General features: G+C 46.2%; 2 protein-coding genes across 5 annotated transcripts; one reads left to right on the top strand and one right to left on the bottom strand.

The window, feature by feature from the left end:
• Positions 1-114,069: 114,069 nt before the first annotated feature.
• On the top strand, positions 114,070-269,434 carry DAPK1 (death associated protein kinase 1). 4 transcript variants are annotated; one of them, XM_084897940.1, is made up of 27 exons: positions 114,070-114,190; positions 115,321-115,494; positions 196,371-196,592; positions 224,069-224,207; positions 226,537-226,666; positions 226,823-226,871; positions 226,959-226,985; positions 227,464-227,616; positions 227,994-228,039; positions 229,740-229,829; positions 230,303-230,395; positions 231,609-231,728; positions 232,202-232,300; positions 233,074-233,172; positions 234,431-234,529; positions 235,466-235,663; positions 237,144-237,341; positions 242,907-243,005; positions 246,244-246,321; positions 254,968-255,190; positions 258,595-258,783; positions 260,309-260,506; positions 261,575-261,713; positions 263,370-263,490; positions 265,565-265,753; positions 266,815-268,055; positions 268,557-269,434. In XM_084897940.1, exons 2-27 carry the CDS (start codon positions 115,433-115,435, stop codon positions 268,588-268,590), a joined length of 4,335 nt encoding a protein of 1,444 aa, XP_084754066.1. In that variant the 5' UTR covers positions 114,070-114,190; positions 115,321-115,432; the 3' UTR covers positions 268,591-269,434. The 4 variants fall into 4 exon arrangements, with proteins under 4 accessions (XP_084754066.1, XP_084754065.1, XP_084754067.1 ...); XM_084897939.1 differs by lacking the exon at positions 114,070-114,190 and adding an exon at positions 114,198-114,464; XM_084897941.1 differs by lacking the exon at positions 114,070-114,190 and adding an exon at positions 114,821-114,990.
• Positions 269,435-275,065: 5,631 nt separating this feature from the next.
• Positions 275,066-280,464, bottom strand: CTSL (cathepsin L). Its single transcript, XM_084899169.1, has 8 exons — positions 280,337-280,464; positions 279,749-279,884; positions 278,627-278,749; positions 278,377-278,523; positions 277,971-278,195; positions 277,352-277,514; positions 276,601-276,718; positions 275,066-275,399 (listed from the first exon to the last, which is right to left on the bottom strand). The coding sequence occupies exons 2-8, from the start codon at positions 279,872-279,874 to the stop codon at positions 275,300-275,302; spliced, it is 1,002 nt and encodes a 333-aa protein (XP_084755295.1). The 5' UTR covers positions 279,875-279,884; positions 280,337-280,464; the 3' UTR covers positions 275,066-275,299.
• Between the last annotated feature and the right edge of the window lie 7,894 nt (positions 280,465-288,358).

Genomic DNA, 288,358 nt, shown 5'->3' with positions numbered 1-288,358 from the left:
CCTGGTGATGGTATCTCTTTTTGTTTCAAAGGCCATATTTTTTTTCCAGCAACTATTCCTATTACTTCAAAACCTAGAAAGGTGATACATGGATTCGTTCAACTCACTCTCTAAACCACATATGTCAAACACAAGGCCCGCGGGCCAAATCCAGCCCGCCAGGCCTTGCAATGTGGCCCGCACCGCGCTGTCATCACTGCACTCTGCTGTCAGTTTATGACATTGTCAGTTTATGACTGTTCAGTAAACCATTCGGCCCGCGATTTAGGCTGGATTTTAGATTTTTGCCCCTTCTCTGATTGAGTTCGACACCCCTACTCTAAACTAATCTTCTGTCAAGTCCTGGGATTGTTGGTAATACACTCAGAACAAACCCAATACTTTTTCATTTTATTAAAGAGGATGGGACAAATACAAATTTATAATGAGGGCTGGCCTGGGGGGTTGGGGGAGATGCTTCATCCCTCTGTGGCCCTTTGGTAACAGAATCAAAAAGATATCAGTCTGCCCTAGTTGGTTTGGCTCAGTGGATAGAGCGTTGGCCTGCAGACTGAAGAATCCCAGGTTCAATTCTTGTCAAGGGCACATGCCCAGGTGGGGTGTGCAGGAGGCAGCCAATCAATGATTCTCTTTCATCATTGATGTTCTCTCTCTTCCTCTCCGAAATCAATAAAAAAATTTTTTTTTTAATTTCTAAAAGGGAAAGAAATCAGTCTAGAGAAAGAACCAGCAAGCCCAGTATCTATTCCCCTGAGCCAACATATGATAATAGGGGAAAGTGCACTATCGCCCCCACAGAAAAGAGGAAAGGAACTAGGCCTCTGAAGAAAAATAGAGCAGAAAAACATATTACCCAGTCACACTAAAAATGTTTCTCTTTTAAATGATCAGTCCCCAGAATAAACATTAAATTTACAAGGTCTTATTCTTTTACTCCGTTTCACTACCTCAAAATATATCTGCTATATAGATCAGCTGCATCCTTCATTGCAGGCCTAATGAATTTTTGGCATCGAAAACCTGATCCATTTTTGGTCCATACCTCATAAAACTTCATGTCTGTCAGATTCCTTAATGGACACAGAAGGTCATTAAATCTCCAGGCGTTTCTGCAGCTGAGGCCTGGAAAGTGGCAAAACCCATTTTTATTTTATTTTTTTTTTTTAAATATTAGTGATGGTCAGTATTATACAGCCGACTACAAAGATCCGATTAGACTGAGAGCCTCCAAATCTGCTGAAGATCTTCTTGAACCTGCATTTGTAGTTCATGGCTCTGGAAGTCAGGCCCCATTCCCAGTGGGCATTTTCAGCAGCAAGAAGGAAAAATAAATGATGAATATCTCTCAGCCAAAGTTGGAGAGGTGGTTCCTACAACCTTTAGGTTCATGGCATTGGACTTTGGTCAATTGGGTTTCCACATGGGGAAGCATTTCAGAATATTCCTCTCCAGCACTGCAGTCCTTCTTCGGGCAGATGTGGTAAGGTTGACAAGGCCCACATGACTATTGAAATGCTACATAAGAGTGGTTAAATTTAAAAGATCATTGAGTTTGAGATGAATTGGTGATTCCAGGTGTAGCCTTGCAGTTATTTCATAGACAGAATCTGCAGAAGAGGGTCGGTGATCATTATAACACAGCATAAGCAGCTTTGGAGTCAGAACTGCGTGGACCTCAGGTCTGCCACTTATTAGCCGTGTGGCCTCAGGTAAAACAGCTCACCTCTCTAAGCGTCAGTAAAATGAAGATTGTAACAGCGCTGTTCAATGAGATCACAATGGAAAGAACGTATTAAAGCAACCACATGCTAAGTAAATCAATACTCTTGTACTCAGGATTTGACCCTTTCCAAAGATTCAAAGTTCCTAGGACTTCAAATTTTTATAACTCTCTCTTTGCCATTAGCGACAACAAGGTAACAAGAGTTGGTACTTGCACATAGTAGTTGCTCAGGAAATACTTATTAACTTGGTTTAATATAACTGTGCCAACCCTGATTAAACTCTCATTATCATTCCAATACACTGCAGACTCTATCATCCCCAGAAAGACCAGATTGATCCTAGAGCCTCTACACCTAACCCAGAGATGGGAAGTGAAGGCAGAGTGATCGAAACAGGGCAGTACAGCAAGAGGACACTCTCCAGGTCTGGGATAGTGTCTAGCAATTAGTGTCCTGGGAACATGAATAAGGGTTAACGCCGTCCTAGGTGTTGGTCATTGCTCTAGGAAATCCCCCATAGCCCATTTAAATTCAGACTTTTCAGAACCTTCTAGAAGGCCTAAGAGTTCCTAAAATTATCTCAGGATTTAGGAGGGAAGTCTTTGATCACCCCACTGGTCATCCACATACCTAAAATGACGAAGCCTCTTGGTCATCCTACTAGTGTGCTGGACATCTTAACCTTTTTGCTGAGACTTGGGATAAATGGAACTGCTTAGGGAAGGCATTTTTCCACATTCTAACCTATAATAACAGACACTTGGTATCACATTCACCCATTCCCAGCTAATATGTTTATAGCTCCATTATTACAGAAGACCAAAAATCATTGCTATGGAGATCCAAGTAAGGTCAGTTATTTCTCTTTTTCTTGTTGTGGTCAGCTGAGTTTAGTTTACGTGAACACCAGAGCTCTGATTTCTGGCAGAGCCCTGGTCTTGGAAGGCTAGATAATTTGAGACAGCTGATGCTTGCATTAACCTTTTGCTCCATCCTATAGGTTTGGGATCCAAGTGAAAATGAAATGGAAAGCCATCCCACAGATTCTCATCAGTCACTTTAATGATCTCAACAGGTAGTCAGAGAACCAGGCCCTGTGGGCTCCGTCCTCTTTCAGGTTCTCAGGCATCTTTCAGGTCCTCAGGGGACTGGCTGCAGCCCAGCCCCGGGGGTTCAGCGTGCAAGCATTAGCATCCACACCTGTATTCAAATGACCGGGAAGGACCACTCCCTCCCCAAAGAAGAGATCACAGGGCAATTGTGCCCAACCTTCTGCTTGAATTAAAATTATCGCCCAGTAGTGGTCACATATCAGCTTGAGGAGCCTGCCTTCAAATAAGGGGTGGTAGGAGAATACAGAGGAGTGCATACAGCTAAATTTAGACTACTAAAAGGAAGTTAAAATACCCATAATGTCCTTTCTTTTATGAGCAGCGCTGACATCAGATAGTAGTTATGGCTTCTTAATGTCTTTAATTGTTCAAATAAAAAGTTAGCAATCCTGTATTATATTCCTCATGTCCCATTCCATCCCTGTTTCCATTTTTTTAAAACTGCTGATCCTTAAAATTCATAAATACAGAACATCTGAAAGAAAGTAAAATAGCAATATGTTTGTGCTGTAAACCAGCTGTGGGATAACAAGCAAACCCCTCTGATTCTTTGGTCTTTAGTTTCTTCGTCAGGAAATTGGAGGGGAGTGGGGCCAGTGCACCCACCAAAGGTGAGCTCATGCATAGCTTGGTGGCTTGGGGTCTCCTGTGGATCACACACATAACAAATGGCAATTTTTAAGAAAACTTCTTAAATGATGGAAATTAATTAGGTCAATTTCAGATACCTGTAACATTGTATATGTATAGATCAAGAATGTTTCACAACATATAATTCTAAGGATCTCTTTTTTTGTTTCTAATAGTGGCGGTTAACAGTCCTCCACCCAGCTCTGTTCTCCCTCCTCTCCTTTTTGTTTCTGAAAGGTCCAAAGTGGAGACATTGGCACCAAAAGGAGCTGACAAGCCAGGACCCAACCCTGTCCGTAACCTTCTTGGCTGTGCTCTTCTCTCTCCCCTTGGAAGCTCATGATTAATCAGTTTCCACAGCGGGGCTTGCAACGCTGGCCAGCTCTCCTCGGCTGCAAGCAAAAGCTCATAAATCTAACGAGGCAAAGACAGAGGGCAGCCAACAAACCCCTCTTTGAAAGAGTGGGGAGTGTCGAGGCAAGATCTCTGGGAATGTGATGGACACAATCCTGGCCTCAGCTTTTTGTTCCAATCAACTAGCTAGGGATTCATAATCCAAAATTGGCATCTAAACTTGTGCTCAGTACATACCTCAGACTTTCAGCTCCTCAGATCCCAGAGCAGGGGTTCACTATGAAGCTAAATATCTTCTGAATCGCCACGGCTATGGGATCTGAAGACAGAGCCCAGGAAAGATACAATGAGTTCTGATCCTATTTCTGCAGCTGACCAGCCATGTGACCCTCAGCAGTCAGTCCCTCTCAGGGTCAGTTTTGTCTTCACTAAAATGAGATGCAACAATGGCCTGTCATCAGGCTTCCGTGAGATAATGCAAGGAAAGCACTTAGCACGGTATTGGGCATATAGAAGGTGCTCGAAAAATATGTTATTGTTATCCAAGTGTTTGTCTGTTATAGCAATTGTCAAAGTTTTTGGTCTCAGAACCCTTTGGCACTTTAAAAAATTATGGAGAACCTCAAAGAACTTTTGTCTTTTTATGTTTACCATCTTTTCTATTAAAACTAAAAAAAAATCTAAAACATAGGAAGACAGAAGCCCACATTCCATTAACCATCAGAGCAATGATATAACATGCCATCTGGCTTCCGGAAAATTCCATGTACACTCTAGAGAATGATAATAAACCCAGCAGGTGTGATTCAGTAGTTGAGTGTCAACCCATGAACCAGGAGGTCACAGTTTGATTCCCAGTCAGGACACATGCCCAAGTTTCAGGTTCAATACCCAGAATGCAGTGTGCAGGAGGCAGCCGATCAATGATTCTCTTTTATCATTGATGTTTCTCTCTCTCTCCCCATTTCCCTTCCTCTCTCTGAAATCAATAAAAACGTATCTTTTTAAAAGAGAGAGACTGACAATGAAAACGGTAAACAACAGCTTAGTTATAACTTGGACCTGTACAGACCTCAGATTATAGTATTTTGTGTGTGTGTGTGTATTATGTTATTTTTTCAAGCAATAGTATATTTTTAAATGCCCCACATATGGCTGTCTTGATCAATTGGGTTCTATCAGGTAAAGAAGCCAAGTCTTACTTTAATGAGCTATTTACAAGTTGGTGCCAAGAACTCCCCCTTATATTATTATCTATGTAATTAAGTCTATAATTTGTCTCATGTCGTTTAATTTTCTTCTTAACAGAAGTGATCAATGTCAAATAACAATAATAATTGCTGTTACATACTGAGCACCAATGTGCCATACTATGCCAGGAGCATAAAGAACAAGCTGCCTGACATGGTGCTTATAATCACCCTACAATATACTCATATTTACTCCAACCTTATAATTTTTATGAGGAAACATAAAAGTTAAATAACTTATGCAAAAATTATATTAGTGCCAAAACCGGTTTGGCTCAGTGGATAGAGCGTCAGCTTGTGGATTGAAGGGTCCTGGATTCAATTCCGGTCAAGGGCACATACCTTGGTTGCAGTATGGAGTGTGCAAGAGGCAGCTAATCGATGATTCTCTCTCATTGATGTTTCTAACTCTCTATCCCTCTCTCTTCTTCCCTGTAAAAAATCAATAATTTATATATATATAAATTATATTAGCAATTAAAGCACCCAGAAGGAGCCCAGATCTCCCTGATTCCAAACATATGCTACAATTTAATCTTCCTCTCTAGCTCACTATACACACACTTCACAACCATTTTGTTTTCTTATATTTTAAGATAATGGTAGTGGTTAGTCATGACTTCTTTTTTTTTTTTTTTTTTAACAAATCCTATTTCACTATCAAAACCTCAGCTGCCATTTTTGCAAAAATTGACCAGCTGATCTAAAATTTATATAGAAATGCAACAAATTCACAATAACCAAAACCATCTTGAAAAAGTTGTAAGACTTCATACTTCCCAATTTTAAACTTATGACAAAACTTCCATAATCAAGAGAGTCTGGTGCTGGAGTGATGATGGACAACATAGATCAGTGGAATGGAATTGAGAGTCCAGATATAACCTTGATTTTCAGCAAAGATGTCAAGGCAATTTAATGGGAAAGAATAGTCTATTCAACAAATGGTGCTTGGACTACTGGATACTCACTGCAAATGAAAGAAAGTGGAGCCCTACTTCGCACCATATACAAAAATTAGCAGAAAATAAATCCAAGGTTCCATGGGAGAGCTAAAACTATAAATTCTTAAAGTAAAACATAGGAGTAAGTATTCACACCCTTGGATTAGGCAATGGTTTATTTTAGATAAAATGCCAAAAGCATAAGTGGAAAAAGGAAATATGATCAATTGAACTTCATAAAAATTAAAAACGTTTGTGTTTTAAAAGAAACCCCTAGGAAAAGTGAAAACACAGTCCACAGGATGGAAGAAAACATTTGCAAACCATACATTAGTGCCTTGTATCTGGGAATATATACACAGTTCTTACAACTCAACAATAAAAAGACAAATGACTCGATTTAGAAATAAGTAAGAGGTTTGAATAGACATTTCTCCAATACAAATAGCCAACGGTACATGAAAAGATGCTCAACATCATTAGTTAATAGGGAAATGCACCTCAAAAGCACAATAAGATACCAATTCACACCCACTACAATGGCTAAAATAAAAGAAAGAAAGATAATAACAAGTGTTAGAAAGAATATAGAGAAATTAGAATCCTCAGACACTACTGGTAGGAATATAAAATGGTGCAGCTACTCTAGAAAACAATCAGTTCCTCAAAAGGTTAAACACAGACCCAGCAATTCCACTCCTAAGTTCACACCAAGAGAACTGAAAACATTTGTTCATGCAAGAACTTGTACATGAATGTTTATAGTAACATTATTCATAATAATCAAAAAATGTCTTGAAATGTTCATTAACTGTAAATGAGTAAGTAAAATGTGTGTATATATATGTGTATATACACAATAAAATATAATTCAGCATGAAAACATGCTAAATGAAAAAAGACTGTCCCAAAAAAACACATTTATATACCTTCATTTATATAATGTATCTACAATAGCAAATCCTAAGGACAAAAATGGGGCTCTGGTGAATGGGAAGTTATTGCTAAAAGGCTTTTTTCTGGGGTTAGGGTTAGGTGATGAGAATATTCTGAAATTAGATAGCGGTAATAGTTGCATACCTTTGGGAATATACTAAAAATTACTGAATTGTTATAGTATGTGAAATATATCTCACTAAAGCTGTTAGTTTTAAAATATCAAATCCTATTCTTGGTATGGGTTTTATATCATTGCATTACTTTTGTTTTTCTTGATCTTCTTACCCACCCCAGGCAGTGGATCTAAAAATGAAACAAGTTGTTAATTTTATTTAGTTGAAGTACTCTGGATTGCTGAAAGCTGAAGGAAATACTGTTTATACCCAAGCAAACCATATCTTAAATTAAAGCTAGAAAGTGCATGTAAATAAAACCAGTAATGATTCAAGATTTCAGCTCGTGAGTGTGTGTTATCCAGAGGAAATGAGTTTCATAGATGGGGGGGGAAAAATGGGCCTACTTTTGTGAGCAGGGTTGTATCACTGTAAGCAGATAATAAATGCTAAGTCCCCATATTTTCCCCACCGCTCAAGATATCAATTCTTACTTCAATTCACCAACATTCTGCAAGCCTCTTGAGACAGCACAGCAAGCTCCAGAGTCCTGTCTTTAGAGGATGAAGGCTGTTAGCAGGGCTAGCAGGGGCCTGAGCCTCTCTGAAGAGCCATGGACCTGCCTGAGTGTCGCAGACCAGCTGTCCTCCTGTGGTTCCTGCTGAAGAACAGCACTCCGATCCAGCAGTCTGGGAGCAAAGCATTCCTGACACTTGTCAACGTTACAAAATCTGGAAGAGCTGAGTAAATTCACCTAGGAAGTCAGAATGACAGGAGAATTAAATAAAAGAAGACAGTTGGAAGAATTAAGGAGGGAAAATAGACTGACAGACCTTCATATTATCTCAAAGTTGACAGATCGTAAGAACTCTTCTTACTTTATTAACCCATGCAAAATACTTCGGATTCTTTAAATGTGTTACTTTGGAGCTACTCTTTTTGTAAAGCAAGGAGTGGAGATTGAGTTTCCATGTTTGTGCAGGGGAGAGGGGGTTAACAGGAACGGGAGCACTGCTTTTATTGTTGTTCTCGTGTCTGAAGCCATTATTCGCACTACCAAAGCAACCATATTAGCTGTAAGGACCAACAGAAGGGCAAGTCAAGAAATAAGAGAAGTAGTAAAAGGTTTCCAAGCCCCACCTCCAGCTTGCAAACAACCCCAACATTCCTTATGGGAAATTCATCGTGTCCCACTTTGGGAATATTGATGTTCTGACAAAATCTGAGCCTCTCAAAATGCAAATATTTTTGTTCATGAAAAAGGACATTCATTAAATTAAAGCCAAAAAAAAAAGGAAATGGGTAAAAATTCACGAGGTTCATTGAAAATTAGAAATGAAAAAAATAAATAACTGACCAAACACCACTCTACTGGGTTATATACAAATAATCAGAAACATATTGTGCTGATTAACTCGCCCTTGAACTTCACTTCAATTTTGAAGTTAATAGACAAAGAGTTCAGCAAAAACTAAACCAAAAACAGCAAACATATATGGGATTTTGCCAGGAATCAAAATAGCTTTTAAAAAAAAGAAAGAAAACCTATGATCTTGTTTTTCCTAAAATATCTAGATGCCTTCAGGATAACCATTTTTTTTTTCTACTAATGTTAATAAAATAAGAGAAATTGGGAAGCCAAACCTCCTTTCCTTATCCAAATAGGAATCCATTTGGTCTGAAAATGTTCACTAACTTTATTTAAACTATTTTAACTCATTTGTTTATAAGTTTAATGCTTTTAAAGAGAGAGAGAGAAAATAAAAAGAGAGAAAGAGAAGTTCCTTTTATAAAATAATACCATATATGTCAATACAAAAAGGTGTGAGTTTCCCTTTTGGGTAAGAAACATTATGTGCAAAAAGTTGAATAGGGACTACAGCAGTCTCTTTGGTCAATATTCAATCTGCTCATGCTCCTTGAAAATTCCCTTGATCTCAATCATAGAAGTTCGTCCCTGAATATAAACACAATCTAGTCAGTTAGTCTCATAGGAAACAGTTTATGTTCTAGAAATATGCATTATGGCAGTAGGAGTCTCAAGGATTCCTATATGATTTGTCCCCGTGTGTGAAAGTTGAGCATCACTAATGCCAAGTACACTAACAAGATTGAAAGCTTATTAGTGTACTTATTAGGAAGGAATACAGCGCTGTTCGAGATGCCCACTCACCCCATGTTCTTCCTCTTTGCTCTGCTCAGCTATGTATGGCAAAGGCATATTGCTCGGTTGTCCCCACATTTTATGTGTTCCCCTTGTCTCCAGAACTCAGCAAGCCCTTCTTGTCTCAAATCCCCTTCAATCAAGCTACCTTCATCGTTGCTTTAAAGGCAAAGTCCTTTTTTTAGTAGTTTTTTTGTTTGTTTGTTAGAAACTTAGTCTTTTAAAATGTGTTAGCGTTTTCATGACGATGATTTGTATTGTGTTGTCTAGTTACAAAAGTGCAAAGGTAAAAACAAGCCCAGTTCTTTTAATTGCTCAATTTCTCAGAATTCAACATTCTTTGGAATGCAAGTGTCACATGACAGCAGAAATATGTGTCTATGAAATGGAAAAATATTTGCCTATTTACCTAGGATGGTAATAATCTTGGTATAGAGAATCCATAATTTTGGTTGGATCCAAATCTCTAAACTGACTCAGCAAATAAAAGGCACTGGCAAGTTTTTTCTTCCATGAGTCTAGTTTATCCAATCATTTAGAACTGTGCCTAGTTGGGGTAAATATTGCCTCCAGCTCTTTCATTGACAACAGTCCAAAGTGGATTGGGAGTTTGCCAACAACAGTGGATCTGAACTCAAAGGACATCATTAAACACCCATGATAACCCAGCCTGACCTCTAACCCCAAGGCCAGCTTTGTTTCAAAGCATCACAACTAACACAAACTGAAAGGTGAAAGCTACTCCAACTTTCTAAATAAATTGGTGGTCCAAGACTAGCAGTGGCATTTTTGTTGAAGTATCAATTGTCTCTCTGATTATAGGAAAAGAACAGTGCTGGTATGTCTCTCTATAAATGAAAATCATGTTTATTCACCATTCAAGGGATGAGGCCTTGAAGGAAGATGAAGCCAACACAGCTCTGACCAGCAAGAAGCTTATGATCTCCTGCCCAGGGAGTGACAGGTGCTTACGTAAGTAGGCATGTGTTCACGCTGGCATGAGCCTAATAGTAAGTCCCTCCTCACATTTTGTACCCTAGGCACCTTGCTTGCCTCACCCTACTGAATGGATTCGTACTTTATACACACACTAAAAACCTCAAGGTGATATATATGTAATTTGCACAGTTTCTCATTCAGCCAAAGGAAATTGGTCCTAGTCATTATATTCATCACAAAAATGCAGAAACTAAGGCCTAAAGGTCATTCAGCAAACAAAGAAGCCAGGTCCAAAACCTCCAGGTCTGACTTAAAAGCCTGTGCTCTTCCATAGCATAGTGCTACTTTTTGTTAAGTTATGGCCTAATACAATACATGTATGTGTGTGTGTGTGTGTGTATGTGTGTGTGTGTATATATATATATATATATATATATATATATATATATATATATATACATATATATGTGTGTGTATATATATATACACACACATATATATATGATACTATGTATCTAAGATATAATAGCTTATTAAACATATCATAGCCTGTTAAATAAATATATATCTCTATATATAAAACCCTAATATGCAAATAGACCAAATGGTGGAACAACTGAACAGCCAGTAGCTATGATGTGTGCTGATGGAACATGGTGGGCGTCGGCAGCAGGCAGCAGAGTATGGAATATAGTAAGCATCAGCCATGGTGGGATGGTGGAGCAGGTGAGTGGGGGCACCAGACCCAGGCGGGGAGCCAGTTGCTGTCATGGGGCAAGCCTCTGGTAGTTACTGAAAATTCTTTGCTCCCACGTGCTGCAGTCCCACACAGCACTCACAGCTGCTGCTGACACCGGCCCTGCTCATACCCACTGCCAGCACCTGGCGCCTGCCCTGATTGCTTAGCTCCGTCAGCAGATGCAAGTGGTGGCTACTGGTTCCAATTGCCCCTCAGAGCTTCTCCACATCCCTCTGCTCCTGAGGAGCAATGAGGGCAGCAGCCACCACTCAAAACACTGCTGGTACCGGTCCCAATTGCTCTGTGCCGGAAGCTGGTGCAAGTGAGGCCAGCACCCTCAGCGTGAGGGAGCAGCAGTGATGGGAGCGGGCCTGCCGGCAGACAGGGAACTGGGGGCCATGGCTGGAGGGGTCAGGCGGGGGTGCAGAGGATGGGCCAAGATGCACCCCTGTGCCCACCGTGGCCCACAGTTTCTTTCAAGGTGCACGAATTCGTGCACTGGATTTCTAGTATATATATAATGGTCTAATGTGTGTGTATGTGTGTAATATGTGTATATGACATATATCATAAATATATATACTAGAGGCCCAGTGCACAAATTTATGCATGGGTGGGGTCCAGCCCGCTGCCCCATTAGGGTCGATTGGGGCTGGCCAGAGAGCAGGGGGGATGTGGGAGGTTGGCTGGCCAGCCTAGCCCCCATTGGGCCAGCACAGTGTGCATCATAGCAACCGGTCGTTCTGGTCACTTGGCTTTTATATATATAGATATTTATTACAGTCAAAATAATCTGAGATTAAGCTATAAAAACAAATCATCAAATCTTGTTGGCATGAAATATATCTTAGCAGTCAGGGCCACTCTACAGGACAGCTGTACTCCACATGATGACTCACCATCAGCTCTCCGTATCAATCAATATTCCCATACTTGCTGAGGCAGGGAAAAGAGGATGGAGAGTGGAGCCCCTTTCGTTTACAGCCTCCTCTGGAGAGTGACACATGGCACTTCCATTCACATTTCACTGGTTGAAGCAGTCACACTTCATGTCTAACTTCAAGGGGACGGGATGCACAGTCGTTGTGGCAACATCTGCCACTTTGCTCACCAATAGTAACTAGGTAGGGCAGTGATTCCAACAGGGAGGTAGTAACTTGCTAGTCATACCCCCTTGGACTTTCACTAATAAAAGAGAGCATCAAAATAAATAAATAAAGACAAGATTACCACTGGTCTTTAGATCTCTAGGCTTAACCCAGCATTTATTCTGGCAATAATAGCAAGGCATCTACCGGCAACCACAATGAAAACCATCATTAACATTTATAGAGTGCTTTATAATATACACACCATTTGCATATATATATATATATATATATATATATATATATATATATATATGGTCTATCAAGCAATATTAGAAGCCACCAGAAAAGTTTTCAAGTATTCCTTTCTTTCAGGATCTTACAACATGCTATGAAATAAACACCAAGGGTTAGACTAAGTGCTGAATCTAAGTATAAAAGGATGTGAGTAAAACAGTGGTCAGTGTGGGCCCAATATGAGCTTCATGGAAGGGAAACTTGAAACCACAGTACAGGGTGACCCCCGGTCACCTCAAGGATGGAGTGTGGACGTCAGTTTTCTCCACCCTGCCCTCCTCATGCTGACCCTGGGGAAACTGTGACCCACCCTGGGCTGGGCAGACATTCTGAAGTCTGATTAATGTTTCCCATAAACTGGAAGTTGGAAAGGGATGGCTGCTGAGCTGAATCTGGCCCATGGATATATTTAGTTTGGCCCACCATTTTAGTAAATGAGTTTTCATCAGAATTATTTTTTAGAATTATTGTGTTTTATTTCTTAAACCATATTTCAATTTTAGAGTGGCTTTAAAACACAGTCACCACTCATATATCCTGCCACCTCCCCGCCCAAACCTCTTAATTTTTAAAAAATTATATTAGGAAGTATTATGTTTTCATTGTAAGCATAACACAAGTATATGGTTTTTTTTTAATTATAGAGAAGTCTTTAGAAAGGAGGGATCCAAGATGGCAGCAAAGTAGTAGGTGGTTGCTATACTCACCTCCTCCTAGGACCAAACTGAAATTACAACTAAAATATAGATAGATCAATCAACCTGAATAACTAACTGAAGGCTAGCTGAAGAGAAGTCTTATAATCAAGGATTTATAGGAGAAGCAACATTGAGACTGTTGGGAAGGGTGGAGATGCAAAAAGGGCTAACCCGAGGCAGTGAGTGCTATTCCAGAGGGATGTCTCTCAGATGCGGGGGTCTCCTCTGAGAAGCATGGGGTCTCAACCCCAAGCCAGGCTCCCCAGCCCTGAACACCAGAGCCAGGAAGAGGTGCCCACAGACTATCAGGCTGTGAAAATCAGCAGGGATTCTGTCCATCAAGGAAAGACAGGAGTCTACTAGAGGCAGAGGTACGCTCTTAAAGAGCCAATGCACAAAATCTCATTCATTCACCCTGGGTTCCTACAGAGGAAGGGCAACGTGGACTAGAGTCACCTGAGGAGAGACTGGAGTTTATGGCTCTGGGGAGAGAGCTGAAGGGACAGTATCCAGGATCCCTGTGCTGAGTCATTATTCTGCACCACAGACACCATCTTTCTTGGCGGAAGCACTTCCCTCCATACCCATCAGCCTGGAAGAAAGCAATAAGCCCCACCATCTGGACTTCCTCTTTTCCCAGCCTGCAGAGCTTGGGCCCTGCTGAGGAGTAAGCTGCCCGGGCTGAGTTGTAGAAGTCAGGGCAGACTCAGAAGATTTCATTGACTGGGTTGTGTGGCTTTGAGGTGGGGGTCATTCCCCACACAACTTAATTGGCACCTCCCCCTCAGGGGAGATCTGTTAACCCTCTCAACTCCTGGTGGCTCTACCTGCCAGGGTCTAGGCAGAATCTGGGACAGACTGAGACATGTAGCTTTGGGGCAAGGACCACTCCCCCCACCTTCTCCCAAGCCTGACTGGCATCTCGCCCCCCAGAAGATCCGCTAGCCCCATCCTCTGGATTCCTGACAGTTCCACCAGGCTGTGATCGGATCACCTGACTATTTGAACATAAAGTTGAGCCAATCAAGAGAGAATGTAAAAAAAAAGAGAAGAAGAAGAAGAAGAAGAAGAAGAAGAAGAAGAAGAAGAAGAAGAAGAAGAAGAAGAAGAGAAAGAAAGAAAGAAAGAAAGAAAGAAAGAAAGAAAGAAAGAAAGAAAAGAAAAGAAAAGAAAAGAAAAGAAAAGAAAAGAAAAGAAAAGAAAAGAAAAGAAAGAAAAGGAAAGGAAAGGAAAGGAAAAGAAAAGAAAAGAAAAGAAAAGAAAAGAAAAGAAAAGAAAAGAAAAGAAAAGAAAAGAAAAGAAAAGGCAGGGATTATGTTTACAGAACGAAATATAAAGATCTGACCACCACTGACATTTTTAAATCAGAATCTTCACATGAAAATTCTGTACTTCTAGCTTCTCCTTAAAAGGCTGACCCCTCCACACTCACTGATGTCCTCCTGCTAGAGTGCCGGGCGCTGTCCTGGTGGGTGAGGTCCTGGCTGCATCTCTAAGATTTCCAATTGTCTCCCCCTGGCCTGCCTCACTAATGTGCCTGGCCTCCATTCACATTTTTGTTCACATTTCCTGAAATAGACAAATAGCTTATATATGGAACTGTGCTGAATAAAAAACACACTGGAACACCGACTGCTCCATTTCTATTAACAATTTACCCAAATATCCACCTCCGTCTTTCACAACTATAGTCACCCTGGACCACTGCTCCTCCACACGCCTGCAGGGTTGCATGCTCTCACCTCCTGCAAGCCTGCTCAATGCGTATATTCATTCAACTACCACCACCTGCGAACCCCCAGCCCTGCTTTCTCCATAGCAATCATTGTCTCGCTTCCTTATGGGCTCAATAAATGTACTATTATATTATTTATATTAATGTGGATTTATTATGACTACATCTATTGTTTATTCCCTGTCCCCCCTCACTGGTAAAATATAAGTTCCATGAAGCCAGGGATCTTTACCTACTTTATCTATTAATGGGTTTCAAGTGCTTAAAAGAGCCTGGCACACAGTAGGTGCTCAATCAATCTTTGTACAATGAAGGCTATACCCAACTCACCTCTATTGTTGTAAACATCTTACTCTACTATGTTACTTTAGTGTACCTTCTGCTATGGAGACAGAATATATTGTCATTATTACAATAAAAATACTTTAATACATTAGCTATCATTTAAGAAAGTAGTAATATATTTGCTCATCATGAAGGAAGCATTTCTGCATATAACATCATCTTCCCTGAGTGCTTCCATGAGCCCCTGAGGTTGACTAATGTGGTAGGCTGAACAATGACCCTGAACAATAAAGACCTGAGCTCCAAAATCTGTAAATATTACCTCAAAAGGCAAAAACTGCAGGTGTTAAGGGTCTTAAGATAGGCAGAGGATCCTGGATTGTTAGGTGAGCCCTAAATGTGATCACTAACATCCTTATGAGAGGAATACAGGGGGAGATTTGACACACTCAGAAGAGGAGGGGGCAATATGACCATCGAGGCAGAGACTGGAGTGATGGGGCCAGGAGCCAAGGAATGGCAGCAGCTATTCCAGGGGCTAGAAGCGGCAAGAAACTGATGCTCACAGAGAGCCTCCGGAGGGAGTACGGCTCCCACCAGCACCTTGATTCCAGCTTAATGACACTAATGTTGGACTTCTGGCCCCCACAACTGTAAGAAAATAAATACCTATTGTTTTAAAACCACCAGGTTTGTGGTGAGTGGTTGCAGTAGCCGCAGGAAGCTAATAGGACTAGTCCCCTGATGGTTCTGATTTTCCTTTTCCAGATGAGAAGACGGTGGCCCAGTGAAAGAAAACAACTTCCCCACCATCGGGAAGCAAGACAGTAGGGGGTTAGGACTAGAAAACAGGAGCTTCCGGCTCTGCCCCTTCACCAAAGCATCTCCAAGCAGGACGTATGTGACAGCCAGGAGATCATAGGAAGTGACCCACCATGACTTATAACAGGGAAAACAAAACACTCCGTCTCTGCGAGTCCTGGGTACAGCGGTGTGGTGGTTGGGAGAGGGAGAAGCTTCTGAAAGAAGCACTCGCTGCTTCACTCACTTGCAGATGCTCTTGGGAAGGCCCTGGGCCTCAGTCCCTCATACGACAGAGGAAAAAATTGGACCACATTGCTGGTTCTCAGAGGCCCCTCCTGCGGGTCCTTGTGAAGGCTGAGGGCGCGACCCTGGGAAATATTAGCCCACACGCCCTGCCTTGGCCGCTTTAACCTGAAATGCCCCCTTCCATCAACTCTCCACATTGCAATTTTGTAACACATTTCTTTTAAACCAAAGACTCCTTAACGAAAGTTAAGTTTGAAAACCATGAAACCCACCATCTCTAAGGTCACACCCTCCCAGTCTCAAGCCTCTGTGGTTCTAGAACTCCGCATGGAACAGCAGCCACCACCCCACCAGAGACCAGGTCTGTCCAGAAGCTGGATCCCAGCCAGCATGACAGAGAAGGTCTTCCCCGGAGTCAGAAAGCAGGGAAGAGGCTTAACCTGCAAAGTCATTTCACCTCCATGCTCTGTGCCCACGGCAAGTTAGAGAATCGCTCTGTGTACAGGCCCTGGGTCACAGCGGTTTTACCGTCAAGTGTCCTGAGCCCGCCCTCGTCCGTGGGCACTGAATGATGTGAGACTGCTCTGGGATTGCACAGTCCTCCTTAACGGTTCCCCGGGGGCTGGGGCTACCAGGCTTACAGAGGCATTCAGCCGTTCTCACAAACACACACTAAAGCCAGGCGGCAAACGGCGCAGGCCCAGGGAGCACACCTCCTAGATTAGGCCACCAAGTCAAAGGGGATCTGTTTGGCTCCACTTAAAGGGATGAACCCTGACACTTATATGGCTATTCTCCACAGCCCAGTCAGGCACTTGAGAGAAAATGTATGATGAAGAGCAATCAATGCGTTATGAAAATTAATTGGGCAAACTATAATTTTACTGGCTCTGAGGCCAAGTAATAAAGAGGTGAATGTGAACAGGTGTGCCCGTTAATGTCTCCGGATAATTGATTAAGTATGGAAACCCCCGAGAAGCCACCTCTATTCAGCTCACGCAACTAAAACTGCAGAAAGTAGGAAGTGCAAAATATGCCCGCTTCTTAGAGCTCCTTTTTTAAAAAGCTTATTATATGGTCCCCACCTGGTCCATAATTAAGCTCTCATTATTGCAGTAACAATGACTCCATTGTTCCTTTTTGATCCTAATAACCATATTTAAATTACAGAAATTTTTGGGAGCTGTAGCCATAATGAAACTGAGGCCCAGGAAGGTTGATTGGTTTTCCCAAGGTCACAGAGGGGCAGAGCCAGAAGCCTAACATAAGCTCCAAATTCTCAATCCAATAATTGCTTTAATGCACGTAACAAGGGGTCATTCACTACTGTTCCAGCTCAGAAGGCCCTGCGCTTACTATAATCTGTGATGGTCTGGGTCCTCCAGAGAAGTAGAACCAACAGGCTCATAAACACACACACACACAGAGAGAGAGAGAGAGAGAGAGAGAGAGAGAGAGAGAGAGATTTTAAAGAGTTGGCTCACACAATTGTGGAGGGGATAGGTAAGTTCAAAACCAAATGGGGTAGATCACCAGGTTAGAGACTCAAGGAAGCAATGCAGTTGAGTCTGAAGACCTTCTGCTGATAGAATTTCTCCTTGCTCTAGGGAAGTCCGTCTTTGTTCTATGGAGGCCTTCAACTGATTAGATGAGACTCACCCACATTAACTCTCAAGTCCCTAACTTGCAATGTGGCACTGCTGCATTATTCTGCTGTTAAAGTAACTCACAGACCCAGATCAGATTCAAAAGGAAGAGACAACACAAGCCCGGCTGATGTGGGTGAGCATCGATCTAAAGACCAGGAGCTTATGGCTCGATTCCCTGTCAGGGCACATGCCAGGGTTGTGGGCTCCATTTCCATTGTGGGGCATGCGGGAGGCAGCCAATTATGATTCTCTCTCATCACTGATGTTTCTATCTCTCTCTCCCTCTCCCTTCCTCTCTGAAATCAATAAAAATATTTTTTTAAGAGACAATACAAGTGTGTGAATACTGGAGGCATACTTCATTGAGAGTCACAAAAGTGACAACATACTCCATCATTCACAATGATCTTTGGCTAAGGTGTACATAGCCATGCAAGTCTTCCCAGGGTGAGAATCCTTATTGCTTGGGCAATTTCTCTCAGATCAGCTCCTTCTTCTCCCACATCCTCTGACTTCATTTTGTCTTAGAGATCTCATCCTATATCGAGCCATCTGTATCTTAAGCCCACTTTTTATCTAGTTCTTTCACACTGGAGTACATAATCCATTTAACACAGAAACTTTCCCCAAAGCAAAACTTGGAGAGTCTATAAGATTTAATATCCAAATTTTCCAGGAGGTTTGGGGCAGGAAAGATATTGCATTCCATTCTCCTAATGCAAAAACAAAGGGGGTAAAACAAATGAATTGCTTTTCCATTTCCAGAGACAGGCACTAGAGTGGTTAAGACAACTGACCTCAGAGTGAGCCTGGTACTTACTAGCTATCTCCCAGTCCTCATCTGTAAATGGGTATTATCCGTCTCATGGGGTTGTGGTGAGCATTAAATGAGTGAAAGTATGTAAAGTACTTAGAGCAAAGAACAGAAAGTGTTTGCTATGCTTCTATAAACAGTTGTATCCTGTCACACACATCGTGCGTCTTCCTCAAGCTTACAGTGTGATGAGCACAATCCAAGTGCATATAATTTCTAATATGAACATCTTAATCCTTTTATTTGGAAAAGGAAGTTCCATCAAAATGAAAAAAAAAAAAAAAAAGTTATAGGACTCTCCTAGAAAATTAAGAAATATGTGTCAGTGTCAGGATGTACATTGGGTTCCCAGATGAAATATATTTGGGGCATTTTCTCCAAAATATGTTTCTTTTGGGAACACATTTACCTAAGAACCACTGACCTCAGTGTTAATCTCAACTAAAAAACACTTGTACAGAAACATCCAGAATGCTGTGTGACCACATATCTGGGTAGTATGGTCCAGCGAAGTTGACATAAACCTATGGGAGTGTTCATACACTCAGGGTGTGACAGTACAAAAGAACCATAATTCCTCTGAATCTGATACCAGAATTATATTGAATGTAAATTGCAATTGAAAAATAAATAGTTCCTACTTTCATGTATGGGTTTTCCCAGCCCTTCTTCCCAGCTATCTATCCAGTCACAGGTCTTGGGTAAACCTGGTTCTGAGTCACCCATCAAAATGGTTGGGGCGGAGAAAGAAAGAAAGGAAGGTCAAGAGGAAAACTATAGGGCCATGAGAATATGTTTCTGGTGAGACAGCAAATATGGGTAAGGCTTCACAACCCAAACCACTCCTGACTAGCCCCTCTCTCTTCATCCATAGACCAAGGGATAAGCTCTTAAGAGAGAGTGTCTTAATTTTTTCTAAAAATGTCATTTACCAAGAAGAATTTTTTTTAAACATAGTTAGATGCGTTTTTTCCCCCCCTTGCTTTTGTGGTTTTAAGACAGGATCTGACCTCTCCGTGGGACATGTAGCAAGTACATGACTCTCCAAGCAGTGGCCCTCAGGCCTTCAGAGGCAGTGAGTCATTCTTTGCTCTTGCCAATGCTCTCCAGCCCCTGTTTTGTGCGTGTAGCTACACGGAACCTGATCTGGATGGCTTCTCTCACCCTCCCAGCTCCTAAGTTCCTTTGGAATTTAGTGACAGATGTGGGTTCTCCAGTTATGAGTCCCAACACTCTGTGGCTGAACCCCCACCGTCTCTGGTCCCCAACTGAGCGCTGGTCCCCCCTACCCTTCTAGACTCCCACTGGCCTGGCTACTCAAGCCCTTCATGAGGTTAAATCAAACTGGGATAAGAGGAAGATCATTTTCCTTGCACGATTCAGCCAGATGGCCAACCAGTTGACCATAATTCCAAAACAGCCTCTTTCTTATTCTGAACTAAAATGAAGCATGTGGGAGGGTCCAGAAAGGCTTCTAGACAAATAATTAATGACACCTGCAAACAGGAAGATGTTCAGGAAGATGTTTGTTTTAAAAAATATATATATCTTTTAACAGCACTTTGAATTTAAAATTATATTTAACTGTGTGAATTAGTAATCTCTGCTTTATACATGAATCACAAATGTGGGTTTTATTCCTAAAGAATATTTGGTGAGTTTATAACAATCTTTTTACAGGACCAAGGAAAAAAGATGACTCACCAGGATAGTAAAATAGGGTTTTCTCACTTCCCTGGCAAAGAAGATAGTCTCTGTAAGTCAATTTTTCTAAATTGCCATGTATACTTTTTTTAGCCAAGAAAGTAATGTGAAGGTGAACACAGCTATGGGTCATGAGCTCCTACAAGGACCATAGAGCACATCTCTCAGTCTCCATGTCAGGTATTTTTAAGAGATTTGTCCCCCTCTCTTTCGGATTATAAATGATTCACTTTTTTTTTCCTTCACCTTTGCTATTTCATGCATTGAATATAGTGTGTCTGAAATCACTTTAAGTCAGAGAAAACTGGCTCACCTGTTTCACTTTTTGGGTTTCTCTGTAAGAGCTCCTTTAACACCAGGCAAATTGGAGTTCACATAGCATCAAAGCCAAGAAAATATGGCAAAGTCAAGAGTATTTGAAAACAGCTGCAAAATGAAATGAAAGGCGGCAGAAAAACTTTTCAAGACAAGCCAGGAAGATGAGGCAAGTTTGGAAATGTTAATAAAACATGGAGAAAGGAAACCATCGTAAAGTTCAGCGTTATACAACACAGCATGTTTTTCACTGAAACTGCGTTTCTGATGCCCATGTTCCCTTCATCTGAGTCAAAACCTCCCTCTACATCCTCCAAGTCATTATCCTTGAGGACTTTTGACCAAGTTTCCAATCTATAATAATAAAAGGGTAATATGCTAATTAGACCAGACATCCTTCTGGACAAAGCTGGGGCCAGAGCGAAGACACTTGGATCCTGGGTGCCAGAGGGAAGCCAGCAGCCATGGGAAGGAAGGCCTATGCTTGCACGAATTTTCATGCATTGGGCCTCCAGTATTAAAATAAATGTAAACAAGTTTATCCTCATCTATTTTAACATTAGTGCTATGTTCAGGCAACTTCTCTGCTTTGGCTTTTCTTTCTGGGTTGCAAGTGAAAATACTTCTCATTCCCACCACTGGAACCACTGCCCAGACAGTATTTCACTGTCTCACTCTCTCACTTTCTCCTTCATTCACTCATCACTCGTTCGGCTCAGGCTATGGGCTCTCCTATTGAGCCGCGGCAGAGTGGAGTGTGTGGCTGTGACTTCCAGAGCCAGATTGCCTGCTTCTTACCAGCACTGTGACCTTGGGCAGTTCACTTTGCTCTGTGCCTCCATTTCCTAGTTATGAAGTGAGGGTGGCAGTAACTATTTCGAACGTTATTGGAGCATTGTGAGGATAAATGAGTCAATACGTGTGACAGACTTAGCACATAGCAAGCCTTTAATAAACAGCTAGTGCTACTGGCACCTGCAATGGACTTTTATTTGGATATTTTTTAAGTGACTGAGTGCTGGGAGGGGGAGGAGATGTTCTTTACCGACCCTGGAATTTGTATTTCAAATCAAAAAGGCAATGTTTGTATTGCCTTTCTGAGCATGGTTCTGTTTGATAATTATAAAATTATGGTGTTTTTAGGAATCTGACTGAAGACCTCCGGCATAAGTGATTTTATCTGTATCCTTTAAAGTTGATGTTGGCTCTAGTTCCCGTCTCTATCTTTGCTATGGAAATGGCTCCCCTCAGTGGAATTCATGAGTTATTACACAGTATCCTCCCCTCACGTTGAAGAACAGGAGTCCCGCTTTAATGGAAACCAGCATCAATAGCTAAAATCATTTCATAACATTAAATTTAATTGGGTTTAAAATTATTTCCCCAAAGATTCACTCAACCAACCAAAACCCCACTACAATTTCATAACATCATAATGTCCTATCGAGAAGAGAGTTAGTATTGAGCTGTACCAACAAAAGGCAAAGACATATTGCCACCTAATTAAAATTATGTCTATCTATTCAAAGTAGTTTACGTGTTTCCTTAATTCTGTACATATTTTTTTAATAAATTTTTGTTTATATTATTACAAATGTTCCTTTCCCCCTCTCCCCCCATTGCTCTCCTCCACCAGGTTCCCACCCCACCCTCTGCCCTTTCCCCACTCCCCATTGTCCTCATCCATAGGTGCACAGTTTATGTTCAGTCTCTTCCCACATCCCCCTCTCCCCTTTTCCCCAAGAATCGTCAGTTCACTCCTCTTCCATACCTCTGATTCTATTATATTCAACAGTTAATATTGTTCATCAGATTTTTTTAAAATCAATCTTTATTGTTCATATTATTACAAAGGTTGCTCATTTCTTCCCCCCTCCACCAAGCTCCCACCCCACCCTCTGCCCTTTCCCCACCCCCCATTGTCCTCATCCATAGGTGCAGAGTTTATGTTCAGTCTCTTCCCGCATCCACCACTCCCCTTTTCCCCCTAGAATTGTCAGTCCACTCCCCTCCCGTATCTCCAACTCTACTACAATCAACAGCTAATATTGTTCATCAGGTTTTTTAATTTCCTTGTTTTTTTGTTTTGTTTTGTTTTGTTTCTTTAATTAATAAACTTTTATATTTTTAAGAATAAATTTTAAAATCTAATAATTTTAAACCTTGTTTTTTCTGCCCTGGGAACTGAGAAGCAAACTTGTTTACATGTAAACTTGCCCTTAGGCTATCAAAAGGCATAGCCATTCAAATGTAAATGAACATATTGTTTAAAGATAGCTGCTGGCTGGAATTGGATTACCTGTTCTGGGTGGGACGGGCTTGTCCTCCCCTTTCTCCATTGAAATTAAGGTGTTAGCTTTAAAACCTCTTTTTGTCAAGAGACCTTAAAGTTTCAGAACTTTAATTTTTTTAGGTAGTAAATCAATTACTTAGCATTTTCTCAAATCAATAATACCTCCACATGCCCAAGGATACACTTCACACAAAAGACACTTTCAAATAGATCAACCAACCTCATCCAAACCCCACACAAGGCACTCACAGATCAACACCCCAGTGCTACAATAACTCAACACATCCAGATCTAAGCCTTCATCACTTGATTCAGCAGACCCTCAAGTTCCCCCAAAAGTTTCCAGCCATGTCTGAGAAGCAGCACTGGGGCATAAGCAGGCGAGAAGAGAGCTGTTCCGGGCCCGGCTGCTCTGGGCCTGGCCTCTGTTGCTCCGGTCCGCTCAACAACCAGCTGTTCCGGGTGTGGCCGCTGCTGCTTGGGGCCCTGTTGCTGCCGCTCCGGGCCCAGCTGCTGCCCGGGGCCTGGCTGCTCCCGACCCGGCTGCTCCGGGTCTGGCTGCTCCGGGCCTGGCCACTCCCAGCCTGGCAGCCACTCCCGGCCTGGCTGCTGCTGCTCCGGGCCTGGCTGCTTCTGACCAGGCTGCTCTGGGCCCAGCTGCTCCGGGCCCGGCCGCTCTGGGACTGGCTGCTCCGGGCCTGGCTGCTCCCGACCTGGCTGCTCCGGGTCTGGCTGCTCCGGGCCTGGACACCCTGGGCTTGGCCGCCTCCGCCCCAGGCCTGGCTGCTCCAGGCCTAGCTGCTGCTGCTCCGGGCCTGGCTGCCACTGCCCTTGGCCTGGCCACTCTGGGTCTGGCCACCACCACTCCAACATTCTGTCTTTTCAAAAACAAAAAACAAAAAACAAAACAAAAACAAAAAAACAAACAAACGCATTTATGTTGCAATGTTGGCTGCTGAGTTGAGTTCTGTCTTAATCTTCAATTTTTCAAGATCTTCTTTATATTCTTTCTTAAGTAATTTTACTATCTTTTGCTCTCACTTGATTTCTTCACATTGAAAACTTCTTCGGTTTCTTCCTCCTTGTCCTGGAAGCTCAGCATGTTGGCCTGCGGCGCCCCTTTGTTCTCTGCGGCCTCCTGCACGGCTTCAGCCTGTTGCCGGGGTCAGCGCCGCCCAGGAAGCAGCTCCCGGCCTGGGCTCTGTGGCCTGCAATCAGCGGTCGAGGGCCCAGTGGCACCTCCCCCCCCCCCCCCCCGGGGGCCCTGTCGCCCGGCTCCTTGCCAGCGCCCTGCTTGCTGGTGCCCGGCAGCGGCTCCAGCTTCTCATTGCGTTCTTCCCAATCTGGAGCTTTTATCTCCTTCCCGCTAGGGCAGTCTAGCATCAGAGTCAACAGGCCATTCTCTGCATGCAATGTGTGCAACTCCAGGGGCTCTGCTTTTCACCACTCCCCTGGGATTCCGTCTCACAGCCCCATCTCCCTATGTTTGAGCCTGGTTCCCCAGGTTCTGGCCTAGAACTGGGGTTCAGCCCAGTCCAGGGCTTTTATTTCCTTCCTGCTAGGGAATGCCAGCTAGGTACTCAGCCTCCCCCTCCTCTCCGGCTCCGTCCTCTCAGCACCTGTGCGTGCGCAGCATGTCTCCGTACCTTAGGCTTTTACAGCTCCTCTGATTTTCCTTCTGGTTTTCTCTTTCCTTCTTGTTGTAGAATTTTCAGTCAGTCGACTTCCTGTAGCTCTGGGCAATGTCCATTTTATATTTTAGTTGTATTTTATTGAAATTGTTGTGTGGGGCTGCGGTTAGGTGTTTACCTGTGCAGCCATCTTGGATCCTCCCTCATCAATGTTTCTCCAGATTTTTTTTTTAATTTCCTTGGTTTTTAGATTCACTTGTTGATAGTTACGTATTTGTTGTTCATAATTTTTATCTTTATTTACTTTCTCTTCTGAAAGAACCCCCTTCAGCAATTCATATAATTCTGGTTTGGTGGTGATGAACTCCTTTAGCTTTTTTTTATTAGTGAAGCTCTTTATCTGGCCTTCGATTCTGAGTGATATCTTTGCTGGGTAGATTATCTTTGGCTGTAGGTTCTTACTATTCATCACCTTGAATATTTCTTGCCATTCCTGTCTGGCCTGCACGGTTTCTGTTGAGAAATCAGCTGACAATCGTATAGGTGCTCCTTTATAGGTAACTACCTTTGCTCTTGCTGCTTTTAATATTCTGTCTTTGTCTTTTGCTCTTGGAATTTTAATTATGATTTGTCTTGGTGTGGTCCTCTTTGGATTCCTTTTGTTTGGAGTTCTGTGAGCTTCCTGGACTTGTAAGTCTAATTCTTTCACCAGGTGGGGGAAGTTTTCTGTCACTATTTCTTTCAGTATGTTTTCGATATCTTGCTCTCTCTCATCTTCTGGGACCCCCATAATTCTGATTTTGGTTAGCTTGAGGTTGTCCCAGAGGTTTCTTACATTATCTTCAATTTTCTGGATTCTCTTGCCTTCTTGCTTCTGCAGAGGAGTGTCTTCTGGCTCTTTATGTTCCAAATCTTTGACTTGATTCTTGCGATCTTCCATTCTGTTTTTAGGACTCTGTATATTTTTTATTTCAGACAATGTATTCTTTATTTCTTGTTGATCCCTTATCATTTCTTGTTGATTCCTTATTAATTCTAGTTGATCTCTTTTCATATCCTCATAGGTCTTATCGATATTTTCTAGGAAATTCTTGAAAAACCTTATAAGCATAGATTTGAACTCTATATCCAGTCACTTTTTGTCCTCCATTTCTTTTGTTTGTGATCTATTTCATTGTCTCGGCATTTTCGCAGCTTCCCTGATGGGGCGGTGTTTCAGGGTGGAGCCTACAGCTTTGGCTTCCATCAGCCCCGCCCTATGCGGCTCCTGAGTCTCAATATTCCCCAGGGTCCTTCAGTACTCGTTGCAAGCACCTCTGAGAGAAAGGTGCCCTCGATTTTTGCCTGCTACCAAACAGTCTAGGCTCTCCCCCTAATAAGCCCAGAACTGGGGTTCAGTTCAGTTGGAAGTGGAATTGGAGGTGGCGTTCAGAGCCGTCTCCTTCCCGCCAGGGCAATCCTGTGGCACAGCCAACCGTCCCTTCTCTGTGTGCAATGTGCGTGCCTCTGGGACCTCCTTTCGCCTCTCCCCCGGGGTTCCGCCTTACAGCCCAGCTCCCTCTGGATGAGCCTGGGTCCCCGGGGTCTGACCTAGAACTGGGGTTCAGAGCAGTCGGAACTGGGGCCCAGCCCAGTTGGAGCTTTTATCTCTTTCCCGCTAGGGAATTCCAGCCAGGCTTTCAGCCGCCCTGCCCTTCCTCTCCGGCTCCATCCTCTCCCCGCGCAAGCCGCGTGTCTCCGTACCTTAGGCTTTTACAGCTCCTCCGCTCTTCCTTCTGGTTTTCTCCTTGCTTCTTGTTGTAGAATTTCCAGTCAGTCGACTTTCCTGTAGTTCTGGGTAATGTCCATTTTATATTTTAGTTGTATTTTATTGAAATTGTTGTGTGCGGCTGCGGCTAGGTGTTTACCTGTGCAGCCATCTTGGATTCTCTCTAATTCTGTACATATATTAAACATCAATCTTGGTCCTTTAAGAAGTATCTGCATTCTGGTAGGATTGGTCTGTTGAGTGCTAGGAAACCTGGAGAACAGAGAAGAACCCGATATTATACTTTTCCAGATGCCAAAGCTGGTCTGGACATTACTGAGATCTTCCACATTTGAATTGGCATTTCATAAAGTATTTACAGGGTCTTCCAATTGCTGGTCATGCTAACTATGCAATCAGAACACACTTTTCTGATCTCCTTGTCTTCTTTTGTGACATTTGGGGATTGGACTAATTGTTTTACAGTTCTGGAATTAAGTAGAAATTAGTGAATTTTCTAAATGTGTATTAGTCAGCGTATACTTTCATGGAAAATAGTCATGGACCAGCTGATGATAATGATGATGGTGGTGGTGGTGATGGAGATGATGATGATAGCTGGCATAGTTATGTAGATCACATGAATCATCTCATACTAGAGGTGTGGTACACGAAATTTGTGCACAAGGGTGTCCCTCATCCTGGCCTGCTCCCTCTCCAAACTGGGACTCCTTGGGGCAGTCAGACATCCCTATTACAATCCAGGACTGCTGGCTCCTAACAGCTTGCCTGCCTGCTTGCCTGATTGCCCCTAACCACTTCTGCCTGCCAGCCTGATCGTCCCCAACTGCTCCCCTGCTGGCCTGATTGACACCTAACTGCTCCCCTGACAGCCCAATCACCCCCAACTGCCCTCCCCTTCTGGCCATCTTGTGGTGCTCATCTGGTGGTGGCCATCTTGTGATAATGTGAGGGCATCACTCAAGGACCACCTTCACTTTTATTTGTATAGATTATCCTCACAATAACTCTTCACACAGTAAATATTATTCTATCCTTATTTTACAGATGAAGAAACAGTCACAAAGTTTCACAACAACCTGCCCAGAGCATGTGGCTAGTAAGTTACTAAGCTGCAGTTTGAACCCTGCTCCTATCCCTAACAACTATTCTATACTGCATCCTCCATAATGATTAAAAGTAAACATTTTAAATTTTATGTAAACATCCATTTGTAATGTTTGTACTAATGATATTTGTTACTAAGCATATGGTTAATGAAAATAAACTTTTATTTTTAGGAAAGTATTCCAAAGAAGACATAGAGATAGCCAATAAACCCATGAAAACATACTAGTCATGCAGGAAATGCAAATTAAAACCACAGTGAGATACCACTACACAACTATTAAAATGGCTTAACAATTTTTTAAAACCTGACTATACCAACTGCTGAAAAAGATGTAGAGCAACTGAGAAGATTACACATCGCTGGTGAAAACATGAAATAATACAGCCTTTTTGAAAGAAGTAGTTTGGCTCTTTCATATGAAGTTTGATATTTGCTTATTGTATGACCCAGCAATCCTGCTCCTAGGTATTTCTTATCCAAGAAAATAAAAATATTTTTATACAAATAGCTGTAGGCAAATACTTATAGCAGCTTCATTCATTATCACCCAAAACTGAGAAATATCCATCAAGTGGAAAAAATATAAATAAAATGTTTAACGTTTATACGATGGAATACCACTCAGTCATAAACAGGAACAAGCTTCTAATATATGAAACAGCATGGATGAATTTCATCTGCATTATGCTGAGTGAAAGAAAGCTACTCAAAAGGCTACCCACGCTATGATTCTACTATGTGACATTCTCCAAAAAAGCAAAGATCATTGGTTGCCAGAGCCTGGGGGTGAAGGGAAAGAACTTCATGGAGTGATGAAAATATCTGTATCTTGATTCTGGTATAATTAAGCATTTGTCAATTATGTAATTGACACAGGTTGAGGACCGCTGTTATAGAGCCTAAGACCATAGAAAAACACAGATACTTATATTATGATTCATTAACAGTAGCAAAATTATAGTAATGAAGTAGCAATGAAAATAATGTTATGGTTGGGAGTCACCACAACATGAGGAACTGTATTAAAGGGTCACGGCATTAGAAAGGTTCAGAACCACTGAAATAGGAGGAAGGAAAGAAGGGAGGAAGGGAAATGCATTGATAAGAGAACCAGGGTAGCAAAGTGAATGAGAGCATGGATGGGCCTAAGTGTAGACTCCCTGTGTTCAAATAGGGTTCAACCACTGTGGGACTTGAGGTACATTATGTGCCTTAATTTATTCACCTATAAAATGAGATAATAACACTTCTTACTTAGAGTGTTGATATAAGGATCAAATTACTTAATTGTTTAAAGCCATTAGAACAATAGCTTGCAATAGTAGGTTCTCAATTGTGCCTTAAATGATCATAGACCTTAATGGAACACACTCTATCAGCAAATCATGTCAACTTTGAAGTGGGCAGAATCAGGGCTTGTTAAGCCATCTGCCCTGACAGTGTTTACTAATCTAAGCTGGTGATGGACATCCAAGTGACATCCATATCAACCTCCTGATGCTGAATATACAACTAAATCCCTGGTTGATTGTTGGTTTTGTTTTTTTTTTAATAAGTCAGACGCTTTATTTAAAATTACAGTTTCTATTCAATATCATTTTGTTTTAGTTACAGGTGTACCGCATAGCAGTTAGACAATCATATACTCTGGTTGATTTTCAATGCTCTCAACCAACGCCTAATGTAGGACTCCTGCGAGCACCAACACTGTCTAGTCCAAACCCAAAGCTGCAGCCCAGCTGTCCACACAATCCCGTGCACGGCATTCACCGGGTGCGTCCTTTAAGCCCCAAACCTCAACTGATTGTAAATAGTCTCTCCACCACCCTTCCAGGACCCTCCCACCCACGTAGATAGGAGTAATTCAGAGGGGCTTCAGGAGGCAGGGTGGCGAACCCACTCCACCCCCAGCCTCTAGTTCACTGTCCCTACCCCACCCATCCCCAAGGGACAAGGAGACTCTTACAAGTGACCAGAGTGAAGCAGGGAAAGAGGCACCAGCAGGGGATGCCACTGGCTGCTTCAAGAGGCAAAACAAACTGCACCACAGGGCAGATGGTGCGGGGGCAGTAAGGGCACTGTCTACTATGTATTGGCTCCTATGTCCCGGTGCCAAAGGTTTGGCCATGGGGCGTTAACTCCCCCCACTTCACGGTATACACGCCAGGACATGGAGCGAGGATCTGTGGTGTCCCTTGCCTGACACTGAGCTGGTGGCAAGAGGCAGGCAGCACAGACAGGAGGAAACGCCTGTGCAAAGTCACTGGGAGCTCCCTCAGAGCTGGTTGCCATGGCAATAACAGAAAAACCAGGTCAGCCCAACAGGCAATGAATTGTGCATCAGTGATATCTGAGTCTCCACAGCCCAGTCGTTTCGCTCCCCAGTATATCTTGGGAAAGAAAAGCCACACATGTCCCCAAAGGCACAGGTACTGAAGTTTTACCAGTGCATTATTATGTGATAGGAAAGAAGGAGGAGACTAAGCTACCAAATGACCACAATATGAGAATGGACTGTTGTGTGTATAACCAGAAAATGAAGCCTTTGACAACAGTAACAATGAGTGAATTAGAACTGTAGGTATTGACATGCAAAACTTTACAAGTTCATTAGAATTACGGACGGATTAGCAAAGTGACCGATATAAGAACAAAATGTGAACATAAATTGGATTTCTCTCTAAGCACCAAACAGTTAAAAGTGCAATATTTCCAAAAGATACCACTTATAAAGTAACCAAATTGTAAAGTAGAAAATATTCATATATTTCCTCACATTTTATACCTGTTGCTGTAAAGAATACTGCCCAAAGGTGACCAATCAACATGAAAGCATATTTTCATATGACACAAAGATAAGCACCAGAATTAAAATATATGTAAGAAAAAATCAGTACGTAAATGAGGAAGAAGAAGTAGCAGTATAAGTCAAAAATAACTTTTTATTCTTCATGACAGTGGTTCTCAGAATATGGTCCTTGACAAAAAGCATCAACATCACTGAGGAACATGCTAGAAATGCAAATTCTCAGGCCCCACCCCCACCTGCTGAATCAGAAACTCTGGCAGTATTTTAAGAAACCTTCAAGATTTTCTGATAAGTGCCAAAATTTGAGAACAGGTGCTTGCTAATAAGGATATAATAAATACTGTTTAAATTTACCAATCAAAAAAGAGAGAAAGAGAGGTACAAATATATTAGATTACTTTCCAATGGTAGCCCTGGCCTGTGTGGCTCAGTTGGTTGAACAAAGTCCCATGCACCAAGAGGTCACTAGTGCAATTCCAAGTCAGGGCACATGCCCCATTTTCAGGCTCAATTCCCAGTAGGGTCTGTGCAGGAGGCAGCCAATTGATGGTTCTTGCTCAGTAATATTTCTCTCTCTTTCCCTTTCATTTCCTCTCTTTATTTCTCTCTCAAATCAATAAAAACATATATTTATCAAAAAAAATTTCAATGGCAACCTGAGGATCTGACACCAGAAACTATTGCTTGTCTCTGGGGATTGGTGTGGAGTTTTTGAAAGAGGTGGGGCATGAGCAGAGAGATTTTCTCTATTTTATGTCATTCTGAATTATTTGAATTTTTATAGCATGTTAAGCTGTATTTTAAGAACACACACCAGACATACGCTAAAATTACATTAGTGGGGAAATTCTCCATTTTTTCTCTTTAGGGAGGACTGTAACTTCTGTTGATGTTCCGTTGCCCAGATTATAATCAGCCAGAGAATGCATAACAATTTACACAGAAAAAAAAAGGGGGGGGGGGTAGGCTGTGTGACTCTCTATATTGTATATCCACGCTAAATTTGACTCGGTGTCATTCAGTAATACCAGTTTTTCCAACTTTTTACCAAGATTTACTGCCCGACAGAAGGAAACATCATATGCATTTTCTTGCACTGGATTCTCAGGAGATTGAGTAAAATACCATCCATTTCATACGTTTCCATACTCACCACAGTTGGTTTTTTCTACCACCGGGTATTTTCTGAAATGTTTCCCTAATGGAAACTAAGCAGTGGTCACTACACTTAGATTTGATTACCAGGAAGTCCAGTTACAGTGACAGTAGAGTATTACACTTCCCAAATGAATTCATCCTTGACTTCCAAATTCTAAATACAGTTCTCATCCACAAGGTGGCTACGGAAGCAACAAAATACAGCCTCAGACCAGCCCTGCCACTGAAAGGAGTTACATTCGTTTTTTGTTTTCCCATTCTCATTTATGGGCAATTAATTGACTGGGGGATGGGAGGAGGGAGATAATTAAGCATTGTGCTAACGAACAGATTGGTGTCTTAAGTGAGTGGAACGGAACCACATGGACAGCAACGCAGCACGCCTTGTCTGCTTCAGAAACCAAGTGACCTTGCATGACTTTGAAGGATTTCTGCCAATTTTTTAAACATAAAATACTGAAATAATGGTAAAGGAACCGGCCCTGAAAGACTAGCAATTGTGCAAATAGGGGGAGAGAGAGAGAGAGAGGGAGAGAGGGAGAGAGAGAGAGAGAGAGAGAGAGAGAGAGAGAGAGAGAGAGAGAGAGAGAGAATAAAAGCAGTCTTCAGCCATCACAAAATTCCAGATTGCCAGATTTCTTGATTGTGGCTTTTAATCAAAACACAGCCAGCTGCCTGTATTTAACACTAATCGTTAAGCTCTAAGTCTCAGCCAATCATCTCACTTCTGAGCTGGCAGGGTAACAACAACAACAAAAATATGAAACTCCCTAACCCAGTTTAGGGAGGAAGGGGGTAGGGGGGGAGGGGAGAAGAGGAAAAATAATGAATGCTAGGATTTGGTCAGCTTTCCTATGAAAAATGCATCTCTAGCGTTCTAAAGCAGAACATCCATGCCTGGAAACGGGCCTTGCGCCTTCAAGATGAACAGATAGTGTTTACAACCCTGCAATTCCCTGTTCTCCCTCCTTACCTCCCCCTCCATCGGAAAGCAAGGTTAGCACTTCAAAGAGGTGAGTATTTTGTTTGTGGTCAGCCAGCGGGGTGGCCCCTGAGGAATCTTCCTTAGTTGTCCTCTGCTTCCCTGTTGGCTAAGAACTCACTCTGTGCTCATAATTTCTCTGTCCTTGACCCTTTGGGTGGTTTGGAGGAAGAATTGCTCTCTCTCCTCCTAGATTACTAACAGCGCCAAATAGCCTCGTCCCCACTTTTCCTATCTGTCCTCAGGGGACCGATGCCTTAGCTGACTCTCTAGACCTGCAATGCAAAGAATGCTCCTTCTTTCAAGTGAATGAAGAATTCATGATAAACAGAAAGAATCCATCTCTCTCTGTCTCTCCTTCCATCTTTCTCTCATAAATCATAAATAACAGACAAGATGGAGATCTTTCTGACATTCTCTAAAACAAACAAACAAACAAACAAAACAGCTGGTTTTTAGAATCGCCTCAAGCACAGACCTGGGAGATAGGGTGTCTTCCTCCAGAGTCTGTGAACAACCTCCCACAACCAATTTGACTTTGAGCCTGACCTTGAGATCTGACACAAGGTTAGCCGGCAAGAATGGCATCAGGAATAGGTCACAGTGCACAGCAACAAGTTTCCTTCTCTCCAGTCATTTACATATAGTCGACAGCTAATATTCAAATTGGTGCACCCAAATCCACAGTTGATTAAATTAAATCTCTTCTCTAGCTTGATTTGCATAACTTGCAATAATCAGAATGGAGAGGAAATCATAACTGAAAGGAGAAAATATAACTGCAGCGACTTGGAATTAGGTATAGTTGAAGTAAGCTTGTAAATTCTGGTATTTCTAAATGCAGAACTGTCCTAGGCTAACTTTAGTTTTAAAATATTAAGACATTTGAGTAGAAGGACTAGAAAGTCAATACACAACTAAAGCCTTAATTTTTTTTTAAATATTTTATTGATTTTTTACAGAGAGGAAGGGAGAAGGATAGAGTTAGAAACATCGGTGAGAGAAACATCAATCAGCTGCCTCCTGCACACCCCGCACTGGAGATGTGCCTGCAACCAAGGTACATGCCCTTGACCGGAATCGAACCTGGGACCTTTCAGTCCACAGGCTGATGCTCTATCCACAGAACCAAACCAGTTAGGGCCACAACTAAAGTCTTAGAACACCTTTGGTTAACTACAACTTCAAAAAAAAAAAAAAAAAAAAAAAAAAAGTAAAAGAAAAAAATGTTGAGCAGTGATCTGAAAAGTTCTCTCACATTATCTTGGGCCCATCAGAGGCATCTATCTCTGCATTCCACTTTCTATTCTAGCCTTTGGCAGGGAAATAATTCAGCCAGTATTTTCTTTATTTTATTGCAAAAATGTACTCAATGATCCTCCCCATGGCTGCACCCAAATTCCAGTTCTCTTTTATTATAGCTCCTATATGGCACCCCCACTTCCGCCCTCTGCCCACATTATCTTTACGTAAGAACAAAGCCTGGAAGAAAACCCCCTCCGAGCTCTGCAAGGACCGGGAGGCCTGCTGTTAGGCAACGAACTTTACAGATCTGGTACACGCACACCTTAATTTTCTTAATTTCACCTTTCCTTGCTGTTCCCATCACCTGGGGTCTCAGAGGAGAAAAGGGAAAAGTGAACTGGCACAGCAGCAATGCCTGGCTCTAGAGAGGCCACCTCCCACGCCCTCAGTGACCTCCCATCTCTTTCTCAGTAGCAAAGGCAGCAGCAGGTGGAGGTCCTGCATCCCAAATTGAGCAGAAGCAGAGGACAATCTAAGGAACAGAGTCCCCTCACATGAGCACTTCAGGCCTTGGACAGTGTGTCACATTCTCCACCAACCATACAGGTCGCCTTCTTGTCTGCAGTAAACATGTTCCTTTGTCGTAGAATTTCCACAATAATGTGCAGACTATACTTGTTAGGATAAATGTCCTGTATTTGTTGTTGAAATTCACAACATATCGAAAATGTCAAAAATAAAAGTGAAGTTTAAGGGTAAACAAGGATATTATAACAGAATGCATGAGAGCTTCCTTTCACTGCCCACAATTAGCCAGTTACAGTAATCACTGCACTCAATAGCCATCACATTTAAGGAGATGAGTATGAAAATTATTATGTTCCCCTTTTTACAGGTAAGAATGCTGAGGCTTCCCTAACCGGTTTGGCTCAGTGGATAGAGCGTTGGCCTGCAGACTGAAGGGTCCCAGGTTCGATTCTGGTCAAGGACATATACCTTGGTCGCAGGTACATCCTCAGTAGGGGGTGTGCAGGAGGCAGCTGATTGATGTTTCTCTCTCATCGATGTTTCTAACTCTCTATCCCTCTCACTTCCTCTCTGTAAGAAAATCAATAAAATATGTTTGTTTTTTTAAAAAAAAAAAACAAACACAAAAACACTGAGGCTAAGCAAGGAAAAGTGACTAGCCACGACCCACCCCTACAAAGAAGCAGCCAGCAATTCAAACCCAGGCCATCTATTTATGGAAACCCCCACTCCTAGCCACCATGCCACACTGCCTCCTAAAGAGCAGGAATAATTTTTCCGGATACTTAGAGATTTTTTACTTTAACAGCCACGGTGGAGAACACAGTTCAGAAACAGTTGTTTATGCCTCAGCATCTGGTCCACATCCCTAAGATCCACTTGGTTTTGTCTCGATTTACCTTCCAACACTGAGGTTGGTGTAGAATGACCTTCCTTCAGGGAACTCCTAGAAAATTCTATTCTTTACTTAACTGCAAATCCCAGGGAACTTGGAATTTGGAAGAAATCCTGAATATTTAGTTAATAAGCAAGTACAGAGACCACTCTAAGTCAGCAAAACCAGGCCTGGGTACAACTCAGAGAGATTACTGAGTCTCCCTTTCAGCTGTAAGAACAGGAGCACATTAGAGTTGGTACAGGTGGTTGAGAGCATTGAAGGACACCTGTGTAAACAGGTTTGTTTCTGCCAACTGGGCTGACAGGGACTTGGGAATAACCTACTCCTGAAGAAGAAGAAATCCTTTCAAGCCCTGGAGACCAGCTATAGCCAAACCTCTTTCCTCCTCTTGGGAACTTTGCGGGCACTTCCCAGACTCCCTTGCAGCTTAGCACAGGACCACATAACTAGTAAGTTCTAGCCTGTTCCAAGCCTGTCACTTAGAAACATCCCTTCAGCTCTATCCTCTTGGGTCTTAACCTTTCAGGACCACATGTTACAGATGGCATACCTATAAAAAAGGAGAGGCTGCCTGCCCGTATTGGAATTTGTGTGAGAAACAAATACAGTACGTTAAGCCACTGGAGTTTCAGGGTTCATTTGTTATAAGAGCACAGCTTAATCTATCCTGACTACATGCTCATATTTCCTCTGCAACAGGGATTTTAGTCCTGACTTTGGTGCAAGGCAAACTAATTACTTGGAAAGTTATTGAAATAGAGATTCCTGGATTCACTCCTGAGATTCTGAGGAAATGGGGAGGGAGGCTGTGTTTGAGGCAGGCAACCTGGGCCCTGGTGTGTCTGGTACAAAAGGGAATGAAAATATATTCCAAAAACATCTCTAAAGAGGAAGCCACAGGATTTTTGTGACAGTTTGGATGAGGCATTGGTGGGAAAAAGTGACGTCCAAGGCTTCTAGCTTGAGAGGCTGGAGGGTGTGTGTGTGGGGGGAGGGGGGGGGGCGGGGGGGGGGGACGGGATAGTGAGAGTCTGAAGGTTCATTTTAAAGAGAAAGCTGAGTTTGATTTCTAGATGCTGGAGGTCTGAGCTGAAGTGTGTCTGTACAGTTAGAAGCACAGGCAGGCATGAGGGTGACAACAGGTACACAGGTCGGAGGCTGTGATGGGACGCCTCCAGGTGTTTCAGAGCCCCCCACAGAGCAAGTGCAAAGAAAAGGGCAGGTCAAGGCCTGGGCACATGGGGATGAGTCCCAGGCCTTGGGCCGCCTGCCTGCTCTTTCTCCTCTGCTGACCTCACCAGTGCCCTTCACCACTTGTTCCTCCTGCTCCCACGATGTAACAGCAGCCTTGCTTACTGGTGGCCAAGGCCAGCTCCTCTGACAAGACACTAAGTCCTCTTCTTTACTTGCCTGTTGTTTTCTGAACACTGGGCGAGCTCCGGGAGCAGGTGAAGCTTACAGTTTGAAAAGAACTCTGGATTCATGATTAGATCCTGGGCCTCAGCCTCAGCTTTCTCTGCCTTCCCACGACAGGAGATGAGACCTCTTTGTAAGGCACCAAGGACACCCTCAGACGTGTATACTTGGCCAATTCTTAGAGCTTCCAGAGGCCATCTTTTCCCAGTGGCCAGCAGGGTCTTCAGCCTCTCCTGGCTCATCTCAGTCTGAACTGAGTGGGGATAATGAAATTGCCCAAGGTTGTCAGCAATGAGTCCCAGACCAAAGGACTAGGGGCAGGTCAACCTGCTGGCTCGGCAGGGTTAATACATGAGGGAGAGGGAGGGAAGTTTCATTCTTCCGAATCCGAGCACTGGGGCTGAACTGAACCTGAATCGACAAGCACTCGGTCGTGTCCGAACTCGCACAGATGGAATTTTAAGTACATGAAACGCTGCAGCACTTGTGCCAAAGAGCCAGCTTTAGCAGCAGACTTCTGCTGGTCTCGTGAGGGCAACAGAAACGAATGAGCCGATGTCTCAGCAATGTGAATGTCTGTCTATTTTGAACCTAGAAAAACATGGCTCCTTAGCAGGCACCAATGGAAACTCCTTCGTGTAGAGGCAGATGCCTCGGGTCCTGGGAGTGAGGCTGATTGACCTCTGAACTTGGTTTCTCTGGGTCATCCAAATCCCAGAGAGAAGCTCTTCCCTCCTCCACCACAACCCTCTTGGGTTTCTAGGACCCACTCTCCACCTGGGGGAAATGAAAGAAGAGATTTCACATGTGTGTTAAATCTCATGTAGACTGAGAAAAGACTCAGGGCCCAAACACTCCTGTCGGACTGATGTCACAATGAGTGGGACTGCTGTCAAAAGGAAGCCAGTGGGAAGGGTGATCTCATTGTCCCACAACGCAGGCCCTGTCGGGTGCTTCTTAGTTCCCACTTGGGCTCTGGATGCTGGTAATTGATGGTGCCGGCTCCAGCGGAGGCTGGTGATCTTTGAGTGCTGATGACACCCTTCCACTTGGGGTCCGCTGGGGCCCTCTGCTTTCCTTTAGTACCTTACCAATCGCTCTCCCTTTACCTCTCCTCTCTGTCTTTCCCCACACAGTCTTGGTCCAGGAAGTATTTTCTAGTCGAAAGAAGGGGAGGAAAGCTTTGTTCTCATATTTTGTGCATTGTCACAAATCTATTTTATTGTCTAAGATGCAATAATTTAATATTTTTAAAAATATATATATTTTATTGATTTTTCACAGAGAGGAAGGTAGAGAGATAGAGAGCTAGAAACATCGATGAGAGAGAGTCATCGATCAGCTGCCTCTTGCACACCCCCTACCGGGGATATGCCCACAACCAAGGTACATGCCTTTGACCGGAATCGAACCTGGGACCTTTCAGTCCCCAAGCCGACGCTCTATCCACTGAGCCAAACCGGTTTGGTAATAATAATTCAATATTTCGTGTCACTCCGAGTCTACTCTTTTGAAACATGAAAGCCAAGGGGAAAGAATCTCCTCGTTTCCCTCCTGCTGCTGCCTCACCTTTTCCTTGTGGTGACTAGTGGAAGTGGCCCTGGCTGTTTTTCAACTTGGGCAGCAGTGGGGAAGGGGCCTATGGTAATGGGGACTCTCGGGGGCACACATCAGCTAATATTTTAAAAGAAGATCCCACCTTTTTGATAATGTCTCAGAAACAGTAATTTTTACACCCTGTCTGCATACTAGTAGTCTTCACATAATAGTCATTCTAGGCCCATTGAAAGTCTTTCCACATGGCCTTCTCTAAACAGCGCCTCTGACACCCTGAGGGTTGTCCAGCCTGGAGTCTTCTGCTCCAGGTGGTACATGGGAAAGGAGTGGCTCCAGGGGGCACTGGCCCAGGAGCACCTAAGCCCAGTCACAGGTGCCGCTGCCAGGAGGTCTCAGGTTCACTTTGTTCTCCCCTCAGATGGACAGCACTGAGTCTCTTCTCTTTAGCATTAAAATATACTACTAATAATAATAATTAATAAATTAATAAACTAGAAACCATTCTTTGGTGGAAGATGCACAGCCTAAGCTAATTTCAAATCTCAGCTTTACTGTTATGTTGTTCCAAACTCTCTAAATCTATGTCTTCTGCCAAATAGACTTACTAATATCTGCTACATGGAGTCAACTTACACAGTAAAATGCAGGGCTGGCTCCCTATCCCCACCACAAATGGGAGAGGAAATGCAAGTTGTTCCATCAGACCAGTGCTTCCCTCTTAAATTAACCACTCACCGAGTGCTGCCCCATTTCACTTCGAACAATACCATCCACCCACACCATCAGCCCTGTGAGGGCAAATTCAAAAGAGAGCAGAGCTCACAAACCAAGAAATAGCTCTTGATTCCTTTTTCCAACTTAAAAAAAAAAAAATTACAGGCTGCCTCCTGGCTCCTGCCTGTCCCCGGGGTGTTCTCCCGGCCCTGCCTCCTACTTCTCAGCACTCCCAGCGTGTCCTGCCTCTTCCTAGGCCTTTGTTTGAAATGGTTCCCATTTTCTCTAAATTGTAGCTTGCCTTGGGAACAAAGAATATGCTCTGCCTGCCATGCTAAGTGCCCAGAAAACTTCTTATATTACAAAACCCAGAACATCCTGGTTCAATGGGAAGATATATGCATTGATCTTTCTCCAGCCTCTTCTCTTATCCCGGTGTGTTTTCAGAAGGCAGATACCTTGGAGCTCCAGGGGCCACAGAGCCAAGTGTATACAGGTGTTGGCAGAGAAAGGCCTTCTCTCACTATCCATTACCAAGTGATTCTCCAAGTCTCCTGCTCAGTAATTCCAGGACCCCTGTTGTATCACTTCCCACTTACTGTCACCAGATTACCTCATGGTATTGAAGCAATTTACCTCCATGAGGGTGGATGCCATGTCCCATTCATCTTTGCATCCCTAGCCCTCTGTACAATGCCTGGCACACAAAACAGGATGGTTGGATTGGATGAACCATAATATTCCTTGCCACGGTGCACTGTGCTTAGACTGTTCACATATGGATCGAGAGAGGCTGAGCACACTTGGTAGGAATCCTGTGATTGCTCTCCAGCTGGAAGCAGTCTTAAGTGGCCCGACTTAAGAAGTGATTTTGTGCTCTGGCTTTCTAAAGGAGTGAGAGAGTCTCCAAGAAGAAAGGAAACCATGAAAAGGAAATAGCAGATGGTATTAAATACAGGAGAGCCACCTACTCACAGACAGGACATTGTCTGGGTAGTCTGAGGGTCAAATGGAATGTTCCTGCCTGACTTCTTTGGATGCTCAAAATGGTTCCGTCCCTGAAAGAATGGAGCCTGAACGTTTTATTTGTCCAAGTCATTGAATCAGACCTTCCGACTCCAAGGTTGAATAGCTTTGATTCCTTAGAATGAATTCCTAGTGTTGGTGAGTGTATTCATTTGCTGGAGCTGCCATGACAAAGTATCACAGACTGAATGGCTAAACAACAGAAATTTATTTTCTCACAGTCCTGGAGGCTGGAAGTCCAAGATTAAGATGTTGTCAAGGTTGGTTTCTTCTGAGTCCTCATTCCTTGGTTTGTAGTTGGCTGTCATCTAGTGTCTTCTCATGTTCCCTCTGTGTGTGTCTGTGTCCAAATTTCCAATTCTTATCAGGATGCCAGTGGTACTGATTAGAGCCCACCCTACTGAGATATAATATTTTATTGATTTTTACAGAGAGGAAGAGAGAGGGATAGAGAGTTAGAAACATCAACTGCCTCCTGCACACCTCCTACTGGGGATGTGCCCACAACCAAGGTACATGCCCTTGACCTGAATCGAACCTGGGAGCCTTGAATCCACAGGCCGATGTTCTATCCACTGAGACAAACTGGTTAGGGCCCTACTGAGATAATTTTACCTTAATTACCTTCTTAAAGGCCCCATCCCTAAATACAGAGCATCAACCCACAGAAGACTCCTCTTGAGACTTAAGACCTAATGGGATTTACCCTACTACATTTTGTGCTTGCTTGGATCCCTTCTCCCATTCCTTCTTTCCCATCTCTCCCTCTTGGGACAGGAATGTCTGTCTTATGACAGGTCCATCATTATATTTTAGAAGCACATAACTTGTCTGGTTTCATGGGTTCATAACAGGAGAGAAATTTTATCTCAATTGAATCCTACCTTGAGTCTCACCCATATCTCACTTAGATGATATTTAGGTGAGGCACTGGACTTTTAGACTTTAGAACTGCTAATAGGAGAGTTCAGACTTTTGAACTTGTGTTAGAATGAATGCATTTTGCATAGAACTCCAAAAACTTTGAAAGCATCAAAGCAAAAAAAATATTATAGACTGAATGTTTGTGTCCCTCTAAAAGTTATATGTTAAAGCCATAACCCCCACTGTGATGTTATTTGGAGGTGAGGTCTTTGGGAGATAATTAGGTTTAAATGAGGTCATGAAGGTAGGAATCTCATGGTAGGATTACTGTTCTTATCAGAAGAGAAAATGAGCCCTAACCGGTTTGGCTCAGTGGATAGAGTGTCGGCCTGTGGACTCAAGGGTCCCAGGTTCCATTCCGGTTAAGGGCATGGACCTTGGTTGCAGGTACATGCCAGTAGGGGGTGTGCAGGAGGCAGCTGATTGATGTTTCTCTCTCATTGATGTTTCTAATTCTTTATCCCTCTCCCACCCTCCCTTCCTATAAAAAATCAATAAGATATGTTAAAAAAAAAAAAAAGAAGAAGAAGAAGATAATTAGGCCAATCTCCTCTCCTCTCTCTCTCACTCTCACTCTCACTCTCTCTCTTTCTTTCTCTCTCTCTCTCTCTCTCTCTCTCTCTCTCTCTCTCTCTCTCTCACACACACACACACACACACACACACACGTGAGGACACAGTGATAAAGCAGCTGTCTGCAAGCCAGGAAGAGAGCTCTCGCTAAAGAATGCCATCAGCCAGCAGCTTGCTCTTGGACTTCCCAGGGTCCAGAACTATGAGAAATCAATTCCTATTGCTTAAGCCACCCAGTTTATGATACTTTGTAATGGCAGCTCCAGCTAACTAACACAGCATATAAGCAGAAAGACCAGGGAATCTTCACCAACAATCAGCATGTTCATAAACCATTTAAGCAACTTTCTTCCCATTTTATTGGTTTCTTTATTTAACCGCTGTTTGTGTTTCCTTGAGGGGCTATGAGAGAGCTGGCCTCAAGGCCAGCAGCACATTTCTGAATAGGCACTGGAGCTCCTGCAATGACTACGCAGTTCAAATGAGCTCAAGTTTAAGAGGTGAAGCCATTTAAATTCTCAGAATAGATCTTTTTTTTTTTTTTAATTTGGTTGAGCCTTAAGAGCACCTTTTATTTTGTGGAATTAAAAATCTGTCTGTATAAGAAAACCCAATACAATAGAAAGATTCATAGGGGGCTCCAGGGCATCTGTTACTGTTGAAAATCTATTTCAATAAATGTTCAGTATTGGCTTAATTAGTTGAATAACTAAGATGTGCTAAAAGGAAAGTCTGTTTAGGGTTATTTTTTAATATTGGAAATGAAATAAGTAAACATCTATCTTTGCTGAAATAGCCAAGCCTTCTGGGGAAGTACGTGCATGCTTTGCACCTTCTCCAGGCAATAATCACAGTGTGCCAATCAGATTGTGTTTCCGACTTTGTATTACAAAAAAAAAAAAGAAACAAAAACTCATTTCCCCCCAAGCAGTTTATGAAAAGAAAGTCCGACATAATTGTAGCAATGCGTGTCCTTTCTCCTGCTTGCAGCCCCGATGATGGTGCGTATTTTAATCATGTCCCAGTCTTCACAGGGAAGCCCACCAGTGTTAAGTAAGCGAGACATCTATCAAATTGTGTTTCAAGTTCCAAGATTTTTGTTTAACAATGCCCGAAGGCTGTCAGCTTCCCAGACAGGCACATCAAAATGACGAACAAGCCAGGCACGGCAGAAAAGCCTTCACAGAGGGAACTAGAGAAAACTGTGGAGGGAGAAGAGATGAAAGTGGTCTGTCTCTCAGAGTCAAGTTATCAACATGTAGGAGACCACGATAGAAGTGCCTAGGTCTGTTTTACAATCCCTAAAATCTTTTCATTCACCTACACCAGTGGTCGGCAAACTGCGGCTCGTGAGCCGTGGTTTGCCGCTCTGTTGATTAATGAGTTTGCTGACCACTGGGATTGGGGCTTAATCACAAGGAACAACGACAGCTTGTAATTATTGGAATCCAGAGTCTAGGTCAGTGGTCGGCAAACTCATTAGTCAGCAGAGCGGCAAACCGTGGCTCATGAGCTGCATGCGGCTCTCGAGCCACAGTTTGCCGATCACCAATCTACACTAATAAAAGAGTAAGATGCAAATTGACCATACATTCCCAACATGGTGACAATGCAGGCATTCCACACCATCCCAGCCGTTCTGGGCCTCTGGGCTGTGTGGGAAGGCAGAAAGGCAGAAGGGCGGCTAGGGCTGTAGCGAAAGGAGGCTCTGGCCAGAGCGAAGGCAGTGCCAGCAGCCAGGGGAAGAAGGCTCGTTCTTGCACGAATCGTCCTGCATCAGGCCTCTAGTTTAAAAATGATAATCGAGATCTCTCAAGTAGCAGGCATTGTTATGAGCTCTGGAAATCTCAGTGTATGATAGGAGAAATATCTGGCAAATGCGGTAGTAATTTTTATTCACATGAACTCATTTATCTTTTCATTTCTAGGATAACTGCAAAATTTAAGAACAAGATCCAGACCCAAAGTTAAATCTGCAATGATTATATTTATATTCACTCATTCAAAGAATATTTTTAGTTTTGGACTTTGGAGTGTTTTTTAAATAGAAAACGCACTGCTTGAAATTCAGATGCTTCCTAAATAGTTTTTGAAACCTACTATGACCTTTTGATGTATTTAATTAAGGAAATAACATTTTTTTTTACCATTGTTTCTATTAGCGATCACATTACCATGACTGCTTGGTCAACGGCACTTCAAATTTTTGGTTCCTTGATAATTTTCAAAAGATTTAGCTAATTTTTATGACATTTGTTGCACTTCTAAATCATGTCAAGACTCATATTATAATTTCTTCCTATTAAAACAAATTATTATTCAGCAGATGGCCCCAAACTTGCACACAGACAGTACCTTCTCTCATATGTTTTAAAGTGTATTTATTTTCTGTCAACTACTTTTCAGATTCTAATATTTGGTTGTTTTTATTACTCAGAATGCCTATAAAATATTTTCATATTTATAGTTTCACTGATTAAAGTCTCTAGTTCATAAAAACACCATTTCCTTCCTTAAACCTAAAATGAGTGCCTATATCAATCTTTTGTTTCAAGGAGTTAATCTATTCTATATAGTAAAGATGGAATATGCAAATTATTACGCCGTGAAGTGTAATAACTAATCATGTAACAACCAGATCATGGATCAGCAGGAGGATGGGGCAGCAAGCTACAAGTGAGCAGCAGAGAGCTACAGGAGGGGGCAGGGCAGCAAGCTATGTGTGAGGAGGTGGGGAGGGGAGAAGGCAGGGGATGGGGAGAGCTACAGGAGGGCAGGGTATCAGGCAGAGAGCTACTGGAGGGTGGCAGTGAGCTACTGGCAAGCTACTGGCACATGGATTCATGCACAGAGCTACTAGTATATATATAAAAGGCTAATATACAAAGTGTTCCCTTGGGAATTTGACCAGGAGGCCAGGAGTTCAATCAATCACTATGACTTGTGCTGACCACAAGGGGGCAGTGCGGAATGAAGAGAGGCCCCAGCTGGCAGCCGGCAGCCAGGGAAGGTAGGTCCCAACCGGCAGCCAGAAGACCCAATAGGCCCAGATCGCTGGCCAGGCAGAGGGATCCTAACCAAACACAAATGTCATGCACTGGACCTCTAGTTGATTTATAATTGTCATATTAGACTGCACATGGCATATGTATATATCTGTGAAACCATTACCACACCAAAATCATGAGCATATTTATCAAAAAGTTTCCTTCTGTCTTTTTCTAACTCATCCTTCCCACCACTCTCCAAACTTTCCCTCTCCCCTCCCCTCTTTCCAAGGATCTGCACTCTGTACTATGGGTTAAATTAAGTCTAAAATGTTATGTGAATTAAATCATACAATCTTGTACTCAATTTCTTATGCAACATAATGATCTTAAGGTTCATCCATATTGTTGTGTCTTTCAACAGCTTATCCTTTTTACTAGTATTGCATGGATGCACCAAAGTTTATTTATCCACTCACCTGTTGATGGCTATTTCGGTAGTTTCCAGTTTGGGGCTATTACAAAGAAAGCTACCAGAAATATTTGTGCACAGGTGTTTGCATGAACATATAATTTTCTTTATCTTGCATAAGTTCCTAAAAGTTCAATGACTGGATCTATGAGATGTGTATGTTTAACACTTGAAGAAACTGTCAAACTGTTTTTCCAAAAACAGTTTTGCATACCTATCAAAAGTGTTTGAGAATTCCAGTTGTTTCACACCCTCACCAGCATTTAGTTTATAAAATTTAAACCATTTTCATAGGCACCTGTGCTGTCTCATTGTGTGAACTTTCATTTCTCTAATGACTAATGATGGGGAGCAGCATTTCAGATGCTGCCATCCTTATACCTTCTTTGTTGAAGTGCTTGTTCAAATCTTTTGGCCACTTTTTTCATTGAGTTTTTGTTTCCTTCATCCTGAGTTCTCTCTATACCCCTCTCTGCTTGCTGGGGCTCTGCATTGTGAATTCTAGCAGCCCCGGCTTGCAGTTTTGTTTTTCTCAGCTCAAAGCAGCACTAGATTCTGCCGAGTTCCCACTCCCTGTGATACAGACCAGGAACTTAGCAGAGGGCTTCTTTCATTTGTTTCAGGTCATTGTCTTTCATTACTAACTAGAGGCCTGATGCACGAAAAGTCATGCACTGAAGGGGGGTCCCTTAGCAGAGCCTGCCCCCTCTCACAGTCTGGGAGCCCTCAGGGGATGTCCTACTGATGGCTGCAGTCTGGCCACCTTCTGTGGGAGGCGACCGGGCTGATCAGGGGAAGGTGCCATACCCATCACCCTGCTGCTGCTGCCACTGCTGGCTGCCGGCTCTCCTCAGCCCTCCTCGGCCCTGGCAGCCACTGTGGCTTTTGTCTGGAAGGATGTCCGGTCTATCTGGTCGAATTAGCATATTACCCTTTTATTAGATGCTCTCTTAGCTCCTCATGTTGACTGCCTCCCCCCCTCCCCCCCCTTTTTTTTTTTTATACTTTTGTCTGACTTTTTGGTTATTTCAGGCTGGGGGATAAATCCAGTCCCTGTTACTCCATTTTGACCAGAAACAAATGTCTATTAACCTTCTGTTTCATCTTTTCTAGAACACAGAGCCTCAGCGGTCATTTTTAAAATTCCAGATGAATATAATATACGATCAACAACTGAAAAAATGTAAGATACATGAGCACACTTTCTGAATCCATAAATATGCTTTTTAAAGATATTTTTCCTTTAGTCTTACCAAGTATTTGCTTCCAGTTTTGCTTTCCAGTAATGTTTTGTTCATTGTGACAGCTTGATTACTTTTTTCATGAAGAAGTAAACTATGTCAGACTAAAACAGCGTGGGGGGTTTATTTTCACCTTTTCTTGTTGTTAAGAAATGCAATGATCAAAAAATTAAATTTGACACAAAGAAAGTAGTAGCAAAACGTTAGAAATACTTTTAATGCTCTCTTGTCTTGTTGTTTAAAAGTTTGTGAGTTTAATGATATTGAGAAAAAAATGCCTCTCACTATTTCAGGAACAAGGAAGGAGACAGCTTAAAGGGAGGATTGGAAATTTGATCTTTATCTTTGGATTTGCAGCTTTTAGGAATGACACCCTACCTATCCCTGGCTGTTTCACCACTCTTATCCCACACAAGTAATACTGGCGGTCTCCTAACCCTGACTCAAAACAAGCTTCCTTTTCAGTTGCTCACCTACATCTAAGCAAATCCATAAGAATGAAATTGGAGCAAGCTTATGATCTTAATCAGTGCTGCCTAAAGCTTTAATGTCAGGGCATCAGGCTTGGAGTGAAAGATGAAATTCACCCAGGACCTCCCATCAATTTACTTATCTTTTAAAGGCACTTATCTTTTAATGACCAGGAGAATGCAGCCTTGGCTATAGTTTGGGTTTGTTTTGCTTTTGTTAGTTTATTTTGGGTTAAAAGGTATTAGCTTAAAACAACAACAAGGACATTCCTGAAGAGGGAAAGAATCGATGAACAGGCAACTCACAGCTAAGGGAGAGAAAGACCGGTGGATGGATGAAGAGCTGTCTTCCACACACGTCTCTGTCATGGCAGGGGCAGGACAAGAATAGATCCCGAGTTGGCAAATGTGTCAGACACTCAGTGCTTAACCCTCACCTTGGACCAGGCTCCATATAGACAGATGAAGGAGGAGGTGGCGTTCACCTCGGCCCAGGTCGCAGCACAGGTTACTGGCCTTGGGTGATCCATTGGCAAGCTGGGGGGATGAGACAGTCTCAGGAGCTGAGTCAGGAACGGGGCTAGGCTGCTGGAAGAGTCACATACGGAGGGAAAGGCTCTGGTCCTCTGGGTCATCCATTTTACCAACAATTGCTGAGCCCCTCCCCTGCCTCTGGGTCAGGCGCTGTGCTCTTTATAGAAATACTGATACTGATACACCAGAGCCAGTCCCTGGCGTGGGCTGTGACGGTGCATCTTACCGGGATACACACACACACACACACACATACACACACACATACACACACACATGCAAAAATGAGCCACACACACACACACACACACACACACACACACACACACACGGGCAAAAATGAGCCATAAACAAGTAACTCTAATACAATAGCAGGTCTCTAAAAGTGACACCAGGAAAGTTTGTGGGAAACAGATCAGGGAGGAATCGATTCTTGAGAAAAGAGGAGTCAAAAGTTTCTAGAAAAGGGACATGTGAGCTACACTTTTTAAAAGAAGGAAACTAAATTGTTGGGAGCGGGAGAGTTGGCAGGAGAGCACTGCAGGGAGCGAAAGCCACGTGGTGGATGGCCCGGTGTGGGAGGCCTGGAGCGGGTCTGTAGGACTGATGCCTGGGGCTGAGGAGGCTGGAAGGCAGAATCCGCCTCCTGCCACACAGGCTCCCTGGTGTGGGGGCCTTCCCCTCACTGATGCTGAAGTGCCCTCAGGAGCAGTTCTGTGCTTTAGAAAGTGAGTGTGGGCAGTTATATGGAGAACGAAGAGTCACCTAGGGAATGACAGAAAGTAAGGAAATGGATGAGAAAGTTACGGTAATAGGCCAGGCAAAGGATCTTGACAGCTTTTCACGTGGTGGAATCTTCCTAGAGCAAGAGTTGTATGAGCAAATTAAATTACAGTTAACATATTTATGTTCAGAAACTAACAGAATTGGGAGATGGGGACACATAGATTTCCTTCCTGCCTCACCTCTCTCAGCCCCAATTCCTGCAAAAGAAATAAAAATTAAAATAAGAGTTTTCCTCATTATAGCTTTAAATTTTTCAGAGTGTTTACATCTCTACGTTTCACAACACCTAGCAGGGATGCGGGCAAAGAGAAGGTGGTTAATAGATAACGTTGCCCTTAGAGAAAAGTAACACGGGATAAAATATAACTCTGGGTGACCTGCTGTTGCCCCATATACGTGCAAACACGGCACTCCACTCAAGTGCCGTAAATGAAACCAGGGAAAGTGGACAAGGGCCGTTACCACAACACACCAGCATGCCCACTGCATTCCTCAGAGGCAGATCCTCCCCCCTCCACCACCCATAACTGGGAAAAACAGAGATAAAACCAAATATGCATACAGTGCCTGCCCTTTAATTATCAATCCCTATTTCAAAATGCTCTGAAACTATCACACACACACACACACACACACACACGAAAAAAAAAAAATCAAAAAACTCTAAAATGGATGTTAGAAGCCTTCATATGAGCCACTGCTCTGCCATCATGGACCAACTGGGCATCAAGCAAGTTTCTCCTTCTGTTCAAGGATATATAACTCCCATACCTATGTTTCCTAGAGTGTTTTCATAAGGTAATAGCTGAAAAATATAATCTGTGAGATGACATATACCTGTAAAATATGAACAAATAAATATATAACATGGTATTTGACTTTAAAAATTTGAAAGGGCTTCCCTTAATCAATAACCAGCACCTATATATTGATCCTAATACGTGTTAAGATAAATAAGACATCTTATTGTTTTCCCTTTCTCTCTTCCTGCCCTGTATTTTTCTCTGTGTATTGTTTCTTCTTTAAAAATCAATCCAAGGCACTGAATGATCTGAGAATGCCTGCTACTATTTTTGAAAGCCATCTGCCATCTTTGCTAGATCTTCACTTTTCCCTCTAGGCTTTGACCCTGTTGCAGAACTAGTCTGAGCCTCAAGATCCATTTGAGATGGAAAGATGGTGTCATAGGACAAGATCTACCCAATGAAGGAATTTAGGCCACAGGAGCCTCTGGGGGTCTCTCACATTTGCTCATTGGCTGAGCGAGCACAGCTCTGGCTGCATTCAAAGCTCTCCTAAAAGCTTCTCTAGTTAGTATAGTCTTTCCTAGTATAGTCTAGCAAGTAGGCTAATTAGTCTGCACATCTACTTCAGCGGCTGATAAAAATCACAGAGTTTAACCCCTTTATGCTTTGTCCACAGAGACACCCAGATGGTCACACTGCTCCTGCCGACCACCAGGCTGACTACACCAGTTACGTGGAGAATGAAGCGTCACATAGGGAGTGACAGAAAGTAAGGAAATCGATGAGATTACAAATATAATTATTATTCAAGTTATTTGCTTTCCTGGGAAACCAGAGCACAGTTGAGGAGGGCAAATGTTTACAAAGTTCATAAAGGAAAAGAGTTCAAGCTGAGGCTGAAGCAGGACTTCAAAGCCTGAAAGCCAGACGTTGATCTATAGCACAGTTTGCTCACATGGCAACCTCAAGTTTAAAATCAACAGTTGGTAATGCTTCGTGAGCACCCAGCTTTGTAGTGGTCTGCAGTTAAGCATCACTCTTGTCAAGGAGCCTTAAAAACATACCCTAGACAAACATGGAGATCTATGGGCAGATATGCAGAGTGTTTGGAGATACAGATAGCAACAAGGTTTAAAATATAACTAGGGTCCCAAACTCAAATGTCTTCAGAGCCTCTCAAGTAATATAAACGTGAAAATGGGAGCAAAGGAGAGTGGTGGGGCCTGCAGCAGCATGGAGACCACATGCTTTGCTGAAAGTCTTTAAATTCCAATTATTTTCACACATGGTCTGAGACATGTCAGTGGACTGCAGTGGCTTGAGACTCTCTGATTCTGAATTGCTGCCAGAACATTAATTTCCTTATTGCTGTTGCTAACACTTAAACGTCATTGCCGTGAGTGCCATCTAATTAGTAATTGGATTCATCAACACTTGTTGACCTCAGTGGTTTGGGGCAGAAAAGAGAGAGGGGCTGTGTAATGATGCCATTCGTTCATGCCCACCATCATAGGAGATGCAAATCCCCTGCCTCCACAAGCTAAGGAGCAAAGAGAGGGAAACTGGGTTTGTAAATGAAGGCCCAAATTACAAAGCAGTACCAACAGGATGATCCATATCACAGCTTGGCCGAGTAGGAGAGGGTCTTTCTAGGTGCAATCCACTGGAAAGGCATTATGAAAATACTTGGGATTTTCACTACACTTGAATAATAGGGTTTTTGAGATAGTAAGATGGAGAAGAATAAGGGCAGTCTTTTCCATTAGTGTGAAAATGTTTAATTTCAAAAAATTAAAATTACAAATGGATATTCATGCCGCCTCCACAAACCAACTCAGTCCATCTGTGAAGCTTGATGGAGATAACTAAGAAATACTTTGGAAAGGGGCCCCAAAGTCTAGAATGGAACCTAGAGATGGGTTCTAGGCGCACAAATGACCCAGACCAGAAGAAAAACAACTAAGGGCTGGGTGGCCTGCTCCTCCCCTTCACTGTGAAATCTGCCGGAATCTGGACACCACTCTCCACACTGAGCCATAGTGACGGTACCAACAGCTTGGATAAGTCATCCCAAGAGTATAAACTAATCTAGAAAAAATAGACCTGTCAAAATATTTGCGTAAGCCCAGCAACTTTAAACTGCTTATTAATATGTTTTTTCCCAATTCCATTTGTTGTGCAAGATCCCATAATTAACCTTTCAACAATGATTCATTTTGGTTGGATTTTAAAATTTTTTAAGAAGAAATAGAGTTCTTGGAATGGCTACCATGTGAGGACATCTGAATTATTCACAAACATATCCTGTCTTCATTATTGTATCTGTTAAATTTCTAGGGTCACAAGCAAATAAAACCAGATCAAGTTAATTTAAGAAAAAAATGGAGAGTATTGAATAGCTGACAGAATGGGAAAGAAGGCTGAAGAAACAGATCTCATAAGAGAGTAGAAACTAAATGTTAGTCTCTCTAGGGCAATATCCATGAATGAATGAAGAATGAATGAATGAATGAATGAATGAATACTACTTATTTTTTGTTTCTGCCTAATATTCACACTCCATGGGGAGAGTGTGATTGAATTTGGGATTACACACTTGCCTACCCCATGACAAGTAAATGGAAGACACCTTGGACACCAATGCCATCAGCATTATATCTGATAACAGTATTGCTTTCCAAAGGAAAATTGAGATGTGATTTCAGGAGAGTGTCAATGGATCCTTGGCACTCAAAAACAATGGTACACCTTGTATAAATGTAGCATCATTATAATTGTTATGCCCATGTTATTCAAGGGAAAAGGTACAATTTTTGAGTGTTGAGTCAGTTTTAGCAATCTCATGTTCTCAAATGCCATCTGAAAAATACCTAGCTCGTAAAGATTAGCTCTGTTCTAACTAAAGCTATGTAAGATAAAAGGACAGTAACAGAAAGTGGAGTCATGATTTTCAGGATAAGACAATGGTAATGAATCTCCCTAACATCCAGAGGATCATTTGGGTGAATTTCAGAGTTGGCAAGAAAAAAAAAAAAATAACAACATGCTTTTTCTGATACTTCTGATTCTGGATTTGAGGAAAATCAGCATCTTTTGAAAATTTCTCTTCAGGCCTTTTCAGATTTCTTTTGATTTTAGATTCATGTCATTTATTATTGGTTTTTAGCTTAACCCCTCTGTCACAGAAGAACTAGTGGGATATGCTGTTCTTTTGATTTAAGAAATGATAATTAATTTAAGCATAAAAATTAGAACAGTCTTTTCAAAAGGAAGGAAAGAAGGAAGGAAGGAAGGAAGGAAGGAATCTTCCTAGAAAGATGGTGATTTCCTTCTCCCAAGAAGTTGTCAAGCAAAGGGGAGAGGAGTCCTTCGTGTGTCCTAACGGCCAAATCTTATGACCTTCATGTCTATTTCAATGATAAGAATCTGGAATGCTAAATCTATGTAACACCAATATGGCATCTCAAAACACAACCAGCAGTTGTAGAAAAGGAAGATATCATTTCAGAAGATATCATTTTCACCCAGAAATTATTCAAATCTTAACACCTAAAAAGGCCAATAAATTGAAATTTATTTATGAAAAATTATAAATAATGGAAAGTATGATGTGCTGCTCCAGTAAGACTGGCTATTGCTTTTAGCCTGGCTTTTAGAACAGTGGAAACAAGTAATTCTAGCCAAAGCAAAGATTTGTAAATGGAAAATGACTTCATTGTTAATGATATTTTTAAGTGCTATACTCTAGTGTAGTAGAAGAGTGTGATAGCATATCAAAGCAGAGTATCAATTGCACTAAAAAAAAAAAAAAAAAAAAGCAGAAGCCAAAACAGCAAAAATTGGGAACAGAAAAACGTTATGAGGTTATCAACGAAAAGAAAAAAGGCTCATAGAACTTCATAAGAGCCTAAATGTAATTGTTAGAATAACATATCTTTTAATGAGTAAAACTCAAATGCTTTCTAAATGCCCCTGATATAATAGCCATTGAAATTCATATGTACATGTGATTATCAAGCTGGTAAGTCTAGAGAAAAAAGAGATGAAGCTATTCAATGGATTCTATATCTTCAATTATTTTTTAAATTGCTTAATGAATGGGAACAATCTCAAACTTCCCATCAAGAAAGCCTGGTTAAATCAATCCTGATGTATGCATTTAATGATAATCCATGTAACCGTAAAAAAAGGAGGAAAAAAAAAAAGAATGAAAAGACCCCATCATCTCCTAATACAGAAATCAAAGTCTAGATCAATTTATATTAGCTACTATCTGAGGACAAAGAGAAATATAACAAGAGAATGCTTACGCATGCGCTTCTATGTGCATTGAATAGCTCTGAAGGTCACATCAGAAACTGATAACACTGGTTGCTTCTGAAGCAAGCTGGGTAGCTGGGGCAGGCAGGTCTAAATAGAGATTTTTTTACTACAGGTCCTTTTTTTTTTTCTCTTGGATTAAAATAATGGGAATATGTTAGTTAATCAATACATAAATTAAATTAAAAATCTTCACTTTCTCAATTCATTAAATTGTTTCTAATAATGGATGAGACGATGGGATGGATATTAAATCAAGAACCTCCTGGTAGCGCTACCTAAAGCAATTTGGACAGTTTGCTGGAGGACATTCACATTACAGTGGTGATTAGTATCAACCTTCAGCAACACCCTATTGCAGTTTCCTTTGGCCTCCATTAAGAACACAAAACACTCAATTACCAGGTGGCAAGAGGCAAGTCCATTGGTATTGAGCAGAATCAACAGGACCAACAGGGGGGAGTCTTCCTCCCAATTCTTCCTGTCAAAAGACAGACTCAAATACAGTGCGTACCAATGTCAAACATTTTTTTAAATTTTATTTTCTATAATTCAACTAAAACTGTCCTGAGGCCCACTCCTCCAAATCCCATATTCTCCCTTCTTTCCCAAGAATGGTCCCTAAGGTCTCGGAAGCCTTCATTGCGCCAAAGCACTGGGGTGAGAGGAGGAAGTGCATCTGACTTCCTATGTATGTCTATGAAGACATTTGTTAAGATTTCATTGCCTCTACTTTGTCCCCCATCGCAATTTATCCCTCATGTCTACGAGCGTCTCCAACACCCCCAAATAATTAGCCTCATCATCTTCCCCCTGGTTCACCCTTTCATCATCCTTGCAGCCTAAAGAATCTTTTCCTTTGCCTTTGCTTCCTTGTAGCTCAGGCTGTTTTCTGTTAATTTTTTGTCTGTCTTGTGTCCTTTCCATTGCCCTGCTAGTCTGCTCAAACTCACACAGCATTTTCCAAATATCTTTCTTTTTTCTCTTTAAATGTTTAGCTCTTGCATGAGAATTTCAGTCATTCCAGTGATCCTCAAATGTGACTGCACGTTAGAAACCTCTAGAGAGCTTTGCAAAAATACCCATGGTCTGAGCCAGGGTTCATGCCCTCCAGAGGTAAAGCCCACACAGGGTTAATTTGTAAGAGCCCAGGTGACTCTAGGGGGAGGTCCGTTTTTCAGCACTGAAAGAAGTGGAAGTTCAAAGGAAATACTGGGAAAAGGAAACTTTGCTTAATGAATATTTCATGATATTACACAATCATATAAGAACGCCAGAAGATAGAAAAGTCCTTGAGAATGACTTTGGCTGAGAGTGTGAACAGAAAAAATGAAAAGAAAACTGTGAAAACATGACCTCCCACAGGCATCTAGTGGCTTTTCTCTTTTGTGTGGCTCAGGATATTCAGAATACTGACCCCGTACCGGCCGTGTATTTGGAAAATCCTGTTTTCCAACTTACATATTTCGGTTATCTTACTTTTTTTTCTGAAGTCTAGCAGCCAGCTAGGACCAAACTAGCTTGGATTCTCATGGAAAGGAGAGGGCTTTGATTTGACTGTGACCCTCTCAGGTATCTGAGCTCAAATTACAGTGACCTCTGAACAACAGTGAGGTTAGGGATGCCAACCCCCCCACACACACACACCCTTCTCCTCCCCTTCCCCCTTCCCTCCTCCACCCCTCCTGCCCCCACGCAATCAAAAATCCGTGTATAACTTTTGACTCTACAGCAGGCCCATTGCATTTGCAGATTCAACCAACCTCAGATGACAAACAGTATTTTCAATCCCCAGTTGGGAATCCAAAGGTGGAAATCCAAAAATACTGATTTTGATCCTCAGTTGGTTGAATCCATGTATGCAAAACCCATAGATACAAAGTGCCAACTCTGTTTATTGAAAAAAACCTGTGTATTAGTGGACGCAGGCAAGAGAGTAAACCATGTTGTTCCAGGGTCACTGTAAATCCTGAGATGCTAAGAAGAAAAGGGCACTGATTCACAGTCCTAAGAGCTTCAGGGTGGTGCACTGTGACCCCTTATGCCAAGTTCTAAGAAACAAGGGTTCTGTCCCACATGCAAAGGACTACCCCGGCTTCCTTCTCTGGCGCCTCCCCTGGCTGCTGACTGAGACTCTCAGGAGGTCGTTGGGAAAGGCCAGGGCATCGGCCTGCGGGTGTGGGCTTCAAGCACACAGCATTCCTGCTCAGATGAGTAGGTCCAGCTGAGAGTTTATTACTTGAGTAGTAAAATCTCATGATTAGAAGGCATACCAGTGCTCGCTTAGAAGCAGAAATATACAAAGTGTGGGCTCTGGAGCTGGGTCCAAATCCTGGCTCCCCATCATGTGTTAGCTGTGTGAGCTTGAGCAAGTCACTGGACCTCTCTGTGCCTCCTTTGGCACATCTGTCAAACAAGGACAATAACAGAACCTTCTTAGTAGGGTTTTTAGAAAGAATTTAATGTGAAAAAATTGATAGAAACCTTCATAGGGTACCTCACCCAGAAAGCCCTCAGGAAACACCAGTTAACACAATTTTTTTACTTAGTTACATGGATGAATCCCTTCTATGACATTTCTAAAGAAATGGTGCAGATCACTTTGAAACATGTTAAGTGACCAGACAGAAGTATGATACCAAGAGAGTGAAAAAGAGGAAGAAGGCACAAAGTAATATTTTTTAAGAGTTGGCATTTTGATCAATCATTCTGAGCGACCTTCCTTCATCGAAGTATTGGACAGCCCCCCGCCTGCTCTCTGGGCACATGAGGTGAGATCACCGTGTAGAAATGAGTCTATATCAGGACAGGGGCTGTGTTTTCTTCATCTTAATGTCTAGTATGTGCTCAATAAACAGACTTTTAACTGAGCTAATCACCATGTCTTCCCCTTGCAGTGGTATAGCACTTCTCTAGACTTGGGGAGAATAAAGAATGACTAAGGAAAGCAGACACGAAATATTGTCCCTCCTTTCTTAATACTGACAAGAGCCGCCAACCAGCACATGTCAAAGATATGCCTTGTCCATCTCCAGGGAGAGTATCAGTTAGGCAGACCCCTCCTGTTCCTACTGTCTTCCTGGCCCCCTTTCTGAGTTTTCCAGAATTTTTATCAGGGGCTGCAGCCCTGCTGGTAATGGCATGTCTCCCCCTCCCGCTTCTCTGTTTTTCTAGAGGACTTCACTAATTCTCAATTCTTCCTCTCATTCTCAAGACTCTAAGGAAACCATAAAAGTTCTTTCTTCCAAAGGAGGGGCAGACACCTCCGTGAGGTAGTGCTAGGAGTTCCGTACCAGATGCAAAATAGCTATGACTTCCATGTAATTACAAATTTAATGATACGTAAAATTTACCCTTTAAAGTGAGAAAAGTGGTTTTGAAAGTCTCTGAATCATATTCACAGGGTAAAATATGTATTATGTAAAAAGGAATGAGGTGACAACAGGTACCATGGGAGTCGGCAATTGTTATTGTACTCCCTCCTACGCGATGTTTCACTTCTCATCTCGCCCTTGCAATGGAGAGCTTCCCTCTCCCTAACACAAACCTCCCTCCGAAGCCTGGTGTTTGCACACTGCCGAGTGGTACCCCGCAGCTTGACCCTGGAGAGAAACTGCACCTGAAGCAGGTGAATCATAATTAGCTGAAGAAAGAAAACAAATGCCCACCTACGCGTTAACTGATGTCTCACCCATTGCCTGAGAACCACTTTGTGAGAGAGAGCTTGGAGAGATTCTGAAGGGACATCTTCTCTTCATGGCCTGGCCACGCTGGTGATTGCTAATGGATTCTGCGACCTTAGACACTCACCTTCTGCACTGCTGCCCATGTTTTATCACCGAGACGCTTTCTTACAGAAATAGGAAAAATAAAGGAGAAAGAAAAAAATATTAAGATGAAATTCATATGAGGCCCTTGGTAACTTTTAAATCTGCCATGGGTTAGTGTTTCCTTATTGCTATGTACTAAAGCAGCCCAAACTTAGAAGCAGAAAACAGCAACAATTTTTATTAGAAAGTGGAGGGGGATAAGGAGAGGGGGAAATCTCTCTTATCTCCATAGATTGTGTGGGTTTAGCTAGGTGTTCTCACTCAGGGTCTCTCAAGAGGTTGTTGTTGAATCTGTACTGGGCCTGGGTCTTCAGGAAGCTTCCTTACTCACAGGCCTGACAGGTGCTGCTGGTGTTGGCTGGCAGTTCAGCTGAGACTGCTAACCAGACCCCCTACACATGGTTCACCATCATTGCCTGGGCTTCCTCCAAGCAGGGTAGCTGGGTTCCAAGAGCAAGTATCCCAGGAGGAAAATCAGTGCTGGAAGCTAAGGGAAGGAAGGCCTCTAGTTAATTATAAAAGCTATATCCCTGAGCTTTCCTTGTGCATATAGCTCCCTCAGGAAGCCTGAAAGGAGACGTGGCTGGTGCTCTGTGGGGATATGCGTGTTCCTGAGTCCCTCGTCAAATAGCATTAAGTTTATATCCTATGAGCACTCCCAACAGGGGAAGGACTCAAGCATTGGCGTTCCCTGAAAAAAAATGACTGTGCCCAAAAATCTAAGTGGAAGCCACCCACATGCACCATTTAGAGAGAACCGGGATATCTAAATCTGTTCACTGCACAAGCATAGGTCAATGAGAACACCTTCAAGGGCGGTTGCACCTTTCACATTTCAGTGACGCTGTCAACATTTATTCATTCAACACATATCTGTTGGGTATCTCCTGTGCTCAGGCACTGCTCCGGATGCTGGGATATAGAGGTAAACAAACCAAGCTCACATTCTAGAGGAGGGAGACAAACAAGGTACCTGTGAGTGGCTGATAACTACTGTGGAGAAAAATAAAACAGGGAAGAGGCAGGCCTGGGGAATAGGGATTAAGCATATAGGATGGCCAGAGAGGCCTCTGATAAGGTGCCATTTGAGCCAAGGCCTGCGGGAAGGATAAGGATGAGTCCCGCAGATGTGCAGGCAGGGGTGTAAGCAGGCTTGGCAGACTCCTCTGTCAACCCCCACCCTAAGCTTCAAGACAATGAAGAATTCCAGCTCACTCCATACCCAAACAAAGTCTCCTGCAAGAGCCCAGTTCATTCTCCCAGTAACTAATTGCAGAGTTTATTCGCTCAAGTTAAAAATTTCACCTGAACCTGTTAAGGCAGCGCATGGACTCACTATTCGATGTGGAGAGAAAAATGGAAAAATGAAGAACAAAGAGGAGGTAGAAGTGGTGGAGGAGAAAGAAAAAAATATATATAATTCATATAGTAATTAAAGCAGTCACATATTTGATTCCTAAGGCAAGAAATTTTGCCTAAGTCTCAATAATTTTATCTCTACAAAAATGTATTTGATTAAACAGTGATTGCCCAGTTTTAAAGAGTTCAATATTTCTGTAAATTATAATGAAAAGTAAGTATTTTCTTTATAAGCTCTTTAAAAAAAAAATCCACAATTAAAAAAAACTCTCCCTTTTTATCTATTTAATACATGTATTTATATATGTCATGTGTTCTTATAGCTTAAAGTTATTTTATTTCAAATATGTCAAATACATTTATTTCTTTGGCACATTTCTAACCTCCAAAACCCTTTTTATTGTATCTGGCAGATTTCTTTCAAAAGGCCATCAAGAGTTGTTTGAAATGTACAAAGTAATGAGAAGTTAAATGACTTATACAAAAGGCTACTGGCCCTTTAAATATGCTTAATCCCATCCTTAACAGCAGCTGTCATTACAGGAAGCAGGGGTTCTGGGTTTCCACAAAGCAGTGGATAAAGAGGTGCTGATTGAGAGGCCTATTTACCCCCTCCCTGACTCAATCACACCGAAAAGAAGTGGTTACACCGGGTTTTCAGACTCAGCTATGATTTGGCTGAGGAATCCGTCACTAAGGGACTTTACCTTAAAATTCTTACATAAAATAATTCTAAAATTACATTCAAAGAACGATTGCTTGTGATTTTGTTTTTGCTATCAACACAAAAGATTTGCATCTAGAATATGATAGTCTGAATACTTTGTACACAAAGAAACAAAAAGCATTGATAAAGTCCTTTCAAAACATAACTGGCAACACCAAATTATACTTAATTACCAGAGGAAGTGATCTGTATGCCAAAAACAAATATCTAAATTATTTCTAATGTGAGAATTTACAGCAGCCTAGAATGTGGCCACTAAAAATAAATAGCACAATCAATGGTGCTGAAGTTCCCAGTCAAAAATGGAGAAGTGACTTTTCTTCTTAAAACAAACCAAACATGAAAGAAAAAAAATGTATTTAATGCATCTTTAATGAAACTAGAAGAATGTCATCGTTTTTTTAAACATATTAAAGGAAGAAGGACTATCAAACGCAGAAAAAAATGAATTAGTCAAGGCAAGGGCCATGTGATGGGGATTGCTAGGTGCTCACAGAACTCATTTCCTATTCTTGCTTAGCACACAGCCAGACTACATTTCCCAGCCTCCCTTGCAGTTAGTTTTGGCATGCTGCTAAGTTTTGACTCAGAAAGCGAGAGAGAGGGAATGTGTTACTTCTGGATGAAACGTTTAAAAAAAGAGTGTGCCTCCATCATTTGTCCCCACAGCCAGTATGCATATGTTAAGAAACCAAGGGGAAGGGTTCAAAATGGCCACTTTCAATTTTAAACCACATTATTTGATGAGGGAAGTTCATATTCCCACCCAAATCTTGGGATCAAAGAGTTTGGTAGTCCAATGCTCAAAGGAGAAATTCTAGCAGGGAAAATAGTTTGATTTTGTTCTGTTATGTTAGAAGCTATGACTATTCTACGACCAGTTTGGACTCTTCATACAACTGCCCTCACAAGCAGAGAAGAGGGTCTCTACTGACAAGGTGACAGGTGGACACTGGGTGCTGGGACAATAGATGTAAGGAGCTCCAGGTCTGGAATCCAAGAGGCTGACTGCAGTGCCTCTGGACATTTCTTGGCCCAACGCTTCTGGTCAATGTAATAAAAAGAAAAGAGTCAAGGTGTTAGATTCCACAGAACTGAAAATTTCAGTAAGGTACCAGGAAAAGGGCTCAATGCAGCTGAGATGTTGCTAGAAAATATGAAAACATCCCTAACAGATTTGGCTCAGTGGATAGAGTGTTGGTCTTCAGACTGGAGAGTCCCAGGTTCGATTCCTGTGAAGGGCATGTACCTTGGTTGCGGGCACATCCCCAGTTGGGGTGTGCAGAAAGTGGATGATTGATGTTTCTCTCATCAATGTTTCTGATTCTCTATCCCTCTCCCTTCTTTTCTATAAAAAAAAAAAAAAAAAAAAAAAATCAATAAAATGTATATTAAAAAAAGAAAATATGAAAACATGGAATGGGCGTATTCACTTTGCTATGCTTTGTTGCCTTCTGAATTTGCAAAATGCATAATAATCATTAACTACTAATATGCAAGCTGAGGTTTTCTAAAAATCTTAAGAGAATGTGGTAAAGAGGGTTTTTAATAAAGTCTAATCCTTCCAGCCAAGACCTGGCAACAGAGTGGCCATGGTCTTAGCTGAGGGCAACAGAGCTGAGGCCTGAACCTTTCCCACAGATTGTATTTCCTCAGGCTTCTCAACTTAAAAAAAAAAAAAAAACAGAACACAGGCATTCACTAGTTCTCTTTTTTACATCCTGAAAAGCACCAAAAAGACTGCAAAAGAAGTAAGCAGCACTTTGTTGACTTTATATGTAACACCAACCATTTTGAAATAAACAACCACAGGAATTTCTTCATGAGAAGACATAATGCATAGTAGTCAGTGAAGCTCTCAAAACCAACTATATTATACTAGAGGTCCCGTGCACGAATTCGTGCACCAGTGGGGTCCCTCAGCCTGGCCTGCAGGATCAGCCAAAACCGGCTCTCCACCATCTCCCAAGGGGTCCCAGATTGCAAGAGGGTGTAGTCCAGGCCAAGGGACCCCGCCAGTGCACTATCAGAGCCAGGGAGGAATGCTAGAGGTTGGCCAGCTGGGAAGGGACCATGAGAGGGCTCCAGGGCATGTCCTGTCCATCTTGCTCAGTCCCCATCAACCAGACCCAGCAGCAAGCTAATCTATCGGTCAGAGCGTCTGCCTCCTGGTGTTCAGTGCACGTCATAGCGAGTGGTTGAGCAGCCTTAGCATATCATTAGCATACTACACTTTGATTGGTTAAAGTACAGATGACTGGACTATCAGACACTTAGCCTATTAGGCTTTTATTATACTAAAGGCCCGGTGCACAAAATTCAGCCCAGACTGCACCCTCTCCCTCAAGGGATGTCCGACTGCCCTCTCACAATCCAGGACTGCTGGCTCCCAACTGCTGGCCTACCTGCCTGCCTGATTGCTCCTAACCGCTTCTGCCTACCAGCCTGATCACCCCCTAACCACTCCCCTGCCAGCCTAATAGATGCCTAACTGCCCTCCCCTGAAGGCCTGGTTCCCCCCACCCCCAACTGCCCTTCCTTGCAGGCCTGTTTCCCGCAACTGACCTCCCTTGCAGGCCTGGGTCCCTCCCAACTGCCCTCCCTTGCAGGCCCAGTCACCCCCAACTTCCTTCTTCTGCTGGCCATCTTTTGGCAGCCATTTTGTGTCCACATGGGGGCAGCCATCTTTGACCACATGGAGGCAGCCATCTTGTGTGTTGGAGTGATGGTCAATTTTCATATTACTCTTTAATTAGATAGGATAGGATTACTCTTATAAGTTAAAAGAAAAGAGATAAAAAAAAAAAACCCGAAAACAAAAAACAAACTATTTCAAACAATAAGACGCTCTGGATACATTGGAAAGATAACTCATTATTCTATATTGAATGATGAAGACTACAGGAGGGTGGGAGGGTGGGAAAAGGGGCAGATAAAAAGACTATTTTCCTAAAGTTCCATCCAGTGATCTGATTGTTTCCTGGGTCATAAAGCAAACCTGCCTTAAAAGAATGAATTTACTTCCAGTGGTGCCCTTTGGAAGATACTTGTATGACTTTACTTTTCTTCTATGCCTATTGAGGAAACTCAAGATTGGGTCTTCCCATATTTCCCATGAGGCAGCCATAAGAGCATTCAGGCACACAATATTTTTCTCAAAAAAACAGAAAACAAAAAACAAAAAACAAAAACCCACAACTGTCAGGACCAAAAGATAGCTAGAATTTTCTCCAAGTTCCTTTTATCGCTGGAAGTACAATTTTTTAGTTTGATTTCTCCCATTGTGAGGACTTTCCATGCCAAATTAATTAATTGTAGATTTATGTGTCCCCATTTCCCTTCCACTCAAAATAAAATGAATCCCTATCACATTAGAACTTCATGCATCTGTTTCCCCATGAAAAAATAGTCATGCTCATTTATTTAACCTCCAAAGTAAGATACCGTTTTATTTTTTGAAGCATATTAGAATCATGATTAAACTAGCAATCAAAATAAATATTCAATGAAGCATATAACTTTAAAATTGCTTCATACCATCTTCATGTTGAACTCTAAATACTTGCTGTCAACTAAAGATGAAGAATTCATCAGCACTGTATTGTGCTTTATAGAACATTGACATGTTTCATTGTTCTCTTTGCCCAGTCTTAACATGTTCCAACTCATTTTACAGGATGAAACCATCGAAAAGCCACAACTCTGATCTCAACACGTCCCTTTTTAACCCATCACTGGTTCCCACTGTCCTTTGAGTGACACACGAATTTCCCAACATGGCTCCCAAGTTCCCAAATTATCTGGCCTCCTGTTTTCCTCTCCAGTTATAACAGCTCACCTTTAACCTTCATATTCTGTGTTCCTGCCCAGCTAAGTCTTCTTAAAAATGCAGCACTACTTCCTGCCTATGATCTTCACATATGCTTTTCTACTGTAGAAACTTAGTGCTCACCATGCATCCGTGTCTTCCTATTTTCCAGACCCTATGTATGTAGGAGGGTCACGTGTTGCTTTTTGCCAATGATGTGTGAGCAAAAGTGAGCATCATCTCCAGTCCAAGGACTGAAGAACAGGTATGAGATTTCCATTCTCTAAGTCACTGCCTCTCCCATCTGTGCACGTGGAAGTGAAGGACTGCAGGGTTCCAAGATGGAAGCAGCCAGGGTCCCAAAGTCACTGCTTGGAAGAAAGTCATGCTGAAAAACTGCCTCATCCACCTTGAACTTGATATGAATAAAAAGTAACCCTTTTTTATGTTACGTCTCTGAGATTTAGGGGTTTCCTACTGCAGCAGCAAGCATTGATTAACTTGCTTATCACCAGCCTGTAAAATGTTCTCCCTGTTTTTTCACCTTCACCTCTACCATCTATTCCTCTCTAAATTTCCATGTAAAGCTCTCTTCTTCTAGGATTCCTATCCTTTCACATCAGGTCTTGCATTTCTTCAATGAATTCATTCATCATATTTCATCATAATGACTTTATTAAAGTTCTTTATTCTCAAATGGACAGTAAGATCCAAAAGGTCCGGGACTTAGACAACATTAATCCCCACTGTGTCCCCAGTGCTGACATGCTGTGTCTCATAGAACAGATGCTTAACCACTAGTGGAGAGCGAATGAGTGAACAGAGCCTTGGTTTTCAGTAAGCGTAAAAGTCAACATGATTTTGTTCATTGAGGCAATAAATGTTCACTGATCATCTAAGAGACTAAATATACAAATGGCCAGTTGCCAAACAATATATAAAAATAAAACTCTCATCTACAATCTGCAGTAACCAGTCTAGGACACCCATCCATTATCGACAGTAAGCGGCCCAAGAAACCAGCCAGTCTAGCAATCTGTAAGTCAGCCGAGTAGGAAGCTAGACCGTTATCTCTGGCAACCAAGCCAAGAAGCCCAACAATGACCTCTGTAGCGATCAGCCCCAAAGGTCCAGGACTTAATTAATAACCGACAGCTTCTCTTTGTCAAGACTTCTAACTTATGACCAACCAGAGAAAGCCAAATGTAGCCAGGCTAACTCCTCGTTAGCCTGTCTACAGCTTCCCTGTGCAAACAATCTCCAACCAGAGCAGCCCTGAAGGGCTGGGAAAGGCAATCTTCTGACCCCCATTGAGCCGCATCATAAGAATGGGGTCTTTGGGCTGAAACACTTTCTTTCCAAGACATAGCATGAGTCCTCATAGCCTCGAGGCTTATCTACTTGTGTGGGAATATCTTGCCCTATTTCAAATTTAATGAAAGCTCCTTTGTGTGTGCTTAAAGCATGTGCATCATATAACACCCAGCAAACCCTACTGTTAAACTGGTCCTCCTCTGTGAAGGGACAGGGTCCTTCCAGTGCCGTGTGAGAGAGGTACACACAAGCAAATTGCCCTGTGTTGGCCACAGGGAAAGACCCGTTGGTCATGGGGAACCAATACCCACTATGGTTCCTGATCTGTCTCTTCTCTGTGTGAGGAAAGCGTTGTTCCATCCCATTCCTGACTGTGTTGTTTTCTTTGATGATTGGTACTGAGGTGCAATGGGTAGACGCACTTAGAATCCTCCCCTGGCCTGGTAGGTACCCTTTGCCCTTGGGATCTGTAACCAGTGCTTGGTGCTCTGCCCGACATGAAGCCTTCTGTTTCTAAAGTTTCCCCACTTCTCTGCCCGCCTTTCGGTCTCTGCCAAGATGCAAGTGATGGTGGCTGACTCCCTCACAACAGCACACTCTGAATAAAGAAGGAGAGCAAGGGCAAATCAACCTCCAGTGGCTCATGTGGAACGTGGACACCAGCGCCAGCCTCCTCTGAGAAGTGGTTAGAAATGCAAATTCTCAGGCCTCGACCAACTGAGTCAGAAACTCTGGGTGCGGGCCCCCAATCTGTTAAAACAAGGTCTCCAGGCGCTGCTGATGCTGAAGTTTGAGAACCACCACAATGTGATCCGATTTGAAGTACCTCGTGTCCCAACGGCATCTGCCCTCTGGGGCCTATTCCATACGTGGCACCAGAAGGGTCCTTCCCTGTGAGAAGGTCCTACCAATCTGTCATTCCCCCAGTCACTGCTGCCAAGCGCCAGACAAGCCCCATCTGAACATCAGGGACAGCACATGCCTTTCTCCGGGAGGCATGCCTTTTGCATAACACAGCAATCCCCTTTGCATACTCGGCAAGCATCTCCTTTCCTCCTCTTTCTGTGCCACCTGGCATTGTGGTCTGTTAGGAGACAAACACACCGGGTTTGGCTGCGCCCTGTTACTAACTGTTCTTAGGAACCAGCCAAATTATTCTTATGACACGGCTTCCTTCCTACTGAAGGTTGCTTTATATTTTTAGAAATTTCTGCGTGTTGGTCTAACATGAGGAAATGGATGTCCTCTAAGCCGAAATCTTGTTTTTGTAAAAGCCAGCAGAATCTGAGTACAGATTCAGAATAGCGGTTTCCAATATTGATGGGCTTCTCTCCATCAATTGTTTTACAAATGCCTGGGAGCACGGGAGACTAAGAAAGTGAAGCTTTAAACTTCTGAGTTGAAACCTCCTGATTCAGAAGCCTTACAAAGCAAGCTTTTCCTTTTTATTTTTTCAGGAGGATCACAGCGCTTTCAAACAGTTGGAGCCGGGAACAGGTGTAGGTGTGGAAGCCTCTGAAGATTTTTTTTTTTCAAAAGGATACAAAATCGGGCATAATGAGAGGGAAGTCAGAAATCACAACAAAATACCAATTTGGGGACACTGACAAATATCACAAGCATCATAAAACCCAGGGGAAAACAAAATAAAAGATGAGATTAATACAAATTAGAGTCCTGGCATCTCAATAACACCTTCCTTCCCACATTGTTGGCTGCATTCTCTTTGATCACCTCTTCACATGGCGAAGAGGTTGTAACATCCCACACAAGATCAAAGACCTTTATTCTAGCATGAGCAAATGGTTTTATTGATAGTTTAGAAAACCCTCTTAGCATCACAATCGTTACTGATACTGCTTGGGAAGCTTTCTATCAACTTTCCTTCACATTTGAGCTTTAAAAATCGGAAAAGTTTTGCACAGACTGGCTTCAGGCTCTGAACACTTGAGATTGTACCCTTTCGATTGCATCTGTCCAGCCTCACATATATTTAGGGTGTGAGGGTCCCTGGGTCATTCCAGGAGAGAACCAGAGCTCGCCATTCCTCCATGAAGGCAACCAGCAATACCTGCACAACCTACACAGACATGAGTGCCAACCAAATAAGTCTATTCCACCGAATCCAAGTTAGATGTGTCCCCAGCTCAGGTTTCCCTTAGACCAGTGGTCGGCAAACCACGGCTCACGAGCCACATGCGATTCTTTGGCCCCTTGAGTGTGGCTCTTTCACAAAATACCATGTGCGGACATTCATGTACAGTGCGATTGAAACTTCGTGGCCCATGCACAGAGGTCAGTTTTCGGCCTGGGCGAGTCTATTTTTAAAAAGTGGTTCTAACGCCGTGCCACACTCAAGGGGCCAAAGAGCTGCATGTGGCTCGCGAGCTGTGGTTTTCCTACTGCCTTAAGAGTAATGTGGTTGCACATTTGCATGCTGTACCACATGTGTCAAACACAAGGCCCGCGGGCCAAATCCAGCTAGCCAGGCCTTGCAATGTGGCCCGCACCGCGCTGTCATCACTGCACTCCGCTGTCAGTTTATGACATTGTCAGTTTATGACTGTTCAGTAAACCATTCGGCCCGCGATTTAGGCTGGATTTTAGATTTTGGCCCCTTCTCTGATTGAGTTCGACACCCCTACAAGGAACCCTTTCACTAAAAGCTGTTTTGTATAAATGCTGGTGGCTGGGGGCTTAGGAGAGAAGCACAGAGCCCCTTGAAACATGCCCACAGTGTTACTAGATGGTTGATTCCTTGTGCCAACTCCACCTGTATGAAGGGAGATGGTCTGAGGAGAAGTCTGAGTTGAGAGAGGCTAAACTACCTGACAGTCGTCCATTTCACAATACACGGTCTGCGAACACATTGCCAAGGGCCCTGAAGCTAAGCTTCCTCAGGAAATCCACCTGCCGTCCAGCCTAAGGAGCTGCGTCTGAGTCCTGATGAGCCCTGGCAGGTGCAGGTGAACTCTGGGCCTTTCGTTGGCAACCGAGGGAAAGGGGCGAGTGGAAGGAGGTGATGTAGAGAAGGTGATAAGAAACCATGGGCGGCCTGAGGCTAGTGTGTGACCCGGGAAAAGGACACTGGAGAACGCGGGCATTTTTAAAGAGGCAACTGGGCTCCCCTGTTCTGGAGCGGGACTGCAGCACAGCGCGCACGCATCTGCCAAGCCAATTTGTCATAAATGATTAACTCCTGGGAGAACAAATCCGTTGACCTCTCCAGCTGAACAAACACAGAGCTGCAGCAACTGAACGAGCCAGAGGCAGTGCTTCAGCAGCACTGAACACGTCTTCATGGAAGACCTGCCGCTTTATGCCAGGAGAGCCTGAGGGGACACTCAGGTAATGGCAGCTCTTTGGCTAAAGGATACTCAGGGCTGCAGTCGGGGAAAGATGCAGTGAATGGCTTTGATCTCAGAGGCCGATGGTGCTGCAGCTTTGAAAACATGGACCTGTGAGTTCTTCAAAGGAGAGTTTGATTCATGGGAAGATTCTAATTTGGGAGATGTCAACCAAGAACCTGAATGAAGGTAGCAAAATGGCACAAGGAACCAACGTCCAGTAACAAACACCATGTGCTTCTCTCCTAAGCGCCCGGCCACCAGCATTTATACAAAACAGCTTTTAGCGAAAGGGTTCCTTGGGATATGGCATGCAAATGTGCAACCGCATCGCTTCCAAGTTCCCCTGTTCCGTGCAGCTTTCTTTTTTTTCTTTTTTAATATATATTTTATTGATTTTTTGCAGATAGGAAGTGAGAGGGATAGGGAGTTAGAAACATCGATCAGCTGCTTCCTGCACACTCCTTACCAGGGATGTGCCCGCAACCAATGCACATGCCCTTGACCGGAATCTATCCACTGAGCAAACCAGTTTCGGCTGTTCCGTGAAGCTTTCAATGACAAGTATGTTCTTAAATAAGGACGAAGCGCCCCTGCCCCCAGGGAATTCTTGTTTCATTCAGATAACACTTTGCAAGGACTTTCACAAATAAAATGCAAATGAGAATAGAGAAAATGAAATAGAAACAAAGATCAGAATTCCGTTTCACTAACTCCTTAAGAATCACCATTTCCCAAAGAAAATTAAAGAAATGCTAATTCACTAAAATTGAACTTGGAGTCCCCACTTGGTGGTGGTGGTGGGTGATAGGGGTTTGTGTGTGTGTGGGGGGGGGGGGGGGGGGTGAGTGTGGGTGTTGATGGTTTTGGTTGGTTTTTTTTTTGCCATGACCTTGCTAAACTAAAATTAATGATCTGGTCAGCCCAGAGAACACGTCTTAAAGGGCATTTACTTCTATAAAATGAAAGGTCAAAATTCTGTTTTGAAGCCTGTACCTGATCCAGGGTTATTTTAAAAACCATGTTCTCCCTTTATAGGCTCTGGAAGCCAGAACCCACTGAACATGCTTCAACAACCTGGATGGATTGTCGATATATTTGTACATGGCAATTCCTGTAATACATTTTTTAATTATCTCAACTTTATTTTATTTTACACTTTATTTTAGTTATTATCTTATTTTATCTTATATCCATACAATACGCACAGTCACCTATGGTTTCAACTTACATTTAAAAAGTTGAAAAGATAGAAATAATATATGAATAATCATTTAAAACAAAATGCATTCAAGTTTACAGCACCTATATTTTTATACCCTTTATATGCAATGCATGCTTGGCCCTGGCTGGGTAGCTCATGGGTTAGAGCATTGTCTCAGATCCTCCAATGTTGAGGTTTTGATCTCCAGTCAGGGCACATACAAGTATCAAACAATGAACATATAAATAAGTGTAACAACAAATTGATGTTTCTCTCTCTAAATTTAATCAATAAATAAACATTTATATGCAGTGCATTCTTTAAAAAATACATTTTTTAATTTTAAAAAAAAGTGTGCTCATCACAAACCACTACTTGGAGGAAAAAAAAAAAAAACTCAGAAGAAAAAAGGAAACCATTGAAATATCTAATGTCTAGATACACTCATGCTAACCCATGGGCCCATCTTCTTCCAGTATTTTTGCTTTTTATATTTTTATGTGTATGTGACCTTATGTGGAGTATTCAAGATTTTGTATGCTGATTTTTAGTCTTTTTCTAATTATAAAAATATAGAAGGTCCTCAGGTTACTTCGGAGATCCTTTCCTACTGTCCAGCAGAACGCAATTTCGCCGTAAGTTGGAACCCACCTACATACGCACTTACGTCATTCACACGGAGCACACACACAGCAGTAATGAAATGAAACAGTAAGGAGGTGGGGCATATCTAGGGAGGGGTTTGGGATGGGAATGGGGGAATAAGGACAATTATGTGAGACCATAATCAATTAAAAAAAATTTTTTTAATAATAAAAAAATAAATAAAAGAAATAAAAAACGAAATGAAACAGTAAGAAAATTTTAAAAGAATGATAACAATTTCTGACCTTTACTTGTGGTAAATAAATTAAAAAAAACATAAAGCACATATGTACGTACATCGAAATGACAGAACTTTTATTTTTTTATAAATAAATGGGAGATGGCAACATAACCACGAAACAACACATGTCGAGCCTGACATAACCTGAGGACTGTCTGTACCTGCTTATTGTAGATCATCTGAGTAATATAAACAATTATACACCTAAAATGCTACCACCCAGAGAAAAGTTTTTAAATACAATGGTATAATTCTTTACATTGTTTTTTTTTTAACTTTAACAAGTAAATACGCTTATATTTTTATTTAAAGTGTTTTTTTAAAGTTTGTTAATATAAACAGTAAAACATGAAATGGCCCCTTTACACTCCCCATCAATTTCTGCCATTCCCACCCCCACTTTGGGCATGTATATTAGTCCTCTTTTTTTATTATAGAGGCTGGGTGCACAGAAATCATGCACTCGAGGTGGGGGGGGGGGGCAGTCCCTTAGACTGGCCTGCACCCTCTCACAGTCCGGGAGCCCTCAGGGGATATTCGACTGAGGGCTTAGGCCCACTCGGCCTGCTCAGGAGCAGGCCTAAGCCATCAGTCAGACATCCTTAGTGCTGCTGCTGCAGAGGCAGGAGAGGCTCCTGCCACCGCTGCTGCACTCACCAGCCATGAGCCTGGCTTCTGGTTGAGCGGCACTCCCCATGTGGATCAATTGCCCCGCTACCAGACAACGTTTATTAGCATGCCTATGGCCAAGAATCATGCTCATTGCTATTAGGTATCTACAATTTATGAAACTGTAAAGTAGCTAAAACAATAAAACTATACAGATAATTTAGAAAAGGATGCTATATAAGACATCTGATCACCTGTTTTGCTCATTTTAAAGGCATTCAAGATTTTTCTGATTTGCTTACCTTAAAAGCTTCAGTTCCAGCTTTACTTTATAAACTGTAGGGTCCCCTTACCATGTCTGGTAGTTTGTGACTACCTGGGATTTCCAAATGAGATATATTCTGGGCTCCTGACAGGCCAGATATCATGGGCCTTCTGTTGTATCCAGCTCCCATGGATACCAGCTATTGAGCTGCCTGGAACTTTCCCTCAGATCAGATTTGTACTGGATGAGTCTCTCTTCTTCTGCCTTTTAACCATACACAAAAGTCACTGGGTATCTAGGGGTCCTTCAGATATCAAGAAATAGGACCTGAATCATTATTTGCAATGGCTGAATATGGACCACTCTTTTTTTTTTTTTTTTTCCTTCCAATTCATCTTACAAATATGTTGTATTCCCCTTCTAGAGCATAAGGAATGGCTGTAGACTTTTTAAATCTCTCCAACTGAAATAATTCCAGCACGAAGCAACTCTCACAATCTCTTCTTTGCTGCACATGAATTCAATCTAAATTCATGAACCTACAAGCACTGCTCCGATCTCTTAACATAAGTGGGATGTGAATTGTGATATGCGACTCTTGACTTTTTAGAGTCACTTTTAAAGTGATTGCTCTTTTGAGAAATAATAATTTAAACTTTAAAGGGTTATATTAATTCTGAACCTCACCAAAGTCCTATGAGGTCAGTATCATTTTCCTACTACATAGATGAAGAAACTAAGGCTCAGAGAGATTTAGAGACTTGCTCAAAACCCCACAACAATTAGGTAACCACTCAGAGGTTCAAGCAAAGTCATTGTGACTCCGCGTACTAATTGCCCCCCATCGCCTGTCCTGCCCTTTATATTCCAGGTATTTGCCCCATTATTCTGCAAACATTCACTCAGGGCCTACCATGTGCAAAGCATTGGGTGGGCATCACTGTTTATCTGGTCATCCAAGATAGAAAGTTTCATATTAGCCTCACCCCACCGTTGGCTCCACCATGTACATCTGGTTGAATTCTCAGTTCTAGAAATGTTATCTTGATGTATTTCTCCACTTTATTCCTTTGTCTCTATACCCCGCACTATTGGCGTATTCATCTCTTTTCTGGGACAACACAATGTTGTATTCTGGCCACCCCAATCCTCATGTCTTCCCACCGCTTTTTCCTATCCATGTACCCTCCTTATTATCAGTGACGAAAACTGCTAATCTGCATGTCCCTCCCTTACATGACAAACCTCAAAGGCTCCCTTTTACAGTAAGATAGTGTGCAAATTCCTTACTTATCCTGGCTTAAAGACTTAAAGTATATCAGCTCACCTCTCTGGCCTCTATTCCTCCTGGCTGTGGGTGAGCCTATGATCTGGCCACAGCATATTACTATCTTATCACTCTCCTGCCTCTGTGCCTTTCCTCATGCTGTTCTTTTGAGTTGCAAAGCCCCTTCCTGATTCCAGGTCAGATCTTTCCTCTTCTCTGACGCATTCACTGATACCAGCACCACCACCATTCCCAGTCCACCAGGGAAAATAATTCTCTCAATCACACTGCACATTCCTCTATAATAGCGTCTCTCTCTCTCTCTCTCTCTCTCTCTCTCTCTCTCTCTCTCTCTCTCTCTCTCTCTGTCTCTCTCTCTCAATCTCGTCCCCTCTCTTTTGTATCCCTGGCTAAGCTGCAGTCCCCTCATGGGTGAGGACCCTTCCATGCATCTTAGAATTCACAGCATACAGCACAGAGCCTACCATGAGGCACTCAACAAATGTGCTGTTGAAATCTAAATTAATAAGGAACAGATGCTGAACTCCAGGATCCCACTCTGGGGCTCTTTTGACCATATCTTGGAAATTTAGAGACAAAAATAATAAAATCAAACAAGCAGAAAAAGGAGAAAGTACATTCCAAAAGCTAGCTTTGCTGGAAAGCTGTATACCCCTCCAGGTCTCCCTACACCATGGCGGGTAAGAAACAAATTGCCACCCTGGGAACCGGTGGTGCGCTGGAGCCTGTGCTCTTCCCAGTGGCACATTCGGTGATTCCATTGGGGCACCTTGAAATCAGAATCTGCGAGTATTTATACCTTGGAAACTGGCAAATGGTGTGAATAAGGTTTGGAGGGAGGTGGGTTTCATGTTGTTGTTCCTCGTTTTAATTTTACAATTCAGTGTAGTTCAGTGTATTCACTCTATCATCAATATCAAATTTTAGAATATTTTCACCATCCCCATAAAGAAACCCATACCCATCAGCAATCATTCCCCTGCCCCCAGGCTCTGTCAATACTTCTAGTTTTTTGAGAGTGTTGTTAAACATTTACAACTCTCCACTGCTGGAACCCATCTGTTTCCATCATAACAGTTACTTTTCTCCTCTTCACTTAACTCCTTGATTCTTCAAGTACCTTGAGGCCTCCCAAACCCCGGGGCTTCCATCACAAAGATTTATATATCTTTAAAAAGAAGTTATTGTAGCTCTTGCTTAATTCAATTTATCCATCACAGGATGAGATGAAAAATAGTCATGCATAGAAAGGAGATCAGGAACTAATAAATCTTTTAAAAGGCTAGATCACTTTCTGGCGGATTCGTACGTGGGATTTACTTTTGCCTGAGACAATAGGCTCTTGTCTATTTTTAGATTAGATAATGCATTTCCTAGGACCCACAGGAGGCCTGGGCTTCTCTTATTACTGAGCACACATGCAGAGACCAGAGATTTTGTGAAAGGGGAAAAAAAAAGAAAGAAAAAAACAGGGTGAAAGGATTGGTGCTTTACTCTTTTGATCACTAATGCAACTCCGTCAGGAAAAATGAAATAACTGCCCAAGAATTTCCTCAAAGAAGTTCACCACAAATGCACAAAAACACACATGTATCAGAAGATGTACACACACACACACACACACACACACACACACGTGAGTGCACTTGCGCTATGAGATCACTGGTTAATGTCCTAATGACCCCTTAATCCCAGAACAGTGTCCTCACATGTAGGCCCCAATACACCAGATGCATATTACTCATCTAATTAATGCCTGCTGAATGAACTTGTTTCTAAATCTTTTCTATTAGCAAGCAGGGAATGCTGGGCTGTCCTCTAAGCCTTGAGTGTAAAGTGTGCTCCATGGACCAGCAACGTCCACATTATCTGGGAGCTTGTTAGAAATGCAGGGCCTCAGCCCCCACCCAGACTTACTAAATTTGATTTGTATTGTATTGACATCTCTGGTTGGTCCGTGTGCACATTAATGTTTGAGAAGGACTGGACTGAAACCAATGGAGGACCCTTAATCAGTGTCTGCTCTCAGCTCACTTTCTTGAGTTTGTGTGGAGGGAATTTTTGTTGAAACTTGGAATTCATCCAGATGATCCCCAGTCAGATCTTAAATGTCTTGGGAATTCTCATCCCATCGCTGTCTCTCGTTTGGGAGCTAGAACAAGAGGCTAATTCTCTCCATAGATTGGAACCCTCCTGGCTCCAGATGGGCCAATACACATCTCCACAGATCAGGGAGAGTTTTACTTAAAATAACATTTTTCTGTTATAAAAGAACATACTATGCTCATTACAGAAAATCTAGAAAAGTATGAAAAAGAAAATTCAAATCATCTGACTTACCATTGAGTGTTAATCACTTAATATTTTGGCACTTTCTCTTTCTTTCTTTCTTTCTTTCTTTTTTTCTTTTTTTTTTTTTTTTTTGTACATGTGGGTGTTACATGCCCCCCCCCCTTTTTTTTATGGAATTCTTTATTTTACACAATTGGGAATAAAACATAGATAGAGTATATTCTGGTTGTTTCCTCTTCGCGCCTACCCCCATATCATGATTATTCTCATGCCCTTGAAAATTCTTCAAGAATATGATCTTAGTGATATTACATTCTTGTGTGACTAAACCATATTTTATTGACAGATTCTCATATTCTATAATACTTTTAGATTTTTTAAGCCCTCATAGTTGACAAGGTGATTAAAATCTTTATTATAACTCTTTTTCTGACTTTCTGAGTATTTCTTCTTTATAGATTTTCAGAGGTACACTTGCTGTCTCAAATGGTGTTAGCTTTACAGATTATTGATACATAATGTGGAACTTTCTTCTGTATCTTAATGTGAGAGTCCTCCCAAGACCCAGAAGTCAAGTCACACCCTCCCCAAGCTTTTCAACTCCCCAGCCTCTTGGATTACAATTACCGTTGCATGTTTTAACTTGTATTTCTTTAATAATCGCCACGTGTTTCTCTGTGAATAACCTGTACTTCTTGCTTTATTGATGGGGTGTTACTACCATCAGAAATGCTAATATATTCAGATAATTATTTCTTTATTTATCTTATCATTTATCTTCCCAAATGGCATTTAATTGTTTTTAAAGTCATGTAAATGTTTTTCATTTTAAATTGAATATAGTAAAAATTAGGAATCTTTTTTCGAGTGATTCCTTCCATTATGCTTGTACTTAGAAAAATTCTCCCCACTGACAGAGGGCATAATTAAATCTACATAGTTTTCCAGAACTAAGTGAAAAAGCAGGACTGGTAGCAACTATCCTCACCTTATTCCTGATCAAGCGAGATTGTTGGCTTTTACCTGGATCCCTTGCTGAATAACTCATTCCTTTACATTTTTTGTAATGTTTCCTTAATCATTTTATTTGCTCCTAAAACATACTCAGTAGTCTGTTTCACAGCTGCCCTATTTTGCTGGTTTGTCCATTTTTGCTCTGGTATGTCATAGCCTTAAAACACCTGGCCAACTCCATTTTTACAAACAAGGTGTCTTTTTATTACTTTACTTTCTAACTCTGGCCCCTTATAAAATAAATCAAATCTCTAACCCAAAAACTGATATGTAGGTTCACATTTTTAGAAAAACAAAACAAAACACCACCAGTCATCTTTTGTTGTCTTAATGTAGAGCACCAAATATGAATAGAGGTAACTCCTCAAGATGCCCTGATAGCTTTGCTTTTCCAAGCTTTTTAGTGTAAAGTCTGAAGTTTCCTTATATTTTGTATTGCAAAATGATGCTCAGTCTCTGTTTTTTAACATATCTGGCAGTATGGGGATATTAAAAAGCTCATTTAAAACAGCTAGGAAAATATCTGTTTATTTTTGTGGCTATATTTAGGGTTAAGATCAAGTGTCCTATATTTTCTTGAAGAAACTTTTTCTTTCACTTTTGGTTCATCTCACATCAACTCATTTTTTAAATTTCTCACAGCTATTGTTCTTAAGTAACTGACTCAAGGGGTGTTGAGAGTGATGAAGAATTTGCCCTCTGGTGTCCATCAGGACTGGTTTGCCTGTTCATTTCCCTAACTCCCATTAGCTTTCGCTGTATCATCTATAAAATTGAGAAAGTAAGGGCTCCTGATCGTTGAGTTGGTAGGATAGTTAATGAGGTTAGTCATGGAGGGAGCTAGCACAATGCTTGGCTTAAATGTAAATTTAAAAAATAATCCAGCAGAGGGAAAGGCCCCACAGTCTTTGCGGATGAGCTTGCTGGGCTGCTATTTTGCTGAGAAGAGAAAATTCTCAGTAGACCCCCTCTTTAATGCTCATCCTTGAGCCTGACAATCTTATTCCTCCTTCTTCTCAAGAAAAATAGGTCCTCTTCCCTTGACCAGCATCTTAGTGTGGGCTCCCCAGAAATAAACCCAGAGACAAGACTTCATTTCTGAGCAATTTATTAAGCAGTCAGATTAGATAGCAGGAAAACAAAAGCACTCGAGAAGCTTAATAAGGTTACTGAGTGGCATTCAATGTGTAATTGAGATTTGTGGTCACGAAGCAAAGCAAGAACCAGTCAACACAGCGTTATTTTCCAGCAATAATTAGCTGCTCGATTTGAAGTGCGAAGGAGGTGGAGAATCGGTTTAATTAAGATTTTCAGGCTTGCTAGAGAAGTAAACCATTGGGAAGAGAGCCTGGGAACTTTATGGCATGTGCAAAGGGGGCTGTGGTAATGAACCATGAGCTCAAAATGAGAATATGATAAAGTGCCTGAAAATGTGATAGGACCAAAGGATTAGCGTCCTTGTTGAGGCTGGAGAATTGTTGGAGTGGAGGTTCTAGACTCTAGAGAAAGGGAGGTAGAGGACAGGAGGTCATGGTCACATAATGAGGTACTGAAGGTGATTTTCAGGGACCATGCATCTAGGGATAATGAAAAGTTCATGTTGTAGCCTTGCTAGTCAGTAGGTTAGGTGGGATAAAAGAAAATAATGGACGTGATGGGGTAGAGAAACTGAGACTCTGAAGTGCAAGGTGGATCATCCCTGTGAGTGTGGAAATCTCCAAAAACAGAATGGAAAGGCAAGTTTTCGGTGAGTGAACCATTAAATGTCCTAGGGATCTGGAGGGCACTTAATCCTCTCAATGGTTTTACGTGGTATGACATTTTTATCCCCATTTCACAGAAAAAGGAACCTTGAATAATAACCTAACAGCACTCAGAGAGTAAGTAAGTGGTTGAGCTGGAATTTGAAAATAAGTCTTTCTGGCTCCAAAGTTTATTATAGTCTTTCTGTGCCAGGGTGTTCCTTCCATTTTTCACTGGTGAGACTAAGCAGAAGAGAATTAAGACATGATCCATGGCATTCTCGGGCAATGAATTCTAAGCCCAGCAAAGAAAATAAAAGGCTGTACTCAGATGCCTTAGGAAAATAAATTAGGCTCTAGGAACACTTAATCTCATTCATCATAACAGTATTAATTTCTAGACACTACAATCCCAGTTAGAAACGTGATTTAACTGTTCGGAAGAATTAGCAGGGTTCTGAAAATAAAGGTACATCATTGAGCCATAGACTCTTGGAACTGGAAGGTACCTTAGAAAGTATTTTTCACCATAGCTAGTTTGGCTCAGTGGATAGAGCGTCGGCCTGCAGACTGAAGGGTCCCAGGTTTGATTCCGGCCAAGGGCACATGCCGGGGCTGCGGGCACATCCCCAGTAGGAGGCGTGCAGGAGGCAGCTGATCAATGATTCTCATCATTGATGTTTCTATCTCTCTTTCCCTCTTCCTTCCTCTCTGAAATCAATAAAGAAATATTTTTTTAAGTATTTTTCTCCAACTCGTTTTCTGCTTAGAAAACTAGCATCTAAAAGAGCTAAGTGCTTTTGCCTAATATCACAAAGCTAAGAGGTAGCATCACAATTCCCTACATCATACAGACTATGGCTTTTTCCTCCCACCCCAGGAATACTCTGACTCAAAATCTTTGAGACTGTATCTCTTTTCTCAGATTGAAGTTACCCACAAGCTAAATTCATTTTGCTTGGAGGTCTTCTCTGCAGTGCCTTTGGCGTCGCCATTCACGTGGGCCTTTTGGCTTGACTTTGCTGTTGCTGGCCTTCTCACGGATCCAGGAACAGCCTCCTTCATTGAAACCATGACTGTAACATGCTCTGACCTTGTGGGCAAATCTGGCCAGAGGCAAGAGCCACTTCCTGATGGGTCCTTTCTCGTGCAGGACTGCTCTCTTGAGAAACGGGAAATGCAAGTACCTGTTGCCAAGAAAAAAAAGTACAAATCATTGAGCACAAACACGTGACACAATAGAGGACCAACCACTCACCAGTTGAAATTTGGAAAGCTGAAAATACACTGAACTACCCTGGCTTCTTAGTGATGATGTCAGATTCAGCAAAGTGTTTCTCTGTACCTTCCAGTCTTATGATTCCCCTGTGCTGGGAGAAAGGAATGGGGTGGGTTGGCTTAGAGGCTCCACTATCAGCCTATGCTGTGGGGTTATTATTCTTTTTCTCTGTTTTGAAGAAGACTATCGTGTTCAAGCACACATCCAAATCAAACCCTCATTTCTTCAGGTGGTTCATTGAATCAAAATAAGAGTTGCTTCTAATTATCAGCTGTCTCCGGATTGCAGGGTTATCTGTATTCATCCATGACTAGTAAATTCATAATTTATGAGCCCTACACAGCCACTTGCCTTAATAGCCTTCATCTTAGAAAGCTGATGTCTTGGAGCCAAAGGATGCTTAACACAATGTTTATTAATGTTTGATATGCCTTGATTGACTTCCTGAAGTAAGTGCTTGCGGAAAAGAGAGTAGTTCCTAATTCATCTCTCTTTCTCTTCTCAACTATGGTTAAACATCAATGCTTTTTTTAATCATTATTAACCTCTCACCGTGTGCTATTGTTGTGAATGATCGCCAGTGATCACATCAGGTGGGAGGATGGGACAGAATCTCTTCCATTTCTGAAATCTGATCGCCCCCACAGTTGAAGACAGGCATCTGCTCCAACCGGTTTGACAAATGGGAAACTCAGGTTGAGAAGTCGCCCAGGGATGACCTAGTGAGTAGGCTACAGACTGAGCTCCTCATTTTGTAATCTATTGCTTGCTGCCTACAGCAATGACCCTCCTCCCCTCGCAGATGTGCAAGGATAGAGAAGGAAATTCATCTACTGATCTGTATTAGAGCCTGGTCCTCCCAACCCCCCAGCTTGCTACCCTATGGATATATAAGACAGAAGCAGAATGTTTTCCTCCACCCTCAACCTCACCCCCACAAGTCAGGTGCTTTAATAAAATCTACAAAATGTGGTCAGCTTATTATTTTCAGATTCATCAATGATATTACATGAGTAGTTGGTCTTTTTTTTTTTTTCTGAGTAGTATTATCTTTGGATATACCACTATTAGTTTATCCACTTCTTTGCTTATTAGACATGTATTTGCAGTTGTATTTCTCTTATCTTTTCTCAATAACGTAGAGTGCACTGTCTGAGTCATGGTGTAGGTTAATATTTAAGTTTTGGAAAGTAAAAAATGGTGATCTAAACTGATGGTACTTTTTGCACTCTTACCAGCAGTGTATGAGGGTTCCATTACTCGCACATTGTAGCAAATTCCCCATGAATTGGTTTTAAATTTTAGTTCTTTTAATACATTTGTCGTGTTATATCTCTGTTGTTTTAGTTGCATTTCCCTGAGGATTCATGATGAACATTTTTGCAGATGTGTATCTACTACTGAGAAATTATTACTAAAAGGTGTGCTAAAAAAAAAAAAAAAAATGTGATCAGCATCTCAGAAGAAAGGTGTTGCCTGGAAGCAGAGACCTTTAAAGAAAGGTCAAATAGGATTTCCTAAAGATTTTTCAGGATATTTGCACCCAAGTTTCTTTCCTTTTTTTTTTTCTTCTTTTTTTTAAATATATTTTATTGATATTTTACAGAGAGGAAGAGAGAGGGATAGAGAGTTAGAAACATTGATGAGAGAGAATCATCGATCAGCTGCCTCTTGCACACCCCCTACTGGGGATGTGCCTGCAACCAAGGCACATGCCCTTGACCGGAATTGAACCTGGGACCTTTCAGTCTGCAGGTTGACGCTCTATCCACTGAGCCAAACTGGTTTCGGCTGCACCCAAGTTTCTTGATGATTTACCTAAACATAATACTGAGAATTTACCACCTGCATTATTAGAGTCTTTCAATACCCAGACTCCACAGATATATACTGTATACTGAGTAGCTCAGTTCCCCTTGCCTCAGCTGGCAGGCCTGCCCATCACCGCTGGTAGCAAGAGTGGCTGCTCGTTTGGTCATGACGGCATTATGGCGTGATGGCCACAGGCCTTTTATATAAGAGATTAATTATGGGCATCATTGATTTGGTGCATTGTTTCACCAAGTATGGTATAGTACTTGTTCAGATACCACAGCTGGTATGCAAAGTGATCTTAGGTCCTATCAGATGAATATTTGTTATTCTAAAGGTTATGTCTTTGCTTAAATGAGTACTTGAAAACATAATCAGCTCACCAACTTAATGCTTTAATGACTATGGTTGCTTGGGATGAAGCCAAGTTTTAAAAACGATTTAAATAAAGTCAATTAAAATACTTAAGTAAATAACAGTACAGTACAGTACTCAACTATGGCTGAAATTTTGCCAGTAGTAATTCTGTGCTTAGTACATTTTACACCTTGCTGTGGTTTCTTCTCCATCCTTTGTTTCATGTTCATGTTGATTATATCTGTGAGTTAGCGAAACCGAACCTGCTTGGGTTTCATTTTGTTTTCTGAACACTTTATTTGAACTAAATTCTCTTGGGATTTGGATTTTGCAAGATTATTGGAAGATGTCTGAAATTCTCCTGCTTTAATTAGTAGCTTCAGAACTTTTTCAGGATGCAATGTGAGCTGGTTATGTGCATCTCTTCCCAACTCTGCTTTCCAGAGCAGCATGTTGGTAGCTTGAAATTGCCCATGGTGACTGTATTTACACCATGGGTATTGGCAAAGGCTATAACTTAGAGTTTGATTTTTTTTTCTGGAAAACCAGTTGTTAAATATTTACCAAAATAAAACTGTATTCAACCCCATTTCTAAAGTTTACAACCAATCACTGTATCTCTGCACAATCAGAAACATCTACCTAAAATACGTGCAAATATGACAGCAGCAGAGTGAAGTATGGAAGGGGAGATAGTATTTGTTGTTCATAATTTTTATCTTTATCTTCTTCCTCTTCTAAAGAATACCCTTCAGCATTTCATATAATACTGGTTTGGTGGTGATGAACTCTTTTAGCTTTTTCTTATCTTTGAAGCTCTTTATTGGCCCTGAATGATAGCTTTGCTGGGTAGAGTAATCTTGGTTGTAGGTTCTTGCTATTCATCACTTTGAATATTTCTTGCCACTCCCTTCTGACCTGCATAGTTTCTGTTGAGAAATCAGCTGACAGTCATATGGGTACTCCCTTGTAGGTAACTAGCTGTTTTTCTCTTGCTGCTTTTTAGATTCTCTCTGTCTTTTGCCCTTGGCATTTTAATTATAATGTGTCTTGGTGTGGTCCTCTTTGGATTCCTCTTGTTTGGGGTTCTCTGTGCTTCCTGGACTTGTAAGTAAATGATCACTTTTTATCAGCTATTATTCTTGTTGCTCCCCAAACTCTCCATTATTGTTTCCTCTTAAGAGCAACAGATTCCTTTTGTCTGCAATATACATAGACTACCTTATGAAAACAAACAAATTAATGACACCACAGAAGAGGGAACTCCAAGAAAAATATAAATTAAGTTCTTTGGAGAAGAATTTATTTTTCAAACCTTGACATAATCCTCCACAAAGTATAGTTGTTTCAGAGGAACATTTGAAGGGAGAGAGAGGTATATATGGAATTAAAAGAACTGCTTTAACAAGAATTTAGGTTCCACTTAAAAACTCTACTGGTAATAGCATGTTCTGCAGATATGCTATTGGGTAAAGAAGCACCACTGTTCCTAGGCAACAGACCAGAGCAACAGAGGTGAACCAGCAAACAACTTAAGCTCAAGGACTGTGCAGTCCATTTCCCATTTTGCTTCTATGACCTTGAGCAAGTCACCTGCTCCATGCACCTTTTGCTCCTTTTGTTCTGTTAAATGGGGATAACAAATTCAGCCTTGTATTGAAAAAGCAATTTCTCAAAGCAACCTGCCAGTAAAATGCATAATTAAAATGTATAATAGAATGTTATTTATCCATTAACATAATTGCCTATTCATTAATATACATGTGTGGTCTTGGCTTTCATGCATTATAATTATTAAGAATTCTTCAATCAGAGACTGGGCCAGACTTGTGTTCTATATTAAGATTGAAAAATATGTTAACCTCAAGGGAGTCCAGGTCTTAGAGCTATAATTTATACAAGGACACAAATACCTTTGATATAATTGTTCCACTGCCCATAGTAGTTTCTAGCTAAATTAGCTCTAATTGAGAAAGATCTTGAAAGCTATTTAGCATCTCGGTATGGAGGATGACCCAAGATGCCCTAAGTTTTATGTATCATTCCTGTATAACTAATTATTATCATCATCCTCATTTATCAACCGCAAGAGAATGAAGACCCAAATAATTACTTAATAGAGTAGTTGAGCGTCAGTAAACATTGGGAGGCCCTTCCATTTTCCTCAAGTTATTATTTAGTTCAGCAGAGAACATGAAGTTCAACCTCACAGTACATCTGCTTTCATTCTGATGGAGAGCAAAGAAAAATAATTCAGCCAAAATTAGAGAGAAGACCTGCAGGCTTCTTGCCCTTTTCTTCTGAGGAATAGCTGATTATAAAGCCTGCAGAGAATCTGACCTGGTATTTCTATATTTTAGAAATTGGAGAGAAGAGAGACCCTGAAAATGGCCCACAAAAAATTTATTACTAAAGATTCATGACTAGTTTATCTATTTCCCTCAGTCATGGTAGTAACCCAGAATTTCCCTCCCATGTTTGTACTTGCTTAGATTCTTCCTTTTCAAAGACATAAGTAATACTTATGAGCACCTTTGGAAAGACTCTGTCAGAATCTCACCTCAAAGAAGACTGAGTGGGATCACCTTCCAATCACAATTGAGCCAGTGTGCCAGAATTTCCTCAGTTCTTACATTGTTTTTGTTTTACTTTTCTTTAAAAAAAAAAAAATGTTTTATTAATTTTTTACAGAGAGAAAGGGAGAGGGGTAGAGAGCTAGAAACATTGATGAGAGAGAAACATTGATCAGCTGCCTCCTGCACACTCCCCACTGGGAAATGCCCATATCCAAGGTACATGCCCTTGACCAGAATTGTACCTGGGTCCCTTGATTTCGCAGGCTGACACTCTATCCACTGAGCCAAACCCGTTAGGGCTGTTTTACTTTTATTAAGATTTTTTTTTTTTTTTTTTTTTTTTACAAAATGAAGCCACTCTGGTTTGGAAAGTATCCAATAAACGGTACTTTATTTGGAGATTTCCCTTTCTCACTTTAAAGATATCTCTGGTGAGCAGAAGCCTGTTTAAATCAACCAAGCAGGGAGGGAATTGTTAACTGTTTTTAACAGAGCTCTCCCTTCAGTTCCCCAAGTATAATTCCTAAAGAGCCACTTGAAGCTGATGTTCTCCTGCTAAGAGGTTAGTAGTAATATAAATGTGAGAGGCATCAAGTTAAACAGCCAGGTCAGTATTGTCTCCGTTTACACATCAAGCTGGAAAATCAAACAAACAACTCATACTGTAACCAATGAATTGGGGATGGCGATTTTGTTATGCTATTTTGATAACAAGGCTGGCAGGACCCCAGAAGCTATCTACCAAGGAAGTCATACGCAGACAGGGGTAACACTGTCATAAGACCACAGCAGTTATGAATGTGTGAAACATACCCGTCTGCCATCCAAACATCCCATTCTTTAGGTGTTGACAGAAAAAGGTAGCCACGGTGTATCCAAGGCCTCAGGTCACTGCCCCAGTTTACCTCATTCCCTGCACACAAGTGGAAGCAGGTATTTCTTGGTGATGGCATCTGTCTGTGAGGGGGAGCTGAGCTACCTCGCCAGAAGCATCCGCCTCCCTTTCACGATTCCAGGTACAGACCCCGCTCCCAAGGTTATCAACTGTTCAGTTAACGTCTTTTCATAGTAAAGGCTCTTGAAAAGGTTCACTTTTCAAACGACCAACTTTATTCTCCCTTATAGTTAATGCATCATGTACCAACTATATTTATTAAACTTCAAATTATTTTTTAGAACTTATGTAAAAGTATCATTGTTCAATTTTCTATCTGTAAACATTGTTTGAGCATGTCGGTGCTAGTCTGGAACACATTCTAATGTTTTGTATTAAAGATAATGGAGCCAAGCCAGTGTGGTTCAATGGTTGAGCATCAACCTATGAACCAGGAGTTTATGGTTCAATTTCCATTCAGGGCACATGCCAACTCCATCTCCAGTAGGAGGTGTATAGAGGCAGCTGATCAATTATTCTTTCTCGTCATTGATGTTTCTCTCTCTCCCTCTCTCTTCCTCTCTGAAATCAATAAAAAATAGAAATGATAATGGAAATTTTTCTTCACTTAATTGTTTTTCAATGAACAACAGGCTTTGCAGGAATGAGTGATACTTGCTAAGGGAGAAATACGTAGGTGTACTCTTTCGAATCTGATCCACAAGTGCATTCTTGCATCTTCTCAGTGGAATCTGTTCTCTCTAATCTCTAATTTGGTGCTATCACTGGTCCTTAAAAGTGGTTCTTTTCCTAGCTTCCTCTTTTTTGGCAGGTTATTTCTGTTCCCTGAAATTTTTTCTCCATGCAAATCACTCAAATCAAAGCATGCGCTTGCTTTTACAATATCTTTAAGTGTCTCTGATGTATAGCTGCTTTCTCGGGCATCCAGATTGTCTTCTTGGCTGCACCATTCATTTTTTCATGTAAGCACATCTTACTTGAACATTACCATAAAACCCATGCACCAGGCCAAGTCCTGTCCCTGGTTAGACTGCAAATCCTATTGTTCCCTCTCTCCCTACCACCACCAAGCCACCTTCAGAGCACCGAGCAGGGAGCTGGACAAAGGTGTGTATACTCAATAAAATTATTTTCAATAGAATTATTTTCTAGTTCAGCATACAACAGAATCCAAATCCATGCACATCCAAATCATTTTAACGACGTGTTCTGTTGCATTTCTCAATTTCTTCCAATGCCTGAAACAGGCATAGACATCTTGCCCTAAAGACACTGATGAGGAATAATACTAATACAGTGCTGGCTTTGGAGACAGCTCTGCGTGTGAAACCTGGCTCTCCTACTTACTGGCTGTAAGACATTGAGCTAGTTTCTTAATCTGCCTGAGCCTTAGATCCTTAATTAGCAAAAGAACAAAATGACACCTCCTTTCATGTTGTTGTAAGGCTTAAATGAATGTTTTTTCTTCCTCTGTCTCTTTTAACTTTAGGCATACTTATTTTACAGTCATTTTCAGATTGCTGCATTATTTTCATTTTCTTGTGAGTAAACTCATCACTCAACTGCTGGGCTTATTCCTAGTCTTTGTTAGCATCAGCTTTCTTCGTGTGTTTTGACCTTAGAGTCTGTGAGCATCTCATGAGTAGGAGTTGGGTTGTACTTGTGTTCCCTTCCCTCCAGTTTGGCCTCCCTTTCCAGCAGCTTTGCTGTTTCCTCTGCATGCTACCTCTGTGTGTCCAGAGAGAGCCAGATCTTACATGACAATCTCAGGACTCCTACCTTAGGGCAAGATTGCTGATGTAGAGGCATCGACTGACCCACCCACAATGGTTGGACTCCTTCTTAGACTGAGGCTGACTCTGCTTCCTCCTGACACCAAGGTACATAACTTTATAAAACACCACCCTCCAGAAAGTATTGGCACGTCTGTCAGCCTCTGTTTGGAGGCCAGCGATTTGATGGGATTCCCTACTGTTAGGCAGAGTGCCTGATTCACCTTTCATGGGGTATTTTGGTCGCAATTACCCCATAGAAGTTGAATTCTTTTCCCAGACCCGGAGACCAACTGGCCTGTGATTTTAGCCTGCTCACTGCTTTGTGTTTCTGTCCTATGTTCAGGTTTAGAAAGGTCTTTGTCTTGTTTGAGGGGAAAGGCATGTCTTTATGACTTATTTATGTTTTTAATATTTTCATATATATTTTAAAAAATATATTTTATTGATTTTTTTTTTACAGAGAAGAAGGGAGAGGGATAGAGAGTTAGAAACATAAATGAGAGAATCATTGATCAGCTGCCTCTTGCACACCCCCTACTGGGGATGTGCCCGCAACCAAGGTACATGCCCTTGACAGGAATTGAACCCGGGACCCTTCAGACCACAGGCTGACACTCTATTCACTGAGCCAAACCGGTTTTGGCTATTTTCATATATTTTTAATATATGTCTGGAGCTATAAATCAAAAGAATAGGGTGCTGGAGGGGTCTTGCGGGTGTTTGACATCACAGTGCCATCTTAACCTGCAAGGAGCACCAAGGAAAGCTTACTGAAGGAGGCTCATTGGAAGTGGGCCGGGGGCCTTGGATTGCAAAAGATGGAGGCCAACCCTGTGAAGGGGCATGAGCTCCCCTTTGGAGGAAGAAACTGTAGCAATATGTCAGGTAGGACAAAGGGACCGGTTTCAGTAGGTACATCAAAGCTGCTGGCCTCTGAAACTGTTCTCCTGCAGAAGCAAATTAACTTCAAAACTGAATCATGTTTTTTCTCTCAAACATAAACTTAATGCATAGATATGACTTTTTTTTCTCTTTCTAATCAAAAGCTGACCTTCTCTACAAAGCCCCTAGTATTAAATTTTGACATTTTATTAAACTTTGGTTTGGTTTCTAAAGCAAAATTGAACCTTAGGAGACACTAATAAAATAAAGGAATTTATTACCCTATCCTATCATGGTGTATTTCTAGAGATAGTGTATGATCTTTTCACTAGAAAGACTATGGTTTTTATCATTATTAAAGTTCTTATTGTTTTACAAAAGAAAAAAGTTTAGATATTTTAAGCTAGTAATTCCCTTTCTAGGAAGCAATCTAAGGAAACAATCAGAAAGTCAGATTAATATATATAGATATGCTCATCACTTAATCACCTATCATCATAAAAATAACCATCAGTCCAAAAGTCAACAATACTTGAAACCTGTATAATCTTATTACATAATATCACCCCAATAAATTCAATTTATAAAAAAGAAGAAAATTCAAACAATAGTAGAATAATTAAATTATCATGTATAGATACACTAGAATATTACATACTATTGAACTATTACATACTATTCAAAATATTAGATACTATTGAGTTCATATTCCCCTACAGAATGTAAGTTCCATGAGAAAAGAGACCAGATCTGAGTTTTCTCTACACTGTTTTCTCCATTTCTAGCACAATGGCTCAATAAATATTTGTTGGATGAATGAATGGGTGAATAAAAATATTAAGTTAAAACAAGAAAGAAGAATTTAAAGCTATGTATATATTGCAAATTACACTACTTCTTCTCAAGTAGAAGACTCCAAGGAGATACTATCACTATTATTACACACAAAAACAATATCACCAAAAACATTTCTTTCTTGTGGCTTTATATCATGTAAACATCATTAAAACTGTGTTTGCTTTTGAAAGTAAAAATTTGTTTCTTGGGTGCTCCTGTAGAGTTTTGGTGCATATAATAATTTGAGAGTAAAACAAAAGATAAACAGTTTCTATTCTAATCAATTTTTTCTCCCCTAATTCTATTATATTGAACGCTATTTTTCAAAACGTGTTCTCTGTTGCCATAGTGATCGGCTCCCAATGTGAAATTATATCACACTGGCTTTCTTTCAAGTTTCAATAATGTACCGTCACCACCCACTTCTCTTTCAAAATGTTCAAGTCCTCTAATCACTCAGTACCTTAATAGCCTCACTTTCGGGGAACTGAAGTAGGAGCTGGAGGGTGAGGAAAGTGATATAGGCAGAGTAGGAGTGAAAAAAACAACACAAACATTTGAAAATAAATTAATTTATAATATAAAATGAAGTTTTGCCGCCATATAGCAATCTACTCTTCCCAACATACCTTAAATTTTCATTTTATAAATGATATGCTAATGAGTGAATGGAGCCTTTACTGAAAATTTGAGAATAAAGGTGTATGATCAGTATTAGAACTTACAGGTTATTCTTAATAAAGAAAGGGTCTTTGCAAAGCAATAAGAAAAATTTTCCCAATAGAAGAATGGGGGAAAGTTATAGACAGGCACGTTACAAAAGAAAATGATAAAATGGTCAATAAACACATGAAAGATGCTCAACTTTGCTAGTACTTAAAGAAATAATAAAAAGTAAAGGTGCCATCTTTTGTCCAATGAGTGGTAAAAATTTTTAAAGATAATAATGCCAATATAAGTAGAGTTTAGAGAAATAGACATTCTTATACACTGTGGTAAGAATGTAAATTGACAGAACCTTCCTGAATATCTTTTGAATTCAAATTTCTTCTTCTAGGAATTTATCCAAAGAGGGGGGAAATGGAGAAATGGGAATATGTATTTATAGAAATGAAATATATTAAGATATTCTTCTTAGCTTTGATTTCATACAATAAATATGGAATCAAGCTCAATGTCAGTCAATGGAGAATAGTTATGTAAATTATGACAATTGTAAATGAAGAGTTTTAAAGCCATTGAAAATGATGCTACCAATCTATATTTCTTCATGTAAAAAATATTCATATTGATATAGAAAGATGTTCACATAATAACATGTGGTGGTTGGAGGTTGGGGGGAGGAGAGGACACATAGGAATTTGTAAGTCTTCTGAAAATTCCCTAGGAAGACATAAATAGATGAGATAAGACATAAACGTATGAGTCTTCACAGAAACAGGTCTAGATCCTGCTATACCAAAATATGAACTGTGATTATTACTGAGAGATATGCTTTCAAGTGATTTTTAGTTCATAATGTCTATATTATATGAATATTTATAATTGGCAAGGGGGTAAAAAAGGAAAAACAAGAGAGATGGTTTCATTTTCGTTACACACTAAGTTCCTTACAGAATTTGAAACATAACTTTCCAGACACATAAAGTGATTAGAACTGAAGTGGAACTTGGAAGTCAGATAGCCCTGAAAGGGAGCGGAGATTCCCGGCACGTATCTGCTGGTCAGCAAGTAGCTATTGAATAAGAATCTGGCTTTAGCCTCCTCACTGAAGAGACAGGAAGCCCAGGCTCAGAAGGGTAAAGATGCTTGCTCAAGTTCACATGTGAAGGGGGGAGGAACTCAGGTTTCCTGACTCTGGGTGTCTTGGTTTTCCCACCTCAACGTGCCACCGCCGTTGTGCAAACCAACTGCAGCCTCCAGCACTTTCAGGTGGCTGGCTGCCCATTTTGTACAGCCAAACATGCCATTGCTGTTGTTTTTAATGGGTGACAAATCTTCAGCAGAGAAAGAAACAGAGCAGGGCCCAGTGAGCTGAGCTTACATAGAAATTATAGGCTGTGCTGCTGTTTGGTGAGCATTTGGAACTAATTACAAGGCAGTCCCCAAACAACACCTCTTTGGGCATCACGTGCGTTTCTGATGATTTCCTGCAGATCGCTGTTGGCCAAGGGCATTTCCTCTGTGAAAATCCAAACATTGCTTGCATATTCTTACGTTCCAGTGTAAGATTTCTAGAAATCTTTTTAGGAACCAAACTCAACTGGATGTGTTTCCTCTCGCCATTGACCTGCCTGCTTGGTGACCTATCATGCTAAGGAAGCATTTTTGTTGCTGGTGTAAGTCATTATTCCCAAATCAAAGCGATCCCAACCTTCCTAGCAGTCAAAGGTCTGCTCGCTGATAGCAGGGACTGAGTCCTACTAATGAGAAAAGCATGTATTTCTCTGAGTCTTGTCCTGATCTGTTCTAGATCACTGAAAAGTATTGCAAGTGATATCTGGGTGTCCCTGGCTGGGGTCTCATCTGGGCTCCCACACCTGATCCTCAGCTCCATCCCTCAAGGAGGGTTGGGTAGGCATCCTCTCATTCTTCCCCTCTGCTTGGTCTCTTCATTGATACTCTCTGCCCTATGAGACCCTCACCCTGCGGCCAGCACCCACCAGAGGAAGATCTAAGTATATCCTCTGGCTCTCCCTGGGGGCTCCCAAGTGTATCAAGCTTTAACGACAGTCCGGGGACATCTCCTCGGATTGGGAAGAAAGCATCAGTGCGTCCGGGACCGGTTTGGCTCAGTGGATAGAGCGTCAGCTTGGGGACTGAAAGGTCCCGGGTTCGATTCTGGTCAAGGGCATGTACCTTGGTTGCGGGCATATCCCCAGTAGGGGGTGTGCAAGAGGCAGCTGATCGATGACTCTCTCTCATTGATGTTTCTAGCTCTCTCTCTCCCTTCCTCTCTGTACAAAAATCAATAAAATATATTTAAAAAAAAAAAAAAAAGAAAAGAAAGAAAGAAAGCATCAGTGGCAGCTGGAAGCCATATTTTGTCACCAGCTGTTGAATGAAACTGAGTCTCTTACTAATGACTCCACAAGAGCCAGAAAGCAGGGGATTGGGCAGACATCAGAACACCCTCCCCAGACACCTATCTCTCCCTAGGAATCCTCCTCATTTCTCCCGCAACAAAAAAAACAGACTAGATGAAAATCACTTCTTAACAACCCACCCCCAGCTCTTGATCCAGGTCTGAATCTTGAAATGGGCTCAAATAAGGATCTTGATTATACCAATTTCCCTTGCCATTTTATAGTCCAAAGCAAAAGCCTGTTTTGAAAGAATAAAACCAGTTTGAACGTGATCAAAGAAATTTAGCATCTGGCATCCCTAAATAATGGTCTATCAACTCATGTCAAATTCACTGGGAAAGAAATGGCAAAGCAAAACACCTAAACATGGACATGAAATCCAAGGGAGACGGAAAAAAACAAACAATGAAAATGTTGCCTTTCCTTTATGGCTTAAATTTGTCATTTCTGTCAGCGCAGATAAAATCACTGTTTAGACAGCTTTATAAAAGTTAGCAGCAGTTCAAGCTTAGTTTTATTTCACTTTCCAAAGTCAACTTTAAAAAAATGCCTTACGTGACTTCCACGAATGGACTGCAATGCTGAACACATTACGCAGTGGCTGAAAGAGATCAGACTCCATTTCGGTAATATATGCCTGTGTCTGCGGGGACGCACTCAGATCAATCTCAAACGTCAGGGATTACCTACACAAACTCGCAAACACTTGGCACCGCTGAATTTGACCACTCAGACGTAAATGCAACTGTTCTCAGAAAAGATCGATGTTTATAGCCTTAAATTCATTCAATATTTGATTTCAATGCAAACTGGTTTATGCTTCAAGCCAAGGCCTGGCATTTCAGGATTTACTTTTTTTTTTAATTGTTGACAGATCAGCCCAGCAATAAACATCAAACACATTCTCAGGTGCCAGGGAGGTTTCAGGGCTGCACCCACAAGGACCACCCGGCCAGGGGTCCAGGATAAAGGTAGGAAGGCAGGCTCGCTCACCTGACCTAGTCCTGGGAAGCCTGCTTGCCGGCTGCACCGCCTCCTGGCTGGATTCTCTGCCTCTCCTTAAGCCTCTCTAGCGGGTCTCTATGGGGCTGCAGGGCTATCCTTTCAGGGGGCAAAGCTGAGGAAACATTCAACTCCCCATCCCATTCGAGGCCAAAATAAACACATAGGAAAACATTGCCGTAAAGCAGACCAGCCATAATGGGTTGGAAATGAGAAGCAGCGCCCAAACAAAAGCTCCAAATAACTCTAGATCCAACTCCACATTGCTTCTTTAATTGGATTTTGTTTTATTATATTGCATTTCAAGTGCCATGCACACAGAAAATAGAAATAAGCAAAAAGAACATCTTTATATTTATTTAGACTGTATCTCCTGGAATGGAATATGTGTACCTGTCCTTCCAGGTTCTTTTTCCTGGTGGGCACATATATATACAGATAATATTTTTATGAAACTGGATACCTGAAGTTTTGTTACCCACCATGGCTTGGGTCAGTGGTTCTCAAACTTGGCTATATAGTATAATCCCCTGGGGAGGTTTTTAATACCTTGGTAGACAGGCCTCACTCCTTAGGACTAAATTAGAATGTCTGGAATGAGAACCAGACATCAGTATTTTGTAAAACTTCCTAATGCATCTAAGGTAAAAACCAATTTGAGGACAATAGTCTTATGAACCCACCACTCCAAACTATACATGTGCATTTTTGACATTAGGGTTATTTTGGGAAACTGCGGACGTAGGAGGAACTCTGAAAAACAGAGTAGAAGTTGCCCTTAGCTAAGGGACATTTGCATTGATAAGGGAAGATTACAGTATGTAGAAGATTTTGAACTGTCAACAATAAAAATAAAAATAAGAAAATCCTTCTACATATCTGAAAGAGTAGGATGACTCTACCAATAAAAAATCTCCAAATACTCTTATCAATGGAGAAGGTACCACTTTACCCGGATTGCTGTGCTTTTCCTGGTAACCACCCATAATTGGCCTCCCCACCCCAACATTGTTCTTGTCTTTAGCTGAAGATCGTATGTTAGGTGATGCTGGAGCCATTTCAAGGAGAGTTTCTCAGTTTCCCGGGGTATCTCCCAAGTCTCCAGGAGGTACACACCACTAAACTTCTATTTGTTTTTCTCTCGTTAATCTCTTGTCTTACAGTGTGACTCAGCCAAGAACCTAGAAGGGTGGAGGGAAGATTATTTTCCCTCCCCTACACTTGCCTAAAGAACTGGGAGGGAGAAGGTTAGGTTTGGGATGGGGAAGAGCAGTGGTTGCCAAACTTTGCTGTGTGTCAGGGTCACCTGGGGAACTTGGTGGAGATGCACAGTCCAAGGTTCTCCTATTTCCATGAGCCTTGGGTTCTGTGCTCTCTAGGCAATTCCAATACCTACCAAGTTGGAAAGCCACCAGTGTAGGTGAGCAGCCTCCTACTGCGTTATCGCCTCTTGGGTGGCCTGTTCCTTTCTCATGCCCACAGGACTGTGCTTCAGGAGCGGGGCTGTTCTCCAGGCACATGAGGCTATTGAGCACTTGTGATGTGGTTAAGTCCAAATTCAGAGGTGCTGCAAATATAAAACAAACTCTGGGTTTTAAAGACCTGGTGCATATTGAGATGATAGTATTTTTGGCTATGTTGGGTTCCTTTCTTTCTTCCCTTTCCCCCAATGAAATTACATATATAACTCACTTTATACTACTCTGGGACAGACTGCTCTAGGGAACAGAATCTATTTCTATTCACTACTGTCTTTCCAGCATCTAGCTCAGCAATTTGGCATCAAATAGGCACTCCATCAAAATTTTTTTTTTAAATGAGTCAATTCCACAGACAAAGGAGAAGTTTCTGGAAATTAGATGCTATCCTGGTTAGAATTCCCCTGAAGGAGTCCCTGAGACAAGGATTCAAGTGCAAGCAATCTATTAGGGAGGGGGTCCCAAAACCCCCAATCAGAGAATGGAAAAATAAAGCTGGGCAGGGAAGGAGGCCGATAAAGCATGTTTTCTTGAGCCAGTTACTGCTGTAGGCACCTGGAGCTTGATCCTGCTGGGGACCTGCAGGGGACAGGACAGACTTTGTGCCTCAGTTACCTTCTTCCACCAGGATGAGGGAGCCAGGTGCTTACACACCATTTTCCATGAAGGCTTCTGGGAGGGCCTCATGCGTTACTCCCAGGGTCTTCTGTCCTGCGGTGTAGCGTACACAGAGAGAGCCTGCAGGCAGAGACACTATGCTTAGAGATAGCATGTGTTAAAATGGTATGGCTGAAGGGGCAGGGGTAGAACCAGTGATAAACTAAGTACAGTTTCTTTCTAAACAAGCCTATTAACTCCATCATTTAAGAATTAAAATGGTTGCCACCATCATACAGCTCCCTAAATGATCAATAAAGCCCCGTTGTGGTCCTTTGCAGCTCCTTCCATGTGGAACCCACTTCTTCCTCTGCCATCCTATCCTAGAGGCGCCAAAGAGATGTGGGGAAGAGGCCCCCAGTAACGAGCCCAGTGTGGTTTGATTACGAGTTGACAAGAGTTGAGGCATTTGATGAGCTCTGGTGGGCCTAGGCCTCTTCCCAGGCCAGCGCTCATCAAGGAGAAGGCTCCGTTCAGTTAAAGGACCAAGATCAAGAAGCCCAGCAGTGAGTAGTAGGAGGAGTTCAAGTCCAGCATCTCCCGGCCTCTGCTGGAGCTGGAGATGAGCTCAGACCTGAAGGCCCAGCAAGGGGAGCTGAATATCAGAATGATCAAGGACATTGAAGTTGGTGGCAGAAGCAACATTGGTATAATCTTTGTTCCTGTTCCTCAGGAATTGAAGTCTTTCCAGAAAATCGAAGTCCAGCTGGTACAAGAGTTGGAGAACACATTCCGTGGGAAGCAAGCTATCTCGGTCACTCAAAGGAGAATTCTGTCTAAACCAACTGGAAAAGGCCATACAAAGAAGAAGCAGCTGAAACTGGTTTGGCTCAGGGGATAGATCATCAGCCTGAAGACTGAAAGGTCTTAGGTTTGATCTGGTCAAGGGCATGTACATTGGTTGCGGGCACATCCCTGGTAGGGGGTGTGCAAGAGGCAGCTGGTCAAACATCTCTCATCCATGTTTCTAGCTCTCTATCCCTCTCCCTTCCTCTCTGTAAAAATCAATAAAATTTAATTTAAAAGGAGGAGGAGGAGGAGGAGGAGGAGGAGGAGGAGGAGGAGGAAGAAGAAGAAGAAGAAGAAGAAGAAGAAGAAGAAGAAGAAGAAGAAGAAGAAGAAGAAGAAGAGGAGGAGGAGGAAGAGGAGGAGGAGGAGGAGGAGGAGGAGGAGGAGGAGGAGGAGGAGGAGGAGGAGGAGGAGGAAGAGGAGGAAGAGGAGGAAGAGGAAGAGGAAGAAGAAGAAGCAAAAGCACCCCAGGAGCCCCACTCTAGAAGAAGCTCGTGGGCAAGGATGTTAATTTTTAATTCCTGGAGTTTCCGTAATAAACAAAAATGACTAAATAAAACATCACTTTCAAAAAAAGAAAAAGAACTGCTGAATTGATTAAAGATAGTCCCGCTCCACTGTCCCTGAGTCCACAGCTCCACCCTCCGTCTCCAGTTAGTTCACCCTCCGCAGCTGTTGGCAGGCAGTTTTCTTTCTTTCTTCTTCTTCTTTTATTTTATTTTATTTTATTTTATTTTATTTTATTATTATGCCAGCTCATTGTTGTTTTTGAATTGCCCACAATGCATGCCTGAAATGGCAGCAGCTGAGTGTTTTAATAAAGCGTCTCAAATTCCTAGCTTCAGAAAATATAACTTCATTCGATATTAAATCATTCCACAGAATCCAAAGCATAGTGCTTCTGTGTATGGAGGTTAATTCAGTCTAGTTCTAATTTGAAACGAATCAGGAGACGCTTCAGAATCATTTCCTAAGCACAGGGGAGCAAGGCAAATAAGACAGAAGTTGAAAACAAACTGAAACTGGGAAATGGCTGTTCTAAAGAGAATTGAACTCTAAGGACTTCCTAGTTTTTTTCAGTAATTTTAAATCTACTTGATGCCATAAAAATGTATCTGTGTTTTCCATGAATAGTTCATTTCAGTCAAGCCCTTGGTTTCACTCAGAAAACATGGGCCAAACCACTGTCACAACCTGTCATTCCCGGAAGTTTACATTCAAGGTCTTGTCCCCAGTCTAACACTCTAGTATTTATTTCCTCCCTCTGGAATTCAGGTAGTATAAACATTTAGGTTACTTAATTAAAATGGTGTTATGAATAATTAGGTTATTTAATTTAAATAGATGATAGCTATCTAAAAAGATCATAGATGGTAATCTTATGAATCCTGCAAATAATTGAGCTAGGAGAACTTTCAAATAAAACGAGAAATTCCAATAAAAATCACACAAATTTAAAGGAATCTCCAATTCTCTCTCTCCTTTTCTACATAACGAACACCTATGAAACACCAAGGGTTGGCGAACACTGAGGTCTATAGTCAGGTACACTGGATAACAGCCCAATTTAGGCAAACAGCCCTCAAGGAACTCTATCCAATTGTTGTGATAAAAGCATATGAGCTTTGTGTTTTCAAAGGGCTGAGCAGGGGACCCGGAAGGTTGTGACTTGGATCTGCCAGATACAATCCTAGGCACGAAGGGGGTTGTTCCAAAGATCCATATGCTCTGCCCTCCAGCAGCTTCCAGTGGAGCTCAATGATGCAGACAACTGGAATGCCATACAAAGGAAATAAGATGGGCGTAGGGTGGGATGTGTGAGTCAAGGTTCTCCAGAGAAATGAAACCAGTAGATTCTCCTCTTAGGGGTTCTGTGTATATATATATGAGAAAGAGACTTAGAGATTTATGAGGTGGCATGGGGGCTGGCAAGTCTGTAAGTAGGGCAGGCTGGCAGGTTGGGAACTCAGGCAGGAGTTGGTGCTGCAGTCTGGAGAAACCTCGTTGTTTTCCTCTCTGGGCCTCAATGACTGAGGAGGTCCACCCACACAATCCAGGGCAGTATCCGGGACCTGAAGCCAGATGAGTACAGATGTTATCCACATCCTCAAATGCCTTCAGACACACGTAGATCTGTGTTTGGCTGATTAACTATATCCAGCCACATTGACACATAAAAGGAACTATCCCATGAGACAGTGCTTTAAGAGAGGTACGAGAAATTACTACAGGAGTTCAGAATGAGGAAAAATTAAGGCGCTTTCAGAGGTTAAAAAATAATCCTTATGATAAAAAAAAACAAACACACACACACAAAGAAATATGGAAGTCTCAATAGAGAAGATCAAAAAGAAATACTACTAGCACACGTTAGTTGTTATCATGTAATATTTCATTTAATCATCGCAACTCACCCTGATGGGGGGTATCAACTATCATTATCTCTGTACAAAAAATATATATATTAAAAGGAGCCAGTTTAAAATTTGGAGTTGGAGCTGCCATTTCAGAGGAACTGCCTTGTATGTCTAATGCCTCAAATCTTTGGAATGTTAAAAGAGGGCAAAATAACCTTTGGACTGGGCCTAAAGCAACATTATGTCCCAAAGAACTGTTTGCAAAGATAACAAGGAAACAGATATCGCAACTATCATATTGAAAATTAAAGACATCCTTTAGAATGAATGTCACTGTGTTAGCTCTGCACCAATAGAAATGCCTTTCTTCTAGTGATGTAATTGTTCCTCTTCCCTTTCTCATAAATCCCCTTGCTTTTGCCTCCCAATTGGAATACCATTTGGGCTTCTGCCCAAATCAGTACTTCCCAAATAGCTATTCTTTTTTTAAAATCTCACATAAATGCCTACTGCCTAACCTTAGTCTTTTCTTTTTAGGTTAACATCCCCATTTTATTGATGAAGCCCCCAACCCCAGTGTCTTTAATACCATACAACCATGAAGTGATGGAGATGGGACTCAGGTTCTGGCAACTGAAATCTTCAGAGCCTTAACCACTACTTACGCAACCTCTCAAATGAACCTCCCTCATTCTCACAAGAGTCCCATGAGATAGGTATTATTATTATTACTCATATTGGAAGGAGGAAACTGAGTCCTGGAGTATAAGGTGGCAGCACAATTAGATCCTGGTGTATGTGATCCTGAACATGTGTTCTCTGATCACCCCATTGCACAGACCCACCTCAGCTCTAGTTATACAAGGAAGAATGAGTCAAGTGGTCTGGTTTGTATTCATATGTGACTTACGAGAAGAGTGGGGCTTAAAGTGGAAAAAGGTGTTGGTAGAACATTGAACGTAACTTCATGATTATCCATCAGTGAAATATATACCTCAACTGGAGAAAAAAAATCATTTCGCCTCAGGGATCCTGCTACTTTCAACATTCATCTCCCTGAAGATCAGAGATAAGGTTATATTCGTTGAATGGGAATATGTATTGAGACGCTAGATTTTGGTTATTGGTTGGCAAGAATAAAAAACATAGCATTGCCACTCTCACACAACAACAGCAAAGTTGGCTTCTATTCCATGAAAATATTTCCTTGGCTTTTTCTTAGCTACATATTTTTAGCAAAAATTTAACATACACTGCAAACCATGCCTTCGTGTCTTGGGTAGGAAACAGACTCATTTCGATCGAACTTCAAAGGAGCAACCAGGAAACTTTTCTTTCCTAGCCCACTTTGAAACACTCCTACACTATTTTGTCCTTTTTCCTCTCCAGAGTTATTTTTTCCCTCCTCGGAACGTAGAGTATGTGAGAAATCTGTACTATTCTATTTTTGCTGAGGACTGAATTTTGAACTCAGAAATTGTTATCTATTCAATTGTTATCCTTTTTGTTCCAGACCATTATATTAGAGTCAATGCCAGGTCATATTGCTAACATGAGATACAGGGTACTGATTTAGGTATTGTCTAAGACTAAATGATGCCCTTAATTGTAAGTACTATTTTCATTGTAATTATATCACTATCATAGTAATCAGCCAGCTTCTCATAATTTTATGTGATGGCTATGATATCACAGATCAAATAATAAAAATAAAATCTATATTCATTGAGCCCTACTATGTGACAGGCACCAAGCTATACACACATTTAAAACTCATATCAATCCTATGAGGTAGGATTATTGTTTTCATTTTTTAAGTCTTTTAAAAAATATTTATTTTTCAATTACAGTGGACATTCAATGTATGCCCATGTTTTCCTCAAGAGAAAACTGAGATATATCTGACATAAGTAACTGGCCTGTATTTATTTAGGGATGGATTTAAGATGCAGCATCTCACTGCAGAAGCCATCTGTATTTATAACAGGAACAACTCCCACTAAAAAATAATGAGATTTTATTTTCTTGTTTTACTTTTCCTTCTTGGGAGTTCAAAACAACATTCTACGGCAGAACAAATAAACATGAACACTCCAAGGGGAAACACTGTAAATAAGTAGGTGGTTTTATCCATCATCCTAGGGAGATGCCAGCAAAGAGGTGAGCCATGACTCTACTCCTGAGAATAACATGGAAGGTGAAGACTGTGGGAGACCCTTCACCCAAACCACCGGACCTTAAGGACCCTAATGGGATTTTTCTGGTGCAGCAAACTTCGTGAGAAATGGTAGACATGGAGCCTGACAACTGTTTCAGTCTGTTCAGGCTGCTGTAACAAAATACCGTAGACTGGATGGCTCATAGACAACAGACATGTATTGTTCACAGTTCCGGGGGCTGGGAGCCCAAGATCAGGGTGCCAGTAGGGTGGGGTTCTGGTGAAAGCCATTTTGTGGGTTACAGAATGCCAACTTTTATATATATATATTATTGATTTTTTTTTTTTTTTTTACAAAGAGGAAGAGAGAGGGATAGAGAGCTAGAAACATCGATAAGAGAGAAACATCATCAGCCGCCTCCTGCATACCCCCCACTGTGGACGTACCCGCAACCAAGGCACATGCCCTTGACGGGAATTGAACATGGGACCCTTCAGTCCACAGGCTGGCACTCTATCCACTGAGCCAAACCAGCTGGGGCCAGAATGCCAACTTTTTACTGTGTCCTCCTCACACAGTGGAAGGAGAGGAAGTTCTCCCAGATCTCTTTTATCTGGACATGAATCCTATTTGTGAGGGTTCCACCCAATAACCTAATCATCTCCCAAAGGCCCCCCACCTCCTAATACTGGGCACTAGAATCCAACCTACATTTGGGGAGGAGGACAAATATTCCATAGCAACCCTCAACCTCATTCCCTGTCTTTACCAAAGTGACAACACAGGTCTAAAGTGGGCAAGTGGTACACGCAGATCCACAAAACTTTTGGGTAAAACTAGAACCGTTCATCCAGCTGCACTTCATGCCCACGTTAAACAGAGACAAGACCACCACGGCGGCAGGCATTCACTTTCTACGTGGCATTGCAGCAGGTTTTAGTGATCTCTCGGCCCCTCTAAATCCTTGCTAACGGGACTTCTGTAGAAGATGCTCATAATTCTTCAAGATTTCATGGCACCTTCTGGATCATTTTGGAAAAGATAAAATTGTGGTCAGTGCAGTTTTGCTGTTATGCAATCTATTCTACTCCACCTCTTCATATGGCATGTTACCTCAGATCTCCTGAACTTGAGAATGCTTGTTAACCAAAGCAGCGAGGCTGAGCAGGAGCAGCTAAAATTCAATGGAGCTGGATCATCTTGTCCCTCCAGCAAAGGCAGTGGGTTCTCAGTATAACTGGAAGGAAACCGGGACAAAAATAACCACGGAGAGCTGTGATACTGCATCAAGGTCTCTCAGGCATAGAAATATAATTTCTGCTTTCATGCAAAAGGGGAAAGCTTCCTTAAGCTTATAATATGAAACCTCAATAAACGTACCTCTTCCACGTATTTAAAGCTGTAGAACTCAGTCTCATTTCAAGAAATACTCAGAGCCCAGCCGGCATGGACCAGGAGGTCATGGCTCAATTCCTGGTCGGGGCACATGCCCATGTTGCAGGCTCAATCCCCAGCAGGGGGCGTGCAGGAGGCAGTCAGCCAGTGATTTTTCTCATCGTTGATGTTTCCATTTTTCTCTCCTTCTCCCTCCCTATCTAAAAATCAATAGGAAAGCATTTTTTTTTTTTAAAGGAATACTTGGAAAGAGGGTGGCAGAGCCCTGCAAGTGGATCTAGGTGGCTCTGAACACGTTCAACCAGATGAGCAGAGGTTGCCATCTCAGAAGTCCTGGAGGCCCAGGTACGGAGGTGTGGGCAGGCTGGATTCCCGGGACTCTGAGCTGAGGAGATAAGCCCGCAGGGGTGCAGTCGCTTTGGGGATCAACACCTAAAGAAAGAAAGGGCAGGACCTAAAACTGGGCCAAGGGCGAAGTGGAGCAGCCAGAGGCCATATAAATTCCCCAGGAGGTCTGAGACTGGGATAACCATTCCGACTGGTCCCAAGCTCCTACAAAGGATGAATGGGTCTTTGTGCCCCATCTCCAGCACTCACTGGGTGCTGTTCACCCCAGCGAGGACCAGGGGTCCCCCAGGGGGCTGATAGTTAAGGGCTTTCTGACTGGAACACTCCCAGCAGCTGGAATCATTAGTCCTTCATTCCTAAAAGGGAGCCTGGGAGGCACAGCCCAGCACCATCCCAGGACCATGAACATGCTCCTCTCCTGGGAGCGGGGCCTTGCCATCCCAAGTTCAAGCTCAGGGCCCGACTCCCATCTGAAAAGCAAAGGGAGGGAGGTATCTGGGGCCTGGACAATGAATCTGTGCTTCCCAAAGGAACACCAACGAGATTCAAGGCCAATCCTTTGACAAGGTCAACTCCGACAAAAAGAGTGACAACATGCAGCTATGTAAGGACTTGGTATAATCTGAGGCCATGCCCTGTTGCCCTCTCTCTCTCTCTCTTCCTCTCCCCCACCCCCATTCCACCCCCGAGCCTCCTCTCTAGCCTCTTGAGTTATCAGCTACCTCTGCACTGAGGTGGCTGAGCCACTGCCGATTTCCTGGGCCCAATCACCATTCTTGCCCAGGAAGAATCCTCCTTTCATCTTTTCACCCTCCCCTTCCTCATTCACAGTGTTAAATGACATCACCACTTCTTGGGAGACTCACCCAAACTGTGCAGATGGTGAGGTCACGTCATGACTTCAACGTTTAATCAAACCAGCCTCAGCACTGTCAGCAGCAACCTCAGCCCCGAGGAAGCCGCTCCTCGTGTCTGGTCTGTGGGACTGAAATACGGCTTTTGTGCAAGAAAACATAAAACAGCGAAAGATAAGCTCTCAGCCACCATAACTGCCAATCAAACATGGCTCTGAAAGAGGGGACACTGGGAACGAACTGGGTGTCTACCCCCCTAACCACAGCACTCTCCCTGTGGGACCAAGTCATAAACCAAAAGAAAAGGTAATTTCACAGGCTTGCCTGCTAATAGGAAGGGTTGACCGCATCCCATGGCTGTAGACTGGATGGAGTGCCTCACAGAGAACGCGGGATGATGGGAAATCATATACACACAACCAGGAGAGGCTGATTGAAATTGCCAATGCCAGCTGCTCACAAGTGGCTCTTTGAGGTCACATCCTTATTATCTAAACAGGCGAAGCATAGCCCTTCAATGCCAATTAGCAAATGCTTTATTCCGTTATTTGCATGCCTATCACTGTTGGGGGATGTCCTTGCACAGGGCAGCGTCTTGCTGTCTATTTTCAGGTGCAGCACCTCATTAATGGCCTTGCTCCAGGACAAACACCATGCTTTCAGTAATGTGATGAAAGCTTTGGGGGGCTGGGAGGGAGTATCTGGCGCCTCCTTTTACACTTGAAATTGTCCTTCAACACAAAATTGTGAACAATTATTTTATATTTAATTCTCACCTGAGAATATGTTTTTATTGAATTTTTAGAGAGAGGGAGAAGGAAACATCGATCAGCTGCCATCCCTCTCCCTTCTCCACCCTCCACCCCTTACCTTCATACATGCCCCTACTGGGGATCAAACCCACAATCCAAGAATGTGCCCTGACCTGAAATTACACAGCAACCTTTTGGTGCACAGGAAGACACTCAACCAACTGAGTCAACTCCGGCCAGGCGTGAACAATTATTTTATTTTTAACATTTTTTATTGATTTTTTTTTTTACAGAGAAGAAGGGAGAGGAATAGAGAGTCAGAAACATCGATGAGAGAGAAACATCAATCAGCTGCCTCCTGCACACCCCCACTGGAGATGTGCCCGCAACCAAGGTACGTGCCCTTGACCGGAATTGAACCTGGGACCCTTCAAGTCTGCAGGCCGATGGCTCTATCCACTGAGCCAAACTGGTTTCAGCATGAACAATTATTTTAAAGAAAGCTATGGTAGCAGCAACTAAAGAGGGTGTTAATTCTTTGGTTTCTCTGACAGCTAATTCAGCTATACTGCAGAGATTTTAAGAAGATGCTTCTACTATAATTAAATGTAATATGTGGTTTGTTCAATGGCATCACAGTAGTACTCACCTTCAAGAATTTCGAAAAGCACTCTCGATTCCACTCTGGATAAAATTCTGCAATCCGTTTGTTTTAAAACCATCTTTGTGAAACTCGCTTGTTTTAAATGCCCAGCTGAATTGATGTTTAGTACATTTTGCAATTCCTTTTGAAAGTGATTATTCCTAGTAAAAGCATGTATTGGGTTTTTCCCAATCAGGTGAATCATTTTCAATTCAGGTGTTTTTGGTTGCTCCCGTTTCTAGGTTATTCATTTATGCAGAACTTCCAGATCTTGCTAGTTAGAAGATTGAAAACCCTGGGTTTCCCTCATGACAGATTTTAACAAATATTTGGTGGCCTCTGCATTGTAATCAAAGTACTGAGAAATCAGCCTGACTAATCCTGTTTAACACCACAGATCCTTCCAAGGCAGGCCATGATACGTTAAATATTTGCAATGCTGCTTATACGCCTGTCCTGTTGCAATCATATTTTAAAATGGTTTATTCCACTGTCAAAATACAATGCACTTAGTCATCATTATTTAATGATGCTATACATTTTGCTTTGCTTTTTGGCCAATGTACAAGCGATGGGTGTTTGGAAAGGTTGCCACAAAGCATAATTTAAAGGTACTGTAAAGTGTGCACTTATAACACCTGTGCATTCATGTGCTTAAACAGCTCACAGTACATATTAGAAGAAGCCAGCAGATGTAATTTAGCAGCATTGTGATCCATTTTGAAAACAGAACTGTTATGCTTTCAATGAATATATACTTAATCAAAATGAAAGAAGGAAAAGTGAGAGGGAGGGAGGGAAAAGGAGGGAAGAGGGAAAGAAGGGAGGGAGGGAAAAAAAAACGAGGAAGGGAGGAAGAACGGGAGGGAGGAAGGAAGGAAGCAGGAAGAAGGGCATGAGGGATAAAAGAAGGCAGGCAAACCTAGAAAAGAAACAACTACCTGACAATTTTAATTAAAAGCCATATGTAGGACACTCACATACAAGAAACAAGCTCTGTATTGAGAGATGAGATCATGGAATATAGAATAACAAAGGCTATGCAAGGGAACGCACTTAAGGGGGTAAATTGCATAGAAGGAGCGAAAGGTCAAAGTAGTTTAGAGAAGAAAGACCGATGCAGACCATACATATTAGGGACATTTTTATGGAGGAAACAGGACATCAGGAATGGCTAATACTTGTAACAGTACATTTCCAAATTTGGGACTACTCTGGTACATACAGGCATAATTTTGAGAGAGTGGCATAACCTATATTTATATCCACCTAAATTCACTTAGAAATAGCACATAAATAGAAACTTATCCATATGGTTTTATGCAGAACAATGGAGCTGAAAGACACGAAAAGTAGTTTGCCAGCACTTCGTGTTCCCAGCTGTTCTCGTGGTTCTGGCGAAATGGGGTCCAGTAATCTGGCTCACCAAATCCCGGACTTGGAACACCACCCACACATTAGGATATTAAAGGTCTGAGGAATTGTACAGGCCGCCTCCTGTACGTCCCCTACCAGGGACAAGCCCGCAACCAAGCTCGTGCCCTTGACCTGAATCAAACTCGGGACCCTTCAGTCCACAGGCTGTCTCTCTATCCACTGAGCCAAACCGGCTAGGGCAGCTCTGCTTATTTTTAAATTCCCCAAGGTCACCTGACTATAGACCACTCTTTCCCACAGAAATACACATGTCAAGGAACGAAATTTCATGGAACACAGACAGGGAAATAGTAATCCACAAAACAAACCAACAAAAGCCAACAGGCAACCAGATTTTTAGAAATGGGCAACAGACCTTAACAGACGCTTCGCCAGAGAAGATACGTAGATGGCAAACAAGCATCTAAAAAGATGTCCACATCACATGTCACCCAGGAAATGCAAATTAAAACAACAACGAGGTTCCACTACGCACCTATTTGGATGGCCAGCACAGTGACAATAGCAGAGGCTGGTGAGGTATGCAGAAGAGGTGAGCAACAAGTTTTCATTTATTAGACCTTTTTCAGTAATCTTGGTCAGGAGGTACTTTTGTTGATTGTGGTTGCAGAGCTCCATTTGGAGAATTTCTTCTGGCAAACTTAAACAAGACATTTCAGGGGGGAGTGGGGGGAAACACACACACAAGTAGATCTTTTATTTAAGAAGAACCTAAAGCAATAAAAAATGTGCCTACCCTGTTTCCCCGAAAATAAGACAGTGTTTTATATTAATTTTTTCTCCCAAAGTTGCGCTAGGTCTTATTTTCAGGGGATGTCTTATTTTCAGGGAAACACGGTACTTCTAAATCATAAACTCCTTGGATCTGTCTTATTCACTATTGTCCTTATCACTCAATAAATAATCAAGTGAACGAGGAACATTAACCTATCAGATGTAAGTCTGGATTTCTAGAGTGGTATAAGCCCACTATAGTGTTCTTTTTTCTTTTAATACATTTTTATTTATTTCAGAGATGAAGGAGAGGAGAGGAGAGAGAGAGAGAGAGAGAGAGAGAGAGAGAGAGAGAGAGAGAGAGAGAGAGAGAGAGAGAGAGAGAGAGAGAGAGAAGAGAGAGAGAGAGAGAGAGAGAGAGAGAGAGAGAGAGAGAGAGAAGATGAGAGAGAGAGAGAAGATGAGAGAGAATCATTAATTGGCTGCCTTCTGCAGGCCCCACACTGGGGATTAAGCCTGCAACTTGGGCATGTGCTCTGATGGGATCGAACCATGACCTTCTGGTTCATAGGTCAACACTCAACCACTGGACCATGGCAGTTGGGCTAAGGTATTCTTTTTAAGTTAAATTTATTGGGGTAGCATTGGTTAATAATGGTATATACTCTTTATGTGTACATTTTAATTTGACATCTGTGTGCTCTATTGCCTGTTCCCTGCTCAAAGTTAGTTTCCTTCCATTATAATACACTAGTGACCCAGTGCACAGACTCTGGTCACCAGTATATTATAATTTCCTTTCCACTGAAGGGAAATTAATTAGAAGGTGACTGATGGGGTGGGACTGGGAGAGATGGGCCAGACACTCCCTGGTGCCAATCTCCTGGGGTCCTTCCCTTGCGTCGGCAGAGTGAGGGGAATCCCTCCAGCAGGTGGGGTCCCTCAGCCTGGCCTCCGGGGATGGGGCCGAAACCAGCTCTCTGATATCCCCTGAGGGGTCCCGGAGTGAAAGAGGGCACTCTGCAAAGATGCTGTCATACAGGGTGTGAAACGCAAGCACAAGTGTGCAGTAAACCAGATTCAGGGCCGATAGAGCCCCAGCAACAACATAACCCACAGCCAAAGGTGAAATCACATGGCTCTGCGAGGAATTGGGCTCCCTCTTCTTTAGTTTTGGGGTGCCTCACCTGAGAATCACCACTGCCAAGTCATTGCAGCTCGGCCTCTCCTGCATTGAGGGTCAGTGCACGTCATAGCAACTGGTTAGATGGTCGGACACTTAGCATATTAGCGATATATACTAAAGGCCTGGTGCACAGATTCATGCATGGGTGGGGTCCCTCTGGGTGGTCTGCATGGACTGGCTAAAACCGATAGTCCAATGCTGCCTGCAGTTCCTACCTGCCACTCCCACTCATCCCCACCCCACTGTGCCTGCCACGATCTTGCGCCCAATCAGTCCTAATTGGAAGAGGCTCAAGCTGCCACAGCAGCACTCACCAGCCATGAGCCCTGCATATAATGGGATTGGGATGAAACCAGCTCTCTGACATCCCCGGAGGGATCCAGATTGCAAGAGGGTTCAGGCCAAGCTGAGGGACCACACCTATGCACAATCGGGCTGCGGAGGGACCATGGAAGGACTCCAGGGAGTCTCTGGCCCATCTCGCTCAGTCCTAATTAGCCAGACCCCAGCATCAAGCTAACCTACTGGTCAGAGAATCTGCCCCCTGGTGGTCAGTGTATGTTATAGCAACTGGTCAACCAGTTGACTGCCCCATAGTGCTCAGTGCATGTCATAGTGAGTGATTGAGCAGTTGTAGCATATCATTAGCATATTACACTTTGATTGTTCAGTTCTGCTGTTTGGTCTATTTGCATACTACCTTTTTATTATATAGGATTAGAGCCCTCTACCCACTGCACCCTCTCCACAACCTCTTTCTTCTCTTGTAACCACCATTCTGTTGTTAAATATCATTTATTTTTCAATTTTAATTGCCTTTCAATGTTATTTTGTATTAGTTTTAAGTATATAGCATAGTAATTAGACAACCATATATTTTATAACTCAGTATAGTGTTCTTGAGAGGTATTTCCTCAGAAATTTTTTTATCAACTCAGAATCTCTTAAAATTAAGAGAAAACTTCCAGAAAATGTTTAAGCAAAAAGTAGAATGGCCAATTATTCTCATATAATTTTTAAAGAGTATATTGAGTCTAGAAAAGCAAAAATATTGTACTTGTTGAGTCTAGATAAGCAAAATTCACCAATTTTGTAGGTGTATAAATTTATGAGACTAGAGCATTGAAAGGGTCAAAGATTCTCGCTCTATATGCAAATCTTCAAACTGACAAAAACCTCCTGGAAGAATTTATGGCAAGTTTATCTTTTTTAAATAGCAATATTTCTATAAATCCTACCAAACTGCTATGAATAAAGCTGTAAATCACTTCACTGGCTTGAGTAATGGGACTTTGCAGTTCATGCAACCATGCCAAGGCACCTACCTAAAGGCTTTCACTGATACTGAATTTTCTGTAAAATTTAATCCCTACCTGCCCCTAAAAGATGAATTTAGATACCAACTGAAAATATTTTTACCATGATTTTTGCTGAAAGAAAGATGAATAGAAATCACTGGTATTACTTCTGGGTGGTTCTAAAGAGGTTCATTAGTCACCACAGAGGGCGAAAAGTTGGAAGCCACGGGAAATAACTTCATCCCTCAATCAGCGTGGCTGCAGTTCAGATGTTATCTGTAATTGTGATTTGTGCATCCAGTTCTAACGGATGAATAATGTCGAGTGCTTCTTTCTGGGTGACTTTTTTTTCTGTCTTGCTTTAAGTTTGACAAAACAGAGACTCTTTTGAATGTTTCACTCTTCTCCTTCCCCATCCTAGCTATGTATGATATCTCAAAGAGAAACAGAGTCTGGTAGCTAAGGGCTCTTAACATCCAACAGCGAAAAGCCCTATGGGGAGGAAGGGTACAGGTTACAGGAGTGCTAATCGGCATCACCAGCAAAATGAGTGATGTCTACACTGCCTAGCGGCAGCTCTGTGTACCTTTCGTTAGGAACCCAGCTGATGTTCTGGGCCATGAGTTTTATAAGTGCTGTTCAGTGCTACCAATCCTTCACTTCAGGCAGTGTCAGAATCTAAAAGAAATTGGGCCAGACATTAAAAGAAATCAGACTGAAGGTAAAAGTAAACCTGTAGGCTGAGTTACTTACAATCTCCTCTGGCCTTTCAAATACTGGTCAGTGACTTGTATGTCTTTATTTACTCCCTGCTTGTTTTTACGAAGGACTTAATGAGGGCTAGAGATACATTCAATACCACGAGGCCCGATACATGAAAACTGGAAAGAAATTGAGTAGGAGGGAAAGAAAGTTAGGCAAGGTCCATGCCATGGGGGTCTTAGACCTGGCGCCACAATCTCCTAGTTCAGAGAGCCAGGCAGGTCATGTGAAGCCCCAATCTGTACACCCATGTGCTACAGAAAGGCTGTGTGTTTGAAGCAATGGTGGTTAAAGGGGTCCGAGGAGTGCTTTAAATAGCTCACCGCTCAGAAGAAGGTGTGCAACATGCATTTGCTATTGTGTTTGTGGGTATTAAATTTTGCTGTAGAAAACAAGAAAGTAAAAGGGATAGATGAAACCCACAAGATGTATTAAGCATAGATAAGGAAGTTAATCACCTACTAAGCTGAGAAGACAACAAATATTTGTGATGTAATATATATATATACACAGGAAGTATATGAGGCACTCGATATCCATAACGTTTTCATTCATCACACATTAGTGGTTCCCATTCTAGCCCCAAGAAATATAAGCAAACCATAACTGCTCACACCGCTAATTGGCAATCTATAGCCATTGCCCAGGCATACTTTCCTCCATATTTGTCTAGGTTAATATGCTTTTGTTCCCAAGAGTTCTGCCCTTAATTCTCCTCTTTTTGATCTTGTATCCTGTTCCTAGGTGACCTCACCTACCTCATGCTTAAGGGTACTCTGGTGTACACCACAATCACCCCTGTCTATCCCATAGGTACCCATCTACACTTTGACATCATCTAGATGCCCATGGGCACCTCAAATTTCAGATCTCCGAGACATTTGGTCTCCCCCAAACAGCTTGCACACCCGTATTTCAGTCTACATGGCAGCAATATCTACCTCATCACTCAACTAAAACTTTGGATAGTGCCTTGCCTCTGTCCTTTTTCTTAAGTACCAAGTCCTATTATTTTTACTTCCTTAAAGTTTTTCTCCACCCACCATCTCTGAGGATGTGCCAACTTCATCAACCCTGAATATCAAAGAGTCTTCAGAGTGAAGACCCAAGTGTTGAGCATAATGGACAAGACTATAAGATCTAGCTTGGTTTACCTTTCCACTCTTATCCAAGGCCTGAGTATGGTGCAAAAGACCCAGCCCCTCTCTATTCTTACTTCTTGCCATTTCATTGTGTGACCTATTACTACTTATCGATGCCTGAACGAGCCATTATCTTCCTCGCGTCTGTGATTTCTATCTCATTCTTTTCCTCTGTCTAGATGCTCTCCGGATCTCCCAACCTTACCATCCCATCATCCACCATTTTTTTTCTGTTCTTACTCTTCTTTCATGTTTTTTACTAGGATGTCAGCTCCTCTAGGAAACTTTTTTGAAACCCTATGCTTACCCCTATCATTACCCCCCCCCCATCCCTAGCCTTTATCTGAATTAAGTGCTATGACCTTTGAGTTCCCACAGCAGTCTGAGATTCTGCTCTCTTACTCTATCAAGCAGGGTCCCAGAGGAAAGAGAAGACATATTCAAATGAGGATGATTCAAGGAGGTGCAGGGGAACCATAAGAGATGGGGTAGGAATACAGGTTAGTAACAGTGGAGCTGGCACCAACTCTAGGTCCAAAGAGACAAGGAGAGAGAGAGTGGTTAGCAAAGCCTGGACAGAGAAAATCACATGAAAAAAGTTTATCTGATGAGGCATGGTGCTTTTTGCCTGGTAGTAATTGAGGCAACCTTACAGAGAGAAAAGCAAGAGAATAACTATCCTGGGCTCATTCTCCTCCCTTCTACTGGACCTCATGCCAAAATTCCTCACTGGCCAAATGGACCAGAAGCCAGAGGACAAGAAGTTTAAAAAATCTTATAGCTCAGCTTGCTGATTGTCGGGGTGGAGAAGGGTAGATAGTAATCTAGAGAAGCAAATGGATTGTATCTGGCTCAATCACACTTTAATGGAATTGTCTCTTTGTTCGTTGGTCTTTTTCACTAGACTGAGTTACTTGAGGACAGAGAATGTTCCTTTTATCCCTGCATCCTTAGCGTCTAATATATACTAGATAATAAATGCTTATTGATTGATTCGGAGGACACGGTAAATGGACTTCACTTGGAGGACGGTACTTTCTGAGCTTGGCATGTGCTTTCTGCATTATCTTGTTTTGTGCATTATCTCTTTAGATTCTTCTAACAACTCTGAGGAATATCCAGGCAGAAATAGAGAGCAGAGTAAGCTCTATAATTTTCATTGTCTGGGGGCGGGGGGGGGGGGGGGGGGGGGGCGGGGAGAGAAAAAGAAAGAAACATTTGGTTAAAAGAGGCAAGTTCTCTTAGCACTCAACACTGAGAGGAACTGGAGTCAGTTATGAGACTGCTTATACAAGAAGCACTCAGTTGCATAATGGGCGTTATCTCCAACAGCAAAACCCTGGGTGCCGAAGCTTTCTCGTGGACCATTTGAAAGTATTAACCCTTACTGAAAGCCAAAGGCCTGCTATTAAAAAGTAGCCCAGAGGTTAATTGAGTTAGTATAATTCACTTCGGTTGATCTTAAAAACTCCCCACCCCAGCCCCGCTCCCCCCAAATGATTAAGCCTTAAACTTCTAGCCTGGCCAGTATGACCTGGATTCTCTCTTCTCTTATCAGCCAATAGATGAAAAGGACCAACTGAGAAACTCAGATGCACCGAGAGACCATGGACCCATGGGAGGGCAAAACCTGGGTCCCTGAATGCTATGTGAAGTTGAGCCCACTCCCCACCCTCTCTAAACATCTGTGCTGAGAGCAAGAAATAAACCTTTAATGGGTCAAGCCTCCGATATCTGTTGGGTTTCACAGCAGTAGGTTTCTTACCCTGACTAATAGATATAAAACAAAATTCTAAATTTTATAGTTGAGACTGTTTTCAAAGCTATCAGCATGATGATCATAATCTGTTGTCTATAGCATCAGTTATTTTCATGAAAGTCCTTTCCAGCTTGAATCTCATAGCTTCAGGGCTACTGTGTTGTCATGTGCCACGTGAGAGCCCTTCTTGCTTGGAACATGATGAAAAATATAACACTGACATTCTATGCATTTTTATAATGTACAGAGTCTTGTTTCCTGCATTATCTCTTTGGATTCTCCCAACAACTCTGAAGAAAAGGCAAGGGCCTATTATTGCCCCCATTTTGCAGGTGATGAAACTGATACTAAGAAGGTTAAGTATAAAGTGTGTGTGTGTGTGTGTGTGTGTGTGTGTGTGTGTGTGTAGAACCTAATTTACAGAGTTATTTGAGGAATAAGTGAGAAAATAATTATTACAAGTCAAGTTTTCTTATTTTCTTTGTAATTTCCTTATCACTTATCCATTGGTGTATAACAAACCTCCCCAAAATAAGGACTTAAAACAGTAACAACCATTTATTCTGCTTACAAAACTTGGGCTGTAAAGACACAAATAGCTGGGGTGAGGGGCAGGGCTGGAACAGCTGGCTTCCTTCTCTCTGTCTGTGATCTCTCCACATGGCAGCCCCCGGGTAACCATGGCAGCTGACGACTTCCAGAGTGAGTGGAGAGAGCCAGAAAAGTGCAGGTTCGAGAGAGAAAAAGAGGCAGACACAGAGGCAGACGGGCAGAAGCTCTGACACCGTATGACCTTGCCTGTGATGGGAAAGACATCACTTCCATCATATTTTCTTAGAAGCCACTAGGGCCAAGTCATATTCACTGGAAAGGGAAGTAGAATCTACTTCTTGGCTGAGTTTTGGGGTATGCTCTTCAACTACCGCATTTTCCTTCTCTAAAATGCTTGCCTAAATTAGCACAGACATGAAGCTCAGGAATAAGTGAAGTGACACACCCAGTGTCATTCAGTGTGAAATGGTTCCGCCAATATTAACCCAGGTTTGTGATTCCCAAGTCCATGCACTTTTTCGTTATCCCCAGAAAACCTCCTGTGATCAGTATGTCGAATAGAGAAGGAAAGACATGCCAGTGCCCTAATGGGGGCAATATTTTTCATTGCCTTGAAAAAACACATTTATTTTGCAGGAAAAAAATGTTATCTATAAAGCAGTCAACCATAAGCACTTTCCAAGTTTCTGCCAAACATCTGTGTTTTAATTTTCCTTGTGACAGATGTATTTATTTGCATTTCCCCCAGATGAATCACTTTTTTAAAAATATTTTTTTTTTATTGATTTTTTTTTTTTACAGAGAGGAAGAGAGAGGGATAGTCAGAAACATCGATGAGAGAGAAACATAGACCAGCTGCCTCTTTCACGCCCCCTTCTGGGGATGTGCCCACAACCAAGGCACATGCCCCTGACCTGAATCGAACCTGGGACCCTTCAGTCCAAAGGCCAACACTCTATCCACTGAGCCAAACCGGTTTCAGCTAAATCAATCAATCAATTATTTATTTATTTATTTATTTATTTATTTATTTATTTATTTATTACTATTTCTCACTTCCCAAGATCCTTTTGTGTTAATCCTCAAAACCCACCACTTGGCTTCATACCACCTTCTAATGTAGATCCCTCCCTCGATTCTGTCTCACAAAAACGTGCCCTTCCAGTGGGCCATTACAATGTTAGATAAGAGACAGAGGGACCTAAGGTCTGAGGGGCATCACCCCCCCCCCCCACCCCCATAATATCGAAGGCTGAAAATTCCTGTTGAACAAAGACAGTTTAAATTACTCCATTTTAGAAAATCTGGGAATTTGAACCATGCTGCGGATCTGAAATCTCAGAGGGCTCACGTATCATTTTTTATAATTCTAGGCAGGAAGGCAGATTTCCCTGCGGGGGCCTCTCTCTGGGGATCTCTAGCAGTTCCTATGGGGGAACCGACCTTTCTGTTTCCCACACCCACAGGCTTCATGGAAACATGGGGTAGGTAAGAAGTACAGAGAACTAGATATGGGTTCTGCCTGTAGGCTACCTCAGCCCAAAGAAATATAACACTGGTACTTTTATATTTTCTAATAACCGCATTTTATAAAGTAAAAGGTGAAGTTAATTTTAATAATATAGTTTATTTAACCCAATATATTCGAAGTACTACCATTTGAACATGGGGTTAATATGAAAGTATTTATGGGGTATTTTTCATTCTTATTTCCTTACTGTCACGGAACCCAATGCGTATTTCACATCTATTGCACACCTCATTTGGAACTAGCCACATTTCAACTCACCCACAGCCAGGACTGTATTGGGCAGTGCTCATAGACACCCTTGGTTTCTGCTGCTTCCTTGGGCCTCTGAGACCTCCACCCATTTTTTCTCCGGCGGCACGCCTTTTATAGCTATCATGAGCTCAAAACACCTATCTTGGAGGAAAAACTCCATCGAATGCGGCCCACTTCCTCCTTGTCATCCTCTACCCCATTATCCTGTTTTTTTTTTATTGTCTCCATTGCACTGATCTCTTCGAAAACAATCTTATTTTGCTTGCATCTTCTCCACCGGAATGTAAGTTTCACGAGGACAGGATATATATTTTTTTAAATCTATTTTGGCCGAAACCGGTTTGGCTCAGTGGATAGAGTGCGGACTGAAGGGTCCCTGGTTCGATTCCGGTCAAGGACATGTACCTTGGTTGTGAGCACATCCCAGGTAGGGGGTGTGCAAGAGGCAGCTAATGGATGTTTCTCTCTCATCGATGTTTCTAATGTTCTATCCCTCTCTCTTCCTCTCTGTAAAAAATCAATAAAAAATAAATTTTTTAAAAAATCTATTTTGGCCGGGACCGGTTTGTCTCAATGGATAGAGCGTCGGCTTGGGGACTGAAGGGTCCCGGGTTGGATTCCGGTCAAGGGCATGTACCTTAATTGCGGGCACATCCCCAGTAGGGGGTGTGCAAGAGGCAGCTGATCGATGTTTCTCTCTCATCGATGCTTCTAACTCTCTCTCTCCCTTCCTCTCTGTACAAAATCAATAAAATATATATAATATATATATTTATATACATATAATATATTATATATATAATATATATGCCATATATATATAAAATCTATTTTGGTCTCGGCGATTTTCCTGTGGCGAGCACCCTTCCCGGCACCCCGCCGCCGGCGATCCCTTTTGCGGGACCCAGGAGTCGCATTTCTCTGGCACCCCGGCCGAAGGGGGCAGCACCGCGGCTGTCACAGGTGGGGCGCCCACGCTGCACGCGGCTGCGCTCGCCCCCTCCTGGCGTGGGTGTGAGTGGGTGGGTGCGGAGTGGGTGGGTCGGTGCGGGGTGTGGAGTGGGTGGGTCGGTGCGGGGTGTGGAGTGGGTGTGTGCGGGGTGTGCGCGGTAGAGCGCGCCAGTGAGCCCGGAGAGGGGAGCTTCGGAGAGCACGGGCGCTGCTCAGCTCGCGATCCGCAGCGCCGGCCCGGCCAGGCAGCCTGGAGGTGGGTGGGCCGAGCCGCCAGCCCGCCCGCGGGGTCCCCATTGGTCGCTCGCCGGCCGCCCGTCGCCCGGAAGCCGGCGGCGCGGAGCCGAGGGGCTGCTCCCGAGCCGGAGCGGGAAAGCCCGACCGAGCAGACGCCGGGGCGGGCGCACGGGCTCCGCGCTCCCCGCTCGCTCCCTCCCTGCGCTCTCGCCACCGCCCGGCTCCGCGCCGGCGCCAGCGATCGGCCTCCCGCCGCGCTCGGAGGGACCCGGGCGGCGGCTCCCGGGCGCCGGGTGAGTGGCCGCGCACCGCTCCTCGGCTCCTCGGCTCCCCGGCTCCCCCCGGGGCCCCGCCGCCTGCTTTTGCTTTCACGACCCCAGCGAGGCCGGGTTTGCCGGGGGCAGCGCCCCGGGCTCCCGGGAAGGCCCAGGCGGGGGAACTTGGCTGCGGGGAGAAGGAGGCGCCCCCAGCCCTGCGGGCCGGGTGGGGGAACAGGTGGCGCGGGCCGGGCCGGGCGCTTTGTGTCCGGGGCGCGCCGACCGGCGGCGGCGGGCGGCCGCGCCTCCCTCGGCCGCTCCCTTCCCTGCACCGTTCCCCCGGGCGGGCGGGCGCCGGGTCGGCTCGGTAACGGAGCGGGAATCACCAGGAATGTGCCTCTAGGGACTGCCTGCCTGGCTCCGGGGAGGAGGAGGGGGTGGCGACCGCGGTGCGGGAGCCGGGAGGTGGCGCGGGGGAGCCCCGCGATGCGATGCCTGTTGGAGAGGGACGTGTCCAGCCGGGCGCGCTCTGCTCGGGCCGCCGCTGCATTCTTCCCCGGAGGTGGGGAGCTGGGTGGGCGTGTGTGCAGAAAAAGGGGTGGCGGGGAAGCCGGCCACTTCCGGAGCTGGTTCTTATCAGTGCAGGGCACCCTGCTTTTGGGGGACGCGGGTCTTGGGGTGCGGTTATTCCCGGCCCCGAGCGCACCGGCGACGCGGGGCTGGGGACGCCCCTGGCCCGGTTTTAACAAAGGGTGCTCGCTCCTCTCCCTCCACCTGGTGGGAGGGAGGGGCAGCTCCGGGAAAGTGGTCTTTAGCAGCCGGTCTTAGCCCTGGCGAGGTATGTTTGGGTTGTTATTTTATTAGTAATTTTGCCTTTTATTTATTTTTTAAGGACCGGAGACTGATTGATGCATGAGGGGCCCATGGAGGCGAAGGAGCGGTGGTGATGGTGTGGGAAGCGGAGCTGAAGCGCGCCGGGCTTTGGTGAGGCGTGACGGCTTATCATGACCGTGTTCAGGCAGGAAAACGTGGATGACTACTACGACACCGGCGAGGAGCTTGGCAGGTACTGGGGGTGCCAGAGGCGCACCCTACTGGGTGGTGGGGCTGCAGAATGCTGGGGGCTGGGGGCTGTGGACAAATGCAGTTTGAATCCTGGCGTCTCCATCCCTCACCCTTCCAGGAGATGCGCACATTCATAGAGAAAAGAGTTGCCCGGTGAGGGCCAGCTAAGGGCCAGAAATGAACCATGTAGGCAAAGGGACTGGGGTGGAGAGGCAGTTGGAGTGCTTGATTATGATGCAAAGTGTATTGATCAAGACCCCTGGACAAGAGCAGACTGGATTGTCTGCAGTGACTCTAATCAGCTTTTGCCCTCAAGACACATGGAGGCAAAGGCAAAAGCTAGGGTATAATTGCAACAAGGGTTATTAAAAACCGAGAATAAAAGTAACCCATGGGCTTTTAAAAAATCTTCATTCTTGCCTCCCTTCTGAATTTTTGGAGTCACTCATATGCACAAAGTTTGTGCCCACAAGTATGGAGACTTGCCAGATGTTGATGTTGGGTTTGGATTTTGAAACGGACGCGAGCCAGGAATTTAATTACCCAGTTGGTGTGAGGGGTAGCTTTGGTTTCATGCCTAACGTTAAATTTTTAACAAATCAATGCGTGAGAGTGTAATGTGGCCATCTGGATTCAGACAGAGCCTGTTCCATTGCTGTGGGAGCTGTGATTCTGGGTGTCAAGTCCTTCCGTTTCTAAGTGATGATGAGAGTGATTTCTTTGGGGGCATCTCAGGGCTGGGTTGGTTTCCCATGGACTGGGCATTGGACAGTGTGTTGAGCTCCCATCGTTTTTGGAGCAGAAAACCGAGTTTGAACACCTACATTTAAATCCAACCTATGGAATCTGGCCGCAGCGTGTTTGTATCGTGCCTAAAGCGGGCAAAAGGATCTTTAAACAAATTTAAAAAAATATGCCTCGACTTACACCTGTATCAAAATATGTATTTTTCCACATACACCTGATGTCCCGATGCTATCAGCTTCCTTTGGGTGAAGAGGAAATTTACAAACAGCCACACCCTGGATTACCTAATGAGAATTGTGAAAGTCCAGCTTAACTGAAAAATGTCTTATGGGTTTAAATCACACTGCAGAAATGCAGGCGATTTTTAAAAAGTTACCGTAACCGCATATTTCTGTGTAAATATGGTATGTTTGGCGTTGGCTGAGAACATCCCTGGCTTTGGAGCTGTTTGCTCTCTGTGGGAGATTTACTGACTGAGTAAATCAGGAGGAAAACGCTCAAAAACCCATGCTCTGTGGCTGTGATTAAGATGAAGATTTATGAGTATGTGGTTGAAATACTTGGGTTTAACGCGAACTAAACCACTTTATCCCTGTGGTTTCCAGCGAGCGTGGCCTATGGCGTTTTCCTTTGGAGGTAAAGGGGGAAAGGTGGGGGGAAAAAAGGTGTATATGAATTCTGTTTGTGTAGCGTGGCCTGATTATCTAAATTCTCTTCTCGGGAGATGATTGAAATCAGGTGAGATGATTGCTGTATGGATTGAGTGTATTGACCTTATTTTCATTAAGATCTTTTGCTAAAAGCCACCACTCACACCAACGGGGTAATTAAGTTAGAGTTATGTGTTATAAGAAAGAAAAAAAAAACAAACGAGGCCTCCCTGTGGCTGGCGGGGGAGTCTGATCTTTATTTTGTGGGTGTGAGGACGAGCCCTCGCCAACGTGCCAGAGGGTGGTTTGCGGGTTTGTCACTGACGCTTGGCTTTGATTTTGGCTCCGTCTGCATTTCTGTGTATAACTGTCTCCCCACTGTGCAAGGATAATTGACAAGTTGTTTATTGAATAATTTAATTTCTGGGGCCTCTGTCTTTGAAAGAAGGGCTCTGAAATACTGAGAACTGGGGATTTTTTTCAAAAGAAAGGATATGTGCCCCTTCTAGCTGTTAAAGCTTTGGGTTTTGCTTAAAAAATGGGTTAAGTGGTTGTTGTTGTTGTTTTTACTTTCTTTTTTGCTTAAAAATGGGTGGGGTTGTTTTCTTTCTTTCTTTGTTTTTTTCAAGCCCTCTGATTTTTATGTCCTATGATTTTTAAGTGGAAATAGCCACTTCCTGAAAACAAGTCCCGACAGTAGGACAGACCAGTAGGAAAGATGCTGCCTCATGTGTTTCTGAGAGGAGATTGGGAGTGGAGACAGGAGTTTTAGTGGCAAAAAATGGAAATGGGCCCATATTTCACACAAAAGCAAGGTTGTTCTAAGCAGCGAGTTATACGCAGACCTATAGCTAGTATTTAAGACTTTACATACTATAATATCAGCTATCTAAATAATAGCTACTCGTCTTAGAGATGTACTGAGACAAGGTTCATGGCTAGAGGAGGGAAAATACATTTTAAATAATATGTATTATTATTATTATTATTTATTATTATTCAATAATAAGTAGAATATTATTGTCATTTTACTTCTAGGAAAACGAGAGTATGTATGTTGGAAGATGAGTATGGAGGTGTGTTTGTGTGTCTGTGTCTGTCAGTCTGTTTATGTGTGTTAATGTGTGTCTGTTTGTACTGCCCCAGACTGCTATAAAAGTTGGCTTTGAACTCTAAAGAACTTGATAAAGTCTGCTTATTGCAGTAGTGATACAGCTAATAGATCACTGGACAGATATCAGCTCTGCCACTTGCTAACTTTATTACCTGGAACAGGTCACTTACCCTCCCTGACCCTCAGGATCTCCATCTAAAAAAGGAGAGGCCTAGCGATTATCTCATGGCTGCTGTGAAAATCAGGTCATCTAACACATGTAAAAGCATCTTATCAGCCGTGAAGAGTTAAACAAATATAGACATCATCCGCAGGACTGGCCGAGACACGTGGGTGTTCCAGGCTGGCTAATAACTTGGCCTGCAACTCAATATTCTTCTCAATATCTGCTTACCAGTTTGGGGAAGGGAGTCCCTCTGGGAAAGGGTAAGGGGAGCCCCATTGCTGCCAGCACTGGGCCTTTCCACTCCGATTCTAAATAATGCACCTCTCTCTGGCCCCGAACTTGCACACCTTCCGAGTGGAAACGAGTTCCTGCAGCGAATCGACATCCCCTTCAGAAGGCTGCTTGGCGACCTTCTGTATTGACTCCAGGAGGCCCTTTGGGGTCTCACCCTGCACCCCAGGAGGTAGTGGGGTATGGGAGGAATTCTTACAAATGCGGATTTCTCTGTCTGCTGTTATACTTGGGTGGTTTTAATGCCCAGGTGCCTTCAGTTCTCTTATCAATTGGCACTTGGGGCAGCTGCAGGCTGGCTTGTCCCACCATTGGGCTCTGGTTACACCCTTGGCTGTGGTTCAGCCTAACCTGTGAGCTTTCTGGGCACCTCACCTATCCTGAGGGCTTGGCCTTCTTCCCTCTTCTGCTGTCTGACCTCACATGATCTGAGGACCTGGGTCCCCTCTCCTGAATAAATGACCCCGTGATGCTCTCTCCTTTTTTAGGAGCCCAATGACTTGCTGTCTGAAATACCTCATTGGCCTGTGACCATAGACTTCCCTGTGCCCTGCCCCGTCCTTGTAGCCAGCTTGACAGTTCTTCCAGGTGGTCTTTGCTCCCCAGGGTGTGTGTGTGCTGCATAATACTGGGCAAACTTTGATTGATGCCCAAATGAATAAAACAGGTTGGCAGGTGCCATATTGAGACCAGGATGGGTATTTAAGATGTAAATGGTGATGGAGGCTGATGCTGTGGTCCAGCCACAGCACACTCATCTGCAGGATGTGGTGAGAATTAGACTCAGTGGCTACAAACATCTGACACACAGTCACTGCCTCAGATATTTTTAATAACCTGCATTTACCACATTGCATAGCCATTACTTATTTGATCATCTGCCTTTCCCACAGGTTGTCACAGAGTTGTGACCTTGGACTTAACATACCATTTTATCTCTAATACCTAATTAGATGTGTAACACTAGGTGCTCAATGAATGCTTGCTGATTAAATGAATGGATTAGCATAGGTAAAGCATGCACACATGCACGTACACACAGGTGTGTATGTGTGTGGGTATGCACACATATGGTCTTCAATAAATGATGTCTCTGGTGGAGATGAACCAAAGACATAAAAGTCTGCAGTTCCTGAGAATAAAAGTTTCTTTGGCTTCTGCGTTCTCTGTGACGGAACACTGAGGTGCACAGCAGCCAACATTTCCAGCCACAAGATCGGTTTAAACAAAGCAAGATGGAACATTAAATATTTTATGTTGGTTTGGGAGGGTTGCTAGAAAGGAATAATTCTAATTTAAAGCATCCTCATTTTGGCATAAAATCCATGGGCATTGTAATTGGCAACATAAAAGCCATGGGCAGGGAATGGTGAGAACCTCTGACAGCCCGAGGACATCTTTCCGCTGGTTTACTGGGGACTGCTGAGGAGGCCTGAGAATTCTGGCGTCCGCGTGTGGACGGAAGGAGGAGGAACGTCCGTGTGGGAAACGCGGCCTCACGAGGCTGGTGGGTGAGAGCATCCTGGAGGATGGTCCCGAACGTGACTTTTCTCTTTCCTTTCTGCTCCTGCGGGCCCTCAGATGTTTCCTCTGATCAGAAAGGCTGCAAGGTTCTGGAGAGATAAAGTTCAAATATCTGTGTTGGAGGTAACAGTTCATGATCATTCAATTCTCTGCGTTTTAGGAAGGTCAGAGAACGGTCTTCTGGGATGTGAAGGGAGGGCATGATGACGGTACTGGGCGACAGTTTGGCTGAATGCTCACTCGCTAGCCCTGGGAATGTTTCTGGACCACCCGAGCAGGCATCGTTTAGGCTCCATGGGGCCAGGGAGCTGGGGGTGGGGGGCTCAAGGTTCTCATTGGTGGAGAAACCAAGGCGCATGGAGGCTGCCTTCTTTGTCGTTGTTGTTTACTTTGAGGCTGACTTCTCGATCCCTCTTATGTCCTTTTATCCTAAGCTTTTGTCTTCTCCAGCCACTTAGGAACCTAAGCATTGTCACACCCCTCTAAAGCTGTAAAAGAACACAAGCTGTAGAAGAAGGATGCTCAGATGAATTTCAGTAATTACACACAGGGGTTGTATTGTATCAAGAGGTGACATTGTCAGACAGGTCCTCTTGTCTCCAGCCAAGTTGTAAGTCCTCGAAGGCAGAAACCGTTTCCTTCCCGATGGGATGAGGGGAAGGAAGTTGTCTGGGGCGGAGGCGAGGCACGAACCGGAGCTGCTGGATTCCTTTGCAGGTGGTGTGGCCTGAGCCCCTTGAGTGACAAGATTAAGGTGACTTTGTCTGCCCGGCTTTCCTGCTGGGAACTGTATCATGAACGTTCACCCTTACTTAATTCCAGCCACGGCTGTGTGTGCCTGACCTAACCAGGCATGTGGATCTCACGGAAAGCACACCAGGAAGTCTCTCCGTCATAGCAGAAACTTATTTCTAATTAGGAGATAAAGAGAGCCTCCTATGGGTGGGCGGGGAGGCGTGTCTGTGGATGAGAGCCCCCCAGAGACCCTTAGTCCTGGAGACCTGGAAGAAGCTGGAGTGATGGACGCCCTCCCTTCTCATTTCGCGCAGTCAGAGCTTCGGGCAAGTGTCTTTCTCCAGGCAGCTGGCTAGGAGGTAGCCAGAGGTGGACCCAGAACCCCAGGCGGGCCCAGTTGCATTGTGTTCTCTTGCACGACTTATGGTTTGGCAGTGTTTTCTTTGGAAGCCACATAAAGCTGCTCTTTACAAGAGGTGGTTTGGGCAGCCATCTCAGGACCATCCATTCTAGCACCCGCCTTGGCAGAGTGATTAGAAAGAACTGGCACCATGTCACGGAAGGTTTTCATTTCTTCCCCAGCCAGAGCCTGACCCTTTGACCTCAGAACTCAACGTGGGCACTTGCTTGACTACACTCGGGGCCTTCTTTCTTTCTCCAAACGGCTTGTGCCCCGGTAATGAATGGCGTTAGTGCGTGGCATGGTTGTACCCAAGCCCCAGAGTTAATGGTTTAGCTTTGTAGGAACTTCACAGAACACTCTTGTTATTTTTTAACCTTTTTAAGTAATGTAATGTGTAAGAGTCCTTGGCCCTGCCCGTCTGGCCACCCCCTAAATGATAGTGTCTCGTTTCATGGAGTGGCACTAGTCCGTCTGGTTTAGGGCGGGTGTGTGATTGTTTGAGACTCTGTGAAAGGTAATGCTTCATTGTTTTTTGCTTTGATTTGTTGTGGTAAATTATGAAAACAGAATGCCTTGAAGGAGATTATAGAGAGGTGTTATTATTTATGATAAATCCATTGTATCAGTTTGTCAACATTCTAAATGAATTCCTTTAAATGTTCAGTTAGAAGGTTCGGCGGTGGGGGGAGCGGGTGGGTTGATATTTGTTTTTTTCTACATCTCACAAAAATGGGGTTAGCGCTAGCTGGTTTGGCTCGGTGGCCTGCAGACTGAAGGGTCCCAGGTTCGATTCCGGTCAAGGGCATGTACCTTGGTTGCGGTCACATCCCCAGTGGGAGGTGTGCAGGAGGCAGCTGATCGATGTTTCTCTCTCATCGATGTTTCTGACTCTCTATCCCTCTCTCTTCCTCTCTGTAAAAAAAAAGAAATCAATAAAATACATTTTTTAAGATATGGGTTTAAAATAGCATTGTCTAACCAGTCCATTTTTCTCAGATAAAACAAAAGTTGTGGTTGTACCTTAATTCTAGGTTTAATGTGCTGGGAGGATTTTTACAATAGCAAGTCTTAAGACCTAACATAGTTTGCGTCTTATTTTCAATCCCGGTCCAAAACAAAACAAAACGGTCATGTGCCAGTAACTAAGCTCTTGTGATAGCTGACAAGTGTGACCCTCGGGGACTTGTTTGTCACCTCTGTCTCTGCAGGTGACGCCGGAGCCAGTGTGGCTTACAGATCACAGTGTGGCCTTTTAAGTATAATGTTGCTCCCCTCTGAGCAGAGACTGTGGGGTTTTCCCCGTGTGTTCTACTTGTCCACATTTCTGTCTCGAGCTTGAAAAACTTCATTCAGTAACCTAATGTACAGTCAGTAACATCAGGAAGAGCAGGGGAGAGGGGGATCTTTTTCCCCCTTTATAAATACATTCAACTTTGGGTGTAAAACATAATGTTTGGACAAAGGAGTACTGTAAACTGCTGATCTCTGGTGTTTGAAAATTTTTATATTGATGGTGCTTATGGTCATAACCCTGATGGTTTTTGGCTGAGAAATTTGGCTCTGAATCTGGGCTCTTAGGACACATTTTTTTTTTTTTTCTGTCAAAACTGCCTGATTATTCTTATTTAGATGTAATGCGATGAACGGGGCTGGCTTTTAAATACTTCGAGTGCAATTGATGTACGCTTTTACCTTCAAGGAATGAGCTGATTTCCATTTCCCCCCGTTGTTGAATGGTTCTTTCTACAGTTCATTGTTAGAACATGGTACCTTTGAAACTTTGCAAACTTTCCCTTTTTAACTTAAAAAGGGTATCAGGATTTTTAAACCTTTATACCTTAATCCTCCATCTCTTGTTCCTGGTCCCCCATGGAAGAATTTTCTAGTTGAAAAAGCAATATAGGGAAATAACCAATACCCCCCACACCTTTTTTTGATGCCTTCATGAAAAGGCTTAGATTTTCCTCTGAGTTTCTTATCTGTGTGTCTGCCTAGCAACTCGTACGTCTGTCTATGACCGGGCTGTGTATGCAGGAGAGTAGCTATGACTCCCGGGATGCAGGAAAAAGTGACAGAGGGATCTGGGGGACCACGAGGGAGAGGCTGGGAGGGAAGAGGTCAGTCGTTGATGCCAATTCGGTTCTGATGCTTCCATTCTCTCCCCCCCCCCCTAAAAGTTCCTGTAATTCTGTGTAACCCTCAGTATCTGCTTTCTTCTGCCCGCTGTGGTTGATGGGTGGGGAGCGGAAATGTGTATCTCTGAGATAGGGACGAAAGGCTGCAACCTGTGAGCGTCATATTGAATAGGCCGGGAGCCGCAAGCTGCTTCCCTTTACAAAAACAGAGCGAGGGCCCTGGAGGTGTGTGGATACCGGAGAGAACAGACCTAACAGCTAACTGCTGGCGTTGGAGACGCCGAATGGCACCTCACACACAGGAGCATGGTCCTTAGAAATGTGGTAAGCCAGGAAAGCTCTAGGAGGTCATTTGCTATCTTATAAATACGATGTTATTGGTACATAAATCTGTCTCGTTGAAAGCAGAGCCTGCTGGGAGTTTCCTCTGCACACCTTGCATGGGACTATAGGGGGTTGTCTTTCTAAATGTTGTCTTTGAGGGAAAGTAGGGGAGGGTGGGGATAAGGGGGAGAGATCAACCAAAGGATTGTGTGCATGCATATGGGCCTAGCCAGTGGCCATGGGCAACAGGAGGGGTGGGGGCATATGTAGGGAGGGGTTTGGGATGGGAATGGGGGGATGAGGACAATTATGTGATACCATAATCAATAAAATTTTAAAAAATAAAAATAAATAAATAAATGTTGTCTTTGCTTCTCAAGGGGTCCAGGATCAGCATGTAAACTGCTGTTAGTGGAGCCGAAACGGCCACCGAGTTTATCCTCAGCAGCTCCTCTGGCTTCCCATAATCACGGGTTTGCTTCCTTCCCCTCCGCAGCGTGGAGTAGCCCCTCTCCTGGCGGGTCACCCCACTCCGCAGGCCAGCGGTGCATGGGCGCCCGCGTGCTCGGGACCAGGCCTGGCTGACGTAGGCATTGCTGCTCTCTGTTCTCCCTGATGGCACTCTTTCCACGTTGTGCAACGCGAATGGAGTGGAGCCCGCGCCTGTCATACCACTTGCTGGTGACATTTCTTTGTGCTGTGATTCAAATGAGCTTCGGGTTAGATGGGAGATCCTGCAGACTTTCCATTTAGAGCTCATACGGGTTTGCTCCCAGCACCATCATATATGCATATAGACACACACACCCACCCACACACACACACACACATCACTAGAGCTTTCGGCAGCTGACTCAATTGTTTGGGAGAGGAAATGGATTAGAACAAGTAGAATCTTTTCCAGGACAAAGTGTTTATCGGTCTGTGTTTTCCTCTCCCCACCCCTCCTTTGGCACAGAGAGACAGGAACGCCGGCCAGCAGAGCCGTGGCCAGGCGAGGTAAGCCTGGTGGCGGGGTGGACGTCCCTCAGCTTTGCGAGATTTGATTTGGACGCTGAACGTGTGCATGCCGTTTTATGAACATGACTAATTAATGTGGACCAACGTTTGCAGGCCTCATCTTCGGGAGCAATATTCTCTTTAATGCAGATGGCTTTAAAAATTATGTGAGAGAGAGGTGATAACCTAGAGAAATCTGTGAATTGCGAAGTGACGTGGCCAGTTTCAGCCCGCAGCCCTCTCCCCGGCACGTCCATTGGGGAGGCCCTTGTCCTTAGTTCCTGTATCTCTTAGCACAGAGGTCTGCAAACTGCGCCTCGCGAGCCACATGCCGCTCTTTGGCCCTTTGAGTGTGTCTCTTCCACATGGCCTGGGCGAGTCTATTTTGAAGAAGTGGCGTTAGAAGAAGTTTAAGTTTAAAAAAATTGGCTCTCAAAAGAAATTTCAATCATTGTACTGTTGATATCTGGCTCCATTGTCTAATGAGTTTGCCGACCACTGCCTTAGCAGTTTGGACTAAGCAGCTGGCCACTTTGTAGTGTTTTAACAATCAGTTATGCAAGTGATTCTCGCTCTCTCTATGGAGTGCAAGTTTTGTGCAAGTAGAGGACATGGCTCTCTGTGTCTCTTGTGTTGGGTGGGAGTAGCGCACAGTAGGCCTTGTTTTTTTGCCCAGTGAAGATACACATCCAGAAATGAGAATGTGGTTCAGAGCTTTGAACCCAAATCCCTCCCTCCACAATGTACTTACTGTTCCTTTGGGAAAGTCACCAGACTTTGTGAAACTCACTTTCCCCATCTGCAGAATGGGAATAAGGATTGTCCTTCCCTCGAGGTTGTTGTGAGGGGGGGTGTGATGTGTGTAGAGTGCTTGGCCTGACACCGGGCACACAGTAAGTGCTCCAGAGTTGTGGTTGTTGAACAGGACAGAGAGAATGAGTGAGCGCCAGAGAGAGAAACCTATAGCATGCTCCTGAGTCTCTGTGACAGGACCCTGCCTCTCCTCCGTGCCCTCCTCATTTCTCTGCCCAGGCTCTGGGTGGAGGGAGGTGAGGGCCCTTTTCTCCTCAGTTCCATCCTTCCTCTTCCTCTTCTCCCTCTCTCCCCATCTTGGGCTCCACCTGCAGGTTGGGCTCATTCTGCCACATTTGACTTTGTTTATCTTCTCTGCCCTCCCAGGAGTCCTTGCCCCCTTCTGGCACAAACCCAGGACTGCGTGTCTGTGCTGGATAGATGATGCTGAGAGTTCCAGAGAAATGAAGGAGCTAGGATTGGGCTGTGTGTTCAAAGGCTGCTACAGACTGGGTTTAAGGAGATGCCATTTTCAAAGCCCACCTGGTCACCGTGGGAAGAGGGCCGAAGAGTCTTATGTTAAAGAGTTTCTATTAAGATGGAAAGAGCTGCATTCAGGGAAGCCAGAGCTAGTAAATGCAGTCTGGAGTTGGTTGCTCCCTGCAGAGCTGCTCACCAGTGTGGGAGGGGTGGCCTCCTGGTGCTTTTGGGAACCTCAGCTTCGTTAGCACGCAAATTTGTGTGTTTAATATGCTGTACTTTTAAGTTCCGAAAAGTCTGTTTTTGTTTTTGTTTTTTATCTAGCTCGTTTTTAAATTAAAAACCATCTTCGGCAGCCAAATAAGCCCCTAGGAATTTGATCGGAACAACAAACGGCTGGTGTTTGCAGCCGATCTTTAGGGAGGAAGGAGCTGATGGGAGCGCGTGGGCCCCGGAGTGCCTGACAGAGACGGGCCTGCCGCAGAGCGCCCGCAGTCCCGCGGGCGTGAGCCTCCGTTCACTCCGACACATGCCGGTTTAAGATGTGAAAGCCAGTGTTTGGCCAAGCCCACGGCGCCCGTGCCAAGAAAAGCCCATTAGGTTGGTGGCTGAAAGGCTGGATTGTTAGGATTTACTCAGCGGCGAGGCCCTGCCAGCTGCTGGGAGTAAGTGCCCACTTAGATGTCTGAGTGCCCGTCCTCGTTCCCCGGGCCCCGGGCCCCGTGTGTGCGAGGGACATGGCCGCCGCCTGACAGGCCGCTTGTTGGGCCTTTCAAGTGGATATCTTCAGTTTGCCAAAGTCACAGGAGGCGCTCACCGATTTCAAAAGGAAAAAATGCCTGGAAATCGGGTCTTATCGATGTGTGCGGGAGGGATACCAGGGAGTGACCACGTTCAACAATAGTCAGCGTAGACAGGCGGTTAAACAAAACTGTCATGGGAATCGTATTTGTCATTCATTCATTCATTCATTCATCCCGAGTGGGTTGGGCATCTGATCTGTATGGCTTTTGCTGGCGTGTTGGGTAGGACCCCCCACATCTCCACAAGTTTCTTAACCCAGCAGGGTAGACAGACGGCACCCAACCAATGATAATAAAAAGCCTAAGGAAGGAAGGAGAGGCACCGAGTCTTAAAAAAAAAACAACCGTTTCCGGAGTTCAGGCACGGGGAGGTCATTCTGACGTGGAGGGTTCGTTCATTTTCTCTCTCTCCTTCATCCAGGTTGTTGTGGGGACATAAAGATGTAAGCAGGTGGGTGTGGAAACGGATATGTGTGTGTGTCTCCACACATGCATTCCCTGGAAGGAGCTGCGAATGAGGCCTGAGGAAGGAGACGAGGAAACTGGTATTGACTGGGAACCCATTCTTAACCGGATACCGGGGATGGGTATTGTCGTCCACCTTTTACAGATGAGGAAGTAGCTTCAGAAAGACATGGGCCTTCGATAACATGTTTGAAATGGTGGAGATAACCTTTGGACGCCCCCACATGCTAAGCCGTGTCTGGAAATCGGGCGGTAGGTTGGGGAGGCCACTTGGTGTCCTGTTCCTCTGTCGCTGTCTCCGAAGGGAAGGGTAAAGTAAAACATTTAGCCAGTGCCTGGCTCATGCGATGTAGCCAATACGTGTTTCCCTCCCTCCTGGAAACCAGGGGTCTCAGCCTCGGCACCAGTGCCGCTTTGGCCAGGGGTGCTGTGTCTCGTAGGACAGGCCTCTCTGCCCATTGGATGCCAGTAACACCCTCTGCCAGCGGTGACAACCGCCATTTTTCCAGACCTGCTAACAGTCTGTTGGGGGCACCTCTGACCCATCGAGAACTACTGGGCTACAGAACCAAGACAAGACCGCCTAGGCCCTAGGGGTTGGAGGGGGCAGTAGGCAAGGAGGATCCTGGACCCAATGGGAAAGAAAATGACCTTGAAAGAAGGTACTGACCTTGGGCGTCCAGAGGTGGGGAAGGAAGGGAGCAGATGTGAGGGAGAGGTCTGGGGGCAGTGGCTGTTTTGATCTGGCTGTTGTGTGCTGTCCCAGGAAGGGACAGGCCTGCTGCTGTGTCCCAGAGGCATGGGGTGGGACCGACAATGAGTAAGACTTAGAAAGGCTACTGGCCAGACTTCCTGATGTCGCCAGCCTGGGCGTGAGAGCCACCCATGGCTAACCCCGGGTTCCGCTGTGCCCCTCCTTGCTGAGCAGGCAGGCTGCTGTGAGTCAGGGCTCCGAGCCCCCCGCCCGCCTCTCCCCCCAGGGCTGGCGCTCGGCTGCCATCCTGATGATCTGTTTGCAGCCTGCTTTCGTAGCTGTGTGTTTTTTCATGTTGGTTCCTAATTTTTAGTCAAAGCTAAATAACCCTTCCTTTTCATTCTCTTCTCGCTCTCTCGGGCCCGCGGTTTCTGCCATGTCAGCCCGCTGGGCGGTATAGCTCGCTGTGTGCCTGTGGGGAGCCCTCCTTAGCTTAGTTGTTGCATCAGGATGTCCCTTCCTCATCACAGGGCTTTTAAAGGGGACCCCTGGCAGGTGGTGTGAAGGAAGGATACTGTCTGCTCTGCCGCCCAGCTCCCTGGGGAGGGGCGCTTCACGTCAGCGAGGGAAGCTTGTCAGAGGGGAAGAGCCTGAAAGGACAGGGGCGGTTGGGAGGGCACGAGGGAAGGGACATGTGTCAGCCGTGGTGCTGGCTGGGAAGAGTCCGCTCCTGAAGGTCTAGGTCAGGGGTCGGCAACCTTTAAGACATAAAGAGCCACTTGGACCTGTTTTCGAAGGAAAAAAAAAAAACCTGGGAGCCGCAAAACCATCGCGACATTTAAAACAAATATAACACTGCATATATTGTTTCTTACCTTACTGCTATATACCGGATCGTGCAGAAAAAGGATTTTTTTCACTTAACAAAAAGAGCCGCATGCGGCTCCAGAGCCGCAGGTTGCCGACACCTGGTCTAGCTGAAGGCTCCAGGGGGCCCAGGATGCACTGCCTGGGGATGCCGTAGCGCGCCTAGTGCCGAGGAGGCCACACGCACCTGCACTTCAGGGAAGAGACACCCACCTCTCCCTCCTCCTGCCCTTCAGCCTCCCGCCAGGGCCTCACATTCACCACGTGCAGGGAGGCGGTATTGAAGGACAGCCTCCTGGCTGGGCAGAGAAGAGTGAAGAAGAGATTGATGGGGAGTTGGGTAGGGGGTGCGGGGAGGGAGAAGATAGAGGGGATGGAGAATATCCGGGAGAGGGACGTCCAGTAGTGACAGCAGTGAAATGATACCGGGCTTGCTATGTGACTGCTCCCCTCCAGGTGCACATGATCCGAATCTGAGCTGTCGCTACGTGGGGCTTCTTCTCCACTCTGATCCTGGGTTTAGCCTCCATTCTCCCCGGGGAGATGTTCCTGACTACCCGCTTCAAAGCGCTGGCCCCCCCTCTCCCCCCGAGATTCCTGGGGCGTGTCCTCTGTGGAACAGTCCTCCAGCGTCAGACTCCCCACACTGCACTGCTGGCTGTGTGCGCGTGTGTGCGCGAGCCTGTGTGTGTGTATGTGTGCCTGTGTGTGTGCCTGTGTGTATGCCTGTGTGTCTTCCCTAGTTTGCCCCTTAAGGTGTTTTTTGTTCCCAGTGTCTTACAAAGAGAAGGTTTTCTAGAAATATATATATATTTATTTTTTTATATATATTTTATTGATTTTTTTACAGAGAGGAGGAGAGAGGGATAGAGAGTTAGAAACGTCGATGAGAGAGAAACATCGACCAGCTGCCTCTTGCACACCCCCTACTAGGGATGTGCCTGCAACCAAGGTACATGCCCTTGACCAGAATCGAACCTGGGACCCTTCAGTCCGAAGGCCGACGCTCTACCCACTGAGCAACACCGGCTTCGGCTAGAAATATATATTTTTTGATGATCAATTATTGTAGTTGATCATAATCACAACATTTTTGAAATGAAGGAGTGTAGTGATTGTTCCTATGAGTTTTTAAAGTGGATAAGTAATCGCTAAAAAGTTCCTTAAGATGCATAGTATGTTTTCATCCTGGGAATCGCCCTGAGAGGAGGAGGAGGGTCCCAGGATCCCTGTGCTAAACGGAGAGCAGGATACGGACAGAATGGCTACATCCTTTCCCCTGCAGCATGCTGATGGCTTCCCCAAAATAAGTTGGCACTTTTTACCATCTTACCTATTCTCGGTGTCATAGACATTTTAAGTTTCAAATATGGGGAAGAAGCGAGTCTGGTGGGAGTAAAGGGCAGTTCACCCCATTTCAGTTACCTGCGGGGAAGCAGGTGCCAGGAGCAATAGGCACCACACACTGGCCTGCCCCCCGTCAAAGCCAGGGCGGTCCCGAGGGAAAGCTGGCATCCAGCTGGCCTCCGGACACAGCCTCTTCACAGCGACCGCACACCGGTGGGATCTCGGTGATTTAAAAGGGGAAAACTCCAGGGACTTGGGCTGGATCCTTTTGGGAACCGGCACTCTCCCTGCTGCCAGTCAGTCCTCTCGCATTTGCTCTCTTTTTTACGATGCTGGAAAATTGGGGCAGCCAAAAGGAAAGAGGAAGTTTTAAGATAGACTTCTTTCCCAGTAAAATTTTTTAATTGATTCTAGGACATGTAGAAAAGTGTATCGTGTGTTCTGAAAGGATAGGGTTTAATTATTGTTTAAAATGAGTTCTAGAGGAAGTGCGTGGCGTTGTACCCAAGAGAAGAGCGGGTTCCAGTGGAGCTGTGTGCCGGGCTGATGGGAAGAGAGGCCGCGGCTGCAGAGGGCTGGGGAGCGCTGCCAGCCCTACAGCCAGGCGTCCGTCAGCCTCCCTGTGCCCGGGGAGCAGGTGGAGGAACGCCAGGTGGGAGGATGTGAAAGGACCAGGGAGAGCTTACCTGACGGACAGGGACAGCTGGACACAGAGCCGCGTTCAACGCCGTGTCACTCTTGTTCCTTGGGTTGCTTCCCTGCAACAAGAAAGAGGGTAGAGGCAAGAAGACAGCAGCCTGAGAGCCACGTGGCCCGGGGAAAGTTGTTGGGAGCAGGCATTTGAAAACCAGCCGCTGTGGGGCGGGGGCGGGAGGAGTGAGGATACTGGTGACAAGCAGAGATCAGCGTGAGAGCTGCTAGCTTCTCGCTGACCCTGGAAGGGACACGGGAAGTGGGCTCTGATGCTTCTCTTTCAGAACTCAGAGAAGCGAAGCTTGAGGTGGCAGAGTTCAACTCAGTGTGGATTAAAATGCATGTATGTTTGTTCGTATGGAAAATAATATAAGAATAAACTGTCTCATGTACTCACAACTGTAAATCTACTTTTGCCCCACCCTGTACGTATGTGTGTGTGTGTGTGTGTGTGTGTGTGTGTACTCGCGCGCGCGTGTGAGATGTATGTAGAATGTATATAGTTGACACTTGAACAATGCAGTGATTAGGGATTCCGACCCCCCTGTGCAGTTGAAAATCCACTTACAACTCTTGACTCCCTAAAAACTTTACTTACAGCCTACTGTTGACCAGGAGGAGCCTTATCGAAAACATAGTCAATTAACATATGTTGTATGTTATATGTATTTTATATGTGGTATTGTTACAATATAGTAAGCTAGAGAAAAGAAAATGTTATTAAGAAAATAATAAGAAAACGGAAATCTATTTATCATTTGTGTATAAGTGGACTCCCCACAGTTCAAACCCGTGTAGTTCAAGGGTCAGCTCACACACATATGTGTATACATGGGCATACATTTATTATAAATTTTACTGATGTAGAGGATGTGTAACAATTTATAAGTAATAACAAAATATGCATATTCTTTATTGGAAATTCCATATGTCCAGCTAAATCTCACAGAATGCTTTCACTGATTTTTCCCCTCCATGGCCTGACCTATGATGGATCACGTTTTGACAAATGGATTTACATCTTGATCTGCTAATTCATTCCTCCAATAAATTTGTTGCCATTAAGAGTGACATGCGATCTACTGTTAGGCTATTTCTCACACTTGTACAAATTATATTCGTTAAGCTGAGCCTCTTTCAACCTCGCCCCTGCTGATTGCTGTAGTGCTAACTGACTCTCTAGCTTTTGGTGTCATTGCAGGGATCGGGACAGTGCTTGATTCTATATTATTTAACAGTGGCCGTGCTTGACAACCGGCTCACGGAATTCTTACAAAGTGAGCAGTGGGCTCTCGTGAACCAGGATGGGCAGGCTCGGGCCCCTCCCCAGCTCCCTTGTTAAGGTCGGAAAAAGCAGGTGCTTATCTGCCTATTCACTGTTGAGCCCAGTCCCAAAGAGGATGCTGGTTGTGAGGCTAGAGACTCAGTAGTACCGGTGGCATGAAGGAGTGAAGTTTAAAAGCTGGGGGCCAGGAGCCGGTGCATAGGACTCCATTTGCAACGCTTGAGGACAAGGGCCTTCATTGGCTGTGAGGAGACTCGGGAGAGAAGGGGCAGTAGAGACCGTCTCCAGATCAGAACCAGCTGCCAGAGCCCTGCCTTTGCCTTCTGGGGGATGTTGGTGCTGAGAGCGGTGTGATACACAGAAGAGGAGAGAGGCCTGCATCTCCTTTGGTGGCCCGTTCTAACACCATCATCTTCCCCGTCTTCAAGGCCTTCTTGTCTCGCAGTGCGGTGGCTTCTGGTAGTCATTGTACCCAAGGGGGGTGACCAGGTATGGGGAACAGGAGTGTATGTACCCTGTGCCATTTCCAGTTAAGCAGATAATGCACTCATGTGGCACAGAAGTCAAAGGGTATGCAGGGAAAGGTAGCGTTCCTCCTTCTGTCTTCCAAAAACCAGCTCCTTAGCCTCTTGGGGATCCTTCCAGATTCAGTCTATGCATAAAGTCAAACCTATTTTTATGATTTTATTGAAATAGTATCATGTTAAACACATTGTTCAACACTTTGGTTTTTTCCTCCTGATAACACAGCTTGAAAATCATCACTCCTCAGAAAGAAAGGCCTCTTTCTGTTCTGTGGGTTTACTATAATTGATTGAACTCTCTCCCCTATCCATGAACTTTCAGAGTTCTTTTATGTTTTCTTATTACAAACAATTCTTCGATGGACACCTTTGTATAAAATGTTAAAATTACCTATAGGATAAATTCCCAAGATTATAAGCATTTGTCATTCTGGTAGGAATTGCTGACTTGTCTTCATATGAGTCAGTTTGCAACCCAATGACCCACAATTGAGAGCTGATTTCTCTGTTCTTTCCCACAACGATTTAGCTCTTGCCACTTTGATAGTGTAGTTTTATCAGTTTTTAAGTATGGATGAGTATACGCATTTTTTTTCATGCGTTTAAAAACGCTTTGCTGTGAATGTCCTTTCAGTTCATGCTATTTGCTCATTTTTCAATAGCTTTCTATAATTTGTAGGAGCTCTTTATATTTAAAAAATAACTTTATGCCCCGGGGTGGGCTCGATCCTCAGTGTGGGGCATGCAGGAGGCAGCCGATCAGTGATTCTCATCATTGATTTTTCTCTCTCTCTCTCCTCCCTCCCTCTCTTAAACCAATAAAAAAATAAAATACCTTTATGTCTATGGTGTGATTTACACAACTGTCCTTTAGGTTGCCATTTGTCTTTGGACTTCGTTTCTGGAGTCCCCCCTCCACAGATAGTTTGTTTTGTGTGTTCTTTTTAAATTTATTTCTTAATGAGCGAAAAGCAGAGCTTTATTTCGGAAAAGCTCCTGCTGCAGAGAGGGGACCCAAGAGGGCTGATGGAGCAGGTCCTTGGTCTAGGGGTCAGTGTGTGCCCTGCTAACTTCTCATCGGTTGGTTTAAACATTTCTACCCTAGCAGCCTCTGTACATGTTAAATTTCAGGGCTCCCGCTCACTCTCCCCGCCCTGTGTGCTCAGCCCAGGATCAGGGCCTTTTGTTCCTGCCCTGTTCCAGAGGACAGGGTGGGGCTGAGGAACTGGTTTCTGTCCCTGTCTGCAGAGCCCAGCTGCTCCTCCCCTTTCCATTTCCTCTTCTGTGTTGTGATAAAAGATACGTAACAAACGCATCATTTTAGCCACGTTTAAGTGTACAGTCCAGTGGCATTAAGGACATTCACATTGGTGGTGCAACCATCACCACCATCTACCCACCTCCAGAACTTTTTCATCATCTCAAATGGATAGTTTTTTTAAATATTTAAAAAATCTTTCACAGGTTTTGTGTCACAGCTGAAAAGTCCTTTCGCACTTTGGATTTTCTAGAAAACACTTTCCACGGTTTCTCCTGGTACTTTCATGTTTCAATAGATGGTCCATCTGGCGTTCATTTGGGTGGAGAGTGCGAGGTATGGCTCCAATATATTGTTTCCAGAGAGTGCGCCTGGGAATGCCGCTCGGCCATCAGACAGGGCTGGAGACCTAGCTGGACTCACCCGGGGGAGTTTCCAGCACTGGTGGTAGCTACAGGGAGACGGCAAGGAAGCCGCTCTGATCAGTCCGTGTGAGTTTCTAAAGTTGAGCCTGACCGAGAGGAATGACCTCCCATTCTAGAAAAATACGAGCTCCCACGTGTTTACGTTTGCTAACCCAATAACATTGCAGACACGCCAGCCAGTACTTGGTGTGAATTGCTGACTGCCGTCCGCATCCCCAGCGAGGGAGTCAGATAGGATGGGTCTAACCCACGGAACTCCCTGACTCACCAGGCCAGGGCGTCCCATGGCACCAGCTGTTTGTGCCTTGTCCGAGGCTCCAAATGAGGCCAGCCAGGGGCGAGGTTCCAGGCTGAAGTCCCCCTGATGCTCTGAGGCCTCTGCCTGCAGGAGGTGGCACCTGTTTCTAATTTACCCAAAGGCACCAAATAGGCCAAAGGTTTCCCAGATAGGTCTCCAGGCCCACCAGCAGGACCTTCTGGATCTGTCCTTTCCGGATCCTTTAGAGGAGGCTCAAGGAGCACCCCTGGCATTCCATCACTCAGGGTAGCTAGGCAGGGCCTGGGGGATTGGAGGCCCCAGGGGCTGGTTATCTCAGGCTGCAAGCAGCAGAGACATCATTTCTGTGTGTTCCACGAGGTGTCAAGTACCGACCTGACACCTTGAACTTGCACCTTTCTCGAAAGCCTGGAGGTGAAGCTGAGGCGGGTTCCCTGCCAGAACCACCTCCTTTCAGAATTCCCGGGGACTCCAATCACGGTCCATTTACATTGAAAACAGCGTGGACAAGGCGCCCATGGTCTCCCTAGGGTCCTGTTTTATCCCACGGAAGCCTGTGGGTGACCCTGGAAGCAATTGAGGTGCAAGAGTGTGTTTTTCCGCTTGTGGGGGTGGGTTCCAGGACTTTCTGCATCTGTTTTTCACCGTGTTCAGCTCGAAATGAATGGAACTCATGAATCACACCATCTTAAGTTCCAGAAATAGTCCAAGGGAGTTCTTTTGTCAGAGCAGCCGTGTCCTGTGTTGGGGACTTCTGGTCCACCCTCCGTGTTTTCATCTCTTCCCCCGGGAGCTCTGCAGGGTCTGGCTCTGTGGCTTCTCCGCTGGTTGCCCAGCTCCTCTCACCAGGCCTGGCACGGACTGGATGCTTGATGTTTGAGAAGCTTAATTAACTCTCCCTGTGAAGTAAGAAGTCGGTTGTTCTTAAGGACATGACCAATCAATTGAGTCACAGGTGCACAGAAAGATGTAAATTTGTTTTTAAAACATTAAAATTCAGTAATATTTAAATTCTTGGTTGAATTTTGCTCTTTTTCCTTATTACTACTAGTTTTTTCCCTGGTATAATTTGCGTACAGTAACATTACACTTTTTATTGTACAGTTCTATGATATGGTCTTCTTCTTCTTCTTCTTCTTCTTCTTCTTCTTCTTCTTCTTCTTTTGTTATTCCTAAAAGAATATTTTTCCATGGATTTTTAGGGAGAGTGGAAGGGAGAGAGACAGAGAGAGAAACATCCATTAGTTGCCTTCACACACGTCCCTACCAGGGCTGGGAATCAAGCCTGCAACGAGGTACATGTCCTTGACCGGAATCAAACCCAGGACCCTTCAGTTCGCAGGCCAAAGCTCTTTCCACTGAGCCAGAGCAAGGGCTCCATTGGTTTTAACAAATGCATATTGTTATGTAACCACCAAGGCAATCAAGATAGACAGCAGTTCCACAATTCCCCCAAATTCCTTGTGACCTTGTAGTCAACACCCCCATCGCCCCAGCATTTGGCAGCCACTGACCAGTGTTCTGTTCTTGTAGTCTCTCCATTTTGAGCATGGCATAGAAATGGAATCACAGCATAGGTGTCTTCTAAGTCTGGCTTGCGTGATGCATTTGGCATTCATCTATGTTGCTATATCAATTCTTTCCTTTTTATTGCCAAGTGGTATTCTATTATATGAATGTGCCACAGTTTATCTAGTCACCAGCTGAAGGGCATTCAGAGTTTTCCAGTATGTTCTTATATATTTTGACTGTTTCTACCTACTAATGGGTGGGATACTTTTTAGAGAATCATTATGGGACTAAACCAAGTACGTTTGGTATCTTTTTTTGAGGGCAAAGTGGGCAGCCTCCCCCAGGACACCCCGTATAATTGGGCACCGAATAGTCCTTTCAGATGATGGCGGTGGTGGTGTTCCCAAATCCGGTTGACATCTCACCTCTCAGCCACCCTTAATTATTCTCCGCCGCTCTCTCTCGAGTGATACGCCTTCTTTGATGTGGAGGCCAATTAGAAAGTTATAGAAGTGTTTCTCTGACAATGCGGAACCCCAGCTAAACCATCTCCAGATGCTGTTTTTCCACTTCAAAGACCGTTGGAGGATAGCTCACCACAACTTCTCCCCATTAGGATAGGGAAGACTCTCCGCATTGGGGGCCAGGGAGGAGGGCATGGACAGAGCCAGCTGAACACACACCCGCCTTGGCAGGCGATCAGAGGGGACACCTGGAGATCAGAGGGCAAGATGTTGTTAGTTGTTTGTAATTATTTCGCCGATGGGAAGGAACAGAACGGCATAAACATTCCGGGAGAGCAAGCCTGCTGGTGCACAACTTCACCGCTCCAGGGAGAACTGGTGTCTGCTCTTCGTGGGCAGGTTGTGTCATTTCGGGCAACTCTAGGTATTGGGTCTCCCAGGGATTGAAAAAAAATCCAAGAGTGGCCTTTCAGGAGACTCAGCTTCTGACCCTGACTTGTGTGCTCTCGAGCATTGTGTGTCCTGGGGAGACTCCTGGCCTCCCAGTTCCTCTCTGCCAAGGTGGAAGGCTTGGAGGGGGACGAACTCCTTGGGGCCCTGACCCTGGCCTCACCTTCTCAGAGCCCTCGCACATGATTGCTCTTGTATCTGCTGGGTCTGCAAGTCCGGAAATGACATTCAGTACCTCGACGCCTCTGCTGCCACCATTGCTTACAGAGCGAGCACCCGGAGTGACTGTGCTCAGCTGTGGGACAAGCCTGGGCTGGCCGAGCCCGCCTGCGGGCAGAACGCAGATGAGAGCTTGCTCCCGCCGAGGCGAGCTTCCGGGGGACATGTTTCTGATATTTTCTCTGAGTCCAGGCCTGCAAGGACAGTGATCTAGCAAAAGGTCCCCAAAGCCTTTCAAAGTCCCTTAGATAGATGTGCACGCAATGCAGTCTTCCATTAACCCATATATCAAAACGCAAACCTAATGTTGTCTTTGGACCCTTCCCAAACACGAGAGCTTTCTGAGCTAGTACTACTTGCTGAATTATTGGGACTTCCCTGGGGTGGCTATCCATATCCTCCTTGTCTCGCAAGTGACATTTGAAATACTTCTCCTTTGACGCACGCACGCTAAGCCAGGGGAACATCCTCGGACGCGAAGGGGTCTTTTGGCCGAGGGCAAAAAGGTCGTTTGCCGACCAGAAAGCGGAAATCGCTAACCATCTTCTGCTGCTGCATTCCAGCGAGTGTGAAAGGGAAAGTTACATTTCAAAAGCATTCGCATTGCCCTTGTGCCTCCCACGTGATTTCAAACATAAGTAGTGTGAATGCCGTATGCCGTATACAGCAGGTCGCATTTGTGCTGAGCATGCCGATGACACTAATATTAATGCACAGCGTAACAGCCTATGCTTTGAACGCTCACCTGCATTAGTCAGACGTGTGCGGACCGAAGCCTGCCGTAAGTGTGTGGATGCTGTGTCCATTTGGAAGTGCGTTGTTAGAATGCGTGGACTGTTTTCTCTTTTTTGGGTGATCTTCCTCTAAAGAGCCCCGAGTTAACCCTCACTCCCTCAGCCTTAGCTCCGAGGCCACCATGTTCCCCATGAAGCCCTATAAAAACCACCTCTCACCCCGCACCATCCCCGTTTTCCGCCCTACTTCCTCTCCGTTGTCTAAAGCACTTCACACTGAACCGTGCTGTCTCATCTTTTTTTTTTTTTTTTTTTAAATGGAGGTGGTTATATATGGTGACTCTTGGGGCAGAGATCTCTGTTTTATCCCAGGCATCGAGAACGCTATCTGACACGTAGGAGTTGCTCGAAGAAAAAGTGACCAATGTGTGCCCGGGTGCATGAGGGGGAGCTCGGCATAGTTTTCTGATGGTTGGCTTTTTTTCATTTCTTGACTACAAGGCTGGAGGAAAGGCCCGGCTTGCATTGGAGGAGGCTGAGCTTTAACACCACAGGGGCTGCAGCCCACATTCCTTTTCCTGCAAGAATGGCTGCCTGCATTGAGGCTGCCTGGGGGGAAAGAAGCCGCCAGCCCCAGGGGCTCAGGCTGCTCCCGCCCCTGCCCCTGCCCCTGCCCCTGCCCGGGAGAGCCCAGAAGGGAGTTCCTGTCACTTGCTCCTTCATGCAGGTCAGATTCCCCCTTCTGTTCTGGGATCTGCTCTCCTGCTGTGAATCTCCTTCTGGTCATCTCTGGCTCTTTAAATTTGGGGGCATTTTGAGAATTCTTGGTGTGGGGGCGTATCTGATGGCTCCCTAACTTCTCAGAACCCCCTCGTTTCTGATCTGCAAAATAAGAACTGCCTTAGAGACCTGTGCACATTGTATGACAGAATGAACATAATTTCTTTCTTTTTTTTAATATATTTTATTGATTTTGTATAGAGAGGAAGGGAGAGAGATAGAGTTAGAAACATCGATGAGAGAGAGTCATCGATCAGCTGCCTCTTGCACACCCCCTACTGGGGATATGCCGGCAACCAAGGTACATGCCCTTGACCGGAATTGAACCCGGGACCCTTCAGTCCCCAAGCCGACGCTCTATCCATTGAGCCAAACCAGTCTCGGCTGAACATAATTTCTTATTGCAGTGCTCTTATAGTTTTAAAGTGTCTCCCCTGCCCCCTGTATTATCCCTCCCTACCCAGTGTTGACAAGTAAAAAAATTACCTTGTCTCCGTCTTTTTCCCAGCAAGAACCTATACGGCTTCCCTTGTGTTCTGTTATTATTCCATTCGCCATAGCTTATGCCATGGCAACATCGCGGCTCCCAGGATGTGAGAAATAAGCCGAGCCACTAGGCCCTCGCTTTCCTGCACTTGTCAGGAGTCCAGAAGCAACTGCGAGCTCTTGTGACTGTGAACGTTAGCCTCAGAGATCCTGCAGTCCCCAACACAGTGGTCTCATCCGTTCATGCGTCTCATCCTTCGTGGGGCCACTCGATTTTAAATCTGCAGATTGATTTCGAGTTTATTCTGTATGCACAATCTCTATTAAGCACCGTCAACAGCATCCATCTCCCCAAGGGTCAAATAATACGTCTGCTTTGCTGGATCCATTTTGAAATGGGAAGAGAAAGTTAATATGCAGCTGCATGCACCATTTAGTTTTAATAATGGATGAGTTCTTTCAGCCATGGTACTTCTTTAAAAAAAAAAAATCCCCGAATCATGTCCTTCTGTTTGAAGAATATTAATTTGGTGACTTAAAGAGATAAACGTGTTATTTCATTTTTAAAACCCCACCTTTATGTGGAATCCTGACATTTAGCAACAGCCCCGATGAGAGGGTTTTCCTGTATGTGGGCTGGGTGTGGGTGGTGCCACGGAAAAAGGATGCTCAGAGGGGAGCTTCTGTGGCAGGTGGGGACAGATACCCCAGGAACTCCCCAAGGGGCCCTTTTGAAGGTCAGCCTTTCTGGAATAGACCAGTGACCTCTCCATATTCATGCAGGTCTCCCCTTCAAAGGAGACTTTTAAGCACTTTTCTTCCCCCAGGGGATGGAGCAGCTGTGAGCCAGGGATTAGCATCGGGCCTTTTAAAAATAGAGACTGGTGAATTTCAGAAATGCTTTCCCTCTGGAAAGTCAGGTAGAGGCATGGAAATATTTTAAAGTATCTGTTCATCTAACCCTGTCTCTCCAAGGGGAAGGAGGAGAGGGAGGGAGCAGAGTCAGAGAGAGTGGGAGCGAAAGCTAAGAAAGCTGAGAGAGAGAGAGAGAGAGAGAGAGAGAGAGAGAGAGAGAGAGAGAGGAGTCCTCCAGCTGCATTTATGGAAGGGGGTGGGGAGCCCAAGGAGGGTGAGAGAAGGGTCAGAGAGACCTTTGCCTAAAACATTATTTAAGCCGAAACCGGTTTGGCTCAGTGGATGGAGCGTCGGCCTGCGGACTGAAAGGTCCCAGGTTCGATTCCGGTCAAGGGCATGTACCTTGGTTGCGGGCACATCCCCAGTAGGGGGTGTGCAAGAGGCAGCCAATCGATGATTCTCTCTCATCGATGTTAGAAAACATCGATGAGAGAAAAAAATTAATAAAAAAATATTTTTTTAGAAAAGCATTATTTAAAGGAAAATGGCCTGGTCTCTCCTTTTTGCACGCAGTGAGTACTCTTCCTGTCCATCCAGCATGGACCATAGCGCGTCCACGAGCGTCCCTTTGGTGCCTGGTCCCCTCTGAGTGGAGGGCTGTGCCCTGTGCCCGCTGGCTGCCAGGAGCTGGCTGGTGCCACCAGTCCCGGCCTGGTTATTCCAAGGAGAAGCAGCACTCGAAAGCAGGCCTGGTTTCTTTCCTCGGCGTTTCCCTGTGCTTTCTTCAGTGAGCGCGTGTTACTCTGTCACTGGGAAACACAGAATCAGTGGCAAAGGGAAGGGCCCTGAGGGTAGCCTGTCTGAAGGCTGTGTACGTGGTAAGAGGGAAAGGCAGGGCTTGGGAGCCCAAAGACTGGCGTGTTTCAGACCCGTGCAAACCGGGACGAGGAGTGAGGCAGAAAAAAAGCGGCCGCTTCAGTTGAATGCTGAGTAAAAACAACCCTTTCCTCAGCAGATGGCATGGCATTCCTCAGAATTTCATGCTGACGCTATGGACACAATTGAATAATACGGGGGTGGGGGGGGATTAGGGTTGCTCACTCTGCACAGGTGAAAATTCACATCTAACTTTTGACTGCCCGAAAACTTAACTACTAATAGCCTACTATTGGCCAGGAGTCTTACCAATAACCCAGACAGTTTATTAATGCACTAGAGGCCCAGTGCCCCTCAGCCCAGCCTGTACCCTCTCCAATCTGGGACCCCTAGAGGGATGTCCAGCTCCCTTCTCACAATCCAGGACTGCTCGCTCCCAAGTTGGCTTGCCTGCCTGCCTTCCTGATTGCCCCTAATCACTCCCCTGCCAGCCTGCTTGATGCCTAACTGCTCCCCTGCTGACCTGATTGCCCCTAACTGCCCTCCCTTGCAAGCCTGGTCCCCCTCAACTGCCCCAACTGTCCTGCATGGTATATGTACTATACACTGTACTCTTACAATCAAGTAAACTAGAGAAAAGAAAATGTTATTAAGAATATTATAAGGCTTGTAAACTTTCTCAAATTCTCACACACCTTCCAAAAACTTCTCCAATATATATTGGGGGAGGGAAAACACCATGTAAGTGGCCCTGCACAGTTCAAACCCATGTGGTCCACGGATGAGCCCTATTGAAGTTCCTGGTTTAAAAGGCTAGTTGCCTGAAAGTTAAACTACTATCTTTTTAATATATATATTTTATTGATTTTTTACAGAGAGGAAGGGAGAGAGCTAGAGAGCTAGAAACGTCGATGAGAGAGAAACATTGACCAGCTGCCTCTTGCACACCCCCTACCAGGGATGTGCCCGCAAGCAATGTACATGCCCTTGACCGGAATCAAACCTGGGACCTTTCAGTCTGCAGACTGACGCTCTACCACTGAGCCAAACCGGTTTCGGCTAAACTACCATCTTGTTTGCTGAGGAGTCCGCAGAATGTTGGAGAGAACTGGAATGCAGGGAGAAGCCAGGGTCTAAGCGATGAGTATCAGTTCAGAAGAATCCCCAGGGGCTTTCTAAGCATATTTTCCAGGAGATGTCATAGGTAATGCGGAGAGTGGCCAGGCTGGCTCTTGGCTTTCCTTTACGAGGTACCATCATCATTAACAGGCGTTAGTGCCGAGGTAGGCCTGCTCTCTTTCTGGGCAAATTGGGATTAATGAGCCCCTTTGATCTGTTGGGAAGCACGTGTGCCATTAGTAACTGGTACCAGATGTGGCCAGGGTCGCGTGATTTACATCAGGGGTCACAAAATATGGCTTTAAGGCCACATCTGGCACCCTGCCTTTTTTGTACAGCCCACATGCTAGGAATGTTTTTCACATTTTTAAAAAATGATGGGGGGAGGGCAGGGAGGAATCAAAAGGCAAATAATACTTTGTGACATGTGAAAGTTACATGAGATTCAGATGTCAGTATTCATAAATAAAGTTTTATTGGAACACAGCCACACCCATTGGCTGGCCTTTGGTCTATGGCAGCTTTCACGCCGCAGCAGCAGAGCTGAGTGGTTGTGACACATCTGTAGCCTCCAAAGCTGAAAATACCGTCTGTCCAGCCTTTTGCAGAAAAGCGCCACCAGTCCCTGGTTTACATCAGTGGCTAAGCATGTTGTACCACCACCCTGTGCCATTTAAACGCTGAGATCTGAAATGTATTAAATTAGTCCCATTTACACTGAGGGGCCAGGTTATTATGATTTCTGAACACATAATAACTTGGCCACTCAGTGTGTGTGTGTGTGTATGTATGTGTGTGTGTGTGTGTGTGTGTGTGTACAGAAGATGCTGGAAGAAAAGGAAGAGGCCCAGTGCATGGGTGGGGTCCAGCCAGCCTGGCCAAGGGGAGGGGACATGGGCAGTTGGCTGGCCTGCCTTCTGGTCGAACTCCTGGTTGAGGGGACAATTTGCATATTAGCCTTTTATTATATAGGATATACACTGAGTGGCCAGATTATTATGCATTCAGAGATCATAATAATCTGGCCACTCAGCGTATATCATAATGTAACAATTCTAATTTTTATTATTTCAGCAGCACTTTTCATACTCCCTATAAAAATCTGAAAATGCCAGACAGTGAAAAAATGTGTGCACTGTTGAGTACACAGAACCTGTTGTCCCTGACAGAGCCCTCCGATAATTTCAGAGAAGAAAAACCTCATCCCTCCTTCTCTGCCCTTCCTTTTCTCCCAGCATCCTCTGATGGACATTTTCAGATATACAGAGAATTGTGCGGTGAACACCAATATGCTCACCACCAGATTCTACAGTAACTAACACTTTGCTTTGTTTCCTCTCATGCATCAATCACCTATCCATCCATCATTCTGTCTCGTTTTTTTATGCATTTTAATGAGTTTTAGATATTACTATTGTACCTTTCACTGTAGGTTACTTTTATTTCTGTTTTTGCTTAGCCACTGCATGAAGGAATATTTTTATTCCCTAAATCGAATAAAAGGGAGGCATTAAAAGCAAATCGGAGCAAACAGGAAGCTAAGGTATAGTTGAAGATTGTGTGTGTGTGTGTGTGTGTGTGTTGTAGTTGTTGTTGAGAGAGATATTTCCCTCTACCCCTCTTATTTCTACTTGCCTGTGTAATAATGAAATGGACATAAGACACATTAACAAGGAGGAAAAGACAAATTGTAATTTTTGTCTATAGATATGGGAGCAAAAGAAATGACCGAATCAGACAGCTTTTTAAAATTTTTATCTTTATTGTTGAAAGTATTACAGATGTCCTCTTTTCCCCCCATTCAACTCCTCCACCTTGCACCTGTCCCCCTTCCCCGGGCCTTCACCACACGATTGTCTGTGTCCGTGGGTTATGCACATGTGCATACAAGTTCTGTGATTAATCTCTCCCCACTCACCCACCCACCTCCACCTTCCCGCTGAGATTCACCAGACTGTTCCGTGCTTCTTTGTCTCTGGATCTAGTGTGTTCATCGGTTTATTTTGTTCCTTAGATTTCACATATGGGTGAGATCATGTGGCACTTGTCTTTCTCTGACTCTGACTGGCAGCATTTGTACTTTTTAGACAAAGAAACAGTCTATTTGTGAGGAATTGACAAGACCAATTTAGGCATGAGTACTTACTTAGTGAAGAATCTAAAGAGAGTCCGGGCCTGGGGTAGTAAATCTGTGAAGAGAAGAAACAACAAGTTTGTTTATACAGGATTTTCGGCCCTGAATGCTCTATCTGTGGTGATCAGGTGTCTTACCTCCTGGTGCAAGGAGGTTACCTTTACACAGAAAGTTATCTCCTGCCTTCAGGGGGATAGAGAGAGGGTCAGAGTGTCCTTCTTCACCAGCTGTTTCTCAAGTAACTTCGATTTTAAATAATCAGTGTGCTGTTGTGGCATATTTTGGGGTGTCCTGCCCTGAGCCCCAAATATCTATCTATCTACACACACACACACAGTAAATGTATGGTTGGGCAATATACCACATATATGGCTAACTGTGGTGTTGTTTTTTGATTTGTTTCTATAATCAATTTGATTCGTTCAAATGTATTTCTTAATATGAAGAGCACTATTTTAGAAGGCATGTTATTCAGAAGGTTTGAAAACAAATAAAAACACTTTGTGATTTCAAACTGTACTACAAAGCCGTAGTAATCACCACAGTATGGTACTGACACCAAAAGCAGACACGTAGATCAGTGGAAGAGAACGAGAACCAGAAATAAACCCTCACATAGATGGTCAATTTTCAACCAATGAGCCGAAAATATACAACGGGAAAAGGACGGTCTCTTTAATAAATAGTGTTGGGAGCCGAAGCCGGTTTGGCTCAGTGGTAGAGTGTCGGTCTGCAGACTGAAAGGTCCCAGGTTCGATTCCGGTCAAGGGCATGTACATTGGTTGCGGGCACATCCCCGGTAGGGGGTGTGCAAGAGGCAGCTGGTCGATGTTTCTCTCTCATCGACGTTTCTAGCTCTCTATCTCTCTCCCTTCCTCTCTGTTAAAAATCAATAAAATATATTAAAAATAAATAAATAAATAAATAGTGTTGGGAAAACTGAACAGCCACATGGAAAAGAATGAAATTGTACCCCTATCTTATACCATATGCAAAAATCAACTCCAAGTGGATTAAAGACTTGAATGTAAGATCTGAAACCATAAAACTCCTGGAAGAAAAGGTACAGGGTAAGCTCCTTGACATCAGTCTTGGCAATGACTTTTTTGGATTTGACACTGAAAGCAAAAAATAAACAAGTGAGACTACATCAAACTAAAAAGCTTCTAATAATCAACAAAATGGAAAAACAGCCTACTGAATGGGAGAAAATATCTGTAAATTATATGTCTGATAAGTGGAAAATCTCCAAAATACATAAAGAAGTCATACAACTCAATTGCACACTATCTATAAATATGAGTTTTTTCCTCCAAGAAGGGTTGAGTCTTGGCTCTAATTAACTTGAATATATAGTCCTTCAGAGTTTTATTTCCCTTTATATCATAAGAACATAATTATAAATATCTTGAAAGAGTTTTTTTTTAGATCCATTAATTTTCTCGACCAATTCTTTACAAAATTATTAGATAAAAGTATGTATTATTTTTAATAAAATAGATGATAGTATAGTAAATGTAAGTTCAAGGATGGGATCATTCCCATTTTAAGGGTGAACGAACAGCGACTAAGTGGCTAAGTCACCTAAGGACAGAGGGCCAACAGAAGTGAAACTCAAGTCTACCTGACACCCAGAGGATTGGCCCACGCCATTGCGCAAGGCTCTCTGACTTCAGAGTTAACTCCGACTGCTCCACCAGGCCTCCACATTAATTGATTCAGGTACACTCATTTCCTTGCTCTCGCCACACAGAATTCATTAAGATACATGAAATGTTATCATGATCATAAATAGATGTCTGAGCAATATGGCTCTTTTTGCAATTAAACTAGAGGCCCAACGTGCATGACATCGTGTGCGAGTAGCTTGCGTCAGCTCTCCTCAGTTGGCTGCCCTGCCCTCCGCCGCTCGTAGCCTCCATCCTCCCCACTAGTAGCTTGTGCCCCACCCCATCTGCTGCTCAATTGATTATGACAAGCCTTACACTAGAGGTCTGTTTCGGGAAGATTCTGCAGTCATTGCCTCACCTGCTTCCCTTCCTTCTCCGCCGCCCCTGCTTGCTTATGTCTCGGCAGCTTTGCTCCCTTCTGCAGCACGTGGCTTCTTTCCATGCTGTCTTCCGTCTTTGCTCTGGCCTGGATATGCAAATTAACCATTATCTTGGTTGGGTTAATTTGCATAGTTGCCCTGATTGGCTGGTGGGTGTGGCTTGTGGGTATGGCAAAGGTATATTTGCATGTTTCTCTTTTATTAGAACTAGAGGCCCTGCACACAAAATCCATGTACAAGTATGGTCCTTAGATCTGGCCTTCGATCAGGGCCATTAATTAAATATCTTCATGTGACTATACAGGTGACAAATTAGAAAATACATTTTCATTGGCTATACAGTGAAAATTTGTAGTAATTAGTTTAATTACTTTATTTAAAATGTGGCACATATTGTATAGAAGAAGTTAGAGAAAGTTAACATAAAAGAGGTTTTAAAAGTACATTTAAAGGTTCACATTTATGTGTAAAATATGTCATCTTTGACTGTGATCGCTCTGCTTGTCTAAAACAAATGATCTGATAAGGCATGTACCTTATCCCTGAAATGGAGGGAGAGGAAGCCTTTACAAAAAAAAAAAAAAAAAAAAAAAAAAAAAAAAAAAATCACAATGGGCATGTGCTTGAGCCTTTCTCAGTGCCCATCGCCTTATAAATCACTTTCCATATAAACAGTTTCCATTGCTTGCCAATTAAGTATAACTGTTAATAACTTTGAACTCAATTTCTTTAAAACACACGGTTACCAATAAAAGTTTCCTAGCATAGATAAGTGGATTCTGACATAGTTAATCAAAACAACACAATCAGCCGAAATGCTTCTCGGGATTATCTTTTCATTTCATGGAGCTTTCTGCAAATTCATCGTTGGTCCTTATGGGGGAGAGGGGGTCTGCATTTGCTTCATTAAGCATTGCCTTGTTTGGTGGTACAGATTGTGAGTTGGATAAAGTGACGAACTCGGAAAAAATGTAAAAACCTCACTTGTTAAAGATCCGGATTAAATAGGCATATGTGCTTGGATTTTGTTTATTTTAACATATGCTGTGGATTTAAGAATTTAGGGTTTAGAAGATTTCGTGTGGCCTTAATTAGCATTCGGTCATATTTAAAAATAAATTTGTGTTCCGATAATAAAGGTAGAATTTGTAAATATATAATCTCTTGTAAGGCAGGAATTTATCCTTGAAGTTATTTCAGATAAAGTTTCAGAAGAGTCATATGCATAAGTAGATATATAAATAAACTAGCTTAGCTTTAAAATATATACAATTGTTATAATTCATTATCCTAACTTTGGAAAGAAAGGGGGGGGAGGAGGGGAAATCACCCGTAATTCCTACCTCAGTGAAACCTTTGTCATGATTTTGAGTTATTAAATGGTTTTTGACAATGAAGATAAACCAGCAAGCTCAGTTTTAAACATGGATTTTCATTTTTAAATATTGCGTGCATGAGCAGGAGAAATGTCATAAATATCATACTCAAGGATAGATAGTATTTGAGAATATATGTGTGTACATGAATACATGTATGTACATGTATAGGTATATACAGGGTGGGGCAAAAGTAGGTTTACAGTTGTGAGTACATGAAACAGACTTTATTCTTGGTGTATTTTGTTTTTTTTAATTAATTTTTGTATTATTTTCCAACTGTAAACCTACCTTGGCCTTACCCTGCATACATGCATTAACGTATACACACATATCAGTAAATTTATCTAAATTTCTCCCAAAACACAATCTGCACCTTTCTGAAAATAAGTATGTTTGCAATGTATTTAGTGACCATGGCAGGTTTTTAAGATTCGGGTAATCCTTACGGATAATGCTGTCCTCCCAGCTCCACTGGCGAGACGGATTCTAAGGCAGGAGGGCTGGATAATGGTAACTTTCCAAATGAGAGTTTAACATTGACATAAAGCTGATTTCCCTACCAGGTTCCAAAATGCAGGAAGAAAGGCCTTTTTCTATAAGATGAAACTGAGAAACGGAGATTTTAGCCCCCCACCTCCACCCTGAATGGAACTGGCCATAAGGTGTGCTTTCTCCCAGGTAAAAGGGTTTTATGAGGCCGCCATGTCCCTGTTCTGTGCCACTTGCTTTCCTGCCTTGAAGATTGTCAGTGACCCCACTTTTCCTGCAAGGACAGAACTGAAGAGCCGAGGCTGTCGGACCAGCTGCTGAAGAGCTGAACGCCTTCTGTTTAGAAAGCAGAGGCAACCAATAGCCTGGCCCCTGGCTTCTCCCAGACCAGGCTCCTGGTGAAGTGCCTAGCTTTGGAAACAGCTCCTGCACCGTTAATTATTATTAATGAAGCTATTCTTTTTTTTTTTTTTTTAAGATAAGATCTTTTTTTTTTAAGTATATTTTATTGATTTTTTTACGGAGAGGAAGGGAGAGAGGTAGAGAGCTAGAAATGTCGATGAGAGAGAAACATTGTCCAGCTGCCTCTTGCACACCCCCTACCGGAGATGTGCCCGCAACCAAGATACATGCCCCTGACCGGAATCGAACCTGGGACCCTTCAGTCTGCAGACCGACGCTCTACCACTGAGCCAAACTGATTTCAGCTGTGAAGCTATTCTTTTTTTTTTTTTTTTTTTTTTTTTTTCATTTTGAAGCTGTTCTTATTAGTCATCTCAACTCCAGCAGTTGCATGGCACAAAGAGACCTTAACGGCTGTTTTAATTAAAAGAGACACAATGCTGGAGGTTCAGCAGACCACAAGCAAGAGTCTAAGTCATTTACTCGTTTCTTTCCCTTTTAAGTGAATGTGGAATGATCTGGGGGGAAATGCTAGACGGGCATCAGGCAGGCTGTTTTGGCTCAACTCCTAGCTTTGCCCCCTCCGGTGGCCTTGGGTGAGAGTTTTCATCTGTAAAATAGCGGGTTTACCTGATCATCTGAAAGCTAACGTCTGAGCCATTCCACACAAAAGGTGTGAAGAAAAGGTGGATTTCTTTTCTTTTATTTTTTTACGTATCCTCCGTACTTCCCACAGCACAGTTGAATAACGTCAAGCAACTCGTTGGCTGAGAAATTGATTTTCAGTTCAATGAACGAGAGTTTTCCAGTGGCGAAGACTGTATGGGGTGGCGTGGAAGTATTTTAAAATATGGATTTTGTTATCACTCACATAGCAGTGTGGTGAGGCCTCCAGTCCAGCAGACCACTGCGGTGGAAAGATGGCTACTCACGATTCCCAGGAGGAGGGGGACACCACTTTATGAGGGGGCCCCCGGGGAAGCCCCTGGGGGGGTCAGGAGGCCACGGGAGCGAGGGGAGAACTGGGCAAGAGCCTTTGTTGTGGGTTCGCGGGAAGGAATGGATGAGGCAGGGTGAGCAGGTGTGGGGTGGGCCGTTCGAAAGTTCTAAGGGGCTCTGGCGCGGGAGCTGGCTGACGCCTGGCCCTGCCTGATGGAGACGGGGGAGCGGTGACCTGTGTGGAAGGTAAGGGGCACAGCAGGTGAATTGCCTGCTGTCGCCAGGAACTGGCGAGCCCTGGGAGGGGCAGCCCTCCAGGGGCAGCAAGGCCCAGGGGCCCAAGCATCAGAACGCAGAAAACGAAAAGGCATGATGAACACAGACAGACGAAGGATTGGCTTTGGATGACAAGATGACGGCTCTTCTCTCTCTTCCCACACTGGCACCCTGTGCACCCCTCTTCCTTCCTCTGCCCTGTGCTCTCTCCCTGCCTCCTCATTTGTGTCTTCTCCTCGTTCTTTCTGTGAATGGAGGTTTCAGACCAGGTCAGGAAAAGGCTGCATTGACGAGAGGCATCTGCATTACGTATTATATGTTTAAGGAAAAAGTTCACGGGGGGCATTATAAACCTTATAATAATGAGGAGGGGGGTGGTGGTGGTGATGATAATAATGAGGAGGGGGGTGGTGGTGGTGATGAGGAGGAGGAGGAGGAGGGTGGTGGTGGTGATGGTGATGACGATGATGATGATGATGATGCCAGCCTTTTACTTAGGAGCCACCGGCTTCCCTGGGGAAAAGCTCATTCATTTCCTTTGCGAGGTGAGCAGGGACCAGGAGAGCTCCCTGTGACCATGGAAACACTCTGTGTCTGCCCTGTGCAGTGTGGTCCCACTGGCCACAGGTGGCCGTTGAGCATTTGGGAAGTAGGCTAGGGCCGTGGTTGGCAAACTGCGGCTCCCGAGCCACATGCAGCTCTTTGGCCCCTTGAGTGTGGCTCTTCCACAAAATACCACGGCCTGAAGTGAGTCTATTTTGAAGAAGCGGCGTTAGAAGAAGTTTAAGTTTAAAAAATGTGACTCTCAAAAGAAATTGCAGTCGTTGTACTGTTGATATTTGGCTCTGCGGACTAATGAGTTTGCCGACCCCTGGGCTAGGGAGAAAGAAGGAGGAGCTGAACTTTTCGTTTTAGCTCATCTAAAGCTAAACTTCATAGCTGCCTCTGGCTTGTGGCTACAGTGCTGGACAGCACCGGTCTAGGCGCCGTCTGCCTGCAGAGTGCCAGGGCGTTATTGCACGCACTTTACCTGGGGCTCCACGAGGTAAGCGCTGTTGTACATGCCAGAAACACGTTAATGAAGCAAGAGGAGAGGGAGGCACTCGCGCCAGGACACAGCGAGGCCATCAGGATCCACAGCTGGGCAGCTGCTTGGCCACGGGCTGAGTTTGCCATCCCCTCCGCTGAGCCTCCCTCCGCTCCGAAGGAGGCTGAAGCCAGAGGCCCGGGTTAGGACCGCCTCTGCCCCTCAGCAGCTGTGGGTGCGGAAGTCCCCGAACCTCTCGGGGCCTCGGCGCCATCATCTGTGTCACGGAATAACTCTCTCCCTGGGGGTTTTGGGGAGGAAAGGGGGTCCTGACATTTTGCTTTCTCACCATTTTGTGGGCTACGTTTTTCCTATCCCTGTGTCTGTTCTGCAAAATGCAAATAAGCTGGATGGCATTATGACTAGAAGACATCTGGTTATTGCAAAGCGGGGGTGATTTACATTCTTGTTTCTTTAACACTAAACGCCGGGATTCTTTGACTCCACAACAGCAGCTGGAGTTACGTGTTCGGAGGGGCCTGGCTTACTCAGAGAGGAAAGCGTGGCGTTGTTCTTCCTTGTGGGAGTTTCTCTCTGGGGAAGCTGTATTGAGCCAGCGTTCTGAGCGTGTGGCTGTCGTCTTGGGAAGCAGTGTGTTGACTTTCCTCCTGGGGAGCACTCTTCCCATGTGCGGTTCCGTTTCTGGTCCTGCCTCTGAGGACGCCGTCGGCGCCAGCCCCCCAGGCCAGGTTGTAAAGAACGCACCTTTGGGAGACTCACCACCACGTGTCACTTTAATTTTATGTCGTTGGTTGGTAGGTTGGTTGGGGCTGTCCTCAGGGTATTGAAGAAGAGACGTCTCTGAAATGTGCCACACAGCACGAGGGCCAGAGGAGAAGGCTGGCCTGCCAGGGGCTCCAGGTTTGTGTCATCTGAGGAACCTGGGACCAAGAACAAGGGTGAGATGTCCCAGCACCCAGAAACAGCACTCTGCTGGAAGGCAAAGGCAAAAAAAAAAATTAAATAAATAAATAAAATACGGGGGTGGGGACTTGTCTTGGGGTTGATGTCCAAGCATGCTCCTCTCGAGGCCAGACACCCCCAGCCGGCAGGTACCCCATCTCCCCGCAGGCTGTGGCCTGGAGGGTTACGGGGACAGAGTCCAGATTGGAGGCAGTCACTATGAACCGCAGATCCTCCTTAAAAGTGAGCACCAGCTCCATGTCCTTTTATTTGGATGCTAAGCCAGGGCCAGTTGGTCTCTTTGGGAGAACGGTGATGAAATCCTTCAAAGACCCAGTGGCTCAGGCCTGTTATCTGGGGACAGCAAAGCAGCGGAGAGCTAGGGAGAGTGTTCTAGTCCTCGGGCCCGCCTAGGACAGGGAAGCAGGCAGAATCCCCCAGAGCTGCAGGGAGAAAGGGGGCAAGACCCCTACCCCGCCAGGGGAAGTGATCAGCACCAGAAACTCTCTCAGGACAGCTCGGGTCCTGACAGGTCAGCACCGAGAAGCTGTCACAGAGCCAGAGGTGCGGCCGCAGACCCCGAAGGAGCATCTTGACGATAAGCATCACCCCTGTGCTGTCCTCCCCCCGGAGGGAGCGCTGCCGATAGACACGCGAGCCCGGAGCCGGTGCGGAGTTTCAGATCCCTCTGCGGGGTGGCCATCGGCGGGGGAATCTAGATGAAGTGCGCCGGATAATCTCAGCCGCCAGTACGCCCGGGTGTCGTGGGCGCGGAGCCTGTGATAACCAAGATCAAGTTCGGAGATGACCAGGAGGCCCATGTAACTCTCCCGTCCGAGCCCCCTCCACCGGGGCGGCTCACTTTTCAGGCTGCTCGTCAGGGAAATGAGACACCGGCTCAGGCCGTGCTCTGCAGGGCCCAGCGGGGTGCGGGCAGGAGAGCCTGGTGCTGGGGGCCGCTGCCCAGGGTGGGAAGGTGGTCAGAGGAGGCTGTCCGTCCTCTCAGGGCCTTCCCAGGGCTTCCTGCCCAGCCCAGCCGACGGCCCCAGAGAAGAGAGAGGAGCTGAGGATATCACCGGAGCCGTGACAGACAGGAGCGCCGCGGTCTGGAAAATAGCACGGGCGTTCGAGTCTGTGAAGCTCTCGGCTCAGCGGACTCCTTTTCTCCGGCCCCTGGCAGAAAAGGGCTACAGGAACATCTCTCTTTGCCAAATACATACCAACACACAGAGACTGATTTTTTTTTTTTGAGTCTGCCAAAATATACGCCCTATACCATTTACCACTTTAACCATCGTGTGCGGTTCATTGCCATGGAGTCCATTCACCTTGTGAAGCCATCACCACCACCATCATCCATCTCCAGAACATTCCCATCTCACCTTCCCCACCGGAAACTCTGCCCACAAAGCACGAACGCCCACTCCCAGCCCTCCGCCCCTTCCTGTCTCTGAACTTAAGACATTTGAGGAGACTCGTTTCATCCTTGACATTAAGCTCCAGCCAGCCAACAAGGCAAGCAGCCAAGCAAAAAGCTCTTCATCAGACTCTTCGTATGTCTTTTCCCTTGTGTCTTTTCGGGGAGGGGGGTGGGGGTTGGGTGATGGGGACGCATCCACTTGCCACTCGGTGATCATGCGCACATCAGATTACCCAGTTACGCGTCCTTCTCTAAGAGCACCCTGAAAACATGGCCCCTGTCTGATTTGTCTTCATACCCCCGATCCTGGGCACTATGCCTGGCATGTATGGCGCTCTTTCTTTGTTTTTTAAAACTGTACACCCCCCTCATTTTTTATTTAAAAAAAAAAATATGTAAGGATGAGGGTGATGAGAGGAAGTGAAAGCATGAGACATGTGGCCCGTAGGCAAAAGGGGGTGCAGGAAAACACCCCCAATTTGTGCCTTCACAGAGCTTTGGTGTTTTCAGTGGGATAAAAGGAATTGGGCTGGGAAACTTAGCTGTAAATTCAGTAAACTCTGAACTTAGTATTTTGCGGACCCCCCCCCCCCAACCTCCTTTGAGAATAGTTGAGAGCTTTGTATCTCCCCAGAAAAATGCCCTCAAATATGCAGTCATATCACCCACCGCCTCAGCTGTCTCCCAAACCCCCAGTCAAAAATCCTGTGCCAAGATGTAAAAAATACATGTTATATTCCTCTAAGTAGCTTAGGTCATAAAGAGCTCCTGATTCATTAACATTTTTCACTTGGTTTTGCCGTCCTCTTTTCAACAAGCGCAAGGAAGTCAAAGAAGGTTAGTCTCGAATGCAGTTACCCTGATGCTTTCAAGGGTTCTTGAGCTGACGGCCGCTTTTTAAATTATTATCATCCCTGTTTTCTGCTCCAGGTGTTTTTTTTAGCTCACTAGCAATCATTAATGTAAGTGATTGTGGATTACTGCTAGCAGTAAAAATAAACTATACCACACACACACACACACCACACACACACTGCCATGTGACTTAGGAGTGCTCACTTGTCAAAAAAAGTTCTATGTGGTTATATAGTGGGGCATTGTGGGAGACTGCTGATCTCCATGGCAACCTGCATCCATCAGCTGTTCTGGGCCTGCTGACTACTGTAGGAGGGCCAGAGGCAGCCATCCTCCCCACCCCGCAAAAGACTTCCTGGCCACCTGAGAGCACAGGGCTTTCACTCTCGGCCTCAGCTGGTTCTCCAGGAGGTCTTTATAGAGAAACCCAGCTGGTGACAAGTTCTCTGCCACAGTGTGCAGTGAGGGTGTGATGATGGCTCTGTGGATGGTTCAGCACGCCCAGTGATGTTGCTAGGAACAAGGATGAACCGTGCCAGCCTCTCGGAGCCAGCACAGAGGGAGTGGGGAAGAGCTGTGTGCTCAGGGCACCCTCATTCACCATTATGACGATGGGACATGAGGGTTTACATACATCCCTTTTTCTCAGTGAAGTTCCTTTTTTCTAAACCTCACTAGAGGCCCGGTGCACAAAATTAGTGCACTCAGGGGGATCCCTCAGCCCCTCAGCCCAGCCTGTGCCCTCGCAGTCTGGGAGCCCTCAGGAGCTGACCCCTGGTGGTTAGTGTGCACCATAGTAACCGGCTATTCTGCTATTCGGTCGATTTGCATATTAGCCTTTTATTATGTAGGATGCTCCCAGAAGACCCAGTTCCTGATCTAGCTGCCCCACTAGGGCCTTCTGTAATACAGCACGTTCTTAAACAGATGTTATATCAGGAAGCAATTAGGTCAGAACTGAGCCTGCCTGGTCTTAACCTTTTAAGGTAATGTCTCCATCCTTCCTTTTGTCTTCAGTTTTCTCTGTCACAGACACAGGGCGAAGGTGACCCTGGGGTCACCTAGTATTCTTCCTTGAGAAAGAGTAAACAAACAACGAAAACCAATAAAGTAAATTTTAAAAAATGTTTAAGCTCCAAATTTAAAGAAACAAAGCACTAGAAATACCTTAAAACTTATTTTTAAACCCAAATATGTAATCATGCAAGAGCACATTATTAAGAAATTATTGGCTAAAAAAAGGTGAGTTTCCTATTAATATGATTAAGCAATGCATGGGGAAATTATTATTTAAAGGAATGGAGGTAGTCATAGGCTGCCACTGTGGTGGATATTGTTTTATTCTAAAAGGACAAATGAGAGCCTGGCCGATGTGGCTCAGTGGCTTAGCATCGACCTACGAACCAGGAGGTCAAGGTTCAATTCCTGGTCAGGGCACATTCCCAGGTTGTGGTCTCCATCCCCAGTAGGGGGCGTGCAGGAGGCAACCAATGCTTCTCATTGTTGTTTCTGTTTCTCCCTCCCTCTTTAAAATCAATAAAAACGTATTTAAAAAAAAAAAAAAAAGACAAATGAGAAAATTAGATATTATAAAGGAGGAAGCAGGTGTGAATGCGATCATCATCATTGCTGCCGAGGAGCTGATGAGGAGTGTTTATTTGCATTCCAGTCTTGGTCCCTGGGACTCATCTGGCGATGCAGGACCCAAAACAGGAGAAGACAGTTTGGGTGGTCGTCTCATTAACCATGACGGACGTGGCTGAGCGTGTGTGTGAGTTGGACATGGTGCTAAGTGCTTTCTCATGCATCCTTTAATCCTGACCCGAGCCCTGGAGGTAAACCCAATATCATGTTCATATCCTGGGTGAGGAAACTGAGGCACAGAGAGGTGAAGAGCCTTGGCCATGCTTCCCTGGTTCAAGGGTGGCAGGGCTGCATGAGGTGCCCAGGTGTGGGCTCACACCCCCCTTGCATACAGCCTCCCGTGCTACCCACTTGGGCTTCAGGCTGCTCTCTGCTCTTTGGTTAGTCACCGTGTATTGATGAGAAAGCTCTGGCTCCTGGGTGTGCAGCAGTGGGCAAAGCAGTCTGACCTCACGGTGCACATGTCTGTGGGGGTGGAGGTGGTTGGCGGGAGGTGGGGCAGGAAGGGCCATGGTGTTCCCTGCCCAGTCCCTGTGAAGTGGCCTCACGTGCCTCTGCAGGGAGGGGAGTTTGGGGCTCTAAGAGGTAAAGCCATTTGCCCAAGGCCAGGGTGCTTGGGACATGGCGGCTACGAGGATTCCAGCCCAGGCCCCTGTGGCTCCCTGGGCCCCGTGCCTCAGGAGGAGGAACCGCCTTGAAGAGGTGGCGGAATGGCTCTTCCTCGCCCCTCGCTCTCAGCCGGGGACCGGGAATGGCCACGGCCTGCCCCGGCCTGGCTGACGGGCGGCGGTCACAGAGGTCGGGCCTGTGGCCTCCTCCTGAGTTGTTGTGAGTGAGGGGCCAGCGCAGTGGTGGGGAGCAGGGTGGGAGGCGCTCCTCTGAGCCTGGTGGCTTCTCCCTTTCTGGCCTCCAGCGGCCCACCCCTCCTGAGGGGCAGGGAGGAGGAAGGCGAAGGCCTGTGCAGGAAGGGAGGGGCGGCGCCTCCCTCAGCCAGGGCTTCTCTAGCCAGGGTCCCGCTGGGCAAGGCCAGTGGTTTTCAAACCCCTTTGTTTCCCGGGAGCCCCACATCCACCAGGATCCTCTGCAAAGTGTGGAAATCCAGGTCCTGCCTGGGCCACCCTGGCGGGCCCCGGGAGGAGCTATGTCCCTTGTCTTCCCATCCAGCCCCCTGTTCACCACACCTGCCCCCCCCCCCCCACACACACACACACACACACACACACACACCTGGAGGCAGAACCGTGGTCTCAGGAAGAAAATTACAGATTTCTTTTTATGACTCAAAGGATCCTCTGTTGTGAGCTTTAAAACCATGCAGGTTAAGATGTTTATACATTTAAAACAACATTAAATGCCCACAAGCTCTTATTGACAAATGATTCTGGGGACAAAAGTCTTTAGATTTTTATAAAAATCTCCCACAGATTCCCCCCTTATTTTACTTAGATCATTCCTCATTGAGAAGTAATCGAGTAAAAGAAAATGTATTGGGGTTTTTTTTTAAATACCTAACTCTTCAGGCAGGGGTATCTCCTGACTCAGTCAGCCAGCAATCCTTTTTTGAGTGTCTTCCTTTTTTCACTCACCCAGCCGTAATCTGGGTAGACGTTATTGATCAGCATCTTGAAGAAGAGCCTGATGTGGTAACTGGTGGTTAGCTCGCCTCAGGTCCGCTTATCTCCCACCCCACCCCCACCCCCCGCTGCCCAGGAGGCAGGTGATCCGCCTGGTTTCATATCTTGGTCACAGAATCTCCTGGTGGCTGGTGTCTTATCTGCACCGCAGGGCTCTCAGCCCGCAGTGCCTCCCTGAAGCGCCCTAGGAAGACACTCAATAACGTGGGCCATCTCCTTCCTTCCAGAGCAGCCTACGGGGCAGCATTACAAACCCCCAGGACGAACCCAGCCAGAGACCAAGGGAAGAAAAGAAACGAAGCAAGTCTGAAAAGGAAACAAAGAGATATGCTCCATTAACCTCTAACTAAGAATCTGAAAGGAAGACAGACGCTTGACAATATGCTCCACACATGGGTATATATGCCCACACACAAATATACACGTGCGCATGGCCCATACACATAAGCATGCTTCTACGTCCACATAGATTCCTGTGTGTATATGCATAGCCATAAATACACTCATGTGCATACCCACACATATGTCTACCCACATAAACACGAGTTTATGTCCAGGCAAATGCACACCCTTGTATATGTCCACACACATGAAGATGCACATGTGGAGCAGTATATATATATATATCGGGTGCAGGCAGTCATTGCACATAAACATGCCTTTCGAGAGAGATGCAGCATTCCCAGGCACCAGCTGGCTCTGGCTGTCTGCTGTCTGGTGGTCTATCCCACAGTCGCTGCGGGGAAGGGCTGTGATGGAGGCGTTTCGGTTGGCACAGGCAGCAGTTCCCTTCTGCAGATCCCTCATTGGCCTCATTGAACAGCCTGCCAGGGCCGGTGAAGGCTCAGTCAGAGCCTGCTCTGGGCTGCACCCACCCAAGGGGGCTCCCACACATGCCCCCCGCTCCCATGCTCCCTGTGGGTAGACTCCTGATAGGTGGGTGGGGGAAGGAACCCCAGGCCACCTCAAGCCTGGCCACAGTGCCTGGTAGAGGCAATCCACTTCAGCTGTTCAATTATTATAGAATCTTCAACTCTTTCCAGGGTGGTAGCGGGGAGAGGAGTGATTCGTGGTCTCCCCCTGCAAGGAGTCACAGATGTACATGTGTCTGTGTGCATGCGTGCTCCAGGTGCACCCTGTTCTCTCCCCCCCCCCCTCCTCCAAGTAATAGCTAGCATTCACTGAGCCCTTCCTGTGTCCCACGCGTGTGTGATTCGCATATATGATCCCATTTACTCCCATTCAGCCCTGTAAGTCAGTGCTACTATCAGCCTCATTTTACAAACGAGGAGACCGAGGCAGAGGGCAGTTGTGTGTCATCACTCGCACTCCCCGAGGTCCCCGTGTCCAAGGAAGGCTTCGTTCATCACAGGGGAGTCGAAGGTGCGGAATTCCCTGCAACGACGGGAAGTTCTGTGCTGTCCAGGGCCGCGGCCACCAGCCACGTGCGGCCGCCGAGCGTGCGGAATGTGAGCCGTGCCTCTGAGGAGCTGATGTCCCTGTTCATCCGTGTTCGTTAATGTGAAGTTAGAGCTCAGTGGCCACTGCCCCTCGCGGTGCACCGGGGCGCTCTTCAGAAGCCCTCTGAGGCAGGCCTCGGAGGCCCTGCCCTCGATGGCGCCAGTCGTTGGTGGGCTGGTTTACAAGGTCCCCTCCGAGCCTCTGGGGTCCTAGGCCGTTGAGGTGGTGTGAAAGCATCCCGAATCCCTCCCCGTGGAGAGCGCCCTCTGGGTTCCTGTTGGAACGGAGACCATCAGGAGCAGCTGGCTGGCTGTCACAGGCATGGGGTTGGTGTGTAAGGGGACTCTGATGTGGGCTTCTGAAGTCTGCAGCCCCAGCCAGCCACCCAGCGGGACCAAACCTGTGTACCCACCCCTCCGAGAGCCCCACCCATTCTGTGCCCCCTCCTCGCTGTGAGATCTCCGTTCTCCTCTCCCCTCCTGCAGTTTCGTCCTGAAGATGTTTTATGTGACGTCTGCTTGTGGGCGCAATCACAGAGCACCGGGTTTCCCACCTCACGCCGTGTCGCGTGCGCGGCTCCGTGGTGTTGAGTGTATTCATACTGTTGTGCAGTGAATGCCCAGAAACGCTTCCCATCTCACAAAACTGAAACTTTGTGCCCGTTAAACATTAACTTCCTCTCCTCCCAGCCGGTGGCAACCATTACTCTTTTACTTTGTCTCTCTGATTTTCACGGCTTTCCTTCCATCACGTGGGTGGGATCGGAGGATTTGGCCTCTCGTATCTGGCTTATGGCCATGTTGCAGCATAAGACAAGATTTCCTTCTCCCGTTGTAAGGGTCTATCACACTATCCATTCATCTTTGATGGACATTGGGCTCCCTTCTATCTTACCTTGTCTTCCTTTCCCTCCCATTTCCCCCAAAATATAATGTGTAATAAACTATCTAGACCACATGTGTCAAACACAAGGCCCGCGGGCCAAATCCAGCCCGCCAGGCCTTGCAATGTGGCCCGCACCGCGCTGTCATCACTGCACTCCGCTGTCAGTTTATGACATTGTCAGTTTATGACTGTTCAGTAAACCATTCGGCCCGCGATTTAGGCTGGATTTTAGATTTTGGCCCCTTCTCTGATTGAGTTCGACGCCCCTAATCTAGACAATCGTTGGATTAGGTAAGGAGGGGGTATGTGCTTATTTCATATTTTGAGAGCAGCAAGAGATACTCTCCGCCATCATCACCCCAAATAGGTTGGACCAAAGCAGATTTGGAGTCTAGTGAAACCTTCCATTGATTTTTCATTTCTCTAGGTCATTGATTGTCCATAGTTAACAGAAATTCCCAGGCCTGCCTAAGGGATGACCCTGTTCAGTGGGAGGTTGGACAGGCATTGCATTTGGGGCATGTTTAGGTAAGCTGGGTGACAGTAACTTAGAAAAGTTAAGGGTCCGTTTTTATGTCCTACAGACATAGGGAGGGAGGGGGCCTGGTGTGACACAGCACCCCCTCCGTGCCATGGGAGACTCGGGCTCCTCCTGGGCCTCCTCCTCAGAGGTCACTGTCGTCTGTGAGGTTCCATGATGCTCTCCATCCCCATGCCTGTGGTTTGGGCAAGAGGAAGTGAAACAGAAAGGGCAGCCGGGACCGGTTTGGCTCAATGGATAGAGCGTCGGCTTGGGGACTGAAGGGCCCGGGTTCGATTCCGGTCAAGGGCATGTACCTTGGTTGCGGGCATATCCCCAGTAGGGGGTGTGCAAGAGGCAGCTGATCGATGACTCTCTCTCATCGATGTTTCTAACTCTCTGACTCTCTCCTTTCCTCTCTGTACAAAAATCAATAAAATATATTATATAAAAAAAAAGAAAAAAGAAAGAAACAGAAAGGGCAAAGGAGGTGTGTGACTGCTTTCTTGGTCCCCTTAACAGGCTCCCCAAAAGTGCCCCGGGGGACTCTGTTCACTTCTCATCAGCTTGAGCGTGGAAGTGAGGCACATTGCTGCCCTGAATAAAACTTGATTCTGATGGGAAGACGGGAGGGGGTCCGGCAGGCAGCCAGCAACCGCTCATTCACGCGGTGGTCTCCGCATCCGCCCTCTTGGGATGCAGTTCTTTCCAATGGCCTGCCCTTGATACCTGAGGCATGCGACTGCCTTTTCTTTTTTTTTCTTTTCTTTTCTTTCTTTCTTTCTTTCTTTCTTTCTTTCTTTCTTTCTTCCTTTCTTTCTTTTTTTTTTTTTTTTTTTTTTTTTTTTTTTTTTGCTGCTAGAGCATGCCAGCTCCCCTTTGTCGGGGCGGACTCCAAATTCTTCCAGAAATAGAGGAAAGGTTGTGTTGTATCTCTGTCTGGTCTCAGTGTCTTTGTGTGTCTGGTCATGGAGAAGTGTGGGATAAAGTAGCTGCTTGTCAGGGCTCCTGGATGGGTCTGCCTTTAAAATTCTTCCCTTTAAATGGGTTTTAAAATGTGAAAGGGATTGGCCCCTTAAAGAAGCCTCTTTCAAATGATAGTTCATCAAGCTGCAGCCTCATAAAAGACACTCATTCATGGCGATTAGCCTTCATTAAAAGGGAGGGGGAGTTACCGAAGCCTGTTCGCAGAGGCTGCGATGGCACAGATACCCTCGCGGTTGGAGCAGAGGTGTAAGGTAATCTTCCCCCACGCTCCGCTCCGCTGTGGGTCTGTGAAGGAAGGGGGTGCGGTGAGTGCAGGAATGCAGTGAGTCCTGGCTCCCGGAAGGTGTAAAGCAGGCGCCAGGTGGTCAGGCCTAGCCCTACATTTGAGGGCTATGTGGGAGTGCCAGAGAGAGGATCCAGCCACGTCTGCATCTCTGAGCCTCTGAAAGCAGAAGTCACTGGCTTTTGGCATCCAGAAGCTGGCCTCTGGGGAGAGGCAGCTGTAGGGCCCGGGAAAAGAAAGCTCACGGGGAGCAGAAGAGACTCAGTCAGGCCCAGGAGCCCTCAGACAGCTGAGGCAGAAGTGTCAAGTTCATTCAGGCGGCAGGGGAGAGGGAAGGCAGGCTGGAACTGGGTTCCACACAGTGCATGCACTAGTGTCGGGGGGCAGTTCAGGATGCAGGACATGGGCCAGGGGTGAGCCCACCAAAGCAGCCTGGGTTTTAGACCCGGTTTGCTACTTACTCTCGGCAAACTATGAATGAGTGGGTCTCTGGTCCCATGATCTAGACTTGGGGGTGGCTATCAAAGGAGAGAGAGCAAAGGTCCTGTGGCCGATAGAGAACTTGATATGCCCCAGGCTCTCCCTCTTAATCCAGTAGCTTCTGTGGGTTTCCTGTAAAGAAAGGAAATAAAAGCAGTTTCCTAAACTCAAGGCAAGCAGGAACAGAGAAGTAGGGAGTGGTTAGCAAGAGGGAAGTGGGGAGCAGCCGAGGTGCTGGCATTTTCATTGCTCTAGGAGCAGAAGCCATCTGGCTTAAAAGGGGCTGTCACTGATTTCCACATAGCCGTGAAAGGTAGTTATATGTGCGTTGTAGTTATACTGTTAGCATAGGCACAGTTTTGCTGCTGTGACAAACAACACCAATGGCTAATGTGAGGTAGCTGGAGACTGTCTCATGTCCTGAATCCGAGACCAATTGCAGTCGCTTTTGGTGGGGGAAGAAGATGTAGCACATTGAGGCATGCTCCTGAAGCTTTCCTCTGAAACCAACACAAGTACTTCTGCTCGCATTTCATTGGCTCAAAGAAGTCACATGCCCATGTCTACCTTGAAGACCATGGGTAGGGTGGGGGCGGGGGGGCGGGGGATGTTACCCTCCTACCATATGCTGAAATGAAAGGACCCTGATACAGTGATGAATAGCACTGCCACGGTGGTTATTTTAATAAAGAATTCTATTTTTACAGAAAAGGGGTCAGGAACTGGGTCATTTGCCAACCCCAAATCCCTACATTATTTACACCCGAAGAACGTTGAGATTGCCTGTGTAACCTCTGACCATCCTGTTCCTCTTACTCCAAGGCACAAAGTCCAGCGAGGAAATAAATCTTTCCAAGTCTAACTCATAAAATGATAGCTTGTCAGCTGCCCAAATTAGGAGGACAGATTGAAACAGCTGTCTGCTGTTACTGCAGAGCAAAGACAATTTGCTGCGTATTAAGCTTACAGCGTGATTTAAAGAGAATTCTGCCCGGACATGACTGGCTCTGCCTTTTTATGGAATCCGAAGCAAGGGCTGACCTCTTAGGCTTTTTCACTTCCTCCATGACAAACGGGGATTTGGAGTGAAGGTTGGATTTCAGGGCAGATATTCTTTGTGAAGTAACCCTGCTCTTAGCTTGTCTTCTGGACGTTTCTCGTGAGCAAAAAGGACTTTTTTTTTTTCCTTTAGTAACTGTACCTTCAGGCATTCTCTCCTACATTCAGATTTATAAATATTTGCATTTGTGAGAATTTAATTCACGCCAATTTATGGAACACCCACTGTGCCGAAAGAACTAGGGGGGTTGCAGCTGGGGGTACCAAGGTACATAGGATCTCAAGCTCCTCGAGTGCTTTTGAACTTAAGGAGCTCACAGATCAAGTACGAACACAGGCATTGAGGATAAGTCTTCCCACCCTGGAGTGGATTATAATATTCATGGTTCCGCAATCACCTCCCTGTGCCTCATGGACAGTTTGGCTTGGCTGTTCTTCCCACCCCTCGTACTGGGGCTGGCCTGTGGATGGGATGCTGTGTGACTTCCACGGCCAGGCATTGCTCCCTTGGGACAATTCACGATCCAGTGGAGAAGCTCCGGGCAGCCTCTTGGAGGAGGAGAGGCCTGTGGAGGGAGAGGCCCAGCTAGCAGCCAGCACACACCAGCAGCCACGTGAGCAAGGCTGTCAGCCCCAGGCAGCCCCGGCCGATCTTACCGGACGGCAGACACGTGGATGAGTTCGGACAACCCCTCGCAGAGCGTGGGCACGCCTGCCCAGGCGAGCCCGGCCCATGTTGCAGCTCTCAGAACCGTGAGCGAGACAGCGGTTGTTACCTGGGTGCGGTCTGTGTACCCTGTGGTTGATCATTGCCCACCCGTTTGCACTTTCCCTTCTGTGACCGCCACACGGATCTTCCTGCCGTTCCCCAGGGCAATGTGATATCTGGCTCCTTCTCGGACCTGTCCTTTGGTCCAGAGTGCCTGCCTCCCCTTTCCTTCCCTGGCACTTCCTTGTGTCCTGTCTTCCAGACGCAGGTGCCTCTCCTGACCCCCCCTGGCCCTCTGGACACATTGCTGTTCCGGGCACTTTCGCCATTGCCCTGTGGCTGTTTACAGGGTGGTAACTCCCACTGGACTCTGACCTCCTCGGGGAAGAGGCTGTTTCCTCTCCTTCGGTGACTCCTGGCTCCTCCTCAGGTCCTGGCCCGCAGCAGGCGGCGTGTCCCGTGGAGTGGCCCGGCACGGAGGAAAACCGCCTGGTGAGGGTGAGAGCCTCACTGGGAGTCAGCGGGGTACCGTACAAACAGTGCTTCTCAAATCTCAATAATGTCCACATGGATCATCCAGGACCTTGTCCAAATGCAGGTTCTACTTCAGGAGACCTGGAGAGGGGCCCAACGGCCTGCGTTTCTAACAAGGTCCCACAGTCCACACGTGGCGTAACCAGGCCGCAGAAGGTAGTTCAGGTGTCCAAGAAAGATGATCAGCAATGAAATAGGCCCCCCACTGGGCCTACCTAGGAGATAAATAATAGAGATGAATCTTGACAATTGTGTTCATGGCCACAGAGAATAGAAGATGACTCATAAAGTGAGCCTGATGGTTTCTAGGGAGTCTCCATTGGAGAGAAATTGTACGGGAATACTTACTGGGAAAGGGATGTTCTAAATAAGTTTAGATTTTTTTAAAGGATCTACCAAAAAAATAAGGTGGAGAGGATCTGTTATTGTAAGTCCTGCTGCCTGTGGCTGAAGCAAAATAAGCAAACAAAACAATCTCTGTAGACCGCTGTTCCGAACAAGAGCAAGGGTGAGCTGGACACATTGGTTGGGTTCTTAGGATGAAAGAAAACAGTGAACGGGAGGGAGCAGTTCCCTGAGCTTACCTTACTTTCGTATTTGCAAAGGTCTCTGGGCTGCTGATCAGACACAGTAGTCACGGCATACAGAGCATTGCAGGCGGGTGTTGGGCAGGGTCCTTCCTGCGGCAGATCCTGAGGTCAATGTGGAGAGAGCGCGTACATTTGGAAAGATTACCACACACTTCAGTGACTGACTAGAGAGCAAACTAATGAGAAAGCTGGTTCATGAAGGTTTACCAGTGCAAACAAAGATGCCCCAGAATTCATGCTGGTAGTTCATCTGAAGATCATGGTAAGCTCCTTAGGAGATCTAAAGTTCCTTCCCAACCGAATTGTTATGAGATTAAAACACACTCTTTCTTTTTTTTTTTCTTTTTTAAATATATTTTATTGATTTTTTTACAGAGAGGAGGAGAGAGGGATAGAGAGCTAGAAATGTCAATGAGAGAGAAACATCGACCAGCTGCCTCTTGCACACCCCCTACCGGGGATGTGCCCGCAACCAATGTACATGCCCTTGACCGGAATCGAACCCGGGACCTTTCAGTCCGCAGACCGACGCTCTATCCACTGAGCCAAACCGGTTTCGGCCAAAACACACTCTTCCTATTGGCAGAGTGAGTGGAGGCAAAGTGGAGAGGCCGTGGCGGGCTCCGGAGGGGCTTGGCGTCTCGCCCCAGGTTTGCGGGTGCCAAGCCAATCTGTAGCTGATTGTTGTGTTGAATTCGTTACTCACATTAGCTGTGGAGCCGGCCATCTGCCGTCTCCTCCAGACTTGGTTGACAAGCCCTGGGAAAGGGAAATCCTGCCAAAATACAAGTAACCTACTAACCTGACGGCAGAGGGCCGTGGTCGGCAAGCTGCGGCTCGAGAGCCACATGCGGCTCTTTGGCCCCTTGAGGGTGGCTCTTCCACAAAATACCACGGCCTGGGCGAGTCTATTGTGAAGAAATGGCGTTAGAAGAAGTTTAAGGTTTAAAAAAATGTGGCTCTCAAAAGAAATGTCAATCGTTGTACTGTTGGTATTTGGCCCCGTTGACTAATGAGTTTGCCGACCACTGATACAGGGAAAGATAACGTCTGTAGGGGAACGGGGGAGGGATAAGTGACCATTTTCTCAGCCCCTCTACGTCTCTCCTTCCTCCTGTGTTTCTTTCTATTGGAGAAGCACCAGGCGTGGGTCAGGAGACCGGCACTCCATCAGAGATGCTGGGTCAGACCTGAATGAGGGGACGAGGAGGCTCAGGTGTGAGAATGCATTTTGCAGTGAGTTTGCATCCTCTTGGTTTTGCTGGTGGGCTTGTCCTGTAGGAGCCATCATGGGAATTGTGCTCTTCTAGGCGCTGCCCCCATGGGGCTATTCCTAGATTCCCCACGTTGCCTTCCCATCCATCCGTGGGCCCGATCCTCAGTAAGCGTGACTCAAGTTTTCCGAGTCATCGTCTTGAACTGGTTGAACTGCCTTTATTTATACGTGCACACTGCTTTGCAGTTTGCAGACGCTTTCATATTCACATTCATTTTCTTGTAATACTCAGAGACCCCAAGAAATTGTCACAGTTCGATCGGAACGGGAATGCCAGAGCAACTAGGGTTCCACCAGGGAGGAGAGAGGAGCTAGTGAGGAGAAGACCAGAAATGTGATTGCACAGCCCGTCACTAGTTCTGCCTGTTTCGAACGAGCCGTGGATCAAACAAGAGCTTGCCAGGAGCCAAGCTTGCAGGGGCTCTGCAGGTGGCAGTCATGAGTGAGGCAGGCCAGGCACAAAGCAATAGGGAGCCGTGAGGCCTGTGTCCAGGGCGGGAGCACGGGGCCTCCCAAAGGGGCGGCTGTGGCTCACGGGGTGGCTGTGGATGTGGGGATGTGGGCCAGCGCTGCCGGCTCTCCCGAGTCTAGGCCCTGCTGAGAATTAGACTTTTGGAATATTGACAGTGGGTTCCGCTCCTTTCAAAACACTCTGTGGCTCAAACAGAAACCATCTGCACCGCCCTTCAGCTTTGATTAATGGATTAAAGCGGCGATTTTCAGATTTTCAACCAGTGTGCCGCAATAATTCTTAAAACGTGCAATACCGGACTGTTTAGTCAGAGGCACTGACCTCTTTTCCCTAGACTGTCAAATGAAAAAACAACAACAGCCAACACAACCATAGTTGTTGGGAGTGAATGAATCAAAATTATACCTATTTGTTTGTTTTGGGTGGGGCGTTTACCGGAAGAGAGGAAAAAAAAAAAAGAAAAGATGTTTTTGGTGTGCCACAGAACGTCGATAATTATTTTTTGTGTGTGCCATGATATTGAAAATTGCTGGATTAAAGTAACACTCCCTGGGGAATGAGGCTTAGCTTCTTTGGAGCAATTTTAAAAGTCCATTGAAGCAATTTTGTTTCTAATGAAGGCAGTCCACAGGGGAGACCATGTTCATGCATCGCACCTTCTTGCGCGGACTCCCAGGCCCCGGTTTCCGTGAATCCTAGCTAAGGAGGGTGGGGAATTAAGCCGCAGGGAGAGTGCTGTCTGAGCCTTGCTTTATACTTTGGGGTTGTTGCAAAACAGGCCCACTTTTATTTATTTACTTTTTTAATTTTATTGATTATGGTATCACATAATTGTCCTTATCCCCCCATTCCCATCCCAAGCCCCTCCCCACATATGCCCCCACCCTCCTGTTGTCCATGGCCACTGGCTAGGCCCATATGCATGCACACAAGTCCTTTGGTTGATCTCTTCCCCTTACCCCCACCCTCCCTTACTTTCCCTCTGAGGTTTGAGAATCTGATCGCTGCTTCTCTTTCTCTGGGTCCGTTTTTGTTCATCAGTTTATGTTGTTCATTATTTCCTCTAGATGTGTGAGATCATGTGATCCAAGAAATACCCTTGTAAGAACCGAAACTGAGACAAGCCATAATGGTTATGCTGAGAGGCAAATGAATCAGTCTAATCAGTCTGTAGTGAGTTCCTTTCTGGGCCAACAGTTCTTTTGAGTCCCAATTTCAATGTCAAACAGTTCCTTATGTGTACATGTCAGCCATGGTATTTCAGGTCCGGTTGGTGGACAAATGGTGGTGATGCAGGTCCGACCGTCTCTGGTTTGGTAAAACAGGCCTACTTTTCAATAATCTGTGCCCGGTGTCTGAAGGAGGAGCTCCCCGCTGGAAAGGGCTCCGTTTCCTCCTGGGCTGTGCGGTGCGCCGAGGATCAGCAGACTTCTTACCGAGACAGGAGTTTTAGAGGAACATGGAGTCCGCTCCTGAAATGAAGTCTCCACCTCGCAGGAGTGATTAAAAACTATTTGGGGGAAGAGGGGTCTTCTTGATAGAGGAAGCTCGCGAGAGCCTCCGTGGTTCTCAGCACTGGCACCTCCCAGGAGCCCTAAAACCACCGCCGCCTGCGTGGGCCCAGCCTCAGCGATTAGGATTGCATCCGTCCGGATCTGTCTAGGCCAGTGGTCGGCAACCTCATTAGTCAACAGAGCCAAATACCAACAGCACAACGATTGAAATTTCTTTTGAGAGCCACATTTTTTAAACTTAAGCTTCTAACGCCACTTCTTCACAATAGACTCGCCCAGGCCGTGGTATTTTGTGGAAGAGCCACACGCAAGGGGCCAAAGAGCCTCATGTGGCTCACGAGCCACAGTTTGCCGACCACGGGTCTAGGCACCTACCTTTTCCACAGCTCTCCGCACGCTGGTTGAGAACCACTACCCGTGTCTTAAGTTCCAGACTTCACTGCATCAGAGCACCTTCCCTGAATTCTTATGTGCCTAAGGGAGGCCCTGGAATCTGTGTGAAAGTATTTATTGTTTAAAGTATTGCCTATGTTCTCCTCTTTCTACCATGGACCCTTCATAGCCCGCCAGCCCATCCCCCAGAATCTGTTGTGTTGTTTTTTTTTAAAATACCTTTTTATTGATTTCAGAGAGAAAGGGAGATGGACAGAGAGAAACATCTATTGGCTGCCTCCTTGCATGCCCTGACTGGGAATTGAACGGTGACCTCCTGGCTCTTAGGTCAACACTCAACCTCTGAGCCACACGGGCTGGGCTGGAATCTGTAGTTTTAAAGGGACCACCTCTAGCCCCCGCTGCGGTGATCTTTGGCTCAGATTATGAACAGCCCTTCCTGCATCCCAGAGTGGGTGCCCACGTGCAGACACACACACTGTTTGCCACTAACACCTAGAAACACGTGAGTGTCCCACTTTGGGCACTTGAGGGGGAAATTATAGATTTTCTGAAACACGTGTCAGTGAAGTTGCCAAGGCTGTGGGTTCCTGATTCTTCCCTGCGGGGCTGGGGCGGGCTCTCGCGAGGCAGGCTGTGTCTGCGAGGGGGCAGGGGAGGCCTGGCTTTCTGGATAAACGTAGGCTTTCCCAGTGAGAGGCCTTCCAGTCCATTGATCTTGTGTCCTTACGTCTGGCCTGGAACGGCGGCTCATAGAATGGTGCCAGACCACGGTCTGTGTGAGACAGAGGGCTGTGTGTCCCCTCGCTTGGTTCTTTTTAAGGCTCCAGACAACAACTCTGCCCAACATGGTAAATTAAGTTTTGTTTTTTTTTAAATAGATTTTATTGATTTTTTTACAGGGAGAGAGACAGAGAGTCAGAAACATCAATGAGAGAGAAACATCGATCAGCTGCCCCCTGCACGCCCCCCTCCCCCCTACACTGGGGATGTGCCCGCAACCAACGTACGTGCCCTTGACCGGAATCGAACCCGGAACCCTTCAGTCCGCAGGCTGGCGCTCTATCCACTGAGCCAAACCGGTTTTGGCAGTAAATTGAGTTTTACTTCTTCTCTTTCGATGAAAGAAATCCCTGTAAAATACAACTTCGAGACCCCTGAATGTCATGGTTTTATTTCTGGCAATACAGTATTTGTGTATCTGGGTCTTAACCGGTGACAAAAGCTTAGGAAACCAAAGCAGTTTGTTTTCCGCCCCCCCCCCTCTGGTTCTTACACCCCTTCTCTCGACGTTTGCTCTGCACTTTCAGTGTCCGGCTTTGCATAACCGAGTCACCTGCTAGCAGTGGTTGTTGTGATAAGAGAAGGGTTGGTGTGAGCTGCAGCCCAGGGAGGCGAAGGCACCAATGCGGGTCAGATGTCTCCTCGGCCGGCCGGTATGGACTCCTGACCTCCTTTTCCCTCCCGTGTGGACGGGAGACGCACTTCATTCTGCCTGCTCAGGCCTTTGTCTCCCAGAAAGCTTCCCCTCTGATCCCAGCCTTGTCTAATCATTAACTGAGACACTACACATTGTCAGTTGGGGAGAAAACTTAGGTGTAGGGAACTCGTTTTATTGCATCTGAAAATGGCTTTGGTGTAAAGCTACCCGAAGGGTCTTTTCTATATTGTCAAACACTTTGCTAACTCCGAAAAGACTACCCTTCCAGTTGGGCCAGCTGTTTTCCATCCTTTTTGTTATTTTGTGATGCAAATGAATAGCCAATGATACGTACATGGCATAAATATAGGGTGTCCCCAGAAAATGTATATATACTTTATGAATCATTATAAAGTCAGTGTTTTCTTTAAAAAAGTACTTTTCATTTTCAAAATTGAGCTGGTAAAGTGTATATATATTTTGAGAGGAGACCCTGTACATGGAGGCTTTACCCTCCCAAGCTGTATAAATGTAGGTGATACCTACAGGCAGGGAACTTTTCTGCAGAGTGAAAAGCCTGCTTAACAAACGTCATTTGTGGCAGCCATTTAGATTTTATTCCAAAGACTGGATTTCCTGTTTATACATTCGAAATGCCTGATTCCCCAGATTTTGGGGACAGGAAAGGGAGAGGAACCACTCAGGGACGCCCACAGGAGGTCGGGTATGAGTCTCCGTGATTTTTTCTTTTTGTTCCATCCAGAGCCTCACGTACTCAATTTGTTTGCCTTGCTTACATGGGGAACTGACCCCTAAACGTGCTGATAAGAGAAGAATAAGTAAGCAAACGCTCCCAGGGTTTGAGGCTGATAGAAAAGTCACTCGGTTTCAGTAAACCGGGCTGGAACACGAGCCTTTTGTTTGCTGCTGAAAGTTTAGCACTTGAATTTCGGGTTGGGCTGTGCAGTTCATTAAGGAAAATGTGGACACCTCATGCCAACGCCTGTTTTCTTTAGTCCCTGAGAATGGAGGGCATTGTGTGTCCGGTACACACACCGGAAAGAAAAGCGAACAGTGACTTACTTGTGCCCTGGGAACAAAAGCTCATACCTGGGGACAAGACGGGAGACCCCCGGCTTCTGCTGGCCCTGCCTCGTGCTCTGCAAGGTCCGTGCTGCTGGGAACCCCGCGGCCAGTGTCTGACAGGCCGCTGGTGACTGCGTGTGAAAGGAAGCCGTGGAGTGCCTTCTCCTGGAGCTTACGAATGAGAGGGACGCGGCAAATTTGGAAGAGACCAGGAGCCTGGGCCCGAGGCTCCCCGACAAGCACCAGACATCAAGCAGGAGACTGAGGAGGAACAGGGTTTGGTCCCCCCACTCAGTCTGCCTCTTTGCAAACACCCCGGTGACACAAATCGATGGATGCGTCATGCGGCTGCCCTTCTGCTTGCCAGCAGTTCGGCTTTGGTTGAATCCGTTTTAAAAGCCTTTACCCACTCACTGTTCCGTGGTCTGCAGTGGTGGGCGCACAAGAGAGTGGGAATTTGGGGGCATTTGGCCAGGAATTGGCTCTGCCGTTGGTTGATGACCCCGAGTCCCCGGTCATTGTAGTTTCTTTGGCCTTTAGCATATCAGTCAAGACCGGGATTTCAAGTGTTCTTTGTTCGTTGGGGAGAATGTTAGCTTGCCAGGGGTTGGGAATACAGTGATTCAAGTGAAAAGTTGCTTCAGAATTCGAAATTCCTATTCCCCCAGTGGTTCTCTTGAGTTTTGGTAAATCTAAACCAGAGAATATATAATAATAGCGGTAGCAAAGTCAAAGCATGTACTGACCTTCCACCTTGTACCATACCCTTTATGAGCATTAACCTACTAATGAAAGAGTAATATGCAAATGGACCATCACCCCAACACACAAGATGGCTGCCCCCATGTGGGCAAAGATGGTTGTCCCCATGTGGACACAAGATGGCCTGCAGGGAAGGGCAGTGAGAGGGGACCCAGGCCTGCAGGGAAAGGCAGTTGGAAGGGACCACACCTGCAGGGGAGGGCCCACAGTACACTCCCAGGGGGCACTAAAGCTAAGCTTTTGCCTCTCCTGGGTAGAAGCACTGCTCCCCGAAGAAACTGGGGCACTCAAGTTTTTTCCTTTGCTCACAGCTGTTTATTAATACAACATCTGGTTGACATGAGGAGGAACAGGAGATGGGAGGGGGTGAGTCTGTAGAGGTGGGATATGTGATTCTGGAGGAGGCTGGTGTGTTTGCAGAGGCTTCCTCCAACACAGCTGCATTGCCGTGGCCTGACCCTGACTAGGAAGGCCCAGCCTTCTGGAAGGGCTCCCAACCCCAGCCAGCACCCTAAGGACCTCAACAAGCTGGAGGAAATGATCCCACGGGACTCAGGCCCCTGACCTCTAGGATTCTAGCCCAAGCTGACCCTTGATCATTTGGAGTTGTGAAAGTTTCTTTAGAAGCATTTTTATTATTGAATGTTTGTTAGGATTCGTTTTGGCTGCTTGTGCCAGAAATTCAAAATCATCACGGCTCAAAGAAAAGGCATTTATTTCTATCTCATGTAGAAGGAGCCCGGAGCGGGTGTGGTATCAAAGACGCTGCCTCCTTTTGTGATGTCACTCTGACATTCTAAGCTGTGACTCTTACTTTAGGGTTCAATACAGCTGCCCCTGCTCCAGCCATCTCATCTTCATCCCATCTAGGAAGAAGGGCATGCTCTTTCTCACGAAGGACCTTCCTTGTGTGTTGTAGACAATACTTAAGTGTCCATCCTATTGGCCAGAACATAGTTACCTGGCCTTAGCTAGGTAGTTAGTTAGTTACATGGTCATAAGAAGGGGTAGGAAATGTGGGCTTTATATCAAGTGGCCAGATTTCCAGCTAAAAATCAGCATTTCTAGGACTCGAGACAAAGGAGAGATCAAATATTGGAATGAAAAACTGTCCCTGCCTTACCAGGGTCTTATGGTCATTTCTAAAGCCAGGCAGTGTTTGGGTTAGGCCCACAGGTTTCAGATCGATGCTACTGAGCCCCTTTATATACCACAGGAGGTTTGGGGTCACGCTGGCTCTCTTAAGCATCCCTCCAAGAGGAGCCAGGGCATTAGATGTTATTCAATTAATTATGATTTAATGATTTAATGAGGGCTGATGTGGAATGCAGATATAAGGAGAAAATCGCTGGCAGAAATCAAAGCTTAAAGGTAGAGGGCAAGCCTTGTGGATTCACAGTGGTCCCCACGGTGCCATCTGCAGCTCATCGGGGATGTTTGCTCATGCGTTCGGAGCCCTACGGAGACGAACAGCAGTAACCACACAAGAGCAGGAAAACCGTCCCAGTCTCAGCACCAGAAGGGATGCTGGTTCTGAGTCACCATTGGGTGCGTTCCGGGGCATGATGCAGGTCCTGAGATCCTTATTTTGTACAAAGAAAGCCTAGAGCCCTAGCTGGTTTGGCTCAGTGGATGGAGTGTTGGCCTGCGGATCAAAGAGTCCCAGGTTCGATTCCGGTCAAGGGCACATGCCTGGGTTCTGGGCTCAATCAAACGTGCAAGAGGCAGCCAATCAATGATTCCCTCTCGACATTGATCTTTCTCTTCCTCTCCTTCCCTCTCTGAAATATATAGATAGATAGATAGATAGATAGATAGATAGATATAGATATAGATATAGATATAGATATAGATATAGATATAGATATAGATATAGATATAGATATAGATAGAAAAGGAAGAAAGAAAAGAAAGCATAGAGCTAGAGGTACCTGGCCCGTCAGTCTTCATAGAGGTTTCAAAGGAAGACTGGCAACCATATTATGTGAAATTGATAATTAAATAGATTTCTAGAGCCAGTGTCCCTTCTAGAATGTTCCACCTTGTTCCTAGAAAATACCTGTACAGCTGATGATGCATAAGTGGGAATAAAATTTACAAACTCCCCTTGCCCCCCTTTTTCTTTTGCCTAGCAGTAGACAACGTTTTCTCTTCAGGAGAGAATGTGTGAAGAGGGGAGGAAGAACAAGAGTCATTTTCTTCAACCTCATCATTCCAAACTTGAACAGACACCCTTCACATTCACAGGCATGAGGGAGCTCCCCTCGCAAGCAAAATCTAGGGCCGAGCCGAAGGTGCGGGCAGGGTGTGTGCTGCAGGGCCTGGGGCAGCCCCGGCCGGGCCTTGGGGGAGCCTGGGACTAATACAGCCAAGTCCTGACCCCGGAAGTAGCCAAATCTCAGACGTGTCATGGAAGCTTTCCCTGGTTCCATGTTTGCTTTTTCTAACCAGCGCCGGATGTCTGTTTTAGCATAATCCTCCTTAATGTGAACGTTCAGTGCATTCCAACTTGGAGTGGATTTTGATGGGCTCATTCTTCACACACATGCACATACGTGCAGGCCAGCCAGTGAAAAAAATGTTTGTACTGGTGCAAAAGGCAGGCTGAGCAAATAAGATTTCCTGTTCTGAATGTATTGCTTTTTTTTTTTTTTTTATGTGTACTAAGAATCTTAAAGCATAATGAACACATATATTCACTCATATTTTTCCAATATAAAGTATCTAAGTCATGTCTCTTTAAGTAGCATGATGTCTGCATTTAGGAAATGTGTGTGTCTGTTCTCAGAGGGAGAGAAGCCAGGACTTGGGCATCTGACAATCCCTGGTTGTGTCTCCATCTCCCCCCTCCACTAGCTGCCTGACCCTGGCAAATGTCCATGTTTCTCTCGATCTCACTTTTCATTTTTCTACAGTAGAAGCGGCTGTGCCCTGCTTCCTCACAGGAGGGTGACGTGAGCTCTGGAGGATATGTAGGACCCAGATCCAGCCCAGTGCCTGGCCCCTGCAGCTGCTCGATGAATGGACATTTCCTTTGTCTTGATTTTTTGCTATGCCTTTTTTAGAAAAAACACACAACCACAAAACCTGCCAGTCAAGGGAAGAAATATTATTCTGGTTTGTCCATAAAATGTTTACGAGTTGGCATGGTTCAGTGGTGTGAAAATTGTCGCCCTACACACGGGAGGGTCTTGGGTTCAATTCCCAGTCAAGGGCACGTAACTGGCCTGCAGGTCTGATACCCATATCCGGTCCAGGTGTGTGTGAGAGGCAACCAATCTATGTGTCTCTGTCACATCAATGTTTTTCTCTCTCTCTCCTCTCCGCTCTCGCTCTCTCTTTCTCTCTCTTTTTCTCTCTCTGTCTCTCTCCCTTTCTCATACCTTCCACTCGCTCTTCTTTTTAAAAAAGTGTTATGAAAACCTGATGTGGGATTCAAGGTCAACGGGGCAAATCTAAGAAGCTGCTTGTCCTACTTCTATGATTCTCAAAGTGTGGTCCACGGCACCAACAGCACCTGGAACTTGTTAGAAATGCAGACTCTCGGGCCCGCCTGAGACTTACTGATGGAAAACTCTGGGATTGGAGTCCGGCGATCTGTTTTAACCAGACCTCTGCGTGATTGGGAGGCATACTACTGTTTGGGAACCACTGGTCTCTACATCTGGGTTCTCGGACCTCGCTGGGATTTAGAATTTCCTGGGGAGCGTTTTAGAATGCCAACACCAGGGGTTCCGGTTCTGTGAGTCCGGGACAGAGCCCAGGGGTGGGGGTCTTTTAAAAGGCTCCAGGGTGATTCCTGTGTGCACCCAGGATTGAAAAATTCTGCTCTGAAGAGTCCTTGTCCTCTCTCTTTCTCCTCTCTCTTCCCCTTCTGCCTCCTCCTTTTTGGATTCTCAGTTGGGAGATTGGAATTAGGGGAAGCATTCTCTTCTAATATCAGCTCAGGAATTCATGGGGACTAGCTAATATGCTACCCACAGAAGACGGAAAATTCCCCTGTCTTTGCCTCATTCCTACCGTGTTCTGACATCTCTGGATGGCAGTTTTCTACTTTTAAATGCAGCACATGCTCATGTAGAAAGTTTGGAAAAACACTAGGAAACTTTGTAGGAGAAAACAGAAATCCCTCATAATCTTGTTTCTCCAAAGGTCCTGTTAAATGTTAACACTTCGCTGTATTAGCCTTTGGTCTTGCATATCCGTGTCATTTTTTTAAATATAAAGTAGGGATTATACAATGTATGTAGTTGCGTGTGTTGCTTTTTTACTAAAACCATATCATGATAATTTTGCTTGATATTCATTGAATTCTGTTTTAAAAGCCAACATCAGATTGCATCGTATGGATTTTTCATAATTGGTCAGCCATTTCCCTTTGGTTAATCCCCTCCCCTCCCCACCCCACCCCATCCCACCCTCCTGCCCATGATAAGTTCAGATACCCTTGTAAATGAATATTTGACTGTTTTTCATTTCCTTAGGATAGATTCCTAGAAGTAGAATCACTGAGCCAGAAGTTAGGAGCACTGTGAAGGTTCTTGTTACGTGGTGCTGAGTTTGCCTCCAGAAGGCTGTGCCATTTTTACTCCCACGTTCAGAGCTGCCTGCCCTCCCTATGCTTTTGCTAACATTGGTTATGACTTACAAAACAAACAAACATACAAACAAACATACAAACAAAATGTGTCACTTTGCTGAGCCTGGTGGTCATGGCCTTGCTCTCTAGCGGCTCTGTGAATGTGGTCACAGGTTTCTAAACCCGTGTGCCTCGATCTTCCTTTCATTCATCTTTGGAATCATGTTGATCTTTTTGTGTCTGGCAGCTCTAGTTGGGGGATTTCCATCTTATCTGGGGATTTGAGAATCTGGAATTCTCAGCTCTGCTCCCTGTAGCTCTGCCTTCGTTGTCTCTGGGCTTCCTCTTTAATGCCTTTTATGCCTTTTAACAATTCGTGCCATGCCCACCAGAGCCCACCAAGAAGACACTTAGCACAACACCCTCAAGAGACCTTTAGTGAATGCTCTGGAATCTTGCCGCAAAAGGCATACATAGCGTTACAGTCAAAGGTAAATTATTCTGGATCATCAAGGTGCATGTCACCTAGTACAGAAGTGATACTGTACCCCACCCAACACACACACACACACACACACACACACACACACACACACGCATGCATGTGCACACACACGCTCAAGTGCACTTCTTCCGTGTATCATGCAGAGAAGTCTTTTAGGGCTCCCAACTGAAATAATCAGAGAATCCATTTTATTGGCCTTCATTGACAAATGCTATTTGATTGACACACAGAACTACTTGCAGTTGTAGACTCCTTTTGGGCAACTGGATGTTAAACGCAGAAAGAGGTTCACTGAAACTTTAAGGAGAAGCAGTGCTCCGAGTGTGGTTCTCACTGCACGTGAGGACATTTAACACGAACCCTTGGTCGCTCTTTCGGTAAGTGGCCTTTATTCAACTCGGTGTAGACTTTCCTATAAAATGCTGATGATGCAGACCTCTGTGGGACCACTGTACCCACTCTCCTCCCCTCTCCCCCCAACTGCAGAGTCAGCGCAGAGCAAACACGCGGCCCAGAACTCAGGTAACTTATCCGAATGGTTTCCCTCCACCCACTCTCCGCCTCCATAACCGCTTTCAAAGTCATTGTCCAAAACTGTGGCGCTGGCTGTTTTTCTCTGCTGGTCAGACCAGCGTCCAAAAGCAGATAGCTTTTGGAGACGCACAGATGTATTTATTATTCCTTGGAAACCGACGGTATCGCTCAGATTGCACATTTTCATTGTGCTTTTGTTGTCATTTTTCCGTCCGAGGGGAGCAGCTGGGAAGAGTAGAGGGGGCTGGCGGGAGTGTCCTCGCTGCATGCCCCAGCTCTTGTGCCTGGAGGCAGGGAGACTCAGCTTCTCCTGAGCACCAGCCCCGAGGGTGGAACCAGCTGGGACTCTGAAAAACTTAGTTAATTTTATGCCGAAACCGGTTTGGCTCAGTGGATAGAGCATCAGCCGGCAGACTGAAAGGTACCAGGTTTGATTCCAGCCAAGGGCATGTGCCTTGGTTGCAGGTACATCCCCAGTGGGGGGTGTGCAGGAGACAGCCGATCGATGTTTCTAACTATCTCCCTTCCTCTCTGCAAAAAAATCAATAAAAATATATATATTTTTTAAAAAAAAACAAAACAACTTAGTTTATTTTACTTACAACAATAACCTGAAGTCAACATGCGTAGTTATCAGATAAAATCGCAGTTGTGAGTCATAGAGAAGGCTGATGCCAGAGCCTGAGGTTTCGGAGGCATTTACGCCTGTTTCGGTTTTGAGATCCACATGTCCCGTGCGTCTTTGGGGCCAGATTGGGTTGTGAACTAGAACTGATCCTCTCCCACTTCCCGTTTGGCTGCATGCGACAGAGCTGTTGGGGACAAAAGCAGTGTGCTCACATGACCAGCCCACAGAGCAGCGCCAGCCTGGAAGCCCGCCTGGCTGGGCCGGCTGGGGAACTTGGAGGAACTTCATTCACCTGGTGGGGGGAGAGGGTCTGCCTTGAGGGAACACACCAGCAATTAATCCATCACGCCCTTCACCCTGGAGTAGGTCCTCACCAGAGGCCATATGTTGTCACACATTCATTCCCTCACATTTTCTTTCATTGGAAATTCTTGGGCTTAATGTAACAAGAAATTGGAACAGGGCCTCACATAGAGTTTGGTACTCTATAAGAATAGAACTAAACCATAAAAGAGAAAAACACAGAAGGCCTTCGAAGCTAGACTACATAAAAGAATCAACTTTATGTTTTCAGCAAAGACGGGCTTTGCGCTCTGCAGGAGTCTGGTCCCGTACCAGGTACGTCCTCCTCCTCCAGTTCCTTTCCTAACGAGCTGGAGCAGCTAGCTAGTGAGATCTGAAGTAAGTGGACATAATGTGATATCGAAAGGATGGCTAGAATCTTGGCAGCTTCTCTGATTGCACCAAATGAATTTAAAGCAAAGTGAACGTGGAGGTGTGTATTAGTCTTATCACAGACTGAGTGGCTTAAGCCGGTTTAATTAAACTGAGAAGGATTTTCTCACAGCTCTGGAGGCTGGAGGCTGGGTTCTGTGAGAGCTCTTTGGCTCGCAGACAGCTCTCTGCCTTTTCACTGTGTCCTCAGATGCCAGCTCTCCGGTGTCTCTTCTCCGGAGAGCATGAATCCCATCATAGGGCTCCTCAGGACCTCATCTAATTATAATCACCTTCCAAAGGCCCCACCCCAAATACCATCACCGTGGGGGCTGGGGCTTCAGCATACGAATTGGAAGGAAGGGGCACATACATTCAGTCCACAACAGGTGAAATGCGTTAAAAGGTGTCGGGGGGGGGGTGGGGGGGGTGGGAGGAGAAGCCAGTCGAGAAAGAGCAATCCTTAGAATCTCTGGGACTTAGCATCTAGCCTTTGGGGGCCCAGGAGTGGTTGCCATTCCGTGACGGTCTCCACTGCGCGTCCGTGGAACGGACAGGTCCTCCTGAAAAGTGTGGTCAGGAAGCGGCTAGCAAGGTCGTTGAAACGGATACCCATTTCCGTGGGTTCAGCCCTGGTGACCGGTGACCATGAAGCTTTCCTCCCTGCCGCGGTCACACTTTACCAACTGCCCCCACTCCTAAGGGGATCTCTGAGCTTTGAAGGACCCTGCGGTATTGACGATCGGGATCAGCAGCGACGTAGTATGTTCATGTTCCGTCAAGAAGTAACCGATCTGGCACCTTCTTTCTCTCGGTCAGTAGTGGGCACAGCTGGCCACTTGTAAAGGGGCAAGATGTTTATCTTCCTGTTTTGTTTTTTTATTAGGAAGCCAAGGTATGATAAGCAGGGAGAAAGACTCCTAAAGGTTGTCTCAGCCGGGAGAGGGAAGAATAATAACATGTCATTGTTATAGATTCCCCTTTTTTTGGGAGGAGAACCATCATGCCATGTCTGACCCACAGACAACACAGACAGTCCTCAAGAAATGTTGAGTGAGTGAGTGAGTGGGTGGATGGATGGACAAACGAACGAATGAATGAATGAAGCAATTACTTGGAATTCAGGGAAAGGCCACGGTTGTTGCATACGTTTAAGCGGGCAGTTTGGCAGGAGCACTGAGCGCTCCATGAGAACGCCTGCGGCAGCCCCAGGCATCCCTCGTGACCGGCTTGCTAATCCCTGTGACGGTCATGAGCTGGGGCACAGAATGGATACCAGTGTGAGGACCTCTCACAAGCGAAGAAGAAACGAATGGGCCCTGGCTTACGGTGCGGAGAGGGCAGATGTCTGCGAACAGTGGAGACCTTCCTCTCCCTGCCGTCCTGTCAGCCTCGTTAACCTCCTGGAGAAGGATGTAGCCATCACCCCCTCATTTCCGGTAACCTTTTCCTCTGCTCCACAGCATCGCCAGAAACTCGGCCCAAATCTCCACGTCCAGGCAGCCATTCTCACCAGCCGTCCTCCTCCCCACCCCTGCCGCCATCACCGCTCTGCGGCCTCATTGGAAACTTCCAGGCCATCCACCACTGTTCCACTCTCTGTCACTGTCTGTCCCCTCTCTACTCTAGTCCTTGGCAGGAGGGAGGGAGGATATAACTATGAAATAAATAGCATTATATTAAAAAGTCAATTTACCAGATAGGATCAGACCTTTACAATCAGCTGAATCATAGCCTCTGTTTCTATTTCTCACCGTTATATTTTTGTAGCCTCATGTAGTATATGCTGCATAGAAATCTTGATGTTTGCCTTTTGGGAGCCATCAGCTCATCGCATGAAGCAGTGGTTCTACCCACAGGAACTGGCTAGAGAAAGGCTGACTCAAGACTCACTAATGACTTCAAGAACATAAATGTGCATATGTTGAATATGTTGGTTGTCCAGGTGACTTCCAAAGTCCAAACAGCAGGGTGTGTTTAAAAAGAAAACCACCTTGGTGCACATAACTGAAGAGGTGAAAATACATTCACCTATTTTTAAGAGAAATATCCAAAATACATAGAATGGTTTCCAAGAGAAATCTTGGTCTCCGTTAGTCTTCTAACAAGGTCAGCTGCAGTATCTTTTATCTGGCAATGATTAATGTGCTCAATTAGCCATGGCTGGCCTCCCAGTGACTTTACGAGTATCCTCTCCACTTTTCTTCTATAAACAAAATAATGAAGGCATGTCCCAGTTTTATAGTTCAGCTCTAATATTAGCTGGAGTACCTGAAGTGCAGCCAGTCTAAACTGAAGTGTGCTGTGAGAGTAAGGCACACACTAAGATTCAAGCACACACAAAAAGTAATTATGGCACAATTTTTAATCCTTGACATGTTGAAATTATAATATTTTAATATGTTTGGGATACATAAAATATATTATTAAAGTTAATTTTACCTGCATTTTTTCAAATCAAGTTTAGAGATGTTGAGGGCAATATGGATTTTATTTTGAGTTTCCATCTGGGATGCTCACTAGTATAACAGAAATTCAGAAAATACATGAGAAAGAAATTCCGTTGTAGGATTTCAACTGCACATACGCGACAGTTTGTTCTCCTAAATTTAGGTGAGCGAGTACAGTAAGCCAGAGTCTGGGTCTCTGCAGTCCCTTAGAAGCAAAGCATCTTAAGGTTGGGAGGAATCTAAGAGATAATTGTGCAACCAACCCCTTCATTCCTGGCTGATGGCCTCTTGACACCCCTTCAGGTGGCAACAGTTGTCATCACCAGAGGCAAAACTTTCTACCTGTCCCGTCCTCCTCCTGACTGCCACCTGCACTGTCAGCATCTTTCCTCGCAAGAGCAATGCCCAGCACTGAGGTGACAGTGTGGTTGCACTATGCTGTGTCCTTTGTAATCAGCTTGAACCGTCAGATATTTTCTATAGTCAGGTCCAAAGATTAGCATTTCATAAGAGAAATGCCTATAGTTAAGTCCGAAGATTAACCTCTTTGGACCTAACTATAGGCATTTCTCTTATGAAATGTTAATTAAAAATATTTTTATTGATTTCAGAGAGAAGGAGAGAGGGAGGGAGAGAGAGATAAAAACATCAATGATGAGAGGGAATCACTGATCGGCTGCTTCCTGCACGTCCCACACTGGGGATCGAGCCTGCAACCTGGGCATGTGCCCTGACCAGGAATTCAACCTATGACCTCCTGGTTCATGGGTCAACCCTCAACCACTGAGTTATGCCAGCCGGGCTCTGTTATGAATTTTATTATTGAGCCTGTGGGATAATTTAGATCCTAGGTTCTGTCAGCAGATTCAGACATTCCTTGTAGACTCGTTATTTTAAAATGTGGTAAGTGTAGTGTGCTTTCCTCTGATGTACCGAAGAATGTCTTGTCTAGGACAGTGCTAAACTCCAGAGCCAAGTCCACCACATGGTGAGTCATCACTTCACCTACAGAAATACCATGAAAAATCATGTCGCAGGCCCTGCCGAAATAAACACATTCCTCTCTTGTCCATATAATTTCCCATTTCTGCTTGTCTCAAATCCAGTCGGGACAGGGGGGTGTGTTTGCTGCTTGGGCAGCCTATTGGTCCGCCTGCTGTTTTTAATTCATCTGATTGGTAATTGATTCTCAGTTTTTGCTGGCGACTAATAACAAGCTAATTGATCTTCCAGAGCGATCCAGTGAGGTCCTCTTTTCAACGTCAACACAGCATCATTTCTTAACATTTGTCCAAGATGATCAGCAGTGGTTTTAAGTCTTCTGCCAAACTGAGATGTAACTTTCTTAGACCTGAAGATATGGATTTCTTTTAAATGCCTAGCCAGGGAGTCCTTTATTTTCTCTCTTTTCTAAACTCCAGCGTCATCTCCACCTTAACAGTAATTTCCCACTTCCCCCTCACTGAAGATCACTGTTGGCCTTGCACATACACACACAGAAATGGAAGCTGACGAGTGTTAGTTCTGTTTTCTACATCATTGACCAGCCGTGTTTAGTCCTTTTCTTATCCATCTTCTTGCTCAGAATTGAACTTAAATTTGGGTTGTGGTTTTTGCTTTGCATTTCTAAATCTTAGTTCATTTAGGTTTTTGGAATAATTGGTGCTATTTTGTTGTATTTATACAAGATCATAGCGTTTTTGCCTTCCAATTTTCCATTCTTTAGAAATCTAACCTTCTTGGAGTTTGCGCATTTCATTGGCCTTTTAAGGGCCGATTATAAATTGCTTAATGACTATGAGAAATTTTTATTTAAAAAATATTTGTGCTCCACGGCCAGGCCCGGAGCAGCCGGGTCTGGTGCGGCAAGGCCCGGAGCAGCAGCTGCCAGGCTGGGAGCGGCCAGGCCCGGAGCAGCCGGGTCTGGTGCGGCCAGGCCAGGAGCAGTGGCTGCCAGGCTGGGAGCAGCCAGGCCCGGAGCAGCGGCTGACAGGCTGGGAGCGGCCAGGCCCGGAGCGGCCGGGACCGGAGCAACCGGTCCCAGAGCAGCCGGGTCGGGTGCGGCCAGGCCGGTAGCAGCAACAGCCAAGTCCAGAGCAACTAGGTCGGGAGCGGCAGTGACCAGACCCGGAGCAGCTGGTTGTGGAACGAACCAGAGCAACAGAGGCCAGGCCCGGAGCAGCCAGGCCCGAAACAGCTCGCTCCTCGCCTGTACCTGCCCACGGCTGCCTCTCAGACATGGCTGGAAACTTTTGCGGGAACTTGAGGGTCTGCTGAATCAAGTGATGAAGGCTTAGATCTGGATGTGTTGAGTTAGTATAGCGCTGGGGTGTTGATCTGTGAGTGCCTTGGGTGGGGCCTGGATGAGGATGGTTGACCTATTTGAAAATGTCTTTTGTGTGAAGTGTATCATTGGGCATGTGGAGGTATTATTGATATGAGAAAATGCTAAGTAACAGATTTACTATCTGAAAAGGGATTTACTATCGGGGAAAGGGAGGGAGGAAGAGACTGAACATAAACTGTGCACCTATGGATGAGGACAATGGGGGATGGGGAGGGGGCAGAGGGTGGGGTGGGAACCTGGTGGAGGGGGGAAGAAATGAGGAACCTTTGTAATAATATGAACAATAAAGATTGATTTAAAAAAATAAAAAAAAATAAAAAAAATAAAAATAAAATAAAAAATAAAAAAATATTTGTGCTCCAATTAGGGAATTTACCTAGCTACCTGAAGTTATAGCCTAAGACAAAGCAATTGGCCCCAAGGAGACTGGGAGAATTCCCCTGAAGCATAGATAGCTGTATGAGGACTGTCACATACCTTAGCTTTAAAAGTGAATGTAGGAGATCAGATACACTGATTGTCCCCTTGACAGGCTTCCAAGGCAGGTGAGCAGCTCCCAGGGACCAGTTGGGGCCCAACACAGAGCAGGAGCCCAGTGAGTGTTGGAGAGAAGTAAATGCATATGGACTGCCCTGGGCCAAGAGGTTCTTGAAGCAAATGATGAGACATCTTTGTGATATGTTTAAGTCCTGGAATAACTGCTTTTCCATGTCCAGAAAGGTCAGTGGAAGCAATTTAAATAGATAGGTAGTCCACTTATAAATTAAGGTGACTCGTAATGTGATTGGGTCTAATATTAAGTCTAACGTGTTACTGAGTGCAGTGTTGGACTCTTGGGACTGACTAGTGGTGTTAATTTTCAGAAAGAATCTTGTATACAAGTGTGATCTAAGCAGTTTTCCAAAGGTCATGCATTGGGTGACGACCTCTGTGAAGTGGCTTAAAGTTCAAACTTTAAGAGTCAAGTTGCCATCGGTGTGGAGAGGGGTGTCAAGACCCTCAGCCCCCAAAACTATGGGTGAGGAAGTGGGAGCCTGGGAGCAGAATGCGGGCCAGTGTCCCCTCCCACCTTCGATGCCTTCCTCCCTCGCCTGCTGGGAAGTTATGTTTCCATCAGACAAAGCTCCTGACGCCCCCTGTGGATGGTCCCTCCAAGTCTGCCTGAATGCAGGTTACACATTTTCTTAGGAAGTGATGCCTCCTGGAAAGGTGGTTGGGTTTGCAACCCCAACTTCAAGAGCTATGTCTCTCTCAGACCTCATACACGCACATTGCTTCTCCTTTCCTGAGGGTTTGACCTGTGACCTGATTGGTGACATCTGTCCCTCAGAAGTCTCACTTCCTTGCCAAAACCGGTTTGGCTCAGTGGTAGAGCGTCGGTCTGCGGACTGAAAGGTCCCAGGTTCGATTCCGGTCAGGGGCATGTACATTGGTTGCGGGCACATTCCCGGTAGGGGGTGTGCAAGAGGCAGCTGGTTGGTGTTTTTCTCTCATTGACTTTTCTAGCTCTCTATCTCTCTCTTTTCCTCTCTGTAAAAAATCAATAAAATATATTAAAAAATAAAAATAAAAAAAAAGAAGTCTCACTTCCTGGGAGAAGTGACGTCATCAGTATATTAGGTCTCCTGGATGCAGTACTTACAGCCTCCCCCTGCCTCTGACAAGAGCCTCACGTTTGCTCGGTCTGATCACAGGGGTGAGGTCAGCCCGCCTGGCAGGCTTCCAGGGAGCTCTGCTTCCACCGAGGGAACACTCAGACTTCCCGGGAGCTCTGGTTTCTCTCTGACTTATCGTCTTTCAGCTTTATCTGCGTGGCTCTCTCTTCAGGTAACTCCAGCAGTGAATTTCCCTGCCAGCCTCGCCTCGCCTGGCCTGACGTGACCCCCGTCGGTCCTCTGCCTGTTTTCTCCTCTCCTTAGGCTTCCTCTGTGAGGTGAGTCCCCACCTGGTGCCGAGCCAAAGTGACAGATCTGTAGACATCACGGGAAAGGGCTGGCCAAGAGCACTGTGGAAAGGATTCCTCTCGGCTGGGCAGGCAGCCAGGCAACCACTCGCTGCCTCACTGAGAGCCGGACCTGGGCCTCTTGCAACCACAGAGAAGGGAAACCCGGAAGAAGCTGCTACACCCCCTGTGGGACTCAGTCTCCAGAGCCAGACAGGCCCTTGTACAACATCTGCGATGAGCATCCGTCTAAGGGCTGCATGCTAAGAGCCACCAAGCACATTGGCGTTTCCTTCAAGTCCCTCAAGTCCAAACTCTTCACCAACACAGAAGCTGACTTCTTTGGAGCCAGTTCTTTCAGTGACAAAGCAAGACTGAGAGTCCCAAACCTGCCGGTGAAGACACACAGGCAAACGGCATTTCCACCTACGCTGAGAGGGAAGACATGGAGACGTTTGTACCTCTGTATGCAGGGCCCGTCATGCTCCGGGAGTGAGCAGAGGACATATCGGGGAGGGTTGATTGCCCACAGATCCTATACGCTCCCTCCCATCTGTGCATCTCAGGGTAGTGTTTGCACAGTCCCAGCCTGTGCCCATCAGGCTGCCCGGCTGTCCCATCTGAGCCTCTTGAACGAATCTTCCTTTTTTGGGGGGCCGTGGAATAAGGAACTTCACCTCGGCTCCTTGTCTGTCTTCTCTTTCGCCGTGAAGTCACATGAACCTCCTGCTCCCTTTTCTCAGCGTTTTCCCCCTGAGAGCAGCTTGCTGACTTGAACACAGATCGTGCCTTATGGCCCAGTTAACGTTAGCCAGTAGCTGAAAGGGGATTCATGACAGAGTCAGGGTGATCAAATAATGGGAACGGCCCAAGGGACGGCACGCTGAAGTCAGAATGATCAAACACAAGACCGAGCCTTCTGAGACGCAGCCGGGCAACCGGAGGGGCCCCCCCTGCAGCTCAAACTTGGACTTGGGAGGAGGGAGCCTTGATCTCCAGTCACCTGATGCTGTCACTGCTGAGTAAAGGCGAGGGCTGCGCCCTGTGCGACACCCTTTCTCTGTTAGGTCATTTCATTCTCCCCGGGGTCATCCTGATTCCAATTGGGGCGCTTGTATATTTCGGAGAAAATATTTGGAGTCTTGTTGTTTGTCTTACTACCCTGTTTTCCCGAAAATAAGACAGTGTCTTATATTAATTTTTTTCTCCCAAAGTTGCGCTAGGTCTTATTTTCAGGGGATGTCTTATCTTTCCATGCACTAGGTCTTATTTTCAGGAAAACATGGTAGTCTAGTTCTTGGGAGGTCCCAGTTAGACTGTATCAGATGACGCTTTCCTAAGGCTGGTTTTCATCTTTCCTTTCTCTTTGGCTTTAGAAACAAAAGCAAGCAGCTGTCAAGCCCCAAGCCTGTGTCCTGGCCCTGAGTTAGGTTATCTCAGGCCTCTTCCAGAGCGGGGCCCCCACTCACTGTGCACACCCCCTTCACTCAGCACTCGCTGCTCTGTGATAAGCAGGGTCTTGTGAAGGCCTGCCGGTTGTAAAATCCCGAGGTCACCGGCCAGGTCTGAATCGGGTGAGATTCGGCCTGGCGACGAGTGACAGAACCCCAAGGAGCTGCCCCCAGAATGCGATGGCAGCGTGATCTCCAGGCTTGTGTCCATCAAGGGTCCGGGAGGCCAGTCAGGCCCTGCTCAGGGCTCCACAGGGTCGGGGCCCTGCCCGTCACCTCCTCACTCTTCCCCTGGGCGGCTCGCATGGTCCAAGGTGGAAGCATGGGCTAAGCAACACCTGTAGATCCACCAGCAAGTACCACTGCTCTGCCTCGTAGCGCCCGCTCTCCACAGTTGCTCTGCCTGCTCTCGCTGCCTCTTTCAATAACCAAGTGCCATGGACTCTGAAAGTAAGAACGTCAAAATCCCCTGCTAGTCTCAAAAGGTGCCAGGTTTCTGGCAGGACCGGGACCACCGAGCATTTTCCAGGAGGGGCCTGACTTAGTTGTCCCCACCCTTCGAATGGGCCACCATCCCAGAAGGATCTGCACCCCCAGCTCTGTGCTCAGCCCCACCCAGGCCTGAGAGAGAATACTGTGACTGGTGTCTCGCTTTAAGAAATAGCCTCCAGGCCGAAACCGGTTTGGCTCAGTGGATAGAGCGTCGGCCTGCGACTGAAAGGTCCCAGGTTCGATTCCGGTCAAGGGCATGTACCTTGGTTATAGGCACATCCTCAAGTAGGGGGTGTGCAAGAGGCAGCTGATTGATGATTCTCTCTCATCGATGTTTCTAACTCTCTATCCCTCTTTCTTCCTCTCTGTAAAAACTCAATAAAATATACTTTTTTTAAAAAAAAGAAAAGAAATAACCTCCAATGGTTATTTGCATGGAGAGGGGTTTGGGATGGGAATGGGGGGAATGAGGACAAATATGTGATACCTTAATCAATAAAGTAATTAAAAAAAAGAAATAACTTCCAAATGCAGCTCTGTGCTGAGAATGGAAAGGAATCGGTGCACAGAAGCCAGCCATGTAATGGGGGAGAGGACCAAAGCAAACTTCTCTAAGAAAACTGGATTTCAAAATGCCCCATGCCAAAAAAAAATGAAGTGTGGGGAATAGCCACAAACCCCTTGAAACACTGACTGCTATCCCCCCTTTTGGAGAGAGCAGGGTCTGCTCAGTCCCACATACAGAGGCCCATTGTGACTCTGTTTACCCTGTTTTCCCCCAAACTTGGCCATGAACGCCTCTCTCAGTAGCATGTCTTTACACGGACGTGCTCCTCCAGGCGGGTCTCAGATGGTCCCTGCTACGGTCTCATCGAAACAGGTGAGCTGAACAAAGGTGCTTACTGCTGTCCTCCTAACTCCTCATCTGCTAAGTCCTTCATCATAATGAGGCTGCTCCCGCCGCCCCGGTGCTCTGTGTATGTGGTTTCTGTGAGCCCCTGGCGGCAGCACCACACCACATTGTGCAGAAATCCAGACCCTCGTAGGCTCCTGCCTTGGGCCCCGGGTGTCGCCCGGCTCTGCTTGGCTGACCTCTGAGTGCGGTCCTGACCTCCGGGGAGGATGCGGTCCCCAAGGTGTGCGCCTCTGGGGCCGGCCCTCCTCCACCGGTGTGTTCCTCAGGCCTCCCCGCCCGCCCTGCTCAGCGGGCACCTCACTCCTGAGTCCGTGTGTTGTTCGGTTCCCAGGGCGACCTGCTGCTGTTTATCCCTCCGCGAACTCTGCCTCTCCCTGTCGGCGCCCTGGCAACCGGCTGCTTTCCTCCTTGGCTTCTCTAGACCTTGCCCCCTTGACTGAGCCCCGGGAGCAGTTCAAATAATTTTTAGAGTGTTTAAAAAGATAATCATAATTATTATTAATAATATGCCCTAACCGGTGTTGCTCAGTAGATAGAGCGTCGGTCTGCGGACTGAAGGGTCCCAGGTTCAGTTCCGGTCAAGGGCATGTACATTGGTTGTGGGCACATCCCCAGTAGGGGGTGTGCAGGAGGCAGCTGATGGATGTTTCTGACTATTCCCTCTCCCTTCCTCTCTGTAAAAAAAATCAATGAAATATATTTTAAAAAAATAATAATAATGGTAAAAAAAATATATATATATATATATAATAATAATAAATCACAAGTTTTGCATTTTTTGTCAAAATTGGTTTGCCCTCCTGTCATGCATAGCTTCTCAGGGGCCAGGAGAACAGTTCCCATGTGGGCTGCACCACGGGACACTCGGAGGGAACGGAGCTCTGTGCTGAGGACCCCGTTCCCGGAGGGGTCCGCCTTCTTTGTCGGCGGGTGAGGATGGAAGGGGAGGCTTCGCAGAACCAGGACAAAGTTCCCTAAGGTGTTGTCACGGAATGTGACTGGCCTTCGGACCCGTCAGAACACAGACTAGGTGGCGGCATGTGCTCTGGGTCTGCTGGAGTGGTTGGTGTATGTGTGTTTCTCTGGTGGGGGTGAGGGGTAGGGACGAGGCGAAAGGTAAACCAGGGATGAGCACAGCTCAGCAGGATTGTGGTAAGACATTTCAGTGAGTCCTGGGGGTTTGCTGGCGGTGGTTTTGGTCTGGCACAAGGTCCCTCCGAGCTGATGCAGCACTTTCCTTGAAAGATGGGGGACTGCGGCCAACAGAAGCGAAGAACCTGAAAGTGAGCCCACACAGGCTGCTATAACGAGGGGCCTCGTTTGTGTGAGCCTGGGGGGAGAGGACCTGTGTTCAAGATGGTCAGGGCGCTCCCTCCCACTCCTTCCCACGCTCTTCCCTTAGGTCGGTTAATTGTTATTAACCTAATTAGGTCGGTCTGTGGCTTGGTCAGCTACTGCCCACCCCCCCACCCTCTGCACGGAAGCCTTCCTCCACTCAGCTTCCTGGGTCCTCTGTTCAACCCACCATCGCACATATTTCAATGGCTGTTCTTCCTGCCGTTGCTGTGTAACAAACACTCCCAAACCTGGTAGCTTCAAACATCTCTCCTGCTTCTGTGGCTGCCTGAGTGTCCTCACCCACGGTGTCTCGTGTGGCTGCACTAAGATGTTAGCTGGGCCAGGGGCCACCTGAAGACTTGCTGGGCCAGCCAGTTGCCTGGCCAGCCTCTTGAAGCTGCTGGCAGCTCAGCAGGAGCTGTTGATGGAAACACGTCCATGCGGCCTCTCCACATAGCTTAGTCCAGTGGTCGGCACCCTCATTAGTCGACAGAGCCAAATTATCAACAGTACAACGATTGAAATTTCTTTTGAGAGCCAAATTTTTTAAACGTAAACTATATGGGTAGGTACATTGTTATTAACTTAATTAGGGCACTCCTAAGCTGGCCTTTGCTAAAAACTCAAGAGGCCAAAGAGCCACATGTGGCTCGCGAGCCACAGTTTGCCGACCACTGGCTGAGACTTTTCCCAGCGCAGTGGCTGGGCTCCAAGAGGGAGCTCCCAAGAATGCGTGTTCTGAGAACGCCAGACAGAACCCCCAGAAGCACTTCTGTCTCGTTCTATTGGCCAAGCAAGGCTCCAGTTCCGGGGAGCAGGCTGAGAGCCCACCCGGTGCTGGGAGAGGCCAGGTCGCCCTGCAGAAGAGCGTGGGAGATGGGAGACATGGCCAAGGCCGTCTTTGCAAACTGCAGTCAGCCTCACCTACCCACAGGCTGACACTTCAGTAGCCAGGCCTCCATCTAAATTGAAAATTGCCTTGTTATTCCTAGTTGGGGAGCCGTGGGATGGGGTGTGGGAGGGGGAAGGTAGAGACTTAACACATAAATTTCGAAGTTGTTGGATAGAAAGGAGCAAGAAGAAATTGGTGCCTCTTTTCAGCCGCTGAAATAGGACCCTCTGTGCTTCTTTGAGAAGCAGGAAGCTGAGACAGCGTGCTAATTTTCATCCTTTGCATGGACCTGATGTGCTTAGAGAGCCCAGTGTACATTCACGTGCAGGGTCTCACTTCATGCTGTCATCACCCCGGCTTGAATGGGGAAACTCAGGCTCAGCAGTCCCTGTTTTCCCACGTTCCTGACAGCGTTGGGGTTGGCCTTGCTTTGTGCTGGGCGAAGTCTGTGGAGCTGCTCTTCATCTTCCCCCGCCGCTCCCTCTTCTCAGAAACTCGAGGCAGGCTCCTTTGTGCTCCCTGCCCCGGCTCGTCCGTGCCTCCTCTCAGAACGCATCCCTCCACACACACCTTCCTCTCCCCGCTCACATCCGGCCTGCAAGACGCAACCTGGTCATATGGCCATACCAGCAGTCAGCAGCTGTGCGCCGCTGCAGGTTGCCCAGGACCAAACCAGACAGGGTCGGACCTGCATTACCACCATTTGTCCACCAACCAGATCTGAAATACGATGGCTGGCATGTACACATAAGGAACTGTTTGACATTGAAATGGGGTCTCAAAAGAACTGTTGGCCCAGAAAGGAACTCACTACAGACTGATTCATTTGCCTCTCAGCACAACCATATGGCTTGTCTCAGTTTCGGTTCTTTTTTTTTTTTTTTTTTTTTTTTAAATATATTTTATTGATTTTGTACAGAGAGGAAGGGAGAGAGATAGAAAGCTAGAAACATCGATGAGAGAGAGTCATCGATCAGCTGCCTCTTGCACACCCCCTACTGGGGATATACCCGCAACCAAGGTACATGCCCTTGACTGGAATCGAACCCGGGTCCCTTCAGTCCCCAAGCCGACGCTCTATCCATTGAGCCAAACCGATCTCGGCTCAGTTTCGGTTCTTATAAGGGTATTTCTTGTATCGCATGATCTCACTCATCTAGGGGAAATAATGAACAACATAAACTGATGAACAAAAACAGACCTGGGGGAAGAAAAAACAAACAAACAAAAAAACAGACCTGGAGACAGGGAAGCAGCGATCAGACTTTCAAACCTCAGAGGGAAGGTAGGGGAGTGTGGGGGTGAGGGGGAGAGATCAACCAAAGGTCTGGGTGAATGCGTATGAGCCTAACCAGTGGTCACGGACAACAGGGGGGTGAGGGCATGCGTGGGGAAGGGTTTTGAGGGGGAATGGGGGCATGAAGACAAATATGTGATACCTTAATAAATAAATAAATTTTTAAAAAAAAGAAAAAGAAAGAAAGAGAGAGACGCAGCCTAGATCTCCTGACCTTACTCTCTCTCCCGGAGCCGCCCAGTTGCCACATCCTTTTTATGGCCCATCCAGCATTCTGGTGGTACATGCTTGTCTCTCCCATTAGTCTACAAACTCTTTAGGGTCTTTCCTCTGCCATAAATGTGAATTATTACCCAAGTTAACTCATCCTTGAAAAAAGACCTCTTATTTAAGACCCGTACGTTCAGTTTTCTACCAGGATCCCAGCTGCTGCCACTCTGTCAGCACGGCTCTTCAGGAAAAATAGTTGGCTCCTAAGCCAGCACTGTCATTGTGCCAGGGGGTTGGCATGTGAATTCAGAAGTAAAAGTTATTTTGTGTTAGTTAGAAACCTTCTTGCTAAGACTTGGAAGGAGGGTAGAGTTGAAACTTATCGAGCTGTTTTGATTTAAGCCAGATCTGTTTCTAGCATTAATGTGGGGAATTCGAGATAACATATAGTTCCCATAAATAATTTTAACTGTCATATGTACTGGGTGGATGCATGCTTTCAATTCTCCCAAAAACTATATGCTATTTTTCTGTGTGTGTTTTTTAATCTGCACATCCTGGGTGAGAGCCTGTTCTAATGTGGTGTCTGGATCAAAGTCAGCGGTAAAACTGGTAGAGCCTCGGTTAGGCACCAACCCACGGGCAGAAAAAAATAGTTACTCCCAGACAACTTGCTCTTCCTGCATCCTGAATGCAACTTCTTTGACTTTCTGGTCCTCCCCATCTTTCCCAAAGCGAAAGCAAAACTCCCACAAAGAAATGAATTTGAAAATAAAACCTGAACGGATGAAACAGAGTTCGACAGGTGTTTGTTGTTGCTGTTGTTGTTGTTTTAAAAAATATTTTTTATTGATTTCAGAGAGGAAAGGCGAGGGAGAGAGAGATACAAACATCTATGATGAGAGAGAATCATTGATCAGCTGCCTCCTTCACGTCCCCCACAAGGGATCGAGCCAGCAAACGTAGGCATGTGCCCTTGACTGGAATCGAACCTGGGATTCTTCAATCCGAAGGCTGGTGCTCTGTCCACTGAACCAAATCAGCTAGGGCCGACAGGTTCATTTTCAATGCACTGTGAGATATATAAGACCTCCAAAACACAGATGCTTCACCAATCGCTTGCCATCTGACCTTGAGACTCTTCTGTGGTTCTTTCTAATTGTCAATATCGTGCTTCCTAAGCACACACGAAATGTGGTGTACCTCTATGGCAGAGAACCTACAAGGATATTCAAGCAATGGCTTCGTTAATTCAAACACTTGAGATTTCAATGGCGAGGAGAAGGCTACCTTGCCCACACGTTTTAGCCACAAACCTCTTCTCTTTGCCTTTCCTCCCCACCCCCCAGAAAGCTCTTTCCTAGAATGAAGTCCTGCAACCTCAAGGGGGGAGGGGAGGATGGCTTGTATCTCAAACAAATTGGACACTAGCCCAGCATAGCAGCCTGGCTCAATGACCAGAGCTTTGGAGCGAATACTACACACTTGGGTATGGAGCATTTCTGAATTAGGCAAACTTACTTGCTGAATGATTTAGAGCAATTTTTAAAACATCCCTCGGAAGCTTGGCTTTCTCATTGGCAGAAGAAATGAGGATGATGTGAATCTTACAGAGTTAAAAGGGGGAAACAGTCCACAGTGGATCATTTGGCGATGAAAACACACTCAGATAGTCTTTAAATTTAGGCTTGTATTTAAATTCTTGGTGGTTTGCCTGCAGATTTTATTTTATTTTTTTGGCACTTTCGGTTTGTTTGTTTGTTTTTTGTTTGTTTTGTTTCTTTTTTTATATATTTTATTGACTTTTTTTACAGAGAGGAAGGGAGAGAAATACAAAGTAGAGAGTTAGAAACATCGATGAGAGAGAGTCATCGATCAACCGCCTCTTGCATGCCCCCCGACCGGGGATGTGCCTGCAACCAATGTACATGCTCTTGACCGGAATCGAACCTGGGACCTTTCAGTCCGCAGGCCAATGCTCTATCCACTGAGCCAAACCGGTTTCGGCCACTTTCGGTTTTTTTAATGCAAGGTCATTCAAACCATAGTCTGCCTAGAGTCATGACAGCCCCTGAGATAAGTCACGGTGCCTGTAGGTGCCTGTAGCGTGTGGGAGGCGTCACAGCCCACCACCCCCGCCCCCAAGCACAGATGGCTATGGTTTGGAGGTCCTGCCCTGTGAGGTGCACTCTGCCTCCTCTCTGTGCCGGGGTCCCCTGAGAGCCCTCTGGGGGGGACGTGATGCGGTCTCTGTGAGAAGGAGGGCTGAGTTCCTGCTTTTCCCCATCTCTGCAGCCCACCCCCTGCCTCTCAATAGATAGAAAGCCCAGTCCTTCCCTCCCCAGAGAAATTAGAAAATGGTTGTAATAAAGTCGTAACAGACCCCCTGACTCTTTAAGGTCGTGAGTTTACAGACGATCGCTGCTAGCATTCCGGTGTGATTTATCCTCCAACTTCTCTGCTCTCCTGCTGCAGGGGGAAAGAGGGCATTAATTACCTGTCGTGCAGAAAATTTGATACTGCCATAAAAATAATCCTTCACTATATGTTTTTTCTTCTCTGGCCTTCACGCAAATGAGTAACATTTTAAAGTATCCTTCTTTAGCATCAAAATATTACCAGTTATTTGATTTTTCTCTCCCCTTTTTTGTCTTCATGTGAGGGGAATGAAACTAGCGAAAAATAACTGTGATAATGCTCTGCATAGCAGTTCTCCAGCGGGTGCCAAGAAATGTACAGGTCTTGTGATGGGGGACCGATCCTGCCACGGGCACTAGGGAAGACATGAGGGTCATTACAGGAAGCATCTTTCTGTTGTTTCACTTATATTCTAGGTAGCCTACTTATGTCTTAACCTTTTATTGTGTGTCAAGTTATTTTATAACTAGAGGCCCAGTGCATGAATTTGTGCATTGGGCCAGCCAGCAGGGAAGGGGGCCAGGGGGTGGGGGATGCCATGGGAGGCTGGCTGGCCACAGGAGGTAGGCTGTGGGAGCGCACTGACCATGAAGGGGCAGCTCCTGCATCGAGCGTTTACCCCCAGTGGTCAGTGCTGTCATAGCAACCGGTTGTAATGGTCACTTAGGCATATATATATATATATATATATATATATATATATATATTCCTTTATGTATGCACAAGAAGGCTCTGGTTATTTGCTGTGGCACTGGATGAATAGGATACTTTCCTCTGTAAGAAATAGAAAACACAAAACATTTAGCAGTAAAGAGAATTTATTGGCCTATGTTGCTGAAATTTCCAAAGGCAGGTGGTCTCCCTCTAGGGTTGATCTAGCCATTCCCAGTGTTACCACAGACCTAGACTTATTCATTCTACTGGCTCTGTCTCTGCAATGTGATTAGCTTTAAACCAAGAGTGGCTCTTCGTATGGTTCCAAGGTGTCTGCCAGCAGTTTTGGGGGATCAGAAAGTCTCAGAAAAAGTCTCTGTCTAAACATTCTCTGGAAGAACTTACTTAGGTCCTGAGCCTATCACTGGAGACAGGAGAATACGGTGCACTGATTGGCCTAGCCCAGGTCATATAATCTGTATCTATCGTTGTGGATGGAGGCAGCTTCCTAGAACCACAACAATCCCTAGGTAAAGGATTGGAAAAGGAAGAGGAGGGTGGTGATGCTGGAGAAGAAGCCGGCAGATGTCTAGTCCATGGGGCTTGCCAATTCCCAAAGTATGAAAAAAACAACAACATAGCTTATTTTTCTTCTGGCGTTTCAGTTGATAACCGTCAGTGCTAGAAATATGTCATCAGAGTCAGGGCTCTACACATTTTCCTACCAATTCCCTCATCTCCATCTCCTGTTTTCCTAAACACACAAGGAAAGGGGCTTGTTGGGAGTGAGGTCTGATTCAGGAGCTCCTTCCCGCGGTCCCCGGATCAGAAATGGGAGAGAAGGAGGCCAGCACAGAAGTGGAGGCATCATTAACGATTCAACAAAGCAAAACTCAAGAAAATAATTTTTATCCCTCTTTCATAAAGAAACTGGCTTCCTAAAACTGAAAGAGAATAAGAACTAGCCCTACTTGCTGTGTTAATTGCTCACAATTTGGATTTTTCTACTCACAATTCCATCGTGTCCCACCCCTCCGCACCCTGTCCCCACCCTTGGCACATCCTTGCTTGAATCTTGTATTTTTTTTTAATATATTTATATTGATTTTTTACAGAGAGAAAGGGCGGTGGATAGAGAGCTAGAAACAACGAGAGAGAAACATCGAACAGCTGCCTCCCACCTCCCCCCCACCACCACCAGGGATGTGCCCGCAACCAATGCACATGCCCTTGACCGGAATCGAACCCGGGAGGGACCCTTCAGTCTGCAGACCGACGCTCTCCACTGAGCCAAACCGGTTTCAGCTCGAATTTTGTATTTTAATGAACAAAAAGAATGTCTGAGTGACTCCTGTCCTCCCGTCCCCTCCTCAGCGGGCAGTTCGCCGTGGTGAAGAAATGCCGGGAGAAGAGCACGGGCCTGCAGTATGCCGCCAAGTTCATCAAGAAGCGGAGGACCAAGTCCAGCCGGCGGGGCGTGAGCCGCGAGGACATCGAGCGCGAGGTCAGCATCCTGAAGGAGATCCAGCACCCCAACGTCATCACCCTGCACGAGGTGTACGAGAGCAAGACGGACGTCATCCTGATCCTGGAGCTGTGAGTGCCCTCGGTGGGGCCGGGAGCCCGCGGGGAGGAAGGGGGGCCGTGCCCAGCCCGGTCAAGAAGGGACTCTGCTTTGCCAGGTTGAAGAAGTGACTAAGGTGTGTGGCCCGCTTAGTGGCATTTAAAGTAATTTTGAAGACCATTCATGTCTTCCCGCCTGATTTGCAAGGGTTCCCCAGTCTTAGGGTTCTTTGCTTATGATGAGGTTATCTGCTCTCTGAGTTTTATGTTAAGCTTTTACGTGTGAGCAAATGTCTTTCTCAAGGACATTTAATGGTTCACTCATCAAAAACTCGCCTTTCTATTCTGTTTTTGGAGATTTCCACACCCACAGGGATGATCCACCTTGCACTTCAGAGTCTCAGTTTCTCTACCCCTTCACGTCCATTACTTTCTTTTATCCCACCTAACCTACTGACCAGCATAGCAGCATGAACTTTTCATTATCCCTAGATGCATGGTCCCTGAAAATCACCTTCAGTACCTCATTATGTGACCAGGACCTCCTGTCCTCTACCTCCCTTTCTCCAGAACCTCCACTCCAACAATTCCCCAGCCTCAACAAGGACGCTAATCCTTTGGTCCTATCACATTTTCAGGCACTTTATCATATTCTCATTTAGAGCTCATGGTTCATCACTACATCCCTCTTTTGCACATGCCATAAAGTTCAAAGGCCCTCTTCCCAATGGTTTACTTCTCTAGCAAGCCTGAAAAATCTTAATTAAACCGATTCTCCACCTCCTTCGCACTTAAAATCGAGCAGCTAATTATTGCTGGAAAATAACGCTTGTTGACTGGTTCTTGCTTTGCTTCGTGACCACAAATCTCAATTACACATTGAATGCCACTCAGTAACCTTAGTAAGCTTCTCGAGTGTTTTTGTTTTCCTGCTATCTTATCTGACTGCTTAATAAATTGCTTGGAAATGAAAAAAAAAAAAAAAATGTCCTTCTCTACTTCTATGTCCTTCTCTACTTTTTTCATTCTCTTACCCCCTTGCTTCTGCTCTGTCTCTCCCTCCTCCCTCTATCTTACACACACACACCCATTTTCAGCTGTTGGAACAGCCGGTACGCATTACAGGAAAGGGTAAACTTGAACCAGAATCGCTCAGAGGTGATTGGGAAACTTGTTTTGAAAGCAGTTTGCTTGGTGTCTGAGGCCCACCCTGCCCCTGGGACGTGGATCAGAGCTCGCTGTCCTGGTTCGGGCGCCCGTCCCCGCCTGCTGTCCGGGTGCCCAAGTCCCACAGCACCGGCTGCGGGGAGAGGAGAGGACGCTGTCCTGAAGCGGCTGGCTGGGGATGTCTCTGGGCTCTTTGGAGAGAGGAGAGACTCGAGTGCCCTGAGGGCGGCGGGATGGCGATACAGAAGGACACTGGGGAGCACCAATCCTGGGAGGTTCGGAGTGATGCCCACGCCTTTCCTGAGAGCCTCTGGAGGTCACACGTCCCTCCCGCCAGCCCCGCGGCTCCCTTGTCTGGAGACCTCTCAGGGCTGAGAGGTGATTTTTGGAAACCAGAGGAGGTGGAGGTGAGGGGGATCCAGCCCACCCGAGCACCACACTGCGGGAACTCTGGGCTTTGTCCTCACCGCGGCCTGGGCAGCCGCAGCTTCTTGTCTCCTCACTGGGGTTTGGCCACGTCGCTCTGTGGGTCTGAGCAGCCACCCTCTTATCTGTGAACTGGGGTTAATAACACTTCCCTCAAAAGGGCCTTGAGGAGATAAGCGTTTAAAAATGCCTATAGCACCACGCCTGGCTCACACATATTTCCTCTCTTCATTCCTTTAAACCAGTGTTTCCCAAAGTGGGGTACGCGTACCCCCAGGGGCACGGGAAGAGTTTGGTGGGGGTACGCGTTGCACCGGAGTCTGGTGGGGATATGCACTGCACTGCACCTAATTCTAGGTTCTCATGAGTACGAGGGGTACTCAGCGTTACGGAAATTATAGAAGGGGTACACATATGTCAAAAGTTTGGGAAACACTGCGAGTAAACCAAGAGGTTTGAGCATCTGCCCTGGTGACGTGGGGGGCTGGGTCATTACTTTTCCAGGGGGCCGTCCCGGACACTGTAGGATGCTCAGCAGCAGCACCTCTGGTTTCTACCTACCGGATGCCGGTGGCATTGTCCCCTCCCGCTGTGACGCCCAAAGATGTCTCCAGACTTGGCCCTATGTCCCCTGAGGGCAAAACAGCCTCTCTTCCCCAGTCACTGCGTCTAAGGCAGGCGGGACGGGAAGAGCACAGAGGATTAAGGGGACTGTTGAAGGGGCAGCGTGGAAAAGGGAGGGAGGAATCACAGCTTAATCCACGCCTGGGCTGTATGTGGCCGCTGCCACCGGGGAACCACACAGAACCGAGATCAACATCGGGGTAAATCACTTTACCCTCTCTAAGCCTAAATGTCCTCCCTAAAAGCTGTTGTAAGAGACCTTGAATACAAAGTTCCCAGGGAAAGAAATGTTACTGATCACAATTGTTATGTCTTTTCGGAGAATTGCCAGGCGGTGCCCCGTGACTGAGAGTGTCCCTTGCCATCTTTACGTAGCAGACTGCACCCATGACGCCTTGTCAGTCACCGCCCTCCTCACGCCCACCTGCCTGTGCTCATTGTGGATTCAGCTTCTGTTGACTGACCCCATGGCGGAGACGTTTTTTATTAGGCGCATTTATCCCGCCCGAGCGTAAATTGGGTGACATTGTCAATTATCATACAGTCAACTTGATGTTGGAGGCGGGGGAGTACAAATCCGTGGGACTTAACACGTGGATTCCCGTATCCACCACCCAAATCAGGACTCCGAACAGTCCCATCATCCCCTAACTCTCTCGAACTAATCCCTTTGTGGTCACCCGCACCCTCCACCTCCATCCCCACCCCCAGGCAGCCCGTGAGCTATTCTCCACCCATTTGTCTTTTGGAAAATGTTACGTAAGTCTGTTTGTATAGGACAGTGGTCGGCAAACGCATTCGTCAACAGAGCCAAATTTTTTAAAACTTAAACTTCTTCTAACGCCACTTCTTCAAAATAGACTCACCCAAGCCGTGGTATTTTGTGGAAGAGCCACACTCAAGAGGCCAAAGAGCCGCATGTGGCTCTCAGCCGCAGTTTGCCGACCACAGGTATAGTATATAATCTTTTGAGACCGGCTCTTTCACGCAGCATCATGCTTTTGAGATTTGCGCATGAGTTCCTCCCGGAAAGTACTCCGCTGGGTGATGCTTATCCGTTCACCCACTGAAGGGCATTGGGGTTGTTTTAGTGTTTGGCAATCATTAATAAGGCTGCTGTCAGCATTCACGTACGGACTTGGGTGTGAGCCTCAATGTTCATTGCCTCGGGGTACACACCTATGAGTGGAATTGCTGGGTCGCGTGGTAAGTGTGCGTATAACTTTAAAAGACACGTGGTAAATGGCTGCACCGTTTACTTGTCAGGCCCTCCAGCGAAGGATGAGAGTTTCCGTGGCTGCACCAGCGCTCAGTATTACTGGAATTTGCTTTCCATTATAACCATTATAGGAGGTACACAGCAGCTCACAACATCACACAGTTCGCTGTGCGGTGACCTTGAATAAAAGGTGCGCAAACTCACCCAGAGCAGCTCTGAGGAGGGGCTGGGGGGGCCTCAGGAGGCGGTGCCTTCCCCACCGGGAGAGTCTGTGCTCTATGGAGGGTAGTATGCTTCCTTCAAAGGTGTGTTAACCTAGATGCATAGAAACAACGGACAGAGCTTGCTTTAGGCAAAGACAAGCCTTTTAGCCGGGACCGGTTTGGCTCAGTGGATAGAGCGTCGGCCTGCGGACTGAAAGGGCCCGGGTTCGATTCCGGTCAAGGGCATGTACCTTAGTTGCGGGCACATCCCCAGTGGGGGGCGTGCAAGAGGCAGCTGGTCAGTGTTTCTCATCGACGTTTCTAACTCTCTGTCCCTCTCCATTCCTCTCTGTGTAAAATCAATAAAATATAAAAAAAAAAAAAAAAGACAAGCCTTTTACTAAAGAAGTTATATGCCTGGGGCGTGACTACCCACCGGGACCCGCCCAATTAGGAATTTATGATCAGATCACACGTGATGTTACATTCCATGGAACCCTGCCTCCGCCCACAGTTCTACATTCTAACAGCTTTAAAGGAAGATTTAGTCATCGGTGACCTATTCCATCTCTTTTCTTTCTAAAGAATGCTGAGGTACCATGGTGGTTAAGGAGAGAATAAAATTTAAGAATTTGTCAGAAGGTAGCCCTAGGATGGTATAGTGGCCATGTCTCTATATACCCTCTGGCTCAGCGACCTCTGAGTAGCTGTATTTCTCCGATGTGCGGCGTTGGGATGGACTCCGTGGCAAGGGTAGCTTTCTGGGGCTTACTGATAAGCTTGTTGCCTCGTTGAAAACGTGTGCCTGTCTCCACTGTGATCTGTGAGTCCCCCCTCCGAGCCCCAGGCCCATCCTCCCCTCTGAGGTAAAGAGACCCCAGACCAGCACTCCGCTCCCTTTTTCATAAACTTGCACGGAAATGGTATCTTTTCTATCCTTTTTCCAAATATTTGGTGTCTGGGTTACAGGCACAGCTGTCAAATCTAGTCCAGGATCTGCCTTTTACACTATAGGTAAGCCTGGACGTAGTTTTAAAGTTTGACTTTTCCCCCCACTTGCTTCCCTGGGCAATAGTCTTCACAGCTGATCAGCGATCAGAGCTCAGCCTAGCATATACCCGACGGAGGCCTGTGTGGGCTTCCAAATCACGACCTCTGCCCTCCCCATCCATTGTTCCCCAATCATGCTAACATAAAATCTCTTTGCCGTGTTATAGATCGCCCACACGTTGTCGCACAGGCAGGGCCCTACCCACCTTTGATCCTCGATGCTATAGTCATTTCATAACACGACCTGTGAAACATGAAGCTCAACTCTCAGAACCAAAGTCAGTGCTATTCAGTGACCCTGGCTTCTGGAATTCCTTTTCTGAAGTTGCTGCTCAGAAGCTTGATTAAGTATGCTTAGTTAAGTATTTCAGGCTGTGGATAGAGATGCGTTTTTCTATCTGCCTTCCTTCTCTCCAGCATGGTGTAGATCTAAATGTTTTTAGGGGCCAGATAGGCGGTGTAAGTAAGTGACGTTGCTCTGCATAAGGCCCCAGTGTCAGGGAGGCATCAGGGAGTGGTGAGGACTGGAACCCTGAGGCCCCACCTCAGAGAGGCAGCTGTCAATCAGTTGGTTGTTGCTGTGTGGAATTTCAGATCCAGTGAAGGCCAGCGATCTTGCAGTTAAAAAACAAGACAAAAACAAACAAAAAAACCCTCTGCAGTCCCGTTATTTTATGTTGGCAGTTAGTTCATAGTATTCCTAGGCAGACAGAATAAAACCTGTCTATAGGCCACATGTGGCCTGGCCTGTACAGACCTCCAGATTCTAGCCTGCCAAAGCAATCATTATCTGTTTATTTATTTATGTGAGCAATAAGTATTGGTTGCTCACAACTGTGGAAGAAGCAAGATAGGATAAATACAGTCAGAGTCAGCCCCAAAGGGCTAGCGATTCTGTTGGAAGGGCAAGATACGCACTTAACATGCCAAAAATGATTTTTTAAATGTACAGCATGATTTGAAATCATGGTCCTCAAACTTGAGCATGCATCAGAATCACTTTGAAAGGCTTGGTTAAAATATATATATATATATATATCACCTGCATGTCTAGAGTTTCTAAGTCAGTAGATCTAAGGAGGAGCCCAAGAATTGGCATTTCAAACAAATTTCCAGCTGATGTTTGTCACACACACACACACACACACACACACACACACACAGCTATGTTGAAGTTCTAATCCCCTTTACCTCCTAATATGGCCTTATTTGGAAATAGGGACATTGTACATGTAATTGTTAAGGTATTGTGGCAGAATGCATGGGAGAATGATCAGCCAGCACTCTCAGGGAGAGAAGTTTAACCTTTATTTCGCAGATCTGCCAAATTAAGAATGAGGAATCCCGGATGCAAAGCCTGGACAGCTCTGACCTATATATCTCCTCCTGTGGCGGGCCCCTGAGGGCCCCCACAGCTCTGCCCAAGTCAGCTGTGGCCCTGGGCTTAGGTTCTGCAGCTCCGCCCAAGTCAGTCAGAGAGGGTAAGTAAGACTACAGCTCTAACCAGATACTGAACTAGAACCAAAGTCAATGCTATTCAGTGACACTGAATAGCACTCATTTTCCTTTTTTACCCTCATTTTCCTTTTCAAGATGGATCACACTGGAGTAAGGTGGGCCCCAAATCCCATATGGCCTATGTGTCCCTGTAAGAAGGCTGTGGGAAGGCAGAGACAGAGGGAGAGTGACATTCGAAGATGGAGGATTGGAGTGACACTTCCTCCGAGCTCTTAGGAGGAACTAAGACTGCCAGCCTTCTGGCCTCTAGGACTGTGAGACAATAAATTCCTGTGGTTTTAAGCCACTAGTGTAGGGTACTGTGTTACAGCAGCCCTCACAAAGTAATACAGACTCACTAGTTCAGTGGTCGGCAAACTGCGGCTCATGAGCCACGTGTGGCTCTTTGGTCCTTTGAGTTTTTAGCAAAGGCCAGCTTAGGAGTACCCTAATTAAGTTAATAACAATGTGCCTACCTATATAGTTTAAGTTTAAAAATTTTGGCTCTCAATAGAAATTTCAAATTTCAGATATTTGGCTCTATTGACTAATGAGTTTGCCGACCACTGCACTAGTTGAATCGAAAATTCTGTAAGCTGGTTAAAAATAAACCATGGAATCATGGAAGTCGCACTTGAGAAATGATGTGGAGTGTGATTCTTACTCCCTGCAGGCCTAGGCCTGGGCAGAGGAGCCCTGCAGAGGGGTGGGCGGGTCTGGGTCTGACTTGAGGCAGGAGTGGGCATCACCCTGGCTAGGCCTGTCCCAGGTTAGTCACCTTAGCTTGGAATCACCCATCTGAAAGGTTACCCTGCTAACACTGAAAGTAAAAATCCTAGAATTGTCACCTAACTAATGGCATAGTGCATTGTTTCAAAGAAATCAAGCCAGTTTGAGTTCTCCAACCCTAAATTTTCCCCTTATTTGTTCTGCTTGGAATTTAAAGGAGATTCTTGATTAACCCTTTTTAGCTAGCATGCATGTGTTATTGTGTCCTCCCTCTCTCTCTCTCTCTCTCTCTCTCTCTCTCTCTCTCTCTCTCTATCTCTCTCTCTCTCCAGGAAACTCATTTTAATTGGTGAAGTATGCTGTGGTTGTAGCCAAGTGCAAGGGCATGGAATGAATAATGCATTCTGTTATTTTTTTAACTTAAATTAAAAAAAAACAACACAACATAAAATTAACCATCGTTAAGGTACAGGGCAGTAGTGTTAGTTGTAGGCACCTTGTTGGGCAATGAACGGCTCTCCAGAACTTTTTCCACTTGCAGAACTGAAACCCTATACCTGTGGAACAACTCCCCTTTTTAGCTCTCTTTTTGACTTTGGCTGAGTTAATAATTTGTGGAATTTGGTTTGCTCATGGCAAACAGCTGCCGAGTGGTAATGAAACATTTGTGCACTATTAGGCCACTTTATGCACGATCAGTATGTTGGCTCACTCTTAACCAAAACAAGATGCAAACTGGTAGGACCATGAATATGAATGTTTTTCATTCTCTATCAGCACAGCGAATGTACGTGGACAGTTCATGCTGCACCGTCAGCAAAGTCCAGAATTGCAAGAACCTTTCGGGAAGCAAATACGATGATGGAAGCGGTGGTTTAGGAGTGACAGAGCTATGCTAAGCTGAAGGCAGTCATAGGGACCTAAGTGATGCTAGTAAATGAGGTGAATCCAATGCCGGAAGCCTTCACGCCACCCCCCCCCCCCAACACACACACACACACACACACACACACATACCCTTTCTGTGCCTCACCTGTTCCTCACGAGGCACAATAGCGTGCGCAGATGTCTTAAATGGTTGCAGTTTTTTTGCTGCTACATTTGTTCTCTCTTCCCCGACCTGGAGCCAGCTCTCTTGACTTTTTGAACTTTTGTTTTTATTCACCAAGGTAATTTCAAGAGCTGTTCTGAGTTACACTTTTGGCACCTGGCTCCTCAGATAGCTGCGATTAGGCAAGAACAGAGATCTGAAAGTGCATTTGGCAGCAGCCTCAACCTTTCACAACAGACTTAAAGCACACAAAGTAGGTGAATTTCCATCCAGGCATTCTCTCTCGAGCAAAAACAAAGCCCTGTAGCTACGGCGTCTTCCCCGCACTCTGCACCTCTTGCCAGTTCATTTGTAAAGTGTGTTTCCTTGGTGTTTATTGGATGGGCATTTTTGGTCTTAGAAAAATCAGGGCAATGCAAATCATGAAAGCAGACTACATGTGGTATCTGAGCTCATGGATCTGTAATGTTTATGTTATAGTCATAATTTAATATCTGGCTCGATGTTCTCTGCTGTATCCATAGGTTATAAATAGGAGGTATTTTTGCTCATTTCCAAGAAAGCTCTATACTCGTTAAGGTTTGGTAAGCTGGGTAACATTCCTGGCCGCCAGCCAACCCGAGGGACTTCCACAGCTCAGCCATGGTATTCTTAGACCCTCGTCTGGATGCCGCAGACTCTACTTATGGCTCGAAATCCCTGAGAATTGTTTACACTTCCTCCTGGAGATTCACAGCCATGTCACAAATCGTATTATTCTTCCTGTCTGGGCCAACCACCCCCGTAACCAATGACTTGAGAGGATGTCCCAGGAGGAGCTCGGTGGAATTGTGGCTCCAACTGACCCCTCAGACATGCTGGCTTCCCCTCTTGTTTTGTTCCCTCTCCTTGCTGGCCCCTCTTTCCTCTCCATGTGGTGGAGGCTGTCCCGGTCACAGGCTCCCTGCCCCTCTCATCTACTTCTGCACGCCCAGAGCCCGGGAGGAGAATGGGGAGCTGCACTTCCTTTGACTCTTTGGGTCAGCACTGCGGGGCCCCTCCCTTGCGTTACCTCATTCAATCCTGGTTTCAGAAGGCTGAGCCCATCCTATCCAGATAGAAGGGTGGTAATTCTCAGACAGTAGCTTCTTGGGGAGGGAACTTTTTTTGTTCCTTAACTTCTGCTGAACCTGTACAGGACTTAGCCTACAAGGCCCATCGTCCATGTTTTCTAAGTTGTCACCTTTCCCGGGGACAGGAGGAGTGAGTGAGACCACCTTGGAGCAGAGAGCATGTTCCCAGCCTGCCCCTCCTTCCCCTCCTCATCTAGGGCTGCCAGTCACCTTGACCTCTACCTCCTAGGGCAGTGCTTCTTGTGACCCTGTGGCCTTGGGCTGCCTTTGGCCTCCTCCATTTCCAAGCAGTGACTCAGTAGCTTTTGAAAGCCAACCTGGTCCTGGAGGAACTTCCCGAGTCTCCAGAGCTGCTTCTTCGGCAGCCATATTGTTCACGCCCTCATTTCTTAGCATTTCCATGGTGCTGGGAAGGGGCAGAGAATGTGCTCCTGATCCTATGGGAATGAAGACCAGGGTGGCTTTGTGAGGGTTCTCCTTACAGCTGTACGTGCGTATTTGCCCCCTCAATATGTTTCTTTGAGGGCAAGACTGTGTCCTACTTTGGCACCCATAGCACTTAAATTGTGTTTGGCCCAATGAATGTGTGGACAGTCCAAATAGAGCAAGGAGCACAAGACAATGTGATGAAAGTAAGGTGACCACTGAGCCAGTAAGGTGACCTCTGATGTAGACGGGGTTCTTTGTGAGATGCTAATCTACCTGCTAGGGCCTTAGGCATCAACTCTTGACTGAGTGTCTTTGGGATAAGAAAACAAGTGACGGGGCAGCACCCTAGGACTATTGATAGCTAGAAGCTCCAACCACCCTTAGACCTGTAGAGAAGGAAGGGGAGTGGCTTGGGGAACCTGGAAAGGACAGCTTCACAGAGAGAGGGAAATAAAACATTTTAAAAATTAAAACAGAGAGAACCAGTTGACAGGTGCTGAGCCCTCAGTTGGGGAACTCAGCCAATTCATGGCAACTTGAGGAGGAGGTGAAGTTGACCTCAGCCTTCTTCCTTATTGGTGCTGCCTGATGGCCAAACCAAGCTAGAAGCCAATTGGCAGAGAAAGCTTTTTACTCAGTCTCTGTGTGCAGCTTCCTTGGACCCAGAACTGATGGGAAAGGATAGAAGATGGGTCTGGAGAGGTAAATAGAAAATACCTCTAGTGTCAGGTCCTTCCGACACTTCAACTCAGGTGCTATCGCTAAGGAGTTACAGTCCAAGCTTTCTGGTGCCCCACAGTGACCTCTCTCCAGGACTGAAGAATACAAATTTATCACTGAATAGTTAGGACCTGTCGTATCTCATGCCCTTTTTTTCTCAAAGGAGGTGTGTGCCCATCACAGATTCTAGCGGGGAAGTACTTTTTTTTTTTTTAAGGATCCCCCTTTTATGTCCCTAATTTTTCACTTTTTTTTTAAAGTGTTACTGGAATGAGGAAGTGGAGGCATGGCCCAAGGCTACAAGTCATGGTTCTTTTGCAGGTGGTAGCTCTCTGTTGCCAGGGCAACTTGGAGTTGTGTTCATCCTGCCTCTTCCACCCATTGGGTGCTGGTCCCTCTCTGAAGGGTTGAGAGTTGTCTCCGAGCTCCTTGGCCTCCATGTGTCTACTGGAAACTATGGGAAGAATTTCATGGGAATAGGAAGCAACCTGTGCCTGCCCCCTTCTCTTCCTTGACTCTCTTTCCCTCTTCAGATCCTTTTAATCTACATTTTTCACCTTCTGCTTGTCACTGAAAGGATTCTTGCCGAAGCTTCCTAATTTGCAGAATTCCTTAATATATATGCTGCTCACATTACTCAACTATCGCTATTATCTCCCAATATATCGGTATCCCGAGAGCTGTATCTCTAGGTCTTTCTCTGGAACCCCACAGTTGCTTCCTTAGTTGCCTATTCTGCATCTCCACCAAATAGATCTCCCCCAGGAACCTCATACTTACTGTGCCCTAAACTGAATATATAATCTCCCCTCCCCTGCCCTCTCTTTCCTCTCCTTCTCTTGCTTGGTTTATGGCATCACCATCTTCCAGTTTTCCAGACTGGAAGCCATGGCACCATCCTTGCCTCTCCCTTCTCCCCTGGCTCCCCGCTGTGCCACACAGCCAGCCTTTCATTAAGTCCCATGGGTTCTGCCCCTGAGTCAGTCTCTTTATTACCGTTCTCATTTCTTCTCAACTGTCCAACTCACCCCCAGATTTATTACAAAACAGCTACCTCTCTTGCTTAAAAATCTCTGCTGGCCGAAACCAGTTTGGCTCAGTGGATAGAGCGTCAGCCTACGGACTGGAAGATCCTGGGTTCGATTCCGGTCAAGAGCATGTACCTTGGTTGCGGGCACATCCCCAGTAGGGGGTGTGCAAGAGGCAGCTGATCGATGATTCTCTCTCATCGATGTTTCTAACTCCCTATCCCTCTCTCTTCATCTCTGTAAGAAATCAATTAAATACATTAAAAAAAAAAAAACTCTGCTGGATAATTATATGAAAAGATTCTCATTATCACTTATCATTAGGTATCTCTACAAATCAAAACCACAGTGAGATCAGTTCATATCCACTAGGTTGGCCATAAATAAAAAAACAGATGACATTAAGTGTTGGTGGGGCTTTGGGAGAAATTGGAACATTCTCCATAACATTGCTGGAGACCCGAGGTATTTTCTATTTACTGCAATGTAGTGTGATATAAAATGGATCAGCTGCTTTAGAAAACAGCTTGGCCATTCCTCAAAATATTCAGTGTGGAGTTACAATATGACTCAGCATTTCCACTCCTCAGACAAGAGAAATGGAAATATATGTCCACACAAAAACTTATACTTGAAGTTTATAGCAGCATTTTCCACACTAGCCAAAAAGTAGAAGCAACCCAATGTCCATCAGCTGATGAATGAGTCAACAAAATGTTGTATAGTGGTCCGACAGACTATTACTTGGCAGCAAAAAAAGAATGAGGAATTAATATACACTTCAACATGCATGAACCTTGAAAACATTATGCTAAGTGAAAGACCACATATTATATGAAATGTCCAGAATAGACAAATCCATAGAGGCAGAAAGTAGATTAGTGGTCCTAGGGCAGGCAGGGTAGTGGTGGTGAAGAATGGCTACTAATGGGCACGAGGTTTCCTTTGGGGATGATCGTGGTATACTAAAAACCATTGAATTGTATGTATACTTTAAAAGAATTAATTACATGGTATGTGAGTTATATCTTAATAAAGCTTTAGAAAACATCCCTGGACCTTCTGCCTACAGAATGAGGCCCGGGAGCCATAATAGAATAGTGTAGGATCTTTGTACCAATGTCCAGCTCTTTCCTTATATCCTACCGCTGCTCCTCCCCACCCCAACCCCTTTCATCTCTGCCTTTCACGGTCAACCCACAGAGAATCATCTTTACCAGATTATGCCATTTCTTAGGCAATCCAAACCACTGTTTATGTTGCACCCTCTGCCTCGCATGCCATACTTTGTCTACCAAGAGAAATACTACTCGTCTGTCAAAGCCCAGCTCACACAGGTTTAATTCCTTTCTTGTGATGTGTTTTCATCACCTTATAGAAGTGTGCTCATTATAGCATTTAATTCACTATATTTTAAATGTCTGTATATCTCTCTCCTGTAATGGACTGAGCTAGCCAGGGCATGGGCCAGCATTTTACTTACTTCTCTCTCTATCTCGAGCATCCAGAGGAGGGCATGAATGCTAGCACACAGTGAGCAGTCAGTGCCCCATAGAAGTGGTTGAAGTTGAATTCAGTCAAGGAGACCAGTGGGAGATCCTGATGAACAGCCATGAGGGGCTTTCCCGAGCGAGGACAGTGGAGATGTCAAGAGGAAACAAGCCGAAAGCCGGCGTCGTCTGTGACCTGCTGAAAGTAGCCTCCCTCCTGAGATCAGAGCAGTTTGTCATCTGAGCTAATTTCCGCTTCTGAGAGGAGTGAGACGTGAGACCAGATGTCTAAGTTGGGTTCATGGGATGGGCCAAAGGATAGGATAGAAAGAAGAGTTAGTTGATGGCATTCCGAGGGACTAGACGTTGAGAACCTACACTAGGCCAGTCTCAAAGGACCACATATTATATTAAGTTGACATTATGAGGCTAGATACAATGGCAATCAGAGGCCAGCGGCTAAAATTAAAGCTGCTGATTATCATTGGCATCTAGTATGATGATGTCCATCACATGTCAGCTACTCAGTAAACATTGATGCAAAGGAGAAAAAGGAAAGAGAGAAGGTGAGCTCTTCAGACACTCAAAGTCACCTTTGCCCATGAGGGTCTCCTACTTAGAGCCAGTCCTGCCCAAGCTGTGGCACGGCCCCTGCCTGACTGCGCTATTGAAAAAGAGATCCATTCTCATCTCCATCTTTCTTAGCAGCCTCTGGTGGGGGTGACTCTCCACTCTTGAGGTCCTCCTCCAACACAGCAGGGTTCCAGGGAGTCTTCTCCTTTCTTTTCCCTTCACTGAGGTGGCCAGTAGGAAGTACTCGGCTCCATACGCTGTCTCTGCCTGACTCCCCGCCTTCTGCCAGTGGCCAGAGTGACCTCTGAACCTCACCACCTGGTGAGTTTGCTCACCTTCTCTATCTCTTCCTCCCCCAACCTTCCTTTCTTCTCAAGCTCATCCCAAGCTAAAGGGCAGGACCACTCTGCTCTGTGTCTCTTTAAGTTGCAGGTTCCCACATCTCGGGGGGCGGCAACACCACCGTCCTTCAGGCTGGCTGGGGCCCCAATCTGATGGGCCAGGGGCCTTTCATCCAGGATTTCCAGGTTCTTCACAACAACCAAGCAGCCTTTATCGGACCGGGAGAACAAACCCTGTCAGCAGGGGGCGGGGCGGGTCCCTGTGCTTCCCCAGATAATAGCCTTCCCTTGTTTTCAACTAGACCAGACAGATGGACTTTGGAAAAACCTGCCTCTTTGCCCTCCCAGCTTGGTTTACTTCCCACGGCCTTTATTCGAGCACCAGTGAGAATGGCCCCGGGCCGAAGAGATGTCTGGCTGCCCCAGCTTTTCCGCGTGCCCCACTTTTGATTGGCCTCGTTATTTCTGTGGGTCTCCAAAGCTTGAACGGAAGATGGGGAAGTAGAAAGAGGGTTGGCGTTTGCTGTGGTGGGTCCGGCTGTTTAGGTTCCTTATCTCCCTGTATGTGAGGACCTCCTTTCGCTGAGGAACTCTGCCCGGGCCGATTAGGGGTGGAACTCCAGTTTGTCTCTCAGCCCCTTCTCTGTCTCTAATACATTTTCTCATCCTGTGGGTCACGTCATGCCTAGTGGGCACTATACACGATCCTTTGTTCCGAGCACTGGAGTGAACGGATGGGGCTAGTCTAGATCCAGCCAGGCGCCTCTGCGCCCCATACAGACACCGAGGGCTCGGGGTCCTGTACCCCTGCACCCCTGTACCCTCTTTTTGGTAACCCCGTTGGCAGGCTCAGCTGCTGAACTGTAGGGCACCGTGCCCAGAAGGCCATACGTGGCCTTTCTAGTGCGATCCCTGCCTGAGCTAGCCCAGCCAAGGATTCCTCCGTTCCTGGGGCCACCTGTGCCCAGCACTTCTGCATCTCCTGGCCTCCCGAAGCCTCTCAGCCCCTCTCCCCCTGGGCTCCCCTTCTGGCACGCCAGCTTTTTTTCCATCTGCATTAGTTTATAATGCATAGTGGACATTTGGGCTTTTGCTCTCTATCCTTACTTTCCATTCTCCACCCGCGCTCCCCACTAGAACCAAGGCCTGGGCGGTTCCAGATCCCAGGCTTCTCGTCTCTGTAACCCAGAATCCCAGGTTCTCCGGACATCCGCGCTTGGCTGCCGACACCCTGTCTTGCACCCGTCACCTCTCTCTGAGCGCACCTTTTGGTGTCATGGAACTATGTGGGAAGCACATGGAGCCACTGCTCTGCACAGGTTCCTTCTTGCTGTCTCATGCTTTTCTCCCATTTCCCTTCCTGAATTGATGCACTCACTCCGTTGTTTTTGGAATATTTTTATGTTACCTTCCCCATCCATTTCCCTTTCCCTCATCGCCTCTCTCCCTATTCAGTATGGAAACAAAAATGCAAGTGGGGAGTCAGAAAATGAGCGGGTGCCCAGAGCTGGGGGTGGGAGGGCTGTGGCTCACATTAATCCTCGGGAGGTGTGATGACCACCTACGTAAGACAGCCTGTGGGCGTGACATGTCACCCCACTGCCGGAGCAGCAGGCCTGGCCCACCCAGAAAACAACCATCAAGGTTTTCTTCTCCAGAGAGCTGGCTCACCAAGCCACGTCTCTGATCTAGCAGCATATTTTCCAGAGTTTGCCATCATTCTGATCTAGTCAGTGGGTAGAGGGCACATAGATTCAGTTCCCTGAACGAGGAAGAGGGAAACGAAACTGGTGTGGGTTTGTCGGCTGGTTTGTTGCATAAAATGCCTCAGAATGTTCCACATAAAGCGTCTTCAGTTAAAAGGGGGGAGAGGGAATTTATGTTTTTTTTTCCCCCTTTAGTATCATGTCTAGCTGAGAACTGCAGCCTCCTTTTTGAAAATCTGTCTCAGCAAACTACAGTTCCATCGTTTGGCCTTGAATTTGAACATGCAGTCATTCAGGGACCGGGGCTGGATGTTCCTGTCAGGAGACCCCTCAGACCTGGGCACGGCCTCTCATTAGGTTTTGTCTGTCACGGCTGCCTCCTTGCCAACAGCTGAGCCGTGGGGTCGGTCCCGCGTCCTGCTGAGCCTGCTGGTAATGACAAAAGATGATGCGTTTTCTGTTTACCAATCCCAGCATTCTGTTTCCATCTGGGACCCAAAGAAAGTCGCAATTCTGCTCTTTTATCTTGAACGAAAGTGATTGCTTTGAAACCTCGAAACCTTCTCCCTCCCCTCTCCCCCGACAGAGACCATACTTTAATTCAGCTTCACAGATTAGTCCGTCGTTCATGGCAATAGAAGACCAGATTTTTGAGGCCAGGGACCGTTGGGGGATCCCAGCTTATTGCCACATGTGGGTGGTTTTACAAGACTGAAACCTTTTTTTTCTTGCCGTGGCTGGCAGACCTAACAGTGTCGGTCCCTCAGGCACAGCGCATACACCCCTAACAGCAGATAGACCGGCTCTCCCTGTATTCCATGTTCTTGCTGGTGACAGCAGTCTGCCATTTGAGTCCTGGAGGCCCCGTGTCCCCTGGATGCAGAGGAGCTGAGAGAACAATTGTCAGTTCTCGGAGAGGGTAAAGGTCAGGCAGAGCTGTCAGGTGCGGTGTTCACATGGCGCGCTGCAGAGTGGGGTGGGAGTGAAGGTGTAAGACGAGTTAGAGCTTTCGTGACAGTTTCTGGGCATCAATGCGGAAGGATTCTTGCCATCTCCTGAGCAGCTACTCGATGCCATACGCTGTGCGAAGTGCTTTTCGCTTTATTTCATTTAATGAAGAAGTCACAAAGAGCAGCCTCTTTAGAAAATGGCCTGAGGACCAAGTCCCCTTAAGATAATGAGGTAAAACATATTCCCCTGTCTCTGGAAGGGAGCTCAAGCCGCTGTATTTTTTCTGAATAATAATTACATTCATTGAGGACTTTCTTTGCCCCAAGCATTGAGCTAAGCATGTTATAGACATTTAATCTTCACAGAAGCCCGAGGAGGTAGGGCCCTGAACCCCGGTCTGGTTATCTCTTGCTGCGTAGCAAACGACTCCAAAGCTTCGTGACTTCCGATGGCTGCAGTCATCTGTTTTGATCATGAGTCTGCGATGTGCCAGCTCATCTCTGTGGGGCCAGTGTTACAGAAAACCGAAGGAGAACCAAGCGACGCTTTCAGAGATGGCGTTACATTTATTATTATTATTATTATTATTATTATTATTATTATTATTATATTACATGCGGGCCCAGAGGAAAATGTCTCTCAATTTCTTGGCGAAGTCACACAGGAAGTTTGCGGTATTTATATATGTGTGGTTTTTTTTCCTTCTCTGTCTCCCAAATGAGGATTTTTCCGGTTCCCTTTGCAAGTTCTTAAAGGGCCCTATGTGCTGGGGCTTTGAGACCTCAGCCAAAGGCTTGGCCTGGCAACCAGCACTGATAACTTCGTCTGGGGAAGGTTTATGGCCTCTTTGGAACAGGGAGTAATCTTCTTTCCTTATTATTTAAGCAAGCAAGCATTTACCAAAGCCAACATAGCAGGGTTAACATGTCAAACAGCAGTTTTTATAGGAGACGGATGCTTCACCAGCTCATCTCTGTTCCCTGCAGCATCAGCTGGGCGACTGTCCGGGGCCCTGGATCACGTGGCTGATCACGTGTGGAGAGGTCTCTGAGCTCTGCTGCTTCTAGACCCTGTGACATTCCTGCACTGGCCAGAGCACCTACTGACCCCAGCCCAGGTCTCTGTACCCTTTCTTGCCTTCTCTGGGCCTCTCATGTCAATGCCCACCACAGTCCAGGCCCAGGGAGGCAGATTCTAGAAACATTCCCAACTCTCTTCACCTGGATCTGGGATTGACTTAAACAGCCATCTGGGCAGAACCCTAGGCGTGAGAAGCAGAGACCCAGAGAAACGTGAGGGTGACAGTGTGGGTTTCAGAGTGGCTTGTGTTCTGTGGCCCGAATTGTTCGTGAGCATCGCTTGGCAAACTATAGCCAGTGGGCCGGAGCCTGCTGCCTGTGTATGCATAGTCCTCGAGAAAAACAAAACAAAACAAAAAACAAAACAGTTTTTAAATGGATGAAGAAAAAAACACACCAAGAAGAATATGTAGCGGAGTCGAGTAGTTGCAACCGAGACTGTATGGCCCACAAATCTTCGTGTAGGACATGTTTGTCCTAGAGGCAGACTCGGGATCTGCGTTAGCGGAGCGAGATTCCAGGTGTGCACAGGAAGGAGTTTCCTGACGAGCTGTCCGTGCTCGGCCCAGCGGCCCTCCGCTGAGAGGTCTGCAGGCAGGCGGCTGTGCCTAGGGCACTGTAGGCCAGTGGTGTGATGGTAAATGTGTACCAGCGGGTTCTCCAGGCCAGGAGAGCCCTGGTTTGTGATGTTTGTCTGTTTCTATGATGCAAATCCCCCCCAAGGCCCATTTCCAGTCCTGGTGTGATGTCACCATAGGCGGAGTTGGGACGAGATGCGTGTAGCTGGCTCTGCGGTGGGCTCAGGGCATCGCCGGTGGTAATGCTGCCCTCGGGCGCTCCGCTCTACAGACACACGGGGGCATGAGAAGGAACATCGTGCTGGAAAAGGCTTTGACATTCCATTGGCTCTCTGGACTCACAGGCAGCGGTCATTACTATCCGCGGAGCAGAACGAGGAAGATCCTTGCCATGGACTACAGAGCTGCCATTTCATTGTCCTCACGTCGGTTTAGAAAATCTTTGATTTCTGCAAAGATTGATAAGTCTGAACAAAACATCACTTTAAGTAACGTTAAAAAGGCAAGTGACAGATGGGAGAAAACATTTGGGATACGGAAGAGATCCAGGCTTAGTACGGAGAGGAGGTAAGGAGCATCCATCAGTCAATTCAAAACAGTGACAGTCCAATAGAAAAATGGGCAAAAGGTGTGGGCAGACAGTTTATACCCACTCACATACAACCGGCCGGTAACCGATGAGAGAGCATTGGGGAACGTGGGGTAGAACAGCGCCCCGTTTATTTCACCCATCGGATTAGCCCAAACTAATGACACCAAGCCAGAGGCTGTGCTGACGCAGCCCGTTCCTTAAAGACAACAACCAGCGTAACCTTTGACCCAGGAATTCTATATTGGACTATATAACCCCCAGCTGAGAAAAATTCTCACACCTTCAGAGGAAGCAGGTACAGCAAAACATCATTGCCTCCTTGCTTGTGATAGTGGAAAATTGGAAACACATCATGGCTAGATAAACTCTGATCTAGACATCCCGATGGATATCAGGCAGCAGCGAAAGGGTCATTGCCAGGTCAGCGAGCAAACTGCAGAAGAGCGAGCGTAGTCTGATGCCACTTGGGTTCTGAAGTGTCCATAAGTCAGTGCTGTGTAGGTTCTCACACACACACACACACACACACACAATGTGAAGGGCTGTGCACCATGTTCATACTAGGATATACTTTGGGGGCGGTAGAGGAGTGAGAAGGCCAGGATTAGGGAGGAGGAGAGCTAGTCAGAGGGGCTTTAGTTTTATATATGCATGATTTTGTTTTTCTTAAGAAGAACATTTTCGTGTATTTCATGTGTAATATTTCTAAGAAACCAAATTACAGTTTAATTCTCCCCAAATGGAACGGAGGGGGCAATTCCCGTCCCAGGTTGGCCCGTGGGGCCACATGAGGAGAAGGAGTGTCTGGGTGTGCTGGTCACTTTGGCCCATGAGATTGAACTTGAATGTCCTGCTGTTACACAATTGAGACCACACAATTGAGACCGGACAGAAACCTGTGAAATACATCTTTATTTAACAAGGAACTGGAGTCACTTTAAATGAGTGCCCTTGGGTTGGGGTTGCCAGCACTTTCTCCTGCTGAATCCCAGCCCGCCTTACCCCTTGGGGCACCCTTTCTCCCCACTCTCCCCCACACCCACCCCACACCCCCTCCACTTCTGGTGGCTCTCAGCACTTCTAGATTTTTCTGTGGCCAGACTCTAGGAAAGATGCACAGAGAGGTGTTCTCTCTCCCCCGGAGCCAAGGCCCAGCTTCCATCTCACCGATTACATATCCAAGTACCCACCTCTCCCGCAGGTGTTTGGCCCCGGGAATGTCCGCCCATTTCAGGAAAACCCTACTCTTTAACCGCAGGTGTGTGTGGCCTCATTCCATGGTTAACACGACAGCCACACCTGCAGCCACATCAGAATCCGCCCTCATTAGCCAGCATCTGGAGCAGAGAGCAACACAGGCAGCAGCTTCAAGGGTTTTCCTCACCCCGTTGCCTGTGGCCAAGAGAAGTTAAGGCACTTCCCTTATGACAGACACCCATATCCTGACCCCCAGCCCCCAGCAGGAAGGATGAACATTCCCCATTCTGTAGGCAAAGCAACAGTGCCTAGGAAGGAAACTTAACCTTCATCTTAACCTCTCTGAGGCACGGGGCAGAGTGAAACCCAGAATGCCTGCCTCCAACGCCTTTCCCCTTGGAATGATGGTGCTCTTCCCTTAGGGATTTCATTCTGGAAACGTCCCGATGGCTCCTGCCTGCTCTGTGCACGGCCTCCCTGGGTAACATGGAAACAGAGATCGCTTTCCCCCTTGAATTTCTGAGTGCCAGGCTTTCTTTTCCTGTGAGCATCCCAGCATTCCTTTTAATTTACTGAATTTTAGGTGAAAACAGATAGAAATGTTTTTCAGGGAAGCTTGCATTTTGGATCCAACTAACGTGTGAAGGTTGGGAATTCCTTGGATATTTTCTGTGTAATTCGGGGATGTTTTCTGTGTAATTTAGATAAGCAACAAATGGTGTTCCCCAAACCCCCCACTCTACTTTGGACCTTAAAGTCACACCTGTTTCACTAATGGGAAAAGGAGGGTGTCAGGCTTCATCTTTCCCTTTAAATTCTGCAAAGTCCTCCGTTACCCAGGGAATGTGGATGAGAACAGGAGAGGTGAGAATGTGAAAACCCTCCAGGACTTCCCTGAGATTAAAGAGATAGGACAGTCCACACACAGGGAGGACAATGGGGCACTAGTTTCAAGTTTGTGTTTATTTGGAGGCAGAGCCAAGGGGCCATGAGGACTTCCTCCCCCTCAGGCCTCGGACACAATCACAGCCACCAAGACAGTTACTGTATGTTTAAAGGAAGAACCACCTCAGGGGGTTGAGGGGATTCCTTCGGGACTACAGCACATACGCATTTCTCACCCACATGTTTCTGCCCTGGATTTGAAAGTTTTAAAACAGTGGGTGAAGGAACCCTTTCTTCATAGAACTGAAAAACAAGACTAACAGAAACTATCGGGATTCTAGTGATCTCCCGCCTCCTGAGTTGCTTTCGCCATCCTGTAACATTTTGCCCGCAGCCTGTGAGCCGTTACTATCTTGAATTATGTCCCCCAACCCCCCCCTCAAAAAAAAGATAAGTTGAAGCCCTAACCCCAGTATTTAAGAAACTGGCCTTATTTGAAAATAATTATCTCACTAGATGTAACCAGGTTAAAATAAGACTGCTAGGACGGGTTCTAATCCAGTAGGATGGGTGTTCTTATAAAAAGCGGGAATGCACCGAAACCGGTTTGGCTCAGTGGATAGAGCATCAACCTGCGGACTGAAAGGTCCCAGGTTCGATTCTGGTCAAGGGCATGTACCTTGGTTTCGGGCACATCCCCATAGGGGGTGTGCAGGAGGCAGCTGGTCGATGTTTCTCTCTCTATCCCTCTCCCTTCCTCTCTGTGGAAAATCAATAAAATATATATTTTTTAAAAAAAAAAAAAAAGTGGGAATGCTGCACAGAGGGAAGATGAAGACACGCTGAGGCTATGTAAAGGTAGGAAATTGGAGCGGTGCACCTACTTCCAGGGGATGCCGGAGGTCACCAGCCATTGCTAAAAATCAGGAAGATGCCCCGGCTGACACCTTGATGTCACACTTGTAGCCTACAGCACTGGGAGAAAATAAATGTCTGTTGTTTTAAGCCATCCAGTTTGTTAATGCAGTGCTAGCAAACCAATACAAGTACCTGTGCCTAGCCCTTATAAAATATACATTTAGGATAAAATAAGATTGAGAATGTCAGTTCATCTGTCATGGGTAACATGCCATGTTTTCCAAAGATGGCTGAAGCATCATCTCCTGACCTCCATGTGTGTCTAGACCCTGGAAACTCCTCCATGGAGAGATGGCATCTAAATCCCCTTTTTTTTAATCTGGATGGGTTTATGACTCACTCCGATGCTGTGTGACTTCTGAGGCAGCTGGAATTCTTGCCCTGGAGCCTTGGAGTGCCATGTAAATGGTCCACTTGTATTGAGACTGCCATGCTGTGAGGAAGCCCAACTGGAGACATGAAACTACCCAGAGCGAGGGGCCCAGACAGAACCAGATGCTCCAGCAGCCCTGCAGTTTCTGCTTCAGCCGCTCTCCGATTGCCCCTCATGACAAAGACAGACCCTGAGCCAGAGCTGCCCAGCCAACCCATCCTGGCTCCTGATCCATAGAAACCTTAAGAGATAAGAGGGGAAAAAAATGATTGCCTTTAGTAAAGCTACTAAATCTGTTACACAGCAATAGAAAACTGAACAGTTAGTGTACTCTGCTTTGCACTGGATGCTTTCCTTTAATTTTAATTTATGTTTAAAATGTACTGTATTATCACTTCTGATTAAATTTGTATTTAGAGCAGATGAAACACAACCACAAAATCTCAATGGCTTAACATGATAGGATTTATTTCTCACTTGCTCAAGGTCTAATGTGGATGTCACAGGTTGGCTGGCTCTCCCTCAAACAGTGACTCGGATACATATCCCTTTTTCTTAATTTTTTTTATTGATTTCAGAGATGAAGAGATATATACATAAATGATAGATAGATAGATAGATAGATAGATGTATGATAGATAGATAGATAGATAGATAGATAGATAGATATATAATAGATAGATTGATAGATGTGTGATAGGTAGATCAATGATGAGAAAGAATCATTGATCAGCTGCCTCCTGCTCACCCCACAATGGGAATTGAGCCCACAACCTAGGAATCAAACCGTGACCTCCTAGCTCATAGGTCAATGCTTGAGGGCCAGGCAAGGGATCCATATTCTTAAACCTAATGTGTCTGTTGATCCCTGGTCCTTCTTGAGGCCCTCTGCTGGGTATAGAGGTGTCAGGGGTTATTTTCTGGTTAGTTTCATTTTAAAGAACATCATCCAAGAGGAACCAGGACCCAGGCCAGTCTGCCCCAGGCAGTCTGGAACGGGTAAACCATTTGCTCCTCGGTGTCCTTGGGTGGGAAAGATAAAACCTTGTGATTCATTAGCTGGCTGTAAATTGCTCAGATTGTTTGGCCTCGTTTAACTGTTGTGTCTCTTATTCCACTTGCCAAGGAATCTCCCCAGCTTCTTGATCCTGGGACTGCCCCATGATCAGACGCAGTCCCAGAATCAAGTCCTGTGAAGTCTTGCATAATTTCTAGGGAAGAGTTAGAAACCCCAAATAGTGGTTTTATTTTAGAGGCTGGAACCCTGTGATCGTTTCTCTTATGTAACTCTGAAGGCCCACTTTGTTTTTAAAGCTGTAATGTATCCCAGTTACATTCTGTTAGGGATAGCTTTTAGGAGAGGCATTGGTGGGAGGGGGAGGGACGGAGGAGAGGGAACCTTCACACTTCCAGCTCTCCTGAGAAAGCAGCCAGTACTATTAGCATTCATTTCACGTAATTTCCATGATAATGCTACGATTTAAAACACTCTGACTCAGAGACCTAATAAAGGAGGTTAGGCTTTCTAAATTTGCTGCACAGATTGCTCATCTCTCCATCCATCTTCCTTCTCTTAAGCAAAATGTACAATTTGGAACAAAGAGTGAAAGTGCCAAGGTTTGACGGATCCCTTGTTAACATTATTCTGCTCTTCAGCGATATCTTCAGCCTTTGAGTTCTGGTTCTGAGCATGTGTGTGAAGTGCCTACGGGGGAAAAAACCTTCAGAGTGCTTCTACCTTCTGAGATTGGAGCGGGGAGGGGGGACAGTAAACTGCCAAATGATGCTTGTCTGCTCCCCACCCTTGGCTGAAATCACTTTCTTCCAATTACTTTGATCAATGAGTAAAGATTTTATAAGTAGAGACTCATGGTGGAGCCATCTGCCTCTCCGTATGGGTGTGGGGAGGATGCATTCGTGTGTATGTGGGGCCTTCAGGCCGCAGGAAGCAGTGATGGGTGCGGGTCTAGTGAGCTGGGCTCCCTCACCCCCCTAATGTCCAGCTGCAAGACTTGGCTTCCTGGACCAGAGAGGCCTGGACTCCTGGTGAACAACAGGATGTCTGAGCCGGACCTGTGAGTGGGTGGAAGGAGGGAGCTGGAGATGGCCCGTGCCTCCTTCCTCAGTCCTGTCAGGCGCTGCCGCCCTTCGGGCTGGTCCCTCACCTCGGGGCTCCAGAGTTGCTCCTGGATTTCACTTCTGTGGTCAGGGAGCACCTTGGAGGTGAGTTGCTCAGCACAAGAAGACTATTCTGAATAGGGGGACCGAGCCGGTTTGGCTCAGTGGATAGAGCATCAGCTTGAGGACCGAAGGATCCCAGGTTCAATTCTGGTCAAGGGCCTTTGCCCTGGTTGCAGACTCGATCCCCCGTAGGGGCATGCGGGACACAGCCGATCAATGATTATTTCTCATCGTTGATGTTTTTTTTTTCTCTCTCTCTCTCCCTTCTTCTTTGAAATCAATAAGTATATATTTTTAAAAAACTGAATAGGCCGAAACTGGTTTGGCTCAGTGGTAGAGCTTCGGTCTGCGGTCTGAAAGGTCCCAGGTTCGATTCCGGTCAAGGGCATGTGCATTGGTTGCGGGCACATCCCCGGTGGGGGGTGTGCAAGAGGCAGCTGGTCGATGTTTCTCTCTCATCGACATTTCTAACTCTCTATATCTCTCCCTTCCTCTCTGTACAAAATCAATAAAATGTATTTAATAATAATAAAATAAAATGTTTTAAAAAAAACTGAATAGGAGAGTATGAGATGGCCACTCCAGCCAAAAAAAGAAGAGCTAAGACTTGGCTGGGGCAGCAGTGTGGTTCCTAGAAAGGACTCCGGCCTCCTGCCTGCACCAAGCTGTTCAGGATCTGAGAGATTGTCCCCCGGGCAGCCAAACCCCCGCTGTTTCTCCAAGTCAGGAACCAGCGGCCTGTGAGAGCAGTGGGGTGGAGAAGGCCCTGGAGGGGGACAGGAAGAGAAGCTGGGGCTGGGCACCACAGTCCCTGGGGAACCCCTCCCGGGGTGCAAGGGTGCAGCAGTCTGGCCACACCCATGGGCTGGAGGAGAGAGGGAGGAAGCTGGGCGGGGAATTTTATGGGGAAGCCTGCCTGGCGGAGGCCGGTGCTGGGGGGGAGGAGGGGGTGTTCTGTAGGAAAGAAGGCGCTTCCCTTCCTTGGTAGGAGTACCAGTTCTGCTTTCTGGGCCTCGGCCTCCTGCCAGACCTGCCTGCCAGTGGCTTTATGTATATTTACTGTCTTTATCCCCAAAGCCCTAAAACTAATAATAGGTCCTATTATGCCCATTTGATGAGAAAAGGAGGCTCAGAGAGAAGGAATAACCTCTGGCTGCCAAGTTAAGATTTCAGCCGGATGTGCCAACTATAGGCCAGCCTCCCCCGGACCAGCCCTCTGAGGCGCCAGCGGCAGAGGGCACAGAAGCAAACAGGACGCAGCATCTGTCTCAGCGGCGGTCGGTTGACAGTTTACCATTTTCCCTCCTTTTTGTTCCCTATGCTTGAAGGATTCCCTCTCCATTATTATTGATTCTTTTAAAAAAATAAATAAATATATATATATATATATATATATATATATATATATATATATATATATGTTTTAAAATATGTTTTATTGATTTCGAGAGGAAAGAGAGGGAGAGACAGAAACATCAACGATGAGAGAGAATCATTGATCAGCTGCTTCCTGCACGCCCCCACACTGAGGATGGAGCCCGCAACCCGGGCATGTGCCCTGACCTGGAATCAAACTGTGACCTCCTGTTTCATAGATCCACCCTCAACCACTGAGCCACACCAGCCAGGCCGTTATTGTTGGTTTTAAGAGGAATAGGAACACAGAGAAGTGAGAAGCGGAGGGTTTGTGGGGAGGAGAGGACAGCCAGGCTGAGAGGCTGCAGACAGGAAGGCCACTACCCGGACAGTGTCGCCAACTGCAGGCCTCTGCCACCGGGAGGGTGGGGGCTGCTGGCCTTCCGAGCTGGCTCTGGTGCTGTGACGTGTCCTGGCAGATCTGCCAGAGCCCTCCGCCCGGGCCCAGGTGGAGGAGTCACCTCGCCCTCTGGGTAAACATCCGGAAGTTAAACATCAGAGGGTGGCCTTGCCGCAGAGGCAGGTAATTAAGACTTTGAAAAGGGGTCCTCGGTTTTCGGTGTGCTAAGTCACCAGGGTGTTCGCACAAAATGCTGCTGCTTTTCCTGATCCGCACTCTTAGGAACTCTCAGGCAGCAGTTTGGAAGTAAGGCCCGGAATCCGCATTGTCCAAACACCCCAAGCAATCCCCATCCTGTGCACCGTGGGCCAGGCTAAGGAGGGCACTGACTTGGAGGGAGGACTTTCTTTAAGAAAACAGCTTTTTTTGTCCTATTCTTTAATCCCATGAGCACCTGTTGGCCAGATTATTATGATCTCTGAACGCATAATAATCTGGCCACCCAGTGTATTTGTATCTCACATGGGTACCAAAGGTATTCTAGACTTTTGCTGGAGATCAACCACCTATTTGCCCTGAGCTTTCTGTCAGCCAGTGCAAAGGGGAAAACTGATCCGATGCACGATTTATAGTATCTCTGATATCAAATGACTGAGGTACTCAAGAGAAGTACACCGAGTGGCCAAATTAGTATCCGTTCAGAGATCATAATAATCTGGCCACTCAGTGTAGGTATGATGTTCATCGAGCTGCCTTGCTGAAAGGAAGATAATGAACACAGCAGTTATGTGCATAATTGCAGTTAATTATTATGTTGTGAATGTATAGTTAAATGATAAACATTAACGTATAAACACTCTTAGTAAGAGCTCCCTGTTATTTGCCATTAATCAGGGGAGTTTGCTTCGTCATCCACTTGATAAGGGAGTTTTGGGTTCTAGCTTTGTGGCGGGCACTGTACAGGAAGGTGGGGACAGATGTGGGCCAACAGCTGGGGCTGATCTCTGCCTTTCTGGGCCTTACAGTCTGGCCAGAGAGATTGACGAAATAAATCCCCAACAACCATGTGCATTTCAATTTTATTCTTATTACTTAAGGTATTTGTTAAATTCATTACTAAATGTGATTTATATTGTAACTAGGGATTTGCCAATAAACAAATACTAGAGAAAAAAAATCCTGTCAGACTATGTATTGCGATTTGAGGTTTAAAACATTTATTGACCTATGGAATGTGAACTTTCCGGGTACCCTCTGATTTGAGCTAGGGAGATGTATTTTTTAAAAATTCTGTACAGAGTTGCCATTTTGTTTCCTAGTCAGTGAGTTGTGACTTCATCTCCAAATACATTTAACTAAAATGTTTTAAGGATCCATTGATCCCCACCCGCACCATGTCTCTGCTTCCTCCCTCACTTGTGAACACAGTGTCATTAGGAAAATGGTACCCAAGTGCTTTGGAGCACAAATGTTCCCGAATGCAGACTTCTCATCCAGTGAGAACTCTGATCCCATGCCTAGCATGTCCTTATGCTGTTCTCCGGCCTAGAATGTGAATGTGACGATAGTCTGTGAGAGAACCATCAAACGTGGAACAGAACTGTCCTCGGTAACCTCTGCCTCTTGATTTCCAGCGTTGCAGGCGGCGAGCTGTTTGACTTCTTAGCGGAAAAGGAATCTTTGACTGAAGAGGAAGCAACTGAATTTCTCAAGCAAATTCTTAATGGTGTTTACTACCTGCACTCCCTGCAGATTGCCCACTTTGATCTTAAGGTACGTTGCTGAGTGCTCGTCAGAGAGGAGCTGATGGAAACCACAGCACTGGTTGTTTGCTAAGAGAGACTTGTCCTTCCTGTGGGTATAGCCAATGGAATTATCAGTGTAAATCAGCCAGTGTATAATGCATGCCTTCTGCAGTGACTCCTAACTTTTTGTGGAATAGAAGCTTGAGGTTAATGATTACATTTGAGAATCCCTGGGGAAGAATTGAGGGATCTCATCAGCCAGGTCTTCAAGCAACGGGGCTGCTGTTGGTGGTAGGACATTTCAGCTGGGAGTGCCCACTGGCTTCCCAGTCTCCATCCCCCTGTGGCTGCAGGGCATGTAAGATAGAGCCTCAATCTCTACTCTTCCTTTTTTTTTTTTTTTTTTTAATATATTTTATTGAGTTTTTACAGGGAGAAAGGGAGAGGGATAGAGAGTTAGAAACATTGATGGGAGAGAAACATCAATCAGCTGCCTTTTGCACACCCCCTTCTGGGGATGTGCCTGCAACCAAGGTACATGCCCTTGACCATAATCAAACCTGGGACCTTTGCCAAACCAGTCAGGGCTCTACTCGTCCTCTTGATGCAAAGGCTTATGGGTCTGACTCTGCCACCGGCAATCAATCAAGCCAAATTCTGAGACTGGCTAAGGGGTGTTCATACCTGGCTGGAGGCAGGTCATTATGGGAGCTAATGTCATACTCCCAACAGTCACAGAGGTCCTGGTCTCTTTGGGAAGGTAAGACACCCATGAGCCACAGAAGGGACAATGTTAAGATTCAAGTGCTAAGTAGCATGTGATCGATTGCCAAGTGAATGATTCAGGTCATTGGAACTAGGATAGGACCATAGCAGAGGAAGGATTTTCTTCATGCTATTGTAGCAAAGCTATGGAGACCCCATCTGTATCCCCCCAACACTCACTAAGGCACACCCCAAAGACTACTGTTGCAAACACCTACGGCTCTCTGCTTGACATCTGGTTTCTGGCCCTGGGAGCTGGCAATGCTAAAGGGTAAATGCCGCCCTAGCCGGTTTGGCTCCGTGGATAGAGCTTTGGCCTGCAGACTGAAGGGTCCCAGGTTCGGTTCCAGTACAGGGCACATGCCCAGGTTGTAAGCTCAAGTAGGAGGCGTGCCGGAGACAGCTGATCAATGATTCTCTCTCATTGATGTTTCTATCTCCCTCTCCCTCACCGTTCCCCTCTGAAATCAATAAAAATATAGTTAAAAAAAAAAAAGTAAATGCCCACAGGCACTGCTCTTAGCAATGAAGGATGGTGAGATGGTCAGTGAACCCCCAACTCCCTCCTGTTTTATTTGGAAAACTCTGAGTGCTACTTTTTCTCCCCAAGTTCCTCAAAGGGGTCACACTGCAGTCACTCCTAACTTGGTAAGATGCCTTGTATCGGCTTCCTTCCATCTCCTGTCTTCCCATTCCTTTACCAAGTGGCTCCCACATAAGCCACATGCACCCGAATGTCCCAGGTCTACTCCTGGGAGAACCTAAACCAAAACATTTATTTTTCCTGGTGTTCTGGTGCATGTACCCTTTCTGTCTGTTTTTCAATTGTTTTTTCAGGGCAGAGGAAGAGTTATTCAGCCGCCTTACCTTAGTATAGCGTAGCTTAGCTGCTATATTTTTTTATTGTGGTAAAATAAAGATAACATATAATTTATACCATTCTAACCATTTTTAAGTATGCAGTTCAGTGGCATCAGTAGAGCCACCTTGTGCAGCCATCACCACCATCTACTTCCTGAACTTATTGATCTTCCCACCCTGAAACTCTGTGCCCATTAGACAGTAACTCCTCGTCCTTTCCCCCAACCCAGTGGTCGGCAAACTCATTAGTCCACAGAGCCAAATATCAGCAGTATAGAAATTCCTTTTGAGAGCCAAATTTTTTAAACTTAAACTTCTAACACCACTTCTTCAAAATAGACTCACCCATGCCGTGGGCCACACTCAAGGGGCCAAAGAGCCGCATGTGGCTCTCGAGCCTCAGCTTGCCAACCACGGGGCCCCAAACCCATCTTCGCACTACCACCATTCTACTTTCTGACTCCATGAATTTGTCCAGGTACTTCACATAAGTGGACTCATATAATAGTTATCCTTTTTTATCTGGCTTATTTCAGTTAGCATAATGCCTTCTAGGTTCTTCCACGTTGTACCAAGTTTCAGACTTGACTTCCTTTCCAATGTGAACAATATTTCGTTATATTACCTACCACATTTGGTTTACCCATTCCTCTGTTGGTGGACATTGGATTTTTCCCTACCTTTTGGTTACTATGAATATCACTGCAGCACTGTTTCTTTTTTTCTTTAAGCCTGAAAACATAATGCTTTTGGATAGAAATGTTCCCAAACCTCGGATCAAGATCATCGACTTTGGGCTGGCCCATAAAATTGACTTTGGAAATGAATTCAAAAACATATTTGGGACACCAGAATTTGTCGGTAAGTTTCTTTGCTCCTGTGGTCATTTATTTCTCCTAAGCATTATGTTGGCAACATTTCCCTGGTACATGTGTCTGGTTTATACATGAACATACGACCTGTTGGTTTGCTTCCTTCCGAAACTCTCTCTCTCAATGTGCATTTCTTTCCTCTTAGCTCCTGAGATAGTCAATTATGAACCTCTTGGTCTCGAGGCAGATATGTGGTAAGTAGTGCATCCTTGATGTTGTCATCTTTCTGATTTAATTTGTTATTATTCTGACATTAGTTTTTGTTTCTGTTTCGTGTCTAGGAGTATTGGAGTAATCACCTATATTCTGTAAGTACCAGAATCCACAGCTCGAATTCTTTCCTTCTTTTGAGACCATATGTTTTATTAAGCAGTCATGTTGATCTCTTCAGCTTATGCATGCTCTTTATGTAAACATTCATCTTACACCCCCAGAACACGCTTAGTTTATACTAATTAAGCATTTTCTCCAACTTTGAAGTGAGTCATCAGAAACTGCAGCATAATCACCCGAAGAAAGCACGTCTGTCCATCACTGAGGAAGCAGGAGAGAGGTTTTTTGTAAACTACGAGATGCTGTTCCGGATATTGACTTTTTAAATGCATCCTTTGCATTAAGCCGCAGCTTTTGTGCCTGATAATTAAATGGAATTCCAAAATGACTGCCCAAGCCCCACATTATAATCTTATTCCCCCCCCCACCCCACCTTATCAGGTATGATGGGAACGGAATGACAACACAAGAGGTAATGATGGTTCTTGCTCTGTGCTCCCACTTTATCAACAGCCTAAGTGGGGCCTCGCCATTTCTCGGGGACACGAAGCAAGAGACATTAGCAAATGTGTCCGCCGTCAACTACGAATTTGAGGAAGAATACTTCAGTAACACCAGTGCCCTCGCCAAAGATTTCATAAGAAGACTGCTCGTCAAGGATCCAAAGTGAGTGTCCCTGGTTCCTGGAAAGCGCTCAGCCGTGGCCTCCGCGCGGCGAGGGTTTGCCCCCGTCCTGTGCACGGGGCCAGGCTGGTGAGACCCGGTGGCTGCTCCTCGCAGAGGGAGGCATGCCCAGTGAAAGTCCTCAGAAAACGCAGGCTCCTTTGTCCCTGTCCGGTCAGTCCTGCAGGCACAGGGAGACCGCCACACAGGCGCACTTTTTTTCTTCTCGCCTTTCTTCCACGAAGCAAGCCCCAAACTGCATTTTCCAGAACATCTGTTTTGTAGGCCCAGCCGGCAGGAAAGCAACATAGTGTTTGCTTCTGGGGGTCACAGCATTTTTTTTTTTTCCTTCTTTCTTTCTTTCTTCTCTCCCCACAAAGGAAGAGGATGACCATTCAAGATAGTTTGCAGCACCCCTGGATCAAGGTAAGCTGCATGTGATGTGGTGATTGGTTTGGGTGTGAAAGGGCCTCCTGAAATTCGCGCGTTCCAGGGCATTACCAGTTCTGTGGGTGCTAACCATAGGACACTTCTGGAGTGTTGGGTTTGCTTTTGGGGCCAAAATTTAACACCACTAGCAGATAAGAGTATGCTAATGATAACAGAGGTGGAGAGGAGAAAGCTATCCTGAGGCAAGATTGGAAAGGGGGTAAAGGTCAAGTCTACTCAAACTGAGCCCTCATTCCAGGAGGCCTTTGTGCCAGGGCTAGGGCCGCCTTCTGGCATATTTCACCTTTTTATGGCCTGCCTGATGCCCTCAGGCATTTAGATGAAATAATGGAAGTTGCTGTGGATGGAAAGGGGTCTTGTGAAAGTAACCTCACGGAGCCATCTGGTAATAAATTTCTAACTGGGCAGGTCATAGGTCATAGTGGGTAGTCATGCCCCAGACAGAACGCTTTTTTAGTAAGAGATTTATCTCTGCCTTAAGCCATGGACAGGGGACGATGGTTTACTGTGTATCTATGTTAACACACCTCTGAAATAAGGGATAACCACCCTCAGGAGAGCGCATAATCTTGCTAACTCTCCTGTAATCCAATCCCCACCTTACTTTCATCCATCCTCCTATAATCTTCTTTGTGTTCCCTCCCTAATTTCCGATGCATAAAAGAGACTGAAAATGTCATTCCCCAAAGCATTTGAAATCTTGCTCCCTGGCACCAGTTTGGTTCAAATGAACTCTGATAAAAATTCCCCACACAAGAGACCTGAAGTTTCCTTCAGCGGGAACAGAAAGGCCTGAGGGTGGGGGAACATGGCTGTTCAGAATAAAATCATGGAACCCAGAAGCAGGTTGTGATGCAATGACATGCGTTACAAAAGTGGGTCTGGCGCAGCTGGAGAACACTCTGCCTGCACCAGGCCCAGACAGTTGCTAGAAGGCAATGGTGTCTCTCTCAGAGGCAGAGCTTCCGGGAAAAGGTACAACAGAAGGCATGCTAATGCTGTCAGACAGGCCTCATTCGATGACCTCTGAGGTCCCTCCGAGCTCTAAATTACTTGATGTTCAAGTTCAAATGCCTCAGAACATGGTCTCACCATCTATCTTGCCACTCCTAGACTTTCTTGTGAAAAGTTGTAATTCAGCTTGGTCCAAGATCAACTTTTCAACTTTTCCTCAACATTCAACATCCAGTCTTCCTCCTCCTCCTCCTACTCCTACTCCTTCTCCTTCTTTAAATATATACATTTATATATTTTATTGATTTCAGAAAGGAAGTGAGAGGGAGAGAGAGAAAAGCATCAATGATGAGAGAGAATCATTGATAAACTGCCTCCTGCATGCTCCCAACTGGGGATTGAGGCCACAACCCAGGCATATGCCCTTGACCAGAACTGAAACTGGGACCCTTCAGTCCACAGACCCAATGCTCTATCCACTGAGCAAAACCAGCTAGGCCACAACATTCAGTCTTTATAGATGTAGCACATCCTTAGCCACAAGCGTTAGCCTTTGCCGACTAGCTTCCTAGATCTTGCATTTTATTTCAATATGTTTTGTTATTCTAGCAAGGTAAATGTGTAATCAAATATTCCAAATACTGAGAGGTTTCAAAAAATGGTCATGTAACACGTTTCTATCATTTGAAAGCTGTAAATATTTTCTTGGACTTTCATTTTAGCCTAAAGATACCCAACAAGCACTTAGTAGAAAAGCATCAGCAGTCAACATGGAGAAATTCAAGAAGTTTGCAGCCCGGAAAAAATGGAAAGTAAGATTATTTGACATTGAGGGATTTGCTGATTCTGTTTCCTGTGCATTTCCAACAATTGTATGAGTTTTGATAGTCACATTGTCTACCATTACCGGCTTGCCTGGGACCAAGGACACAGGGCGAGATGCTTGCCTACCATGCTTCTCTGAGGGGGTTACGTGCAAGGGTTTTGCTGGGATAAGAGCTAATTTCTCAAAGAATCAAGAACAAAATGTCAAGAGGAAAAGGGATGGAGGGCATCCAGTTCTGTCTTGAGATATAAGACCTGTATGTAGAATTATTCTTTAAGCAAATACATTCCAACTACTCAGGGGATGCCTGCCCCCGAGAATGCATGCTATCAGCAGTGAATGCCATCTCCAAGACTGTCACTTGCACTGATTTGAGTATTGTTACATAAACTCTCCCCTCTCTCCCCCTGCTTTTATTGATCTTCTTTTTTTTCTTCTTTCTTTTTTCCTTTTTTTAAGCAATCTGTTCGCTTGATATCACTGTGCCAAAGATTATCCAGGTCGTTCTTGTCCAGAAGTAACATGAGCGTTGCCAGAAGCGACGATACTCTGGTGAGCGAACGTGTTTGCCGTGGGGAGGTGCTTTCTGAGCACTGTGTACTTAGCATACTAGGGGGTTTGATTTGTTCAACAACCCCGAAAACCTGAAGTCGTGTAAAGGTCAGACTTACCCTTCCTCGTCTCAGGGTGGGGAGTCTTCGTCCTTTTTTGTGTGTGTTTTGATTGGCACTGTACGCCCACCCATTACCTCTAACACTTCCACCCACCTCCTCCCACACTCACAGTTTGATAAAAGAGAGGCTGGTCAGTAGAAGAGGGAAGAGCTCATTTTAGTTTTTATTAACTGAAATGGGAGCCTTCTATTGCCACTGACTTGGGAGACTCTTGGGTTGTAGTCGTACAAAAGGGGCAGATAATCCTCCCCCTGAAAAAACACACACACACACACACACACTCGATTAGAGAAAAAGCAGTAGGGCTTGCTGGTGTAGTCTGTGGTAGACCAGGAGGCTAAACCCACTTCCTTTGTTAGCATGGTACTGATTGTCCAAAGCCCTTGAGAACAACTCCATGATTTTTTCCCCTTACTCCAAACTGAAACCTAATCACAGATTGACTCTTCAGATATGACTAGACACATATTTGAATTTAACAAGACTTTGCTCTGACAGTCAGACAACGGGGCTTTGTTTTCCCTGGAGGTAAAGGGAACTCCGGGAAAGGCAGACAGGGTGATTCTGTGGGAACCAGGCCACTCCTGTAACTGAATAGTCAGCGTTTCCTGAGTGGAATCTGGGGACTCCAAGGGCAGAATCACACATCAGCACACACCAGCTCTTTTATACCCCCACCCTCCCTCCCCGAAGTTAGTCGTTTCCCTGAGGCCAAGCTCTAGCCTTGTAGTGTGAAAAGAGATTGTATATGTTAAAAAGAAAAAAGAAGTGGGAGAGGTAGAAGAAGGTAGAAGAAGGGAGGGGAAGAGGCGGAAGGCTGGATTTGGGAATTGTGGGACCAAGGAAAAGATAAAACTATTAATGTAAGAGAATGAGAACGATTGAATATTATACATTAAAATCACTCTGAATAAGCAGTTGGGAGAAAGGACATTTATTGCAAGAAAAGTTGAAGGGAGAAGAGGGACCCAAGCCGAGTAGGAACTTCCGGTGGGGAGACTTCTTCCTCCCAGACCTCGGGTTCTCATTCATCTCAACATCCCGCGAATCCGAGGACATTTTCTAACACTCTCTTTGCTGTCTCTCTCAAGGATGAGGAAGACTCCTTCGTGATGAAAGCCATCATCCACGCCATCAACGATGACAATGTCCCAGGCCTGCAGCACCTCCTGGGCTCCTTGTCCAACTACGATGTCAACCAACCCAACAAGGTCTGATCCCGTTCTATTGGGATAGTAGGAGGGAGGGGGGAGAGTCATGTGACTGTGCACCTCCAAGTCCCAGGGGGAGAGACCCTGTCTGCTTCCTCATTCCCCCTGCTAGTTGCAAGCCCGATCCTGTGGGAAAACTCACTTCTATGGAGAGAGTGGAATGACTTAGAAATAAGGCCTTCTGGCATTTAGAGCCTTTCTCATTGCAAGGCCATTCCACATGCACCAATTACACCTCTAACCATGAAAATTTAAAGTACCCACCCCACAAATGAAAATGTCACCTTTTGATTGTGAAACCGAAAGAGGAAGCACGCTGTGCTCTGGCTGTCTTCCATTCCTGTTATGAAGCAGGCCGTATGCACCTGTTGAGACATAGGAAGGTGTGTGGGATAGCAATGATAATTTAGGCATTTTTTTTTCCCCTGCCAAACCTGAAAAATAGTTTTGTTTTGTTCTCTTGCCTATTCCAGCATGGGACACCTCCGTTACTTATTGCTGCGGGCTGTGGAAATATTCAGATGCTGCAGTTGCTCATCAAAAGAGGCTCAAGAATCGATGTCCAGGATAAGGTTATCATTCTTTCTTATTGCAAATAAATTAACTTTTTAAGTATTCCCAAATGCCTCTCATCTTAGAAGTTACAGAGAAAATAACATGTATACTCTACTTCCATTTCCTATAACGGAAGAGGAACTGCTTAAGTAGCCTGGTCCAAGCTAACAGGTGTTGTAAAGCAAGAGGAAAACTCTGATCTTTCTCTGGGCTCTGTTTTTAGATATCAGCCTTTCCGTGCACACTACCCCAGATTTTTCTCCTCACTGATCACTTACTGAACAGTGTTACTATAAGATGCCACAGCTGGGGAAGTTTTCATTGTCTAATTCGCCTCACCGGAACTGTATCTGCCTGCTTGTGTACGAGGGCCGCTGGGAAGGATGATACGCTTTGAGGTGCAAATCGCATTGGCAGTGTAGACACATTGATTAACAGTTAATAGACATCACTAGTACAATGGGTCTCTTCCTTGACAGGGTAGGGAATTCCAACCAGAAGTTCAAGTGAAGGCTTTAAGGAAAGAGAAACAACCTTTTACCTTAACGTAATTCTAGAGTTACCCAACAAATCTGCAGAGATAATAATACACAGAGCTCCCTGATCGCCTCCCCCAGCTCCCTGGAATGTTAGCATTTCACATGCGCTCGGTCCCTGGGCACAAACAAATGAAACGGAAGGTGCTTCCGTGGAGTTTGCCGTCACAGAGGAAGGGGAGGAGAGTGTGTCAGCGATGAGCATTCAGACCCCTCGGCTCCGGAAGTGTGACTCCACCCCGGTTTCTGCACAGGGCGGGTCCAATGCCATCTACTGGGCCTCCCGGCACGGCCACGTGGACACCTTGAAGTTTCTCCATGAGAACAAATGCCCCTTGGATGTGAAAGACAAGGTAAGGCCACTTTCCTTAGGGACCGGGGAAGTCACTTCAGGCTGCCTCTGAGCTTCGTCTTGCCACGAACCTCAGGACCCAAAGAGCAAGGATTCGGGACCCGAATCTTCCTACCTAGAAAATTTAACCTAGAAATCCGTTTTTGCCGGTGGCTTGGTCTAATGTTAAAGTCGGCTTTTAGCTGAAACCTGCCAGACATTTGCCGTGATACGCCCATGAATTACTTTGCATGAGTATCAGGAAAACTCTTAAGTTCTAGTAGAAGGACAGCCAGAAAGAGACCCGAGTCTGAAGCTCACGTTGGCTCGCCACGTGCGTGCCTCTTGACCAAACTCTTCATCTTCGAAGTGGCTGACAATGCCGACCTCACAGTCACTGGCACTGGGAGGGTTCATAAGACAATGCATATAAAGTAAGGCTTTGGGGGGGCACAGATGCTATAGAAATTATTGACTCAGCAAGATGCCTTACTTTCACGTAGTCCGGTTCCATTCAGTCCATCCCACAGGCCTGCTCCTGCACCAGGTGAGAAGCATCCATTGTCACCCATTATGGGTCCTGCCGGGCATCCCATCTCTGCTGCTCACGCTTGCAGCCAAAGGTGTCACGTTTGGTCAGAGCTGCCACACACGGTCGTATGGATTGTGCCCTGCACCAGTCTAAGAATGACATGCACATCAAAGACAAGTGTATTTATTAGGACAGTTTTCTGTCCGGTGGCAATAAGGCATCTTGTTTTGTTTTAATCAATTTATTCTAACGACTTTTGGGGGGGCAACTATAAGTTGCTCCTATTAAGGAAGTTGCTCCTGTTGCTAATTCACTGAAAGTTAATAGTGATGTTTTAAAATCTCTGAGAATATAAGAAATGAGATTCTAAATATGGACAGTGAAATCAGACACGTGTTAGTTAATAAAACCGTACATTTACATATCTGCTGGGTGGTGAACCCGATACTAAAGAAAGGAGTTTTGTGTTTAAAGAAATCACATAGCTGGAAGCAGCAGTCGATGAAGTGTGAGAACAGCCATCACACCTGGGGTTGCACGACCAACAGAGTGAGCCTGGCGGGTGGGTTTACCACCAGCTCCGTGATGGACACTCCACCCCCAGGGTCCCTGGCCCAGGCACCATCTGGACGGAGGGAGGTGGGCACCCCCCGAAGGAAGAAAGTGGAGCCAGGTGTGTGTGGCCGGCCTCCAGTCCCCACAGCCTGCTCCCGGGGGCGCTCTGACTCTCGGCGGTTTCCTTTTGCAGTCTGGAGAGACAGCCCTGCACGTGGCGGCTCGCTACGGCCACGCCGATGTGGTTCAGCTGCTGTGCAGCTTCGGCTCCAATCCCAATTTCCAGGACAAGGTGGGTCATGGCAGCAGGTGTCCTCCCTCCCTTTGCTCTCTGCATGGATGTACAGACAGACAGCGACAGGGCCCAGGCCTCCCAGTTTTATCCAAGTTTCTGCTTAGATTCCAGCGGGCAGGGCCTCTGACAGAAGCACTGCCTAACATCCATCCATTTAATCCTCTGGAACACCCTAGGAGTTGTTATTGCTGTTGCTATAATTCTCATTTTACAGAAGAGGAAACTGAGGCAGGGAGAGGTTCAGTATCTTGCCGAAGCTCTCACAGCTCATAAGTGGGAGAGCTAGGGTTTGGGGTTCGAAACCACAGGGTCTGGTTCCAGAGTCCCTGTCAGTAACCACTCACTCCGATGGCCTTGTGCAGGCAGACATGTGTGTCCAATGTTGCTGGCCATGAACATACAGCCTTACAACCCCATAGACCCCACGGCCAGCCCTCTCTGGCTACTACAACATGGTTATCCCCGTTACTTTTATTTGCCTCAGCTTCAAACGATGAGTTTATGTGACTCATCTTTGCCAAATGCGTGGCAGGCATGGTGAGGCATCGAGATGGTGATGAAGTGCTCTCCTCCCGTCAGTCACCTCAGACGAAGCGAACGAAGCCCTTTTGTAAGAAAGATGCTAAAATCCCACCTGCATGGAGGTGGGGCTCGGTGGTTCCAAAGAGCTGAGCTGTCGGTTCCAGTGGGTTCCCGAAGTCCTCTGTGGCTCAGATGCCGACCGTGCCAAACGCATCCAACGCGCCAAGAGTTGAGGAAACAAACGGAGGGAAGGAGAGGCCTGTGTCTGTTCATGTCGGGCTAATGTTTCACTCCAGTCGCTGTCGGCTCGTTCTCTCCGTTGCCTCGGCTTGGCTACCGAGTTCCGCGGTGGGGGGGACCCTCGCCTCGCCTGCGCTTCCTCTCCCCTGATTGCCCCTGTCGTCCGGCCAGGAGGAAGAGACCCCTCTGCACTGTGCCGCCTGGCACGGCTACCACGCCGTAGCCAAAGCCCTCTGCGAAGCCGGCTGCAACGTGAACGTCAAGAACCGAGAAGGGGAGACGCCCCTGCTGACGGCCTCCGCCAGGGGCTACCACGACATCGTGGAGTGTCTGGCCGAGCACGGAGGCGACCTGAACGCTGCGGACAAGGTGCGTGGTGGGTGAACGCATCGGTCTCGCCGAGAAGGGGTCTGGGGGGGCTGGAGGGACCACAAGACGTCTGCAGTTAGCTTGCCCAAAACGAACTTGAACGCAGCAGCACATGGTCATTATCCTTTCTCTTTGCTGCCCCAAAGATTCCATGAGCTTCTCCAGATTCTGTTCAATAATGAACTTGAACGCAGCACATGGTCATTATCCTTTCTCTTCTCTGTCCCAAAGATTCCATGAGCTTCTCCAGATTCTGTTCAATAATTAACATTCATGTGTGGCATACACGCAGCAGCTACATGGATGAACTGGTCAGACGACTCGGATCTCTCTTGTTTTCCCTTTTCAGCTGGGAGCAGGGACAGGGATGATCGCTGAGCCCAAGACAACCCTCATGTAGGGTGAAGATTGGCACCTGAGATCAATAAGCCGCCCATTTCTTTGTGTGTCTACTGTCAATTTGTAGCTACACAGAGATAGGTGGCTTATTGATTTCCATCACCTGCTATTTTGTCAAAGACAATAAAACCACTCTTATTTGTCTGAAACTCAATTCTAGACCAGGTGTTCGATTTTTAATTAAGCTAATTCAACACGATCTGTTTTTATTGTGAGCTTGTACTTAACGCGAGGCTGTGATCTTGCATTATCTAGCTAGGTCTGGACACTGTAGTTAATTTAGTGACTGCCATTTGTGAGTATTTTCTTGGTACAGAGAAGTGGTTCTCAGCTGGGGCAGCCTTGCCCCCAGGGGACATTTGGCAATGACTGGAGACGCTTATTGGTTGTCATGGGCGTTTTTATTGGCATCTAGTGAAGACTGGTGGTGCCTTTTACTAGCATATCCTCCGACTCACAGGACAGGACCAAAATGTCAGTCAGTATGCTGAGCGTAAGGAGCCCTAGAACAGATGGGGTATAGGCATGTCTCCAAAACCCTCTACCAGCTCCTGAATGCAATCCGTCTGCTCACCAGGGATCCTGTAAAAGGTAGAAGGAATCCTCAGGCTGGTGTCTCTGGTGGGATGCAGGGAGTCAGCATGTTGTCTTTGCTTTTCATACACAGGACAGCCCTCGGGCATGTCCCGTCACATCCCGCTCACAGCTTCTCCTGCTGTAAAGATTGCTGAGCAAATGTTCTTAAAGGGGTTTTTCAACTACTTGAGAACACGGGCCATTGGAGTGCCTGTTACTTACGTCCTGTACAGCCAGAGACAAAAAGCGGTGCCCACACTTCCCACCCGATGGCACTGGCCAAGGCCAGAGTGACCGCGCTGGTGGTCAGCAGAGTCCGATTATCAGAGTGGAATGGATGGAGCCTCTCCCCCACCCCCCGGGAGTGACATGTGTGGTTTCGGTCCCCCTTCGGCCTTTGCAGAAGGTAGCCTGTGGCCAATGACTCTGGCCCGGTGGCGGCTGGGAGGGCGAGGCCAGGCCCGTGGGCCAGTGGAAGTGCTCATGGCCCTGGCGTGTGTTGCAGGATGGACACATCGCTCTCCATCTTGCCGTGCGGCGGTGTCAGATGGAGGTCATCCAGACGCTCATCAGCCAGGGGAGCCTCGTCAACTTCCAGGACAGGCACGGCAACACCCCCCTCCACGTGGCCTGCAAGGATGGCAACGTGCCCATCGTGGTGGCCCTCTGTGAGGCCAGCTCCGATCTGGATATCTCCAACAAGGTGAGGCCGGAGGGAAAGGCCCCTGCAGGGCCTGCTGACCTGCTTCCGGATTTTGTTGTTTTTTTGTTTGTTTGTTTTTACAGAGAGGAAGGGAGAAACATCGATGAGAGAGAAACATTGATCTGCCACCTCCTGCACACCTCCTACTGGGGATGTGCCCGCAACCAAGGGACATGCCCTTGACCGGAATCGAACCTGGGACCTTTCAGTCTACAGGCGGATGCTTTATCCCCTGAGCCAAACCAGTTAGGGCTGCTTCTGGATTTTGTCCAAGTTCTCTTTGCATCTCTTCATTGTTCAGTCAGTATTCTTTTGATGGACCTTTTCTTTTTCTTCTTTTTCTTTTTCTTTTTTTGGTTAATCTTCACCTGAGGATATTTTTCCATTGATTTTTAGAGAGACTAGAAGAGATGGGGAGAGACAGAGAGAGAGAAACATCCATGTGAAAGACACGCATCGATTGGTTGCCTCCCACAAGCACCCCAAACAGGGTCAGGGATTGAGCCTGCAGCCAAGGTACGTGTCCTTGACCAGCATTGAACCCAGGACCCTTCAGTACTCGTGCCAAAGCTCTATCCACTGAGCCAAACCGGCTCAGGCGGGAAATGTTGTTTTATACATGGCAGGCATGGTGCCAGCAAATTTTATTATGATTTGTTTGAGGTGAAAGAATTAATATCTGAAACGCAGAAAATTATACTTCTACACACACACACAAAAAAATTATTCCTGAGGCATATTATGTGATTAATTCTAGTGGAAGTTGAAATTGGTAATCTTCACATTCTAGAAATATGAAAAGGTAATATCTGAGGTCTTAGCCATTAGCTGCTGGTAGAGTTCTTCGTTTATCCCATTCTAATCTTGCCAAGTCTGTTATGTAAGTGGCTTAAAGGGAAAACCAAATGCAATGCTAAGAAGCATCAAGACCTTGGCTTCCTTCTAGGAGTCTTTAAATGAGTAAAAAGCGTCTTCCAGGAACATCGGGGCGCTCGTTTGAATACATTTAGACTTGGCCATCATCTGCCAGCTGGGGGTTAGAGCACCATGTCTCACCATTACCTCTAAAGGAGCACCGGGTATTCGCCTCAGGCCTCAGGGCAAAATAGTGTCTTTGTTAAGTTTGCTCTATAAAATGCCCAGCCACAAGATCCTAAACTTCTACGCTTAAAAACAACTGGTTCAGCCCTGGCTGGTTTGGCTCAGTGGATAGAGTGTCGGCCTTCAGACTGAAGGGTCCTCGGTTCGATTCCAGTCAAGGGCACATACCTGGGTTGACGGCTCAATCCCCAGTAGGGGGCATGCAGGAGACAGCCGATCAATGATTCTCTCTCATCATTGATGTTTCTATGTCTCTCTCCCTCTCCCTTCCTCTCTGAAACCAACAAAAGTATATTGAAGAAAGAAAAAAAAAAAAACTGGTCCATTTCATAGGAAAGTCTCAACATTTTTTGGGCGGGTGCAGGGGGAGAGAAACTCATTAGGAAGCATCAACATTTTTTTTGTTTTGTTTTGTTTTTTTTGTGGTTTTTTTGTTTGTTTGTTTTTGCATCAACATTTTTGATGCTATAGATGGCCATGGTACCCTGTTTCCCCGAAAATAAGACAGTGTCTTATATTAATTTTCAGGGGATGTCTTATCTTGCCATGCGCTAGGTCTTATTTTCGGAGGATGTCTTATTTTCGGGGAAACATGGGTAGTTCATGTACTCCAACATAAACTTGTATTATTACTATGGACGGCCCAGCAATGGCACACACAGGGCACTCAGCCGATGGTTTTGTCATTGAGTTGAGCTCAGCTGGAGGAAACCTCATTAGTTGCACGATTTCAACCTCCTGGGATCAGCAGCAGAGTTCAGCCCGTTCTGCAGAGCCCGCCTGGAGTGGCAGCTGCTGGAGCAGCTCCAGGTTCTGGTCCTGCAGGCAGGTGCCCGCTGCCCTCAGCGCCAGGCTCAGCCCACCTCAGCTCCGTGGGTCTCCCGCCTTCAGAAGGGGCAGGGTCCGCTTTGCCTCTCTGTTCCTTCTGTTTTGGTTTTGGTTTTTTTGTGTGTTTTTTTAAAGATAACGGGACTTTGGAGGAGGTTAAAAGACGTGCAGAGAAGTTAGCGGAAGGCATTCTTTCCCCGGGAAGCACAGCTGGCTTCACGGGGACTCACCCTAGTGCGGGCTGTCAGGACTGCCGGACCCGGCTCAGTGACGGCCACGCCCACGGGCAGACTGTCGCTCCTTTCCCGCGGTCGGCCTGTTCCTTCCCTGGATTCAGTTCCCCCAGAGATAAGAATGCCATGCAGATCCCACCCCTGTCACCAGGATGTGACGGGAACTTGTCACTACCTTTCACACTCCGTGTAATAGACAGTTCCTAGTCTTCGCTTTTCTCATATGAAAATCGAGAGTGACTATTGAACACGGCCATGTTAGGGAACACGTGAGGGGGAAATAGACGGTGCAGAGCACACAGCCCTTTTTTTGCTTTGTTTTGTTTTTTTAATATATTTTATTGATTTTTTTTACGGAGAGGAAGGGAGAGGGATAGAGAGCTAGAAACATCGATGAGAGAGAAACATCGATCAGCCGCCTCCTGCACAGCCCGCAACCAAGGTACATGCCCTTGACCAGAATAGAACCTGGGACCCTTTGGTACCCAGGCCGGTGCTCTATCCACTGAGCCAAATAAATTTTGGCAGCACACGGCCCTTAACTCTTTGTTCCTTTTGTGTTGCCTCTTCTCATCAGTTAAGAGAGAGAATGCTTGTGGCACACAAGCACATGTACACACAGATGCACACACGTGTACCTCAGGAGCATGAGAGAGGGTTTCATGCCCAATCAAGTGTTTATCACTGCCTGGCTCGGACAGCTCTGTGCCAGGCCCCTGGGAGGGAGCTGTGGGCAGCACTGTGATCGTTCTTGCCCTCGGGCTGCTTCTCTCTCTCTCACTCTCTCCCTCTCACTCTCTCTCTCTCTCTCTCTCTCTCTCTCTCTCTCTCTCTCTCTCTCTCGGCTTCTCAATGTAATAGCATCTCATGTCTCAATAATGGCTGTGACAGACGCACAGACGCTATGGAAACGCTGACATCTGGACATTAAGGAAACTAAGGAAGGCTTTTCAGGGGCAATCACTTAAAGTGATTGGGGCTTTGGCAGATGAAGAGGGGAAACTATTGCAGACCGAGGGAAGCGCGCGCGCGCGCGCGCGTGTGTGTGTGTGTGTGTGTGTGTGTGTGTGTGTCTGGGGACTGTCTGGGGGTCCCTGTAACTGACGTGCGGTGTAGGTACTGAGGGTGCTGCCTTCTAAGTCGCTTTAGACCAGTAGTCGGCAAACTCATTCGTCAACAGAGCCAAATATCAATAGTATAACAATTGACATTTCCTTTGAGAGCCACATTTTTTAAACTTGATCTTCTTCTAACGCCACTTCTTCAAAATAGACTCGCCCAGGCTGTGGTATTTTGTGGAAGAGCCACCCTCAAGGGTCCAAAGAGCCACATGTGGCTCTTGAGCTGCAGTTTGCCGACCACGGCTCCAGAAGATAACAGTAGACAAAACATAAACAGGCACACACCTTGCCGCATTATTCACAATGGCAAGGAACAGGACTGCCTTCGTTTGGTGTCCCTCCGCAGCGGGCTGGCGAATGGCCTGTGGCACATCCATGTCGTGGGCATTAGTCTGGTGTCTGAGAGAAGGTGGTAGATTTAGTGACACATGGAAACGTGTTCATAATCCATTGTGAGGTGCACGAAGCAGGTGATGGAATAGAATCTGGAGGAGGATTACATTTGGACTTTTTCAAATAATTTATGTCCTTTTATGAGTTCACTAGATGCCCCTTGCAGAAAGATTCCTGCAATAGGGCTTCCTGCTGCAGTCACTGCCCCACCTGCTTCTCTCCCTTCTCCCCTGGTTCACCTACTTTCCTCCCTTCTCCCCCGACCCACCTGCTTTCCTCCCTTCTCCCTGGCCCTCTTGCTTGCTTCTCTGAAGCACTTGGCTTCTTTCTACACCTCTTCAGTCTTCACTCTGGCCTGGATATGCAAATTGACCCCCATCTTTGTTGTGTTAATTTGCATACTTGCCCTGATTGGTTGGTGGGCGGGGCTTGTGGACATAGCAAAGGTGCGGTCAATTTGCATGTTTCTCTTTTATTAGGTAGGGTAGATAGAAGCTTGGAAGGAAATGCCCCAGAGTGTTACGTAGGGCCAGGTCTGAGCAGGGAGACGTGGAGGAGGGAGTGAGTAGGGAAGGAGGACTTCTACTTTCTACCATTTATCCTTCTAAGTCGCAGAGACATTTCAAATGAGCCTGTGTAAACTTCATAACAAAACCAAAAAAAAAAAACCTATATTTGCAAATAAACAATGGAAGTTTGAAGTACCCTAACTTTTTTTTTTTTTGTTCCCAGCATCTGTTGTGTCTCAATAAATTTTTTTCATGGCTCCCCCAGGGCAAAAGAAATACAGAACAGTTCTGTTTATTAAGTAGCTCAGTCTAAACAATTTAGTGAGTCTTTATATCCTAACAAGTTTGTAGCCGTTGCAATGAGTGATTCACATAGTAAATCGAAAGAAAACTAACAGGTTCGTGTCATTCTTACATAACCACAACTATGTACTAATGGGGTGTTCTCGCCGCTCCTCACATCTTGGGCTCAGATTGGACATTCGTTTTCTCAGAATGCTTTTTTGCTCCTTATCACAGTCACCGCCTCGGCCCCGCTGAGTCAGGGAAAGGAAGTGCTGAGTGGAGCTAGCGGCTCACCTGGTGTCCCAACCTGCTGGTTTCATCAGGAATTTAAAATATTTATCATGCCCCCAGGAATGCACTGCTGTGCCCTGAGATGCCAGGTTACACCATTTGGGAGCCATAGACATTTTTTTAAAATAGTGGGCATGCCTAGCTGGTTTGCCTCAGTGGACGGAGCAACGGCCTGCAAACTAAAGGGTCCCAGGTTCGATTCCAGCCAAGAGCACATGCCCAGGTTTTGGACTTGATCCCCAGTGGCAGGGGGAGAGGGGGGGAGCGTGCAGGAGGCAGCCAATCAATGATTCACCCTCATCATTGATGTTTCTATCTCTCTCCCTCTTGGGAATCAATTTTAAAATTTTATATATTTTATATATATATATAAATTTTTTTTTAAGATGGCATGACCTCATTCGTGTGTCTTCACTGGCTGTCCTCTGTCCCTTCGTCCCTTGCTGTGTCTAAATGTGAACTGTGGTGCAGATCTCTCTGGAACCTGGGGGCCGGCCCTTAAGCCCTGACGGAACCCTCCTTCATGCCAGCACAGCAAGAGACTTAATTACCTTATGATAAGCCTCCCACTCTTTTTACCCTTTGAAGTTACTCTTTTAACTGAAAAAAAAAAAAAAACACTTGAGAACGTTGTGCTTGGCTTGCCTCGTTCAGGAGGTGCAGGTTTCTGGGAAAGCAGGCCACGCCTCCTGCTTCTTCCCGGTGGGTCCCAGACCCTCGCCCAGGGCGGGCCCTCGGTCCTCGGGCACCATCGGTCCTCGGGCACCGTCCTCAGAGCCCTCTGGGTCCCTCTGTGTCTTGCAGTACGGACGCACCCCTCTGCACCTGGCCGCCAACAACGGGATCCTCGACGTGGTCCGCTACCTCTGTCTGGCGGGCGCCAACGTGGAGGCGCTGACCTCGGTGAGTGGCCCTCGGGCGGGAGGAGGCCTGGCAGCTGCACTCGGAGGCGGACGCGCTGCTGCTGAGCCCCAGCCCCGGCGCTGCCGTGCGGGAACGTGTGCCCACACACACCGGGGCGACATCTACTGACTGCCGCCTCCCAGGGGCCTGCTTGTTCCCCGTGTTACGTAACCGTGCCTCTGCCGGCTTTATTAGATGCGTGTGTTCTTTCCTAAAGGCTCCCCCTCCGCGCAGGGCACTGGAGGTGCCTTGGCTTTCGGAGAGGGAGGAGGACGGGGCCCCGGGGGTGTGGGCGACAGTGGACAAGGGCTGCTGGCTCTCGTCGAGAAGCCTGGCTCTGCTGGGAGGCCCGCACGTTATTTTTAAGTGAGATCCCTCCCGGCCCTCTCGCTCGCTCGCTCCCCACTCCTCCTTCCAGACCTGGCGGTGGGGGTTCTTAAAGACCCCAATGATCCCAGGGCGCGGTGGAGTCTGGGGGCCGCTGAGTCCTTTTCTTACCACGTCAGTAAAGGGTCTAAACGGTTTGCCATGAGTCCTGGCACGGTGCCTGATGCATCCCCAGAGCAAACCAGAAAGCCCCGCCTGCCCACTGGACACTGTTCGGGAATCTGAGGGTGCAGAGAGCGGTGATGTGGGCCTGTAAGCATGCCTCCTCCCGGCACCCATCTGCGCTCCCAGCTGCAGCCCAAGGTGCTGGTTCTCGCCTGGGCACTTCGCCCCCAGGGAGCACAGGGCAGTGGCTGGAGACACTGACACTGAGGGTGTCACTGGTGGAGAAGGGGATGCTGCTGCCATCTAGAGGTGAGGCCAGGGGTGCCGCTACCCATCCCCTCCCACAGTGAGAACGACAGTCATGCTGGGGTGGAGGAACACTGGTTGGCGGGGCCCCACGCGTGGCTCAGAGAGTGGCCTGCTTTGAGGAATGGGAAGGGGTGCTGTTGAACAGTCTTGGGCATTTCTCAGCTTCCCCTGGGGATGGGACTTGGTTACTGCCAAACACTGAGAGAGAGGCCCCACGGCTTCTTGTTCTTCTTGTTTAAAAACGTTGCTTTTGTTTATGTGGAAATTGCTCCTCATTGTTTCTGCTTTTCAAGGTACAGCGATTTCTTTTTTTTAATATATTTTATTGATTTTTTTACAGAGAGGAAGGGAGAGAGATAGAGAGCTAGAAACGTCGATGAGAGAGAAACATCGACCAGCTGCCTCTTGCACACCCCCCACTGGGGACGTGCCCACAACCAAGGCACATGCCCTTGACCGGAATCTAACCTGGGACCCCTCAGTCCGCAGACCGACGCTCCACCACTGAGCCAAACCAGTTTCGGCGGTACACAATTTCTAACGCTGCAGCAGAGCCGTGCCTGAGCCCCATGTCCTCGGGGGCGGCCTGTGGACAGCGTTAGCTCCCGCCGCCCGTGGGGGCTGAGTCCCACACACAGAGCAGTGAGGGCGGGACCAGGGCGATGCTAGGAGGAGCTCAGGAGATGTCAGCCTCTGTCCTGCACGTTCATGGCACGAAACCAATGGACCCCGTTAGCATGGAACTGCAGCCCCATGGAAATCCCCTCGTTAAAAAGTCAACACCGGCCCTCGCTGGTTTGGCTCAGTGGATAGAGCGTCGGCCTGAGGACAGAAGGGTCCCAGGTTCGATTCCGGTCAAGGGCTCGATCCCCAGGAGGGGGTGTGCAGGAGGCAGCCAATCAATGATTCTCTCTCATCATTGATGTTTCTATCTCTCCTCTCTTCCTCTCTGAAATCAATAACAAGATTTTATATATATAGTTTACTTAAAAATATATATATATAATATATATATTTTTTTAATATATTTTATTGATTTTGTACAGAGAGGAAGGGAGAGAGATAGAGAGTTAGAAACATCGATGAGAGAGAGTCATCGATCAGCTGCCTCTTGCACACCCCCTACTGGGGATATGCCCGCAACCAAGGTACATGCCCTTGACCGGAATCGAACCCGGGACCCTTCAGTCCCCAAGCCGACGCTCTATCCATTGAGCCAAACCGGTCTCGGCTATATAATATATATTTTTTAAGTAAACACCAAAGTGCCATCCATGGACCCTTATATCCTTGTTGATGTAAGGATCATCCAAAACTTAGAATTCTTATGCATTTATTTGAACCAATCTTTGACAATTGCAAGGAAGCAAATTCTCAATGGATTGAGAAAATGCTCCTGAGAATGGCGGTTCTGCACCCTATTTTACACATTAGAACCAGAGGAGGAAAATATAAGGGTGTCACATGGAACCTGCTGGTGGTAGATTAGGGATGTGGAAGGATCAGGCATGCGGAAGGCGGGAGAAAGCGAGGGGAGAGGGAGAAACCTCTGAGATTGGATAAAAAGTGAAAGGAGAGACAAACACTTCTTTTACACAGGTGGGGAGTGGATAGCTAACAGTTAACAATGAACAGATAACAATAACAATTAAGGGTTCCATGCTCTGGTGGGAGATGGTGCCCTGAGGGGTCTGGAAAGGGAGGGATACTCTGACCTTCCGGATGTAGGCTATCACAGATGCAGAAAGACAATAGACAGGCTCAGTTACGCTCAAGATTGCCCTGTCAGGGGAGATACAGGCCTAAAACAGGCCTACCTGCCATGACTCGATTTTAGTTTTCATTTCAGCCCATCCTGTGTGATTCCGTTAGGTCTCTGAGTTCGGAAGGCCGCCGTGCAGGCCTAACCTGAGCTTGTCAGGTTTAACAGGCGGCCCCTGGTTGGCCCACATCCTTCTCTTACATTCGCTGAAAGTCTTTGGATGTCATTGTCTGTTAAGCAAAACCTTTCTCTGAACGCACAGCAGTGACGAGTCACTAGCAGGACCTCAGTGCTGAGGTTTGCCTCTGGAAGTATTTTCAGATGGTAGCTGACACTCGCTGGAGTTCGATGTCTAAAGACGATCTTTACTGTCTGCCTGATTGGAGGAGGATTCATTCACCACGAGGGGCGGAGCACCCGGAGAGGGGGCCTGAGGCACCTCACTATTGGGCCTCAGCACGCCAATGCGCGGCCTCTTCCCCCTCCTCCCCCCTCCCCGCACAGCCCCGTGGAATCAGGAGCCCCCTCGGCGGGAAGAAGCCGGATGCGCTGTCTGGCCACGGTCTTCGCTTCTACCCCCTGTCCGGTGTCTGCCTCCGATGACACGGAAACGGTGTGCGGAACGCACACTCTCGATGTGGGGAAGGAAGGAAGCTAACCCCGTTTCTCCCACAGGATGGGAAGACGGCGGAAGATCTCGCCAGGGCGGAGCAGCACGAGCACGTGGCAGGCCTCCTCGCCAGACTCCGCAAGGTGAGAGATTCCGTTTATCAGTCCGTATCTAAGTGCAAAGGCGTCTTTGCTCCTGTAAACTCTGAGAAGGAGGCTCTGGACTCAACAGGCTGCGGGAGAAGGCAGCTCCTGCAGCCTAGGATTTGCATACAATTTGCATATCCATCTCAGCTACCTGCCCGGTTCTTTTTCCCCCCGGATTTGGACTGGGAGATCGCTGGACCTCTTGGCAGTGTCTGTGCCTCGTTTCCCTCCTCCTGCCCTCTCTGTAAGAACCCCTCATCCCCACCCCCAAAGTGGAGGGAACATGATAAAGCTGACTCTGCTTCTTCTTCATGGTTGAGCTCTAAGACACCACGCATGCTCTGGTTTGCTTCCCATCATCGCTGTGAGGCTGGAGGGAACAGGACACCATAAGTAACGCCGGTGTGACTTCCCGGCCCACGTTATAGCGATGTGTGTTAAAGAGACGTCAGAGCAGTCATGCCCTTGAAGCTGGGACTGCATGCCGGGGCTGTATCCCTCAGAAATGGAAGAAGCTCGGGGAAGCGTTGTCAGCTGGGGGAGGTTCACTGCGGTGTTGTAAGTAACGGCGGAATGAAACCGAGAACCATCAGGCTCTCTGTAGGCGGCCCCAGGTGTCTGACCAGCGGCGTCAGACCACACCTGGGCTCCGCGTCCTCAGTCCTTGGGTTGTGGCTAGGAAAGAACTCAGAGCGAGACCCAGCACTGTAAGGGAACGTGTGGGGGACATCGCAGAGGTAGAAGAAGTAATTCCTAGGGGAAAGGGACTTAGGAAATGAGTTATGGAGGTAAAGGAGCTTGGGAGTGAGGAAGCTACTGGTAACCCGCCTGGGGCAAGGGGGTTCGGGGGAGGGAAAGGCAGGGGTGAGCTCCCTGGAGGAAGAGCGCACTGGATCCTTCGTCCTAACCTAAGGGTTTTCAGGGCGGAGATTTTAGGGGTGGGCCCAGGGGAAGGCTCGGTAGAATATTCAGCCGTTTTCAGGCGTGTCCATTCAGGGCTGTGGTCTCCTCTGATGGCTGGCACCAGGGCGGGGCCATTATTCCAGGCAGCTGGTCCTGACCTCAGCGGTGGCTGGTTTTGTTGCTTATCTGAGCCTGGAGCTGAAATACAACTGAGGCAGAGATGTTATCTCCAGGGAGTTCAAACCTCAAGACCAGCCATATGCTGGGGGGAAGGTCACCCTGGGGTGGGGTCCCACCCTATATAGTAATGGATGGTCTGTTGCTAGGCACCTGGGCTTTCCACCCTGGTGACCTTCTGTACCCGGCCCATGTCCTTGCTCCGCTCGTGTCTGACTGCCGACTGCAAGGTGACCAGCAATCGTGTCTGGCAAATTGTCATCCAGCTATAAGGCAGAATGGTTTTCGGCCGTTAAGATTTTTAAGAAAAGGTTGTTCAGTAACAGGAGTTAGTGCTGAGGATGTCCCTGGACTTCAAAGCAGAAGATAAATTATGTGCACCTTATAATCCGACCTGTGTTTTTCTAAAACGCCTGGAAAGAAAATGTTAGCGGCGGTGTTTTCAGATTTTGCTAGCGTCATTGACATTTTCTTCTTCAAACATCGCTGTGTTTTTCTAACTCCCCTATCATGCTTTTTCAAAAAACAAACGTTATGGAATGGAAAAAATAATTTAGTGATGTAAGTGCTCATGGAAAAGGCATTGCCCAATGCCCTAGGCCCGTGGTCTGCAAACTGCGGCTCACGAGCCACATGCGGCTCTTCGGCCCCTGGAGGGTGGCTCTTCCACAAAATACCACGGCCTGGGCGAGCCTATTTTGAAGTGGCATTAGAAGTTTAAATTTTAAACATGTGGCTCTCAAAAGAAATGTCAATCGCGGTACTATTGATATTTGGCTCTGTTGACTAATGAGTTTGCCGACCAGTGCCCTAGCCGATTTGGCTCAGTGGATAGAGCGTAGGCCTGCGGACTGGAAGGTCCCAGGTTCGATTCCAGTCAAGGGCTACTGGCAGCTGCCTTTCCATCCTGGCCCCTGGTTGGGGGAAGGCGAAGGGACACAGAGATGAGAACATTTCCCTCCCCGTGCTTGGAGCTGACCTTGGGGTGTCAGAGAGAGAACAATCTAGCTTCACACCCTGTGCTTTGCAGGCCATGAACTGGCCACAGAGCCGGAGGCGGCCCGTGAGCCCTGAGCTGTCCGGGCTGCCGCAGGAGTCCGCCTGTCCTTTGCTCTGGGAATATTCCAGAAAGAGATCCGTCTAGGAAAGCTCTCCTCGCCCGACTCACTTGTTCTCACTTTGTCTGGTTGTCCTTCTAATCAGATTGTCCATAAACTGATATTAAAAGTAATTGCGCCGAAACTGGTTTGGCTCAGTGGATAGAGCATCAGCCTGCCCACTGAATGGTCCCAGATTCAATTCCGGTGAAGGGCATGTACCTTGGTTGCGGGCACATCCCTGATAGGGGGTGTAAAAGAGGCAGCTGATTGATGTTTCTAACTCTCTATCCCTCTCTTTTCCTCTCTTTAAAAAAATCAATAAAATATATTTAAAAAAAAAAAAAAAAAAAAAAAAGCCCTAACCCATGTGGCTCAGTGGTAGAGCGTCGGTCTGCGGACTGAAAGGTCCCGGGTTCGATTTCGGTCAAGGGCATGTACCTTGGTTGCGGGCACATCCCCAGTGGGGGGTGTGCAGGAGGCAGCTGATCGATGTTTCTCTCTCTGTAAAAAAAATCAATTAAAATATATATTTAAAAAAAAAAAAAAAAAGTAATTGCTTTTCCTAAGCCCAAGACGAGGCAGAGAGAAAGGTGCCCGGGACTATTTTGGAGGAGAGGACAAAGTTGGGGACTTGCCCGGAATTAAAATCTCACAAGCAAGCCGCATTTGCATAATTAGGAGTGAGTTGCTGCTCCGTCTGCGCAGGTTGTGATTGCATCCTGCCACGTGCGGGAAGCGCATCACCCTCCACTTATCTGGCTTCCCCAGATGGCGGAGGCTCGCCCCTGTCAATCCGAGGGCGCTCAGTCATCTTTCCCGAGGGGAAAGGGAAAAAGACATTTCCGGCGGGGAGGGGGTTGCTGGAAGAAAGAAAATTGAAAACCAAAAACTCCTCTGGGCTTCAAAGAGCAAAACAGATACCAAATAATATGCATTTAAAAGATATTCACAGTGTCTCTTATATGCCAAGAGCTGTTCTAGGCAGCAGAGAGATCACAGTGACCAAAACAGGCAAGACTCAGCCAGTAAACAAATAAGAAAAATGCAAGATAGGGTGAACTAGGGGTTGGCAAGCCAAAGCTGACTCACCACCTGTTTTTGAAAATAAAGTTTTATTGAAACACTCCCAGACCCACTGACTGCTGTCTATGGCTGGTTTCTGGATGCATGGGAGTCCCAACGAAGACCGCCAGGCCCTTCACGGGAAGGTTTGCTGTCCCTGGGTGTAAGTGCAGGCGATTCAAATAGGGTGAGATGACAGACAGGAGGGGGTGGGGGTAGCAGCTGTTTCCACAGACTGGTCAGGGACTGCCTCTCCGATGGCCACGTTTAAACCAATCCCTGAAGGACAAGGCAGGGTTGGTGGAAAGCCGAGGCAAAAGTCCTGGGGCAGGAAAGGGCTGGGTGTGTCCTAGGAAACGGCCCGAGGAGGGGGGTTGATGGGGCTGGCCAGGGAGCTTGAGCACAGTGACCCGAAACCATCCCATCAGAGAGGAAGGCCAGGCTTCACAGGCCTTGGTAAAAAGCATAGGGCTTGGCCGAGGCTGGTTTGGCTCAGTGGATAGAGCATCAGTCTGCAGACTGAAGGGTCCCGGGTTCAGTTCCGGTCAAGGGCATGTACCTTGGTTGCGGGTACATCCCCAGTGTGGGGTGTGCAAGAGGCAGCTGATCGATGTTTCTGGCTCTCTATCCCTCTCTCTTCCTCTCTGTAAAACATCAGTAAAATATATATTTTTTTTAAAAAGAGAGAGCGTAGGGCTTGGTTCAGTTGTACGCAGCAGGTGGGAGCAGGATCTGACATGGGTTTTGGGAATGTACCTCTCACGGCTCAGATCGATGCTGACCCCGCGGCCAGGTGAGACCGGAAGGTGCTTGCCCTGGGGCTGTCCAGGCTCAAGGACTCCGTGCAGCAGGACAAACGGGAGCTCATGACCACCTGGAAGGCCCTTTCTGGTTTAGATTCCGGTTGCTTCCCCCCTGTTTTCCCAGCCTGGCGGCTCTGCACAAAAGAGGCCACAGCCACAGACGGACACCCAGGCCTCACAGCTCCCCCCGCCGGCTCAGGGGGTGCAGGGGGAGACACAAATAGAAAAATGTTTCAAGCCATGAGCCAGAATTTAGGGACCACCACAGTCCCAACTCGCCACCGCCTGGCGAGGATACTGCAATGGGTGGAATTTGGTGCTCCTTCTCCAAAGAAATCTATCGATATTCTATCGTCTCAGAGCCTCTGCCATCAAAACCTTGGCCTCCCTGGGGAGCTCACACCCTTAGGTTGACGGGAGCTGCGGTCCTGGGGAGGCGGGTCAGGACCCTGCTGCACCATCTAGTGGTGGAAAGTGATAATGCGGCGCCCACCACGCGGGGTGAGATGTCAGAAACTTCTGTCTGAACTGCAGACAGAATCTTTATCAAATTCGGTCGTATTCAGATTGTGCAAGATTTTTCAGTGAGCACAGGGAGGGACCATCCTTCAGGTGAGGTCAGGCTTCCTTCAAAAGGAGGAGACGCGAGACTATTTTGTTTTTCCTGGCGTTTCAAGATTATGGCAGATTCCGTCGGTCTTGATAGAGGGCCCTTTCCTGATTTATCTTCCCAAAGACAAGGTGGAGTGTGAGTCGTCCCAGCCAGGCCTTCAGCTCCTTGTGGAAGGAGCTGGTCTCTGACTCCAACAAGGACAGCCAGAGACTCGTAGCCGAGGAGCAGGTTGGGGTCTACGGATGGGAAATTTCTGGGGAACCATCAAAATGAGGGGCTCTCACTCTGGATTCTTCTCCGAGACGGCCATCCAGGTGTGGCCACTAGAGGGGGCAGAGGCTGGAGAAAACCGAGTTCCTTCTACTCACTAGTCCCAGAGAGACAGGGGTCAAGAGGAGGGTCACAGGGCAGAGGAGACCCGGGGCAAGGAGCTTTATTGGGGTCAGGGTGGAGGGCACACAAAAGGCATCCGGGATGTCAGGGGGTAGGAGGAGGAACTAGTGGCAGTGATGGGCAGCCGCTCACACGCGCGTGGATGAGGAAGAATCGGGGGAAGGGGACGTTTGAAAGGTCACCGCACACAGGCCGGACAGGACTCCCGCTGAGGGCAGGCCCGGTGATCCGGTATCATGGAAAGGAGTGAGGGATTTCATCAGATAGCAGCTCAGGAGAAGGGACTGTCACTCAGCCAATCCAACAGGATTCTTGCTAAAACCGGATTGACCGGGCCAAGGACACAGCCCAAGGTCGAGACCTTGAGGGCTAGGAGGTCCTTATGGGAGTTGGGACCGATGAGAGCCTTCCCACCGGCTGCCTCTTCCCTCGCGCTCCGTGTCTGTGGCCGGTCCAGGGAACAGGCAGGCCGATCGCCAGCCACCTCCGGCCGCCACCTCCCTGCGTGGAATTCGAAGGAGTGAGAGCAAAGCTCCTTCGGGGAGGCCTCTGGAAGCCCACCAGGGCCACACCATCTGGGGGGTGTGGGGTGGGGGGCAGGGTTCAAGTCTCGTCATAATGGAAGGGCCTGTGAACCCCATGCAGGCGAGAAGAACGTGCCCCCATTCCTTCCCACAGGACAGACGTGTTGGCCAAAGTGTCAAGGTCAGCGGGGCAGGAAGCAGAGAAGGGCCATGAGCTCACTCGTTGCACAGCACCGCCGGGTCCAGGGATGGGATAGGAGCCGGAGGGGGTTTGCCGCCTTTCCGTGTCTCAGCAGGAGCAGACACCGGCTGCACACACAGGACCTGAGTGTTAGGAAGCTGTGTGTCAGGAAATAGGTTAGAGAGCCTTCTGGTCTTAAGATGCTCAGCATGGGAGGTGATGCCCACAGACTCAGACCGCAATTCCGATGCTCGGCGCTCGGCGCAGGGCGGGGGGAATTAAAACAGTGGTTCTCAACCTTTCTGATGCCTCGGCCCTTGAACACAGTTCCTCACGCGGTGGTGACCCCCAACCACAACGTTATTTTCGTCCCGATGGTCTTGGGCGGCCCTCAGGTTGAGAACCGCTGCTGTAGAGCCTAAGACCATCGGGAAACACAGATATTTACATTACGATTCATTAACGGTAGCAAAACTACAGCTATGAAGTAGCAACGGAAATAATGTTATGGTTGGGGTCACCACCACGTGAGGAACTGTATTGAAGGGCCGTGGCATTGGAAAGGTGGAGCACCCCTGGCTTAAAGGGGAAGATCAAAGGGCTGGCTGGAAGCTTACGTTAAAACGAGGGAAGGCAGCTTTGCTTCGGGAGTCACGGGCTTCTCTGCGGCAGCAGATGGCACCGGGGAGGTCTCCGCAGCCCGCGTCTCCCAGGCCGGTCAGCGCCACCCCGGTAAGTTACTGCCTCAGAACGGGACCTTCTCAGCTTTCCTGCCGACTTGGGTAATAATTCCGGGAAACTGCTGGCCCCGTACCCCAAGCCCTTTTTTTTTTTTTTTTAATATATTTTATTGATATTTTAAGGGAGAGAAATAGAGAGCTAGAAACGTCGATGAGAGAGAAACATCGACCAGCTGCCTCTTGCACACCCCCTACCGGGGATGCGCCCGCAACTAATGTACATGCCCTTGACCGGAATCGAACCTGGGACCTTTCAGTCCACAGACCAATGCTCTATCCACTGAGCCAAACCGGTTTCAGCCCCCAAGCCCTTTTTATCCTCTGCCGTACATGGAGGCTAGAGGAACCATTAGCGTGAGAACAGCCTCCTGTTCTACACGTCGCTGTGCGAGCTGTGGGTTCCAGTCCTGGCCGATCAAGCATGGTGCAGCTGCATTTAGTGAGGCCTCCTTCACCCTCCTGAAATGAGACTCACAGATAACAACGTACCTGCTCAGGGAGTTTTAAAAGATTAAGAGAGCCCTGGCCAGTGTGGCCCAGTTGGTTGAGCATTGTCCCACGCACCAAGAGGCTACGTGTTCGATGCCAGGTCAGGGGCATGAGGTGTCAGGGGACGTAGTGAAATCGGCAGATGCTCGGACCCACCCACAGAATCACCCTGCAGACGCCCAAAGGTATCACAGGGCTGGGATGATAACAAACACAGTGACTGCGGGCATGCCTTTCAGAAATGCAAGAACAGAGCTCATGAAAGATCAGTTATAGATCTGCATATTTCCACCAATTTATAAAATAGTTGCATTCTTGGAGAACTCAGGATGTGTTAAACCATGCCCCCTCTCCAGCCACCCCTAAAAAAAAACCCTGGGTCATAGGTAAAATGATGCAGGTAAGTCCTAAGTTCAGATGTTCCTACATAAATGACCAGCAGACACTCAGAAATCAGCCCCAGAGTTTTTTGGGTTTTTTTTTTTAATTATTATTTTTATTTTTTATTATATTTTATTGATTTTTTTTTTTTTTTTTTTTTTTTTTTTACAAAAAGGAAGAGAGGGATAGAGAGTTAGAAATATCGATGAGAGAGAATCATCGATCAGCTGCCTCTTGCACACCCCCTACTGGGGATGTGCCCGCAACCAAAGTACATGCCCTTGACGGGAATCGAACCCGGGACCTTTCAGTCTGCAGGCCGACGTTCTACCCACGGAGCCAAACAGGTTTCAGCAGCCCCGGAGAATTCTTACTGCTCAGGACCATGTTTATACACGTCTGGGCACCTGGGGCCCCACTACCAGAAGCGGCCCCCAATATAAGAATTAAAAATGTCTCTGTAGGTGGCTTCACTGCCCACCAGGGGGCGGTATTGCCCTGTTGAGAAAGAAGCATCACCCTTCACCAATAGAAAACAGGTGGGAACTTAGTCTCCTTCGGGAGAGTCCTGAGTTTGTTCGAGGAGCATGCGTGATTGTTAGTGGGAAAAGGTCACTGGCTGGGCAGTACGTCAGCGCCTCCAGGATTTAGAACTGGAAGCAGTGGTCTGACCAGGTCTGCGATCCCACTGAGTCAGAAGGCAGGCGCTCACCTCGGGCAGGCTCTTACGGGGTTCACCTGGGTCATTTACACCACCCCCTCTTTGTGGACCATCCCACCTGAGCCAGGTGCTCTCGGGGTCTTGGCTCCGCCCTTCCGGTCGGGGCTCAGCTCTCTGGGCTACGCTGGGCTCCGGGTCTGATTCGGGACCAGCTCTACCTCTTCAGGCCTCAACCCCGCTCCCTGGGGCTGCGCTAGGCTCCAACCTCCTGGCCTGGGCTCAGCCGTTCTGGACTCGGCTGGGCATTTGGGGACGAGGCTCGGCTCTTAGGCAAACTGAGAGGACGAGAGAAGGGAGAGATCCCAGGGAACTGGGAGAACGAGGACTGATGAGATCAGCCCGTTGCACGACCTGGTGAACTTCCTGAAGCCTCCGAACGGTGCGCTTTACGACGGGGAAGGTGGCGCATTGCGTGTTGCGTGCATTTTACACGCGTTTTGCAAACATGTACGAGGACAGGACGGCATGGGTGAAGATCGCGGACCCCCCGGAGGACCCGGCAGGCTCGGCCTCCTCTCTGTGGTGCTGACTAACGGGCCCTCTGTCCCCCGCGCAGGACACGCACCGGGGCCTCTTCATCCAGCAGCTGCGGCCCACCCAGAACCCGCAGCCCCGGATCAAGCTGAAGCTGTTCGGCCACTCGGGCTCGGGGAAGACCACGCTGGTGGAGTCGCTCAAGTGCGGGTTGCTCCGGAGCTTCTTCCGGCGGCGCCGGCCCCGGCTCTCCTCCACCAACTCCACCCGGTTCCCGCCGTCGCCCCTGGCCTCCAAGCCCGCAGGTAGGCGCCCGGCCCCGGGCTCTGCAGCAGGCGCCGGGGGCTCCCCTCTCCGGGTCAGGGTCCAGGGTGAGTGGTGGCTCCGTGAGGGGCGCTGGGTCCCCGGGCCCACTGGGTTCCAGCGCCTCCGTGGCTGTGAGGTGAGGGCAGCCCGGCCCCGGGCCTGGTATCCGCCCAGCCGCTGCAAGCTGCCCCCAGAACAGCAAGGAAAGGGCCTCGCTGAGGTTGGGGTCGCAGACACAGGAGTTCACAATGACCACGGTGCATGAGGCAGAGCGGTGCGCGTTCTGCCCCGGGACCCTGCCCCTGAGGACAGCGGGAGGGGAGCTGGGACTGACGCGCAGCTGGCACAGAGGGATGTTGGCCCCGGGATGGCTCCGCCCGCAGGCTCTCTCTGGGAAGGCAGAGCAAGGAGATTGGGTCCACGTGCGGTCAGCATCCCTCAGGCTCGGAGTCGCTCGGCGGTTCTGAAAGGCTGTGTGGGTTCCACAGCTGTCCCTCTGCTCCCCAAGACCCTCTATTGCGGTAGGTCTCAGCCTTCCGAATGCCGCGACCCTCTAATACAGCTCCTTCTCTGGTGGTGACCCCCAACCATAAAAGTATTTTCTTTTTTTTTTCTTTTTAAGTAATCTTATCTTTTTAAAAAATATATATATATTATTGATTTTTTTACAGAAAGGAAGAGAGAGGGATAGAGAGTTAGAAACATCGATGAGAGAGAAACATCGATCAGCTGCCTCTTGCACACCCCCTACTGGGGATGTGCCCGTAACCAAGGTACATGCCCTTGACCGGAATCGAACCCGGGACCATTCAGTCTGCAGGCAGTTCTCAACCTGTGGGTCTCAACTGCTGCTGTAGAGCCGAAGACCATCGGAAAACACAGATATTTACATTACGATTCATAGCGGTAGCAAAGTTATAGTTATGAAGTAGCAATGAAGATAATGTTGTGGTCGGGGGTCACCACAACATGAGGAGCTGTATTAAAGGGCCGTGGCATTAGGAAGGTTGAGGACCCCTGGGCTAGGGCAGCAGGCTTTGCTGTCTTCCCCGACCTTCCTCAGACTCAGTCAGCAGTGGGGCTACCTGACCCTCAGGGCTACCTGTCCTTCCGCGGGGAGAGACACCCGCCGGGAGCAAGGGGCAGGTGTACAAGCTGGGTGTCTCTCTCCAGAGCCCGCTGTAGAGCGAGGGCCTCAGTCCTGCTGAGATGGGAATAGAGACCTTCCGAGAGTTTCCTAAACAACGCCCGTTTTGAAGCCTGTGCCTCAGGCTCGTCTCCTGCACATCCTGTCACAAAGGGGCCGCGGTGGAACACAGAAGCTTTATCGTTTGGGTTTCCACGTAATTCTTCTCTCCACGAGGAGGGAGATCTGGGCGGTGTCCCTGGGGAGGTGGGTGAGGTGACTGAGATTTACATGCTCTTTCAACCTGTTGTCTCTGAACACAGCAGAAACTTGGAGAAAAAAAATAACCCAAAGTGGATTTTTTAACTAGAATGATTACAAAGTTGTTAGCTGGTATTGCTACCCTGTTTCCCCAAAAATAAGACAGTGCCTTATATTAATTTTTGCTCCCAAAGATGCACTAGGTCTTAATTTCAGGGGATATCTTATTTTTCCATGGAGAAGAATACGGTACACATTTATGGTTAGTAAATGAAAATAAAGGAAATTTATTACCTGTATACGGTACGGTAGTACGGTAGTTGTCAACACAAACCAGACAAACTGTGAATCTTACAGTATCAAGAATTTACTCATTTATTCAATGACAATCATGTCATCATCTTCTGGAACATCATCATAACAATCCAATTCCTGAGTTTCCTGGTGAATTTCTTGTGACTCCATTTCTTTCAGAATCAGTGGACCAAATATCTCATGTTTACCCTGGGGGGGGGGGGGGCCTTATTTTCAGGGGGGATGCCTTATATTTCACTCAGAAGGAAACCTGTAAGTAGGTCTTATTTTCGGAGGATGTCTTATTTTCGGGGAAACACGGTAATACTTACCGAGCACTAACTGTGTGTCAGGAGCTGGGCAAAACGTGGCCGTGTGAAACCTTTCATCCATGCACAGGGTGAGGGGGTGTGTTTACCACCGTCCTACAGAAGCTGTGAGGGGTGACGTAGGCTGTCCGAGTCACACAGCTGGCAGCTTACAGAATGTCTGGCTCCTGAGCCACAGCGTAGTAATGACACAGCTTCCGAGTAAGGGCTGTTGTGTGCACACACTTTCCATTTGCCGCTGTAATTTTGCCAGCATTCCAAGTCCAAGGTCAGCTTCTCTGGCAGTTATCGTGTCACCCAGAGGGAGCCAGGCCAGCTCTCTCCTGCTGTGGGTCAAGGTCGCTCCAGGCTGCACCTCCGTGAGGGGCAGGGAGGGCGGAGACTGTGAGAGAGAGAGAGAGAGAGAGGGAGAGAGAGGGAGAGAGAGGGAGAAATAGAGAGAGAGAAATAGAGAGAGAGAGAGAGAGAAACAGAGAGACAGACCAAAAACAAAGAGATGTGTTTGGATCTATGATCCTGAAGGGCCGAGGCGAGGGTGGAAGAGAAGGGGAGCCGTGAGGCCTGTGGTGCTTGATGCCCAGGAGGGTGGCCCGCTCTGAGGGGTGGGGAAAGTTTCCACCCAAACAGCCTCTGGAAGAGACAGACTCCTCTTCAGTGAACTCCGGACCTGCCTGCGGGCCCCGTGGCAGGCCCTCCTGCCCAGTGCAGGGGCAAGCCCCCCCTGGGCTGAGGGCGCCACCGGCCGGGGCAGCGGCACCAGGGCCTGGGCCCCCGAGCCCTAGTCACTTCCTGGCCCTCACAAAACAGCATCCGCGATGTCCTGGGAAAAGCAGAGTGTGGCACCAATAGGAGGAGCTGTGAGGGCCAGCAGGGAGCACTGGGGGGCCGAGGGCAGGGGCAGGCTGTGCTGGGGGCTGTGGCCTCCAAGGAAGGCGGGGTGTTTCCAGAAACAGCGACACTGTCACTTTGGAGTGGCAGAGGGGCCCTGCCCTGCCATCCCCCGGGGCCTTGACCTCGCTAGAACGGCAGGCCTTTTTCCTTTCCTGGGGGAGAGGCTCCCATCACCTCGTTCATAACTGGCAGACAGCAGGAAACTGGTTGGCCTTGGCTGACCCAGCACAGCAGCAAATGGCAAGCAAGCCTGGGAGAGGCCGTCCTTGGTGGAGGGTGGGAGCGGGGGATGGAGAGGGACAGAAAGAATCAGCCCAACATCTGTGGGAAGTGCTGCCGCACAGCACACCCGAGGGCCACCCCCACCCCGGGGCCTGGAGCGGGAGTGGGGTGGGGACAGGGATGTCCCAGGAACGGACAAGGCGAGCAAAGGCCGGGAGGGAGGGAGGGCAGGCAGGCGTGCTCGGTGCCCTGGGCGCATCTCACCGCCTCCTCTCCTCAGTGTCTGTGAGCATCAACAACCTGTACCCCGGCTGCGAGAACGTGAGCGTGCGGAGCCGCAGCATGATGTTCGAGCCGGGCCTCACCAAGGGGATGCTGGAGGTGTTCGTGGCCCCGTCCCACCACCCGCACTGCTCCGCCGACGACCAGTCCACCAAGGCCATCGACATCCAGAACGCCTATTTGAACGGTACGTCCGGCCCGCCCACCGGCAGGCAAGGGCCTCGGCGCCCCTCTGCCAGGGCTGTGAGTGACCCCCTGGGAGCCTGGCCCCGGGGGCACCCTCACAGGCCCTGAAAAGGAAATCCAACACGTGATATCCTCTACTCCTAATCAAGCACAGGGCACACAGTAGGTGCGTAATAAATGACTGTCAAGTAAATACATTTTTTAGTTCATTGATTGACGAGAGAGAGAGAGAGAGAGAGAGAGAGAGAGAGAGAGAGAAGGAAACATTGGTTTGCTGTTCTGTTTTTGCACTCATTGGTTGATAATTGTACGTGCCCTGGCTGGGGATTGAACCTTCAACCTTGGCATTGAACCTGTAACCTAAGACAACACTCTAACTGAGCTACCCAGCCAGGGCTAATACTTTTTTTTTTTTTTTTTAATATATTTTATTCATTTTTTAGAGAGAGGGATAGAGAGTTAGAAACATCAATGAGAGAGAATCATCAATCAGCTGCCTCCTGCACACCCCCGACTGGGGATGTGCCTGCAACCAAGGTACATGCCCTTGACCAGAATCGAACCTGGGACCCTTCAGTCCACAGGCTGGTGCTCTATCCACTGAGACTCACCCATTAGGGCACATTTTGATTTCTCTTTCTTTTCTTTTTTTTTTCTTTTCTTTTTTTTTCTTTTTTTTTTTTTTTTTTTTTTTACAGAGAGGAAGGGAGAGGGATAGAGAGCTAGAAACATTGATGAAAGAGAAACATCAATCAGCTGCCTCCTGCACGCCCCCTACTGGGGTGTGCCTGCAACCAAGATACATGCCCTTGACCGGATTCGAACCTGGGACCCTTTAGTCTGCTCTATCCACTGAGCCACACCGGTCAGGGCTCACATTTTATTCTTTTAAAAATGGAATGTTCTAGCAAAGCTGGCTCTGCAGCATAGATAAAAGGAGAGCACCCTCAGCACTCCCCAGCCCTGCCCTCACCCCTGCTCTGCCCAGGCCTCCCCACCCCAAGAGTATGCCTCCCCGTGCTCAGGGCCTCGCTCTGGGTTCCGGGAACTTTGCACACGAAGGCCTTTGCTGCCAGACCTCGCGTGCCTGTGCCCCAGGAGGAGGCTTAGAAAAGCCCCGGGATCTTCCATATGCATTCGTCACAAAGCTAAGCCTGTGTTCCATACATAGATCTGTGCCTAACACACTGCGGCCAGTCGTTTCATTGCTAGCTTGACCCAGTGGCCAAGTAAAGTTCTATTGAACGAGGACAAAAAAACGTTTTACATAAATGTAAAAGGCACGCTTCAATAAATGCCCATTGCACTTTGAAGTGATTGCGTGTTCTTACAAGCTGATATCTTTTTAAAGAATTCTCGTGATTGGCCACAAGCCTCAGGACAGAAAACTCGGTAATGCTTGTGATCCGCCCGCAGCGTGTTGGGGGGAAGCCCAGATCCACGGAGGAGTGCTGTGGGCGGCCCTGCCCCTGCTGGGCTCCGTAAACCGCTGGGAACACCGCCGTCCTCTCTGCTTTCCTCCGCAGGGGTTGGCGATTTCAGCGTGTGGGAGTTCTCCGGAAACCCCGTCTACTTCTGCTCCTACGATTATTTTGCTGCCAACGACCCCACATCCATCCATGTCATCGTGTTCAGTCTGGAAGAACCCTTCGAGATCCAGCTGAACCAAGTGGTTTTCTGGCTCAATTTCCTCAAGTCTCTTGTGCCGGTGGAGGAGCCCATAGGTAAGCTCAGACACCCCTGGGCGGGCGAGCACCCTTCGCTGGCCTTGCTGCCGGCCAGGCTCGGCTCCGGCCGCTGGTGCTCCCAGCGGTGCTCCCCGCCCCTCCTTCCTGCAGGAAGGTCCTCCCTCCGGCGGCTCCCCGAGGGCCAGCCGTTCATCTCCTTCCTCAGGGAGGTGTCTCATGATCACACGCTTCTGCCACCGCGGCCTGATTCTGAGCTTATTCCTCGAGAACTGTTTCTCGCTCTCTTTTTCTGTTTCGGGGCGGGGAGCACTTTTGTTGGGTGCAAAGTGGGATGCCTCCTTCAGTAGCTACCGCACCTTTGCCTCCGGGGCACGTAGTTCACAAGCAGAACGAGCTCTCCTGCGTTCTGGGGCTCCCTCGCCGTCCAAGAAATGGGACCGTGCTGACTAGAGGCATTATCCCGTCTTCATTCTAGAGGGAAAGATGGCATCTGCAGCAGAAGCTGCAGCCTTCTCTGGTGAAATACAAAGCTCGGTGGTCATCTTTGCTTTGGAAAGCATTCACATAACCAGATACACGGAGCTTCACACCTCCCCCCATCATAGAGCACTATCACCTTATCTCTCTTTTTTTTAAAATATATTTTATTGATTTTTTTACAGAGAAGAAGGGAGAGGGATAGAGAGCTAAGAAACATCGATGAGAGAGAAACATTGACTAGCTGCCTCCTGCACACCTCCTACTGGGGATGTGCCCACAACCAGGGCACATGCCCTTGACCGGAATCGAACCTGGGACCCTTCAGTCCGCAGGCTGACTCTCTATCCACTGAGCCAAACCGGTTAGGTCTCCCACGTGGAGACAGAGGTGAGAAGCTGCCTTGTGTTCTGTGGCCGGTTCTGGTCCGTTTCCGAGCCCTTTCCCGTGAGGCCCAGAAAGCAGCCCCGGCCCCGAGGTGACTGTGCGCAGCAGGCACGGAGCCTCGGGCAGGTGGCACATCCTCCTGTAGAGCCCGAGGGGCCTGGGGCCGGCTCACCCCACCGCACGGCGGGGAGAGGCGGCAGGAAGGGTGCCCGCCTCTGAACCTGTGCTCTCCGCCCCCAGCCTTCGGCGGCAAGCTGAAGAACCCACTGCGCGTGGTCCTGGTGGCCACGCACGCCGACATCATGAACGTCCCGCGTCCAGCGGGCGGCGAGTTTGGGTACGACAAGGACACGGCTTTGCTGAAGGAGATCAGGAACAGGTAAGGGAGGGCAGCCCCCGGGTCCTCGGGGCCAACACAGCCGAAACCTCTGAACTAGAGAGAGGAGAAGGGCCTTTTTTCCTGGGTGGCCTTTTAATTGACTTTTTTACAGAGAGGAAAGGAGAGAGACAGAAACGTCGATGAGAAACATCGATCAGCTGCCTCCTGCACACCCCCCACCGGGGATGTGCCCACAATCAAGGTACATGCCCCTGACCTTTCAGTCCGCAGGCTGATGCTCTATCCACTGAGCCAAACCCATTTCAGCATGGGTGGCCTTTTTGTTGTATTTTTCATTTTTTATCAAAGCAATGAATACAAATAATTATAAATCAAATAACAAAGTAACACAGGATAAAAAGCAGCAGCCTCCTCACTTCTCTCCTCACCTCCTGGTACCGCTGCCTTTGAGCTGTTTTATGTGGGGTGTTTTCCCCCCCGTTTATTGAGGCGTCATCGACAGATACCACTGTCAGCTATTTAAAGTTTCCGTTGTGGTCATGTGATACGTATTTACACTGTGAAAGGATTCCACTACCAAGTGAATTAAAACATCATTGTTCACATCTTTTTTGAATATATGTTTTTATTGGTTTCAGAGAGGAAGGGAGAAGGAGAGATAGATACATCAATGATGAGAGATAATTATTGATCAGCTGCCTCCTGCATGCCCCCTATTGGGGATCGAGCCTGCAACCCGAGCATGTTCCCTTGATCGGAATTGAACCCAGGACCCTTCCATCCGCCAGCCGACGCCCTATCCACTGAGCCAAACCAACTCTCTCTTTTTGAGGAGAATATTTAAGTTCTCCTCTGTTAGCAAATTCTAACTGTAAATGCAGTGTTGTCAACCATGATCACTATGCTATACATTAGATCCTTAGTTCTTAGTTGTCTGAGCTTCCAGGTGTTTGTTTATTTGTTTTTATGACTAATGATACCAATGATCAATATTTATCAAAATACTGGGTTATGAAATTCACTCAGGGGGTCCGGACCAACTCCCTGAAGTTGATCAGGAGTTGGCCAACTTCAGGGAGTCCCGCAGAGACTAGCTGCGTGCACTTCCTGTCCAGTAGTTTTGCAAAGCTCTAGTTTCCCTCAATATGGCCGTGCACAGGGTCACGTGCTAAAAATACAGAGCAGGGTGGCAGTCAGCCCACCGTTGTTCGTATGGAAAATAATACAATTAGTCAATAACAATACAGGAATAAACTCTGTGTCTTGCACACTTACCACTGTAAACCTCCCTTTTTTCCTACTTAGTACCTGTCAACCTGCAGCTCTGTGCAGTGTGCAAGTAACTCAACTCCTCTCGGCTGAAGACATTACCTCTTACCTTCCTGATGTGAAAGCAGGGCTTCTGCTAACGTTTTCTGATCAGGGCTGTACCTTTCACGCTCATCCCTCTGTTCTTACTCTGTTCACTGCAAAAGCATCTCTTCTCATGGCCTGTACGGTCCCCACAGCCGGGCAGCCGATGCCGTTCGCACCGTGTCCCTGCCGTCTGGTGGGGCCTCGGGGGCCGGTCTCCAGGCCTCTGCTCCCATGTGGCCTCACAGAGCCAGCGGACAGCAGGGAGGGGCCTCTGAAGGCCGCCAGAACTTCCTGGCGAGACTGCGTGGCTCTGATGAGGCTCCTGCTCTTCCCTCCTAGGTTTGGGAATGACCTCCACATTTCAAATAAGCTGTTTGTTCTGGACGCTGGGGCTTCGGGGTCGAAGGACATGAAGGTTCTTCGAAATCACCTGCAGGAAATACGGAGCCAGATGGTTTCCGTGAGTACGCCCGCCTGCGGAGGGCAGGACCCCCACCCCGGCCAGCCCCCCAGGGACCCTGGAGGTGGTTTGGCTTGGTTTTCAGGGGCCCCAGGGCGAGGTGGCTGCGTGGACAAGTTTTTATCTTATTGCTCTGGGTCGAGGGAGACAGAGCAGAGAGGAGGAGAAGGCTGTGAGGTGAAGGGGTTGCTATGGAAGAGTGTGGGATACACTGATGGTTTTAGTGATTGGTTTAAAAGTAAAATTGCTTTCTACACATTGCAAAAGCAATTCAAAAGTGACTTAGGTGAAGAACCATATGATTTCACTCTATATGGACTGTAAAGCAGAAAGCAATAAATGATCTAACAAAACAAACAGACTCATAGACACAACGGAAAGGTGGTTAGCAGAGGGGAGAGGGGTCAGAGGAGGATGAAGAGGGCGAAGGGGGTCAAACTTATGGTAACGGTGGTGGGAGGGGACTAGATTTTGGGTGGTGATCACAATGCAATAGACAGAGGATATATTATACATTGTACTATTGAAACAAAATGTATTAACCAATGTCACATCTATAAACTTAATAGATTAGTAAAATATATAATGATACAGCCCTAGCTGGTTTGGCACAGTGAATGCAGAGTCAGCCTGCAGACTGAAGGGTCCTGGGTTTGATTCTGAAATCAATAAAAATATGTTAAAAATATATATATATAAATATATGTGTGTGTGTGTGTGTGTATAAATATATATATGTATATATATATACACACAAATATATATATGTGTATATATATATATATATATATATATATATATATAGAGAGAGAGAGAGAGAGAGAGAGAGAGAGAGAGAGACATATGCTAGGGGCCCATTGCGCAAATTCGTGCACCTTGAAAGGAACTCTGGCTGCGAAGGTAAAGTGGGCACAGGAGAGCCTCTCGGCCCACCCTCCATACCCCCGCCCGACCCCTCCAGCTGCAGCCCCCAGTCCCCTCTCTGCCAGCAGCCCCACACCACCACCACTGCTGCTCCAACACACTGGCCCCATTCACACCTGCTGATGGCACGGAGCAATTGGGGCTGGTGCCATCAGCAGGTGCAAGCGGTGGTTGCTGCCCCAATCGCCCAACAGAAGCAGGGGCAGGTGGAGAAGCCCTCAGGAGCAATCGGGCCAGCAGCCACCACTTGCACCCGCTGACGACACCAAGCAGTCAGGACTGGCACTGGGTGCTAGCAGCAGGTACGAGAGGTGGCTGCTGCCCCAATCGCCCCTCAGGAGCAGGGGAGGTGGAGAACCCTCAGGAGCATTCAGGGCCAGCAGCCGCCGGTCGCACCCACTGACAGCATCAAGAGATCTAGTGGGTGTGAGCAGCGGGCGGGACCATGGCACACGGGAGCAAAGAATTTTCAGTAACCATCGGAGGTTTGCCCCAATGCCAGCGACCGGTGCCCCATCTTGGTCTGACACTCCCACTCACCTGCTGCAGCCGACGCCCGCCATGATCCACACGTGCCCCCAGTCATAGCAACCGTGGTTCAGTTGTTCCACTGTTCAGTCTTTTTGCATATTAGGGTTTTATATATAATGATACAAAAAAGCAGCTTGTGAAATATTTAGAACATGCAGAAAGTAGAAAAAATTTGCCAAGAACACTTGTTGAAGGGCATAAAATAATAGATGAACAAATGGAGTGAGACTGTGGCATGATGTTCGCTTCGCACACACCTTCCACTCCTGAGGTAAGGCCGTTCGAACTCACCTGTATCCCTGGGCATTCTGTGCGGGGGTTTTTTAATGAGGAGTGGAATTCAGCTGACCTAAAAGCTATTGTCCACCAGGGGACAGCCTCATGAGTGACGGGGTGCAGGGAAAGGCTGCTGTGGCTTACAGTTAGGAAGGTGTGGTTGGGTAGATGAGCCTGTAGCAGATGGATTTACATTTAATCAAGTTCAAAGATTAAAAACCCATTTCAAGCCCATACCAAGAATTAGTCTAAATGGAAGAGATTCAACCGTCCCCACGAAAACCCGGTCTCCTGCTGAGTCCCCACAGCTGTAAACGGACCTGTCACGTCCTGCACGTTCTAGGTCTGCCCTCCGATGACCCACCTGTGTGAGAAAATCATCTCCACACTGCCGTCCTGGAGGAAGCTCAACGGGCCCAACCAGCTGATGTCGCTGCAGCAGTTCGTGTACGACGTGCAGGACCAGCTGAACCCCTTGGCCAGCGAGGAGGACCTCCGGGGCATCGCCCAGCAGCTCCACAGCGCCGGCGAGGTGAGGGCTCCGGGCAGGCGGGGCCCCAGGACGTGTCAGGGTGACTGTTGAGTTGGAGAGCCTTCCCTCTTCAGAGCTGAGGGACAGGTGTGAACTCTTGGAGCGCTTAGAATTCACCTGGGAAGCCTTCTAGTCTTGGAACTTTATTGGTTGGGAGTTTTCTGACTACTGATTGAATCGGGAAACAGCAGAAAATCTGAACAGACGGATTCAACATTCAGTGTTGGAGGACTGTTTCTAGGAACTCAGCCATTTATTCTAGGTTGTCGAATTTGTCGGTGTCTCACTGCTCATACTGTCCTGCAATCCTTTGTATTTCTGTGGTGGGTTGTCTCTTCTCTTTCCTTTCCGATTTTATTTAGTTCCTCTCCCTAAAATAAAACAAACAAGATTTTGCCGAGACCGGTTTGGCTCACTGGATAGAGCGTCTGCTTGGGGACTGAAGGGTCCCGGGTTCGATTCCGGTCAAGGGCATGTACCTTGGTTGCGGGCATATCCCCAGTAGGGGGTGTGCAAGAGGCAGCTGATCGATGACTCTCTCATCGATGTTTCTAACTCTCTATCTCTCTCCCTTCCTCTCTGTACAAAATCAATAAAATATATTAAAAAAAAAAAAAAAAAAAGATTTTGGCCTGGATCTCCTAAAGAGGACATTTTTCCACATAGCCACAATATAATTAATACTAATCCCATTCTGGACACATAATATTGACATACTACTGAATATGTAGTCCTTATTCAATTGTTTTCCACTTGTGCCAATAATTTCCTTCATAGCTGCTTTTACTTATTTTGGAACAGAATCTAGTCAAAAATCATTTCATAGCTGCCATCTCTCACTTTTTATTTTTTTTTTTTAAGAGTTCATGGTTTTTTCAAAATTCCTCTTAAAACATTCTCAAACTGGGGTTTAGCTTAGTCATTGATATCTGAGAGCCAGCCATGCAACGATGGAGGAATCCTTCTTTGCAACATGTGCTCAGATGTGTCCCCGCTCGGGCCCGTGAGTTGTCTGTTCCCGTAGGTTCCTGTGGGTGACTTCTCGTTGTCTCCCCGGGCAGATCAACATCATGCAGAGCGAAACGGTGCAGGACGTGCTGCTCCTGGACCCCCGCTGGCTCTGCACCAACGTGCTGGGGAGGCTGCTCTCGGTGGAGACCCCGCGGGCCCTGCACCACTACCGGGGCCGCTACACCACGGAGGACATCCAGCGCCTGGTGCCGGACAGCGACGTGGACGAGCTGCTGCAGATCCTGGACGCCATGGACATCTGCGCCCGCGACCTGAGCAGCGGGGCCATGGTGGACATCCCCGCCCTGATCAAGACGGACAACCTGCACCGCTCCTGGACGGACGAGGAGGACGAGGTGATGGTGTACGGCGGCGTCCGCATCGTCCCCGTGGAGCACCTGGCGCCCTTCCCCTGCGGCATCTTCCACAAGGTCCAGGTGAACCTGTGCCGCTGGATCCACCAGCAGAGCGCCGAGGGGGACACCGACATCCGCCTGTGGGTGAGCGGCTGCAAGGTGGCCAACCGCGGCGCCGAGCTGCTGGTGCTCCTGGTGAACCACGGCCAGGGCATCGAGGTGCAGGTGCGCGGGCTGGAGACGGAGAAGGTCAAGTGCTGCCTCCTGCTGGACTCGGTGTGCAGCACCATCGAGAACGTCGTGGCCACCACGCTGCCGGGGCTGCTGACCGTGAAGCACTACCTGAGCCCCCAGCAGCTCCGGGAGCACCACGAGCCCGTCATGATCTACCAGCCCCGGGACTTCTTCCGGGCGCAGGCCCTCAAGGAGACCTCGCTCACCAACACCATGGGCGGCTACAAGGAGAGCTTCAGCAGCATCATGTGCTTCGGCTGCCACGACATCTACGCGCAGGCCAGCCTGGGGATGGACATCCACGCGTCCGACCTGAACCTCCTGACGCGGAGGAAGCTCAGCCGCCTGCTGGACCCGCCCGACCCCATGGGGAAGGACTGGTGCCTCCTCGCCATGAACCTGGGCCTCCCCGACCTGGTGGCCAAGTACAACACCACCAACAACCACCACCACGGGGCCCCCAGGGAGTTCCTCCCGAGCCCGGTGCACGCCCTGCTCCGGGAGTGGACCGCCTTCCCCGAGAGCACCGTCGGGGTCCTCATGGCCAGGCTCCGGGAGCTGGGGCGCCGGGACGCGGCTGACTTCCTCCTGAAGGCGTCCTCGGTGCTCAAAATCCACCTCGACGGCAACGGCCAGGAGGCCTACGCCTCGAGCTGCAACAGCGGCACCTCGTACAATTCCATTAGCTCGGTCGTGTCCAGGTGAGGGCGGCTTTGGCTCGGGCAAGGGTGTCTTCAAGCTGCAAAAGCAAGGGGGGGGATGCAGCCATCTGTCCCATCAGAGATTCCAGATGCACCCCCACCCCCCCCACCCCACTTTCCTATGTCCCTCTCCCTCCTGCTGCACCTATGTCTCTGCTAACCCCTCCCTCCTTCCTTCCCACCCTTCCTCCCTCGCACACAGTCCTTTGTGAGCGAAAGGTCTTTTCTCGTGTAACAGCTAATCACACCCGTCCATTTGTGGCCATTTGAGGAGCTAGCGTCCCTCCTCTCCCAGCCTCTCTCTAGTCCCTTGCTTCTTGACTGACGGTTTTCCTGGAATTCCTAACTTTTCAATGAAAAATTTCTAACGATTCTATCGGTTGTCCTTTCAATGAAAACGCGCACATTTATCCTAAAATGTGCATTTCACACTCTTTTTTTTTTCTCCCTTTGTTATATATATATAATCATGCCCTCAGCTTATCTTTTTTATATTTATAGGAAAACCCCTCATGTATGGACTCCCACTGTATGATTTATAAATAGACAATATGTGAGTGCCTTTTGCAGACGAGGGTGTGTTTGAAAATCATCGCGTCAGCGGGAGCTGCCCCGAAGGAAACGCTCCCTCTCTCTGCTCCTTGCTGTGTGCTGACCATCGCCAGAGGTGCTTCACCCTCCCATTTGTGTTGGGTTCTTTTCCCGGCAACCTTTTTGTGTTTTGTTTGGCGGGAAAAGGGGGGTGGGGGGCGGGGGGGGGGGAAGGAACCCTCCTCTAGAGGGATTTCACGGCCAGTGTTGTTGCTACGGTGACATGTACTCGTTAGCTTTCGTTGAAACGTCAATGTGAACGTCCACGTGGAGTCGACAGACTGTGGCGCTCCGCCACTCCCTCTCGTCTCAGGTAGAAGGGTGACCGTTGTAGGGCTACGAAGATCCGTGTGAGCATTCAGAAACCCCAGACTCACGGTTTGTGGCTGTCCGTTGTCATGTGTGCATAGCAGACGGTTTTCCACACGGAGGTCCTGGTTTGACAACTTCCTGTACTTGAAATCTGCAAAAGAAGAAAAAGGAAGCAAGTTTTATTGCAGTGATTTTAAATTGTGATAGAGTTTTAAATTCAAATGGGGAACATGTCCTAATTCTTCTGTCCTGAGAAGCATGTAATTTTAATGTTATATGTGTGTTTGTGTGTGTGTGTATATATATATATATATATATATATATATATATATATATATATGCAGTATGTATATACATATATATTAATACAAGTATTTTTACTTAATCTATGAGATAGTAAAAGAGGTCACTTGTTTTTCTTTTTGTTGTTTTTTTCCCCTTTTTAAAAAAAAAATAAACTATTGCTTGTTGCATTAGTTTGTTGGTCTTTAATTCAAAAGGAATTCTTTTTGCTTTGTTTTTACTTACCTATGCCGCATGTGGTGGGGCAGGTGAATCTATAATCCAGAAGTCATGAAAGATAAACTCCCAGGTCTGGAAAACAACCCAGCTTAATTATGACTACAATTAGGAATGATGTGGGGAAGAAAAAGAGCCCAGCCGAAACAGGTTTAGCTCAGTGGATAGAGCGTCGGTCTGTGAACTGAAAGGTCCCGGGTTCGATTCCGGTCAAGGGCATGTACATTGGTTGCGGGCACGTCCCCGGTTGGGGGTGTGCAGGAGGCAGCTGATCGATGTTTCTCTCTCATCGATGTTTCTAGTTCTCTATCCTTCTCCCTTCCTCTCTGCAAAAAATCAATAAAATATATTTTTTTAAAAAGAAAAAGAGCCCCGCTGATTTTCACATTTGTCCTCACTTTAAAGAGACTCCTTCCATTTATCCTTGGGTGAACCAAATACACACACACACACACACACACACACACACAAGTGTAATCATTTAGTCTCAGCAATGGGGAGACAAAGGAAGCTTTCTGTTTCTATACTAACGTAAGGGAATGATGCCCTACAGGAGCAAGAGAAAACCTGCTGAAAAAGATACTTAAAAATATATATATATATATACTTCCTGCCCTTTAAATATCAACCAACTAGAAATCTGGTTTTGAACTGCATAGCAGCTGTGAGACACAGAAGCTCTAAGTGACCAAAGCCTATATTTAGTAAAATCTCATGATTGCTTTTTTTTAAATGGGGGGGGGGAATATATATATATATATATATATATATATATATATATATATATATTTTGGAAGGAGGAAGACTAAAATGGTAGGAATGGTCCTGGTTGGTTTGGTCCATGGATAAAGCGCCAGCCCTCAATGAAAGGGTCCTGGGCTCAATTCCAGTCAAAGGCACATACCTCGGTGTGCAGGCTCGATCCCAGTCCGGGCCACTTGATGTGTCTCTCCCTAGCTCTCTGTAAATAAATAAATAATGAAAATGTTAACAGTGACTTTTCTCTGTAGATGGGAAGGAATGCAGTTCATTTCTGTACTGCCCAAATTAGTCACATTATACATGATTATATATTCAATACTTTTTTTTTTTAACATTTACTTTTATAATAAAAAAATAATTAATGAAAGTCAACTAAAAGCTATACATAGGCATGCCTAGGAAAGATGACACAAATAGAAACTGGTTGCCTTAGGAGAACAGGGCCTCCTTTTCTTGTGTTACCTCCCTCCTAATGCCAACTTCATTCCTTTCTACTTCAAGAGCACTTTACATCCCAGGGGTACAGTATCAGGCAGCTAGAACCCAGGCAAGAGGTTTGCCTCTGGCAGCACCAGTACGTGAAATCCCAGAGGAGCCCTGGCCAGTTGGGAGGAGCAGCCTCCTGTACACCTGAAATCCCGGAGGATTCTGACCGGTCCAGCGCGGTTCACAGGGCTATGCCTCTGGTTGAAGGAGATTGAGTTATGTGACTGGCCCCAGGGACCCTGGGCGAACAGAAGTAAGGGACAGGGGGGGAATGCTGAGCAAGTACGGTAATCGTAAAGAACTGTACCATTTCTTTTTTTAATTTGAGAAAGGAAGGGGAAAAGTCAAACACCAGCTTGCTCCACTTATTTATGCATCATTGGTTGATTCTCCTATGTGCCCTGACCAGGATCAGACCAACAACCTTGGTATATTAGGAAGATGCTCTAACCCAGTGGTCGGCAAACTCATTCGTCCACAGAGCCAAACATCAACAGCACAACGATTGACATTGCTTTTGAGAGCCACATTTTTTTAAACTTAAACTTCTTCTAACGCCACTTCTTCAAAATAGACTCGCCCAGGCCGTGGAATTTTTGTGGAAGAGCCACACTCAAGGGGACAAAGAGCTGTGGTATGCCGACCACTGCTCTAACCAACTGAGCAACCAGGCCAGGGGTGGCTCAAATACATTTTTATAAAAATTACCTACAGCCGAAACCGGTTTGGCTCAGAGGATAGAGCATCGGCCTGCGGACTGAGGGGTCCCAGGTTCGATTCTTGGTTGCGGGCACATCCCCGGTGGGGGTGTTGATGATTCTCTCTCATCGATGTTTCTGACTGTCCCTCTCTACCTCTCTGTAAAAAAAAAACAAAAACAATAAAATATATTTTTAAAAATTATCTACAGGTTTGGACATCTCCTATCTGTCCTGCATTTATAATACTTTCTTCAGTCTTACAAATCCCCAAGCGGACTCTTAGTCCAGGGACCACAGACAGCAAAGCTGCGCTCCCTGCGCCAACAACCACGTCCGCTCCAAGGACATCCGGAAGGTTCTTTCTATTCTGGTCAGAAACAACACCTGGGAAAGTCTAACGGACACGGCCCCGTGGGCTCTCAGAAAAGGCAGTGCCCACCCCCTCAGTCCTTTTGGAGAAGCCTGGCGCTGACACAGACATTTGAGCATCAGGCTCAGGAAGGCAGCTCTGAACCACGGGCGCTGAGAAAACGAGAGGAGCCTCCCAGGGGGAGCCGCAGCGTCACTGTGCTGAGTGCCGCTGGGGGGCTCGTTGGGTCCGAGAACCTTCTGTCACTGAGCCCCGCGACCCCAGTCTAAGCACCGGCTGAGGGACGTGGTTACACACGAAGACTTACTGGTGACCGGGTCACCCCCAGTTTAATTTTATCAAGAATCTACTTCCAGATTCTCCCAGGTGTGGAAAACTGACCCCCAGAAAGAGGAGCGGAGATGTGACTTCTGAGTGCTAGGGTTGAGCAGCAGATAAAATCACTTCGAGGGAAGCCATCGGCCACTTGATGTGTGGCTGGTTCAGTTTAGCCCAGTGGTCGGCAAACTGCGGCTCGCGAGCCACATGCGGCTCTTTGGCCCCTTGAGGGTGGCTCTTCCACAAAATACCACAGGCTGGGCGAGTCTATTTTAAAGAAGTGGCGTTAGAAGAAGTTTAAGTTTAAAAAATTTGGCTCTCAAAAGAAATTTCAATCGTTGTCCTGTGGATATTTGACTGAGTTTGCCGACCACTGCTTTAGCCTAAGGACTCCTGGGCATAATTTTCATACCCAATAACATTTATAAAAATTCCAGATCATAGATCCAAAGGAGATCTGTGTTCTCTCTCTCCCTCTCTCATCCATCCAAACATATACGCAGTGTCCTTCCCGCCCCACCCCAGCAACAATGGTCCAGTGACCTTCACCACAGCAGGAGAGACCTGGCTCCAAGAAGTGACATCTTGAGCTGTCAGAGAAGCTGACCTTGAGCTAGAAACACTGGCCAGGCTCATACACAAGGGCTGAATCTCATCATTAAATCTGGAAAACTAATGGCCTTAAGAGAAAATACAATTCTTTTTTATTTAACCCTTCTTATATACATCCTCAAACTGAGCAAAATGACAGTGGAAAATGGAAAACACTGTCAAATTACAGAGAGGTTAGGGAGAGATGGGGGGGGAGATAAGAGATCAACTGAAGGACTTGAATGCATGCATATAAGCATAACCAATGCACACAAAACACTGGGGGATGAGGACATGTTTGGGAGTGGGTTGTGGGGGCAATGGTAAAATATGTACACATACAATCCTACCTAATAAAAGAGAAACATGTAAATTGACCATACCTTCGCTATGCCCACAAGCCACACCCACCAGCCAATCAGGATGAGTATGCAAATTAACCCAAGATGTGATTAATTTGCATATCCAGGCCAGAGCAAAGACTGAAGACAGTGTAGAAAGAAGCCAAGTGCTACAGAAGGGAGCCAAGCTGCAGAGAAGCAAGCAGGTGGGTACAGGGAAGAAGGGAGGAAAGGAGGGAGGGCTAGGGGAGAAGGGAGAAAAGCAGGGGGTCATCGACCAGCAGGAAGCCCTATTGCAGGAATCTTCCTGCAATGGGCCACTAGTACCTTAATAAAAAATAAAAAATAAAAAAAATACCACCCGCGCATAATAAATATCACTCCATTTCTCTAAAAAAAAAAAAAAAAAAAAGATAGATACCATGTTATCTCACTTATATGTGGAATCCGATGGACAAATTAAACGGACACAAAACAGAACCAGAGAGAAGGGGTGGGAGTAGGGAACTAACCAATGGACACAGATAAAAGAACGGTGAAGGCCAGGGGAGGGGGAGGTGGGGACTGGGTGGTAGTGGGCAAAGGGGTAAAATGGGGGACACCTGCAATACTGCCACAACAATACATAAGCACCATGCACTGACCCACAAGCCAGACACATAACTGCCAGCTGACAAGCATTCTCGGCCATCCACCAGGTCCAGGCCTTCTTTGACTGCCAGCAGCCAGGTGGTCTTCACTAGCAGTTGGGGAAGATGCAGCAAAAACTGTGACATTCCTCCTGTAACTCAGTTGGGTTATCATTATTTTGGGTCAAATAATCATCTCTAAGGCTCCTTTTTAACCTGGCAATCATACGTGTGTGTGGTGTGTTTGTTCGACTTTTCTAAAATGTGAATTTTTTCCATATTAAAATAATTGCCCTTCATAGAAAAGGAGAAGATTGATAATTCTCAGGGGGAAAGGGGTGTCTGTGTGGGGGTACAGGAGAAGAAACTCGACAAAAATCATACACCTATGGATGAGGACAGCAGGGGGATGGTAAGGGCAGAGGGTGGGGTGGGAGCCGGGTGGAGGGGAACTTTAAGATAAAAAAAAAGAGAGAGAGAGAGAGAAACAATTGTAATAATCTGAACAATAAAGTTTTTTTAAATTTAAAAAAAACAAACAGGAAGAGACTGGACAATTGTACACCTATGGATGAGGACAGTGGTGGGGAGGTTAGGGCAGAGGGTGGGGTGGGAACCAGGTGGAGGGGAGCTATGTGGGGGGAAAGGAGAAACGTAGTAATCTGAACAATATTAATTTTTTTTAAAACAAAAACCTACAGGTATAAAAGAAATAAAAGGACTTACAAAAGAAATGAAAAAATTATTGCCCTTGCCCTGGCTGCTATGTCTAAGTGGTTAGAGCATCTGCCCAAGGACTGGAGGGTCACAGGTTCAATTCCAAGTCAGGTGCACACACTTGGGTTGCAAGTTGATCTTGGCCCCCAACTGGCATCCATGTTTCTCTCATATTGATGTTTTTCTCTCTCCTTCCCTTCCACCCCTCCACTCTAAAAATTAAGTGGAAAAAATATCCTCAGATGGATTAACAAAAAACACATAATTGACCTTTTGTCCTTATAGTTTGTCAAATTTTGCTCCATTCAAGGATTGGGTCAAACACAGCCAATAGGCAACTGACATAAAATCTGCATCGTTAGTACTTATAACCCAGAGGGCCACCCGGCCGCTGTCCTAATGGGCCTCTGGCACATTCAGTTGTCTCTAGGGCCCAATTACATTTTTGTGTATAAAAAATAAATGTACTAAAAACAGAATGTATCCTACACCTCTACATATAAAATTAAGCTGTAGCCCTGGCTGGGTGGCTCAACTGGCTGGAGCCTTGTGTTGTATACCAAAACTTTTGGGCTCGATCCTCAGTCGCAGCACATACCAGAGGCAATTGATCAATGTTTCTCTCTCTAACCTTTCCTCTCTCTCTCTCAAATCAATAAACATACCCTTGGGCGAGGATTAAAAATAATAAAAATTTAAGTTTTATTTTAAAAGGTAAATATTTGTACGTCGTTATAAAAGAAGTGGCAACATTTCCACCAACGTAAAACATCACGGAATTCAAATCGGTTTGGATCTTCAAGATTCAAGTGTTGTATCCCAGTAAGGAAAATGTGGTCAGTGTTAAGACAGCAATGCCTCCTCTGGACATCCTGTTCTCCATGGCGCTTTCTGTATCGCCATCCTCTCACACGGTAGGGTAGCTGGCCGCGGTGGCGATTCCGCAGTGGTTGTTCCGGTCTTTGGCCATCTTGATGTAGCCCTTATTGCCCCAAGCTTCGCCCCAGCTGAAAGAAGAGAGGGTTTTCCATTTTATACAAATAATCAAACACCTGGACTTTTATTAACAACCAAGCCTGATACTTAAACAGTGCACCCGAGAGACCCAAACAAGATTCAGAATCAGGAGAGGTGGTTTCAGTTCTTGGCTGAGTTCTGAGCCTGCACCTAACTTCTCTCCCCAAACCTTTCACAGAACTGCAAATTCAGAGAGAGAGAGAGAGAGAGAGAGAGAGAGAGCGCGCGAGAGCGCAAGCAAGCTGAGGCGGAGTCTTCACGTTACAGTCACACACTCATATGCCGTGTTCCTAAAGTGGGATGAAGACCTCTGGGATTTCGGCAGAAGTCTTTGTCCCACTTAAGGAACACCCAGGCATACGAATGTGTGATCATAACGTTAAATTTCGGCCCTAGCCGATTTTTGCTCAGTGGTTAAAAGCATCAGTCCACGAGTTCCATTCTGGTCAAGGGCACATACCTCGGTTGCAGGCGGGTGTGGGAGGCAACCAAACAATGTCTCTCTCACATATCAATATTTCTTTCTCTTGTCTCTCCTTCTCCCTTCCACTCTCTCTAAAAAAAATAAAATAACCAATGCAGCCCTAGCCGGTTTGACTCTATGGATAGAGCATCGGCCTGCAGACTGAAGGGTTCCGGGTTCATTCCAGTCAAGGACACATGCCTGGGTTGCAGACTCACTCCCAGTAGGGGGCGTGCAGGAGGCAGCCGACCAACAACTCTCTTTCAACTTTCTCTCCCTCTTCCTTCCTCTCTGAAACCAATAAAACTATATTTTAAAAATAAATTTTAAAAATCAATGCAAGAGGCCGAAACCGGTTTGGCTCAGTGGATAAGAGTGTCGGCCTGCTGACTGAAGGGTACCAGGTTCGATTCTGGTCAAGGGCATGTGCCTTGATTGCGGGCACATCCCCAGTGGGGGGTGTGCAGGAGGCAGCTGATAGATGTTTCTAACTCTCTATGAAAAATCAATAAAATATATTTTTTTAAATCCATGCAAGAAAAAAAAAAATCCTCCAATGAGGATTAACAAAAAAGAAGAAATAAAATAAATAGGACTATACAGAAAAAAAGAAAAAAAAAGACTTCTTGATTTTCAGAAGTGTGCTCAAGAGTTTGAAGACCTGTATCCATATAGTGATTCCAAAAATGTCTCCCTTTTCAAATAGAAGTACTTTCAGCAGCTTATACCTGTTCTTGACGATCCAATATTTATTGCCACTTGAGTCTTCTCCTTCGAAGCCATAGCCGACCACCAGGACGCCGTGGTCCAGATTCACACTGCTGCAGCGCCGCTCGTAATAAATGCCTGGGAAGCAAAATTCAACACTGCTGTGAGGACCTCCAACCGGCAGGTGACAGCAACCCTGCATATCAACCTCAGGGAGGAAGGCCTCTCAAAATTCAGCTCAATGACATAAAACCAAGTAAGATTTGAAAGCAAGATCTTTTTTTTTAATCTAGGCTAGGGCCCTCCTCTAACACTAGCAGAAATCTGAACTGGCACAATCTCTTTTGTAAACAATGTGTCAGTCAGGAGGCATACAGACACTTCTGGAAGCCCTGTCATTCTTTTAGGATGTCAGTCTTAGGAAATAGCACAGAGCACAAAATTTGTACTTGAGTCAAAGGATCTCCGTAGTTTTAATTACAATAGTCAAATTCTTTGGAAAATTTTAAAGGCCGAACAACTGGAAAAAGGTCAAGTACACAGTATTAAGCTATACCAATCAAATGATATAGCCATTTAAATATATTTGTGAGGTGCTTCAAATCATGACGCTACAGCTCACGACATGTCAAACAGAACACCGGGGGAAGATATTACGTGTGCACAGTGAACAACGCTAAATCCACATACCCAGAAAGTATGCAAGCCCAAGAGTGAAATCTTGCTTTGTGTCCATTTTTCTGCCTAAACTTCTACATAGACAATGCTTACCATCTTGATAGAACTGGAAGCTAAAATGGCTTGCATCTATGGCAACAGAGATGGGCCCCACGGTTGCCACTGCCTTCATGAGGGCACTCTCCTGCGGAGGGATGTCCACGTAGCCGGTGACATTGGCCACAGAATCCTCGGGCCTGTATTTGCAGGGTCCTTCCTTTAAAGGGGAAGGGGAAGAGGTCTGATTACTAGCCCACCTCCCTGCGCCCTGGCAGCGGTGGGCTGGTGTGGGGCGAGGAGCTTCAGGCAGTAGGCAGCTTCATGATTTCCAGGTTAAGTCTGTGAAATGCTACTGGCTGTTTTGAAAATGAAAAACTAGCTGGTGTCTATTCAATGAGACGCTGTCGGTGTATCTCTCCCATAAGAAATGTTTCACTCGGAAGAATAGTGCTATATACAGAATGATGTGTGTGTCTCCATGTAACCCAGAAATAAGAACTGTGAACATCCCAAACAGAACTGTTCAAGACTGATATATTTTGATGAAATTTCTGACAGTTTATAGACTCTACAGTCTAAAATATGCATTCTAAAAAAAAATTAAAAATATGAATTCTAACTATGGCATCTGTTTGCTCTAAAGGAATGGCACAGAGATAAGAACTTTGGTTACCTTTGCTTGATACGGATAGGATTCCTCCGAGTCCAGGCCTCCGTTGCACTTCACATACTGGAAGGCATAATCCATTAGGCCACCATTGCAGCCCTTATTGCCTTGAGCATGAGAGCAGTCCACGAGGTTCTGCTCACTCAGTGAGATAAGTTTGCCAGTTTTCCGGAACATCTGTCCTTCAATGGCACCGGTTGCACTAAATGCCCAACAAGAACCACAGTGACCCTGAAAACAATATAGAAGCTCTCAGTCTGCAGAACAAATAGCAAGGTTTTGACAACTTGGCCAAACAATGTGTCAACTCTTAAAAATTAGCGAAATGCATCTTGTCACAGTCTACCACAGCCACAAGGCCAACTCGTTTTACGGCTTTACTCTTGGAGAGACCTGCTGAGTGCTGTCCTACCTGGTTCTTCACGGGGGTCACAAAGCCTTTTTCCCTCCAATCCACGGCTGGGGGCATCTCAGCGGCGCAAGGTTCCCGGAACAGTCTCCTCCTCTTGTGCTTCTGGTTCCGATGGCCATTCATCACCTGCGTGTACTCTTCGTTGGTCTTCAAGGAAAAGGAGGAAGAATATTGGCAAACGAGGCATTGCGCTGGTATTGTACTGAGGGAGGAGAGAAAGCGCAAGGCAAGCCTCCCAGGCCACACGCACCATGTCACCAAAAGCATTCATTGCCAAGGTGAAGGTCTGTCTCCCGAGGTTGTATTCCTGGTTGTGCAGGTCGATCATCCTCATGTTCTTCTCCCACACCGATCTCCTCCATCCTTCTTCATTCTAGAGGCAAACATATCACCAACCTATCCGTTTTAAAACCAAGTCGCTTTCACCAAGTGGGTTTGCAGACCAGAAACCGTGGCCAGGAAAGGTTTATACTTCTGTTCTCCAGCCCCCCTACACCAGGGAGGTTTGCCCATATTGTGTCAGTAATGGGTGTCATGAAGCCATTAGGAGGAGCCAGCTTCAAGAAGCTACTGTCTGCACTAGCTGGTTTGGCTCAGTAGATAGAGCATAGGCCTGGGGACTGAAGGGTCTCAGGGTCAATTCCTGGTCAGGGGCATATTCCAAGGTTGTGGGCTGGATCCCCAGTTGGGGGTGTACAGGAGGCCGTCAATCAAATGATTCTCTCTCTTCGTTGATATTTCTCTCTCCCTCTCCCTTCCTCTCTGAAATCAATAAAAAATAATATTTTTTTCTAAATCTATTTTTATTGTTTGTTTTTTGTTTTTTGTTTTTTGTTTTACAGAAAGGAAGGGAGAGGGATAGAGTTAGAAACATTGATGAGAGAAAATTGATCAGCTGCCTTCTGCACGCCCCCTACTGGGGATGGAGCCTGCAACCAAGCTACATGCCCTCGACCAGAATCACACCCAGAATCCAACCCAGGACCTTTTGTCCGCAGCCCGAGGCGCTATCAGATATCAGGCTTCTCTTTATCCACTGAGCCAAACCAGTTGGGGCAACAAAAATATATATATTTTTTATTGTCTTTAGAGAGGAAGGAAGAGGGGGAAGAGAGGTAGAAACATCAATGATGAGAGAGAATCATTAATTGGCTGCCTCCTGCATGCCCACTATCGGGGATCCAGCCAGCAACTCATGCATGTGTCCTTGGCCAGAATCGAACCCGGGACTTTGCAGTTCACAGGCTGACACTATCCATTGAGCCAAACCAGCTAGGGCTAAAAACACATTTTAAAGAAAACAAAGAGCTACTTTCCGCTGTAAACTCCCAAAAGCCCGGGCCATTCTCTGATCATTTCAGGTGTCACCCACCGGGCCATAGACTTTCCCGTGCGTTGCCTTCCACCCGTGCCAGTGTGCCTCTAAACTTCCAACCAGTTTTGGAACAGCTGAAGTTATTCCCAAGTAAAGGGCAATCAAGAGGAATGCAGGATTCATGTTTCAGCACCTAGGGAGGGAAAAGAAAAAGTAGCATCTGATTAAACCAGTCCTCCTAGAAAGCCATCCTACCTTCTGGAGACTTCACAGGTGTAAACATGAATGTATCCCCCCAAGTATTTGCACAGGGTCTGCGGAGGGAGGCTAAGCATGTGGGAGCAGAAAAACAGCCTGGAGACCCCACTCTTGCCCCGGGCCGGGCGGGGACACACTGTCCCGAGGCTCAGAACACCGCTGGGCCCGGGGACAGCTTGGGGACTGCTCCCCGCCCCACACCAGCCCACCGCTGCCAGGGCGCAGGGGGCCCCCCCGCAGTCGGAGGTCAGGCTGCCTCGCCCGCCACGCCAGGACCCGGGACTGTGCCTCCTGTAACCCACGAACCCTCCACCCTCCCTCCACCCGCAAGGCTGGTTCCCGGGGGGCCGAGCACCGTGGAGCCCGGCCCGGCCTGGGGACGCTCACCTTCGGGGGCGCCGTCTGCACGTGCGGGTCCTGAATCCTCGATCTCCGACGGCTGTGCCTCCTCCCCGGCAGCGGATTTAAAGCCTCGGGAATCCTGCCCGTGCGGCCCGCCCCCACGTGGCCTTCCTGCGCCCTGATTGGCTGATGGGGCCGGTGGGCGGGGCCCGGAGGTGGAATTCCAGGCACCTGAGTAGCTTTTGCCCGGAATTGCCCCGTGCAGACCCGGGGGATGGAGGAGGAGGGAGGCGGGAGGAGGGCCCTGGGGCTGTGCTGAGGGCTCAGCGCCTCCCTGGGACCCGCACCACCCTGTGACCCCGAATTCACGAGCTCAGCACGTGGATCACGAAGAGAAGCCTGTGGGGAGCCCCAAGCGCTTTTGCAGCGGGCCTGACCTGGCCGGTCCCGAAAGGTCCCCGAGGGCGGAGGACAGATGCTCTGGGAGGGATTCCTGTTTGTTAGACAGGGAAGGCGGGGCGGGCGCCAGAATGCAGAGCCCTGGGGCAGATGCGTTATCACGGTTTCAGGGTGGGTGCAGCTGGACTTTGGAAGAATCGGGTGGTTTTGCCATACCCAGTCACTGGCCTAAGGGGAGGGTGTAGGCGGGTTCTCCCGGGAAGGCCAGGCATGTTGTGAGGCTCCTTTCCTGCCTTGCCCGACCGGAGTCTTCTTCCTTCCCAAGCCTTTCTCAAAACCCACAGAAAGGAGCTCTTTACCGAAGAGTCTGATTTAACAGGAGGAAGAGGGAAGGCAGACAATCGATTCTCTCTCATCTTTTATGTTTCTATCTCTCCCTTTCCCTTCCTCTCTGAAATCAATAAAAAATTAAAAAAAAAAAAAAAAAAATAGCCGAGACCGGTGTGGCTCAGTGCGTCAGAGCGTCAGCCTGCGGACTGAAAGGTCCCAGGTTCGATTTTGGTCAAGGGCATGTACCTTGGTTGCGGGCACATCCCCATTGGGGGGTGTGCAGGAGGCAGCTGATCGATGTTTCTCTCTCATCGATGTTTCTAGCTTTCTATCCCTCTCTCTTCCTCTCTGTAAAAAATCAATTATTTATATATATATATATATATATATATATATATATATATATATATATATATATAAAATTAAAATTAAAATTAAAAAAATAGCATGTTCCTCAGTTGCAGGCTTGATCCCCGGTCCTCATCCATACAGGAAGCAACCAATTGATGAGTCTCTCACATCCATGTTTCTCTCTGTCTCTCCCCCTCCCTTCCACTCTAAAAATCTATGGGAAAATATCCTCGGGAGAGGATTAACAACAAAAATATATATCATTACCTCATGTTCCTTTCCACATCACCTTTTTCTATGCATGTTTTAAATTATTTTGATAAAAATGGAGTCAATGTCCATGTGAATTTGTAAACTAATTTCTATTTAGCACTAAGTTGATAAACCTAAAAGCACAATCAGATGCATAATCTTTTTTTTTTACCGTGGTAATATGTATGTAACAAAATATCTATTTTAACTATTTTTAAGTGTAGAGTTTAGTGGCATTAAGTTCATTCACATTGTTGTCCAGCCATCACCGCTGTCCAAGTCCAGAACTTTTCATCTTCCCAAACTGAAACTCTATACTCATTAAACAATCATCACTGCATTCCTCTTCCCACAGCTCCTGGCAGCCACCATCCTACTTCCTGTCTCTGTAAATATGACTACTCTAGTTATCAACAAAAGGAATGTCCAAACCTGTAGAGGACTTTTGAGTTTATTTGAACCAAACTGACAAAGTCTGCCACACAGCAAGATCTGAAACGCTCCAGAGAATAACAGTTTTGCAGTTGTTTTTAATCCTCGCCTGAGGACATATTTTTATTGATTTGAGAAAGAGGAAACATCTATCCGGTGCCTCCCATACACACCTGGACTAGGGATGGAACTCACAACCTGGATATGTACCTGTAATTTTTCAAGGTTCATCCATGATGTCGCCTGTGTCAGAATTTTCTTTTTCTTTTTCTTTTTTTTAAAATATATTTTATTGATTTTTCACAGAGAGGAAGAGAGAGGGATAGAGAGTTAGAACCATCAATGAGAGAGAATCATTGACCAGCTGCCTCTTGCACACCCACTCCTGGGGATGTGCCCGAAACCAAAGTACATGCCCTGGCCCAGAATTGAACCCGGGACCTTTCCGTCCACAGGCCGACGCTCTATCCACTGAGCCGGTCCCGGCAGAATTTTCTTTTTCTTTTTTTTTTTTTTTTAAATCAATCTTTATTGTTCCTATTATTACAAAGGTTCCTCATTTCTTCCCCCCTCCACCAGGCTCCCACCCCACCCTCTGCCCTTTCCCCATCCCCCATTGTCCTCATCCATAGGTGCACAGTTTATGTTCAGTCTCTTCCCGCATCCACTACTCCTTTAGAATTTTCCTTTTTTTTAAAAGGTGAATTTCATTGTATGAATGTACCATGTTTTGTTTAGAGAAACAAAAATTCATGCCTGAATAGACATGTGAGTTATGTCCACATTTTACTATTTTGAATAATGCTGCTGCAATCAACGTTGTAGTACAAATGTTTGAGGTCCTGTTTACAATTCTGTGTGTATGTACATATTAAAAATATAATTGCTAGATGTGATAATTCTAAGTTTAATCTTTTTCTATGTTTTCCTCCGTGGCTGCATCATTTTACATTTCTACCAGCATTGCACAGGGTTGCCTTCTGATATGATTTGCAAACATTTTCTCAAATTTTGTGAGTTGCCTTTGCAGTATATTGGTAATGTCTTCTAATGCACAAATGTTTTTAATTTCAATGAAGTTTGATTTATCTATTTTTTCTTTGGTTGCTTGGCGACATATTAAAAAGATATTACTAGGTACAATATCAATATCCAGTAAGTCTCTTCCTTTGTGTCCACATCTGAATTTTTTTTTTTTTTAAATAAGTTTTTATTTTTCAAATTATTACAAATGTTCCTTCCCCCCCCCCCCCCCCCCCACATCTGAAGTTTTGTAGTTCTCTCTCTTATGTTTGGGTTTCTGGTCCATTTTGTGTTAATAATTTGCACATGGTATAAAGTCAGGTTACAACTTCATCCTTCTGCATGTGCATATCGGATATCAACGTTTGTTGAAAAGACCACCCATTCCCTATTGAATGGTCCTGGCAACCTCATACCATTTTAAAAAATCAATTCATTAAAATTTTTGTTTTAGCCGGTTTGGCTTAATGGATAGAGCATTGGCCTGTGGACTGATGGGTCCCAGATTCGATTACGGTCAAGGGCACATGCTGGAATTGCAGGCTGGATCCCCAGTGTGGAGCATGCAGAAGGCAGCCCATCAATGATTCTTTCTCGTCACTGATGTTTTTATCTCTCTCTCCCTCTCACTTCCTCTCTGAAATCAATAAAAATATATATTGTTTTAATTTTGTTTTAAGATCTTTGAGGAAATTGAAGCTCTTCTCTCTCAAACACAACTGGAGACTGGAACTTTTAGGCTAGAAAAATGTAAATCAACTAGAGGTTTAAGGAACACTTTTTAATACACCAAGAAATTCAACACAATCAAGAAGTCTAATATAGGGGTTTTAAAGTTGCCCTTGGAGCGCAGTGGAGGGTGGGAAAACCTGTGACAGCGTGAACGCCTGCACCTGGGGCAATACCCTGTGGAGCAGGTGCTGCCCCAAAGAATGGCATCCCCTTTGCTTTTTGGACTGGGATACAAATGCAATGGAGAAAGCATAGACTCTTTTTATAATAAATGGGCCCCACATATAAATTTTTATTAATGTTTTAGAGAGAGGGATGGAGAGATAGAAACATGAAGGGGAGAACATCAGTAGGCTGCCTCCTGCAAGCCCCCTACTGGGATTGAGTCACACCTCGGGCATGTGCCCTCAACAGGAATCCTCCTGTTTCCTGGGTCCATGCTCAACCACTGAGCCACACTGGCCAGGCCCAAATCTAAAACTTGACCAGAAATCATCTAATGCCAAAGAAATATCGAAGACCATTTAAGCAAAAATTGGGAACATTTATTTTCACAAAATGTGCTAAATTATGTATTATAGAAAGACATCATTTTGTTCCTATCTCTACTCTTCTGTGCCAGTTTCTTTGTTAGATAACTCAAGACGAGAGACAAGACAGGTGTCTCTGAGGTCCTGGGATCTAGCTTGTGTTCATGAATAACAACTACCAAAAACAAACAAACAAACAAACAAACAACAAAACAAAATGAAGGAAAAATAAAACACCACAAACCCTGTTGTACAAAAACAGCCCGTGATGCTCCAATTAGGACCAGCCTCGTCATGCAAACGCTAAGCACGGCTATGAAAACACACCTCCACCTACTTAGCTCTCCATCACTGAGCTTCTGGGAGCCGCCTAGCTCCTGGATGTGGAGGTTACAGGGTAACAGGTTCTTGTGGTTATGACTTCTGGAATGGGGTCCCCTCACCTCTGGATTCTCCTCCTCTACCCTCAAACACACCTACTAAGCTGTCCTTGCCCACTCCAAGGCTAAGCAAATATCCTCTTTCGCTTGGTTTCTCAAGAAGGCACCGGTCCTCTCACTCTCCAAATTACGTGTGCTGCACCTGCCGGTCCCCGTCCTCTCTCTGATTCCCATCTTCTTTGTTCCCAGAGGCTTCTATAATAAAACCATCACTGCCTGAATCCCTCCTAAGGAGACAAGCCTTCTTTGGTGTGCACAGTGAGTTAACTGACAGGTGTATTTAATGCAGCAAATGAGCACAAGTATCTTTGGCTAAGGGGCAGTCTTCATGTGGGTGGATAATAATCTAGGAAGAGGATATATTAGTCATGACTCTCTTAGTTATGGAGGTGGAAGCACAACTCTGCTTAAGAGAAATAACAATAACAATGATTGATTTATAGAACTTGAAAATCAGGGGTGGCCATGGCCACAGGCTTGATCGGCTCTAGTGGTTCAAACTCAGTGGTTCAAACTCCCTATCACTCCCTCTCTCATCATACCTTCCATTTGCAACGGCTTCATTCTTCTGGGCCACTCAAGGTGCTAGGGGACATGGCCGCCAGCAGTTCTGGGGTAACAGTTAGTAATTTGTGGTCTTAGAGACTTGTCTCCCAGTATTTCCTAGTTTAAAAATATTGGGAGTTTCCTAATCACTTAAATGAAGAACCTTATTTTGGCACAGTTTCCAGTCCAGCATTGCGTTGTGACAGTGTGGTTACCCTGCAGGGCTACATAGGAGCAATGCAGAGTTCCTCTTTCCCCCAGTGAATCCTCACCCGAGAATACTTTTCCATCAACTTTTAGAGAGTGGAAGGGAGGGAAGGAGACAGAGAGTGAAAAACATGGGTGTGAGAAAGACACAGGGATTGGTTGCCTCCCGCACATGCCCCGACCAAGATCTAGCCTGCGACCGAGGTATGTGTCCTTGACCTCAGTCTGAGGGCCTACACTCTATCTACTGAGCCAAACCAGCCAGGGCTAGAGTTACTTCTTGAAAACAGTAACAGAGGTTCCACTGGCTGCCTTCTTAGAAAGTTGTTCCATGTCACGACCACAAACAGAATTTAATGCCCAAGTCATTTTTGTTCACTCGGCCAGCCAAATTACCATGAACAAGGATGATATCATTACAGCTGATATTTGTAACTGTTTCAATCATTTGCATCCCAAGTTCTAAGGCCTACATATTAAATACAGATTTGTTTAATGAAATGTATAGTTTTATTAACACAGTATAATAGAAGTTACTGGTCTGACCCTGAAATTAATATTCCAATTTGGTTCTGGTTGTCTAGTCAGCGTCAGAGCTGTATACCTCCACTGTGCTTCTACAGGATGTTCACGATGTCCCATGAATAATAGGATTCTAGCCAGTCAGCGTGGCTCAATGGTTGAGCATCGACCTATGAACCAGGAGGTCACAGTATGATTCCCAGTCAGGGCATATGCCCGGGTTGTGCACTCAATCCCCAGTACGGGCAAGCCAATCTATGATTCTCTTTCATCATTGATGTTTCTCTTTCTCTCTCTCCCTTTCCTTTTCTCTTTCTGAAATCAATAAAAACATTTTTTAAAGCCGGGACCGGTTTGGCTCAATGGATAGAGCGTCGGCTTGGGGACTGAAGGGTCCCGGGTTCGATTCCGGTCAAGGGCATGTACCTTGGTTGCAGGCATATCCCCAGTAGGGGGTCTGCAAGAGGCAGCTGATCGATGACTCTCTCTCATCGATGTTTCTAACTCTCTATCTCTCTCCCTTCCTCTCTGTACAAAATCAATAAAATATATTTTAAAAAAAACAAACATTTTTTAAAGGGTTCCAGGCAAAGACGTTGTATGTACATATACATAAACCATGGACACAGACAGTGGGGTGGTGAGGGCCTGGGCCAGGGGAGGCTGAAAGGGGTTTTGTTATTTTTTAAAGTGTACCAGGGTCAGGCCCTGGCTGGGTAGCTCAGTTGGTTAGAGCTTCTGCTTAATATGCCAGAGTTGCAGGTTCAATCCTCAGTCAGGGCACGTACTAGAAGCAACCAATGAATGCATGAATAAGTGGAATAACAAGTCAATGTTTTTCTCTCCCTTCCTCTCTCTGTGCCTTCCTCTATCTCTAAAATCAATACTTTTTTTTAAATTAAAAAAATAAACGAATAAAAGGGTCCCAGGGTCAGTGTACTTGGGAACTCCTGGATTAAGTGAGTCTCATTACCACAGAACTGACGCAGGGACACGCCCTCACACACTGGAGGGCAGAGGTGGCAGCGCACAGAGAGACCTGCCTGACCATAGGCGCTTCCTTTGGAGCAGCTCCAGCACCAGCGCTCCGCAGGACACACTTGAGGAAATGCTGATGGTCTGATTATTTGCTTTTTATATTCAAATAACATCAGATTTAAGGGCAAGGACCAAAATTCACTGACCTGTTGTACAAGCAGGTGTTTGCTTGAAGGTGACTTTTCATTTCAGCACTGGCAGGGACCACAGATAATAAGATCCGAGATTGTAAAATGAATTGTATAATAAACTTCTGAGGATTCCAATACCATAATTTTGTGAACTAGTGTCTAGGCCAGTGGTCGGCAAACTGCGGCTCTCAAGCCACATGCAGCTCTCGAGCCACGGTTTGCCGCTCTGTTGACTAATGAGTTTGCCGACCACTGACCTAGACTCTCAATTCCAATAATTACAGGCTGTTGTTGTTCCTTGTGCTTATGCCCCTATCCCAGTGGTCCGCAAACTCATTAGTCAAAAGAGCCGCAGTTTGCCGACTACTGATCTAGGCCCTTTGGCAATCTGGTCTCTGACCCTGCTTGAGTAACTAGGCCATTTTTCAGTTTAACCTGCCTGCCAGACCAACTGCATTCCCTGCATTGTTCATTTCACCACAAGGCTTGCCTTACCAGTTTCCATTATAGACTCCAACGGCTATCGAGGCACTGGCCATATCCTGTGACTCTACCTGCTGAGCATGAGTCAACTGAAACTACCCATTCATCTTATCTCACAACCCCACTTTCTGAGACCACTGGGCCAGTAGACCCTGGAGAGTCCAGTTGCCCCACCAACCAGAAAGTGGATGATGGAAGTTTACGGCCTTGCTTACCTAGCAACCCTCCCTTTGGTTCTTGTTTATAAAACCCTTGCCTATTCTTCCCATCTTAGAGAGTGTCTCTGGTTCACGCTGAAGGCCATGTTCTCTGATGTGCAAATCATAACAGAAGCAAACTCTCTTAATTTCTGTGGACTTTCAAGTCCTGATGACTTGAATACATATGGTTGGACATCCTGCCAGGATGTTCTAATGAGAGTTGGGCATATGCCCATGAAAAGGACTCCCAGTTGGTTAGGAAATGCAGCTTTGGATTCAGAAATCCAGTGACCAGTATTAGGACATCAGTCAAGAGTTTTCATTCTTAAAATCTTACTGTTTTTTTTTTTTCATCCAATAAATATTAACCAAGTGTCTGCTCTGTTCCAGGCTCTATGCCTGGCAATGGCTTGACTCCATGCTAAAATCAAACAAGCAAAGTTGTTCTTGT

This window comes from Pipistrellus hanaki, assembly GCF_964339955.1.
Source record: "Pipistrellus hanaki genome assembly, chromosome: 11".
Classification (NCBI taxonomy): Eukaryota; Metazoa; Chordata; class Mammalia; order Chiroptera; family Vespertilionidae; genus Pipistrellus; species Pipistrellus hanaki.
This window is presented reverse-complemented; position numbering and strand designations above follow the sequence as displayed.

Excerpts from the sequence above, each read along its gene's own strand:
- DAPK1 (XM_084897940.1), top strand. The coding sequence starts at position 115,433 with ATGACCGTGTTCAGGCAGGAAAACGTGGATGACTACTACGACACCGGC. Across the intron at positions 235,664-237,143 it reads ACCTGAACGCTGCGGACAAG|GATGGACACATCGCTCTCCA; the intron begins GTGCGTGGTGGG and ends CGTGTGTTGCAG. Across the intron at positions 265,754-266,814 it reads AGCTCCACAGCGCCGGCGAG|ATCAACATCATGCAGAGCGA; the intron begins GTGAGGGCTCCG and ends CTCCCCGGGCAG.
- CTSL (XM_084899169.1), bottom strand. The coding sequence starts at position 279,874 with ATGAATCCTGCATTCCTCTTGATTGCCCTTTACTTGGGAATAACTTCA. Across the intron at positions 278,750-279,748 it reads ACGGGAAAGTCTATGGCCCG|AATGAAGAAGGATGGAGGAG; the intron begins GTGGGTGACACC and ends GTTTGCCTCTAG. Across the intron at positions 278,524-278,626 it reads TGAATGCTTTTGGTGACATG|ACCAACGAAGAGTACACGCA; the intron begins GTGCGTGTGGCC and ends TTTTCCTTGAAG.